Source organism: Schistocerca americana, chromosome 11, assembly GCF_021461395.2.
Source record: "Schistocerca americana isolate TAMUIC-IGC-003095 chromosome 11, iqSchAmer2.1, whole genome shotgun sequence".
NCBI lineage: Eukaryota > Metazoa > Arthropoda > Insecta > Orthoptera > Acrididae > Schistocerca > Schistocerca americana.
Window position 1 is genome coordinate 58,740,249 of NC_060129.1, and position 288,358 is coordinate 59,028,606.

General features: G+C 41.2%; 1 protein-coding gene across 9 annotated transcripts; it reads right to left on the bottom strand.

Moving 5' to 3' along the window:
• Window positions 1-5,339: 5,339 nt before the first annotated feature.
• On the bottom strand, window positions 5,340-206,895 carry LOC124553885 (zinc finger protein 708-like). 9 transcript variants are annotated; one of them, XM_047127893.1, is made up of 8 exons: window positions 206,674-206,895; window positions 204,864-204,953; window positions 190,290-190,352; window positions 159,658-159,750; window positions 150,908-150,949; window positions 109,402-109,461; window positions 59,528-59,565; window positions 5,341-7,637 (listed from the first exon to the last, which is right to left on the bottom strand). In XM_047127893.1, exons 2-8 carry the CDS (start codon window positions 204,933-204,935, stop codon window positions 6,212-6,214), a joined length of 1,794 nt encoding a protein of 597 aa, XP_046983849.1. In that variant the 5' UTR covers window positions 204,936-204,953; window positions 206,674-206,895; the 3' UTR covers window positions 5,341-6,211. The 9 variants fall into 9 exon arrangements, with proteins under 9 accessions (XP_046983850.1, XP_046983849.1, XP_046983845.1 ...); XM_047127889.1 differs by lacking the exon at window positions 206,674-206,895 and adding an exon at window positions 206,184-206,317; XM_047127892.1 differs by lacking the exon at window positions 206,674-206,895 and adding an exon at window positions 206,218-206,312.
• Between the last annotated feature and the right edge of the window lie 81,463 nt (window positions 206,896-288,358).

The window sequence follows — 288,358 nt, forward strand, 5'->3', positions numbered from 1 at the left end:
TGAAAAAGTAAATAAGGTCTCCTATAGTAAGCTCTGGTTGGATAAAACTCTGACGAGCACAATTAAAATTGACATAGACAGTCTTCTCAGGTGACAATTGGAAACCAGTTGTCTGGGCCCAGGTTTCCAGCCTCCTAATGGTCAGTTGCAGCTGCCTCGTCATTGTTGAAAGATCAGAGAAAGAGTAGAAGATTGGAAAGTCATCCACAAACAAAGAACTGACTGCAGAGGAAATGCCATTGATAGCGATGGCAAACAATGTGACACTGCCCTGGGGCACACCATTCTCCGGAACATAGCAATCTGACATGGCATCGCCAATGCGATAACGAAAACGACTGTCCTCAAGGGAAGATTGGATCAGAAGTGCCAGGCGTCCACGTGGTTCCCATTCATGAAGTTGGCGAAGGATGTTGTACCTCCAAGTAGTGTCATATGCTTTTACAAGGTCAAAAAACACACAAACTAAATGCTTTCGGCGTAAGGAGGACTCCTGTATCGCCGTCTCCAGTAGAATTGAGTTGTCAAGAATGGAACGGTAGCGCCTAAAACCACACTGGGAGCAGCTCGGGTAACCTCAGGACTCGAGCAGCCAGACGAGGTGGCGGTTGACCATACGTTCAAGAGTCTTACCCATACAACTAGTAAGGGCGACACTCCAATAACTGTTAGGGGCGCTACAGTCCTTACCTGTTTTACAGAATGGAATTAAGATTGTCTCCTTTCAATTCGTGAGGTAGTGTCCATCAAACCAAACCTGACTGAAACAAGAGAGGAGCTGACCTTTCGCTTCAGGGCACAGATGAAGAAGCATGGTATAATGGATCGCATTGGGTCCTGGAGCGGTGTCTCTGATTGCAGCTAAAGCTGATTCCAGTTCCCACATAGAGAATGGACGGTTGTGCACTTCTTCACTGCGCGAGAAAAAATTGAGCTTCCTCATCTCTGCAGTCTGACGGAATACCTGAACAGCAGGAGCTTGTCTGGATGACTTAGTAACAGTAAAGAAGTGTTCAGCTAAAACGTGAGCCATCTCTTCTGGTGTGTCCACCAAGACCGCATTATTTGACAAGACTGTAAGAGGATGGGGACTACCCTTGCGTGAAATACGTCTTATTGATTCCCAAACGTGTGCAACAGAAGTGGACCAATTAATGGAAGTTGTGAATTCCCTCCAGGAGGCCCTCTTCCATTCATTGATCACTCGCCTCGCATGTGCTCTTGCAGACCTGAACATTGTCTGTAGTTGGACACCAATTTAAGTTCCAAAGAGCTGTCCATCTGGCCCTGATTGCCAATCGACAGTCGACATTCCACCAAGGTACAGGCCTTTGTCCGAGGTGGTTACTAGACCTGTGGATGGACTCTGCAGCAGCCCTTTGGATCTCATGAGTAATTTGGGCCACCGCCTCTTGTGCACAAACCTTTTGTTCAAAAATAGCCTGTCGACTGTACTGTAACCAATTTGCCCTTTGTATTATCCACCTGCGTGGTCTCCTGCTGGCGACTGTCCTAGGCGCCAGACGAATTCACACTGGGAAGTGGACACTAGAATGTAAATCTGGAGACTCTTCCCAGTGTACTGAATCTGCAATAGCTAAGGAACAAAAGCAAAGATCAATAGCTGAAAAAGACCCTGTAGCTGTGGAAAAGTGAGTCATCTGACCCACATTCAGAAGGCAGATATCTTCAGAATGGACGAGTCGCTCGATCAGCTGAACCCTGGAACAAGTAGTAGCCGGGCCCCACAGCACATTGCGGGCATTAAAGTCCCCCACAAGAAGGAATAGGCGCGGATGTGCCTGGATGAGTTCTGTCAGTGTGTCCGGTGAGATAACTTTCACAGCAATTGCTTGGATGCTCGTGCTAAGAGGGACAGGAGAGGAGTGGTATCCGTCATCAAGAAAAATAGCCACTCCACCTTTAGCCCTGCCTACAGTAGTATCGTCTTTCCTGCATATGTGGTAGCCCCATAATGTAGGTGTGTCTGTGAGTTTAAGATGCATTTATTATATGCAGATGCAGAAATGTTTATCCTGGACCAGCAGTTGCAGTTCTTTCAAATGTGAGCGATATCCATTCAAATTCCACTGCAACACAGGAGTCCCTAAGGGAGCCATTGGTTAGCAATAGTGATTCTTTCCTTTCTTCCTTGGAGGCAGTGATTTACCGGGGAGGTCACGAGGAACGTTAACCGGTTCTGCATTCTCTAGTTCCTCCGATTGGAGGTCCGTAGCTTCAAGAGCATAGTCGCTGTCAGAAAGGAAGAGCACTCATCGATCCGAAAGCTAACCTACTGCTTTCTGGGACTTAGAACTACTTTTAGAAGGACGTTTTTCTTTACTGAGAGGGGGAGGAGACTGCCAGGGTTGCTTGGATGGCTTCGGTGACTTCTGAAGTTGGGGAGTGGTATGTGGCTTAGATGGTAAGTCTACTGCTGATGGCTTCTGAGCTACATCAGTTGCAAGTGGAGCATTTCCCCTCACAGGTACAGTAACAAGCGCATGTGCTCGTACTGAATCTGTGGTCTGGATTTGTATGAAGGCATCACACTTAGCTATTAGTGTTTTAAGGGCTGATGCAAAAGTAACTGCAAAAACCGGTGGTTACATGGCTTTGAAAGCCTTTTTAGCTTCGCCATAGGGCATGCGTCTCTGTACTTTTAACTCTTGAATTTTCTTTTCCTCATTGTAAACCCCACACTTCATGATCCACACTGGGTGATCCCCAGAGCAGTTAACACATTTCGGAGGAAGTGTACAAGAAGTGCCTGACTCGTGAGTGAGGCCTCCACAATTGCCACATGTAGCCTTCCCGTTACATCCCATAATGGTATGGCCAGATCTTTGACATTTATAGCATCACATGGTGTTAGGAACAAATGGGTGAACCTTAAGGCAGATATAGCTGACAAGGATATGTTCCAGTAATTAGGGAATACTAAGTGTTAGAATATACGTTGCCAATTTTTCCAGTTTTCCATTGACTCTCCTCATATAATTCTGCACCTCTGTGATGCCCACAATCTTCCACTCTTCACACAACTCCATGGGGTCCATCTCCATTATATCAGAGCAGGTAACCACGCCCTTAGTATACTTATATACCCACACAGTTTATATACCCACATTGGGAGCATGCTATGTTCCATATATGCAGCAGCAATGCCCGCAAATGCAAACTTTTCGCCCTTTATACCTAGAGTGCTACCGACTAGTTAACTCGGACCACCTTGTCATTTATATTTTCTACCCCATATCTGGCTGCTATGTTGTGTTTCAGTGATATGTCTTCCTGTGATCTCATTTTGCTGATTTCGACTTTGCTTTATGTCTTACTGCTTATCAGGATTAGCTTCATAGCATTTTTTATTGACAACTATTCTTCTAAGGGACAGATCGTTGAGATACTAATACTGACACAGAGGGTGTATTATTCCATGTCATTGCATGCAGTAACTCTTCCACTTACTCTGAATGAAACAATCTGAAGTTGTCTCCACCAGCAGGTGTAAGAATAGTGTCTAATATTTCAACAAAATGATATAACAGATGGTTCTCCGAATCCGAAATTTCTGAAAGAGACAGCGAAAAGCATAAAGTGAAATCAAATTTACTGAAAAATTTGACTGGAAAGAAAACAATTTTTGTCAACTTTAGCACACTGTTACCGATATTTCTTGCGACATAAATATTAACAAAGGACACACTATTTATGTTATTTTTGACACAAGATATTTCGCTGACAAATACAAAGGCTTTTGAAATGCCTTGATGTTTATTCCACATGTACAGTAAAGAACAGGGCAAGAATCGTATCAGATTGACAAAATATTTAAAGTTCAGTCAATTATGATATTTAAGTATGCATCTATAACCAAAAACATATACAAGTAATTTCCATTTCCCTTAAACTTTTTATGTCATAATTGCACACAAAATTGATATTTCTATACATTCCCACTAACCGTTTAGGCCCTTTGTAGCTGTCTATGGATGAAATGCTCCTTTCTACCAACAGTTCAGTATGAAAGTTTCTAATTATGTATGTCTGATCTCGAAAGCTACAGTAAAGACAGAGAGTATTATTAACTATATGACCGAACCAGGTCATCCATTTTCAACACAGCAAAAGTTATTGGAAATTTAAGAAATGCATCACCAATTTTCAATAATGGATGAGAGATGTTCTGTAGCCATTCTACTTAACTTTTTACACATATTATATGTGTTAAATATCAAATTTACAAGACATGTATTACATATTATATACTTACTTGAATATTAGATGGGTAACCTCTGACCTGCCAGGAATTAAGTTCTCACTCTAGTAGAAAATCATTCCTGAAGCTACACCATTTGAATATAATTAAAATGATTTTAAAGAGGTTCAGAACAAACTTCAATATTTGAGAACAAGAAAGAAATGATCAGCATACTCCATTTTCCTATGAAGTAGCACAATTCTTTTGGCAACAAAAACACAGTAAACAAAAATTGTCATTTATGGCTTTCATGCCTCACACAAAATGAGACTGTATAACTGGCGTATGAACAGAAGTCAACATACTACATAAGAGGACACATGAAGTACAGTGGGTATTATCAACTAATAATTATGTAGGAACACTGAACTCATGATGTGCATTGAATATGATATGTAATTATCAGAATAGTTTATTAAAATCAAATTACAAGCTGTTGACGGAAAAGTCACCTTTAAATCACTAGATCTGTAATGACTTAATTTCCAGCAATCCTTATAATGAAGAACTATTTTCTTTTCACCTGCTATAATGGTACTCTTGGTGGTAACAAATTTTATAAAGTAACCAGGCTTCACAGATAGCACTCCAGAAATACTCAGCACATTGCACCATGATACTTCAGTGTCTGTTCACCAGGGAAACCCAGATGCACATTACATAATGCAGATACATAATGGCTAAGTATTACCAATCAATAAGGACAAATGGCTGACAAGCAGGATCAAACTCATTTCTGTTTCCCTTGCCACATAAGAAATCAAAACGGGTTGCAATACATAGGCAGCTGAAGATACCATTTTACAGATAGCAACTGACAGATTTAGTACTTTATCCTATATTTACAAAACATACTACTCTTTTAGAAACAATAAAGAACTATCTTTGATGGAACTGTCAATTATTTCAACAGAAATGTATTCCACAGCTAGTTGGTTGCAAAGGCATGTCATAGAAAAGCACCACAATTGATTAATATGAGGTGGAATCAGATTCTTCAGATAATACTAACAATCAAGCCTTATTATACATGTATAAATAAAGAAACTTACACAAGCAAGCCTTATTATACATGTATAAATAAAGAAACTTACACAAGCAACCTTCAGACACAAATGTTGATACAATGAACAATATTATATAACTATTAACTAATAAAAGTTTACAATGTCCCACACATACATCAATAATGAAGTCTCAAAAGAAAGTTTCTTCAAACTATCATTTGTATATGAAATTTAAATAATGTACTGATATATGCGTAAACATGTAATTCAATAATGTGTCCAAAAGTGCACTGATTATTACAGCAGGAGAAAATATATATTTTTTATACTACGACCATATGTACAATGCTGAAGTCGCTGTTTAGACTGTTCTACTGATATTTTACAAAACTACCTTACATGAGGATAAATTATAATTAGCAATATCAGCAAAACTACACAGGTTAAATACAAGGGGTACATACATTAAAAACAATTCTCAATTTTCATTTAGATCTTTCAAGAGACAAATAAACACAAGTAGAACAAACACTTCACACACACACACACACACACACACACACACACACACACACACACGGCTGGATACAAAGGGCTACTTTTAGCCAGTTTACACACGCAACAATTATCTCTCAAAATACAACCTTTAAAAAGTTGGTCTGCATTTCCACATGTAAGATTTTCCACAAGAACCTGTAAAAATTTTTCGACTACACACACCTGACAATGATCAGGGCTCTCCACAACGCACTGATATAGAATCATAATAATATCTAGAACAATTCCCTCTGTGCAATTACTGTTTTCTGTCTTCAGCACAAACTGCTTAAAAAATCTCAAGGAGTTTTTGCAGCTGATCAGTGATATATTTTTGTGAGATCTGTCTTCTATATTAACATACCTCCCTAGCTTATCGAAATTTCTTTAAAATATTCCACAGTTATAATATTTTTGTACCATGGTGAATGTGTATTAACCTATGCGCATTCAGACTACCAGACTGAGTAAAGGCTTTGCCACAAATGTCACATTTGTACGGTCGCTCGCCAGTATGTATTAAGTAATGTTTCTTCAGACAGCGAGACTCGGTAAATGATTTGTCACAAACAACACATTTGTGTGGTCTCTCACCAGTATGTATCAAAACATGCTTCCTCAGTCCACCAGACTCTGTAAATGATTTTCCACATACATTACATACGTGTGGTTTCTCACCAGTATGTCTTAATTTGTGCGCCTTGAGACCACGACGATTAGTAAATAATTTCCCACAGATATCGCATTTGTGTTTTTCCTCTCCATTGTGTATCAATGTATGGACATTTAGATTCCAAGAGTTTGTGAACGATTCACCACAAACATTACATTTGTGTGATGCCTCACCAGTATGTTGTATAATATGAGCCTTGAGATTATGTGACCTTGTAAACGATTTGCCACAAAAGTCACATTTGTAAGGTTTCTCCCCGGTATGTATTAATAAGTGATGCTTGAGAGTGTCGGATACAGTATATGATTTCCCGCAAACATGGCATTTGTGGGGTCTGTCGCCAGTATGTATTAACATGTGCTTCTTCAGGCTACCACATGCCGTAAAGGATTTCCCACAGATCTCACAGTTGTATGGTCTCCCACCGATATGTATTATGGAATGCGTCTTGAGATGACTACTCAGAATAAATGATTTCTCACAAACGTTACATTTGTGCGGTCTCTCGCCAGTATGTGACAGAGAATGCTGCTTGAGATGACAATAGCGAGTAAAAGCAACCCCACAAATTTTGCATTTATGTGGTCTCTTGTCAGTATGTATGAAAGAATGTTTCTTAAGACTGCGCAACGCATCAAACGATTTTCCACAAACGTCACATACGTGTGGTCTATCATCATTGTTTGTTACAGAATGACTTGACTGACTATAGGATTCCCGAAAAATATTAGATCTGTTTCGTTTGATATTACAGTCTGTGCTATGTTGTTCACTATCTTCTTCACTAGTCCTTTTTTCCACCATTGAATGCCTACTCAAGCCATCATGGGTATGAAATACTTCACCACATGTGGTACAGATATGTACAGGTGGTTTTACACCATCAATATGTGTAAATACATGCATTATTAGACTGTACTTTGACAAAAAGGTTTGCTTGCATGAACTACATGTGAATTCATTTTCCTTGAAGCTGTTATTATTTCTAGCACATAGGGCATTATCCTGCTTAGAGAAACACACTCGATTTAGAGATCCACTACCAACAACATGTGTCGATTTCTCTGCATCAATGTCCAGCTCCTCACAAGTCACTCCCTGCAGGTGTGTTTCTTCACATCCAGTGTTACCAGACTCATTAGCGATTTTAGTCAACCTGAAGCATGAACAGAAAGGCAGTAAATATCTCATTCTCTAGATACACAAACATTACTTCAATTGTCTACAAATTCTTATTTCTAATGGAGAAATTGTTTCAAGTATACACATAAGAACATTCCTGCTCATTCACTGCTTATGAGATGAAACTGTTTCACAAGCGGCAAGATAAACTAGAACTAGCTTGAACCTTGTGTGGTTCCAAATTGAGTTTACAGTGGTATTGGTAACAATATTACAACAAATATTTATGATAACACCAGCAGTACACTGAGTTAAACAGCCTGAGGAGCCTGTTTTTCAGAAGAGATGATTATATGGGAAAATTTCATTTTTTCCACTCATATATTGCATGTTCTCTATGTTAACTGCAGTTACATTTTTGGCTCAAAATAGGAAAGTCAATTTATAAAAATTGACACCAAAGTAAAGCTTCAATTCGAGTTCGCATTAATTTTCTTCATACATTCTATAGTTAAGTTATGTTTATATGTCGTGCAGTGATTAGTTGCACTGAGTGCACACCATCCATCCTGTATTTGTTGTTTTATGTAAAACACTGTGGCAGTAAATGCATGTATAGAGTACATGCGAGTTGCAATGTTACCCTTTTCGTATCGTTCTTTGGTCATTACTCACTGATTTACAATGGTGCTGAACTGTCATGCTACAGCCTCACGTGTGTGTGTGTTTCTGTCTGGGTCAATAACTGATGCTATGATGTCATTCGGTTGACTGTAGGTGCCTTGGTTTTCTTGGTTACATTAAATGAGAAACAGTGAATTGTGGGAATTTCGTAATAATGATCTTATAGCATAAATATTAGGTAAACATTTTAAGATGTAATCTGTTGAATATGATGTAGCAGCCACAAACACTGACAGCAGGACAGTCCAGTGGAATGGAAGGACCTCCAAAAGTCTTCCTGCATGAAATTACATGCCTGTAAGGATTATGAAGATAATGCCTGGAATTTGGAAAGATAGATCAGCTAAAAAAAGATTAAAGTAAGCCATAATCAAAGCACTGAGTGAAGTGCAGCAGAATTTAAAAAACAAATCCAAACTTGAGAACAGTGCAAGCCTCTTCTTGAGCTACTGGGATCTACTCACAAGGCTACTGGATTTGTGGTAAAGATACAGATGACTAGCTGGTCACAGATTGAGGTGATTGCAGAGCACAGATGGGAACGAAATGTAATGAAGCTTTAGCCCTGATGCAGAGCTGGTGTTAAACAGAACAAGCTGCAAGTCGTAGTAAATTAAACAACTTACATAGTGCTGAAAGGTAAACCATCTGTAACATGGTATTTATTTTACAGACTAAACAATATTCAATTAATAGACATCCCTCATATTGCTAACTCGGTCTTTATCTTGATAATGATCTCATTTTTAAAGACTATGTACAAACTATGCCCAAACAAACCACAAAATTAATTTACAAGACTGCAAATATCACCACAGGTCAATACAGAATAACACTTGACACAGGACAGTAACTTGCTGCTGACTGATTGCTGTAGCTGGGGCCAATGACTGGGCATATAAAATTATACAGGAAGAGCCATTCACAATACTACATTGGATGCAGAAGAGAGTATTTCTACAAATCATACTTGCATATGGATAAATACTAATAATCCTGTAAATACACTTCCTACAATTGCAATTTTGGAGGAGCCACTTACTGCCTACAAAGAGAAAATGTGAAGAAAATGCAGGCGGTAACTAGAGATGTACTGGACAATATAGGTGCTGAACAGAGGTAGGCAGACAAAGTCAGTGTATGTGGACACATGGTACTGGTTAGAGGGTGTGTTCAATAATGCCAAATGTTAAAGAGTGAATTAGACTGAATGACTTACTTCCAGCAACTGGTTTTGCGAAACATAGGCATTGACCCTAACCCTCATATCGATGCGTATTCAAGTCCAAAGAAGACAACTTGGTGTGGTCAGACTGGAATCATGGTACATCATTCTTCATCATGGTGATCCAGATGACTATTCCAAACGATACAGGTGAGGGGTCCAAGCAATGTCCACTTTTAAAATGCTATGATCCAAAAAAGCACGTGAAATTTTGCAGCGTCTTTAAAGAATTCACTGGCAAAAAAAAAAAGAACAGGAAGTATACATAACTGAATCAGGTGCAAGCTGATAATCCAAAGAAAATAACATGCAAAAGTAGATGGAAATTCCCTGCCACCTACTGCCACTCTGATGATTTTCACATGTCTGTGTTCTGACACTGACTGGCTTCGCTCAACTCTGTGGAGCTGGCTCTTCAACCACTATCACTGGTTACAACTGGGCACATGGAGCAGACGCCACTGCCAAGTTCATGGTCCAAACCAAAGCGGGTGCCGCACTTCTCCACCACTTTTCCCGTGCCTCTTCTTCTTGCTGATTTCTTCACATTCGCTTCATAATTTATTGCCTCTTGGATCCCATTTCCAGAATTTCTGCATGCTGTAAGGCTGCAACACAGAGAGGACACTGACCACCTTTCTTATGGTGCAACTGCAACTGTCATGGCTGCCAGCACACTGACTACATATCACCTGATTTTAATACTATTGTGTAAAGTGCTCTATTCATTGACATTTAGTGCTGAATGCAGCTGTGAGAGGTTCCACCTTAAAAGTCAAAGCACATTAGCATATCCAGCATGAAGATCATTTAGATGACATCCTCTCTGTTCTTGAAGCCTGTACTGTTCTCAGATATATCTACTGCCAGGATGAACAGTGGAGGTCACTTCTTATCAGTTCGATCATGACGCTTCTGTAGCACATTGAATCCATGGTCAAACAGTGCTTGATGCGGTCTTATCATCAAATGTCCATGGCAGCCCTTGTAGGAGGGCTGTTAGTTCTTGTGTCTTCTTCTGGAGAACTGTCCTACTTGGGTATTCAGTCTGATAGCCCTCAATCGTCCTCATGGTCACATCAAGTGATTGCACATAGCTCCAGTGCGGCATTGTTATTAGCTGCACTGACCTTGAGGGTGTACTGAAATTGCAGAATTTCCATGTCATTCAATTTATCCTCTGTCTACTGAATGTATACAGGTAGGATATTACAAAACTACCTGTCACAAAGTAGCGCTACTTCTCTTCTATGAAGCCCTACACCTTCTGAGTTTCACTTATATCTAGGGACAGCAAATAATGGTGCCTATTGGGCGCACTCGGCATGAGTTGGCCCTACAAGTTCTAGTGGCTTCTGATCACAGACAGTGAATGCTTACAGCAGTCTTCTGTGTACTGTTTGTGCAGTCTAATTACTGTGCATTAGTTTAGCTTAATGCATCTCTCATTTGAAAACTGGAAAAGCAATTTCTCCCATCATGTAGCAGCAATAACAGCTTATATCACCAAATTGTCCAACATACCAGGCTGATAATCAGAATTTCTGCAAAAATTAACAATACATACAGACAGTCATAACTTTTCTCCTTTATGTAGGAGACTGAAAATCAGCTGAGAAGCTTAAGAAAAGAGGTTTATATTTAACCTGCAAATCTTTACTACACATTATATTTCAACATCATTTTTCCGGACTTTTAGTCTTCACTGTTTCAAACCTTGCTCTTACAGAAAATTATGGAAAGGACGATATTGACACAACATTCTTGTACTATTGTAACAAATATTGTTGTTGTTGTGGTCTTCAGTCCTGAGGCTGGTTTGATGCAGTTCTCCATGCTACTCTATCCTGTGCAAGCTTCTTCATATATTTGTGTCAAATGAGTTTTCTATTGGTGATGAAGCTTTAATTTCACGGTTGAACGTTGTGCACGCAGATTGTCATATTATTCATTGTTTATCTATGAAGGAGGAAGTGGCGTCGGACTCGTCGGATATTGAGAGCCCGGAGGAGGTTATTTGCCTTTCGTCGGATGAGGATGGTCCGGAGGGGTCGCGCTGCACGCCCGAGGCGGTTAATACGTCGACGGACGATTCTGACTAAACCGTATTTTGGACGTATGTGCAGGTGGCGCACAGAATATACCCAATCGGATAGTGTTAGGTTCGAGTATGGAAAGATGGGCGCCACTGAGAAATATGATGAAAATGCTAGTAACTTTACTACATTAAAACATTATGACATAACAGATGAGTTTAAGTTCTTTGCTAACAAGTATGGATCAGTAATAATTAATAAGGTTGTCACATATGTATATAGGATTAATGTTAGAGTTGAACGTTTGACACTGGATGATAGAGCTAATTAGAAAATATTTGAGCTAATTAGAAAATATTTGAAGACCAAGGTGCTTTGGAGAAAGTTCGTATAGCATGCAGCAATAAAATTGGGCCGTTCAGTCTTAGACCAGAACGATCATCTGGAGTCCCATGGCGTAAATATAATAGAAAAAATAGGTTTAAGTTTGTAACGTATTCAAAGCCTGAGATTAGTGCAGACATATCAAAAGTAAAGTCGTGGACTGATTTGGAAACACAATGTCGAGCAAAAAACAATTTATTTCAAGGAATTAACCCATTTTATATTGGATTCGAAATTGCTGGTGATGAACCTGCAAAGAATGATGTAGTACAAAGTGAAGTGAAATATGTAACGTTTGTTGTAAGGAATAGAGTGTACATGACATTTTGTAAAAGAAAAGGTACCGTTACGTTCTAAATAAAGATTATTGTTTACAGCCAATGTCTGCGTTGGAATTTTTTTATGGCAAGTGGGACCACATAAGAAACTACCCGGACGACCTGCGCCTCGCCTTCCATGTTCCTACCAGTCAAGAACGCATCGATGAATTAGCAATTACATTTTATGGAAATAAGATTAATTATTCCGCTGCTGTAATTGTTTTAGAGGAGTTATGGTATTATAAACCAAATTTGCAGCAATTGATTGGTCAGTTTAGGCAAGCATACATCCTTCTGAATCTGCTTAGTGTATTCATCTCTTGGTCTCCCTCTACGATTTTTATCCTCCACGCTGTCCTCAAATACTAAATTGGTGATCCCATGATGCCTCAGAACGTGCCCTAACAACCGATCCCTTCTTCTAGCACGTTGTGCCACAAACTCCTCTTCTCCCCAATCATATTCAATACTTCCTCATTAGTTATGTGATCTACCCATCTAATCTTCAGCATTCTTCTGTAGCACCACATTTCTAAAGCTTCTATTCTCTTCTTGCCCAAACTATTTATCGTCCTTGCTTCACTTCCATACATGGCTACACTCCATGGAAATACTTTCAGAATCGACTTTCTGACACTTAAATCTATACTCAATGTTAACAAATTTCTATTCTTCAGAAACGCTTTCCTTGCCACTGCCAGTCTACATTTTATATCCTCTCTACTTCGACCATCATCAGTTACTTTGCTCGCCAAATTCCAAAACTCCTTTACTACTTTAAGTGTCTCATTTCCTCATCTAATTCCCTCAGCATCCCCCGACTTAATTCGACTACATTACATTATCCTCGTTTTGCTTTTGTTGATGTTCAGCTTATATGCTCCTTTCAAGACGCTGTCCATTCCTTTCAACTACTCTTCCATGTCCTTTGCTGTCTCTGACAGAATTACAATGTCATCGGTGAACCTCAAAGTTTTTATTTCTTCTACATGGATTTTAATACCTACTCCGAATTTTTCTTTTGTTTCCTTTACTGCTTGCTCAATATACAGATTGAATAACATTGGGGAGAGGGTACACACCTGTCTCACTCCCTTCCCAACAGCTGCTTCCCTTTCATGCCCATTGATACTAACTGCCATCTGGTTTCGGTACAAATTGTAAATAGCCTTTCGCTCCCCGTATTTTACCCCTGCCACCTTTAGAATTTGAAAGACAGTATTCCAGTCAACATTGTCAAAAGCTTTCTCTAAGTCCACAAATGCTAGAAACGTAGGTTTGTCTTTCCTTAATCTATTTCCTAATATAAGTCGTAGAGTCAGTATTGCCTCACGTGTTCCAATATTTCTACGGAATCCAAACTGATTTTCCCTGAGGTCAGCTTCTACCAGCTTTTCCATTTGTCTGTAAAGAATTCGCGTTAGTATTTTGCAGCTGTGACTTATTAAACTAATAGTTCGGTAATTTTCACATCTATCAACATCTGCTTTCTTTGGGATTGGAATTATTATATTCCTCTTGAAATCTGAGGATATTTCGCCTGTCTCATACATCTTGCTCACCAGATGGTAGAGTTTTGTCAGGACTGGTTCTCCGAAGGCCGTCAGTAGTTCTAATGAATGTTGTCTACTCCCAGTGCCTTGTTTCCACTCAGGTCTTTCAGTGCTCTGTCAAACTCTTCATGCAGTATTGTATCTCCCATTTCATTTTCATGTACATGCTCTTCCATTTCCATAATATTGTCTTCAAGTACATCGCCCTTGTATAGACCCTCTATATACTCCTTCCACCTTTCTGCTTTCCCTTCTTTGCTTAGAACTGCGTTTCCATCTGAGCACTTGATATTCATAAAAGTGGTTCTCTTTTCTCCAAAGGTCTCTTTAATTTTCCTGTAGGCACTATCTATCTTACCCGTAGTGATATAAGCCTCTACTTCCTTACATTTGTCCTCAAGCTATCTCTGCTTAGCCATTTTGCACTTCCTGTCGATCTCATTTTTGAGACGTTTGTATTCCTTTTTGTCTGCTCCATTTACTGCATTTTTGTATTTTTTCCTTGATCAATTAAATTCAGTATTTCTTCTGATACCCTAGGATTTCTACTAGCCCTCGTCTTTTTACCTATTTGATCCTCTGCTGCCTTTACTACTTCATCCCTCAGAGCTACCCATTCTTCTTCTACTGTATTTCTTTCCCCCATTCGTGACAGTTATTCCCTTATGCTCTCCCTGAAACTCTGTACAAACACTGGTTTAGTCAGTTTACCCAGGTCCCATCTCCTTAAATTTCCACCTTTTTGCAGTTTCTTCAGTTTTAATCTACAGTTCATAACCAATAGATTGTGGTCAGATTCCACATATGCCCCTGGAAATGTCTTACAATTTAAAACCTGGTTCCTAAATCCCTGTCTTACCATTATATAACCTATGTGAAATCCTGTCAGTATCTCCAAGCTTCTTCCACGTATACAGCCTTCTTTTACGATTCTTGAACCAAGTGTTAGCTATGATTAAGTTGTCGTCTGTGCAGAATTCCACCAGGCGGTTTCCTCTTTCATTACTTAGCCCCAATCCATATTCACCTACTACGTTTCCTTCTCCTCCTTTTCCTACTCTCGAATTCTAGTCACCCATGACTATTGAATTTTCATCTCCCTTCACTACCTGAGTAACGTCTTTTATCTCATCATAGATTTCATCAATTTTTCCACCATCTGCAGAGTTAGTTGGCATGTAAACTTGTACTACTGTAGTAGGCATGGGCTTCGTGTATATCTTAGCCACAATAATGTGTTCATTATGCTGTTTGTAGTAGCTTACCCGCAATCCTATTTTTTTTATTCATTATTAAACCTACTCCTGCATTACCCCTATTTGATTTTGTCTTTGAAATCCTGTATTCACCTTACCAAAAGTCTTGTTCCTCCTGCTACCGAACTTAACTAATTCCCACTATATCTAACTTTAACCTATCCATTTCCCTTTTTAAATTTTCTAACCTACCTTCGTGATTAAGGGATCTGACAATCCATCCTCCGATCTGTAGAACGCCAGTTTTCTTTCTCCTGGTAAAGACGTCCTCTTGAGTAGTCCCTGCCTGGAGATCCGAATGGGGGACTATTTTACCTTCGGAATATTTTACCCAAGAGGACGCTATCATCATTTATCCGTACAGTAAATCTGCATGCCCTCGGGATAAATTATGGCTGTAGTTTCCCCTTGCTTTCAGCCGTTCACAGTACCAGCACAAGGCCGTTTCGGTTAGCGTTACAAGGCCTGATCAGTCAATCATCCAGACTGTTGCCCCAGCAACTACTGAAAAGGCTGCTGCCCTCTTCAGGAACCACATGTTTGTCTGGCCTCTTAACAGATACCCCTTCCGTTGTGGTTGCACCTATGGTACGGCCATCTGTATCGCTGAGGCACGCAAGCCTCCCCACCAACGGCAAGGTCCATCGATCATGGGGGGAGGGAGGGGGGATCCATGGTTCATATAAGGCCTCTCAAATCTGAAATTCATATCAAAATTAATCAAAATCAAAACTGATGAAATAAAAAATGTACTTTTTTGAACTGATTGCTATATGTGAAATTTAAATATCTCATTCTTGAAACAAAAATAAGCTTACAAATCATTTCAGAGAATCGTATCATCAATTACTTTGCCCCAGTTCTCACCATAAAAAAATGTGTTTTGACAATTTGCCATACTTTTTGAAACCAGTGTCATCAGCAGTGATACTTTTCATTTGCTTTTTATTTATCAGCAAAAACATTAATTACAAACAGTTTTATTCCAAGCTCACACTGTTTTACATGGCTAAAGTTGTGTTAACAAACAAGAATTCAAATTTCCTGCATTTTTTCATCTGAAACATCTTTAACAAGAAAATTTCCTGTTACAACTACTGACACTATTCACAACAGTATTTGCCCAGTTTTCGAAATATATCATACACTGACAAAAACTACGTACATTCTTATTGTATAGATTTTGCTCTAATAACAGACTCATTAAGAAAACTAGCTTATATCATGAAGCCTGTCAGCTGTTTCTGATTCTCCACGTCAGTGCAGTACACTAATAAGTGTTCTGTACTGAGAAAAATAATTGGTTCATTGGTGTGTGGGGTTGAAGGAAGCAGACTGCAAAGGTCATCGATTCAGAAAAATAAATACAAGTCTATGTGTTATCGGCAGAGTTAATCCACTGAAATGAATGTTATATGAAAATACAAAGTTACTTATAAACTGTTGCTCTTGGGTATGTAATTCTCAAGCGAATTACATAAAGTTGTTACTTAAAGATCAACTTCCAGGCTAATAATGGAAACCAGTGTCACGATGTTTGTCCTGCCATCACACCAATCTATCTCCATAGTCCCTGGCAATCAGCATCATACAGTATTAGTTGGTTAAGATAGTAAGAATTGGAACACTTCTCTCTGAAAACTTACTCATACTTTGAGGAGAACTTACCTACAATTTTAGTTTTGGCCATGTTTTCAGGGAATTTATGTAAAGTTACTCATTACCATCAACTGAAGACCCCAAAAACTGCACAAGCAGCCTAGGTGCTATGACACATTGTGAGTTGAAGTTGTAATAATGCACATGGGATTAAAAATTTCAGTAATTAACAGACAATTTTGAATTTCATGAGGACTGAGTCAAACAGCTCCTTGCCATAAAGGCCAATTAAGGGTTCACTGTCTGCCACCATAGAGCACTATATGCTGTAGACAACAGCTAAGTGCAACCGATCAAATCACTCGGCCAGCATTAAGTTTTCCTGTCCCTAGACAAATGTCCAAGTTTCTTACACTACACATTTTTAATCATAGTGTTGCCTTCTGCTTGCTATGGGAGTTCTTACACATGCTGTGCACTTGTTACAAATTGCAGGTGGTGTAAAAATAGGTAACAAAACAAATTTCGCTTCCTATCAGAACAGCATTTTTCTCTTTTCTGCTTCAACTCACATAATTGAAGTAGAGTCATAAGATTAAACCTCTTTCTGGGTCTGATCCCTGAATATTGTGATGGTTTGCTGAATGATAAATCTGAGGGTTCTGCCTCAGAGCCCAAAGACAAAGAAACATGACTATAAGGAGAGGTGGCTTGAGGCAAATTGACAATAATGTAGAGTGCTGTGAGAAGATTGTATGGACGGTGACTTCTGGCTCTGTGCCAGATGTGAGTCTGTGTTACTGGTTAGTATCTGAAACTGAGTGAGAGGTGCAGTAACGTGTGTACCTTTTCATGACCATTGTGTGTGGGTTATACTGTGGAACAACACTGATATTTGATACCATAAGACTAGAAAATAAATGGGTAGGAATTATCGCATCATAAACATGTGAGACATACTCTGCAGAAGTGATTGAAGTCCAACATTGATACAGGTGGGCTAACTGCATGTCTGTATTCAACATGATGCCCCCTTTTCACGGCAAAGTTATATGTGAATTTAATTTCCTTACAGGTGTAGCACTTCCCTACTGCTGTCATATATTCCCACCTTCCTTCAATGCCCTAGTAAAACACACCCACATGCTGCTGTGAAAGATGGATTTAAGCACTACAGAGGATTGTACAAACATACCATCAGTTGGCCATCATACACATTCCCATATGAAGGACATAATAATAGTCATCTCAATGCAGAGAAGCAACTAAAAGAGTTAGGAAAAAAAGTAAATCACCTGGTCCAGATGGAATGAAAATTCGATTATACAGGGAGTGCTCTGTGGTACTATCTTTTACTTAGCTTGTATTTATCACCAACATTTCACCCAGCACAAAACCCCAAGTGACTACAATAAAGTGCACATGATTCCCGTGTATAAGAATGGAAAAGAACATACCCACAAGATTACAGACCAACATCCTTAACATCAGTTTGCCACATATTCATAAGTCAAATATGATAAATTTCTTTGAGGCTGAAGAGTTTCTGTCTACAGTTAAGCATGGATTACGAAAGAATAGTTAATGCAAAACTCAAATGCTCCTTTCCTCACATGATATCCCGCAAGCCATGTACGAAGAACAACAAGCAGATACCATATTCTTAGATTTCTGGAAAGCATTTAATACAGTACCCACTGCAGACTGTTAACGAAGGTACCAGTAGGCACAATAGCTTGCCAGATATGTTAATAGCTCAAAGTTTCTTAAGTAACAGAAACCATTAATTGTCCTTGATGGTGAGTGTTCATCAGAGACAAGGGTATCGTCAGGTGTGCTCTAGGGAAGTGTGTTAGGACCACACTTATTCTCTACATATGCAAATGATGTAACAGACATCTCAAGCAGAAATCTGCAGCTCTTTGCTGACGATGTTGAGATGTATGGGAAGGTGTCACCATTGAGTAACTGTATGAGGATATAAGATAACTTAGACAAAATTTCTAGTTGGTGCAAAGAATGACAACTTGCTCCAAATTTGGATAAATTTAAGTTAATGTAAACGTCCAGGATATGCAATCCCAAAGGTTACAATATGGTATTAGTAGTGAACTGCTTGAGACAGTCACATTTATTAAATATTCAGGGGTAACATCGAAAAGTGATAGTAAAGGGAATGAGCATGTAAGGATGGTAGTGGGGAAGGTGAATGGTCAACTGCACGTAGAGCATTGGTGTGACCAATTAATGAGTACTGCTCAAGTGTCTAGGATCTCCCCAAGGACAGAATAAAGGAAGAAATCGATGCAATTCACTACAGGGCCACTACATTTGTTATCTGTAGGGTCAATCAACACGCAGGTGTTACGGATATGCTTCATGAACTCAAATGGGTTGGCCTGAGTGTCTCATTGATACAGATAGTCACACCATAGCTGCAACTGCAATGGAGAAGTATCTCTGTAGAAACCGGACAAAAATTAGGTTCCTGAGGACAGCCAGCAGCATTTCCAGTAGTTCCAGGAGGCAACATCTGGATGATTGCTTAATCTGATCTCATAACGTTACACAACATACTCTTGCTGTGCTGGTACTGTAAACAGTTGAAAGCATGGGCAAATTACAGCTATTATTTCTCTGGGGAGCATACAGCTCCTCTGCATAGTTAAATGGTGATGGCACTCTCTTGGGTGAAATATTCCAGAGGTAAAATAGTCCCTCATTTCAGTCTTCAGGCACGGCTACTAAGCAGGATGTTGTCATCCAGAAAAACAACATGAGCTTTCTAGGGGTTGGAGTATGTAAAGTTATATCCCTTAATCAGATAGGCATGTTAAAGAATCTGAAAAGGAAAATGGTTAGGCACCCATTTCACATATAGGGAATTAATGAAGCATGGTGGTGGGAATAATAGGCTTCCCTGTTACACGAGTACAGTTATCAACAAAAAACCATATAGGAGGTAATGAAGAACTAGGTATAATAATGAATAAGAAAACAGGATTGGGTGTAAGCCTCTATCAGCCTAGTGATCACATAATCGTTGCCATTACAGACATTAAGGGAATGCCCACTATGGTAGCAAACTGCTGAGGTCATCGGGACCTAGGCTTACACACTAATTAATCTCTCTCTCTCTCTCTCTCTCTCTCTCTCTCTCTCTCTCTCTCTCTCACACACACACACACACACACACACACACACACACACACACACAAACACACACACAAACACACACACACACACACACACACACACACACACACACACACACACACACACACACACACACACACACCTATGCCCAAGGGAGGACTTGAACCTCCAACGGGGGAAGCCATGCGAACTGTGTCAAGGCGCCTCAGGCCACACGGCTACCCTGTACGACAATGTGTATGGCAACTAGTGGTTTGTAAGATTGATAGAAAACATACTGGAATCAGAAATGTTGCACAGATATTTAAACGAGACCAAAAACTAATTGTGTTGAGTGAATGTATTTGGTAGCAGGGAAAGGAAGAGAACAAAATATAGGAGGAGGTCATAGACCAGTAGGATTTTACACACAGCATAATTCTGTCATCACTAACTCTTGGTTTAATAAGATTCATGAATGATGACTCTGCAAGTGGAAGAGACTTGGAGACATGGCAAGGTTTCAGACTGATTATGCAAGGGTGTGATAGATATTTTGACACCTGATTTTACATTGTGAAACATTTCCATGGCAAGATATGAGGTTTGACCCTATTTTATTGCAAATGAGTACAAATTAAAACTTGAGGAATGACACGTATGTGGCAACTTATGGACATTGGACATGGGACATGAATAAATTGAAAAGGATCAGAGACTGTTGGGAGTTTCAGAAGGAGCATTAGGCAATGTTCATCTGGAACATGGGAAGAGAATACAGTCGAAGAAGAAGGGTAGCTTTGAGGCATGAAATAGTGCAGGAAGCAGAAGATCAAATAAGCATAAAACAAAACACTGGATAACACAGGGCATCTTGACTTCAATTTACAAAAGAAGAAAATATCAAAATGTGACAAATGAAGCAGGCAAAAGGGAATAATGACATCTAAAAAATGAGACTGGAAAAAAGTGTAAAGATGACAGGCAGGAATGGCTAGGGGGCAAATGTAAAACTGTACAGTCCAGTCATATTAAAGTGACAATCTGTAAAAGCCTGAATGTCCATTTTTTGCAGTGCGGAAAAGCAGGACGAAAATCATTCAAATTCCGAAAGATAGCAACAGGGATGTGGAGCCATGCCAACTCCAATACACCAGCCAGATAAGTAGGTGTTTTAGTTGAGGATCCATGGCACAAATAAACCAATTGAGGTGGCCCCACGGATTTGCTATCAGTTTTAAATCCAGCTTGTCTGGTGGCCAGGAGAGCATGGTAGACTCATCCTGGTGCTCTTCAAACCACATGAGCTGTGTGACACGTGCACTAGGGGTGGACCCTTCCCACAACTGTTGCAGTGCCATACACGACACTGGCTATCTATCTGATGGAGCTTAAAACATAATTCATCTGAAAAGACTACATGTTGCCACTCATGAGGAGAACATGGGATTCCTCAGAAACTTTGCTCAGTGGAAGAGGGGTCAAAGTAAAGTATTTCCGAGGTACTTCATGCACCTTTTACCACGTGATATCTTCAGAAGACATGGTGGCTCAATGGTTAGCATCATGGCTTCTTAATTTTGCACTCTGTGTTTGAAACCCCATTATTACTTATTTTCGGTTTTATTTATGTACCCATGCCTGTAGAACATTACTCTATGAATGTTTTCCATTATACACTGCTATAACATTGTTCTTATTTGTCTACTAATTTGTATGTCAAGTGAATTAATTTTAAAAAAGAACAAAATTGTTTGAAATTATTTTTGTGAAATTCCTGTAGAGTATCTTGATTCGTAAGTGCAAGTGCCAGTTTTCAGAAAAATAACCCATAATGCATGGTTTGTTGCAAAATTATTGCCAACACGCGAAATCTTAACTAGTGTTATTGATGTTTCTTTCCTGAGTGAGATTCATACACAGAAATGTCACTTTGGTAAACCTACCTTCACGCAACATTTGTGCCATTCAGAATATCTGTGTTTTGAATGTTTCTGTGATTAGTCTCATCCATGGAAATGCACAAAATCCTCCTGATGAAAAACAATATGAATAACACATAAGAAATTGAAAAAGATTGTAGCCCCTCAACGTACCACACACGTTACATAATACATGTGTGTGACGTACTGTGATATCCAGTTGTGATTTTACAATTAATATGCCTTTATACTCCTAATTTCATAAGAAAGATGCTTTCAGTAACCTACCACAGACATGGGTAGATAAATAAAATAAAAACTATAAAATAAATAAAAACATAAAAATACATAAAAACAATAAAATGAATAAAAACAATAAAATAAAACAATCATTAGTTTTCAAATACAGAGCGCAAAATTACGAACGATGACCTTAACCACTGAGCCACTATATATTCTGAAGATATCCCGTGTTAAAAGGTACATGAAGTACGTTAAAAAACATGACTTTTTTTCCGAAACAATCAACTATCTACTGATAAGCCGAGACAAGTGTTCGCTTATTTTGACTCCTCTTTTGCTGAGCAAAGTTCATGGGAAGTCAGGTGATGGCACTTGCTGTTTCTCCTTACCAGTGGAAGTCCAGTTGCGGTGGTGGCATGCTAATTCCAGCTTTTGTCGCCAATAAACATCACTCGGCATGGGTGCATGAACCAGGTACCTGCTGCTCTCTTTCCACATAACAACAACGATTTCACTGTTTCCTGCATCCTCAAAACATGCTTTACATACCCTCTACTGCCAGTTCTGCCACCTGTCTTTGTGACATAGGTGGTGGTGGTGATTGGTTTGTCAGGTACTTAACTGTGTAGTCATCAGCACCACTAGAAAGCCCCATTTTTTACACAGTCCAATTTAGCCATTGCCATGAATGATGATGATGATGAAATGAGAAGTACAAAACAAATACATAGTCCCTGGGCACAGAAAATCCCCATCTGGCCAGGAATAGAACCCAGGATCCTGTGATCCAGAGGCAGCAACACTAGCCACTGGACCATGAGCTGTGGACAAACATAGGTGGGGCTCACATTAATGTGATGATACCATGCATAACCACAAGAAGCATAGATACTCCTTATAGCAAGATTAAAGACACCTTTGCATAAAAGTAGAGAAGAGATGAAACACAGGCTGGCAACGGCAAGAAAACACATCTGAAATACTGGAATGGAATTTGTTAACATCTAACTTAAATTTAGCTCTGAGGATATCTTTTTTGAAGCTGTTTGTCTGCAGTGTAGCCTTGTACAAAAGTGAAATGTGGGTGATAGGCAATTCACACAGAACAGAATGGAACAGAAGCTTTTGGAATGTGATGCTACAAGAGAATGCTGATGATTGGATGTCAGGATTGAACAAAAATAATGAGGCACTGAATGAAATTGGGAAAAATAGAAATTTATGGTACAACACCTCTGGTTGAAAGAACACATTTGATACATCCTCAAGGAATTGTCAATTTGGTAATGGAAGAAATTGTGGAGCATAAATATTGATGAAGGAGACCAAGATTTGAATACAATAAGCAGGTTCAAATGGATGAAGGTTGTGATAGGTATGCAGTGATCATGACACACACAATAGACTAACATGGAGGGGTGTATCAAATTAGCCTTCAAACTGAGGACCATGACAACCACAACAACAACAACAACAACAACAACAAGTCATTATTATCGAACAGATACTGTCAGAAACATTAAACATTAAGCTAATATTAATTAATATCGTAACTTTTAGTTTTATATCTCTTCCACTGGGGGTGTTTTCAAATGGAGAATTGAGGACGACATTGTTCCCACAAGTCGAAGAAGGAAAACAGTCCACTCAGAGCTCAGAATGCCTGAGCAAATCTAGCTAAATTGAGCTGAAACTGGTATCCCTGATATTGCTCAATAACAATAATGCTTGTTTAACAAGTATTTTGCCTCAATATTCACTCTTGTAATCCACTTCCATCTCACTTCAATGAGCTAACCGCCGTCTGCTTCACGTCTGCTGTGCAGCGAGCTACCTTAGTTTACGTATTAACTGTATTATTCTTACTTGTCACTGCTTCTTTCGTGTGTTTTTGCTTTTAGGAAGCTTTGATTGTCGGGTGCTACTAATAGTGTTCCATAGATTTCGTGTTTGTTTTGAATACAGTCAGAGAGAGTCCCTTTAGTCAACCATAGTGCCAGTAGTGCTAGTGTTTGTTTTCAATACAGGTCAGAGACAGGTAGTACAATTTTCATTGTTTTCTACAAGAAGTGGCTAGCAATCACAGTTTAGTCAATAATCAGCCGCCTTTAGTGAATTAGCAGTCTAGTTAAAAGTTGATTAAGTCTCTTCAGTAAATTGATTCCTTAGGATGGATAGGATGTGTGACTGCTGTGTACGGACGCAGGAGGAGCTGGCCACTCTTCGCGAACAGTTCAGCGTGTTGATGGCTGCGGTCAGCTGTCTTCAGGCTGCTGCCTCGGAGTGTAGCGGCAGTGGGGAGTCTGGTGCGTCGCAAGGTACACCCCAGTTGTTACATGCTTCACCCACTGTCCCTGCTGTCGAGACATCTTCGTGGGTACCGGGCATGGTTGGGCCACCCTCTCCCCAAGGGGAGTGGCGGGTTCAGCGGCGATCGCGGCGCACGAGGCGGAGGGTAAATGTGGAGGCTGGCCGTGTGGCATCGCCCGCTCTGCCTGTGAGTGGACATGTGGCTGCTCCTTCAGCAAGGCCCGAGCAGGCACACGGGGGGAGGGGTTTATTAGTTATTGAGAGCTCCAACGTTAGGCGGGTGATGGAGCCCCTTACGCAAATAGCGGAAAGGTCAGGGAAGAAAGCCAGTGTTCACTCTGTCTGCTTGCCGGGGGCTCTCATCCGAGATGTTGAGGAGGCCCTACCAGCGGCGATAGAGAGCACTGGATGCACCCGACTGCAAATTGTTGCTCATGTTGGCACCAATGACTCCTGCCGTCTGGGTTCAGAGGTCATCCTCAGTCCGTACAGGCGGTTGGCGGAATTGGTGAAGGCAGAAAGCCTCGCTCGCGTGGTGGAATCAGAGTTAACTATTTGTAGTATCGTTCCCAGAATCGATCGCGGTCCTCTGATTTGGAGTCGAGTGGAAGGCTTAAACCAGAGGCTCAGACGATTCTGTGGAGAGCTGGGTTGCAAATTTCTCGACCTCCGCTATCGAGTGGAGAAATGTAGGGTCCCCCTGAATAGGTCAGGCATGCACTACACGCCGGAAGCGGCTACAAGGTTAGCGGAGTACGTGTGGAGTGCACATGGGGGTTTTTTAGGTTAGAGAATTCCCTTCCTAGGCCCGACAAGATGCCTCCTGAGATGAGGCAAGGTAGGAGTAGGCAAAATGCAACAGGGAATAACAATATTAATGTGCTAATAGTAAACTGCAGGAGCGTCTATAGAAAGGTCCCAGAACTGCTCTCATTAATAAATGGTCACAACGCCCATATAGTACCAGGGACAGAAAATCGGCTGAAACCAGACGTAAACAGTAATGAAATCCTAAACTCAGATTGGAATGTATACCGCAGACACAGGCTGGACAGTGACGGGGGAGGCGTGTTTATAGCGATAAGAAGTGCAACAGTATCTAAGGAAATTGACGGAGATCCGAAATGTGAAATGATTTGGATGAAGGTCATGGTTAAAGCAGGCTCAGACATGGTAATTGGATGTCTCTATAGCTCCCCAGGCTCAGCAGCTGTTGTGGCTGAGCACCTGAAGAATAATTTGGAAAATATTTCGAGTAGATTTCCCCACCATGTTATAGTTCTGGGTGGAGATTTTAATTTACCGGATATAGACTGGGACACTCAAACGTTCATAACGGGTGGCAGAGACAAAGAATCCAGTGAAATTTTTTTAAGTGCTTTATCTGAAAACTACCTTGAGCAGTTAAAAAGAGAACCGACTCGTGGCGATAACATATTAGAGCTTCTGGTAACAAACAGACCCAAACTATTTGAAACAGTTAATGCGGAACAGGGAATCAGCGATCATAAAACGGCTACTGCATCGATGATTTCAGCTGTAAATAGAAATATTAAAAAGGGTAGGAAGATTTTTCTGTTTAGCAAAAGTGACAAAAAGCAGATTACAGAGTACCTGACGGCTCAATACAAAAGTTTTGTCTCAAGTACAGATAGTGTTGGGGATCAGTGGACAAAGTTCAAAACCATTGTACAACATGCGTTAGATGAGTATGTGCCAAGCAAGATCGTAAGAGATGGAAAAGAGTCATCGTGGTACAACAACCGAGTTAGAAAACTGCTGTGGAACCAAAGGGAACTTCACAGCAAACATAAACATAGCCAAAGCCCTGCAGACAAACAAAAATTACGCGAAGCGAAATGTAGTGTGAGGAGGGCTATGCGAGAGGTGTTCAATGAATTCGAAATTAAAGTTCTATGTACTGACTTGGCAGAAAACCCTAAGAAATTTTGGTCTTATGTCAAAGTGGTAGGTGGATCAAAACAAAATGTCCAGACACTCTGTGACCAAAATGGTACTGAAACAGAGGTTGACAGACTAAAGGCCGAAATACTAAATGTCTTCTTCCAAAGCTGTTTCACAGAGGAAGACTGCACTGTAGTTCCTTCTCTAGATTGTCGCACAGATGACAAAATGGTAGATATCGAAATAGACGACAGAGAGATAGACAAACAATTAAAATCACTTAAACGAGGAAAGGCCGCTGGGCCTGATGGGATACCAGTTCGATTTTACACAGAGTACGCGAAGGAACTTGCCCCCCTTCTTGCAGCGGTGTACCATGGGTCTCTAGAAGAGCGAAGCGTTCCAAAGGATTGATCACACTACATTTCGCTTCGCGTAATTTTTGTTTGTCTGCAGGGCTTTGGCTATGTTTATGTTTGCTGTGAAGTTCCCTTTGGTTCCACAGCAGTTTTCTAACTCGGTTGTTGTACCACGATGACTCTTTTCCATCTCTTACGATCTTGCTTGGCACATACTCATCTAACGCATGTTGTACAATGGTTTTGAACTTTGTCCACTGATCCTCAACACTATCTGTACTTGAGACAAAGGGACGTCGAACAAATGTGCAGAACTATAGACCTATATCTCTAACGTCGATCAGTTGTAGAATTTTGGAACACGTATTATGTTCGAGTATAATGGCTTTTCTGGAGACTAGAAATCTAGTCTGCAGGAACCAGCATGGGTGTCGAAAAAGACGGTCGTGTGAAACCCAGCTCGCGCTATTCGTCCACAAGACTCAGAGGGCCATAGACACGGGTTCACAGGTAGATGCCGTGTTTCTTGACTTCCGCAAGGCATTCGATACAGTTCCCCACAGTCATTTAATGAATAAAGTAAGAGCATATGGACTATCAGACCAATTGTGTGATTGGATTGAGGAGTTCCTAGACAACAGAATGCAGCATGTCATTCTCAATGGAGAAGTATGAGTGATTTCAGGTGTGCCACAAGGGAGTGACATAGGACCATTGCTATTCACAATATACGTAAATGACCTGGTGGATGACATCGAAGTTCACTGAGGCTTTTTGTAGATGATGCTGTGGTGTATCGAGAGGTTGTAGCAATGGAAAATTGTACTGAAATGCAGGAGGATCTGCAGCGAATTGACGCATGGTGCAGGGAATGGCAATTGAATCTCAATGTAGACAAGTGTAACGTGCTGCAAATACATAGAAAGATAGATCCCTTATCATTTAGCTACAAAATAGCAGGTCAGCAACTGGAAGCAGTTAATTCCATAAATTATCTGGGAGTACGCATTAGGAGAGATTTAAAATGGAATGATCATACAGAGTTGATCGTCGGTAAAGCAGATGCCAGACAGATTCATTGGAAGAATCCTAAGGAAATGCAATCCGAAAACAAAGGAAGTAGGTTACATTACACTTGTTCGCCCACTGCTTGAATACTGCTCAGCAGTGTGGGATCCGTACCAGATAGGGTTGATAGAAGAGATAGAGAAGATCCAATGGAGAGCAGCGTGCTTCGTTACAGGATCATTTAGTAATCGCGAAAGCATTACAGAGATGATAGATAAACTGCAGTGGAAGACCCTGCAGGAGAGACGCTCAGTAGCTCGGTACGGGCTTTTGTTAAAGTTTCGAGAACATACCTTCACCGAAGAGTCAAGCAGTATATTGCTCCCTCCTACGTATATCTCGCGAAGAGACCATGAGGATAAAATCAGAGAGATCAGAGCCCACAAAGAAGCACACCGACAATCCATCGTTCCACGAACAATTCGAGACTGGAATAGAAAGGAGAACTGATAGGGGTACTCAGGGTACCCTCCGCCACACACCGTCAGGTGGCTTGCGGAGTATGGATGTAGATGTAGATGTAGGTGTAGATGTAAATGTAAATGGGGAGTGGAACTAGTACATTCGTTCTCCGAAAGGCGTTATGTTCTTGCACAGAGCAACTTAGGAACCTACTGATGCCAGCAAAGAGTTTCTTGTAACAAAGAAGCTGTATCACTGGCACTAGATCTCTGGTCTCATGCCAACCATAAGAACTGGATCAGGAACTTTAACAATGCTGTAGTATCTAGTGACTTCTTGGATGTACACCTGCATGTTTAGAACTAAAAGTAGGTGCTCTAAAAATGTCAACTAATGACCAATGCAGCTAGAAGGTGGGAAAGAGTAGACAAAGAATATAAATGACTGAGGCAGAAACTCACCACTATGTGAAACAGGTACAACAAATTAAACTATTAACAGCAGCCTAAAAGTTGCAGTTCGGAAGCTTTGAGCAATCACCTGATTCATCTGCATAAATGACTGAGAAAACGAGAGAAGTGTCACTTCATTCCCACGTGTGTACATGCACCTTAGTAACAGTGAGGAAATTTGATCAATCTCCAATACATCAAAATGCTACAATTTCATAAGTGAAAAATAATATGCAAGACCCTAAAAATCTCATTCTAAAATCCGTCTGAAAATTACTTGGAAGAAATGTTTCGAAAACTTCCCAAAACATACAGTGTAACATCTTTAAAAAAAATACCTCAGATGTTTTTATTTTAACCTAAATATCTACTGGTTTTGGTTGTGGACCATCTTCACAGGAGTGAATAAGTACAAAATGGAACAAAAGTCCAAAATGGGGCTATTAATGTACACGAAAATATATAAAATTTGTAATAGGTACATAAACATAATCTACTCATGAATACTTACAATGTAAAACAGATCATGTGACTACATCATTTCTTTTATGGCTTATAGAAAATCCAAAACGTCATTATAGATATAAGAAAAGAACACAACTTGTTCCATAAAAGTCTAACAGAGGTGTGCTAAATGTAACAAAAGTTGATGTAGCGATGTACAAAGAAGTAAGAAACTAAAGAGGCGAGAGCTATACAGGATAACCTCTGTAATATAAGCCAAGAACCATATCAAAACACCTTCTACATATACTGTTCAGCCTACTTAATAGTCAGTATGTCCTCATTCGGCATGGGTAACAGTAGCGAACCATCATGGCATGGAAGTAATGAGGCCTTGGTAGGTGGCTGGAGAGAACTGGCACCACACCTGCACACACAATTACCCGTAAAGCACACACAATTACCCGTAAAATCAGAAAGGCAGGGCGCTGAGCTCTGACGCCATGTCCTATCACATCCCAGATATGTTTGGTCACGCTCAGACCTGGCAAGGTGGATGGTCAGCACATCAGTTGGAACATGAATCTGTGTTCTTCGAACCACTCCATCACTCAGAGAACTGTGAAATGATGCACTATCTTGTTGAAAAATGCCACTGCCATCAGGAAACGATCGGCATAAAGGGGTATACGTGGTCTGGAATGAGTGTATGATACTCCTAGGCTGTCACGGTGCCTTACACAAGCTCCACTGGACCCATGTGTGCCCACATCAATGTTCCCCAGACCACAATGGAGTCGCAGCCAGCTTGCCTCCGTCACGCTGTATAAGTGTCAAGGACTGTTTCCCTAGATGATGACAGATCTGTAACCTCCCGTAGGCATGATGATGAAGATATCGGGATTCGTCAGACCATGTAATGCTCTGCCAATGTACCAACGTCCAGTGCCCATGGTCACATGCCCATTTCGGTCATAGTTGCTGATGTGATGTTACATTGGCACATGCACGAATTGTTGGCTGCAGAGGCTCATTGTTAGGAGTGTTCGGTGCAGTGTGTGTTCAGACTCACTCATACTCTGCCCAGCATTAAAGGCTGATGTTAGTTCTGCTACAGTTCACTGCTGTTCTGTTTTACCAGTCTGACATCTGTAATGATAGGTAGCTGCTCAACCCCATGACGACTGGATGTGGTTTCACTTCGGTTTTGGCATGTGCTTAAGACATCCACCACAGCATTCCTTGAACACTCAAAATGTCATGCTGTTTCCATAATGCTAATGCCAAACCTCCAGGTCATCACCATCAGCCTTCAGTCAAACTCTTATGGATCGTGCACCTACCCCAGTCTGCACAACAGCACACTCATTGATGATATATGCACAGTACATCTACATGCACAGTGCATGAATTATCAGTGAGTGTGCTGTCTAGGTGTAGAATGGAGAAAGAGATCATAATTATCTACACTGTAGTATTGCACACTGTAACATTAATAGCCCACTATGTGTACAGGATGTATACACAGAGAAGGAAAAAAATCCCCGGAATTTTCCCACATTTCCCGGTTAAAAATACATTTTCTCCCAGGTGAAAAAACACTTTTTCCATGTTATGTGGCAGTTTATTTTCCCCTGGAACTTATCAATCCTTTGAATAGTTATGGTTTTATACATGAGCACAGAATTTCTTGGCACCTTAGAAAACAAAACTCAAGGAAAGAAAAACACGTTTTGTAAAGATCTTTGATTTGCAGCAACATGTATACCGCATATTTTCGTATTACGAAAGTATGAATTCAAATTCCACCAAACATCGCATGTTACCTTCCGAATGATTGAAATCGCGATTGCGATGCACTTTTGTAAGCCAGTCACAGCTCATTTCAAGCGATCTCGCCAGCTGATGACAGCGGATATTCAAAGTATACGAGACGTGATATGGTCAGCCAATACTAACATAACTGTTCAGTAGCGCGAACTCAAGTTAATGGTTTAAACTAAGATACATAGTGTTGCTACATGGTAAACAAAGATTTCACATTTAACATTGCTCTCTAAGGTTAATAAGCTGCAAGAGAAGCTAAGCTTTCGCATATAATGTTAATATGTTTTGCGCGAGTTACACTTTAAGATACATCACACATGTGTCCATAAAATTTTTAATAATGGCGCAAGTGTCTGATCTTCTGGGCTTGAAATTCTTCTAAATGGTTCGTCATCGAAGAGTAGATTTTTAAATGAGAGTCAAATGCTCTGTGATTTAAGAAATTCATTTTACTTTCTCGCACATAGTTCAACTTCCGTAAAAGGAAATTTGATTTGAAAGCAATGCTTTTCAAACCACCATTCGCAATATTTTCCCGTGAAGCAGTTTCGTTTCAGCAGTTCCCACAGAGCGCCAGATGACATGCGCCACAATGCTTACACAGATACGATGACGTAGGAAGCCTCTACGTTCGTACTTGTAAAACATTAAAAGATTAAAACATTAAAAGAAACAAGACATCAGAGGATACTTCAAGAGCATTGGAATTTCGTGAACCGTACAAAATGTGCACATTTAAAATGCATACTTAAAGGGCACATTCGTATGTTCAGATTCCCAATGAAGTAGGCCTCAACCTGATATTAAGCTTTCCAATGTGGTTTTCGGGATGTGAATTTTTTTGGAGTACCAGTACTGTAATAACTCATGTCTGGTTCTTTATTATGGCATAATGCCATACGTGATAGAAGATTACAGAGTGCACTCTAGCCTATAGTATGGAATTAAACACTTTGTTTCAAATACATTGACTGCTTCAGTGGAAAAGATTAATAAAAGCCGGATTTCTTTAGCAAACCGACAAAAATAACTTCACTGTTCTGCAAGGTCATTTATGCTTGCCTGTGAGAAACGTGGAAATAAAATCAGAAACTAATAACATATTTTAGTCTTCTGTAACTATGTGAATCTGTTTAACTTCCTTGATAGCTTCCTGCCACAGAAATCTGTTTTGTTTTCATTTGACATGAGAGCAGTAAATGACGAGGAAACAGCAAAATCACTAAATGTATACACGGATCACGTGGAGACTACCCACTTCCTCATTATAACTCAGACTGCTCTGTGCATCAGCCCCGGATCTACGATATTTCCGAACCAGGGCAATAGTAGATAGTGACACCCCCTTCCCAACCCTTCCCTTGAGCGTCTATGAAGACGTCAAAAAATTAAAAACTCAAATTTTCAAAAATATGTTGATCTTGTGACGCACATCTTTCTGAAGAGTCTGATACATAAACATATGTGTTCGAGGAATGGTAAGACATGTTATTTGGTCTTAGGTGTGCCAAAATGCAGTGCCATGCCTCTTCACACAGCATTCTTCACTCACCCATCTCTGTATTTCGCTCTGTGGAATTGAAACGTTTATATTTTGTAATGGATGCCATCAAATTATGTTCAGGACAGTGAAAATTAAAATGTCCTGTGGTGCCTCTCCTGCTCCCAGTCGGCCTGTTTGACATCCTGCCTCTCTTTTTTCTTTTTTTTTTAAAAAGAAAAAGAATCTCGCAATTAATACCAGATGGGATTATTTATAACCGGAAGACCAAGAACTCTTCAGAAAATTTGCACTCTTTATTGCCTATTAGCTAATAACTTGCTGTTTTGTGTGACATAAAATTAAATATAGGATATATAAAAGCAGTAAAGACAAGAGACAAGCAAGACAGTGCACATTACTTCAATCCATAGCTCCTAGCGTTTTTTCACTCTAATCTTGCTACAGCTTTACATGGCTTTCTTTCCTTCCTGCCAAAGGATCTGTTACCTCATTGAAGTTCATCAAAAGTTTTTCTACATGAAAAAATCGAAATGTCGCTGTCTAATACTGAAAAAGCTGTTAATAGAAATAGTACACAAGATTAGTGTGGTTCCTCAATCTGATTACGTCTATTTTCCACTGTCTGCTAGATAAAACAAAATAAGCTTTTCTAATATTGCAGCAATTTTCACACACTCCAAATAAACGAAATGCTCCGTTTTATATGGCTCAAATGGCTCTGAGCACTATGCGACGTAACATCTGAGGTAATCAGTCGCCTAGATCTTAGAACTAATTAAACCTAACTAACCTAAGGACATGACACACACCCATGCCCGAGGCAGGATTTGAACCTGCGACCGTAGCGGTCAGCCGGTTCCAGACTGTAGTGCCTAGAATCACACGGCCACTCCGGCCAGCTGTCATTTTTATAACACGATAGAATATAATTCAACAAAGTACCAATATCAATGCCTATTGGGCCTACATGCAAAAAGCTTTATGCTAGGAAATAGTTCCACATTTCATTCATATGCTACAGTTTCTGAAGCACGAGATCAGAAAGTAGTCATGAAATTTTTATATAAATTTCGAATCGCCATATTCTTCCACAAATTATGTGATGCCCTGTATCTTCTCCTTCCTCATTCTAACAGACAATCTTATCATCACTAATTATGTAACTATGCCTGCCATTGTCAATATTTATTCGCCAGTTAACTTCACTAACCCTGCCACGGTCACCAATTTAGTCATCCTGTGATTATTTTCTGATTAGGCGTTGTTACATGTTCATACAACACGTTTTCCATGCTACTTACAGAACAGAACTTAAGCAGCTGCTGACCGGAGACTTACTAGTGTAGCGAGCTGGTCAAAAATTATGTGAAAATTTAATTTTCTGGGATACAGCGAGAAGATAATACGCAATCTTTCTTACCTGTTATTCCTGTTAGTCGTTTATTTTCAATCTGGTAGTTTGAATCTGTGTACTTTGCTAGTAATGATAATGATGATCATTCGCAAACCCAATCAACCACATAATCAGATAGTGATTGGCGTTCTCCCATTCAGCTTTACTTTACTCAGCTCGTATAGCCCTATCCCCTTTTGTCTGCAGGAAAGTCTATCTCTAGATGTGATGAGGATTCCCTGACAGACACATCACATACACAACGCACAAATTCAAAAATAAACTTATGATTCAGTGAGAAATCAACAGGTATGCGTTTCAAAATCATACGAATAATCGATAGGCCCATATGTTTTTTTTGTTGTTGTTGTTTTAGGGCGCACAACTTCAATGGTCATTAGCGCCCTGACTACTCTAAGAATGCACCGCGAGGCACAAGTTGACCACAACAACTAAAAGGGAAAACACGATAAAAGACAGACTGACAGGCATAGGATTAAAAAACAGCATCATCAAATGTCCTTAGCGAGGTTTGTCAAATTGATAAGACGAAGAACACGAGCAGCTGCTCGTGGGTCATCCGCTAAAATGGCATCGAAAGTATTTGGCAGGTTAAGATCGAGGCGCAGTGTGTTAAGATCTGGACAGGACATTAAAATGTGTCTAACCGTCAGCAAGTGCCCACATGGGCAGAACGGCGCCGGCGCAGCCGTCAGCAGATGGCGATGGCTGAACCGGCAGTGTCCAATTCTTAACCGGGCTAAAACGACCTCCTCCCGCCGAGAAGGGCGTGAGGAGGACGTCCAAGCCACGGGAAGAGGTTTTAAGGCCCGAAGCTTGTTGTCGGTAAGTGCAGCTCAATCGGCATGCCACAGAGATAAGATGCGCCGACAAATCACCCTGCTAAAATCGGACGAAGGGACGCAACAAGAAGCTGTCCGAGGCTGGAGGACCGCAGCCTTGGCCGCGGCATCTGCAGCTTCGTTCCCAGGGATACCGACATGGCCCGGAATCCACATAAAGCTAACTGGAGAACCGACGTCCACCAGCTGCTGAAGAGAGCGTTGGATCCGGTGTACGAAAGGGTGAACCGGGTACGGATCACTGAGGCTCTGGATGGCGCTCAGGGAATCTGAGCAGATGACATAAGCAGAATGTCGGTGGCGGCAGATGTAAAGAACAGCCTGGTAGAGGGCAAAGAGCTCAGCTGTGAAGACCGAACAATGGCCATGGAGCCGGTATTTGAAACTTTGTGCCTCGACAATAAAGGAACACCCGACCCCGTCATTGGTCTTAGAGCCATCTGTATAAATGAAAGTCATGTCGATGAACTTCGAACGAAGTTCCAAAAAACGGGAGTGGTAGACCGAACCGGGGGTGACCTCTTTTGGGAGCGAGCTGAGGTCAAGGTGAACGCGGACCTGAGCCTGGAGCCAAGGTGGCGTGCGGCTCTCGCCCACTCGAAAGGTTGCAGGGAGGGAAAAAGTAAGGTGTTGAAGGAGGCGACGAAAGCGAACTCCAGGGGGTAGCAGGGCAGAGACATACAACCGGTATTGACGGTCAAGAGAGTCGTCAAAAAAGGAACGATAAGACGGATGGTCAGGCATTGACAGTAGCCGACAGGCATACCGACAAAGCAGTATATCGCGCCGGTAGGTGAGTGGCAATTCGCCAGCGTCAGCATGAAGACTCTCTACGGGACTGGTATAAAATGCTCCGATCGCAAGTCGTAAACCCCGATGTTGTATGGAGTTGAGGCGGCGTAAGATGGATGGCCGTGCAGAGGAGTATACGAAGCTCCCATAATCCAGCTTGGAGCGGACGATCGACCGATATAGACGAAGTAGGACGGTTCGATCCGCTCCCCACGACAGACCACTGAGAACACGGAGGACATTTAAAGAACGGGTACAACGGGCGGCCAAATATGACACATGTGGAGACCAGCTAAGTTTCCTGTCAAATGTAAGGCCTAAAAATTTGGTTGTCTCCACGATTGGGAGAGCAACGGGACCGAGTCGTAAGGACGGTGGGAGAAACTCTTTGTATCGCCAGAAGTTAATACAGACCGTCTTCTCGGCAGAAAAACGGAAGCCATTGGCGACACTCCAGGAGTAAAGACGGTCAAGAGAACGCTGAAGACAGCGCTCCAGGACACGTGTACACTGCGCGCTGCAATAGATGGTAAAATCGTCCACGAAAAGGGAGCCTGATACATCAGCTGGGAGGCAATCCATTATTGGATTGATCGCGATGGCGAAGAGAGCGACGCTCAAAACTGAGCCCTGTGGCACCCCATTCTCCTGGCGAAAGGTGTCGGACAGGACAGAACCCACACGTACCCTGAACTGTCGATCCATTAAAAAGGAACGAATAAAAAGAGGGAGGCGACCGCGAAGGCCCCATGTATGCATGGTGCGGAGAATGCCCGCCTTCCAACAGGTGTCGTAAGCCTTCTCCAAATCAAAGAACACAGCCGCGGTCGGGCGCTTCCGCAAGAAGTTATTCATAATGAAGGTCGACAAGGTAACCAGATGGTCAACAGCAGAGCGGCGCCTACGAAATCCACATTGTGCATTGGTAAGTAGGCGTCGAGACTCGAGCAGCCAAACCAATCGAGAGTTAACCATTCGCTCCATCACTTTACAGACACAGCTGGTAAGCGAGATAGGTCGATAACTGGAAGGCAAGTGCTTGTCCTTCCCCGGCTTAGGACTCGGGACAACAATAGACTCGCGCCAGCATGCGGGAACATGTCCCTCAATCCAGATGCGATTGTATGTACGAAGAAGAAAACCTTTACCCGCAGGAGAAAGGTTCTTCAGCATCTGAATATGAATAGAATCTGGCCCTGGAGCAGAGGACCGTGATCGGCCAAGTGCGTTTTCGAGTTCCCGCATGGTGAATGGGGCATTATAACTTTCACAATTCGAGGAGCGGAAGTTAGGTTGCCTAGCCTCCTCTGCCTGTTTGCGGGGGAGGAAGGCAGGGTGGTAATGAGCGGAGCTCGAAACCTCTGCGAAAAAGCGGCCGAAGGCATTGGAGACAGCCTCTGGGGCCACAAGGACGTCATTCGCGACCTTCAAGCCAGAAACTGGTGAGTGGACCTTAGTGCCAGATAGCCGGCGCAGGCTACCCCAGACAACAGAAGAAGGAGTAAAACTGTTGAAGGTGCTTGTGAAAGCAGCCCAGCTGGCTTTCTTGCTTTCTTTGATAATACGACGACACTGAGCACGTAATCGTTTATAATTGATACAATTCGCCACTGTAGGGTGGCGTTTAAATGTGCGTAAAGCACGTCGACAAGCACGTAAAGCGTCTCTACATGCTGTGGTCCACCAGGGGACCGGTACGCGACGTGGAGAAGAAGGAGGGTGAGGGATGGAATATTCAGCAGCAGCGAGAATGACTTCCGTGAGGCGTGCGACCTGACGATCGCAGCTTGTAAAGGTTTGATCCTGAAAGGTCGCCCTGGAAGAGAAGAGCCCCCAGTCTGCCTTGGAGATGGTCCAATTAGAGAAGCACGGAGAGGGGGTATGCTGCAGGAGATGGATAACACACGGGAAGTGGTCGCTCGAATATGTATCAGAAAGTGCATACCACTCAAACCGGCGTGCAAGTTGGGGAGTACATATAGAGAGGTCTAAATGGGAAGAGGTGTGAGATGTGTCCGAAAGAAAAGTAGGGGCGCCAGTATTGAGGCAGACAAGATCGAGCTGGTTGAAAAGGTCTGCTAACAAGGAGCCCCTCGGGCAGGAAGCTGGAGAGCCCCAAAGGGGATGGTGGGCATTGAAGTCTCCAGTTAACAAAAATGGTGCAGGTAGCTGAGCAATAAGTTGCATCACGTCTGCCCTGGTAACGGCAGATGACGATGGAGTGTAAACGGTACAAAAGGAAAACGTAAAAGTGGGGAGAGTAATGCGGATGGCAACTGCCTGCAGGCCGGTGTGCAACGTGATGGGATCGTAGTAAATATCATCCCGGACCAGCAACATAACCCCTCCATGAGCTGGGATACCTACCACAGGGGGTAGGTCAAAACGCACAGAGGTGTAGTGTGCCAAGGCAATTTGATCGCATGGGCGTAGCTTCGTTTCCTGGAGGGCTACGACGAGCGGACGGTGCAAGCGGAGCAGCAACTTCAAGTCCTCTCGGTTGGAGCGAATGCTGCGAATATTCCAGTGAATAAGTGCCATCGTAAGAAAAGGAAGATGAGAGAAGTGGTCACCTCGAAGGCCGCTTAGGGCCTGGCTTCGAGCGAGCACTGCCGCCGCTATCAGTAGGCGGACAGTCATCGTCCATTGGGTCTATAGGGTCATCGGCCATCTCGGGAGGATGGCCGGGAGGGGGAGCTTCCTCCGCCAGTGAACGGCCAGATGTACGGCGACCAGCGGTGCGGCCAGGCGAAACGGATGACGGCCTGGGGCGGCAGCCGCTGGGTGGCGCAAGAGAAGAAATGCGCCGTGGGGGGGAAGGAGAACTGTGCTTCCTATGCGCCTTTTTGGAAGGACGTGTAGTGGAAGTACCGGTCGAAGGCTGGGAGGTCGAGGTACGGAGGAAGTCTGCACGGGATGGTTCCTTCTTGAAGGCCCGTGCATCTGACTTCGGTGTCTTCGTCTTAGCAGAAGCTGAGGAAGGTGCTCGTGTCTGTGGGGTGATGGGAGGAAGAGGAGACGTCGACCGCGCGATCTTAGCACTGGCCGAACGGACGACCGTGGTGCTGAAGGTCAGATCGCATGTTTGGGTTGCTACCTCCCGGGTAGTCCGAGGAGAGGCGAGGACAGTACTGTATTTCCCCGCTGGGAGCAGCGTGGGCTTCCTACTAGCCAATAGCTTGCGAGCAGCCGAGGTGGACACTTTCTCTTTGACCCGAATTTCCTGGATACAGCGTTCTTCCTTATAGACAGGACAGTCGCGGGAGGATGCGGCATGGTCACCCTGACAGTTCACACAACGAGGAGATGGAGGTGGACAGTCACCCTCATGGGCATCCCTGCCACAAATGACACATTTAGCCGCATTGGAACAAGACTGTCGAGTGTGATTGAAACACTGGCACTGGTAGCAGCGCGTAGGTGTCGGGACATAGGGGCGAACAGAAATAACCTCGTAGCCCGCCTTGATGCGCGATGGCAGCTTAACACTATCGAAGGTCAAGAAAATTGTCCGGGTCGGTACAAGGTCATTGTTGACCTTTTTCATGACCCTATGGACAGCCGTCACGCCCTGCTCAGCGAGGAATGATTGAAGCTCCTCGTCAGTCAATCCGTCGAGGGAGCTAGTATAGACTACACCACGAGACGAATTCAAAGTTCGGTGGGCCTCCACCCGGACAGGGAACGTGTACAGGAGGGTGGCCCGAAGCAGTTTTTGTGCCTGAAAGGCACTCTCAGTTTCTAGTAATAAGGTGCCGTTACGCAACCTGGTACAAGATTTGACAGATCCGGCTATGGCATCTACGCCCTTCTGAATAACGAAAGGGTTGACAGAGGAAAAATCCTTTCCGTCCTCAGATCGAGAAACTACGAGGAACTGTGGGGCAGGCGGTAGTACTTTTGTCACTGTTGGCTGGTCACGTTTCCGTTTTTGGGTCGAAGTCGAAAGAGATGGAGTAGAATCCATTGCGGAGGAATCCCCCATGATTGCCAGCGTCTCCGATGGCGCGCTCCTTCCTTGTGGGGACCCTCTCAGAGGGCACTCCCCCCTTAGGTGAATGTTTACACCTCAGGTCACACCTCCCGAGAAACAGACGGAGGGACCAATCGGCATGGTCAGAAGGTATCAGCTCAGGCAATCACCCCTCCCCGGGCCTGGCCTTTACCAGGGGGTACGCGCGTGCCTTACATGTCTACCCAGGGCGGGGACTTACGCGTTACCCCGTCACCGGCTACGCGTGCGAACGCGTGGGTCGGCCTTCAGGCACGCACAGGGAGGAAGGAAGAAGAGGAAAAAGAAGAGAGAGAGGGAGAAAGAGGACAGACTGTCTCAAACGCCGAGGCGGAGACCAGAGAAGGCAAGGAGAAGAAGGCAATGAGAAGGCAAGGAGAAGAAGGCAATGAGAAGGCAAGGAGAAGAAGGCAATGAGAAGGCAAGGAGAAGAAGGCAAGGAGAAGAAGGCAATGAGAAGGCAAGGAGAAGAAGGCAATGAGAAGGCAAGGAGAAGAAGGCAATGAGAAGGCAAGGAGAAGAAGGCAATGAGAAGGCAAGGAGAAAAAGGCAATGAGAAGGCAAGGAGAAAAAGGCAATGAGAAGGCAAGGAGAAGGCAAGGGAAAGAGTAAGGAAGACAGTGAGGTGGAGAAGAGCAAAGAAAGGAACCAACAAAAGGAAGGAAGAAACGAGAAGTGAAAAACCAAAAGGACCACGATGATAGGTCGTGGAACCATCCGTCTCCGGACGCAGGCGCTAACTACCCCCGTGAGGGGGATGGACTCCTTTTAGTCGCCTCTTACGACAGGCAGGAATACCGCGGGCCTATTCTAATCCCCGGACCCGCAGGGGGGGCCCATGTGTGCTGGATGCTAGGAGCTCTGTGAAACAAGGTTCCCCCCCCCCCTCAAGAATATGAATTTGCCACCCCCACCTCCCCGAAATCAACGTCTGGGTCAGATACCACGATCTGCCCCCCACCCTCCCCCAGAAGTGGAAGAAGGTACTACTCATACATGACTGAACTATGCATGCACATGAGCCCACTCGTAACTGCTAAAACGAATCTATTGAAAACAGTTGTGACGTCATGCTGACTGGAAGCAATTTGATGTTATGAAGCATTGCATAGTCTTCCTAAAGCCTTTGAAACATTTTGCTGTGGGCAGACGCTTGTATGAGCACTGTGTTTTGTTGTTGTATATGGCGCATTTCCTTTGCAACTTCAGTTTTATTTTCTCTCGTTCATGTTTTATTACTGCAATGTTATTCTGCAGTAGCAGCGTACAGTAATATCCATTGTCAGAGTATCGGCTCTGACCAGAAAAAATTACAAAAAATTAACTGGAGACTAAAATAACAAAAATTTCCAGAATTCTACAAAATTCCCGGGTTTTTCCCAGATCTTGTGATTGTCCTGGGTCGCATACACCCTGGTATATCAATCTAGGTAACAACTGACACTACTGCAATATGAATAGCTATCTGAAATCTCATGTTGTGTACTAGGGTTGCTCACCTGAGATGACTATTACTTATGGTGTGATCCTATGTTATGTACTTTTTACTTATACCATTGATTTAATAGGGTTAACTACAAGAAAATGGGTTGATATTTTTCCTTCATATTTGTTGGTAACCCATTTATGTGCTTATTGTTCAGTCTTGTATTTTGGTACAGACATTCGTTACAACATCTTTACTCGTCATTAATATTATTATAATTTTATTTACTCTCTCTTTTTAACTGTGCTTGTGAGAAAACGTGCTGCAAAAGATTTAGTTGAAGGATTTGAAGCATGTGCATACCATTTTCAGGTGAATCTGAATATCCAAGTTGTTCAAGTGTCCAGGGATGACCCTAATGTAAACAAGGCATTCCTAGGAGCGCTGAAAAACAAGCTCAAAGTTGAAGGTAATCCAGAGGATCCCATGCTTATGGGGTTTGGGACATGTTGCTTACATACAGTGCATGGTACTTTTAAGACATATTGCACTAGGGTTGACTGGAGTCTTGTTTAGTTTCTGAGTGCTTCATGTAATCTATTTAAAAATTTTCCCATCCAACACACTGTTAGTTACAACAATATGACCAGCACTACTGTTTTCCCCCACTAGTTTCGTGATATTTGGTGGGTGGAAAATAAAATGGTGTCAGTCTGGGATCAGCAAATATTTAACAGATGCCTAAACATGTGTGAAGGAGGTAGGAAGGGTATATGAAGGAACAAAAGTAGGTCAAACCAAAACCTAAGGTTGCTATTGGAATTCCTAAGAGTCGTAGTTACCCCTCTGGACTACCCTCAACATTGAGCTTGCTTTTCAGCTCTTTTACGAATACTTTGTTAACATTAGTGTCATCCATGAACACTTGAACAACTTGCCTTTTCATATTTATCTTACACTGGGATGCACCTGCCTCAAATCGTCCAACCAAATCTTTTGCAGCACAAAACTCACAAAGACTTAAGTTAGAAACCTGCTGAAAACCTGGTCCAACACACTATTCCAAAAACATACAAATGGATCGAACTTAATCATTATGACATCACAGGCACAACAATCTCCTGTAGTAGTTTAGTGAAAACAGCTCCAGTCTGTACACAATGCATTACTTTAATTTTGACTTTTGAAGCTGGCAGTTTTATATTTGGAAACACATCTAATAAGATATTAGTAAGCTGCCAAAGTCTCAAGGTGAGTGGTGTATGTCAGCAGCCAACAGACACAAATAGACTTCTGCTTTCATCACGGCATTCCTCTGCATATAATCCAGTATTTTAGTATTGTTGGCTGACATCCATGAGTTCCTGCAGCAAGTGCTTGATGCAACTGCTTTGCGGTACCACCTGGTTACTCGATCACACCACAACAGCATGACACACTCCCTGCCTGTGCTGCAGCAAACTACAAATACACGGAAGCTAATTAGAAATACCATTTTTCTTCATTAAAACTGATAATTTTATTTTACAGTGCACTTGCTGAATCACAGGCACTGTCAGGATTGTCTTTCCCAGTGTTGGAGTTGATTATCAGCTGAGTGCACTCAGAGGTGGTAGGCAGTACTGCTGAGGCTATGTTCGATGCAGTAGCATTGGAGCCAGGGCTATTTGTGGCAAATAGCTTTGATGTAGACACTATAACCTTCCAAGTAGCCTTCAGCCCAGCATGCTTCTTTCCCTTATAGGGCTGAACAAGGTCTACTTGCCTATACTGCTGAGTGGAAAGTTGGTTTTAGAGAGCATGAACCAAACTGAGAATTTTTCAGGTATGTCCCCTCTGCAACCTACCAAAATTCTGGATTCTCTGTACAATGAGAACTGAATCCATAATTTCAAATCCTTGAGTAAGCTGCAAGGTAGCACAGGGGTCACACATGAACAACTGAGTAACATGCAGCCAAGAGTTCACACAGATAGTACACCACTAAAACAAAACTAATGATCTAAGCTTTTCCTTTCTTACGTTCAACTTCCACCACACTCCCTGACCTAGATCTCTACTTGAGTAGGTCCAAAGTATGGCAATAAAATCTATTTTATATACTTATGACTGAAAGTTTATGTTGACTACAACCCACAGTACCTGCAGAAAAGTTAGACAGAGAGCAGAGGAATGACACAAAGAGTCACCTTGCCCCATGACCAAGGCACCTACTCCCAGTCTCCACTAACCCTTCAGCTATTTGCATTGCAATGTTCCCCTTGCAGGCTTTAGCTCTATGTTAACCAAACCAACAGTTGCATAACAACACCCAATGACTGCTTGTTCGTGTCCAAATTACACTATTTTGTGCTAACACTAACAATCTACAATCAATCTTACTCATACACAATGCAATCAGATAGATGGGTGTTTGCATGCATATATCCAAAACAATGTACCATACACAAATCCATCAACCCCTAGAATCCTTGGTTGAAGATAAATGGATTCAAATAGTCCACAAACTCGCCTAAATAGCATGTCTTTGTGATGCCATTGTGTTAACAAAGAAGGGATACATTTAAACAGATGTATATGTAAACCACAACAAATACTCATCACAGGTCCTTGTTGGCACATTGTCGTATATGTACAAAATCATGACACAACAACAAACCAAGGTAGGATGGTCAGGCTGCAGTGACAGGCATGCAAACCATTCTATCCCAACAACAAACATGAAACTTCCTGGCAGATTACAATTGTGTGCTAAACCAAGCCTCAAACACAGGACCTTTGCCTTTTGCTGGCAATTGCTCTACTGACTGAGCTACCCAAGCTTGACTCATGACCCATCCACACAGCTTTGATTCTGCCAGTACCTCATCTTCTACCTCTCAAACTTCATGGAAGGTCTCCCGCTGGACTTGCGAGAGCAGCACTCTTGGAAGAAAAGGCTGAAAGGTAGGAGATAATATACTGGCCCAATAGAAGCTGTGAGAACAGGTGATGAGTTATGCTTAGGTAACTCAGTTGGTAGAGAGCTTATCCACAAAAGGCATGGTTCCATGTTCGAGTCTCAGTCACACACACAGTTTTAACCTGCCAGGAAGTTTCATATTAGTGCACACTCCACTGTGGGATGAAAATCCAATTCTAGTTCAACAAACCTCCACACAGTGTCACTGGAATTGGCCAGGCTGGGCTGGCTGGTTGACTAGTCACTGCACTGGATAGAGTGAAAGGGTTGAGGCGTGCTAAACCCCATTGATGGGCAATCTCACAGCACCAAGTTGAAAGTGAACAGTGATTGACCTATTGACTGATTACCTGAGATGGGTTATGGGACTAAATGGCGAGGTCATGAGTTCTGGGAATCTGAAGTTAGTCAGGGTCTGCTAAAAGTGGAGGGATCCAGTCAGAGGAGTCAAACTATAAAATAATGAACATTAAACACACACACAGAAAAAAGGCATGAAAGGTGAGACCAAATCTAAAAACTGGAAATAAGGGGGAGGTTATGGGGCCACAGACAAGGAAGACTGGAAAGGAAATCCCAACCACAACAACCTGACTCTGCTCCAAGACTAAAGTAGAACCTTACATCTGGAAATAAAGACCACTTTCATGGAGGGAAACAAGGACCAGTTCACAAGTTTAAGGAATCAGAAAGAGTATACTTAGCACAAAGGGCTGAAAGGAGGGGGATTCCACAAAAATGTGGGATACCATCAGTCTGGCCCAACAACAACGTTGTAGGAGTGGGATGTTATGTAGGAGAAAAAAGGGGGTGAGCCAGGTATGACCAATGTGTCAATGGAATAATACAGTGGACTCCTTCTGAGAGCAGTGAGGAAGAGCACCAAAACTGTAGTATACTCCTTGATTGTGCAGAGTTTATTACTATGAGCAGTGGCGCTCCAGATGGCATTTCACTTTTGGGAAAAGAGAGATTTGACGTAGATCCGCATATCCGCAGCTGGAATCATGAAAGGAAATGGGGAATAAGCCAAATGATGAGCCAGTTCATTCCCTGGGATGCCTACATGATGTGGGACCCACAGAAAGACAACTGAACAGGTGGCATGCCCAAAGGCAGAGAGAAGGTTATATAGCAGAGACCAAAGGGTGATAGCAGCATTAGTCGATAGCCTGCAAGTTGCTCATTGAATCTGAAAAAAATTAAAACAAAAAGGAGGGCCTTGTGAATGGCTAGAAGTTCTGCTGTGAACACACTACATGACCCCAACAATAAATGGTGTTCAAAGTCAGTACAAGATGTGAAAATTTACTCCACCTTATCAACTGTCTTAGAACCATCGATGTAAAAGATGGTGGCACCCTGGAACACTGCAAGGATGGCATATACAAGACACTGGAAAACCACAGGATCAACAGAGATCTTAGGACCCTGGAATAGAGTGGTGCTAATCCATTTATTTATTTATTTATTTATTTATTGTTCCGTGGAACCACATTAAGGAGAAGTCTCCATGGTCACGGAATGAGTCAATACATGAAATTATAACACGATTGTAGAAACAGATAAAATGAAATATAAGACACATATTAGAATTTGCTTAATTTTTTAGCTCTTCCAGGAGCTCCTCGACAGAATAGAAGGAGTGAGCCATGAGGAAACTCTTCAGTTTAGACTTAAAAGCGTTTGGGCTACTGCTAAGATTTTTGAGTTCTTGTGGTAGCTTATTGAAAATGGATGCATCAGAATACTGCACTCCTTTCTGCACAAGAGTCAAGGAAGTGCATTCCACATGCAGATTTGATTTCTGCCTAGTATTAACTGAGTGAAAGCTGCTAACTCTTCGGAATAAGCTAATATTGCTAACAGCAAATGACATTAAAGAAAATATATACTGTGAGGGGAATGTCAGAATTCCCAGACTATTGAATAGGGGTCGACAAGAGGTTCTCGAACTTACACCACACATAGCTCGAACAGCCCATTTTTGAGCCAAAAATACCCTTTTTGAATCAGAAGAATTACCCCAAAAAATAATACCATATGACATAAGCGTATGAAAATATGCGAAGTAGACTACTTTTCGTGTTGAACTGTCACTTATTTCAGATACTGCTCTAACGGTAAATAAAGCGGCATTCAGTTTCTGAACAAGATCCTGAACATGGGCTTTCCACAACAGCTTACTATCTATCTGTACGCCTAGGAACTTGAAATGTTCCGTCTCGCTTATAATATGCCCACTCTGTCTGATTAAAATATCAGTTCTTGTTGAATTGTGAGTTAGAAACTGTATAAACTGAGTCTTACTGTGATTTAGCATCAAATTATTTTCCACAAGCCACGAACTTATTTCATGAACTACATTATTTGATAATGTTTCAATATTACACACAAGATCCTTCACTACCAAGCTGGTGTCATCAGCAAACAGAAATATTTTTGAATCACCTGTAATACTAGAAGGCATATCATTTATATAAATAAGAAACAGCACTGGCCCCAGCACCGATCCTTGGGGAACACCCCATTTAACAGCGCCCCATTGGGACTGAACATCAATACCACTCTCAATATTTCGGAGAATTACCCTCTGCTTTCTGTTCTTAAAGTAAGAGGCGAACCAATTGTAAGCTACTCCCCTTACTCCATAATGTTCCAACTTCTGCAGTAATATTTTGTGGTCAACACAGTCAAAAGCCTTCGTTAAATCAAAGAAAACACCTAACGTTCGCAACCTTTTATTTAATCCATCCAAAACCTCACAGAGAAAAGAGACTATAGCATTTTCAGTTGTTAAGCCATTTCTAAAACCAAACTGTACATTTGACAGCAAATTATGTGAATTTAAATGCTGCAGTAACCTTGTACATACAACCCTCTCGATAACTTTAGCAAACACCGATGGCATAGAAATAGGTCTATAATTATCAACATTATCCCTGTCTCCCTTTTTATAAAGTGGCTTCACTACCGAGTACTTTAATCGGTCAGGATACCGACCACACCTAACGGAAAAGTTACAGATATGGCTAAGTACTGGGCTAACATACATGGAACAATACTTCTGCTAGATACCCCGTCATATCCATGAGAGTTCTTGGTCTTTAGTGATTTAATTGTTAACTCAATCTCCCTCTTGTCAGTATCATGGAGGAGCATTTCAGGTAACAGTCTCGGAACACTTTTTTCTACGAGCGCTATTTGATTCCCTGTTGGGACTAAGTTTCTATTTAGTTCACCTGCTATATTCAGAAAGTGATTACTAAATACTGTACATATATGCGACTTATCAGTAACACGGACATTCCCACTACGCACTGATTCTATATCCTCGACCTGTCTCTGCAGACCAGCCACTTCCTTTACGACTGACCATATGGTTTTAATTTAATCCTGAGACTTAGCTATTCTATCTGCATACCACATGCTTTTTGCCTTCCTAATAACTTTTTTAAGCACCTTACAATACTGTGTTGTAATGGGCTACAGCAATTAGATTGTGACTGTTTCTAACGTTTTGATATAATTGCCACTTTGTTTTTACAAGATATTCTTATACCTTTAGTCATCATATTACAATAATATGATGTTAAAAACTGACTACAATAATCACAAACTTGCTCCACAAGGAAAGCAACTACTATTATTGACATGGTCTAGGCACCATCCAAGAAGGGTGGATGTTATGCAAGGAAAGGTGCAGGGTGCAGTCCAACGAGTTGAGATGGAGATCTCAATGGAGGGAAGTGAGACACTTCCCAACTGGCAACCCCATCTGTGAGTGGCTGTTAGGAGGGAGAATCCCTCACTGGCAAAGAGCACAGGGTACACGGGATGGTCAAGGAATTGGTTAATGGCGATTGCATTAGAAACAAGGAGTTGGCTGTGTTCTATGTGTAGAGGGGGAATCTCCACTTCTGTGAGGAGACTATCAATGCGACTAGTGTGAAAGGCACCAATAACCAGATACAAGCCACAATGAAGGACTGGCTCAAGCAGTTTCCAAGTGGAAGGATCTGCTGAGCCATAAACCTGACAACCATAATTTAGTCTGGACAAGACCAGAGCATAGTAAAGATGGAGAAGAATGCAACAGACTGCATCTCAAACTGTCAGGGCAAGGAGACAGAGAATTAAGCTTCCACATACATGTATTCTTTGGGTGGTGAATGTGGGGCTGTGCTACAACACTGAGGTGGTGGTCGCCTAAATAAAGTTCTGGATAGGGGTGTACTGTAGCTTGACGACAAAAATACATAACCCACGTTTTGGAAGGAGAAAACTGGAAACAATGAGAGATGGCCCAGGCAGAGGCCCATAGGATGGTGCCTTGTAGCCAGCACTCAGCAGATACTAGCACGTGGGAGCTGCACCAGATGCAAAAATTGTTGACGTACAACACCGGAGTAACCAGAGGCCTCACAGAGGTCACAACACCATTGATGGCAATGAGGAAGAGCATGATGCTGAGCACAGAACCCTGTACGAGACAGTACTCCTGAGAACCCTGTACGAGACAGTTCTCCTGAATCTAAGTGGTGCTGAGTGAAGTGCCAAATTCCAACCTGGAATGGCTGGTGAGATAAAAACTGATGGATAGAAACTGGAAGAGAACCACAGAAGCCCCAGTCATGGACGGCAACTAAATGTGATGGCACCAAGCCACATCATATGCCTTATGTAGGTCAAAGAAGACTGCAACAAGGTTCCAGAGGTGGGTAAATCCTGTCAGATGGCTGTTTCCAATCGAGTAAATGTTCAGTTGGATATTGTCCTGTCTGGAAGCTACACTGAATCGGGGACAAAAGGCCCTGCGATTCGAGTACCCAACATAATCTGAAGCTGGTCATCCTCTCGAGCAGTTTACAAAGTACATTCGTCAGGCTAATTTGGCAGTATCTGTCGAGAGGTGTTGAGTTCTTCCTGGTCATAAGGACAGGGATAACTATACCATCTTGCCATTGTGACAGAAAAGCACCCATGAGCCAAATGTGAGTGAAGACCATGAGGAGATGTTGCCTCTAGGGAATGTCAAAGTGTTGGATCATCTGGTTGTGGATGGAATCCGAGCCAGAGGCTGTGTCTCGTGAAGAGGTAAGAGCCTGTAAGAATTCCCATACCATGGAGGGTTCATTACAGGGCTCAGTGTGGCGTGGGATGAAACAGTGGGGGGGGGGGGGGGTCTATTCAACTCTTCAACTCTGCATTTCTGCTGGAGAAAGGTAGGATGACAGGAAGAGGACACTGATGCCATCACGAAGTGTGTCGCGAGGTGTTCTGCAAGGACCAATGTGTTAGTGCATGAGCACCTTGAACGTTAAGCCTCTGGACAGGTGACCACTGCTGGTGGCTCAGAAGGCAAGGGATCTTGGACCAAACCTGCAATGAAGAGGCATACATCCCCAGGGAGGAAATATAGCGCTCCCAAGGTAAGGAGCCTTAGCGTGGAGACTCCTAAAAGTGAGGAAGTTGGTCTATGAAGGGTGTCACTTTAATCTCTGCAGCAACCATTGGTGGTCCTGGACAGTGACTGTGAGATTCTTGGTTCACCATGGTACTGGTAGATGACGAGGGGAACCTGTGGATAGGGGAACACCAGTGCCAGCAGCTTGAAGAATAGTGGCAGACACACCTTGCATGACTACATCAATGGAATTCGAGAGGGAGGTGTCAAAGTGCACAGCAGATGTATATAAAGTCCAACTGCCACTGCAGAATGCCCAACATGGAGGCCTGTATGCCTGATGGCAGCGGGGGAAACAATAGAATCACTGGAAAATGGTCACTGTCACAAGGTCATTATGGGATGACCAATGTAAGAAAGCATCGAGGGCAGGGGAGGAGATGGTGAGACCGATAGCAGAAAACATTCATGAGTGGCACTGAAGTGGGTAGGGGAACCATTACTGGGAGAGACAAATCAAGGTAGGCAATAAGCTGTTCAATTAGGAACCTCTTACCTGTTAAAGTGACACTCCCACACAGTGGGTGGTGGGCATTTAAGTTCCCAAGGAGGAGTACCTGGGGTGGGAGTTGCTGGGTTAAGGTAGACAGTTCAACTTAAGGAAGTGGCCTACCTGGAGGGAGATACACATTGCAAATGGTGATTGCCGGAGTTGTTTGCACTCTAACCACTACTGCTTCCATGTTGCAATTTAGGGGGTATGATACTGGAGTGAACCAAAGTGCAGACCTTGCTAGAAGCTACACTGGAGCCAGCACAGTTCTGACAGAATGCCTGATAACCAAAAATGTGGGAGAACTGTCATCACGAAAATGCATTTCTTGAAGTACAAGACAGAACGCAGAATAGGAAGTGACAAGATGTTGCTTTTCCAGTTGGTGACGATAGTATCCGTTTGAAGTCCACTGGATGATCAAGTAGCGAGAGTCCAGGTTAGACACAAAGAAGCCAAGAGAGGGTCATGTCACTCTGTCAGTAGTCGACACTGACAAGGATATGGTGACATCCATAAATAAGACATCAGACTCAGGTTGTGAGGGGGGAGAGGGCCATGCCAGACGCATCGGGGGGGGGGGGGGGACTTGTCTTGGGATTTATATTTCTTCTTCTCTTTCAGAGGTGGAGGAATGCAGGGCACAGAGGGATACAGGCATCTGCGAGATCTGGAAAGGAGAGTGGGTGACCTTGGGATGCACAGATGGTGAGTCTCGTGGCTGAGTGCTGGTAGGAGTTTTCTAGCCTGAGAGACACCGGGGAGAGGAATCCCAGTAGGGAGTTTGATCATCAACAGGTGCCAAAGGAGAGGGGCACTTTTTTGGCCAGGGATGGGGAGCAGATCCCAGATGGGAGGTCATGAGAGCTGCAGGAGGGGGAGGGAAGAGGAGAATGGAGTGGGTGTGAAGAATAGGTGGAAGGAGGAAATGAAGTTACAGAGGCAAAAGTTGAAGAAAGTGTAAATGGATGGAGTCTCTCATAGTTTTGGCGATTTCAGCATACGACAGGCGATCTAGGGACTTGTATTCTTTGATCTTCTTTACTCTCTTTTAAGCTGGGCAATCAAACGAGGGGAGTGGCAGTCAGCACTGTCGACACACACAGGTGAGCTTAGCCCTCCTCCCATGGTGTAGTCAGGGAAGGTAGCCGGGTCATACGAAGCAGCATTCAATGATCCTTCAACACTCAAAGAGACAGCCATTTCAGAACAGAAAGATTTTTGCAGCTTGATATATTTCATGCGTGAAACATCCACCCTGACATCACCCACTCCAACCAGTGGCTCTCCCCATGGGCACTACCCAGCCACAGCAAGGGCTGCCTGACATGGCAGCCGTAGCCATGAGTTCCAATGCTCCAAGAAGATAAGCAACCATTCCTTGGCATACATGGGGAGGAAACAGCTCAGGTATCAGTAGTGTGATCCCTGTGTTGTCAGGGGACTCAGCCATATGGGTACATAACAGATCCACCACACAGACGGGCTACATGTGTTGGTGACGTAGTAGGGCGGAAGGGGGCTACAGCAGAAAAGGGAGAGGAGAAGGAAAGGGGGTGAGGAATCAATACAGTAGATGCTAAGGAGGGAGTTCTTCCCCAAATGGCTCACACTAAAAACAGGAAATTTTGAAGTTGACGTCAAACCTCAAGTGATGATCGAAACACCAAAAAGGATGAAAGAACAGGCAAAAGGAACAAAATAGCAACCAATATAGGAAACCAGGTGGATAGCCAGGTCGATATAAATCAGAACACTGAGAGAGGGGAAGGAGACATACAGGAATCAGTGACATGAGGTCATTGTAGCAAAGCTCGAAACCATATCAACCAAAACCACTAAAAATATATGGAAAATATATCTATTTAAAACAGCAGATAAAAATTCGCTTGATGCCTTCCTAATAGAGTGCCTCCATTCCTTCCAAGCTAATTATGTAAGTTTAGACCAGATATGGCTCGAATTCAAAGATACAGTATCGACAGCAATAGATTGAATCATACAGCATAAGTTAGTAAGAGATGGGACTGATTCACTATGGTACACAAAACATGTCAGAACACTGAAACAGAAGCAAAGAAAAAAGCATGCCAAATTCAGAAGAATGCAAAATCCCCAAGACTGGCCAAGTTTCACGCAAGCACGAAATTTAGTGCGGACGTCAATGCGAGATGCTTTTAATGGTTTCCACAATGAAACATTGTCTCAAAAATATGGTAGAAAACCCAACGAGATTCTGGTTGTACGTAAAGTACACCAGCGGCAAAAAAAGCAGTCAATACCATCACTGCGCAATAGCGATGGAAATGTTACCAATGATGCTGCCACTATAACAGAGTTACTAAATACAGTTTTTCACAATTTCTTCACAAAAGAAGACAAAGTAAATATTCCAGAATTTGAAACCAGAACAGCTGTTAGCATGAGTGACACAAAAGAAGGTAACTTAGGTGTTGCGAAACAACTCAAATCACTTAAAGGCAAGCCTTCTGGTCCAGATGGTATATCAGTCAGGTTCCTTTCCGACTATGCAGACACAATAGTGCCTTTCTTAGCAATCATATACAAACACTCACTAGACGAAAGGGCTGTTCTTAAAGACTGGAAAGTAGCACAGGTCACACCAGTATTCAAAATATGGAATAGGAGTAACCCATTGAGTTACAGACCCATATCACTGAGCTCAATTTACAGTAGGATTCTGGAGAATATACTGTACTCAAACATTATGAATCGTCTTGAAGAAAATGATTTATTGATACATAACGAACACGGTTTCAGAAAATATCGTTCTTGTGCAACACATGAAGTAATGAGTGCTGTTGACAAGGGATCTCTGATCGATTCCATATTCCTAGATCTCCATAAGGCTTTTGACACCGTTCCTCACAGGCAACTATTAATCAAGTTATGTGCATATCTTCTCAGTTGAGTGACTGGATTCGTGATTTCCTCTCACAGAGGCCACAGTTCGAAGTGACAGATGGTAAATCATTGAGTAGAACAGAAGTGATATCTAGCATTCTGCAAGGTAGTGTCATAGGCCCTCTGCTGTTCCTGATTTACGTAAGTGATAATCTCAGCAGCCCCCTTAGATTGTTTGTCAATCACACAGTAATTTACTGTCTAGTAAAATCATTAGACGATCAATGCCAATTACATAATGATCTAGAGAGAATTTCTGTATGGTAAAAAAGTGGCAATTGGCACTAAAGAAAGAAAAGTGGTAACTTTAATGAACAAATATAGGTTGAAAAGTGAAGTAGATGATGTTCTAAATTCTTTAGGTAAGGAGGCATGTGACAGGAGGCATGGCGACACATACAATAACTGAATGGAAAGGAAATTTGTCAAGTAATAACAAATTTCCAACCATATTTTTAACTTTGATGTTATTAACATGAGATTAATGTACAAACTGATACCAAAAGGTGGAAAAATACACTTAAATACTGTTAATTCAAAATTGCCACACATGTTTAGTGACTGTGTAAGTGGTTGCAACAGGAACAACCACCACACCAATTATTATTATTATTATTATTAGTAATGGTGGCATTAATATTGATTATTGAAACAATTATAAATGGTAAATTAAAATTAGCTGTAAGTTAAAATCCTTTGTTACAATGTTGATGTTGAAACCACTGGAGTAACTATATAATGTAATACCTATAAAGTCATGTTCTTGGCACTAGAAGGTATTATTGTGTCAGGCATACACCTGTGGAAGTTGTAAGGGTGACGACATGATGCTTGATTGCACTGTGAGAACAACTATATTGAAAATGTTAATAAAATGTGAGAAGTTTAAGACAAAGATTGCAGAGTTACATGTAATGACATATACAAACGGCTGTAAAAGTGGCAAACAAGTTTGCATGCATAAATACAATAGATTTTAGGTTAAAATTGTGCCAACAATGATATCAACATGGAATGGATGATGAATGAGAATTAAGTACAACATAATCATTTAAATGATGTGAGTTTAAAATTTATGGACATTACTATTCATTTCCTCTTATTGTTCAGTTATGACATATCATATTGCAAACAAAAAAGAATACTTGTGAGGTTACTTGTTTTAAATAACATGGATAAATCGTAAAAACGGAGTTGATAATAGAAAAGTATGATTGCATCTTGTAGGAGTCAGCCAGGGTAGAATGAATGAAAATGTTGCAGGAATAGCAGCAAAATAGTTCAATGAAATTTGTTATTGAACAATATATGTAATTACAAAAGACTGGAAACTTAACAGTAATACCAGCAACAATGAACTGGGACACATGAAGTTAAAAGTTAAAAAACTTTTCTTAGTGCAATTCTTCCATTTATTTTTACTTACATTCCATCAGCTGAAAATTATCAAAAAGACAATCAAAGTAATCTTTAAGATGTTTGAACTAATTATGACCAAGTAAAGCCATAAATGAATCAACTATGACAGCTAATAAACACTCTCGATGTTGGAAAACAACATTGTCAAAAACAATGAAAAAGTTAACAAGCCCTGCTGAACAATTACCTGAAATTAATGCAAGACCAGTGAACAATTTTCAGCAGGAACTTACTAAATCAGACACAAGTTTTGAAACTGATTCATGGAACTTGAAAACAGTGAATGATAGTGGGATGAGTGAAAATTTTAAAATAAAACTTTGCAGTCTGGAATAAAAAAATTAGGTTAACACTGACTGTAACAGATAAAAAATTAAGTTCACACAGAGCATGTTCCTGCTACAACCACAAATGTAGTAAAACAAGAAAGGAATGTGAAGTGGAATTTGGTTTGTGAATAACTAATGCCGTTAATTATGTTGAAAACTTTGAAGTGATTGATGTAATTAGTAAAAACAAGAATGTAGTTAATTCACAGAATATTTATGTATTAGTTCATCTGAGTGAAGCAAATGATACTGATGAGAAACTATTTTCTTGTTCTGTAAGATGAATTCTTGTCTGCGTAAATTGAAACTGTGGTATTTAGGCTGTTAGTGTCAAATAAGTTTTCAACATGGAGAGTAAAAAGTTATTCTAAATCAGTTGTATGGAAACATTTGGTTTGGAAAAAATTATCTGAATTCTGTAGACAACTATAATTTGTTTGGTGGGAAAAGTATCTGAACAATTTCTGTAAACAGCTTAAAATTTAAGGACCTTATGGCAATGTAGTGAATGACGTTCATTCATTTGAGGGCTTGATTCTGATGAGAAAATTTTCAATACTGCCTTGTCAGTTAAAGTCAGGGGGAAGACTTACAAGTGAATGCAGAATTTATCACACAAATCTGAAAGAATAGACATGTTAACAATGCAAACCTGTATGAAATAGTTCAAAATTTAATTCACTGACTGCACATTCCTTGACATCTGTGATAAATCTACTACTCAACAGTGCCAGACAGGGACTCAAACCTGAATTTCCCGCTTATCTTAAGTGGTCTCCTTCACCACTTTGGCTATCGGTGCATGCTCCTTAGACTGAGACAAACTTCCATACATCACACTTCCACATCCTTATATCATTGTCCACTAAATTCATTACCTCTTTAGCATAATTTATGACATATTCCTTCGACAGATAACAATTTGCTGAGACTGGAAGGGGAACAAATACCCATATTTACAAAGAAAGGGCACAACTTATCCACAACACAAGAACCCTGCACCATAAACTTTTATCCACAACGAAATTCTAGAAGATATTCACAAATAATTACCTACAGAGAAGATCTGTGCAGAAACTCAGAATATCAAGAGTGTGAGTAAGAACTAACATACCATCAGACACCAGGTGACCTGGACTACAATCAACTTCAACCAGTCTGAATTATAGTGAATCTGCAAATACTGGAAATTATAGTGTTAATAAGGTCAATATTACAGGTGTATCTCATTATGACTCATGACTCTCACATTGTAACTTTGATGGTAATATAAGGTATTGGATGGAGTTCCTATGTGTGTCTTGATATCATGTTTTGACTCTGCTCTTTGAGCAGGTAGACAAAGAGAACTTGTGCATGGTTGCAAGTATACAGCAAATGGTATTTAAATATGGTACAGAATGTAAATGATGTAAATCATCTGAAGTGATGATACTGAATCAGAACACAATAAAAGGACTAAAAAATAGGCAAGAAGTACATTAATTCAACAGAAAAACTCTTACGGAAATAAATTCTTGTGAGATTTTGTATTGAAGATTCAGGAATTACTCAGTTTTGTGAAGTTATCATAAATGAGAAGCATCATCTTTACCTTTTCATTTTCAGTGGTGTACAAGAAACATATGCTATTACAGAATACAAACATAAATGTGGATGTAGTTTGTAACAAATATTATGTTATGTGTCACATTATGAAAGAATAGATACAAAGCTTTTACAACAAACACAGGAAAATTAGATACTTGTGTGTCACATCAAATTTGCTTAAAACAATATTGTATTGCCTTATGTAGGATGGCGACTGAAAAACTGGACCCGAGTGCAGACTGCTTGCTAACGACACATGAACTGTTGTCCACCATTAAAGATACAACAAAAATTAGATGAACATGTATTAGATAATAAATAAATAATAAATAAGGTAATATAAAAGCCTATATTTACTGAACTGATTTTGCCTTTTACACCACATTACATCAGAAGCTAAAAAGACCTCATGATTCAATGCACTTTTTTGTGCAAGCTAACATGTAAATATATACTTTTACAGCTCCGTCGCAACAATTCTCAAAATTTCATCAGGAGTATTGTCCTTCAAGTCTTCTAACATTATTGGGTTATGTGTGTACACTTCTCCCTTTAGACCCTCCACCCCCCCCCCCCCCCCCCCAAATCCCCCGTTAAACATCATACATGGTTATGTCAGGTGAAAGCAGCAGCCACATCTTTTACTGACAGTCTTTTCTTCTTGAATCTCTCATGAATTCATGAGATTGGCTCACAAGAAGTGTGACATATTGTAGGGTTTCATCATTATATGGTGTAAAACATGTTGAGAAGCCCAGCACAAACATTCACTTGTGACAATTTGTGTGTTGATTTCTTTGGATTCTGGATCAACTGTACTCTCATCACCATGATCACAGTAGGTGCACAAACAGGTGGGGCCTGCGTCTTTTTCTTGTTCACAACTGACTCTGTAATACTCCATTTTGTCACCAAATCCTGTTAGACTGCTCTCTGTCTGTATGGAAAAGTCAAGAAACTTCTTTGCAAAAATACCCCTCCACTATTGCAATTCTTTCTTGAAGAAGATGTATCTCACTGAGATATTTCTTTATTGTCGTAACCATGACACAACTTTTTTTTAACACAAAATGGAACTGCAGCAGCTTCAAAACTATATATGATGATTGGTGGGCAGCAATGAGAATTCTAGTATTCAGGGTCAATTTTTCATGCACCACCCTACATATTTTCATGTTGGATATCATTTGGGTGTGGTACTTTGCACTAAAACTTTCCATTTTGCATTGTTTGTGTTGTTTATGAAGGATGTCGTTGTCTGTTGACAGTGGATTCAACTTCAAATAAATAGGCATCTACTACCAATTCAATTTCTTTGAACGCCAGAAGGGAATTAAAAATTACTCTGGAATTTCCATGAAAGTTATTACAGTTTATTTTCATTACGTTGATTTGTTGATTAAGAAACTAGTTACAATAAAAGATTTAGTCACTACCTGCTATAAAAATACTGCTCAGCACTTGGAAGCAGAAAAATGGAGCAATGAAAACTTCACACACTTCATTTCATCAGCAAACCATCTACATAAATCGGCCTTTCATAGCACGCAGTTAAGGACACAGCTTTCAGATTTCGTCACTTTTATTTTACTGCTAACTTGTGTATAAAGTTAATAGCACAAAACTATGGCATTCTCACCTAGCACACATGCAGCATTAAATCCAAATACATATGCAATATTGATCATATTCCCTTATACTGTAATATGACTGCCTATTAATACAACAATAAAAGAAAAAGTCCTCAATATACAACTAACATTTTCCCCACGAGCTAATGAGAATCAGTACTTCTGTTCATCTACATCTACATCTACATCTACATTTATACGCCGCAAGCCACCCAACGGTGTGTGGCGGAGGGCACTTTACGTGCCACTGTCATTACCTCCCTTTCCTGTTCCATTCACGTATGGTTCGCGGGAAGAACGACTGTCTGAAAGCCTCCGTGCGCGCTCTAATCTCTCTAATTTTACATTCGTGATCTCCACGGGAGGTATAAGTAAAGGGAAGCAATATATTCGATACCTCATCCAGAAACGCGCCCTCTCGAAACCTGGCGAGCAAGCTACACCGCGATGCAGAGCGCCTCTCCTGCAGAGTCTGCCACTCGAGTTTGCTAAACATCTCCGTAACGCTATCACGGTTACCAAATAACCCTGTGACGAAACGCGCCGCTCTTCTTTGGATCTACTCTATCTCCTCCGTCAACCCGGTCTGGTACGGATCCCACACTGATGAGCAATACTCAAGTATAGGTCGAACACGTGTTTTGTAAGCCACCTCCTTTGTTGATGGACTACATTTTATAAGCACTCTCCCAATGAATCTCAACCTGGTACCCGCCTTACCAACAATTAATTTAATATGATCATTCCACTTCAAATCATTCCGCACGCATACTCCCAGATATTTTACAGAAGTAACTGCTACCAGTGTTTGTTCCGCTATCATATAATCGTACAATAAAGGATCCTTCTTTCTATGTATTCGCAATACATTACATTTGTCTATGTTAAGGGACAGTTGCCACTCCCTGCACCAAGTGCCTATCCGCTGCAGATCTTCCTGCATTTCACTACAATTTTCTAAAGCTGCAACTTCTCTGTATACTACAGCATCATCGGCGAAAAGCCGCATGGAACTTCCGACACTATCTACTGGTCATTTATATATATTGTGAAAAGCAATGGTCCCATAACACTCCCCTGTGGCACGCCAGAGGTTACTTTAACGTCTGTAGACATCTCTCCATTGATAATAACATGCTGTGTTCTGTTTGCCAAAAACTCTTCAATCCAGCCACACAGCTGGTCTGATATTCCATAGGCTCTTACTTTATCAGGCGACAGTGCTGAACTGTATCAAACGCCTTCCGGAAGTCAAGAAAAATAGCATCTACCTGGGAGCCTGTATCTAATATTTTCTGGGTTTCATGAACAAATAAAGCGAGTTGGGTCTCACACGATCGCTGTTTCCGGAATCCATATTGATTCCTAAAGAGTAGATTCTGGGTTTCCAGAAATGACATGATACTCGAGCAAAAAACATGTTCTAAAATTCTACAACAGATCGACGTCAGAGATATAGGTCTATAGTTTTGCGCATCTGCTCGACGACCCTTCTTGAAGACTGGGACTACCTGTGCTCTTTTCCAATCATTTGGAACCCTCCGTTCCTCTAGAGATTTGCGGTACATAGCTGTTAGAAGGGGGGCAAGTTCTTTCACGTACTCTGTGTAGAAACGAATTGGTATCCCGTCAGGTCCAGTGGACTTTCCTCTGTTGATTGTGGGCTTTAGGAGACTAAACATCTGAAGTCCTCAGTCTCCTATTCACCCTCCTCCCCCAAATCCTGTAGTGTGTGTAAGATCATTTTCTAAATAGTAGTGTGGCATGCATTTTGAGTTGGATATGGATACCAGCCTGGTATTCACCCAGTGGGATGTTCAAAAGTGCCTAAACTCCACATCAAAACTGGCCTGTTTACTAGCCTTCTTTTTTAATTTGGAAAGTACATTTGACCTGGGTCAGGCTTACCTCCCCACATTCCAGTAGTGGGGCACTAATACACTCTGTTAACTGTACTTCTATGAGAATAGTTCAATGAATAATGAAAACCTTACCTTGGACTGTGTGGTGCAAGTCTTTTTGAGGCTATCCCCTGAAACATTTTATAACACTATTAGGTAATGATTTCAAAAAGGTAAGTAAGTAAAAAAATTAAGACACACTACTACTATTCTGACAACTGCTACTTCTGGATTACTCCCTACTGGTAATATACAGAAAAGTAACTTACAATGTATAATAAGAGGCTGTGGGAAACATGCAAAATATTTATAGAAATTATTTCATTACAGATACATGCAAAAAAATTAGTCAGAAGCAGTAAACGACTCAGTGCATCCACAAAGACAAATATTTCCTTGCTGAATGACGGATGCAAATGCATTCACATATGCATGGGGATGAATTTCAGCTGAGGGCTAAACTTACTGAACAATTCCAACATTCATATCACAAAAATAAATGTGGACGCTATCAGACAATCATATGGTTCCTGGAATGAATCTTTCACACTAAAATACTGCATGAACAGTTTTGAAACTTCCTGACATGGTGTTGGTGCCAGTCACAACGTGCCAGATTCCAGTTTTGAGTTTTAGTCCAACACACAATTTTAATCACCTTCAGGAAGTTTCAACCTTAAGGCTACTGAATTGCCTGCAAGCAAGAAGTATAATTTAAATTGGAGATTTACACATTATCCCATGCCACGAGCATTATACATACTGTATAGTGTCATTCAAGTTACAATCCACACAATTCAGCCATTCCCAATTGTGTCAGCCACTCTCAATTATGGCCAAAATATTAGAATAATTTTTAATTTTAAACAAATGGTACTGACTTTGCTGACTGTAGTCTTGAACAGCTTAACACATATTCAACTTTGAATGACACTTTCTTACTCTGTACATCTGATTCTAATGCTATACAAATACTCAAATATGTATAACTGTGAAACCAGTGAAAGACAACATACACATATTTGTAAGCTGTCAGCTTTTCAGACTGCAGAATATTTGAAGTGTTCATTTTTACTCTTAAACTAAACTTTCACTAATGTGGCTATCAGTACTCAGGCCTCTCAGTAACATGGCCCACCACTGGTCTATAGTTGGCCAAGGAGAAGTAATGTATGCAGCAATGTTGTTTGTCAAGTACAATGTTAAACATTCTATAAGCTCCAGGAGGATGAGACATTTATGAATATTTTGCTAAGTGGCTGAATGAGGAAAACTGTGAGATACACCAAATGTTACACGGCGAGGAAATAAAACTGTGTAGAACAGGTTTGATGAAATAAGAAGAAAAGGGCGTATTTTCCTACTCGGGTGGTAAAGGATAGCAGCACACTGGTTGATAACTTCTTTATAGACCAAGATAAGTTTAACCAGATAAATGCTCAGCCTGTTGAGAATGGTCTTTCTGATCATGGTGCACAGCTAGTTACAATATATGACATAGCTCCATTCAGCAATACTAAACAGTCCTCCAAAGTAGTACGTTCAGTCAACGATTTAACAATTGCAAATTTCAGGGAAAGCCTACAGCAGTTAGACTGGGATGAGGTGTACCATGAACCTGATGCCAATTTAAAATATAATTTATTTCATGACATTTTTGTAAATGCATTTGAAAACTGCTTCCCCAAGAAAATAGTTAAATATACTTGTAAGAAACCTTGTAACAAACCATGGCTTACTAAGGGTATAAAAATATCTTGTAACCGGAAAAGGGAAATGTATCTGACAGCAAGAAAGAGTAGTGACCCAGAAACTATCAAAAATTATAAAAACTACTGTATTATATTAAGAAAAGTTATTAAAAAATCAAGGAGTATGTGAATCATGTCTGAAATCAGCAACTCTGATAATAAAATTAAAACAATTTGGAATATTATTAAAAGAGAAACAGGTCAACCAAGAGCAGAGGAAGACAGTATTACCATCAAATTGAATGAAAACTTTACGAACAAAAAGTCAGAAGTTGAAAATATTTTTAATAATCATTTTCTAAATGTTGTGGATATAGTAGGATCCAGGTGTTCATTAGAAGATGCTAGGCTGTTAATGGAAGAGGCCATACCGATGCAATTTGATACAATTGAAATCTCACCCACTTCTCCCTCTGAAATTAGGAAAATAATAAACTTGCTTAAAAGCAAAAACTCACATGGAATTGATGGCATTTCCAGCAAAATACTAAAAGCTTGTTCTCAACAGATAAGTAAGATTCTCAGCCACCTGTGTAATAGCTCTCTGGAACAGGGCATTTTCCCTGATAGACTGAAATATGCTATTGTTATACCTTTGCATAAAAAGGGGGATAGATCTGATGTCAACAATTACCGTCCAATCTCCCTTCTAACAGCTTTATCCAAAATTTTTGAGAAAGTAATGTATTCAAGAGTAGCTTCACATATCTGTAAAAATGAAGTACTAACAAAATGTCAGTTTGGTTTCCAGAAAGGTTTTTCAACAGAAAAATGCCATATATGCTTTCACCAGTCAAATTTTGAATGATCTGAATAACCGAACACCACTCATTGAGATTTTTTGTGATCTCTCAAAGGCTTTTGATTGTGTAAATCATGAAATTCTGCTAGACAAGCTCAAGTATTGCGGCATGAGTTGGACAGTGAACAAATGGTTTAATTCGTACCTAACTGGAAGAGTGCAGAAAGTTGAAATAAGTAGTTCTCGTAACATGCAAAGATCAGCACATTCCTCAAACTGGGGAACTATCAAGAATGGGGTTCCACAAGGGTCAGTCTTGGGTCCTTTGTTGTTCTTATTATATATTAATGACTTGCCATTCTATATTCATGAAGAGGCAAAGTTAGTTCTCTTTGCTGATGATACAAGTATAGTAATCACACCTGAGAAACAAGAATTAACTGATGAAATTGTCAATACTGTCTTTCAGAAAATTACTAAATGGTTCCTTGTAAATGGACTCTCACTGAATTTTGATAAGACACAGTACATACAGTTCCGTACAGTGAATGGTATGACGCCATTAATAAATATAGACCTTAATCAGAAGCATATAGCTAAGGTAGAATATTCCAAATTTTTTGGTATGTCCATTGATGAGAGATTAAATTGGAAGAAACACATTGATGATCTGCTGAAACGTTTGAGTTCAGCTACTTATGCAATAAGGGTCATTGCAAATTTTGGTCATAAACATCTTAGTAAATTAGCTTACTACGCCTATTTTCACTCATTGCTTTCATATGGCATCATATTTTGGGGTAATTCATCACTGAGGAATAAAGTATTTATTGCACAAAAGCGTGTAATCAGAATAATAGCTGGAGTCCACCCAAGATCATCCTGCAGACATTTATTTAAGGATCTAGGGATATTCACAGTAGCTTCTCAGTATATATGCTCTCTTATGAAATTTGTTATTAACAACCAAACCCAATTCAAAAGTAATAGCAGTGTGCATAACTACAATACTAGGAGAAAGGACGATCTTCACTTTTCAAGATTAAATCTAACTTTGGCACAGAAAGGGGTGAATTATACTGGCACTAAAGTCTTTGGTCACTTACCAAATAGTATCAAAAGTCTGACAGATAACCAACAAGTATTTAAGAAGAAATTAAAAGAATTTCTGAATGACAACTCCTTCTACTCCATAGAGGAATTTTTAGATATAAATTAAGAAAAAAAAGAAAAAAAACCAAAACAAAAATATTAAAAAAATAAAAAAAATAAAAATAAAAATAAAAAATAAAGAAAAACAAAAAAACACAAAAAAATAAAGTTGTTATATTAACTTAAGTATGTTGTTAAATTAACCTAATTATGTCATGTATTGGAAAATTCGACTCGTTCCACATCATTACGAAATATCGTATTCATGATCCATGGAACTAGTATTAATCTAATCTAATCTAATCTCTGAGGAGAGAGCATGAAGATTTCTCATGCTGCTGGTGCCAAAGCTACAGACATCTTCCTGAAGAACATTATGCAACAACCAGATACATACAGTACTGGTGTAATGCTCGTAAGGCAGCAGTGGGCTGACATTGTTTATCATTATTGTGACAACTAAAAATTTGGGACATGTTTCATAGTAAGTGATACTACTGTATATGTACACAGTCAAAAAGTAAGTCTTCTATGAAAGTTAATGTATCTTAGCACTTAATAAAGTACACTTCCTTTGTGTTTAAACTAAATTACAGACACTCACAATAATGTGGCACTTCTACTAATCCAGCACTCATATCTGGGTGGAATGGCCAGAACATTGAGAGTCTAGCGTATTTTGTTGCTTGATACATCCTTACAGTCCCTGTTTCTGTGGTAGACATATCGATAACATGTCCTTTAATATATATAATTATCCTGAGAATGCAGAAAACAGTACAAACAATAAGTATTCATCAAATGAATGAGCTACTTTAGAAGCATGAGTCAGAATAGCAAATAATAAAATGCTGGACACACGCATAGTTCAAAAGATACAGAAAATTGTGAGTGAAGAGACAGAAGCCCTAGAAGTTCATGAAAACTGAAATTATGTCGTTTCCATATGACATCAGAGACCCACAGCTTAATAATTTCTCATTTTATGTACAGATGCAGCTACACAGTAATTTGAAGGTCATAAACATTCACTACCACGATCGGCAGCACCAGCAGCCATTTGACTTCTACTGCTGAATCAAAGCCACACCTAGACTTTTCCATGCATTAGCTTTTGAAATGCAACAATTAACTTTTGTGGCCTGCCTACCTTTATGTCTACCTTCTTCTGGCCATGTCGTACCCCTACCATCCAATTTTCATTACAGTCCTAACTAGATCATCAACTCTAACCTATTTTCAGATTTATTTCTTTGTTTTTTAGCCTGTCTTAGTGATTCTCAGCACTCACCTCTTCACTGACTGTTGCAAAACCCCTCATTTCAAAAGTTTTCACATTAAAATTTATGCCATATTGGTATAAACTGGGAATACAATACTCTGTTATTGACCATTTACAAGAAGTGTGAAAATGCAATGGCTCATTTACTCTATTGTAGGAAGAATTACAAACACACTCAATTATCTCTCTTAATGTTTCTGAAGTGGTAACTTATACAGATATACACAAAGTACTATGGTCGTACAAAATCACTTTAGAACTGGCAGTTGAGCAGAAGATTGTGGAGGTGCAAAGCGGAGTTGCCACATCCCACACTGAACTGTTAAATAATCTTCCACTTCATTCAGCTTGCTCAATCTCTCAAACTACCCTCTTTATAAATAAGGATCCCACCTCGACATGTTCTCAAAGGGCTGCGGTATGTTTTCACTTTATTTGAGGCAGCAAATTATTAAGTTATAATATGGACAGTTCACAATAATGGATTATCTGATGTTATCGATTTTTCTACGTGTGGGGAACGTTTTTGTGATTGATGTTAAGTGAACAGATGAAATGAATGAAATCTTAGAAATATGTCAAATTTCATCAACTCCAAATCATAACTCTGTCAGAGTTTTCTAACATGAGACAGTTTCAGTTACATATGATGCACAATGGTTCCTTGTGCATCAAGTACTAAGTGGTCAGCTGTATGGTTTCATTATGAGATACGGAATTCTACATTTATAATGAATATGTTATTAATTTTTCTGATCCACCTACTTATGTCTAATATAACAAAATATACTACGTGTGCATGTCTATCATGGTGAGAAAACATAGTTTAAATGGGCCAACAAGTATTTGGAGAAAGAAAAAAAAGTGATTCAAAAAACATTACTTCAGTATTGCAGCAATTATACTGTAAATGGTAATATTTATTTTGTGGGATACGGACTATGTAACTGACATGAACTTCATTTGGAGTTAGTTGCTGATAAGGCCTTCTTATTAAAACGTCAAAACTCACTGTTGTTGTTGTTGTTGTTGTTGTGGTCTTCAGTCCTGAGACTGGTTTGATGCAGCTCTCCATGCTACTCTATCCTGCGCAAGCTTCTTCATCTCCCAGTACCTACTGCAGCCTACATCCTTCTGAATCTGCTTAGTGAATTCATCTCTTGGTCTCCCTCTACGATTTTTACCCTCCATGCTGCCCTCCAGTACTAAATTGTTGATCCCTCAATGTCTCAGAACATGTCCTACCCACCGATCGCTTCTTCTAGTCAAGTTGTGAAACAAGCTTCTCTTCTCCCCAATTCTATTCAATACTTCCTCATTAGTTATGTGATCTACCCATCTAATCTTCAGCATTCTTCTGTAGCACCACATTTCAAAAGCTTCTATTCTCTTCTTGCCCAAACTATTTATCGTCCATGTTTCACTTCCATACGTGGCTACACTCCATACAAATACTTTCAGAATCGACTTTCTGACACTTAAATCTACACTCGATGTTAACAAATTTCTATTCTTCAGAAACGCTTTCCTTGCCATTGCCAGTCTGCATTTTATATCCTCTCTACTTCGACCATCATCAGTTACCTTGTTCCCCAAATATCAAAACTCCTTTACTACTTTACGTGTCTCATTTCCTCATCTAATTCCCACAGCATCAACCGACTTAATTCGACTACATTACATTATTCTCGTTTTGCATTTGTTGATGTTCATCTTATATCCTCCTTTCAAGACTCTGTCCATTCCTTTCAACTACTCTTCCAAGTCCTTTGCTGTCTCTGACAGAATTACAATGTCATCGGCGAACCTCAAAGTTTTTATTTCTTCTCCATGGATTTTAATACCTACTCCAAACTTTTCTTTTGTTTCCTTTACTGCTTGCTCAATATACAGATTGAATAACATTGGTGAGATGGTACACACCTGTCTCACTCCCTTCCCAACAGTTGCTTCCCTTTCATGCCCCCGGACACTGTAACTGGCATGTGCTTTCTGTACAAATTGTAAATAGCTTTTCGCTCCCTGTATTTTACCCCTGCCACCTTCAGAATCTGAAAGAGAGTATTCCAATCAACATTGTCAAAAGCTTTCTCTAAGGCTACAAATGCTAGAAACGTAGGTTTGCCTTTCCTTAATCTTTCTTCTAAATTAAGTCGTAGGGTCAGTATTGTCTCACATGTTCCAACATTTCTACGGAATCCAACCTGATCTTTCCCGTGGTCGGCTTCTATTAGTTTTTCCATTCGCGTGTAAAGAATTCGCGCTAGTATCTTGCAGCCGTGGATTATTAAACTGATATTTCGGTAATTTTCACATCTGTCAAGACCTGCTTTCTTTGGAATTGGAATTATTATATTCTTCTTGAAGTCTGAGGGTATTTCGCCTGTCTCATACATCTTGCTCACCAGATGGTAGAGTTTTGTCAGGACTAGATCTCCCAAGGATGTCAGTAGTTCTAATGGAATGCTGTCTACTCCGGGGGCCTTGTTTCGAATCAAGTCTCTCAGTGCTCTGTCAAACTCTCCACGCAGTATCATATCTCCCATTTCATCTTCATCTACATCCTCTTCCATTTCCATAATATTGTCCTCAAGTGCATCGCCCTTGTATAGACCCTCTATATACTCCTTCCGCCTTTCTGCTTTCCCTTCTTTGCTTAGAACTGGGTTTCCATCTGAGCTCTTGATGTTCGTACATGTGGTTCTCTTATCTCCAAAGGTCTCTTTAATTTTCCTGTAGGCAGTATGTATTTTACCCCTAGTGAGATAAGCTTCTACATCCTTACATTTGTCCTCTAGCCATCCCTGCTTAGCCATTTTGCACTTCCTGTCGATCTCATTTTTCAGACGTTTGTATTCCTTTTTGCCTGCTTCATTTAATGCATTTTTATATTTTCTCCTTTCATCAATTAAATGCAATATTTCTTCTGTTACCCAAGGGGGTCTACTATCCCTCGTCTTTTTACCAATTTGATCCTCTGCTGCCTTCACTATTTCATCCCTCAAAGTTACCCATTCTTCTTCTACTGTATTTCTTTCCCCCATTCCTGTCAGTTGTTCCCTTATGCTCTCCCTGAAACTCTGTACAACCTCTGGTTCTTTCAGTTTATCCAGGTCCCATCTCCTTAAATTTCCACCTTTTTGCAGTTTCTTCAGTTCTCATCTTCAATTCATAACCTATTGATTGTGGTCAGAGTCCACATCTGCCCCTGGAAATGTCTTACAATTTAAAACCTGGTTCCTAGTTCTCTGTCTTACCATAATATGGTCTATCTGATACCTTTCAGTATCTCCAGGGTTCTTCCATGTATACAACCTTCTTTCATGATTCTTAAACCAAGTGTTAGCTATGATAAGCTATGCTCTGCGCAAAATTCTACCAGACAGCTTCCTCTATCATTTCTTAGCCACAATCCATATTCACCTACTATGATTCCTTCTCTTCCTTTTCCTACTATCGAATTCCAGTCACCCATGACTATTAAATTTTCATCTCCCTTCACTATTTGAATAATTTCTTTTATCTCCTCATACATTTCATCAATTTCTTCATCATCTGCAGAGCTAGTTGGCATATAAACTTGTACTACTGTAGTAGGCGTGGGCTTTGTGTCTATCTTGTTCACAATAATGTGTTCACTACGCTGTTTGTAGTAGCTTACCCACACTCCTACTTTTTTATTCATTATTAAACCTACTCCTGCATTACCCCTATTTGATTTTGTATTTAAAACCCTGTATTCACCTGACCAAAAGTCTTGTTCCTCCTGCCACCAAACTTCACTAATTCCCACTATATGTAACTTTAACCTATCCATTTCCCTTTTTTCTAACCTACGTGCCCGATTAAGGGATCTGACATTTCACGCTCTGATCCGTAGAATGCCAGTTTTCTTTCTCCTGATATGAAGGTCCTCCTGAGTAGTCCCCGCCCGTAGACCCGAATGGGGGACTATTTTACCTCCGGAATATTTTACCCAAGAGGACGCCATCGTCATTTAATCATACAGTAAAGCTGCATGCCCTTGGGAAAAATTACGGCTGTAGTTTCCCCTTGCTTTCAGCTGTTCGCAGTACCAGAAGAGCAAGGCTATTTTGGTTAGTGTTACTAGGCCAGATCAGTCAATCATCCAGACTGTTTCCCCTGCAACTACTGAAAAGGCTGCTGCCCCTCTTCAGGAACCACACGTTTGTCCAACCTCTCAACAGATACCCATCCGTTGTGGTTGCACCTACGGTACGGCTATCTGTATCGTTGAGGCACGCTAGCCTCCCCACCAACGCCAAGGTCTGTGGTTCATGGGGGGGCAAAACTCACTAAAAAATAATTTTGTTATGTAGCTACTTACTGCTGTAAATTGTGCATTTCACTCTGAATATGCTATATATATTTAATGTCTTTTGTGATGAGGTAAAAATTCCACTCAATTCACTCTTGTCACTCACAGATGATGTAAGTAACACTGTACTGTACTGATGTTATTAAATGAAATAGTCTTCCCCTTCACTGAAGGTGTAAGTATGTATGTTGTTCTTCCAGTCTTCAGATATGACATTCTAAAACTGCTTCTTCTGTGAGCTTTCAGACTGCAGAAGACGCAAATTTATTATTACTCCTAGTTATTTACCACTTAATTTGGGCCCATATTAACTCTGTTGGGTTGAAATGGTAGCAACAAAGTGGTAGCCTACTGATTGTATACTCATACGTCTTCACCAGCTCCTATATGGGGAACTGTGTTTTTTGTAGGGGTATTCATTCCATAAGCACCACCTTTGTAGGGTTATCTGCCACGTAAATCAACATTATGAAATTGAAGCCAATTAGTCATTCCCTTCTTTCTCTTTGTCACGGCAGATGTATTGTAAACTACAGCTGAATGGTAAGGAGCATTATCTAGAACAATTGTTCACAGTACTCCCAGATTATGCATTAGTGATTCTATGAACAACATTATTAACATAATTAGGTTATTTCGTCAGGATCATCTGCTGTCTGCTCGACTTTAGAAGCACATAACCATTCAAGAGAAAATCTTCTGAGGTGCCTGAATGACAAAGAATAAGTTTGTCCCCACTGTCAGAAGGAATTGCCAATGTTCCCTTACTTATGTCAACTGGCCAGCCCTGCTTCATAAAGTGACCATAACTGACCCACATATCATCAAGCCACACCACTTAATTGATACTGATGCCAAGGATTTGCCTTACAAATTGCCATTGCCATGCAGCTACATCCTCCCTATTCATCAACAGCTTACAGCTACAGAAATGTACATAGTAAAATCCTAGGCCGTGTAATACTGTATGTGACAGCCATGAAGACCTGATTCCTTAAGGGTGACCAATAACTTCCAAGTGTTCAATTTTCCTTTCCACAATACTAATCATAAGCTTGAAGACAAATTGCATTCTCAGCAAATGGAAGTCTATTCATAATCCACTTATCCATACCATGTTTTTTACTCAAGAATTTTAACCTTTGATGTTTTTCCACTTTCCTTTTCCTTCTTTAACATTTTCTTGCCAACTTTCTCATTATCATTCTTGTTTATGTTCAGAGCTGCAGCACTTCTATCAATTACATTGCTCACAGATAGCAGAGGCCACCATTAAGTTATTCAGTCTCAAAATAGGCAAGTAACACAAACCATTTATCTTGACTAACCTTGTATGGCAATACCCTAGCTGAGAGATTGAGGTGGAACTTTTCCACTCAACTTTTGATGATTTTCTTTGTGAAACACTGTTCAATACCACACAACAAATAGAAGTAACAACAAATGCAATAATAACTCCGGCAACAGTAAAAATCACAACAAACAAGGGGTGAAGGTCTGACAACTCTGCATGCTTCCTGTTGTTACAGGTATTGCAGAATTGGTGGAATACAGTCTGTGCCTTCCTTGTGGGCTCCCCCTTACTACCTCCAAAAAGTTCCTAACCCTGAAGTAATTTTAAACACATAGTCACTAACCCATAATTCTTAAAAAGGTAATTTGACACTGAAAAGTGGAAAAACAGAAAAACTTAACCAATACTGGTCCAGTGTCCAGATCCAAATGAAACACTGGAAATAGGTACCTTACTTTATCAGGTCTAATCTCACATTGTACATCAGTTCACTGATTACTTCTGTGTACAAAAGACAATTCCTTCTTCTGTGAGGCTACACTGTGTGATTATCACCCGAGTTACAGGTTTATTGCACTTATCTTCTCTGTTTGGCAATTTGGCAATGTGAAAAGCTTTTCTGGGAGGACTGAGAATAGTTTTATTAATATCCAGTTTTGTCTGACTCTTTAGTTCTGTTTATCATGATCAGTGTGAGGGAAACTGTGAGGCTAACACAACCACTCTTCAGTGCACTTACATAGGCTGAATCAATGCTTTGTTTTGCAAGGGCTGGTACTTCAGATTTGGTAGCCACTGAACTCAATGCTGCTTGGAAATCTATGACTACCAAAGTGTAATTCCCATTTTTTGTTCTTTTCCGGAATTTTGTTCACGATGGAAAACTGTGTAATATCCGCTTCTTAAGATTTTTTCTTTGCCCTATCAGTAGCTAATGTTTGTTCAACATGGTTACTGCTGAGGACAGTGATTATTTTCAACATAAGAAGAAGAAGACAGATACATAGAGACAGGAAAAATGTGTTTTCAACAACTTACTTTTATTATTATATTTCTCTCTTTCTGAAGGTTGCATTGAAAATGATGAACTAATTCTTTATAATTTACATATTACACATTACACATCACTTTTTTACATTAATGAGAAATTGTTCATAATCGAACCATTAAGACTATGTAACACAAGAAACTGTAACGACTCAAAACAAATGGATATTCAGTCAAATATTGATAAAAAAAATTCAAATGCAATGTTAATATATACTACACTGGTCACACCAGGAGAAGGTTTGAGACTGAAAGCAAGGAATGTGTAAATGCCATCAGTTAAATATCAAAAGCCACATTTGTAATGCATACAACCCATAACAGGCATTGAAACGAGTCTACACCTTTGTGACATCTGCTCAGTAGTAGATGACGAAACAGTTGTGTCAACAAATGGATCTTTCAATATAATTCTTTTTCTAGTGTTTCTTTGAAATTTGTATACCTTGTCTTCTAAAAGGAAGTGTTCAGGGCTGTTATATATGGCTGACCATCAATTTAAATTTCATTTATCATGTTATATTTCTTCCATCACATTTTAAAAATCAGTTTCTTTATATTTTCTCTTTATACCTGAAAACACTATCCCACGAAATCACATTTGTTACTTTTACTAGTTATCAGCAAATAAACCTACTTCTTGCAAAACATGTATTATTAAAAATCTGCTGTAAAAATTATATTTATGGTTCTGAAATCATTCATTCTTTACACAAAATGTTTGTATATCAAATAATATTATCTACAGAAAATATATCTCAGTTGCCTGCATTGACATTTGTGACACTCTCTGTACTAATGAACCATAACATCTTTGTAAACTTTATTTGTTCTGGAAAGAGTTGGGGAGGAAGTATCAGTGAGATGGATTCACAGAGAACAGGCTGTGAGAAGCAAATCAGGAACTTTCCTCAACTGTATTTATGTAACAGGAACTTGTAAAGTTTCAATGATATATGCCACATGTTTATATATTCAAGATTGTTTTGATTTTTGTTATGGTGAAATACATAAAACTGATTCTTAAAAAAGTGTTTCATTTAAAAGATCATCCAACTGAATTATACACAAGAGAGCAGAACCTGATTATTGACACGACTGTTCCATGAATTCATTACAAAGAATCAAGACTATCAGAGAAAAAATTCTGTTCATTAAACATGTCAAGACCTCGGCCTCTTGAGAGAACATACCCTGTAAACTAATTAAACAACAAGCTGAGCCATTATCTACAACATCAAGAATTCAAGATGAGTATAATTTTATAACTACTCTTTATTGCAAAAGTCAACTTAGGCACAGCAATCTACAACCAATGTGCCCACGACTAACTGCACAAATTACTTCAGACAGAAACATCATGAAAACTTGAATTTATATTATTTAATTATTATTGTGATTATTTGTTGAGTCAGGGTTGTTTGAGTATAGTAAAACATATTGGACACCAATTCAACTATTGCATCCTACAGAAAAAGATAGCTGAGATAGGTGTATATCCCATATAAGAAGATCATTTTAAAAACCACCACTTCATACTTGTCAGTGGACACATTGATTCAGTCAATTTTGCCTCCTGACAAAATTTCATCCACCTGCTTTCTGTCCTACAACTGAAACATTCAGAGCCTAACCAAAAATCAAATGCCACACTAAAATAAAACAGACATTTAATTGGTTTAATTTATTTGTCATCATCCTAATACACACAGGCAGTAAGCTGTCACAATGGTAATTTAGGTCTAACTCTCATCATATTTATGTATGTACAGTTGTAAAATTTCGTTACACCATTATGATAAATAACGATTTTTTATTTTCATTTTAGATACAAATAAGTTTCGTGCAGTATGTATTGCTTATAGTGAAACTTTTATGCATTGTTAACCTCCTACTGTAACATTACTGTACATGTTGTAACTTCTCCAACAGGCCATTTCTTTGGCTCTGCGTCATATGTGCATACGTGTGTGTGTGTGTGTGTGTGTGTGGTTTTAATTAATTTAATTATGAATGTGCATACCAATCTGATGATTAACCAGTCAGTTCTTAACTGTTTATGACACTATATGTACATAATAAATAGAATTATTAACAGAGGTTGGTTGCTGTTTTTACATTTCTGGAAGCTCTTCTCCTTCATTACATAGGATCTGTTTCAATATGGAGAGCTCATTTAGCAAAGATGGCCTTCGAAAGAACTTAATTTTTAACATCCTGTGAATGTCATTTACATAATCAATGACTGCATGTGACAGCTGTGGCATATCATTACTATGGTGGAATTTAACAATGTTGTGACACTCCGAATCGTAAATCACTGTTTAAAAGAACTTCCTTAACTGATATGGAGACCTTATTTACTGGTTCTCTTCCAATTCTCTTCACACTATTGGACACCAATCTTGTAACAGTAAATGGGGAAGCACTGCTTTTACTACTGCTAGTCATTCCCTTTTCTGTCCGGCTTACAAATGCTGTTAGGAAAAAATGTTTCCCTACGTGTTTCCTTCTGAAACCTCATTTCTCGTATCTTGTCTTCACTGTTCTTATGCAAGACATACATGGGTGGCTGTAGGATCATTTTGCAGCCTATGACAAACACCACTTCTCTAAACTTTCTTACTAGTTTTATAAGAACTATAGTTTCCTGCCGTTATGTACACACGAGTGACACCACCAGCAGTCGACCAATGGTGTAAATGCCCAGAAGATGACCCCTACGTTGGGTTGACGCCGGATGGCGCTATTATAAAAATAATAAATGCGATTAAGACTGTTCTTGAATTATTGATTTTTCAAATCTTGTAGCTGCAATTTAATCCTTATTTACTTGTACGAGATCTGTTCAAAAATTGCAGACCATTCGTAATTTTGTGCCAATGGTGTGTTGGACTGAAATGCGGTTTCGAGCCCTGCACACGTTTGTGTTTAATGAGTAAGGGCCAGAAGTTTCATTGTTGTATGGCTGTTAGCTATTGTTCAGTGATGTATTGATTAAAATGTGTCACACAGTTTGCAAATTTTGATATGGCAGAGCCAGAGGACCAAGATGTCTGCATTAAATTTTGTGTGAAACTCGAGAAAACATTTACATAGACACACTAAATATTGCAGGAAGCCTACGGCATAGGCGCTTAAGGCGTACTCAGTTTACAAATGATTCACACTGTTTAAAAATGGCCAGATGCAAATCAAAGATGTCCCTCATTCAGGACGCCCTTCGACATCTACTGATGAAACTAATGTCAAGAACGTCGTCATGAATTCATACCACAGGGACAAACTGTTAATCGATGATACTGTAGGGATGTGTTGCGACACCTGTTTGGAATTGTGAGAAGGATATGGCCTGAATGTGGTTGGTTGGTTTAAAAGGGGGGGGGGGGGGAGGGACCAAACTGCGAGGTCATCGGTCCCTTGTTCCCCGTAGAACAATTACCCAAAGGAAAGAAGAAAAAGAAGAAGATGTACGGCACAATAACAGTGGAAAGGAAGAAACAGAAGAATGACAGAAGGACAACGAACACTACAATTGACAAAACAGGGCAAGAAAACCCCAGAAAGACGCAAGAGACGGGGAAGATATTAAAAACAAGAAAACAAATTACAATGGCCAGCGGACCATGAGAATAAAAAAGGAGAAGCCAGCCACTCTGCAACACCTTAATATCTTCTCCATAAAGGTCCTAGGGTGGAGGACACAGAGGGACAAAGGACATGCGCTAAAACTCAGATCAAATGATAAAACACACCCTCACGAATAAGGGAAAACTAAAGCTGCTGTTGAGGCATTGTTGCCCAACACCGAAGGTAGGGTACTGGGAAAGTTAAAAGTCTGCCGCAGAGTGGATAAAAGTGGGCAGTCCAGCAAGAGGAGGATGACTGTCATTTGGGAACCACAGCAACACTGACTTCAGTCCTCGCAGTGGAGGAAGTAACCATGTGTGAGTCACATACAGCCAATGCGAAGCCAACAAAGGACAACTGATTCCCTGTGAGAAGCCCGCAGGAAAGTCTTCCACTCATTCACAGCCCCTTAATAACACACAGTTTGTTTTGCATACTGTTATGCCACTCCCTCTCCCAAAGCCGAAAAACCTTGTGGCTTAAAACAGAATGCAGGTTAGTTTCAGAGATGCCCATCTCCAGGAGCGGTTTCCGCATAGCTTGCTTGGCCAGCCCGTTAGCAAGTTCGTTGCCTCGGATTCCAACATGTCCTGGTGTCCACACAAACACCACTGAATGAGTGGACCGTTCCAGAGCAGAGATGGGCTCCTGGACGTTTGCAACCAAAGATGGCGAGGGTAGCACTGGTTGGTAGCTTATAAGCTGCTCAGAGAGTCAGAACAGAGAAAAAACGACTCACCAGAACAGGAACAGATGTACTGAAGCGCACGAGATGTGGCCACACGCTCTGCAGTGAATACATTGCAGCCAGCAGTCAAGGAATGCCGTTCAATATGGCCTCTGTGGATATAGACGAAGCCGACATTACCATAAGCCATTCAGCTGTAAGTGTAAATAAATTCAGAGCCCCGGAATGTTCAAGAATCGAGAGGAAATGACAACGGAGAGCGGCGGGGTTAGCAGAGTCCTTGGGCCATGCAAAAGGTACAGACGAAGCTTTGCCAAGCTGCACACCATGGAGGTGTACGTGAATGGACCTCAAGTGGAAGTGCTAAAGAGAAGAACTTCAGTTTGGAGAGAAGGGATTGCATGCGAACCGCAATCGTGAGCACTGACCTGGGACGCCAATATGGGAGATGAACTGCTGTGAGTGGGAAAAGGAGATGGCAATTCTGACGCTCAGGAGAACTACGAATGTGGGTAACAGAACTGGCGAGAAGTTGTGAACGTCAGAGCTGCAATTGAGGGACTCCGGCGTCCACCAGAACACTGATCACCAGACTCGTTCTAAACCAACCTGTCACTAGGCGAATGCCACAGTCATGCACTGGGTCGAGTAAACACAACACCGAGGGTGCTGCCAAACCGTAAATCAGACTCCCATAGTCAAGGCGAGATTGATCAAGGGCTCTGTAGATGCAGCAGCATAGAGCGATCTGCACCCTAGATGGTGTTGCTCAAGCCACCGAGGGCCTTGAGGTGCTGCCAGCACTTCCACTTAAGCTGACGAAGGTGAGGTAGACAAGTCAATCGGGAATCAGAAAACCAGTCCTAAGAACCGATATGTCGCAAATACAGTAAGTGGATCGTCATTAAGGTAAAGTTCTGGTTCTGGATGAATGGTATGATGCTGACAGAAGTGCATGACACAAGACTTCGTGGCTGATAACTGAAAGCCATGGGCTAGAGCCCATGCTGCATCTTGTGATTGGCTCCCTGTAGGCGCCGCTCAGCAACACCAGTACTGGATGAACAATATGAAATGCGGAAGTCACCGGAATACAGAGAAGGGACAGCTAGGCTGTAAATGGCCTCCGAGATACACTCAACATGGAGCCCTGCACAACTCCATTCTCCTGAATACAGGGGGGACTATGGGAGGCATCAACTTGGGCACGGAAAGTACATAGTGACGGGAAGGTTTGGATAAAAATCTGAAGCGGGCCCAGGAGATACCACTCGTACAATGTAGCAAGGATATGATGTTGCCAAGTTGTGTCGTATGCTTTACGTAAGTCAAAAAAGACGGCAACCACATGTTGGCGTCTGGAAAAGGCTGTTCGGATGGCAGAATCGAGGGACACAAGATTATCAGTGGTAGAGCGAGCCTGGCACAAGCCGCCCTGACATGGAGCCAGTAGGCCACGTGACTCCAGGACCCAATCCAATTCCCGACACACCATACGTTCCAGCATCTTACAGAGAACATTGGTGAGGCTGATGGGCCAATAGCTATCCGCATCAAGCTGATTTTTACTGGGTTTTAACACCAGAATTATGGTGCTCTCCCGCCATTGCGATGGAAAGACGCCATCAAACCAGAACCGGCTGAAGATGACGAGGAGATATTGCTTGTAGTCAGACAAGATATGTTTAATCATCTGACTGTGGATCCGAGCCAATCCAACCCAGCAGCTGTGTCGGGGCAATGTGCAAGGGCTGAGGGGCTCCCACTCTGTATAGGGGGCGTTATAGGGTTTACTGTGGCATGTAGTGAACGAGAGGACTTTCCTTTGATTGATGGTGTGAAAGGCTGGGGGGTAGTTCGCTGACACACAGGCTCGAGCAAAGTGCTCAGCAATCATGTCTGTGTTGGCAGAGAGCACACCACTGATGTTAATTCCAGGGACACCTGTTAGGGTCTGGTACCCAAAAAGACGTCTGATCTTCGTCCAGACTTGGGAAGGTGACATTTGGCACCCAATGATCCACACATAGCTCTCCCAACACTCCTGCTTTCGTCGTTTTATAAGCAAGCAAATGCTGGCATGGAGCCACTTAAAGGCTATTAGGTGCTCTAGAGAAGGTTGCCACTTCTGTCACTGTAGAGATTGCCAACGCTCTTGCCTCGGTGACTTCTGGCGAACAACAAGGGACTGTCTTTCGCCAGGGCACCCTAGAGAACAAGGGATCGCGCTTTCCGCCGCAGGAGCGATCGTTATAGTGGCCTGCTCAATCACAACATCGATGGCACCATGTGAGGGAGATTCAAAAGTGATAGCAGAGGTGAAAGCTACCCAGTCTGCCTTGTTTGAAGCCCATCTGGGTAGGCGTTTATGGGCATGACGCCGGGGGAGTGACAGGAAGATGGGGAAGTGATCACTACCACACAGGTCAACACGTGCTCTCCAGTGGGTAGAAGGAAGAAGGCCAGGACTGCAGACTGAGAGATCAATGGCCAAATAGGTGCCACACTGAAATGTGTGGGGGCGACTTGTATTTAAGAGACAGATGTCGAGTTGGGACAATTCGACATCTCTGCCACGCCCAGTAAACATGGGGTTACCCTACATGGAGTTATGGGCGTTACAATCTCCCATAAATAGGAAATATCGAGGGAGTTGATCAATCAGTGCAGCCAATAAATTCAGGGGTACTGTACCATCTGGAGGGAGATAGACGTTGCAGACAGTTACTTCCTGTGTTGTCGGTATCCTGACAGCCACAGCTTCAAGAGGAGTTTGAAGGGGCACAGGTTCACTACATACCGAGTTCAGGACATAAACGCAAACTCCACCTGACACTATTATATTCGCTGTGGTTCTTGTAATATCCCCTCTAGCCACGAAGGGCAGGGGACCACACTGACAGGAACCATGTCTCCCGGAAAGCGATGCAAAAAGCAGGTGTAAAGCTTAACAGTTGTCGCTAAGCCAGGTGGTGGAAAAAAACGCCGCAATTTCACTGGAGGATGATGTGTTCGTGAGACTGGGAAGGCATGAAACACTCAATGAGGCAGTATATGCCTCAGGGTCACATGCTGCCACCGACTTTTTCCTGAACAGGCTACATCCATTGTGTCTGAGGGTCTGGCGAGATCTAGGTCCTAAGTGGATGCCAAAATCTTTACCTCATCCTCAGATGCAGATGCAGAGCTTGTAGGCAGCAGTTGGTGTGGGTGCCACCGCAATTCCCTTGGTTTTGGGGGTCTTCTTTCTGGAATTCTCTCGCCAGTCCTTGGGTTTCTCTGTCTGGGACAGATTCACTGATTCTGTCTCAAGGATGGAGGATTATCATGAAGCCCTACAACCATCTACTTTTGGGAACTTCACCCAGTGGTAGGTGTCATCTTTCCCACTAGCAGAAACCTGGGAAGGGAGTGACCCAAGGGACAACTTTGTAGCAAGAGGAGCCGAAGGAGACTTACACTTCTCCAGCTGAGAAGTGGGGACTTGTGTCCCTGATGGTTGGAGGACAGTGCTCCCGAGGTAGGTGGTGCCGGACCAACAGTGAGGGAAGTGCCCCCCCACCATCAAAGGGGCAGCTGATGTCTTCCAGCTCTGAGAGGCAACTGGAACTCTCAGAACTGATGGGGCTACAACCGTTCTCGTAGTGGTGGCATACGAGGAGGCCTTAGCCACAGGATATACATGCTCAAAATTCCTCTTAGCCTCAGTGTAGTCCAGGGTCTTTTATTCCATGATTTTCCTTTCTCACTGTAAAATCCTGCAGCCTGGTGAGCAAGGGGAATGACGTTCTCTGCAGTTGCCACTCATGGGAGGCGGGACACATGGAGTACTGGGGTGAGATGGACATCCACAATCTCGACAGATGATGCTGGAAGTACAGCAGGAAGACATACGGCCGAACTTTCAGCACTTAAAGAACCTCACTGGGGGAGGGATATATGGCATGACATCACAGAAGTAGACCAACACCTTGATCTTCTCGGTTATGGTGTGATCCGCGACCTCGGACCTCAATGGATGCGCCGGATGAAACGAACTCCTCGTTGCTTTAAGTTGGCACACACCCCGATGTCAGACAGCAAACGAAGGGCCATCTTTGAGATCTTATGGTGCGTAATGGTTACGGAAACATCCCTCAGTTTGTCACAAGAATGTAATGCCCGTGACAGGGCAGAGGATGCTGTTTTTATCAAGACTGATTCTGACCACAGTATGGACAAGCCCTCCACCTCCCCAAACTTGTCCTCTAAATGCTCTACACAAAACTGAGGCTTCATCAAGACTAAGGAGTCTGCATCAGCTCTTGTACATATGAGGCACCGGCATTCCTCCCTGGTGTGGCCAGGGAGAGGAATGACTTAGGATCATTTTTCCTTGACTTGTACTGAGACTTGGAACACTTAGAGACTGCTGGCATTTGATCACCAGCAAGTGATGACGTGGTGCACTTCATCGCGCGTCATCTGCCCAGATGCCATCCACTGTGACCAGGGGACCTCCCCGTGGGCGCCACCCAGCCACAGCAAAAGCCACCTGGCAGGATGACCATTGCTGGGAGTTCTGACACTCTAGGGTGATGGGCATCTACTTCTTGGCATATGTGGCCAGTTAAAGGTGCAGGCATCAGCAAAGGGATCCCTGTGTAGTCAGGGGGCTACAACCAACCAAGTACATGGCGGTCCCACCTAAATAGACTGGCTACTGTGATGTATATGAGGTGCCAAGAATTCCAAAGTCATCATCGGCAAAGAAAATGACACAGCATAGTGGGTGAAGGAAAATGCACCCAGGAAGGTGTCCTTGCCCAAGAGATGGAGGATGAGCGGGACTGCAATGCCACGACGAGAAAGTGGGCTAAAGATCTCAATGCATGATGGACACGATGCACCATGTAAGGTGCCGTACCCCAGTTGGCTCGCTCTTTGAGAAAATTTTGAAAAGCTGAGGTCAAACCACACAGGGGACCATCGCATACAGGCCGGAAGGTGATAAGACTCCTTTTAGTCACCTCTTATGATAGGCAGGAATATCTCTGGTCTATTCTAATCCCAGGGGGGCTGAAATGTGGTCAGACAATTCATGGCTCTTGCGTCACAATAATGCACCCACACATTCATCCCTGTTCTTTTGTGACTATCCCACAAAAAAGCAAAATCACTGTGCTGCCTCATCCTCTGTACTCTCCAGACCTGCCTCCTGTGGATTTTGTTTTAATTTCCAAATTAGTAAACCACACAAAGGATAAAGATTTACAACAATAGGAAACATTGAAGAAAATTCGCAGCAGATGCAACTTAAAGCGATCCAGCAAGATGCATACCAACAACGGTCCTGAAAGTGGAAATGGCATCGCAAGTAGTGTATCAATTGTGGAGGAGAGTATTTCAAAGGAGACTATGCACAATATGTGAAAGGTCTGCTAGTGGACAAAGTTATGGAATTTTTTGAACAGACCTCGTATACAAAGGTTTCTGTTCAACAAGTTCGCTTGTTTCAGCATACAATGCCATTTTCAAATTTGCCTTTGTGGTTTGGAAAAGTGAGTCTTATACACATGTTATTTATGATTTTATTTATCATTTTTATAAATTAAATTTTTACTTACATCTAGGTCGACTTAAAAAATAACAGCAAAGTGCATGCATAGCTACAACACTAGAAGAAAGGATGATCTTCACTACTCTGGATTAAATCTCACTTTGGCACAGAAAAGGGTAAATTATGATGCCACAAAAAACTTTGGTCATTTGCCAAATAGTATTAAAAGTCTGACAGGTAGCCAATCACCAATTAAAAGCAAATTAAAAGAATTTCTGAATGACAACTACTCCTACTCAATGGATGAATTCTTAGATATGAAGTAGTAACTGTATTAAAATAAATAAAAAGAATAAAGAAAAAAATTATTATTTTATGTACAGAAAACTATTTAAAATTACACATTCCACATCATTATGAAACGTCATATCCATTATCTATGGAACAAAGATTAATGTATGTATGTATGTATGTATGTATGTATGTATGTATATAGTTGTTGATCAAATGGTTCAAATGGCTCTGAGCACTATGTGACTTAACGTCTATGGTCGTCAGTCCCCCAGAACTTAGAACTACTTAAACCCAACTAACCTAAGGACATCACGCACATCCATGCCTGAGGCAGGATTCAACCTGCAACCATAGCGGTCGTGCGGTTCCAGACTGAAGCGCCTAGAACCGCTCGGCCACGCCGGCCGGCGCAAGTTCTTAGGGAAATTTCTCATATATGTGTACATCTCCCATTCTTCCAAAATATTCATAGAATGTCAATTAGATATTTTGTGTAAACCTTGTACAGTGTTTTCAATGTGTTCGGCTTTGTAGTTTTCATGTTTAAGATATAGGTAGAAAGTTGACTGATTGCTTTCACATGCTCTGCTACAGTCTTTCAATCAAATGTGGTTTCATAATGGACAGCTTACAGTTGACCCTTGATGCCAGACGATCATCAACTCCAGTTAGATGTAAGTAAAAATATAATTTATAAAGATAATGTCAATGATAATATGAGTGATGTAAAGAAAATTGAGTATTCACAACAACCACAGGTGCAATTCAAAATGGCAATGTAAATTTAAAGAGGCAAGCTTGTTGTGCAGAAATCTGTAAATATAAGCAAATAAAGATTATGTTGCTGTTACTGGAATTGACTTCTTATAAAATGTCATATTTTGACTTAGTTCATGCTGCTGACCCTACTGACAAAAACTTTCTGAACAGTATTTCACAAAAAGATCATCTTCCTCTGGGGATTCCCATTTGTGGTCATGTAAAATTTCCGAAGTACTCATTTGTTGATTGCTGCTCACAAACAACAAATATAGCAGTACACCTCGGAAATGCTTCACTGTGTTCCTTTAATCTGATCTGATAGGTATCTCAAACACTCAAACAGTGCTCAAACATGGGTTGCCTTCGTGTCCTGTGCGTGGTCTTGTTTAAAGACGAGCTACACCTTCCTAGAAGTCTCCAACAGATGAAGTGGACCATTTGTCTTCCCTACAACTGACCTCACAGGCTCATTTCGTTTCATATCACATTGCAATATGAACCTACATTGAAGAGCCAAAGAAACTGGTACACCTATCTAATATCATTTAGGGCCCTTGCGAACAGGCAGAAGTGCTGCAGCACAAGGTGGCATGGACTCAACTAATGTCTGAAGTAGTGTGGAGAGAACTGGCACCATAAATCTTGCAGGGCTGTCCATAAATCTCTATAAGTATGAAGGGGGTAGAGATGTCTATGGGCAGCACTCTGCAAGGTATCCCTGATGTGCTCAATAAACTATGTCGGGGGAGTTTGGTGGCCAGCAGAAGTGTTCAGGCTCAGAAACATGTTCCTGCACATGTGGGGTATTGCAACTGTTAGCTCCACAAAAGACCCGTACCCAAAGACTGGAAAATTGCACAGGTCACACCAATATTCAAGAACTGTAGTAGGAGTAATCCACTAAATCGCAGGCCCATATCATGAGCATCAATATGGAGCAGGATTTTGGAACATACATTGTGCTTCAACATTATGAATTACCTCAAAGAAAACAGTCTATTGACAAACAGTCAACATGGATTTAGAAAACATCATTCTTCTGAAAAGCAACAAGCTCTTTATTTGCATGAAGTGTTGAGTGCTACTGACAAGGGATTTCAGATTGATTCTGTATTTCTGGATTTCCTGAAGGCTTTTAACACTAAACCACACAAGTGGCTTATAGTGAAATTGTGTGCTTATGGAATATCATCTCAGTTATGTGACTGGATTTGTGATTTCTTGTCAGAGAGGTCGCAGTTCATAGTAATTAACAGAAAGTCATCGAGTAAAACAGAAGTGATTTATGGCGTTCCCCAAAGTGGTGTTACAGGCCCTTTGCTGTTCCTTATCTATATAAACGATTTGGGACACAATCTGAGCAGCTGTGTTAGGTTGTTTGCAGATGACGCTGTCATTTATTGACTAATAAAGACATCAGAAGATCAAAACAAATTGTAAAACGATTTAGAGAAGATACCTGTATGGGTGCAAAAATTGACAGTTGACCATAACTAATGAGAAGTGTCAGGTCGTCGATATGAGCGCTAAAAGCAATCAGTTGAACTTCAGTTACACGATAAATCAGTCAAATCTAAAGGCCATAAATTCAACTAAATACCTAGAAATTACAATTATGAACAACTTAAATTGGAAGGAACACTTAGAAAACGTTGTGGAAAAGGCTATCCAAAGACTGCATTTTATTGGCAAGACACTTGGAAAATGTAACAGATCTACTAAGGAGACTGCCTATACTATACTTGTCTGTCCTCTTTTAGAATACTGCTGTGTGGTGTGGGATCCTTACCAGATAGGATTGACAGGGAACATCGAAAAAATTCAAAGAAGGGCAGCAAGTTTTGTATTATAGCGAAATATGGGAGAGAGTGTCACTGAAATGATACAGGATTTGGGCTGGACATCATTAAAAGAAAAGCGTTTTTGTTGTGACAGAATCTTCTCGCAAAGTTCTAATCACCAACTTTCTCCTTCGAATGCGCAAATATTTTGTTGATACTGACCTACATAGGAAGAAACGATCACCACGAAAAAGATAAGGGAAATCAGAGCTCGTTTGGAAAGGTATAGGTGTTCGCCCTTTCCGCATGCTATACGAGATTGGAACAACAGAGAATTGTGAATGTGGTTCAATGAACCCTATGCCAGGCGCTTAAATGTGATTTGTAGAGTATCCACATAGATGTAGATTGTTCTGCTGGAACTGCTCAAGTCTGTAGGAATGCACAATGGACAGGAATGGATGAAAGTGATCAGACAGAATGCTGACATGTGTGTCACCTGTCAGAGTCATATCTAGACATAACAGGGGAACCATATTACTCCAACTGCACATGCCCCACACCATTACAGAGCATCCACCAGCTTCAACACTTTCCCCATGACATGAAGGGTTCACAGATTCACGAGGTTGTCTCCATAACTGTACACATCCATCTGCTCAATACAATTTAAAACGAGACTTGTCTGACCAAGCAACATGTGTCTAGTTGTCAACAGTCCAATGTCAGTGTTGATGCGCCCAGGTGAGACAACGTGTGTGTCATGCAGTCATCAAGGGTACACGTGAGAACCTCCTGCCCTGAAAGCACATATTGGTGATGGTTCGTCCAATGGTTCGCACGCTGACACTTGTTGATGGCCCAGCATTGAAATCTGCAGAAATTTGTGGAAGGTTTCACTTTTGTCATGTTGAGTGATTCTCTTCAGTCGTCGGTACCTTTCTTGCAGGATCTTTTTACAGCAGCAGTGATGTCACAGGTATGATTTTTTACCAGATTCCTGATTTTCACAGTATATTCGTGAAATGGTCATATGGGAAAATCACCACTTCATCACTACCTCGGAGATGCTGTGTCCCATCGCTCATGCGCCAATTCTAACACCATGTTCAAACTCACTTAAATCTCGATAAGCTGCCATTGTAGCAGCAGTAGCTAATTTAACAACTGTGCCAGACACTTGCCTTATAGAGGCACTGCCAACCGCAGTGCCATATTCTGCCTGTTTACCTATAACTGTATTTGAATACACATGCCTGTATCAGTTTCTTTGGCGCTTCAGTATAGATATGTAATTGATGTTGTTGTGCCATTACTTATATATTTGAACATGATTGTTTTTCCTATTAATCTGAACTAATTTACATTTTTCTATATTTAGAGCAAGCTGTCATTCAACATACCATACAGACATTCGGTTCAAGTCATGCTGGATCCTTCTACAGTCACTTAAAGATTACAATGCCCTATACATACAGCAACATCAGCAAACAGCTCATCCTATCCACCAAATAGCTTATGCATATCCGGAACACTTGCCTTGGGTAAATCTGATGATACCTTTGTCTTCGATGAACACTCACAATGCAAGACGACTTACATGGTTTTATTAAAATTCTTTTGAGCCACTCACATACCGGACAACTTATTTGGAATGCTAGATCCTTGTTAACAGTCTCGAGTGGGGCACTGTGTCAAACACTTTCCAGAAATCTAGGAACATGAAACCTACCTGTTGCCCATCTTCCATGGTTTGCAGATATTGTGTAAGAAAAGAGCCAACAGAGTTTTGCACATACGATGCTTTATAAATCTATTGATTTGTTGACAGGAGCTTTTGCCTCTGAAGGATACTTATCATATTTGAATTCTGAACCTGAGGACATCACATACATTCATTGCCCAGGCAGAATTCGAACATGCGACCACAGCAGCAGTGCAGTTCCCGACTGAAGCGTCTAGAACCACTCGGCCACAGCGGCCAGCTCATCTGAAACAAAAAAGTCTAGTAAACATGGGCACTAAAGTGCATACCTGTAGAGCTGTAAGTGCCTGTTCTTCTTCACTAGTGTGGAACACAGCTTTTCTATTGAACAAGTACTCACAGCCCTTAAGGTATTTATTTCAGAGCCCATGTTTACTAGACATTTTTTCTCTGAATGATCGTTCCTGTCATATCCCTGAATATTGAACATTTCGTGTGGCACACTCTCTATAAGGGAGTCACCTGTAGTTTTTCCCAGATGACGACAAAAATAATGATTCTAAGTAAGGGACGCTCAACATCGTGGTCACCAGCACCCAAACAAGAAGTCAGCATGCCAATCTCATGGGTGGGGGTGAAGACTGTCCCCACATGTGGAGCAGTTTATAATGCATAAAGCCTGACAGTTCATAAAATTTCACCACTCTTGTAACACTGAAACCAGTATCGATGAGGATGGTGGGCGGATGTCCATCGAGGCTGGGGGCTGCCCTGATATCTGTATATAAGATACACATTGCCAAAATGTGCGGAACTGGAAGTGGGACACCACAAACCTCACAGGGTGGTGGATCCTCCAGCTGGTGGAGAAAGCCACGTGTTTAATGGCTATGTCCAGTGCACAGCCTGGTAAGTAGAACGTCCTTTCAGCAGTTAGGCAAACATGAAGACCGCCATGCCTGTGTGGTCAATTTTGGTAGCCGCAATTTGTCTTCTGTAACCTTCAAACATTCAGTCTCCCACTGATGCATTGCACACCCGTCAGAAAATGAGGTGACAGCATGCAACACGATAGGACATTGACAGACAACACCACCCCAACATGTTCCCTTGGCTGCTTTGTTGGTCACGTTGTTTCCCTGTATCCTGATATGGCCAGATACCCACCAAAATGTCACTGTCTTGCCATGGTGTTGGAGCTGCTGTAAAGAGTCATGGATGAGCTGAGTCAACTGGTCTGCTAGATTCAATAAGCGAGTTGGAACAGGCAAAAAACCTTGTATGATGATATCTGTGAATCCTCTCCAGTGCCATAAAACTCTGCATCATAATTTGTAAATTGTTCCGAAAGACGCACTTTGAAAACCCTATTGGGGAAAACAGTGAAACAACTGAGGATATTCTCTTGTTAATATCCTTCTGTATCAACAATGACAAAAGTGTGGTACATACTTAAAATTGAAGAAAGCAAAGTTGTAAAAATGTAATCTGGAGTACAAATTTTCTTGTACCGGACACCAAGGCACTAATGCATCCCATCCCTGGTCGTGTACTTGGGGATCTGATAGATCCAGATCCTTAAGACAATTAGTGGCACGTATTACAAATGATTTGTTTACATGGGGCTGATTCCTGAACAGCCATCGTAAGTTGGTTTGGACCACTGCAGTAAATGCCAATGACTGACGTGATGCTGAGATTTTCAGAGCCTGTCAAAAGGATACATCATTGAATGCAGGGCGGTGGTTCACCAGCCTCTGCAGACAGACACACTGAACTGGGCTGGTCAAAAAGGCTCCAGTCCATATACAAATGTCCAGATGGTGGACAGCATCTAACACATGAGGTAGGAAAGATGGGCTGACCTGTAGACCATGCTCCCATAATCTAAACGTGACACTATAAATGCCCTATAAATCTGCATGAGAGGGGACCTGTCAGCTGCCCATGCTTTCCTGCTAAGCCATTTCCCAATATTCAATGACTGGATGTCCTCTGTGTGTAGGTCCGTAATGTTTGGAAGCCAAGTTAATTTCGAGTCAAATAATAAACCCAAAAAGTGCACAGTTTCCTGAAAATGTACAATATTGCAGCAAACCCACCCCCCCCCCCCCTCCCCGCCACTGTGAGCACTGGTCGGTTACAACTTCGACAAGCACAGTTGAAATTGACATATGTAGTCTTCTCTGGTGAAAACCGAAAACCAGTTGCCTGCACACATGTTTCAGCCTCCTGATGATCAATAGTCGCTGCCTCATCATGATTGGAAGATCAGAGGAAAAGTAGAAGATTGTGAAGTCATCCTCAAACACAGAGCATTTGACAGGGCTCCTGACAAGAGAGGAAATGCCGTTGACAGGTATGGTAAATGTGCCACTGAGTATACTGGCTTGGGGGATCCATTTCTCTTCAACACAGCAGGCAGACAAGGCATCACCAACGTGATATCAAAAGCACCAGTCCTAGAGAAATGGATTGCATAATAATTGGCAGACAGCCACATAGTACCCATTCATTAAGTTGGCAAACAATTTTGTTCCTCGAAGTAGTGTCATATGCTTTTTCGAGGTAAAAAGCACACAAACCAAATGTTAAGGACACCTGCATCGTCGTACCCGTAGAATCAAGTTGTCATGGGTGAAATAATAGCACCTGAAACCACACTGGGAGTGGTTCAGGTGACCTCGGGATTCAAGCAGCCAGACGAGGCAGCAGTTGACCGTATGATCAAGTCTTACACACACAACTGAAATGGGCTACACCCTGGTAACCATTAGAGGTGCTACAATCATCGCCAGGTATCCACAATGGAATTAATATTGCCTCTTTCCATGCCATGGGGTACTGTTCATCAAACATGATCCGACAGAAATGAGAGGATCTATCCTTGGCACAGATGGCAGAGCATTCCTTAATGAACATCATTAGGTCATGGGGCAATGCCTCTGGCAGTGGGAAGAGCTGATTCCTGCTCCTACATTATGCAAGAAGAAATGGATCTTCCTCATCTCCACAGTCCTACGGAACCCCTGAAATGCAGAAACTTGTCTGGATGACTCAGTGACTGTAAAAATGTGTTCAGCTAAAACTTGAGCAGTGTCTTTACACACGTCCAGCAAGATCCCATTTCTCAACAAGGCCATAAGGCAACACATACTGCCCTTGCACAAGATCCACCTTATTGATTCCCAAACTTGTGCAGTGAAAGCGGACTGATTTTTGGAAGTCACCAATTCCTTCCAGGAATCTCTCTTCTGTTCTTTTATCACTTGCCTCACATGTGCTCTTGCAGATCTGTCACTTGACACATTCTTCTGGGTGACAGATCTGCAATACAAGCAAGTTAAGCCTGTGGCCAATGCTGAAGTATACTCTCTGAAACTGGTTTCCAAATGGATCTGATGACTTATTTTGATTTTGACTCATTCAGCTGCATTTCAACACCAAGAATACCTACTCTTATGTCCTACAGATGGGAGTTTGTGTGGCAGTCAGATGACAGCACATCTTTGCAATCCTCCTGCATGATTTTAATGAAAAATTTAAAACTTCTGCTTTCCTTTTTTTGTGCCCATTTGCACACCAGAGAGATTGAATAGAAACCTTCGACCTGCTTAGTAACTTTACATAGGCCTAGATTTTTCTAAGATTCTTGGTAAATGTCTTGCTTGCGCTACGTTAGGGTAATTGCAATCACATTTAGTACATTCACAATAGAGGTTACATCATTTTAAAACATTCTACAGTATATTTCAGATTCAGTGATGACTCACGTGAGGCGATGTAGAACTTCAGCACCACCTATTTCAGCTTGATATTATCAACAACATCTAACATGATGATTCTTTACTCTCTAATTCTTTGTTTATATTTGCATAATATACCACCATTAGGCTTGAATTCAGTTGCCATCCCACAGTTTTCAGAAAAGACACACATATCTTTGCACTGTACTATGTGTTTCACAGTTACAGTGGTGTGGTGTTTGGCTGCTGAGCACATGCACATACACTGGAAGCTGCATGCAAGGCTGAGAGATGGTGGAAGGTAGATTTTTACTCCCTGTGTGCTGTGTTTAAAAACTAATACCACATCCTTGAATGTAGAATTACGAGGGTGCATCAGATAAAACAGAAGTTTTGTTTTACTTGTTTTCTTGTAAATAGAGAGTGTCACAATATCCGCTCATTGTTGCTTTCATTTCCCTTGACTGTTCTTCACAACTATAATGTTGTTGTACTGAGTCTTTAATCAGAATTGCAATGTCTGTGTAGGAGTTACTGTCACTTGTTGTGAAATGCATTATAATCAAGTCTTCCAACAGAGGACAGAAAACTATGAAAAATTTTGAAGATACTTGCTTCACACTTCAGTGGCAACACCCTGAACGCATTCAAGTGTATGTATGGCACAAATAGTTTTTATGAGGATGAGAAACAATTGAGAATGCAACTCACCATCACCACCCAAGGACCAGAATGACTGAGGAGAATATTCCCATGGTTAGACAGCTTATTGACAACAACCACTTGATAACAGTTTCTGAAACTGCTCCAGTGGTTGGCATGGGCTACACTAGTGCTCAGGTGATAATTAGTGACAACGTTTTGGAAAGTGTGTGCAAGAATGGTGTCTCACTTTCTCACAATACGGCACAAATTTCGTCATCTCAAGGTGTGCAAATGGCTACTGAAGTGCGACCAAACCGAAGAAAATTTTTTGCACCAGATTATTGACCATGGAAGTACCATTACACCCCAGAACAGAAAGAAACCAACAGAAAATGGCACAAAAAGGGCAAATCTGCACCCACAAAACCCAAAGACCGTCTCTCTGTAGGTAAGGTTTTAAAGGAGTGTTTCTCATTGATTTTCTCCATCAATGCCATACTGCAAACACTGCACAATACTGACATCTTCCAACCAAACAAAATGTGCATACTGTCAGAACAAGAATGCAGTTCTGATCTGGAACATAATTGTGCTTCGTAACAATGACCGAGCCCACACAACTGCCCAAACTACACAAAAAATTCCAAAATTGTTCTGGACCAGACTAGAACTTCCTCCCTACTGTCCAGATGTACCACCCTCAATTTTCCTTTGTTTGTGCCCTTAAAGGAAGCAGTCAGAGGACATATTTGATAATGATGGTCATATAGAAGTGTTCGTGCACAACTAGCTGCTATCATAGCCGTTCATCTTAAAAATGGTATGAATGAAGTGCTTACTTTCTGGGAAGATTGGGTTTTCTGTTCAGGAGATTATTTGGAACAATTAGTATGTGTATATGAATTTATCTGAAGCTTACATAAACCTATAAAAAATTACTGTTTATATCTGACTCACCCTCACACATTGTTATCCTTCTTCCAGCTATTTGATTCATGTTTTTGTTTTTTTATTTTATTTTACAGAAACCTTCAACCTTGGCCTTTCATTCACAAGAAATGAATTCTGTGACTGTAAGTGAACTTATATATATTAAATACTCACAGCTGTCTCTGCATGAAAAAGCTACAGTTACAAAAAGAGGCCATTCAACACACAATATTCTGATATTCAGCCAGGCTCAAGTAACAGCAATAAACATATTTACAGCTTTAATTCTGAGTGGTCCTAACGGAAAAGTTGACTTTGTGGCTATGGAGTAAAACATACATTATTTTGCTTAAAATGTCTTCTGTTTGGAGGTGATATAATGCAGACAGAATGGTGGCAGAAACATAAACAATATGAAAGAATAAACTGAAAATCATGAGGTCTCAGAGTGTTAGACAATGGAATTTCACCATCACTTTTAGGAACCATAAGCATTAGTGTAGCATACAGACATTCAATCAATGAGCATAACAAATAGGTTAAAAACAATCATGAAATTTTGTCCAGAATAATAGAGTGCATGTTCTTTTTTAGAAACTTTGAAACATCCCTACATGGCTTGAGCAGCTGGCTCAGCAGCTTGCGTGCAGTGGAAATATCTTAGACCATGTGGCTACAAACAGGCCAGATCTTGTCAACAAAGTCAGTATAGAAATGGTGATTAGTGATCGTGATGTTGTTATAGCAACTATGATTATGACAGTTAATAAAGCAGTCAAGAAGGCTAGGAGACTGTTTCTGCTGGATAGAGCAGATGAGCACTTGTTAACATCTCACTTAGGCAGTGATTGACATCACTTAGTTCCTGTAATGTGGATGTCCGGGAATTATGGACAAAGTTTACGCAGATTGTAAATCATGGTCTGGACAGTTTTGTGCCTAGTAATTGGATAATGGATGGAAAAGACCCACATGGTTTAATAACAAAATTTGGAGGATGCTAAGGAAGTATAGGACATTGCTTTCTCAGTTCAAAAGGGAATGTAAAAATAATGACAAGCAAAGGTCAGTAGAGATTCATGCATCTGTGAAAAGATGTATGGCATAGCATAACTACTACCATTGTCACATGTTAGCAAAATATTTGCCAGAGAACCTGTGAAAATTCTGGTCTTGTGTACAATTGCTAAGTGGGTCTAAGGCTTCCATTCATTCCCATATTGATCACTCTTATCAGTTGGAGATAGCAAAACGAAAGGCAAAGTTTTAAATTTCACTTTCAAGAAATCGTTCACGCAGGAGTATTATACAAACTTACAATCATTTGACAATCAGACAGACTCCTGTATGGATGACACAGTAATACACTTCCATGGCATAGAGGGACTACTGAAAGATTCGAAAGCAAATAAATCACAAGGTCGAGATGGAAGCCCAGTTTGATTTTACAAAGAGTACTCTATGGCAATGGTCCCTTAACTTGCATGCACTTATCATGAACCTGTCATCCAGCACAAAGTCCCAAGTGACTGGGAAAAAGCACATGTGACTCTAGTAGATACGAAGGGTAAAAGAATGGACCCATAAAATTTCAGACCAATATCCCTAATTTAGGTTTTCTGCACAATCCTTGAACATATTCTAAGTTCGAATATAACAAGATTTCTTGAGACTCAGATGCTTATTTCCACAAACCAGAATGGTTTTCACTCATGCGGAACTCAGCTTGCCCTTTTCCCATATGATATATTGCAAACAATGGATGAGGCACAAAAAGCAGATTCCATATTTCTAGATTTCTGGAAAGCATTTAATGCAGTGCCCACTGCAGGCTGTTAATGGAGGTACGAGCATATGGAGTGAGTTCACATGTATGTGAATGACTCAAAAACTTCTGAAATAATAGAAGCCAGTATGTTGCCCTTGATGGAAAGTGTTCATCAGAGACAAGGATATTGTCAGGAGTGTCCAAGGGAAGTGTGACAAGACTACTGCTGTTCGATATATACATAACTGATTTGGTGGACAGAGTAGACAGCAGTCTACAGTTGTTTGCTGATGATGCCATGGCTCACAGTAAAGTGTTAAAGCTGAGCGGCCATAGGGAGACGCTGAGCGGCCGTAGGGAGACGCTGAGCGGCCGTAGGGAGACGCTGAGCGGCCGTAGGGAGGTGCAAGAAGACATACACAAAAATTTGCAGTTCATGTGATGCATCACAGCTAGCCCTAAATGTGGACAAGTCTAAGTTAATGTGGGCGGGTAGAAGTATAAAACCTGTAATTTTTAGATACCACATTACTAGTGTCTTGCTTGACACAGTTAATTCATTTAAATATCTGGGCACAACATTGCAAAGTGGCGAATGGTCAACTTCTGTTTATTAGGAGATTTTAGGAAAGAGTGGTTCACCTGTAAAGGAAACTGCAGATAGGATGCTGGTGTGACCTATTCTTGAGTACTGCTTGAGTGCTTGGGATATGTACGAGTTCGGATTGAAGGAAGACATCAAAGTATTTCAGAGGTGCGCCTCTAGATTTGTTACTGATAGGTTAGAACACCGCAAAAGTGTTACAGATGTGCTTTGGAAACTCAAACGGGAATCCCTAGAAGGAGGGTGATGTTCCTTTTGAGAAACATTATTGAGAAAATTTAGAGAACTGGCATTTGTACCTGACTGCTGAATGATTCTACTGCTGCCAACATACATTGTGCCTAAGGACCATGGAGATATGGTATGAGAAACTGGGGCTCACACGGAGATATATAGAGTGTCCTTTTTCCCCTCACTCCATTCGCAAGTGGAACAGGAAAGGGAATGACTAGTAGTTGTACAGGGTACCTGCTGCCATGCACCGTATGGTGGTTTGCAGAATATCAATGTAGATGTAGATGATTTAGTAAACATGGGGTATTTGGAGGATTTGTAAATTTTGCATCTAAATTAGATTCAAATTTGAAGACACTAAGAGACCAATGCAGTCTTCTACATTGTTTTAACACCATTTCGAATGAATAACCTGATCACCTCAAGAAATACCATATCCCATGAGGAGACAAGGGCAGAAATTCGAAAAGTCTGCTTCATAGCTGTCACGGATGATGATAAATATTTTGGAACACACTCTTAAGGTCCTTGTTCTGTGGTATGTATTGAATGCACAAAAATTTGAGCTTTTTGGGGGGATTCTTTTTACAAAACAAAATGCCAAAAACATATCACAATATAGTTCAGACCTAGGCATAATTCTTCAATGAAATTGACAAACTGATAGCTCAACTCAGATATCCTGAAGTACTGATTTCTTGAAAGGAAAAAAGCAGGAGTTAAAGTAAAAATAACAGCAGTTAACAGTAATCAACATTTGATTCACTGTTATGTACATCAACTTAATTTAATAATGAGAAATGCATTAAGTATTACACAAAATATAAAAATATTTTTATTTTATGTTCTCCCTGTTCCAACATTCTGCTCAATGCCACTACAATGAGTGATATTTCTCAAAAAGCAAGTGAATGTAAGCATTCCACACCCATCTTCTGCAAGGTGGAACTTCAAAATATGAATCATAAACAGTAATGGAAATTTCTGAACGGAATAAATGACTAGTAGTTACCGTAAAATATTGAAGCAAGTAATCCAGAAATTGAAGCAGTTTTACTATAAAAAATCATAATTATATTGGGCAACAAAATGAAAACTGTATAAAATATAGTGAAGATACTTCATTTCTGTTACTGACAGCTTGGTAGTTATCAGGTTCGGTGAGCAGTGCAATGGAGTATCTGAGACCAGTCTTTAAAAATAACGTCAGTAAAATGGAAATGACACTCAAGACCCCCAAAGATGTAGCATCCATCATAAAATACTTAAAACGTAAGTACTCTAGTGGATATGATAACATATCAGCAAAGTTAATCAAAGAGTGCTCATGTGAGTTGAGTTCTATCTTTAAGTTATCTGTGAAATCAATCTCTTTTCAGCAGAACATTTCCAGACTGGCTAAAATATGCCAAAGTTAAGCCTCTTTACAAGAAGGGGCATAAAAGGATACCATCCAAACTTCACTTTTGACAACTTTCTCAAAAATATTTCAAAAGGTTGTGTTGAACTGTCTCCTTAGGCACCTGACTGCAACTAATATATTGTCCAAGTCACAGTTTGGGTTTCTTAATAATTCCAACACAGAAAAAGCTATTTACACTTACAGTGAGAATGTTCTTTATTCATTAGACAATAAATTAGAGGCTCCTGGCCTTTTGTGTGACTTTTCAAAAACCTTTGCCCATGTGAACTATAGCATTCTCTCAAGTAAATTAGACTAATATAGTGTCACTGCCAGTGCTGCAAAACGGTGCGAGCCCTATTTAACTAACAGGAAACAAAGAGTGTCATTGTAAAATACCTCTGCAGTAAGCAGTCAGTTTTCATCTGACTCTTAATTAATCACATGTGGTGTTCCTTAGGGTTCCATCTTGGGTCCATTGCTTTTTCTTGTGAACATTAATGATCTCTCATCTGTTACATTTACACATGCCAAGTTTGTTTTGTTTGCAGATGATACAAACATTGAAGTAAGTAGCAAGTCAAGTACAGATTTAGAAATAGTTGCTAAGCAAATTATCACTGACATTAATAAATGGTTTAAAGCTAATTAACTGTCTTTAAACTTTGGTAAGACCCTCTATATGCAGTTCAGAACCTGTGCGAGATTTCCGTGCAGCACGTCTTTAACATATGAAAATATGCAGATTGGAGAGGTTGACATCATTAAATTTCTGAGGTTACAACTCTATAATAGACTCTGTTGGGAAGGGCATACCACAGAATTGCTTAAGTGCCTAAAAAGAGTCTGTATTTGCAATGAGAATGATGTCAGACATAGGAGATATAAATATAAAAAAATGCATACTTTGATTACTTTTAAGAATCATTTTCGATGTAAATTCAAGATCATCATATACAAACCTGTTCAAGAAACTTTGTATTCTAACCACTGCGTTTCAGTATATTTATTCCTTAATGAAATTTGTTGCACATAATATATCTCTATTTCCAACCAACAGCTCAACAGATACTATCAACACTAGAACTAAGAACAAGCTACATAAAGACCTAAAATCACTTACCTTGGTAAAAAAGGGGCCTAATATTCAGGAACACACATTTTCAATAAATTGTCAGCAACCATTAAAAACTTGGTTGCAGATGAAGCACAGTTTAAACAGAGCTTGAAAGATTTTTTGAGAGGCAACTCTTTCTACTCTACAGATGAATATTTTAACAGAGACTGCTAGACCAGCTTTAGTAAAAATGTCTGTTGAATTTCAGTTTTGACAGCACATTAGATATTTTGTGTATGATAAATTTATTGAAAGTAAATAACAATCCTTCAGTCCTACAGTGTAATAATTCTGTAAATATTAACAGTTCCAGTTTACTGTAATGTATTTGCCTATTTTGACGATCTCCTGACAAATGATCAAGGTAGAGAGCATTATATTTAAATGATTTATGTTTTTTATGTTATACTTTCTGACCCCCCCCCCCCCCCCAAATGAACTGTGGACCTTCTGTTGGTGGGGAGGCTTGCAGGCCTCAGTGATACGGATAGCTGTACTGTAGGTGCAACCACAACGAAGGGGTATCTGTTGGGAGGCCAGACAAACGTGTGGTTCCTGATGAGGGTCCAGCAGCCTTTTCACTAGTTGCAGGGGCAGCAGTCTGGATGATTGACTGATCTGGTCGTGTAACACTAACCAAAACACCTTTGTTGTGCTGGTACTGCGAACGGCTGAAAGTAAGGGGAAACTACAGCCATAATTTTTCCCGAGGGCATGCACCTTTACTGTATGGCTAAATGATGATGGCATCCTCTTGGGTAAAATATTTCAGAGGTAATTATAGTTCCCCGTTCAGATCTCTGGGCGGGGACTACTCAAGAGGATGTCATTATCAGGAGAAAGAAAACTGGCATTCTACGGATCGGAGTGTGGAATGACAAATCCCTACCTCGGGCAGGTAGGTTAGAAAATTTAAAAATGGAAATGGATAGGTTAAAGTCAGATATAGTGGGAATTAGTGAAGTTCGGTGGCAGGAGGAACAAGATGTCTGGTCACGTGAAAACATGGTTATAAATACAAAATCAAATAGGGGTAATGCTGGAGTAGGTTTAATAATGAATAAAAAAATTGGAGTGCAGGTAAGCTACTACAAACAGCATAGTGAACACATTATTGTGGCCAAGATAGACATGAAGGCCATGCCTACCACAGTAGTACAAGTTTAAATGCCAACTATCTCTGCAGATGACGAAGAGATTGATGAAAGGAATGATGAGATAAAAGAAATTATTCGGATAGTGAAGGGAGACAAAAATTTAATAGTCATGGGTGACTGGAATATGATAGTAGGAAAAGGAAGAGAAGGAAATGTAGCAGGTGAACATGGATTGGGGGTAAGAAATGAAAGAGGAAGCCACCTGGTAGAATTTTGCACGGAGCATAACTTACTCATAGCTAACACTTTGTTCAAGAATCATGAAAGAAGGTTGAATAGATGGAAGAGGCCTGGAGATACTGGAATGTTTCAGACAGATTATATAATTGTAAGGTAGAGATTTAGGAACCAGGTTTTAAAATGTAAGACATTTCCAGGGGCAGATGTGGACTCTGACCGCAATCTATAGGTTATGACTGTAGATTACAACTGAAGAAACTGCAAAAAGTTGGGAATTTAAGGAGATGGGACCTGGATGAACCGACTAAACCACAAAGTTTACAGAGTTTCAAGGAGAGCGTAAGGGAACGATTGACAGGAATGGGGGAAAGAAACAGTGTAGAAGAATGGGTAGCTTTGAGGGATGAAGTAGTGAAGGCAGCAGAGGATCAAGTGGGTAAAAAGACGAGGGCTAGTAGAAATCTACATCTACATACATACTCCGCAATCCACCATACGGTGCGTGGCGGAGGGTACCTCGTACCACAACTATCATCTTCTCTCACTGTTCCACTCCCAAACAGAATGAGGCAAAAATGACTGCCTATATGCCTCTGTACGAGCCCTAATCTCTCTTATCTTTGTGGTCTTTCCACAAAATATAAGTTGGCGGCAGTAAAATTGTATTGCAGTCAGCCTCAAATGCTGGTTCTCTAAATTTCCTCAGTAGCGATTCACGAAAAGAACGCCTCCTTTCCTCTAGAGACTCCCATCCAAGTTCGTGAAGCATCTCCATAACACTCGCGTGATGATCAAACCTACCAGTAACAAATCTAGCAGCCCGCCTCTGAATTGCTTCTATGTCCTCCCTCAATCCGACCTGATAGGGATCCCAAACACTCTAGCAATACTCGAGAGTAGGTCGTATTAGTGTTTTATAAGCAGTCTCCTTTACAGATGAACCACATCTTCCCAAAATTCTACCAATGAACCGAAGATGACTATCTGCCTTCCCCACAACTGCCTTTACATGCTTGCCCCACTTCATATTGCTCTGCAATGTTATGCCCAAATACTTAATCGACGTGATTGTGTCAAGCGCTACACTACTAATGGAGTATTCAAACATTACGGGATTCTTTTTCCTATTCATTTGCGTCAATTTACATTTATCTATATTTAGAATTAGCTGCCACTCTTTACACCTATCACCAATCCTGCCCAAGTCATCTTGTATCCTCCTACAGTCACTCAACGATGACACCTTCCCGTACACCACAGCATCATCAGCAAACAGATGCACATTGCTATCCACCCTATGCGAAAGATCATTTATGTAGATAGAAAACAACAGCAGACCTACCACACTTCCCTGGGGCACTCGAGATGGTACCCTCACCTCTGATGAACACTCACAGTCGAGGAAAACGTACTGGGTTCTATTACTTACGAAGTCTTCAGGCCACTCACATATTTAGGAACCAATCCCATATGCTCAAACCTAACTTAGGAGTCTGCAGTGGGGCACCGAGTCTATCGCTTTCTGGAAGTCAAGGAATATGGCATCCCTCTGATACCCTTCATCCATGGTTTGCAAAATATCATGTGAAAAAAGGGCGAGTTGCGTTTTGCAGGAGCGATGCTTTCTAAAGCTGTGCTGATGCATGGACAGCAACTTCTCTGTCTCAAGGAAATTCATTATATTCGAACTGAGAATATGTTCGAGAATCCTGCACCAAACCGATGTTAGGATATTGGTCTGTAATTTTGAGGATCAGTCCTTCTACCCTTCTTATATACAGGTGTCACCTGCGCTTGTTTCCAGGCCCTCGGGACTTTACGTTGGGCAAAACATTCACGATAAATGCAAGCTAAGTAAGGAGCCAATGCAGTACAGTACTCTCTGTAAAACCGAATTGGAATCCTATCAGGCCCCGGCGATTTATTTATTTTTAACCCATTCACCTGCTTCACAACCCCAGTGATGTCTATCACTATGTCCTCCATATGGGAATCTGTACGAGACTCAAACGGCGGTATGTTTGTACGATCCTCCTGCGTGAAAGAATTCTCAAATGCTAAATTTAAAATTTCGGCTTTCGTTTTGCAGTCTTCCATTCCCAGGCCAGACTGATCAGTGTGTGACTGGATGGAAGCCTTCAACCCGCTTACCGATTTTACGTAAGAACAGAATTTCCTGGAGTTTTCTGCAAGATCTTTTGCTAAGGTATGACGGTGGTAGTGGGTGTATGCTTCACGCATCGCTCTTTTTACAGCAGTACTAATCTCTACAAACTATTGCCTGTCCTCATTCTCCCGATCTTTCTTGTACCGCGAGTGCAACTGTCTTTGCTTCCTGAGCATTCTCCAAATTGCGATGTTAAGCCACGCTGGGTCTTTTCTCTCCATAACCCACTTTTTCGGCACATACTTGTCCAATGCGTGATTTACAATGTGTTTAAAATTTGACCACAATTCTTCCATGTCCATTGTACCAGACGTAAATGAAGTCGATTTATTTATTAAGTGGGGTGCTAACCACTGCTTATCTGCTCTTTCTAGTAAGAATACTCTCCTAGCCTTCTTGACAGACTTTTTAACTTTCACAACCATAGTCGTAATGACAACATCATGATCACTAATCCCTGTCTCAACACTGACACAGTCGATGAGGTCTGGTCTGTTTGTGGCTACCAGATCTAAACTATTTCCATTACGCGTTGGCTGTTGATTTAGCTGCTCAAGACAGTTTTCAGATAATGTGTTCAAGAGTAATTCACACAACTGCTTGTCTGTACCACCTTGGTTAACAGAAGATGTACTGAATTTAATTGATGAAAGATGATAATATAATAATGCAGTAAATGAAGCAGGCAAAAAGGAATACAAACGTCTCAAAAATGAGATTGACAGGAAGTGAAAAATGGCTAAGCAGGGATGGCTAGAGGACAAGTGTAAGGATGTAGAGGCATATAGGGGTAAGATAGATACTGCCTACACGAAAATTGATGAGACCTTGGGAGAAAAGAGAACCATCTGCATGAATATCAAGAGCACAGATGGAAACCCAGTCGTAAGCAATGAAGGGAAAGCACAAAGGTGGAACGAGTATATAGAGGGTCTATACAAGGGCAATGCACTTGAGGACAATATTATGGAAATGGAAGAGGATGTAGATGAAGATGAAATGGGAGATATGATACTGCATGAAGAGTTTGAGAGAGCACTGAAAGACCTAAGTCACAGCAAAACCTCAAGAGTAGACAACATTCCATTACAGCTACTGATAGCCTTGGGAGAGCCAGCCCTGACAAAACTCTACCATCTGGGGAGCAAGATGTATGAGACTGGCGAAATACCCTCAGACTTCAAGAAGAATATAGTAATTCCAATGCCAAAGAAAGCAGGTGTTGACAGATGTGAAAATTACCGAACTATAAGTTAAATACGTCACAGCTGCAAAATACTAACGCAAATTCTTTACAGACGAATGGAAAAGCTGGTAGAAGCCGACCTCAGAGAAGATCAGTTTGGATTTCGTAGAATTATTGGAACACGTGAGGCAATACTGACCCCACAACTTCTCTTAGAAGATAGATTAAGGAAAGGCAAACCTATGTTTCTAGCATTTGTGGACTTAGAGAAAGTTTTTAACAACGTTGACTGGAATATTCTCTTCCAAATTCTGAAGGTAGCAGGGGTAAAATACAGGGACTGAAAAGCTATTTACTATTTGTACACAAACTAGACGGCAGTTATAAGTGTCAAGGGGCATGAAAGAGAAGCATTGCCTGGGAAGGGAGTGAGACAGGGTTGTGGCTTCTCTGCGATGTTATTCACTCTGTATATTGAGCAAGCAGTAAAAGAAACAAAATAAAAATTCGGAGTAGGAATTAAAATCCATGGAGAAGAACTAAAAACTCTGAGGTTCACCGATTCTGTCACAGACCACAAAGGACCTGGAAGAGCAGTTGAATGGAATGGACAGTGTCTTGAAAGGAGAATATAAGATGAACATCAACAAAAGCAAAACGAGGATAATGTAATGTAGTCAAATTAAGTCGGTTGATGATGCGGGAATTAGATGAGGAAATGAGACACTTAAAGTACTAAAGGACTTCTGCTATTTGGGGAGCAAAGTAACTGATGATGGTTGAAGTAGAGAGGATATAAAATGTAGACTGGCAATGGCAAGGAAAGCGTTTCTGAAGAATAGAAATTTGTTAACATTGAGTATAGATTTAATTGTCAGAAAGTTGTTTTGGAAAGTGATTGTATGGAGTTTAGCCATGTATGGAAGTGAAACATGGATGATAAATAGTTTGGACAAGAAGAGAACAGAAGCTTTCGAAATGTGGTGCTACAGAAGAATGCTGAAGATTAGATGGGTAGATCACATAACCAATGAGGAGGTATTCAATAGAATTGGGGAGAAGCGGAGTTTGTGGCACAACTTGGCAAGAAGAAGGAACCGGTTGGTAGGACATGTTCTGAGGCATCACGGGATCACTAATTTCGTATTGGAGGGCACTGTGGAGGGTAAAAATCGTAGAGGGAGACCAAGATATGAATACACTCAGCAGATTCAGAAGGCTGTAGGTTGCAGTAGGTACTGGGAGATGAAGAAGCTTGCACAGGATACAGTAGCATGGAGAGCTGCTTCAAACCAGTCTCTGGACTGAAGACCGCAACAACAACTTTCTTACATGTTCCACATCCATGAGAATCATCTCATTTTTTGGTTCTATGGAACAAAAACTGATCTAAACTAATCTAATCTAATCGTAAGACATAATTTTCTATACTAAAGCATAAACAGAATGCATGAAAATTTACAACCCTTAAAAAGCTGCTTTACTGAAATTGGCCAACATCAAATGCAGATAAAGCCACAGCAGCAGCAACATGAATTTTAGAACACCTAAATGATAACAATGTCATCATACCATGTCTCATGTTGACATAATTTGCAAATAAACATAATCACAAGACATTAGCAAATTTAAAGTTAACGAGTACAAAAAAAATTTCGGGACTGCTCTAAAAAGCCCCAAAATCCTGCTAGAATCCTTCAAAGACACTCACTGGAGAAGCTAAGGGAGTGTGGGACTGTATGTGTGTTGATATAATTGTAGATATTCTAATACTAAATTATTCAAAGAAAATGCTTCACTAGTTTTAAGAATGGACATCCTACAGAGAAGATAGTACTGACCAGTGAAGCACATACCATTATTGACAAAGAAAAGCCTGAAACTGAACTAAAAGTAATCTACTACATGTCTGATATCTATGATATTGCTCAAGTAATCCGTAAGGGGCAGTCAAATAGAAATGAGACAGACAGAAAAAGGAAGTAAGCTGTTCATTATTTCAAACGTTGTTACCATAAATGTTAATACATTTTTCCTACTGTGAAGCAAGATGGTCAATGCCTTCACAGAAAGAAGATTTTTGTGGCCTACAGAACAATGATTATACTCATAAATACGGAAAGTGCAAGGGGAGAAATTAGGACTCTATGAAGAATTAGTATGGACTTTCCAGTGAAACTTCAGCAGTGTAGCTGAAAAAACCTCAATAACATGCGGGCCTGGCCACACATTGTTGTTTTGAGCACACTGCAGAAGTTTCAACAGGTCTCACTTACACATCCTCCACACTTGCAATCCCTCCCAAGGTGATTTCCTTATTCTTGAAACCCTGAAGAATGACACCTGTGGCAAGCAATCTTCTTCGGATGAAGAGGTGCACGCCTGGGCACAATTATGGTTCCAGAAGCAACTGCAAACATTTTACCATGAAGGCACTGAGTGTCTTGCCTCACAGTGGGATAAATGTATTAGTAGTTACGATAGTTACTTTTAAAATAATAAATGGTTTACTTAGTTTTCTTCCATGTGTCTCATTTTCATTTGACGGCCTCTTATATCATGTAATTACCTAGACTGTTGCAGTTCCCATGACTAAATAAGAGGCAGAATGCTGCTTTTAACAATGGAAAGGATGAAAACTTTTCTAAGATGCATTATGAATGCAGAAAGGGTAAATGTGTTGGCAGTGCTTTCAATGAAGTTAAGTTTCCATTTCCACACAAGGGAAACCTACCTACACACACACACACACACACACACACACACACACACACACACACAGAGAGAGAGAGAGAGAGAGAGAGAGAGAGAGAGAGAGAGAGAGAGAGAAATTGGCACACAGAGTTTTGAACATGGCTTGTCAACTTTGCAGTCCAACACCATGATCACTGAACGACAATGCCCTGGCTGTTTTACACTGCTCCTTATTGCTTCTTGAGCTTGAACTGTTCACTGTTTCTATTTTGCTTTTTTTCCTTCCTGTTTTCATGCTTGATACATGTTCAGTTATTAACAGGCTCTGTTACCATTAAATCTGAGGGGGGATGTGATGGGGAGTTCCACTCATACATTGTCACCCAGAAAACAACAAAAAATGTTATCTGTTTGGGCAATTTAAAACAAGAAGAGTGGCTTTCACTTTAAAATCAACAGAACAAGCTTTAACTGTAGCAATTTACATTTAAGAAGTAAAAATTGTATGAATTTATTCTTTTATGATTTTATCAAGTTTCTGAACAAATTTTCTTTGTATACATGATTGTTTCCTTTTACACAATTTTAGAATAAAGGCTAAAGATTTTATGAAGTAGCACTCACACTAATTTCAACTATGAGCCACCTCTGTTCACCCCACCCATTGATGGAAGAGAATGGCGAAGTCAAGTAGGCAAAATCTGCCATTGAAAGTACAGTAACACTGTTCACTTAAATTAGATAACCTCCTCTTACCGTACACATACTCTTCTTATGGTAGTAGATTTTGTGCTTTGGTGTTTTTTAATTTTTATTTTGTTGTTAGCTTAATGTCTGTGGCACATTGTGAAGGTTGCATGTGAAGTTGATCATTTCTGCAAGAGTGAATCTTCCAGATCTTAAAGGCTAAAGGAAAGGAAAAAAACGACAGTACATATGAGGATGAAACTGCTCTATATGCTAAAGCATCTCAGAGAATTTTCCACATCACATGCCAACTATTATCTTTGGAGTCCAGCACGACTGCATGAAATGAAAATGATGCCTATAGCGAGCACAAGCTGTAGTGTGGTTTGTAGAAGTAAAATATCCAGTTATTGTACAAAGAAATTATCCTAGGTTGTATGGATGTGATTCACCTGGTGTCGAAACAGTTAAGAACTGGGATCATAAGTTTCTAGCAACTGGAACTGTTCTGAAAATTCTGGTGGTGCACATCATAGTGTTTTGGAAGAGGCAACAGAGGACATCAGACAAGCACTTCTCAGGAAAGAGAAATTCGACAGGCATTTTGATGTTCCCTGATCAACACTGCATCATGCAGTACACATACATCACCATCTGTATTACTATAAAGTGCAAATTCTGTAACCAAGTCACAAACCATGCTGACAATAATTTTCTATGGATATGCTGAAGCATATTGACATGAATGGCAGCTTTCTAGAAATATGTTTATTCTCAGATGAGGAAATCTTCCATGTATCAGGAATGGTTAATCAACATGATGTTCAGATACGAGGCTTGGAACTTCTGCACACTACTATTGAACATGTTTGCAACAGCCCTACACTGAGGATCTGATTATGCCTGACAAAATGTTTTCTGAATTGTTCTGCTTGGCAAAAAACATAGTGAATGTGTCAGCATATCTGGATATGTTTGAGCAGTTTATATACAAAACTTGCAAACCAACATCGACTTTCAACAAGATGGAGCTCTGTAACGTTGGTCATTATTTGTTTGGAAGTTCAGGGATATGAAGTTCCCCAGTTGCTGGACTGAATACAGATAACCCATTGCCTGGCCACCAACATTCCCTTAAAATTATCCTGCTTAGATTAGAGAAGGACCGCATGTATGTGACCAAAAAGGATGATATTGTATGTTAAGATGTGATACTGATGTGATTAAAACAGTGACACATGACATGTTACGAAGAACATGGCAAGAAATGAAAACAAAGTTCATGTTCTTCACGTTAACAATTGTTAACATGTAGAGGTGTATTGATGATTATTAAAAAGCTTCTTTGAGATACTCCAACATATCACACCATTTCATTATCATATCTACTGAAGTTCTTCTTGAGATTCTAAAATTTTGGAAGTTTGGAAGGGACACCATGGATAGGGACAAACTAACACCCTGCACTGGCATAAATAATATGATAAATGCACTACTGGCCATTAAAATTGCTACAGCACGAAGATGATGTGCTACAGACACGAAATTAAACTAACAGGAAGAATATGTTGTGATATGCAAATGATTAGCTTTTCAGAGCATTCACACAAGGCTGGCGTGGGTGGCGACACCTACAACATGGAGACATGAGGAAAGTTTCCAACCGATTTCACATACACAAACAGCAGTTAACAGGCGTTGCCTGGTGAAACATTCTTGTGAGGCCTCGTGTAAGGAGGAGAAATGCCTACCATCACATTTCCAACTTTGATCAAGGTTGTATTGTAGCCTATCGCGAACGCAATTTATCATATCATGACATTGCTGCTCTCGTTGGTCGAGATCCAGAGACTGTTAGCAGAACATGGAACCAGTGGGTTCAGGAGGGTAATACGGAACGCTGTGGTGGATCCCAATGGCCTCGTATCACTAGCAGTCTAGATGACAGGCATCTTATCCGGATGGCTGTAATGGATCATGCAGCCACGTCTCAATCACTGAGTCAACAGATGGGCACAATTGCAAGACAAAAACCATCTGCACGAACAGTTCGATGACGTTTGCAGCAGCATGGACTATCAGCTCGGAGACCTTGACTGTGGTTACCCTTGACGCTGCATCACAGACAGGAGTGCCTGCGATGGTGTACTCAACAACGAACCTGGGTGCATGAATGGCAAAACATCATTTTTCGAATGAATCCAGGTTTACAGCATCATGATAGTCGCATTCGTGTTTGGCAACATCACGGTGAACACACATTGGAAGCGTATATTCGTCATCGCCATACTGGTCATCGCCATACTGGTGTATCACACAGCATGATGGTATGGGGTGCCATTGGTTACATGTCTCGGTCACCTCTTGTTCGCACTGACGCCACTTTGAACAGTGGATGTTATATTTCAGATGTGGTATGACCCGTGGCTCTACCCTTCATTCGATCCCTGCGACACCCTACATTTCAGCAGGATAATGCACGACCGCATGTTGCAGGTCCTGTATGGGCCTTTCTGCATACAAAGAATGTTAGACTGCTTCCCTGGCCAGCACATTCTCCCAGTCTCTCACCAATTGAAAACGTTTGGTCAATGGTAGCCGAACAACTGGCTTATCAGAATACGCCAGTCACTACTGTGGTATCATGTTGAAGCTGCATGGGCAGCTGTACCTGCACACGCCATCCAAGCTCTGTTTGACTCAATGCCCAGGCATATCAAGGCCATTATTATGGTCAGAGGTGGTTGTTCTGGGTACTGATTTCTCAGGACCCATGCACCCAAATTGCGTGAAAATATAATCACACGACAGTTCTAGTATAATATATTTGTCCAATGAATACCCATTCATCATCTGCATTTCTTCTTGGTGTAGCAATTTTAACGGCCAGTAGTGTATTTGTTCAGAAACGTTTTTACGTAAGCTGCTTCAACAGTCAAATATTCTGCTCACGAATAAACAACAACTAGATAACTAAATTGAAAACAAGATGCAAGGATAAAGAGGATAAGCAATATGACTGCCTTCTAATGTTATTGCTCTTGCTGAGCTGCTGTTATATCTTCTGGAGAAATCAAATACGGTGGTTTGAAAAGTTTGTGCAACACCCTTTATCTGTTTCCCACAGTGAGTAGAAATGTTCTTATGACATTTGTTAAGGGCATCCACTATTAATTTCACTCCAGCAATTGATAAATTCAACTACCACTACTCGCCCCTTCATCTTACGACCCTTGAAAATTTTGGTAAGAACATTAGTCTCTCATAACAGCGAATTCACCATCCAGCATTTGCAGTTCAGCAAGACATAGAGTTGATGTTCCATATTGGGTCAACATGCTGCTGCTCTTGGCTGTTTATAAAAGTGTGAACTGACTTTGTGAGAAAAATAGATGGTGACCATTAATCTTCACAAAAAATCCAAGATACAATTTTAAGATAAGTAAAAGTCACTGACTATGTAATAGCTGTAATTGGCATTCTCTCTCTCTCTCTCTCTCTCTCTCTCTCTCTCTCTTTTAACAACACCAATACTAATAATAATACTTTAGTTCCCTATGGGAGTTCAGTTTTCGCAGCTGCCATGTTGTTCTTGAAGAAATTAAATTGAGAACAAAAATTCACTAAAATTATTGAGATTGTAAGAACTAATAGGCTGCTTATCAAGGAAAACATTAACATCCATGGCAAAACAAGTCAAATTTAATAACAGAATTTCAGGTTCCACCATGAGAAATATGTGATAGGATATTTCTGGCATTACATCACATAAAATGCAAAGACGTTAAGGATACTGCAAGGCTGAGAACCGGTTCCTAGAGGCTTTAATTTTTTTAAGTCCTTTGCAAAATCTAAGATGTTCCACATAGAGATTTCTGTGTAGAAATATCTGCTGTTAGCAAATTTAAGAATACAGAGAATATCAGCAAAACTGTCAGCAATTATCATTAGAAAGATCAAAAAATATTTGTAACACATACAAAATGTGTGATCAGAAATACAGGATGTTTTCTTTACTTGACAAGCCCATAATTACACCCTCATAGCACACACAACGCAGAGAACAAGTGAGCTTTACCTTAAAGTGTTGGCATTAAGTGACTACTGCTCCTGATCATCAATGCAGTGGAAGAGGGAGTTTTCTCCTGGCTGGAACTTGCAGTAATGCAAACAAAATACTCCATCACCATCAGTGAGATGTACTGATATTGTGTTTGGAGACATCCTTGCCTCAATCATCACTGATGGTTGTACCAGAAGGCAAATATAGCTGAAGCAACTCCTTAGTTTATATTTGGATTAACAATTATTACAACTAACTGAACTATTGTGAGTATAAAGTGTCTGAAATCAAGTGGAAGTTCCTTGAACAACAGCACGTCAGTATCATCTTTCAATAACAATTTTCTGCTGTTGAACTGTAGTGTCTCTTCAATTTTTCTGTAATGAAATAAAACTAACCAGCACAGGAAACAACAAAAATGTATCTGAAAAGCATGTTTCATTCAGTCAAGGTTTCCCCTTGTGGAAGCAGGATCAATTTTCCTATATTTTTAAATACTTTTTTTTTTCTACAGTGCACTCAGAGTGGTTTTTTGCTCCCTATTTCTCTCCCCCCCCCCCCCCCCCCTTTCAATTATATTACTACCTGATGTATTATTTACTCCTATTTTCTTATCTGTCTACTACTTAAGAGATTGAATTAAGATCTTTGTTTTTAAATCAAGGTCAGTACTCTGCACTGTACATGTCCAAGAGCTTTATTTTCATAGCATGTCATACATAACACAATACTTTTAATGTTCCTTCTAATTAATATATAGCTGGACTGTAAAAATATACAAGTCCCCCTCAGCTGTAACATATGGGGAGTGCAACAAAGAATAGAAGCTGACCTCATCATTTATCAAAACAGAGTTCTTAGAAGTTATAGCATTTTCACACATTTTAAAACATTATCAAACACGTGGATGCATGTGTACATCTGAGGCAGCCCCACAAATAGTCTCCCAATTCAGTAAACATATTACTTTGGATCTCATTATCATGCTTAAAAACAGCCACTTCTGAATCCTGCCACATGAATATACATTCTCAGTCAAAATCTCGAATTACCTTGATAAACTCAATGGGATGGCAAACATAAATTAAAATTCTGACTGATATTCAAAGAATGTTTATATAGTTATTTATTTACAGTCATAAATAAATGTCATTTCACAGCACACGTTGATTTTTTGGTTCTCTATCAGCTGAGTCTGCAGATGCAACAAAAAGACTATTTCAAATTTCCATGGTTTCAAACCATCTTAGATAGTAGCCAATACATCATCCACATTTTTCCACTCAAATGTAATTTTATTTACTAAGTAAATAACTATATGGCAGCTTGAAGTCAGAATAAAAGTACGATAACATCTTTACATTAAAGAAGTATGGCTTACCTCCTCATCTGTCATACCCAATGGGTCACATTCATGAAGACAGTCATCAAATTCCAAACCCTGCACAAATTGAAGAGCATTAATACGAAAATTAAAATACACTGTTGTGTTTAGAACCCTAGTTTTTGGTACTATATCCTTAGTCAAAGAAAAAACATGCAATCTCGCTGTTGGTTTTATTTAAAATGTTATGTATTGTCATCATTATACATGGGAAATCAAGATTTTTTAACACTAATGAATGATTGAAAACAAATTTCAAATTATTGTAGAGACAAAGCTACCCATATAATTATGGTCGCACAAGAACATATTGTGATAGTATTGCAAAGTGTTTAACAGTAAGTAACATCTACAAACAAGATACACACATTATGTAACTTAATATCAGCCACTCAAAAAGTCCTGCTAATGTCATCATTCTTTTCAATTATATTCCATAGACAAATTTTAGTTGGTTATGCTATCGACACAATAAGAATTTACTGTACTTAGCTGTGAGCTAGAATCATTTCTTTATTCATACATTATGAAAACAGGTATTGCTAAATATTAGGTGAAGTATTGAAACAACCAATTTTTGATACAGATTATAACACAAACCCATGTATTTCTTGGATGCTAATCAAAAGTATTTCCTTTATAAATGTTGAAAATCCATGGATCCCAACTGGGATATTTCAATTCTTAATGAGGAATCTAAATTCACTGTTGAGCAACTCATCACAAAAGTTCAACATAGATTTCTTAAAACATTCAAATTGGGCTTAGTAGCTTCACTGGCGTTACAACACTGCTACAATACACTATTGGTGTGGGCACTACATGGGCAAACAATGCCTTGATAATTACCGGGGAAAAGAACCCCATGAGAGGAAACAAAAAATCATCATGTGAGTCAATCTACAGAAAACAGAAATAAATCATTACAGAGACAAGCATGGGGATAACTCAGCATGCATCTGGCATGGGCACCCGTTGGCTTAGCACTAAGGAACAACATTCAACATAATGTGAAAGGCAAGGTCCATGGTAGATGAACTCAGTGTAAGTACTGCCCCACTTGGCTTACAGCTGTCCACAAATTAACATCTCCGTCTATGGACCTGCCCATACCCTCCACTGCATGTGTCCTCCATGGTGGCTTACACGCTAGTACGAAGTGTTATCCAGGCAAGGGCATCTGCCTCTATCACAACATCCACTAGTGGGAATACTAAACCCTCCTCCCAAGAAAGGCAAGTAAGACTGACAATAGCCAGGCTTTGACCACTATGTCTAGTGCAGAACGAGAGAACCCAGCATTGGACTGAGCTCATAAAACAGGCAATGCAAACAACACTGATTACAGCAGAAAGGCATGGAGTTGAGGAGCCAACAGGGGTCCACCAGCAGCAGTGGGGGAAAGATAAGTGAGGTGGAGGCACAGGTGGAAGCAGAGGGGGGGTGCGGGGGAGGAGGAGGAGGAGGAGGAGGAGGAGTGGATCAAAATCCATGGGCTCCACATTAGAAGATGCAGGTGCATACTTCACTAGGCCCAAGGCTGTAGGCAATGGGAGAACAGCAGATGGTGTGGAGGGGGGACAATGGGAAAGCACACTGCTGCCAGTGGGAGTCCACACATCAAACAATCTCATGACCAATCTTGTCACCTAGACGACCAGAAGACTGGTGGTGAAGTCACGACAGGGTGCAGGCACAACTGATTGCATGACAGGTCTGCTGTCCCAACTGGCATCCATCACAAACAACTGCCAATTTTTGTGCCCCAGCACAATACCCAGCAGCCACCCCTGCCACTGGCTGAAGAACTGGAGCCAAACAGCAGCCCTAAGAAAAAAACACAGCATGATACTCTGGGTGCAACAATTACAGAAGCCCCATGGCGTGTGCCCATGCAAACATTCTGCCAGATTGCATCTGTTGTCTGATGTCACCCGGTATGTAGCCAGAAAGCTTGACAATGCATTGTTGTGGAAAAAGAAATACACCAACTGCTTCATGTGGAACTTAAATGTACGCACAGAGCACTACATGTCTGAGTTAGATGTCAGGTGAAATGGTGTGGTAGTGAGATACTGAATCCCACTGCAGACACAAAAGACCTCAAACTCCTGCAACACAAATTTCCTACTATTATTGGATACCAGGGTCCTGTGGAAACTCTCAATGGCAAAAATAATCAATAATGCCTGAACAGTGGCAATCTAAATTGTGTAGGACAGCTCGGCTATGTGCAGGAAATTGGACAATGCAATGATCATCAACAATCACACTATTGTCCAAAACCAAACACACGCAAGTGACGTGCCCCCTGTCCCAAGGGTGCTCTGGTTTGGACAAGAAAGAAAGTGGCGCAGTAGCTGATGCAGCCTGGTTCTGTGCACAAGCCCCACAAGTCCACATGTGACATTTGATGTCACTAGTAATTGCAGGCCAGGACATCTGCAGGGCACCAGGGGTCGCATTTACCACACACACCTAACTGCACTCCCACCAATTATCAGAAATGACATCCTCGCCACCATCATCATCCAAAATGAGTCCATTATCTGGGCGATGCTGTCTAAAGAAACTTTGGGCAAAGTTAATGCCCTAGTCTGAATTTCAGAATCATGCACTAAGTAGACAATCACAACCCAAATCAGCAAATCAGTATAAGAGACAGCACATCTGGGACACACAAAACTACACTTAAGCAATAGACCTTGAAAATCGGCAATAAAGGCCACATATTACTGCCCAGGGCACTTGTGGTGAAGACCAAAACCAACAAACAACACCATGGGCTTTGTGGGTACAGAAAAAAACCTGTACCATTGGTGTAGTTTGCTGCTGGTGGAGCAAGCTCTTGAAGCAACTCTACATTCTGGTTCATTAGTGATGTCATTCTTTGCTGCTTCTTTTGTATTCCTACCAGTATTGCACACATGCTGGGTCCATGGTGGCCCAAAATTAACCCTGGGGAAAAGGGAAACAAAAAATAGGGGCATCAAATACATAAGAACGTTCCGTCACCATTTTAGTATTTGTACCGGAGTGGCAACACTACTGCATTACACTATAGGTGTGAACATTTAACAGGCTCAAATGGGCTCAACAATGACTGGGGAACATACCATGTGTGAGGAAATGAAAACTTGCCATAAAACAGTCTACAGGAAATGAAAAGTCTGAACCATCCTAGAGATAACTCAGCATGCAGCTGGCATGGGAGGCTGTCAGCTGATCACCAACCACCACTCAGCATGATGTGCAAGGCAATGTGAACAACAGTTGAACTCAGTGTAAGCACTGGCCTATTCGGCTTACAGCTGCCCATAGGCAAACACCCCTGTCAGTGGATCTACCCATACCATATGCTACATGTGACTTCCACGCCAGGTTTCTGCACTGCTCTGCAGCACTACCCAGGCCAGCTCTTCTGACTTCATCATGTCTGCTGATAGCGATGTTAAACTGGGAAAATAATGAGTTGGAAACATATTTCTACTGTTACAAATTGATTCAAATAGTAAATTTTCCAATGTGTGTGCTCCCAAATTCGTAAGATTTTCGTAGACGCAGCTCAGTCTGAAAAAACTCATTGTTAACATACTAGCAGACCATGATGAATAACGAGTGAAAATTAATATAATAAGACTGTATTGTGTGCCCTTCTGTCTAAGGGACTAAATGCTGTGCTACAAACTCCTCGTCAGTCCTTAGGCTTTATTGCTCCTTTCACATTTGGATATTATTAGATAACAAGAAATAAGTCAAGAAGCACCTAAATGTGCAGTACAAATGAAAGTGTAGGACTATGTTTAAGCAACTAAGTCAATTCAATTCAAGGCCTAGGGAAGGTATGGTCACACTTGCTTGATCGTAAGTCAACGCTGGTTATAATATTTGTGTAAGTTGATCCTGAACTATATAATTAAAAACAAAATACAGGGTGTTACAAAAAGGTACAGCCAAACTTTCAGGAAACATTCCTCACACACAAAGAAAGAAAATATGTTATGTGGACATGTGTCCGGAAATGCTTACTTTCCATGTTAGAGCTCATTTTATTACTTCTCTTCAAATCACATTAATCATGGAATGGAAACACACAGCAACAGAACATACCAGCATGATTTCAAACATTTTGTTACAGGAAATGTTCAAAATTTCCTCCTTTAGTGAGGATACATGCACCCACCCTCCGTCGCATGCAATCCCTGATGCATTGGTGCAGCCCTGGAGAATGGCGTATTGTATCACAGCCGCCCACAATACGAGCACGAAGAGTCTCTACATTTGGTTCCGGGGTTGCGCAGACAAGAGCTTTCAAATGCCCCCATAAATGAAAGTCAAGAGGGTTGAGGTCAGGAGAGCGTGGAGGCCATGGAATTGGTCCGCCTCTACCAATCCATCAGTCACCGAATCTGTTGTTGAGAAGCGTACAAACACTTGAACTGAAATGTGCAGGAGCTTCATCGTGCATGAACCACATGTTGTGTCGTACTTGTAAAGGCACATGTTCTAGCAGCACAGGTAGAGTATCCCGTATGAAATCACGATAACATGCTCTATCGAGCGTAGGTGGAAGAACATGGGGCCCAATCAAGACATCACCAACAATGCCTGCCCAAACGTTCACAGAAAATCTCTGTTGATGACGTGATTGCACAATTGCGTGCGGATTCTCGTCAGCCCACTCATGTTAATTGTGAAAAATTTACAATTTGATCACGTTGGAATGAAGCCTCATCCGTAAAGAGAACATTTCCACTGAAATGAGGATTGACACATTGTTGGATGAGCCATTCACAGAAGTGTATCCGTGGAGGCCAATCAGCTGCTGATAGTGCCTGCACACGGTGTACATGGTACAGAAACAACTGGTTCTTCCGTAGCACTCTCCATACAGTGATGTGGGTTATTGTCAACTGCACGAAGAATTGCCTCGTCCACTGCAGGTGTCCTCGTCGTTCTAGGTCTTCCCCAGACGCGAGTCATAGGCTGGAATGTTACGTGCTCCCTAAGACACCAATCAATTGCTTCAAACGTCTTCCTGTCAGGACACCTTCATTCAGGAAATCTGTCTCACTACAAACGTACCGTGCCACGGCTATTGCCCCGTGCTAATCCATACATCAAATGGGCATCTGCCAACTCCGCATTTGTAAACATTGCACTGACGGCAAAACCACGTTCGTGATGAACACTAACCTGTTGATGCTACGTACTGATGTGCTTGATGCTAGTACTGTAGAGCAATGGGTCGCATGTCAACACAAGCACCGAAGTCAACATTACCTTCCTTCGATTGGGCCAACTGGCGGTGAATCGAGGAAGTACAGTACATACTGACGAAACCAAAATGAGCTCTAACATGGAAATTAAGCGTTTCTGGACACATCTCCACATAACATCTTTATTTGTGTGTGAGGAATGTTTCCTGAAAGTTTGGCCGCATCTTTTTGTAACATCCTGTATATTCAATGTTTCCCTAAAGCAGCACGCCTAGTCCCTGTCTGAAAATACAAGAGAGCAGTATGTATTCTTATTAGGGCAGGGTCTATGTCAACTTATGTACACTAAAAGAATTTACGCTTATAAAAATGTGAATTTTAGGCACCCATGACAAACATGTAGTACACAAAAGAATTGATATCAAGAAGAGTCACAGCAAGTATTGTTATACATATAGCTACAACTGCTCAGGTTCTGCTCCTGACAGCCTGCAAATAACTAAAGATAAGAAAAGTGCAATAACACAACATTACTGGAAAATTTCAACCAGGTAATCGATGTTTAATTAACTGTAATGCATCATTCACCTTCCTCAATAAGCAGATGACATACTTTTACTCCACATGCAGTATATATATAAAATGAATGCATGCAGAATTCTCAGCACCTTCTGGTTCCAAATTTAGTTCTTTATCCTCCTCAATCAAATCAGTTGACATTTACACACCTTTGTTCTTATGAATATCATCAATAATTTTAAATGATTCCAATCTTCTGTTCAAAGGAAAATGTAATTAAGCCAATTTTCTGATGCATCATTTACTACCATGTACTGGCATGATGTCATCCCAATGCTACAACACACATCGGTCTTTGCTGAGAATTAGACAGTTCTTTCACTTTTGTATTGTACGTCATGGAATTTATAGACCTTCAAATTTATGTTCAGACCCAACATCCTGCCTCCAGCAACAGTGTTATCTGTATTCTATCCAGTCATTTTAAAAACTTACTTCAACGAGTAGTTGGAAAATCTGTCAGTTAGTTAAAAATATGGTCGGGCATGCAAGTTATATGACATGACCACTGAAGTCTCCTAGTCTTCAATTTCTGGAGAAAAGATAGGTAGTTGTGGCAGTTTTTAGGCATCGACTCTTCCTTCCTGAACATCAATCTTTATCTTGGAGAAGACCAACGCTCTTCACCAAGATGTTACGCTGACAAAGTAACAGTTCTCTTTTGCTGCCTTTGGCACACTCTTACTTTTGTCTTAATTTAGTGCCAGTTAAACCGTAACAGTATAATATGACTAGGCTGTAGGATTTTTGGAGACAGCATTCAAAGTCACTATCTTTTTCCTATTAAACTGTGTTATGGGTTGCTCAACAACACACACTTTTTACATTCACAATTTGTCTCTTTGGTTTATTTTTAACATTCCTCCAGTCTATCAAAATCAAAACTACTGGTAGGAGCAGTTGTACCATTTATCTACATGTGGCACAGCAACATGTACCTCAGCACTAACTGCACTTTTAGGCCTTTGCAGATGCTATATGTTGGAGAAGCTCAGGTGGTTGGTTCCCTCCTATGCAATGCATTATCTGGAATCTCCTACATATATCTCGTGAAGAGACCATGAGGATAAAATCAGAGAGATTACAGCCTACACAGAGGTATACCAACAATCCTCCACTCCACGATCAATACGAGACTGGAATAGAAGGGAGAACCGACAGAGGTACTGAAGGTACCCTCCGCCACACACCGTCAAGTGGCTTGCAGAGTATGGATGTGGATGTGGAACGATATAGCATGTACAGATGCAGCATAAAGGCAAATCACGCAGCACATAGTGATTATACTTTTGGTCATTTCCATGGTCTAAAATTAGCTACCTTTGTAACACGCAATAATATACAGGACGTAAAGAGTAACTGTTTACAATGTATCATAATAGTGTATGGGAAGTCAGACAAACACACTGAAATAAGACACTTGTGGACTATGAAGACAAGAAACAGCCTCAAATTGGCCTTCATACACACTAAGCTACAGCGCGTATGCTGCCACAGGAGATTTTGTCTAAAATCGGCCTTTAATATTAAAACCCATTGCTCTTGCACTTTAAAGATGCAAAACTGATGTTCGTATAACTCTTAGCACAAAATATTATGAAATAATAGCACACAATTAATGATAAAATTGTTTTGTTTTCTGGTTGCTTTACTATGAAACTGTTGTGCTAGTAAGAGTTAAGTTTACATCTAATTATAAATATAATATGTTTTTGCATAACGTTTACAAAACACTTTTTCGTTTCATTATGCTCACAGGAATTTTAAATTAACTATGTTGATGAAATAGCCATCTAACCTGGACACAGACGAAAATCAGAGGATATTCCAGTCACATGTTGTGTGCATGCTCTGTGGCTTAGGAGGTTTTTGTGAGATAAATTGAGGTTTTGCCGGGTCTGAGTGAGCACAAATTTCCTAGCTCAAATTGTTTTATCATTACTTCTCCTATACTGCTCTGGTACATTGTTAACTATTATTGCTTACACCCTGTATCAGTACGAATTCACCATATGTATCTAAAGTCACCAGCTTTTACAGTTTTGAATACATGTATGGAATACGTTCAAAGTGTACATGGAGAACAAATCTTCAATTTGTGAGCAGTTAATGTCTGAGTGAAGTAATGTTTCCCAACAATGGAGTGAGCCATATACTTTGAGTCAATGGAAGAAAAGTGAAAAAAGTACATGCTACCAGCAGGTATGTTAATGATTAATTTTTATTTTTCTGTGACAAGTAGAACAGCCATCGGAGTACAATAGTGTTGATCAGGTTTACTATTGTTAACTGGCCTGGTAGGGTATATAACAGGCAAGAACATTGCAAGATGCTGAGTGATGACTATGAGGTGCCTTTGTGGACCTCCATTTGGTTAGCTTATCAAACTATGCAATATCAAAATTTGTGCTGCATTCAGATGCAATAATTACCTGATGCTGGACTGCATGGTAATGAGAGGCAGGTATACTTGCAAGGTTCCAGTCGATGAAGTCTAACCACCACAAGGAAGAATCACTGTATTGCACAAGCAGCACTCATAGCTGCTTCACATCAGCATCTGCCATCAAAGAACAAATAATGGACTCCCTACATTATTCTGTGTCATCTAGCACCATTTGTCAGAGACTAGCAGCAGCTCGACTATGGAATTACTGCTCTATGTGTACACTGCCAGTAACACCATAACACAAACAGCTGCATTTGGAGGAGAGCTGTGACCATGAAGCATGGTCTGATGATGAACAGTGTCACATTGTATAAAGCAATGAATTACATTTCTGCACTACCCCGCATGGCTCTCGTTGGTGAGTATGGTGGCAACCTGGGAAAAGGTCTCAGTCCTCTGATATTTTAGAAAGGCACAATGGTGTTACTCCTGCTGTCAGGGAGCGAGGAGCCAATGTGTATGACGCAAGTCATGGCTGGTAATGACTGAGGGAACTCTGACAGCACAACGGTATGTCACAGAAATACTTTGTCATGTGTTAAAACCCAACCTACAGTCTTATGGCACCAATTTACAAAAGTACAAAGTTTGTCTATACATGGAATGTTCCTCTGGACTGTCTTCGTGTGATTGAAGTACTCCTGTGGCGAGCAACATCCTCAGATCTGTCCTAAACACAATGTGTGGGGACCAGCTCAGGTGTCAACTCTATCAAGGCCTTGTATACCAAGGACTAGGTTACAACTGTTGTGGGCCAGCTTGCTTCAGGAGATGATGCAACAGCTTTATGATGTTCAAGTTCTTTCAGGGTTTATAAGCAGAAAAGAAAACAAAAAAAAATTCTTGAATTTTTTCCCAGATTTCCCTGTTAAAGAAGCACTTTTTCCTATGTTCAAATACACTTCTTCCAAGGTGAAAAATACACTTTTTCCATGATAAGTGACAGTACACTTTCACTTAGAACTGTAAAAATATCAATCCTTTGAATCATAAAGGTTTTATACACCAGGCAGAACTTCCTGGCATTTCAGAGAACGAAAAAACTCACAAAAAAAGGTTTTGGAAATATCTGATGTGCAGCAAATTTTATGCTGCATATTTTCATATTTGTATTATGCAAGCGTAAATTCGAATTTCACCAAACACAGCACATTACTTTCTGAAGCATTGAAATCAAGATTGAATTGTGCTTTTTTAAAGCCAATCATAGCTTATATCATGTGATCTCACCAGCAAACGACAGCAGAGATTCAGAGCATACCACATGTGATGTAGTCAGCCAATAGCAGTATCACTGTTAAGTAGCATGAACACACAAATAGGAAAAGTTAATGGTTTAAATTAATGTACGTAATGTAGCTACAAGAAAAGCTAAGCTCCCACATATAATATTGGTCTTTTTGCGTGTGTTACATTTTAAGATAAATAACACAAATGTGAAAGTAAAATTTTACATATTGACATTAATGTCTGGTTTTCTGGGCTCAAAATTCTTCTAAGTGGCTAGTCCTCAATTGTCAAGTTTTAAATGAGAGTCAACACCCTGTGATTTAAGAAATTCATTGCACATCCTCACACGTAACATAATTCATCTTGCATAAAAAGAAATTTACTTTGAAAGTACACTTTTCAAGGTACCATTCACAATATTTTCCTGTGACCTATTAGAAATAGGTTCTTTTCAGCAGTTTCCAGAAAGAGCCAGAAAACATGCGTTACAGTGTATGGGCAACTACAATGACATAGGAAGCTCACATGTTCGTGTGTGTGTGTGTGTGTGTGTGTGTGTGTGTGTGTGTGTGTGTGTGTGTGTGTGTGTGTGTTCGTTGACAACATAAGAGAAATAGAACATCAGATGCTACTGGAGCATCAGAATTTTGTAAACCATACTAAATGCATAATTCTGCTTAAAGTGCACATTCATATGTTCAGATTAAAAATGGAATAGGACACCTAGCCTGATATTCAGCTTTTCACTGCCGTTTTCAGGATGCAAATTTTCTTTGAATACCAGTACAGCATTATCTCATGTTTGGTTCTTTATTATGGCATAATGCCATACATGACAGAAGATAAAAATGTACACTTGAAATTCAGTGAACAGTTCAAATGGCTCTAAGAACTATGGACCTTATCATCTAAGGTCATCAGTCGGTGAACAGATGAAACTAGCCAATTGTGTGGAATGAAACACTTTGTTTCCATTAAATTGACTGTCTCTGTGGAAAAGATTAGTTAAAGCCATATTTATTTAGCAAGCTGACAAAAATAACTTCATTGTCCTGGAAGGTGATTAATGCTTGACTGCCCAAAACCATGCAAATAAAATCGGAAAAACTGAAACTAATCACGTATTTTAGCCTTCCATAATTATGTGAATGTATTTTAATTCACTTGCCAGTTACCAATCAAAGAAACCCATTGTATTTTCCTTTGACTTGAGAACTGTAAATGAGAAGAAAACAGCAAAATCACTAAATGTAAACACGGCTCATGTGGCGACTAAATCTCTCCCCACTACAACCCAGACTGCTCTACGCATGCACAAATCTGGCAGCTTGGGCGTGCCAGAAAAATTTTTCTAGGTAGCATCTGGCCACTTGTTACTACTGATGATACATGAACTGCCACTCTTCAAGTAGCCAGAAGTGGGAAAAGGTACTGCCCATAAGCAATGTAACTGTGAATGCATGTGAGCCTCCTGGCAACTGCTCAAACGAAATTAATGTAAGCAATTGTGATGTCACACTCATTGGCAGCAGTTTATTGTTATGAAGTATTCCACAGTCTTCATCGTAAAACCTTTGACACATTTTGCTCTTTATTGTTTCTCAACTGTTAAAATTACAAACATTTAACTGAGTACTAAAACAATGAAAAATTCCAAGAATTCTAAAAAATTACCAGGTTTTTCCCAGATTACATAGTTGCCCCAGAGCATATACACCCTGTCTGTAAATTTGATTCAGTTCTGTAAGCACCTAAACAACAACACACACCCTCACAAGCCATGTAGTTTCATTTTGTTTAATCATCCCCTAATGTATACTTCAGTTTTTTGATAGGGAATGTGTATGAGAACACGTACAACTCTTACAGGCTGTAACTACAATTTGCCACTTAGAAAGGCACCTACTACCACATCCATGAGCTAGGAGATATATTGTGCATGCTAGTCAGAGTGTCACAATTGAATCAACAATTTGTAATAATGTGTACACCGTGACTGATGAACTTCTGAAAATGCTGCTAAAATGCAATATAATGGTAATAAAGATGGTGCAGTCAAAAAGGGATATGTTTACAATACCTGATTTTAACAGTAATTCATTTAAGATACACTGAAGAGCCAAATAAACTGGTACATATGCCTAATATCATGTAGGGCCCCTGCGAACTCGCAGAAATCCTGCAACACATCATTGCATGGACTAGACCAATGTTTGAAGTAGTGCTGAAGGAATTCACACCATGAATCCTACAGCGCTATCCATAAATCCATAAGAGTACGAGGAGGTGGAGAACTCTTCTGAACAGCATTCTGCGAGGCATCCCATATCACTACAACTGCACATACCCCACACCATTACAGAGCCTCCACCAGCTAGAACAGTCCCCTGCTGACATGCAGAGTCCATAGATTAATGAGGTTGTCTCCATACCCATACACATCCATATGCTCGATACAATTTGAAACAAGATCCATCTGACCAGACAACACGTTTCATCAACAGTCCAATTTCGGTGCTGAGAGGCCCAGGCGAGGTGTAAAGCTTTATGTCGGGTAGTCATCAAGGGTACATAAACGGGCCCTCAGCTCCAAAATCCAATATCAATGATATTTCATTTAATGGTTCGCACTTGTTCATGGCCCAGCACTGAAATCTGCTGCAATTTGCAGAAGGGTTGCACTTCTGTCATGCTGAACGATTCTCTTCAGTCTTCGTTTGTCCCATTCTTGAAGGATCTTTTTCTGGCCTCAGTGGCATTTGAGATTTGATCTTTTACCAGATACCTGATATTCACAGTACACTTGTGAAATGGTCATACAGGAAAATCCCCAGTTCATTGCTACCTCTGAGATGCCATGTCTCATTGCTCATGCGCTGACTGTAACATTCAAACTCACTCAATTCTTGACAGCCTTCCATTGTAGCAGCAGTAACTGAACTAACAACTGCACCAGACACTTGATGTCTCATATAGATGCTGGCAACTGCAGCTCTGTATTCTGCCTGTTTACAAATCTCTTTATTTGAATATGCATGCCTATACCAGTTTTTTTGGCACTTCAGTGTAGTTTGATGAAGTGAAAGAGGCCTTTATATGCTGAAACTCCACACAGGATATTATGCAGAAGTCACTTATAATCTAAGTAATGGACATTGTAGTATTTTGGCAAACATAAGAACAAACTTAATACCAAATCAAAGGATAACTTCTTATATACTGACTATCAACATTTAGTATCACAACATTCTTAGTTTGATTAACTATGGGCTGTTAGTGTGAATGTTGTATGTAAGATTACACCTGAAATTCAAATAAAAATGCTTTAATGGTGCACAATAGATTTATTGTTCTAACAGAGCACGGAGTTTCTTGATTTGCCTATTTTGAGAAGATACAACATACATTCCTCAAAAGACTTATTTCAAGTAGTAGAAAATCAAATCCTAAACACTGAAATGAACTTTCTGGCTTTCAGTTACATGACACTATGATGCAGTCTAGGGACATTGTAACAGAGAAAAGTGGGACTGTTCCACTTGTTTTTACAGAACCCTCCAATGCTAATATTTTATCTTGTTTAATGACCACTTTTCCTTCAAAGTGCAAGTACTATGTGGCCACAAAACAATCAAATTTCTGTTTATGTAGTATTTTACTAAAATTTTATTATTTACATTATAATCTACTGATTACTTGTTAACAATAGTGGTGTGGTTGCAATATAAACATTGCCTCTAAAAAAAAACAAAAACAAAAAAAAATAAATAAATAAAAAATAAAGTTTTGCGACTAACAATACGGGTAAGATGCATGCTAATCGCATGTAAAAAATCACCAGGAAGACAATTCAGTCCCTATTCTGTAAAAGGGACATAGCCAAAATCTATAATCTGTTGGGCTCATCTCCACTACTACATTGTTCCACACCATGGATGTATTGTTTTGCCAAGTGACACACAAATCAATCAGACAGCTCAGATTAATAGAGTTTGAGCATGAAGACATTCCAGATATATTACAAATGGTCTCTTAACATGTTACTGTTCACCATCCTTGACACCACTGACACTGTGTCAGGAATCATACCGAATCATTGAATCAGTAAGGTCTGTTGTTCATTTCCTAACCTGTTTATTAAGTAAGAATTAGGCTGCACAAAAGTGCAAATGCATTAAAACTGAGAAACTCTTGAGACACAGAAACACTTCATTGCCATCTTCAAGAACAAAATCTAGTATCATTATTAGCTGCGTATGACTCTATGCCCAGGACCTATGTTCCTATAATACTGTCAAAGGTGAATGGTTCAGGAACTTATGTCAGGACTTTTCAGGTGTATGTGTAAAGTATGCAAAATCTCTCTGCATAAATGTTAATGTCCTTCTTCATCTGTCAACAATATAACAATATTTCTGAAGAAACTAAAAAAAAATCAAAGCAGGAAACCAAAAGTAGCTTGGCAACCAATGCATGTGCCTCTGAAATGGATTAATGGTCTCACGAATACACTAAAACTGAATACGTTACCATTACTGGTCACTATATGAATCCTGAATTCCAGATTAAATCATATTTAATGCAGGTTGGGATTTCTTTTTGAAGATGGAATTTGTGGCACTTATTTAGAAGCCGGAATATCTGTAATAGACCACACAGCTAATATCAAGTCAGCACTTCCGCTGTTTAAGCGGCTTTTCTGTACACCACACTGCATTGCAACAATGCTAAGATACGTGTTAGCTGAAGAGAAATTTATCAAAGAATTTGTGTCACAAACACTCACACTAATAACTTCAAGGAATATCATGAATTACTTAAAAAAATTAGTTTAAGAAAACTTGTCACCAAAACATTAAAGTCCATAATGGATATCAGTTTGAATACTATTGTTGATATAACAGAGTCTATGCCAAATGTCATGTAGGAGTTCATAGTCACATTATCAGTATGGAATCAAATGCATCAATTAGAAGGCTGGAACAGAGGCTTACTATGGCTTTGATTCATTTCCTCTCGAAGCTTTAATGCATCACTCATAAGCTTCAAACAGACAAGCATCCAACATTCCCTTTTGTTTTGGTAACGTACAACATACGATTTCCCACTTGTCTGTTCCAGAAACTACATCAACAACATCCTTGGAACTAGAGTTACTGGTATGGATTCCTTCTACTTCCTTGTTAACAAGCATTTATTGCCACCAAAGGAGACTACTGTTAAGGTCTTATTTTATACTGCAGACAGAAATCACAGCACTTAAGCAAAGGACAGAATCTCTTCTAAAGAGAAAATAAAGATTTGTAACAAATATCTTTTCACAGCATATTTTGTCCTAACATATGAAATCTGAATAATCTAAAGCCAGAAGAAAGACAGGAAGTGCATAGTACAGTGTGCAGAACATATGGTGCATTAAAGGATGGTAAGTCACAGTTGTGCTGTCAGTGTAACACAACAGTGTGTGTGTGTGTGTGTGTGTGTGTGTGTGTGTGTGTGTGTGTGTGTGTGTGTTTCAGTTCCAGTCCAGGAAGGTGGTCTTTGCCCTATGGAACCAAAGAAAAGTTGAGGTGGCAATGGGGTAGATAACATACATGTAGATGATTCTTGCAAGAGGACAAGCAATATAAAAGATGAAATTGCACATTTCTTAGCAAGTTACTCTGAAAATGAAGATCCAGCAGAGCTGCTGGCATAAAGGAGTGTACATGAAAAAAAGTTTCCAAGACTCTTCAGATTAGCTCAATCTATGCTAATAATCCCTGCAGCAAATGCATTTAAGGAAAGAAATTTTAGGTGAGTAGGGCTGATTATCAATGAGAAAAGATCACTAATCAGTCCACAAAATGTTAGTAGCTTGCTGATTCTGCATAACTTCTATTTGCTAAAGTTTATTTTGCAGAAATAGTAATTTTGAAGATTATTTTGTTTATATGTTGCAGTTCTTGTCTATGCACAAAAGTCTGTGGTGCCTACTCTTTTATTCTGTTTCTTAGTTTCTAGGGACAGAAGAATGATTCTAACAGCCAGGTGGATCCACTCAACAAATAGTGATATTTATTTTACAGTGCAGTAAACTGCTATTCAGAATTTGGTTTATCAGCATATTACTTTCTGCAATTCAACTTCAATACATCTGTAGTTCAAAATGTTGTGGTTTTATTTGGCTAAAGATCTGCACTAAACCGTAACCTTTCACCAGGGGAAATAATACGAATAGCTGAACATCAAAATATGATGCTACATTTCCAGTTCTCATTACAGTACTGAATACCAGTATCAGATTTTCACTGGTGATCCATTTCATCAACTGACATCTTAGATTATAGCATTTTATGTATTCACTTTATGAGCAACAATCATGAAAGCAAGAGCTTTGACTACAACGCCAAACTAGACTGAAGAAATGCGAAAACATGGGGAACAGCATATTTCCTTGTAATTTCAGTCTGTTTCAGTATATATAAGAATGTTTGTGCCATTAGTAGCAATTGCAGAATATATTTACTGTGTACACATTCTTTTAATTATGTGTCTCAATTTTCAAACAGCACAAATCAAACATATGTTAAAGGCACTGTATTCTTGTTAGGAGGAGTCCCTGATAATCACAGTTATTGTAGTAATGATTTGACTCATAGCAGGAATCACACAGCACTAAATGTGAATGAGTCATTCTCTCCTCGTATATCTTAAGACATTGCAAAGGGATGCAAGGTACCCCGCAACACAGGCAGAGGGCTCGGCAGTACCGTACACTGAGCACACAGCGCAGTGGGGTGGTAAGTCAATAGGCTGGTGAACTGACCTGTCAGTTTCTTTGCTCTGACTGAGCACACAGCCCGTATGGGCCGGCAGCGATACACGGGCTAGATGGGTTGAAGCCAGCACAGTGCATGTCTCTAGTTTTGGACACAAAATCAATAGCCCAGTTGCTTAAAGTACATTAGTACATGATTGCACTCATATTTCCTGTAAAAGGGGAACACTGACTTGATATTGCAGTAACACAGGAAAGACATACAGTAAGCTGAGATGATGAAAGCATATGAACTGTTATTAGTACCATCAATTCTGGCACTATAAAATTTGATTCTTGAAATGAAATGTGTTTGACCATGCACAAAAAAATGTACAGTCACAAATGTAAAGCAGTCTCTGGGGAAAAGAGAATACTCCAAGAAAAAATGGCTCACTGAGGTTGGTTGGGACAGTTGTGGAACACAGTATGAAAGTGAGGCATGTTTACATGTACAGAAATCAGGCTAAGAGAAAAAGAAACATTCTAAGTGGAAAACCGCATTCTGGTAAAATACGCGAGATGAACTGCAAAAGAAATTTTAAAAGATCATACAGGAACACAGCTGTAGTGTGTATCTTGCAATGTTCTTCAGTTGATCATCTTAGCAAAAATGAAGCAATTACTTAATTAAACAGATCATTCTCAAACCCTTTGGCTGTAGTGGAATGCCACAGTATTCTAAATGCACTACGCCCTAGCAGCAGCTGAGTGTTATTCAGCACCAATGGTAGTATGGTGTGATTAACTGCTGTAGCAGTTTTGAATCATACAGTTTTTAAGTGCACAATTTGATAACTCCATTAACAAACAAATATTTGATCCTGATGGAGTTGATACAAGTAACAAGTGCATGGTAATGTTTGGGCAGCATCAACAATTTGACACATTTTATATTCTTACATGGTAAGTATACCCCTTAGGTCTGTTAATAGATTTTCAGTGTTAAATGTTAAAATTTCCGTGCACATCAGCGGCAATTGTTGATCACACAATCTTAAACTGCAAATTTAAGCTGTATACAGAATACTGAGGGGTACTCACAACACACCAGCATGACTCAGAGTGTAAATTTCTGCTGACAAAAGATTTCTGTATGCTTTACTTCGTTTTAGTTGTAATGGTAGTGTCAATCACATCCAGTCTGTCCCCGATTCCCATTTAGAGCACTGAGAAGCAGGTATGTTTATATTTGAATTGACCAGAGGTTGTTAGCGTGTCATTTCCTTTAAATTATTTCTTATAAGGACAGGAAGCCATCTCCTTACAATAGCCAGAGAAATGCCAATTTATGCTTAGCTCACAGTTATTAATATTTGTATATTAGAATGTATGTTAGTTAGACTGGTATTTTTTTAGAATACAAAATATTACTTGTAATTAGTGTCAAAATATTCCACAAGATGTTTATTATTATCATTATTATTCTTTTTGGGGGGTGGGGAGGTAATCATGGAGCAGCTAGCACTAGGTTACTAATTTTCAATGAGTAAGTCAAATGCTCAACAGAAAATCTTGGTGCTTCATATGTTGCAAGTAATCAATAAACAGTTTAATTTTCAAAGAGGAGAATAACTGCTTTATGTAGTCAGTTCTTGGAATGTGTTGTACCACAGTCTTTCTAAATTAAATGGATAATAACAGCTAGACTGTAGTTTTAGAGAGAGAGAAAGAGAGAGAGAAAGAGAGAGAGAGACAGAGAGAGAGATTTTACTTGATTTAATGAAGACCAAGAATATTACCTTGAAACTTTATTTTTGACTACAATTTAGTTGAATTATCATATAATTATCTCAACAGAATTAGTGACAAATTAAATAATAGACAGTTTAGGTTGTTCTGAGGACTGCACCTAGCTAGAAACTGGTACAGTTCAGTATACACTAAAAAAGATGCAACCTGCATTCTGCCCTTGCCATTTCATTAGTTCAAATTTAAAAAATTATGATGTGGTTTTCTACCTACCATCAGCAATAAGATAACAAGGTTTCATGTACATTACTACAGCTTTATATGTGTCTCCACTAAGAGCCATGGCTTCTTTACCAACAACACAGGTAAAAATGAGCAATATCAGCACTGATCAGCGTAATGTCTCCATATCTCAGTTTCATGGTGAGACACTAGACACACTCACCAAATGGGTGACACTGCTTCACCTGTCACAAAATTTTGTTACTGACCACAAAGCTCATTCCATACCAATGTCACACTGGGACACATCATTAGCCATGTAAAAGAAGCTAAACAACTAGTAGAGTACATACACCGCCTGAGGAAATGAAGAGCCTGCACACAATCTGCAGCCCAGAGAAATTTACCATCCTTCTGGAGAAGCCAGTTGAGAGGATGGCAGATGTGCACAGCCTGGGGAATGAACTCAGTATAATACAAAATGTTGCCCAAAAATACTCTAGTTCCTTCTGGTTCTTTGGTGCTGGCAGGTTGGTGGCGGCTTTGTTATGTCCATCTGTAGTGAGGCGGGCATCTTTGCTTAGCACACATCCCAAAAAATGAAACTTTAGGGGAGAAAAATATTGCACTTTTCTAGCTTGCAACAAAGGCCACTCTTCAGAAGGCATTGTACAACTGACTGTAGGTTTTGTTAAGTGCTTCTTGCGCAGAGCCCATAAGCCAGTGTAATTGAGGTTGTTTACCATCAGGAAATGTAAGGCCACCAACTACAGTGGTAAAACCCAAATGGGATGTCAAGTATCAGAAAGTCTGAGAAGCTGCATTCAATGGCAAAGGCAGGTGTGGGTTGTGCAAGTCAATGTGTGGAAAACACTGGTCCCCTTACAACTTTGCTAACAACTCCTCCAGCCACAGAATTGGATATAAATCTGTGACAAATTGAACACTGACTGACTGTTTAAAACCACTGCAACGGTGGACAGCATCATCAGGTTTCTGAATCACCACCAAAAGGATGACTGCCAGGTGTCATGACGCACCACGAAGGTTGGTAGTTGTTTATTGTGTATGTCTGTCAAGAGCAACTAGCCCATCACACGAATCAGTTGGACCCATTCTGATAGCAGAACTGGATGACATTAAATGATAAATGCAATACCAACCATTTTGATGAATATGATACTACATCACCTAGTTTACACAGAGCTATATAGCATACTTAGCATTCCACCAATTTTATCAATGTAGGATTCATGTTAGTAACAAAAAAATATCTCTATTTCCAACATTATATATTCAAGTATTATTGTGTATGCATAGTTGATGCAATTTGGTCATGATGATATATTTTGGCACGTTAACTGTTTCATCTACTCCCCCCCCCCCCCCCCTCGCCCCCCTCATGAACCATGGACTTTGCCACTGGTGGGGAGGCTCGTGTGCCTCAGCGATAGAGATAGCCGTACCGTAGGTGAAACCACAATGGAGTGGTATCTGTTGAGAGGCCAGACAAATGTGTAGTTCCTGAAGAGGGGCAGCAGCCTTTTCAATAGTTGCAGGGGCAATAGTCTGGATGATTGACTGATCTGGCCTTGTAACACTAACCAAAACAGCCTTGTGGCGCTGGTACTGCGAACAGCTGAAAGCAAGGGGAAACTACAGCTGTAATTTTCCCGAGGGCATGCAGCTTTACTGGATGGTTAAATGATGATGGCATCCTCTTGAGTAAATTATTCCAGAGGTAAAACACTCCCCCATTCAGATCTCCGGGCGGGGACTGCTCATGGGGACGTCGTTATCAGTAGAAAGAAAACTGGCGTTCTACAGATCGGAGCGTGGAATGTCAGATCCCTTGATCAGGCAGGTAGGTTAGAAAATTTAAAAAGGGAAATGGATAGGTTAAAGATAGATATAGCGGGAGTCTTATAAATACAAAATCAAATTGGGGTAATGCAGAAGCAGGTTTAATAATGAATTAAAAAATAGGAGTGAGGGTAAGCTACAACAAGCAGCATAATGAACACATTATTGCGGCCAAGATAGACATGAAGCCCATGCCTACACCAGTAGTACAAGTTTATATGCCAACTAGCTCCTCAGGTGGCGAAGAAATTGGTGAAAAGTATGATGAGATGAAAGAAATTATTCAGATAGTGAACATAGATGAAAATTCAAGTCATGGATGACTGGAATTCAATAGTAGGAAAAGGAGAAGGAAGTGTAGTAGTAGAATATGGAATGGGGGTAAGGAATGAAAGAGGAAGCCCCCTGGTAGAGTTTGCACTGAACACAACTTATTCATAGCTAACACTTGGTTCAAGAATCGTGATAGAGGCCTGGAGATATTGGAAGGTTTCAGACATATTAGATAATTGTAAGGCAGAGATTTAGGAACCAGGTTTTAAATTGTAAGACATTTCCAGGGGTAGATGTGGACTCTGACCACAATCAATAGGTTATGAATTGAAGATCAGAACTGAAGAAACTTCAAAAAGGTGGGAATTTAAGGAGATGGGACCTGGAAAAACTGACAGAACCAGAGGTTGTAACAGTTTCAGGGAGAGCATCAGTGAACAACTGACAAGAATGGGGAAAGAAATACAGTAGAAGAAGAATGGATAGTTTTGAGAGATGAACTTTGGGTAACAGAAGATATACTGAATTTAATTGATGAAAGGAGAAAATATAAAAATGCAGTAAATCAAGCAGACAAAAAGGAATACAAACATCTCAAAAATGAGATCGACAGGAAGTGCAAAATGGCTAAGCAAGGCTGGCTAGAGGGCAAATGTAAGGATGTATAGGCGTATCTCACTAGGGGTAAGATAGATACTGCCTACAGGAAAATTAATGAGACCTTGGGAGAAAAGAGAACCACTTGTATAAATATCAGGAGCTCACATGGAAACCCAGTTCTAAGCAAAGAAGGAAAAGCAGAAAGGTGGAAGGAGTATATAGAGGGTCTATACAAGGGTGATGTACTTGAGGACAATATTATGGAAATAGAAGACGCTGAAGATGAAATTGGAGATATGATACTGCGTGAAGAGTTTGACAGAACACTGAAAGACCTAAGTCAAAGCAAGGCCCTGAGAGTAGACAGCATCCCATTACAACTACTGATAGCCTTGGGAGAGCCAGCCCTCACAAAACTCTATCATCTGGTGAGCAAGATTAATGAGACAGGCGAAATATCCTCAAACTACAAGAAGAATATAATAATTCAAATCCCAAAGAATGCAGGTGTTGACAGATGTGAAAATTACCAAACTATCAGTTAAATAAGTCATGGCTGCAAAATACTAACACGAATTCTCTATAGGCGAATAGAAAAACTGGTAGAAGCCTACCTCAGGGAAGATCAGTTTGGATTTCGTGGAATGTTGGAACATGTGAGGGAATACTGACCCTACAACTTATCTTAGAAGACAGATTAAGGATCGGCAAACCTATGTTTCTAGCATTGGTGAACTTAGAGAAAGTTTTTAACAATGATGACTGGAATACTCTCTTCCAAATTCTGAAGTGGCCAGGGGTAAAATACAGAGAGCGAAAGGCTATTTACTATTTGTACAGAAACAAGACGGCAGTTATAAGTGTCAAGGGACATGAAAGGGAAGCAGTGGTTGGGAAGGGAATGAGACAGGGTTGTAACCTGTTCCCGATGTTATTCCATCTGTATACTGAGCAAGTTGTAAAAGAAACGAAATAAAAATTTGGAGTAGGAATTAAAATCCGTGGAGAAGAAATAAAAACTCTGAGGTTCACCGATTCTGTCACAGACTGCAAAGGACCTGGAAGAGCAGTTGAACGGAATGGACAATGTCTTGAAAGGAGGATACGAGATGAACATCAACAAAAGCAAAACGAGGATAATGGACTGTAGTTGAACTAAGTGGGGTGATGCTGAGGGAATTAGATTAGGAAATGAGACACTTAAAGTAGTAAATGAGGTTTGCTATTTGGAGAGCACAATAACTGATGAGGGTCGAATTAGGGAGGATATAAAATGTAGCCTGGCAGTGGAAAAGAAAGCATTTCTGAAGAACAGAAATTTCAAGATATGAATGAGATTCATAAGGATGTAGGTTGCAGTAGGTATTGGGAGATGATGAACCTCGCACAGGATAGAGTAGCATGGAGAGCTGCTTCAAACCAGTCTCTAGACTGAAGACCACAAGAACAACATCAACAACAACTGTTTCATAAATACTGTAACATAGTACAACCAAATTTTATAACCAATTTCATTAACTGAATTAAAACTTAAGTGTGAACTCTAAAAAGTCTGATTGTAACAAAGTATGATCTGACATCATATTGTTAAAACATATTTGAGGGCCAGCGGCAGTAGTCATAAGAAAACCCGTATTTATCCAGACTTTGAAGTCAGTATTGTGTCAGTCTTTGAGAGTTTTTGAAGCGACGAATAAGTTTTTAAAGCAATTACCCTCTTTTGGCTTTGTCATTTAGTGATTAACAACATACACAGTGCCTCACATACATTGAAACACCCAGATATTATACAAAGAGAAAACTCAGAGAAGAAGAGTTGCACACTTCGCTCAGCATTGGGGACAGTAAGAAGTTACGTTGCACAATTGCAGCGATGAAAGCCTGTTACGTTTTACTGTGCCCTGTTGGGTCATCACTGCTGTGATCTTCCAGGTGGCCAGCCGGCAGCGTTTGTCATTACATCGTTCAATGTGTGAGCACACACTTGCAGCTGTGTGCCTCCCCAGCATCGCTCACTTTGAACGCTGTTGTAATGCAATCCCTATACACCTTAACAACAGGTATGAGGTGTTGATAGAATGTTCATACCAGTACAACAGTCCTCCAAGGGCAGAAAACACACACACACACACCAACACACACACACACACACACACACACACACACACACACACACTCTCTCTCTCTCACTCACTCAATCACTCATGCACTCACTAGTACTATGCATTTTGATTTTGCAGGAGCTCTCACCTGAGGTGTGGATCGTAGACTATTGCTACATCATACCACCTTCAATTCTGAGATTTTTGTGAACATTCACGAAAAGCAATCTCACTATTTTCACTGATATCCACACACATATGGGTCACCATGATGTTGTGCTTTAGGCCCTTATGGTCCTCAGTGCCACATACACAAAGGAGCACAACACCGATAGTTACATGTATGTTTGACTTCATGGGAGTTTTACAGATATGCTGGAAGAACCAAACTGTCAGATCCTTAAAGACAGTGTTGTTGTTGTTGTTGTTGTTGTGGTCTTCAGTCCTGAGACTGGTTTGATGCAGCTCTCCATGCTACTCTATCCTGTGCAAGCTTTTTCATCTCCCAGTACCTACTGCAACCTACATCCTTCCGAATCTACTTAGTGTATTCATCTCTTGGTCTCCCTCTACGATTTTTACCCTCCACGCTGCCCTCCAATACTAAATTGGTGATCCCTTGATGCCTCAGAACATGTCCTACCAACCGATCCCTTCTTCTAGTCAAGTTGTGCCACAAACTTCTCTTCTCCCCAATCCTATTCAATACTTCCTCATTAGTTATGTGATCTACCCATCTAATCTTCAGCATTCTTCTGTAGCACCACATTTCGAAAGCTTCTATTCTCTTCATGTCCAAACTATTTATCGTCCATGTTTTACTTCCTTACATGGCTACACTCTATACACATACATTCAGAAACGACTTCCTGACACTTAAATCAATACTCGATGTTAACAAATTTCTCTTCTTCAGAAACGCTTTCCTTGCCATTGCCAGTCTACATTTTATATCCTCTCTACTTCGACCATCATCAGTTATTGTGCTACCCAAATAGCGAAACTCCTTTACTACTTTAAGTGTCTCATTTCCTAATCTAATCCCCTCAGCATCACCCGACTTAATTAGACTACATTCCATTATCCTTGTTTTGCTGTTTTTGATGTTCATCTTATATCCTCCTTTCAAGACACTGTCCATTCCATTCAACTGCTCTTCCAAGTCCTTTGCTGTCTCTGACAGAATTACAATGTCATCGGTGAACCTCAAAGTTTTTATTTCTTCTCCATGAATTTTAATACCTACTCTAAATTTTTCTTTTGTTTCCTTTACTGCTTGCTCAATATACAGATTGAACAACATCGGGGAGAGGCTACAACAATGTCTCACTCCCTTCCCAACCACTGCTTCCCTTTCATGTCCCTCGACTCTTATAACTGCCATCTGGTTTCTGTACAAATTGTAAATAGCCTTTCGCTCCCTGTATTTTACCCCTGCCACCTTTAGAATTTGAAAGAGAGTATTCCAGTCAACACTGTCAAAAGCTTTCTCTAAGTCTACAAATGCTAGAAACGTAGGTTTGCCTTTCCTTAATCTTTCTTCTAAGATAAGTCGTAAGGTCAGTATTGCCTCACGTGTTCCAGTGTTTCTACAGAATCCAAACTGATCTTCCCCAAGGTTGGCTTCTACTAGTTTTTCCATTCATCTGTAAAGAATTCGTGTTAGTATTTTGCAGCTGTGACTTATTAAACTGATACTTCGGTAATTTTCACACCTGTCAACACCTGCTTTTTTTGGGATTGGAATTATTATATTCTTCTTGAAGTCTGAGGGTATTTCGCCTGGTTCATACATCTTGCTCACCAGATGGTACAGTTTTGTCAGGACTGGCTCTCCCAAGGCCGTCAGTAGTTCCAATGGAATGTTGTCTACTCCGGGGGCCTTGTTTCGACTCAGGTCTTTCAGTGCTCTGTCAAACTCTTCACGCAGTATCATATCTCCCATTTCATCTTCATCTACATCCTCTTCCATTTCCATAATATTGTCCTCAAGTACATCGCCCTTGTATAGACCCTCTATATACTCCTTCCACCTTTCTGCTTTCCCTTCTTTGCTTAGAACTGGGTTTCCATCTGAGCTCTTGATATTCATACAAGTGGTTCTCTATTCTCCAAAGGTCTCTTTAATTTTCCTGTAGGCAGTATCTATCTTACCCCTAGTGATATATGCCTCTACATCCTTACATTTATCCTCTAGCCATACCTGCTTAGCCATTTTGCACTTCCCGTCGATCTCTTTTTTGAGACATTTGTATTCCTTTTTGCCTGCTTCATTTACTGCATTTTTATGTTTCTTTCTTTCATTAATTAATTTCAATATTTCTTCTGTTACCCAAGGATTTCTACTAGCCCTCGTGTTTTTACCTACTTGATCCTCTGCTGCCTTCGCTACTTCATCCCTCAAAGCTACCCATTCTCCTTCTACTGTATTTCTTTCCCCCATTCCTGTCAATTGTTCCCTTATGCTCTCCCTGAAACTCTGTACAACCTCTGGTTCTTTCAGTTTATCCAGGTCCCATCTCCTTAAATTCCCACCTTTTTGCAGTTTCTTCAGTTTTAATCTACAGGTCATAACCAATAGATTGTGGTCAGAGTACACATCTGCCCCTGGAAATGTCTTACAATTTAAAAACTGGTTCCTAAATCTCTGCCTTACCATTATATAATCTATCTGATACCTTTTAGTATCTCCAGGGTTCTTCCATGTATACAACCTTCTTTCATGATTCTTAAACCAAGTGTTAGCTATGATTATGTTGTGCTCTGTGCAAAATTCTACCAGGCGGCTTCCTCTTTCATTTCTTAGCCCCAATCCATATTCACCTACTATGTTTCCTTCTCTCCCTTTTCCTGCACTCTAATTCCAGTCACCCATGACTATTAAAGACAGAAGCAAGGCCTATTTGCACAGTTTTAAGAATCAACTTTAAATTATGCATCTACGAATATACCACAACCCCTACTTATCTCTTCCATTGTGTTTGCCAGGACAAGATCACACTACAGTGAGCACAGATGAATTGATGCAACCATTTTTTGTATGTTCCATACATGAAAGGATTAAAATTAACCTGAATATTTGGTACCCTCTGCCATGCACTTCACAGTGGTTCATGTGTATGGACTCATATGATGATGGTTGAATAAAAATGTATTTGTAACTATCAATGTTCTCCTTGGATTACTTGATAAAATGGAATACAAGCAGTTTTTTCTTTGTCACCATTTCCATATAGTATCATGGATTTTCATTCTTGTGCTAACTCTCAGATTTCTATGGGAAAATATTCCACTTCTAATTGCCACTTTACTGGAAGCTGGATTACTGAAATCATTCATGTGTGAAACACACTATACATATCTCATAAAAGGAGTTGTAACAAATTTTGATTGTATCCACAATATATGTTGAGGTTATGTTCTATCCCCAAGTTAAAATATAGACCTAACTACTCAAAATGCAAAAGCAGCTTTCCTTTTCATTAGCACTTTTGCAATCTTAGCAGTTTAATCGCATTAAACCTTTAAAAATCATGAATAACTGTATGACAGATTTAATTGGATGTATTTAGCATATTTGTATTTAATAATAAATATTTTATGGTGTGAGACTTTAACAATATCATCATCATCATCATCATCATCATCATCATCATCACGCGATCAGGCCCAGAGGACCGCACGCCACCACAGTTAGAGCTCTCCATCCGTCTCTGTCTTCTGCTATCTGTCTCCAGTTTTCCGTGACTCCCAGCTGCAACAGGTCTTCTCTCACTCCATCGATCCACCTCTTTCTAGGTCTTCCCACTGGTCTGCTGCCTGACGGGATCCAGTCCATTGTGATTTTGGGCCATCTTGTTGCCTCCATTCTAACAACATGTCCAGCCCATTGCAGTCTTTTGCTTCTCATCACTCCCAAGATGTTAGGCTCCTTGTACAGCTCTTCTAATTCAGTGTTATGGCGTCTTCTCCATTCTCCAGTAGTCTGATCTCTGACTGGTCCAAATATTTTCCTGAGGACTTTCCTTTCAAATGTTAGCAGTCGCTTAAGGTCTTGTTTTCGAGTGCTCCAGGTTTGAGAACCATAAAGTACTAGTGGCATTATTAATGTCTTATACAACCGTAGCTTTAGTTGTTGCGAGACATTTCTACATTTTAATATAGGGTCTAGAGAGTGATAGTATCTGTTTCCCGCCTGCAGTCGTGCTTTTATCTCTGCTTCAGTTGATGTTACTTCTGTAAAAAATGATCCAAGGTATTTGAACTCTTTCACATGTTTATACCTGGTGTTGTTCACAACTAAATCTTGAGAGTTCTGGATCTTTCTTCCTATGGTCATATACTCTGTCTTTTCAGAGCTAATTTGTAGACCGATCCTAGCTGCCAATAACTCCAAGGTCTGGATACTTCTCTTCAGATCTTCTTGTGTGCATGCTAATAGTGCAATGTCGTCTGCATAGGCCAGATATGTAATGTGTTCATTACCAATTTGAATGCCCTTCATGTTTTCTTTGTTGAAATCCCGGATTACCTTCTCAAGTGCCAGGTTGAAGAGGACAGGTGATAGCCCATCTCCTTGGCGTAATCCTGTTACAACTTGGAAGCTTTCTGTCATTTGATTGCCTACCTTAACCTTAAGTTTTGTATCATTTAGGAATACCTCTACCAGTTTGACCAACTTCTTTGGTATACCAAACTCTGTCATAGTTCTAATCAGGCTAGGTCTATGTATACTGTCGTAAGCCTTCTTGAAGTCTACAAACAGGAGATGTATCTCTCGTCTGCATTCGTACATTTTTTCACAGACCTGTTTCAGGACAAAAATCTGGTCCGTGGTTGATCGCCCTGCCTGGAAACCTCCTTGGTATTCTCCAATTATGTCTGTTGCTATAGGTTTTATTCGTTCTAATAGGCAGTTGGAGAAGATCTTATAACAGGTGTTGAGTAGCGCTATGCCCCTGTAGTTGTCACATACGGATTTGTCTTTCTTTTTATATATGGGGCATATCACAGCTACCTTCCATTCCTCTGGTATTTCATGTTTTACCCAAATTTGCTCGATTAGCTTGTGGATTTTGAAACAGAGGATTTCGTCTCCAGTCTTGAGAAGTTCAGCAGGAATACCGTCCTCACCTGGACTTTTACCATTCTTAAGGTTTTTAATCTGGATCCTTATCTCTTCAATGGTGGGTGGAGGATATTCTGGATCTACTGTTATTGGTTCATCAAACTCAAGTAGTTCGGTTGGTTCATCAGAGTTTAGTAATTCTCTGAAGTATTCCATCCATCTTCTTCCAATTTTTTGATCTCCTGTTAACATTCTTCCATTGGCATCTTTTATAAATCTGTGTTGATGGTATGTCCCTCCTTTAAAACTTTTCACTTTTCTATAAAGTTCTTTATACCTATTTCCATGAAAGTCTTGTTCAGGTTCCTCCATGATACTTTTGACATATTTCCTCTTTGCTTTCCTCAATGTGGCTTGGGTCTGCCGTCGTGTTTCTTCAAACTTCGATTTTTCTTCTTCTTGCATATTGCTTTGTATCCACAGTAGTTTGGCCCGTTGTCTCTCCCTGATAGCTCCCTCACACTCCTCATTGAACCACACTCTTTTTCCCCTAGTTCGCTTTGGGATTACTTCTTGGGCTGTTTCTTTAATGGTCTCTGCAATTGCCTTCCAGTTCTGATCTACCACAGTATCTCCTTCCTCTTCATTCAAAGCCTCAAAACGGTTTGTTATTGCTATCTTGAAAGTTCTTCTTATATTATCTTCAGTCAGACTCTCATGGTCATATCGAGTGACTCTTTGCATTCTTTTGTGCTTCCTGGCTCTCCATATTGTTTTCATCCTTCCTCTGACAAGGAAGTGGTCTGATCCACATTCCGCACCTCTTGCCGTTCTAACATTTTATATCCACTTCTTTATTCTCTTCTCTGCAATTAGGTGGTCAATTTGGTTCACTGTTTTCCCATCTGGAGACACCCAGGTTCCTTTATATATTCTCTTCCTGTCGAAATCAGTACTACTTATAAACAAGCCGTTTGCAGTCGCAAAGCTAACCAGCCTAGTGCCGTTATCACTGCTCACATCATGTAAACTGTGCTTTCCGATGGTCCCCATGAAGACTGCTTCTTTCCCTATTTTCGCATTAAAATCTCCAAGGATAATTTTGTAATGTTCACTTGGTACATTGTCTAAAACTGTTTCTAATTCCTCGCAGAAAAGATCTTTTTTGATGTCATCGCTTTCTTCGGTTGGGGCATGACAATTTATATATGTGAGTATGTGTTTTCCCGTGTCTATGGTTAGGAGTGAGATTCTGGGGTTGATTGATTTAAAATCTATGAGAGTGGTACAGAGTGATTTCTTCACTGCAAAACCAGTTCCTAGTGAGTGGTTTGTTTCTGAGGCTCCATGGAATACGACATAGTTTTCCATTTCTGTAGCTCCGGTTTCTGTCCACCTTGTTTCTTGCAGGGCCAATAGATCAATTTGATACTTATCTGCCTCCCTTACTACACATTTTGCTGCCCCAGGTTGGTATAGGCTTCTGACACTCCTGGTCCCTAGTTGTATTTCTTTCCGTAGTCCTTGTTATTGCTCAAGTCGTTTTACAGAGATCAGTCCTATCCAAGGCTCTTCTGTGATGCTAGTACCGGTGATTATTTTTTCCAGGACGGGTTGGTAGCCCATAGCCAACCCCCAACCTGGAGGACCAGGATTTTTCATTCGGGGTTTTCTCCCATAGAAAGATTGGCTTCTCCACGCCTATAGAGGTCTTTCTGCCCTTTTGTACATATACCAGGGAATGACAGGAAAAGGAAATGGTGAGGACAGGTTTGGGATAGGAAAGGGAAGCGATAGATCATTGTGGGACACACTTTGTCTGGCTCCTCCCCTTTGGCCTGTCCGGCATGGGTGACCCTGCTGGTAGCTACGCTACCGCCGGCATAGCCCTCCGGATCCGGAGCACGCAAACCTCCTCGCCTGCACGGACAGTGCTACGTTAAGGCGGTGTCCCCTGAGGAGGAGAGAGACTTTAACAACAATAGCCGAAAATGAACAAAGCATATAAGCTGTAGAAATCAGGTTTTTAAGAAGTGTAGATAGCTTTGAGTGCCTGGTATGATGAGAACAACAATCACACAAGAATGAGTACTTAAAAACACAACTGGACAGATAGAACAGTACAGAACTAAATTGAAAGATCATGTCACAATACGGAATGAAACTAGGTGATAAATTTGTGACCAATTGGAAAAGATCAAAGGCAGACCAAAAAAACAGATGGAGCGACAAATAGAAACTAACCACTGACCATAGAAACGCAGAAACAAGAGGACTTAATAGCCAAGATGAAGAAGAAGAAGAAGAAGAAGAAGAAGAAGAAAATTCATGGCCTGCTGGTAACTACAGGTATACCTGCACCTACACTTTGCAAATCACTGTCACATTTATGACAGAAAATACTTTTTACTACAACATATATTACACTTCCTTCCTGTTCCATTCACAGATGGATTATAGGAAGAATGTCTGCTTACACACCTCTGTGCAAGCTGGTATTTGATTAATTTTGTCTGTACAATCTCTGCATGACAGTTGTTTATAGTGCTGAGGAATATTCATAGTTTCTATACAGAAAGACTTCTTAACACTGTAACTAAACAATTTTTCTGTAGAAGTGAACACAAAAATTTGCAGTTTTTTTTAACTGCTTATGTTCAACCCTATTATGATTATAGATTATTTCAAACAGTAGTTTGGCAAATTATTGACTTAATGGGTAATTGGAAACTGTTAAAAAGTCGCTATATTAAAACCCCCACTATACTTGCAACTTTAAAAATTAACTCTGTCTTAGGACAGAGTATTTTGGCCAAATCTCTTTCGAAACTTTCTGTAGTGTTTTTGCTAAACAACAAAAATTACAATAATACACTTTTGCACAACAATCATCTTCATATGTCTGTGGCTGTGTGAAAAGCTCTGAAGCATCGTACAATACATAGAGGTACATCACTACCTTCACACATATATCACGAGTCCTTCTCATTTTTCTTCCCATTTGCATCATGATCTCGGCTGTAAATCCCACATCATCTGGTAGGATTCTGCTTCCTTGCCATTCGTAGAATGAACAATGGTAAATGATGGTCAGCTGGACAAAAAGGACTGCTGCTCATGGATGAACAACCAGCTATTTTGAAGATAATTTCTTCCTGTTCAACTGTCATCTTCTCAGTCACTGCCAAGAACACTCCTTGTTCCTCCACATTTGTTGCACAATCTGATTGAATTCCAAAGAGCAAGTTTAAGTAGATGGAAAAATATTTTTGCGGTATTTTTCCCTCTTTTTGTGTTACTGGATTGTCTAATATATGCTGGGCAACTTTACCCAATCCTCCCACTAGGTTGTTATATGATATGACTGCTGCTGGTTTTATTAATTGTTTGCACCTTATATTTGCATTTTGAATTTCTGTATTGCAGATAGTGCTCAAAAGATGCACATCATGCTTGTCTTTCCATCTCATTGCTGTAAATTTATCCCTCTGAAATGCAACAATATCTCCCTTGTTCCATTTATTAATACAAAAGTTCAGTGGCATATGTTTTATAGAAGGTTGCACAGGGTCATATGTCAGTTTTCTTAGCAATAAGGAGATCTTATAGTCGCAGAGAGGTGCAGAAATTATTAACTGTAAGGCAGTAGCTCTTGTTGAGAAGTGGTTTCATTAGGGTCAATACTTTATGACATGATTGGGCACATCCTTCTATTCACCATCAAATATTGTGCTCTTATCTGTATATATAATTACAGACTACTCATTGTCATACTTCAAATCACACAACATGTAGGTCTATTCCATATCTTGCGCTCATTAGTGGTAGCTGGATACTGAAACCTACCTAATCTCCCTTTATGTAACATAAGACTCATATATGGTGGCATCCCTCTCAAGAGTACAAATAATTTTGAATTTCTTATTGATATGTTCTAAAAAGAGGCAAGATTTTGTTTAGATTTAGGTTTGTACAGCTAGCAGGGTAATAACTTGAGTTTTATGAAAAGTGAAGGCATTTCTTTAGTGTCAAAAATTGCAGCTAAGTAACCAGAGAAATACAAGGTGCATTCAAGTTCTAAGCCCTTTGATTTTTTTTCTCCGGGCTGGAAAGAGATAGAAACATGCGCATTGTTTTAATATGAGGCCGCGTTCATTGTCAATACATCCCAGAGATGGCAGCACCGTATGGCAGATGTAATTTTACTGCCAGCCGTGAGAATGGGAACTGTTTTAAATACTTAAAATGGTGATGTTTTCCTTACTTGAACAGCATGCAATCATTCGTTTTCTGAATTTGCGTGGTGTGAAACCAATTGACATTCATCGACAGTTGAAGGAGACATGTGGTGATGGAGTTATGGATGTGTCTAAAGTGCGTTCGTGGGTGCGACAGTTTAATGAAGGCAGAACATCGTGTGACAACAAACCGAAACAACCTCGGGCTCGCTCAGGCCGGTCTGACGACATGATCAAGAAAGTGGAGAGAATTGTTTTGGGGGATCGCCGAATGACTGTTGAACAGATCGCCTCCAGAGTTGGCATTTCTGTGGGTTATGTGCACACAATCCTGCATGACGACCTGAAAATGCAAAAAGTGTCATCCAGGTGGGTGCCACGAATGCCGACGGACGACCACATGGCTGCCCGTGTGGCATGTTGCCAAGCAATGTTGACGCGCAACAACAGCATGAATGGGGCTCTCTTTTCATCGGTTGTGACAATCGATGAGACGTGGATGCCATTTTTCAATCCAGAAACAAAGCGCCAGTCAGCTCAATGGAAGCGCACAGATTCACCGCCACCAAAAAAGTTTTGGGTAACCGCCAGTACTGAAAAAATGATGGTGTCCATGTTCTAGGACAGCGAGGGCGTAATCCTTACCCATTGCATTCCAAAGGGCACTACGGTAACAGGTGCATCCTACGAAAATGTTTTGAAGAACAAATTCCTTCCTCCACTGCAACAAAAACGTCCGGGAAGGGCTGCGCGTGTGCTGTTTCACCAAGAGAACGCACCCGCACATCGAGCTAACGTTACGCAACAGTTTCTTCGTGATAACAACTTTGAAGTGATTTCTCATGCTCCCTACTCACCTGACCTGCCTCCTAGTGACTTTTGGCTTTTTCCAACAATGAAAGACACTCTCTGTGGCCGCACATTCACCAGCCATGCTGCTATTGCCTCAGCGATTTTCCAGTGGTCAAAACAGACTCCTAAAGAAGCCTTCGTCGCTGCCTTGGAATCATGGCGCCAGCGTTGTGAAAAATGTGTACGTCTGCAGGGCGATTACGTCGAGATGTAACGCCAGTTTCAACGATTTCAGGTGAGTAGTTAATTAGAAAATAAATCGGAGGCCTTAGAACTTGAATGCACCTCGTATTGGAGCTGCAGATAGCGGAGGTTTAGATCAATACATCTGGTAGTTTGGTTTGATCATAATACTTTGTAACAGTAGTATACTAATGAAGATCCTTATTGCATCACTGTTTGTGTCCTTCCAGCCAGTAATGTTCTTATCTCGAGTATATCTACTACTCTCAGTAACTACTATATTCACCAACTCATTGCCCATTATTTTACTTACATATTGCACCTTATCTGGAGTCATTCTGTGCAAATTCTGAAGATGTTCCAGTAAACAAAAATCTTGGATGAGCAAGAGGCAATTCTGCACCCGTTTCTATTTCATATTTTTTCTGATGCTGGAAAAACTAACATCACTTGAGTCACTTTCTTGATCTGTCATCACTTCACTAACACTGTCAGTGTCTGAAGAGTCACTTTCTGACCCAATAAATTCTATATCAAATTTTTCATCTCTCTCCATAATAGGGGGAAAAAACAAAGGGAAAAACCAAACACATAACAACATCTCTACACAGCAAAAGGAAATGGCAACTAGAATCTCTCCTCCTCTAACTTTCACTGCAGCTAGCCAACGGGGGGTTTGAAGATGCTGTAATATTATCAAAGTAGCATTCTTGTGCTCTGTTGCGACCACATCTGTAAATGACTCAATGTAACGACAGACGAGTATTCTCAGGTTTTTAAGTTGTTGTAAATATTAACATCCCGAGTATTTAAAAAATGGCTCTGAGCACTATGGGACTTCACATCTGAGGTCATCAGTCTCCTAGGCTTAAAACTACTTAAACCAGGCTGTTCCACCTTGTTGGCTCCATTGTGAGCCGTGGAGCACTCCCTGCTCCAGGGAGCCGTGTCGCTCGCTGTGACCATTCAAGTGGGCCACCACGCCGGCACGTGGCACGGCTGACTGAGGCAGGTGGCAAATCAAGCATTTTGATGTGCCAGCTGCGTCTTACAAGATCAACAACCTCATACTCTTAGCTGCTAAGACATGGTGACATGCTACACAAGGAAATACGATGTACAGGAAATAAATAAGAAACAACTATTTTACAAGAAATTGCATAGTAAATTTATTGGGCCTCTGTAGCTCGACATTTTCTTTTTATTAAAAGATCGGAAATATCAGGTATCAAAGAGTTCGCAGTATTAATGCGGAGGATGGCCTTCATTGTTGCATCCTGAAGAAACCATCGTTCCTTACTTTTCACACTTTACATTGCTGAGAAAAGCTGCCAACAACAATACATAGACCCAAACAGGCACATGATCTGAGCGGCATTGTTGTGAAGCTCGGGAAATGTTTTTTGCTATAATGAACAACACCATCGCGACAAATCCAACGTGTTGTAGTACCTCTCTTTCAACAAAGTTGAATTTTGCAAATCGATAATCTTCAATTGAAGTGACGATGACAAGTCATCAGGGAAAACTGAAAAAGGAGTGCTGAACACCTTAAGTTCCATTTCCAAACTAGTGAGGTCTCAGAATTGTGTTTCAAACGACGTGATGAGCTGCTTTAACTTTGCTTGGTAATTGCCGAAAGTAGTACCTTCAGGTAGTTTTAAAGAAGCAAGATGACTGAAGAACATTAAATGTCCATTACTCATCTGCCTCTCAAATAAACATAACTTTTCCATGAATGCTTCGATCTGGTTGTGCATGTCAACGATTAGGTGCCCTTTGCCTTGCAATGACAGATTTAAATTATTCAGATGCATAGTTATGTCAGCTAGGAATGCCGGGTCTGATATCCATTTTAAATCTTTCAGGCAACGCATTTCTTCCCCTTTCATTTCGAGAAAAAGGGATATTTCCTTGTGAATGGCAAGGAAAACATCAAGAACTTTTCCCCAATTCAGCCAACAAACTGTATTGTGGTAAGGTATATCCCCATACTCCGTTCCATACCTTTCAGGAATCCTTTGAATTGGCGATGATTCATACTGTGACGCCGCACAAAATTCAAACACTTCACGACATCTTTCATTACACCACCTAGCTCTACTGTTCCAACACACAGTGCCTCTTGGTGAATAAAATAATGAAGAGTCAAAATGTCTTTCCTGAAGTCGTCCCTGAGTTTATTTTTCAAACGAGAAGCAAAACCTTGGTGACGCCCAATCATTTGCGGTGCACCGTCTGTCGCTACAGAATGGATCTTATCCTATGGCAAATTCATATTGTCCACTGATTCACAAACAGCTTCAAAAATGTCACATCCTGTTGCGGTGTAATCAAGTGGTACCACATCCAAGTGTTATTCAGTTACTTGCAGCTCCATGTCGACGCCATGCACAAAGACTGCAAGCTGAGCACAGCCCGATATGTTGGTGCTTTTGTCAAGCGCTAGCGAAAATGCAACAAAGCTTTCCGCCTTTTACCTGAGCTGTGTCTCTAAATCTGCTTCCATGTCCAAGATTCAATGAGACATTGTTTGCTTCAACAGGCAAACCCCTTCAATTGCCTGCACCTCCCTTGGAAACAAACATCCTGCAACTGCTACCATGCACAATTTTATGAGTGGTCTCAGTGAAAACGGCTTGCCACTCGTCACAATGATGTGAGAAACCCTGTAGCTTGCTCGAATTGCAAATTCAGTAGTGTTTTCTCAGCTCTCATGTTGTCTCCGCTCTCATTCACCTGAAAATTATAAACGCATTACAGAACATGAACTATGTTGCATGTTTTGATACCATCCGATTTACGAAACCGTTTTTAAAGTTACGTCTCCTGGTATGTCGTTCTTAAGACTGGCTACCAGTTCTCTGCATGCAACACCTTCTACCTGATTGTAGTGCGCTGCATGAAGACATGTATGATGTCGTCGTATATTGTACCTCTTCGCAGAATAAAATACTTTATGACATACAAGACACTGTGGACGACCATCCCTCTCTACAAATAGAAAGGTATCCTCCAATAGGGGTACAGGGCTCCCGCAGCTAGTCATAGCTGTCATTGAACACAGATAATTGCCTCTGTTGCAGCTGCATGCGGCCTGGGGGCAGTGAGTTCACTTTCCCCCTCCACGCAGGCTCCAAGCTGCCGCAGTGAGTGCTCCACAGCGCTCCGGCTCCCTGGAGCTTGGTTGGAACAGCCTGTCTTAAGCCTAACCAACCTAAGGTCATCACACACAGTCATGCCCGAGGCAGCATTCGAAGCTTCGACCGCAGTAGCAGCGCGGTTCCAGACTCAAATGCTTAGAACAGCTTGGCCACAGCAGCCAGCCATCCCAAGTAATCTCCAGCTTTTCAATTAATGGGTGAAACTTTTCTTTCTAGATGGTCACAAGTTGTATGGCATTTTTTCTTTGTGTGTCCACCAGTTAAGATCTACCAAAATTTATATTACACTTTTTGTCAGTTGTACAAGCCTTTGACAATTGTCACCAACCTTCTCTGTACATGACCAGTGTCTCTATGTAGTCTGATCAGATGTGGGTCCAACACACTCAAGTATGAAGGAAGGAAGCAATTCAGGAAGGCAGATCGGAGCTTGATTTCCTTTGGATAACAATGTTATTAGAGATGGTGTACCATCTCAAATTAATTATGAACAAGGACGGAAATTGGCCATTCTGTTTCAAAGCAATCATGCTGACATTTGACTTAGGAATATCCAGGATGGAATGTAACAATATTATGAGAAGGAAAGATGCTACTCACCATACAGCGGAGGTGCAGCGTCACAGATGGGCATGACAAGAAGACTTCCACACCAACAGCTTTCGGTCAACAATAGACCCAATTATGTGGGCGCACCCGTGCACACACACACACACACACACACACACACACACACACACACACACACACACACACACACACCCTACCACACACACCAGCTGCATGAAACTTCATTCGTGTGTGTGTGTGTGTGTGTGTGTGTGTGTGTGTGTGTGTGTGTGTGTGTGTGTGTGTGTGTGTGACGAAGGCCATTTGCTGAAAGCTTTAAGTGTGAGAGTCTTTGTTGTCCCTATCTGTGACTCACCATCTCCGCTATATGGTGAGTAGCAACTTTCCTTCTCATAATATCAACATTTGACTTAAGCAATTTAGGAAAATCACTAACAACCTACATCCAGTGCATTAACCAATGCATCACCTCACTTGATATCAAGAAGTAGAGGTTTTTCCAAGTGATTTGCATGCATATTTTTTTCTACAAACTGCAGTTTGTCACTAGCTTATCATGTATCGTAAAACAAAAATTGCTTTACCTACAATTAAGCCTACGTAGTTGCTCCATTTCCTATTCCCTAGATATTTGTGTGGTATGACTGAGCCTGTAGTCAAAGCATACCACAGTTTTACTTTTCATAAATTGCACAACTTCGCGTAATTTATGTTAAGAAGAGCTAGTTGTCAGCCTTTGCATCTGGTTTATACTTTGGAAAGATTTGACCAGTTATTAGTGAATTTTTACCAGATAGACCCTTTTATAGAAAGCTTCATTATCTGCAAAAAGCTTGAGATTTCATCAACCACAATTCACTAAACCATTGACTTTCAAGATTAACAACAATTATCTTATGTTTTGTATCTACCGCACAGTTTGTTGAGTATCTTCCCAATGTCCATATACCAAGAATCTCTGAGGGACAATTAACAGTTCCTTACCTGTTTGCATACCATTGATTTAAGATTGTTACCTACTGCTACAAATATATTTCACCACATTTACCCTGTCATTTAAGTAAACAATAGAACCTGTTCCAAACATCTTGCTACTATCAATATTTTACTTCCACCCACTCTCAGTACTGCATACTCTCACTCTCAGTACTGTGTATTAAGTGAGCCCTACAGTTTTTAACACTGTTTTAATGTCAACAACAGGCATATATTGTGTATTATTTTTATGGAAATCATGTGAACAATCAATGGAACGTGTAACTAACTCACATCTGGTAGTTCCCCAGCAGATGTGAAACATCTAAGGTCATACTATTATTTGCAGCCCGATGTTAAACTTAACCACAAAGTTACTTTGAACACCAGTCCTTTACAAGTCCTACTGGAAGTGGCCCTTGCCATCTTTTGACATTTTAACTATCTTACCCAACCAGTTATCTGGGAATCGGTGTTTAGTGAGGATTCAAAACAAAGCTGGAACTCGTCATTCCTCACACTTTGCCAGAGGCACTGATGCTACTACCTTAAACCTTTGGATTTATGGTCCAATATTTATCATCTTCACCACACACCAGTATACTTAGTTGAGTACAGCAATTCAGATATTCTTCCTTCTCGAAGTCCTTCAGGCGTTATCAGATTGACAGTAGAAGGCTACTGTCAGGGGAGAAAATGTGTAGTACTGAGCAAGGCAGTGCAGTGATGAGAACACTGAATTCACTTTCATGAAGACTATGGTTCAAATATGCATCTGATCATCCTGGACAAGATCTTTCGCGATTTTCCTGAATTGATCCGGGCTAATGTTGGGATGGTTCATTTGAAAGGACACAGATGATTTCCTTACCATTCCTTAAACAATCTAAGCTTGTGATCTGCCTCTAATGGCCTTTTTGTCGATGGGATGTCAAATCCTAATCTTCCTTCCTTAAACATGTGTGCTGAATAAGGATTCAATTGTTCTAAACCTAAGGATTAATGGATCTCAAATATAATTCTGAAGAAATAGATGTGTAAGCTGTCACTAAACTCATGGTTACTGCACTTTGCAGAATAGCATTCCCATACTAACAATAAGACTATTGTATGACTAAAATTACTTGTTGATTGATACTTCACACTCTGGAGCTGGTTGCCTCCTACCAGAGTGTTCAGTGTCACATCTCAACTGTTCATTACTGCCAAATTGCCACAACAAACAGCCAGTTGAATTCCAACTCCTTGTGAAACTTACTTTCTTGATGTGGTTCAATCTTGTATCTGGGGTGTGCCCCTTTTGTTTTACATGTTATCTCTCTCACACACACACACACACACACACACACACACACACACACACACACACAGAGAGAGAGAGAGAGAGAGAGAGAGAGAGAGAGAGAGAGAGAGAGAGAGAGAGAGAGAGAGAGAGAGATGAGAGAGGAGAGAGAGATGAGAGAGAGAGAGAGAGAGGAGAGAGGGGGGGGGGGGGGGGGGGGGAGGGGGAAGGGGGGAAGGGGGAGGGGGGAAGGGGAAAGGGGGAAGGGGAAGAGGAGGGGGAAGGGGAAGAGGAGGGGGAGGGGGAGTGGGAGGGGTAGGGGCGGGGGAGGGGGAGGCGGAAGGGGAAGGGGAGGGGAGGGGTGGGGAGGGGGAGGGGGGAGGAGGAGGGGGAGGGGGGGAGGGGAGGCGGAGGGGGGGAGGGGAGGGGAGGGGGAGGGGAAGTGGAGGGGGAGGGGCAGGGCAGGGGGAGTGGGAGGGCAGGGCAGGGGGAGGGGGAGGGGCAGGGCAGGGGGAGGGGGAGGGGCAGGGCAGGGGGAGGGGCAGGGCAGGGGGAGAGGGGCAGGGCAGGGGGAGGGGGAGGGGAAGGGCAGGGGGAGGGGGAGGGGAAGGGCAGGGGGAGGGGAGGGGGAGGGGAAGGGCAGGGGGAGGGGGGAGGGGCAGAGCGGGAGGGGGAGGGAGGGGGGGAGCGGAGAGGGGGAGGGAATGGGGATGGGGGAGGGGGAGGAGTGAGGGGGAGGGGGGACAGGGAGGGGGAGGGGATGGGGATGGGGATGGGGATGGGGATGGGGATGGGAGGGAGGGAGGGAGGGAGGGAGGGAGGGAGGGAGGGAGGGAGGGAGGGAGGGAGGGAGGGAAGGAGAGTAACAAAATATGCACATTTCATACTAACCAAGCACTACTGGATCCTTTTGCACAAGATGCAATTCAGAACCACATATACAGTTAGCACCACCACAGATGTCGGCTCAAATTAGATAAGGCTTGTACAACATTACATTAAGCCAAAGTACTTGAAGGCAACAAATCACTGCTATTGGTCTTCAGAGTCATAAATATAACATTGTACTGATAAGCAGTGATGTTGTATAGTTGTCATGTTTCATGCCTCATAAATAGATGATTATGGGTGTGAATCTTGCCAAGTGCTTTAAAACTGTTTATATTTGAATCTTTATGAAAACAACTTTTTTACTTTTATTCAATTAGCAGGTTGAAATCTAATTTCTTCTTTATAATCCTTTGCTGTGTTACTTTCATCATTGTACTGACTTCTTTATTTGCCTTGACTTTTTCCTTTCCATGATTCTTTTTTCATTTTGAAGCTTCCCGTGATACCTATTACCTGCAACTGAGTACTAACCAGTACTGTTCATTTGTTGGTAACATGTCAGCTCATGTAACCAGTGTGAGGATAGGTTCAGGTGAAAATGAGAAAGTAGTTTGCTTTTAGTTCTGAAACAATTTTTTCTGTGGTGAATTTGCTCACAGAGGTTAGCTTTAATTGCTGTGAACAAAGCAAGTGTGATGAAAAGTTCTGCTACAGGTTGACTGCTGTTGTCTCAGTTATATTGCACATCCAATATTGTTGTTAGGTTAGGACAAGAGTGCAAATTCAGTGCTATAAAACAGATTGTCTGCCCCAGTTCAGTCATGGATCACGTAAAATCAGTTGTTGACAGAGCATCTCACATTCCTGTCATACCTCACAGAAGCTGCTTCCAACATTGCCCCATGTTACACGCAAGTAACAGCACTTTACTGGCCAAGTTTGTGTGTCACCTATAACCGAGCATTAGCTAGCAAGCAATGTACCAAAGCTGTAGTAGCAAGTGACCAAAATCAACTACCAGTTTATTTAAACCAGACTACAGAAATTTATCTGTGATATTTTTGATATTCAATATCTCATTTCTTACAATGAATATGCTGCAGCAATTTTGAATTCCATCCCGTCTTCACTATGTTGCATAAAAAAACTTCACATGCAGTTAAATGTAATTCTGTCTAAGAGTACTACTCCTTGCCCTCCAAAATTCAAAGCAATAATCATGCACATAGATAAAAACTAAACCAGAGAGAGAGAGAGAGTGTTATGAGGAAAAGAAAGAAGTATTAGACATTAATGTATGATAGTAACTCACCTCCTCTTTAACTGCCTGAGGATCAAATTCAGGAATGTATAACTGTAACAAAAAGAAACAGAGATAAATAAAACCACTTTTGAAGACATGAATTTGATTAGCTTGAATACTATCACTGTAAAGGCATTACATGCACTGATTCTGTGCATGAGAAAATTCTTACATTTAGTATCAGCAGAATGTGTCCTATCACAGGCAGAGAAGAATGAGGTAATGTCACATGTCAGGTTAAAACATGGCTTCCAAGATTACATACTTTCCTCATTGTAGAAGTTTCACATTTTAATTAATGTCATTCATGCATTCATTCATTTGTACATTAGTTGAAAGAAATAAAAACTTTCAGGGATGAAGAACACCTCAAAATATAGATTAATAGCCCCAAAGAAGCCACTGCAGACATCTTCTCTAAAGTATACTAACGATAAATAATTGAGACTAGTGCCAATCCTTTCACACTAACAATTATGAACATTTCTTTGGATTACTTTAAAAATGGGACAGTGACTACTTTGAAATAAAATCCACTGGCTCTCCTCTTACACTACTAAACTGTGTTTTTATTTGTTGCTCCAACTAAATATTTCTGTAACATTGTTTGGTACCTACATACCGCCAAAGACAAAACCACGTAGAAATTACATCCCTCAGTCCAAATATTTGTATAGATTAAAGGACTTCCTAAAAAGGTTTTGTAATAGCTGAAGATGTTCAATGTTCTGCCTAATGCCCACTGGAAACCTATTACAGACTCCATATATTGAACTCTTATTCTGAAATGTGCACAGGTATAAATACTTTATATTGATATTGCTCTTTCTTCAAGTAGTGTGGTTGTGATGCCATAATTCACCCTAATTAATTGTTAACCACATATTCCATTATGGAGTTCATTTATTAGCAACTAAGTACTTCATACCCTTGCTCCTTGAAGAGGCTCTTCCAAGATTTCATGTAATGAGTGCCCACTGATATTTACTTCTGGAACTTTTTAAGTTATTCTCACTTTTTTCCAACTGCACAATATGAGTCGTCTTACTTTAGGTTAAGCTGTCTGTTGGGAACCAGTCATCAGGGCATCCTATTATCCTCCTGGCAACGTGGTACATGTTTGGGCCCTTCATCTGTTTACTGCTATCATACCAGAAGTGGACCAAACAGTAGAACCTTAGGGCATCAAATTCTACATGATGTCTTATTTATGTAGTATTATTTATTAATATGAAACTCTGCTGCCTGTGTTGATAACATCACTTCATAAATCTAGAGGGAATGCCTTTACCATCATTCCATTTTTGTTTCCCTGGTATAATGTAAAGATCTAGATAATTTATATCCTCACACATTTATATCCCCACAGGCAGTGGGGTGGCTTCCATGGTTCAACAACACAGGTAGCAGCACCATACATGCAACCACACGGGAAGGTTACCTGTGGAGGCTAGTCAGTCTGTTCAATGTTCCATGGATCCTTTGTACCATTAAGATTAATAATAATGTGCCATGAGTTATTCCACATTCACATGTGAATATGGATACATACTGATCATTTACAATGGTCTTTTTTTAAAAAAAAAAAAAAAAAAAAAAAATGTGTATGTGTATGCATATTAGTAAGTCCTAGCCACCGTTCTTTACACAACAGATAAATATAAATTTTTCCATGAAACTAAAGAAATTGTCAAGAAGAAAATTTTTCAGTTGTTATTGAAATTAGCTGTCTGACTGACAGTTTTTGTCACTGGATAGATGATCAAAGATTCTGGTGGCAGCATTGTGCACTCTTCTATGTGTTAAGGATAACCTCACCCTTATTGTGAAATTATGTCATTTTTTCTTCTGGAACTGTAGGTACTTACATCATTGTTCCTTTTGGACTGTAGTGGATTATTCACAAGAAATTTCACAAAGGAGTAGATATACTGTGAACAACATGGGTTAGCACCACATAATATTCTTGTGCAATGAAGACCTTCTTTCTTAAAGCTGAGTTACCCCAGAAGATTTTTTCACAAGACATTATTGAATTAAGATATGCAAGACACGTGAATTTACTGACTTGTTTCTCCCCAAGAACTGAAATGATTTGAAGTGCAAATATGAATGAACTAAGTCATTCTATGAGTTCCAAAATGTTTTCTTTTCTGTTTTTTTTTTTTTTTTTTTTTTTTTTTTTTTTTGTTTAGTTTGAACTCTTCTCTAAACAGAGATCTAAAAATTTTGAAGTTTCCATCCTAGGTGTCATTTCCTTAACATATGTTACACATATCACTGCGCAGTACTGCTAGGTTCGAGATGTGAACATTATGTTTTTTTGAAAAGGCGAGGAAGAGTAACATATGGTTGGTGACAAGGGACAGCATCTATTTCAGTTGTTGCAGGGGCTACAATACACATGGTTGATTTATTTGGCATTGTAAAATTAATCAACACGACACTGAATGAATGAAAGCAAGGATAAACTACAGCTGTTAAATTTCTTGAGGACATGGTGAGCTGCACCAAATCAGTGGTGGTGGTGGTTAGTGTTTAACGTCCCGTCGACAATGAGGTCATTAGAGACGGAGTGCAAGCTCGGGCTAGGGAAGGATTGGGAAGGAAATCGGCCGTGCCCTTTCAAAGGAACCATCCCGGCATTTGCCTGAAACGATTTAGGGAAATCACGGAAAACCTAAATCAGGATGGCTGGAGACGGGATTGAACCGTCGTCCTTCCGAATGCGAGTCCAGCACCAAATCAGTCTTCAGAATGACGACATCAACAACAACAAAATTCAAAGGCTTTGCCAACATCAAAAAAAAATTCATGTGGGGTAATTTTTTGTCTAATTCTTCCAGTGCTGAGTTGTAAGTTCATATATGACTTTCTTTGTACACAAGCCTCTATGGAAGCCAAACAGAGCTCTTGTTAGAAGATCATGACAAACATTGGTCTATATTTTACTACAATCTGACAAATTTTTATGCAGGTAGAGGGGCTTGCAACTAGAGGTCACTTGCTTTACTGCACTTCTGCCAATGACTGTTACTTCGTAACATGCCAATGTTTTGTAAGTAATATGGTGTGCAGAAGATCTGGGGGTGAGGGGAGTGCTACAAAGTCATTTTTAAATTTTAGTACTTTGGTTGTAATACAGCCATAATCAGAAGAGTTATTATTTTATGTGAGATACCGATTTTGTTATATCTTTCATGTGTGGTAACGCAAAACATGTCAGCTAGAGGAGCATACCATATCTGTCAAGTAAGTCTAATGCTTCTACTTCTGATGGTCTGTTTCCTATCCTTGTGTTATCAGCAAGTGTTAAGAAGAATGCACTGAACTTTATGGACAATGAATTCAATTCAATTTCATTTGTCTCACTGCTATGGTCACTATGGCATTGACCATTATTTGTCTTATTGAGTTTATTCATTTCATTCCAAAATTCCGTTTGTTTGTTCTTGAAATTTTCATTTTTTGTATATAGTGTACAGATTTCATGTTTTTCATGACATGGCAAAGTATTTTTAATAAGTCTTTTTCTAAAGCTAATCCTCTGCATTAAATAAATCTCTTTTCCAGGCACAATACAGTTTGACCTCAGACATTCGTCATATTTATCTCAACTCTAACAGTGAGAAATGGATTGCAGCTAAACCAGCTTATATATTGTTACCAGTTTTCTATCACTACTTGCTTATTCAGATACCTTGGAAGTGGGAGCTTCATGATGAAGTTGGAGTATGACATTGTAGAGGTGCACTTATGAAAAAAGGGCTGTTATCATATTATCCACATTCACAGTTGCAGTAGTTGCTTGAAAGATGGCAGTGAGGAGAAAGGTAAGGAGAGGCATGGATCAGTTACCAAAACAACAACTTCTAACATTGGCACTTGTTTCAAAGGCAATATGAACTTACAACACAGATGAATTTGACAATTTGAAATATACTTTATGTAAACAGAAACAGGGAGCTCTTTCGGATATCATGTCTCACTTTCTACACTTGCATCCTGAGTGAATTTGTGTTCCATATAACTAATGGGACAGTATTACTGTTGATTGCTTTTTTTTTTTTCCTTCATCCTACATCTTCCACCAGTTTTTCAAATCATAGGTGATCTCGGAATGCAGCTGGATGATAGTTTTAGGTTTGTTGCGTTGTCTACAAAATCTACAAAGTAATCAGGCTTATCTGAAAAGAACTGGGTTCTATGACCTGATAACACTGGATACATTAACTTAGGAAATTTTCTTTTTGTTTCACACAGCCCAGACTGGTTGACAACATGGTACAACTGGTGAAAAATGATTTATTTTGGTCTGACTATAGGTGCAGCAGCAGTTTCTGGTATTATCTAGTAATATGATTTTCTCATCAGGGGGACTACACTAAAAACTACTTTGTTATTTGTAGTCAGTACTACGCCAAGGTCAAAGCATGCTACTGGCAACATGCATAAAAGAATTTGAGGGATTCAGGTAATTGTAAGCACATGCTACAGAAAGCAAGACCAGTACTCATGGAGCTTTCAGATGTGTCCACTATTTAGCAGAACTCAGTGGGTCCTGAGCAACTATTATGATGTTTGAGATTAAATGAACACTACTTCATACAAAAAATAATAAAAATGTAGTAACTACATTCACATCTGATAAACTATGCAATGAAGTGTTATCAAATATTTGAAAATATTTATATTTAGGATTGCTACACTTATTTAGATATAATATGATGAAAAACAGACATTAAAATAAATACTAAGCACCAGCTTCAGAAATACATAACCAGTTTTATACCATTAATATACATACTTATTTAGATCACAATGTAGCTTTGAAAGTTTAATACAGGAATTTTTTTTCATAATTGTGAATCCTTGAGATGATGAACTATTTGAGTAATATGAGACATTTGCAGTGATAAAATTCAAAAAACACCAACTCACAAAATTACTAAATAAAACCAAAAAGAAAAGAATAATTTCCCATGCTCTTTAAAATTTCTTATAGTAATTATCAGAGAACCATAAACCTGTTATGAATGAGAAAATAATGGTAAGTACTGCTAGAATACATATTCAGTACAACAAATACTTTTTTTGTTATTGTCAAAATTCTTAACTGACTTTTGAAGATTTTTAATCAAATTATAAATTGACTTTGCATTTCCATTTGCCTTGCAGCTTATAAGTTGCTTCTTGAGCATCCATGTCTACAGTCATGTAGTAGTCTGCCAACGTAACAGCTCACCTCCCAGTATATCTTTTCTCCATGACTGCAATATCCTGGGGAAAATTCTAGTCTATAATTTTGTATTCTCTCAGTTGTTAAGATATTGAAGTGAACATTTTGAAACTTTCTGAACAACCTTCTCATCACCATGGTGCATTCCATCAAACTGCTTGTTCTGAAAAGCTATCAAATTCATAGGCCAACAAGGATATCCTGTTTGATTTTGATTCCCTCAACCGTTGAATCTTTTCCCTCAAGTGCTTGCAGGTCTTACATTCAAAATATATTTTCTTTACAAAATTGTTCAGGATTTATGTAAGAATAACTTTAGAAAAAATGTAAGGACAAATTACAAAACTAACTGAATCAAGATATTGAACTAGTATGACCTCAGCGTTCAGTAATATTTCAATTATCTTATTTCTCTCCCGTCATACATCGTAACAGTTACACATACATGGGCAATAAATGTCTTTTATTTTTTTCTTTCTAGGTGACATTCAAAAACCAGAGCTAAAGTGCAATTCTCTTTGTGATATTGATTATCAGTACATTGGAACTGATACAGGTTACATACATTTCAAGTAATTTATATTTTCACTTGTACAAAGTGCTGGAAGATCATCACTGGGCTAAACTTCCATTTGAACCAGTTAAGCAACATACAGGCAAACTAATTACCTTACATAATCCAATGGGCAACAAATTTGTGGGAAAATTTTTATATACTTCCATATCTGAACTGTGTTGCACTCACAATGTTGTTTATAATTTCCTTTCAGCAAATATCACTGTGTGAAGATGTTTCACCATAAACACTTCTTTGGCATCCATGCTCCCTGCACTCATTTGTTGTGATAATGCTGTTTCGTACAGTTATTCAGTTCTGTGCATACCTAACAATCTGATATCTTAATTCGATAACTGGCAGAGTTTGTTTTCATTATACATCACAGTTACTGTGCTACAACAATTTAAGTAAATTATTGTGCGGAACTCTAAAAAGTTTGGAGAGAAAAAAACAAATTGCACAAACTTTGTGTATGGTTGATTTTAGGCTCATGCGTCACAGCTTATGAAATGTAGCTAAAATATCACAATTTAAATAAAATTGAGAGTAGAATAATATCTGATTTTGTTCTAGAGTTATTGATTTTTATATCAGACAGACGGTCTGATGATGCACCCATTCCCGTCCCTGCGCATTGAGAGTCATGTTGTCATAACAGTCATCAAATTTCATAAAAAGTTCAAGATATCGTAATGAGGTTTCTTGCAAATGTTAGCACAGAAAGAGGCACATGTATTGTAAGGCACATGTATTGTATCATAAATAATCAAAAATTTGGCCTTGACCAAGATAGGGAAGTAACTCGTCCACAGCTGTGAGAGGTCAATGGAATGGGACACGTAAATATGTCAACAGTGCATCAGTAAAACTCAGGACCACATTTAAACATATCTTCAGCATCTTGGGAGTGACAGTGCATAATGAATTAACTAGTCAACAGCAGGTAAGCAGTTGATGTGACCATCTGCATTCCATCACACAAGATGGATGACAAATTCCACATCATATTACTTTATGAAGTACACTATGTGATCAAAAGTATCCGGACACCACCAAAAACATACAATTTTCATATTAAGTGCATTGTGCTGCCACCTACTGCAAGGTACTCCATATCAGTACCTCAGTCCTCATTAGATATCATGAGAGAGCAGACTGGGCACTCCGAACGTTGGCAGGTGATTGGGTTTAACTTGTGTCATACATCTGTATGTGAGATTTCCACACTCCATAACACCGCTAGGTCCACTGTTTCCAATGTGATAGCGAAGTTGAAACTTGAAGGGACATGTACAGCACAAAAGCGTATAGGCCGACCTTGTCAGTTGGCTGACAGAGACCACAGACAGTTAAAGAGGGTCATAATGTGTAATAGGTGACATGCATCCAGACCATCACACAGGAATTTTACACTGCATCAGGATCCACTGGAAGTACTATAGCAGTTTGGCGGGAGGCGAGAAACCTTGGATATCATGGTCGCAAGGCTTCTCATAAGCCAGACATCACACCAGTAAATGCCGAACAATGCCTCACTTGGTGAAAGGAGTGCTAACATTGGATGACTGAACTGTGGAGAAACATTGTGTGGAGTGAGGAATTGTGGTACACAATGTGGCGATCCAATACCGGGGTGTGGGTATGGCGAATGCCTGGTGATCATCATCTGCTAGCATGTGTAGTGCCAACAGTAAACTTCAGAGGCAGTGGTGTTACAGTGTGTGTGTGTGTGTGTGTGTGTATGTGTGTTTTTCATGGAGGGGGCTTGCATCGCTTGTTGTTTTGTGTGGCACAACAGCAGAACGCGCCTACATTGGTGTTTTAAGCACTTTTTTTATTCCCACTGTTGAAGAGCAATGCGGGGATGGCGATTGCATATTTCTACATGATCGAGCACCTGTTCATAAAGCATGGCCTGTGGTGGTGTGGTTACATGACAGTAACATACCTGTAATGGGCTGGCCTGCACAGAGTCCTGACCTGAATCCTACAGAACACCTTTGGGATGATTTGGAACATCGACTTTGTACCAGGCCTCACCAACTGACAGTAATACCTCTCCTTAGTGCAGCACTCCATGAAGAATGCCATTCCCCAAAAAACCTTCCAGCACCTGACAGAAATATGCCTGCGAGAATGGAAGCTGTCATCAAAGCTATGGGTGGGCCAACACCATACTGAAATCCTGCATTACCATGGAACGTGCCACGTACTTGGAAGTCATTTTCAGCCAGGTGTCCAGATACTTTTGATCACATAGTGAATTGTTTTGTACTCCACAAAAGGCGTTAGCAAGCTCACAAAATATACCAAGATTATTCTTCTTGCTTAGCTCTGCCATGACAATCTGTAATGTTACAAATGGTTCTCTGTGGAGAACTGCATGCTAAAGCCAAATTCAAAAGTTTTTCTGTGAATGTACCATGGAATTTAGCAACACTGCATATATATTGGAATCCTGTATCAACCTACATAGGAGTGAGCTATCACATAGTTATATTTATTACCTTTGATAACCTCCACGGCACAAAAAACAGAAATGTACATGATTTGTTAAAACGAGTAGCCGAATGCCATGGAAAGATGAAAGAGTCAGGCATTATTTAAAGAGAAACATGTCAAATTATTATTCTGCAACTATCTATTTCTCTCTAACTGCTCCTCTAAATTTGGATTTAAAACATCCAACACATGCATTATACAAAATGTTCGGTATCAAGAATAGTTGCTGTAGGTATGGCTATAAATATTGTTCCAAGCACTAATAAGAATTTCCTCACAATTGCTACAAAGTGGCAGAAAAAAACCTGAATCAGGAAGAACTGTACACGGATGGTGGGAAATTACAAACAGCACTTAGTTCCAGATGACTTATTTCTTTGTAACACATCCTTTACATTCTGCCATTAGACAAGGAATTTTTTGTTCCACATGCAGTACCTCACAGACATTATTGCTTACAATGTTCTCAGTTTCTTCTGGTCCCAATTTTTTTTGTGTTTCCTCCTTGGAACAATTAGTGGACTCCAGAGTTACCAACGGATGTTCAGGAAACTGAAAGAAAAGGAAAAGAAAATCTCAGTTATGAGTTCTTACACATTTCTGCATATATTACAGCCTCTCAATATTTTATTATGAATATCATCCCATTTGCAATGATTCTCATCTCTCACACACAAGGAAATTTAATGAAACTAATTTTCTGAGCAGCTATTCTAAGTTACATCAATACGGTTTCATATCTATGCTACCTTGCTCAATAATCTTTGTAGACAATCACAGTTCTGTCTCATAAGCAGCATACTTAACTGTATAATAGTATACAGGATAAGTAATACGTGGCTCTTTGGCATACTGAATTCACTCATGATGAACTGCATCACTGTTCATTAAATCTTCTGTATCTCCTGTACTAACCTTCCCAGTAACACTTCTATACTCATAAATTGGCAAAACAAGTGTTCCAGAAACAGTTTCTTTTATGGCTGGGTTACACTTATAACTGTTCACTTATATATGATACAGTACGTAATGCCTAAAGAATGTTGCTCCAGATCCATGGTGTTGCGGCAATATGGAACAGTAGCTTCCTTAAACAGCCTCACAGGGTTTTCAGTGTCCTCTGCTCTATCATTTACATATATAATGAACAGTAAGTACTTTTTAATACTCCCTTGGGGTAAGCCCAAAGTAACTTACTGACCTGACTATTTTGTATCCCTGAAATCAAATGGACCCAGTATTCTAAGTAAAATGAGAAACAAGTATTTTCAAATAAACAGCTACACTGCTACCACACCAGAGCAATGCTGCACTAAACTGCTGCTTCAACTACTATCACAGTCAAAGGGCTCACAACGAGATGTTGAGTCAGTGAATGGCTTCAATTTTGCCAACATAATCAAAAAAGAAGTTTCTGAAGTAACACAGCAACAATGTCCCTTTATAAATGAAATACTGTAACACTTATTGTACATTGTAACTGAAGATGCTATTTGCCTTGAAGTTTCCCCTTTTCTCTCACTCTAACGACAATGCATATAATGTCCAGTGCTTTCACTCTGGTTCCAAAACTACATCACTTACCACTTCTTGGGTGTTGTATTTTCTTGAAAATTTCTTTACTTGTCAATATCATAACTCCCTATTTGTCTTGTTGGTCTCTTGCTTGGTCTTTATAACATATTTAAACCTATTTCAAACACTGCACTGCTGGATTATCTCTTGAAACTCTCTCTACAAACTTTGAACAATTTGGTATCCGTTATATTACTGTGCCTCCAATCTATCAGAATTTGAATATCTTTGTGCAATGTGCTTACCACTCTCATATAAAACAGCACTTGAACAACATTTGTTAGCAGTTCTTGAGCCAAGGGATTTTTTCTTTGTTTCTGTTACCAAAATTGACAAAGAAAGAAGCATTTGGAAAATACTGACAAGAAAACGGGACACAACGATAGGGCATGTTAATACACCGGGAAATAATTTCCACAGTACTAGAAGGAGCTGCAGGGAGGAAGGGAGACTGGATTACATACAACAAATAATTGATGCTGCACAATTCTAGACTTCTGTATGTGTTATGGTCATGGTTATCATCATCAGTCCAAAGACCGGTTTGAGGCAGCTCTCCACCCTACTCTATACTGTGACAGTCTCTATCATTTCGTAACTATTAAAACCCCCATAATTGACACTGCTTCCTGTAATCATGCATTACTGTGTATTTACAATTTTTAACTATCATTTCGTAACTATTAAAACCCCCATAATTGACACTGCTTCCTGTAATCATGCATTACTGTGTATTTACAATTTTTAACTCCCAAACCTCTATTCATTACCAAACTGACTATTCCTTGATGGCACAAGATGTGTCCTCTCAACATACTTTTTCTTTTAGATAAGTTATGCCATACATTTCTTTCCTTTCGAATTCAATTCTATACCTCTTCAGTGGGTACCTGATCTACCCGCCTTATCCGCAACATTTCAAAAGCTTGTCTTTCCCTCTTTTCTGTGCTGTTTAACATCCACATTTCATTTCTGTACAAGGCTGCAGCACAAAAGTTACTTCAGAAGGTATTTCATAACACTTTAAATTCTATTAGTGATTTACATACACTCCTTATGAAAAGCTTTTCTTGCTATTACTGGTCTCATATCCTCTATACATCAGTGATCAGTTATTTTGCTGCCCAAATAGTAAAACGTAAAACATACTACTTCTACTACTACTACTACTACTACTACTACTACTATATTGTCTTATTTTCTAATCTAATTACATTGGAATCTTTGAATTTAATTGCACTACATTCCAGCAACACTGTTTTACATTTGGTGATGTTCACTGCATAACCCATTTCCAAGATACACAGAATTATGTTCAGTTGATCTCCCAAGTATTTTGCCATTTTTGACAGAAATACAGTGCCATTAGCAAATTTCAGTGCTACCTATTTGTTTTCTACAGTATTCCTTTCCCTTGTTTTAGTCAATAGCTGCCTAATTTCCCATTTCAACAACCTCTGGTTTTTTCAGTTTATCCAAGTTGCATGTACCAGCTTTCCTAAATTTCTTCAGTTTTAATAAGTAGTTCATAAAAATAAATTATAATCAGAATACACAACTGCTCTTGGAAACATTCTGTAGTTTAAAATCTGGGTTCGAAATCAATCTCTCTCTCTCTCTTTCAGCATTACACAATCGGATACATTCTCATGTCTCCAGGTCCCTTTCATGTAAAGAATCCTTTTAGGATTCTTAAACCAAGTGTTAGCAATGATTAAATTCTACTGTATACAAAATTCTATCAGACAGTTTCCCCTTTTATTCTTTCTCCATTCAGTTCTTTTATAGTATTGGAAATCGGTATAAAGGAACAGTTGCAATGAAAGTAATATTGCAATGTCTGTAGCATACTGTATTAAATTTATTATGAATGTAGTAAATATATATAATACACGCACTATTATGATGGAATTACATAGCTTCTTTCTTAACGTAGTAAAATAAGGCATTTGCATTTCCTGGATGGAAGATGGTATAAAGGCACTCACTGTCCTGTTGTGTTATTGGATTGTTGGTTCCTTAGTGTAAGTCTCAAGAGTCCATTCTTGTGTTTAGCCAAGCAATGGCTGATTTATGTTTAGTCCCGAAGACTGCCCAAACTGCAACACTTCTGCCACCAAAATTTATGTTCAATCTTACTTGCTGCACAGCCCTCACATCATTCCAATAATACTGAAGTCCAACTGGAAATCTAAATTAAATTTCTTCTCATCACTGAAAATCTCTGTATCCCAATCTGAAGTCCACATATGTTCTTCAGTGAACAGCTGCAGTCTAGCTTATTTATGTTTGAGTGTTAGAGCAGGTTTCTGCAGTCATTCCTTGAATGCAAGATGTTTGGAACTTGACAGAATTTCTTGTACACATCTGGCAGTTACTGACAAGTGTAAATCAGGAACAAGTTGAGAAGAATAACAGTTTGTAGCCCCTGCTTTGCACAAAAGGAACCCTTTCTGTGACTCAGATAATTTTCTACTTTTCTCGTATTTTCCTTTCATCCATATCGTGCACCCAATCTAACGAAATTATCAATCACTGTAATTGAATGGTTCAACCTCTTAGTGATTTGATGGTCAGAGAATTCCATTACCTTGTACACATTGATCTTTTTCATCCCATGCTGTTTCCCATATGACAGTGTCACAATCATGGTTTATGTACACAACTCACACTGCCATTAATAGTGTGTTTCTTATTTGTGGTAAAGGCAAATATGTACACAGTAATACCAGACAGAGCCTGCTCCTCTATATTGAGTTATACCATCTACCACCTGAAACATTGATGTCTTGTTATATACTGTATTACATCAATTGCACTACCATTTGACTGTGTTTGTTGTCATACTGGCTCTCAGACTATTGCATATACACTGTACACAATTATTCCAGCCAACAATGTCAATTTTTCCAACAAATATTCATGCCTTTATACTGATTTCCATTACTGTACTATTTTCCTGTTCCTAAAATCAAATTCCAGCCCCATCTCAAATTTTTATCTCCTCGACAATCTGAATAATTTCTTTTATCTCATTAAAGCAATTGAAAAAATGTATATCATTTGTGGATCTAGTAGGCACATATATTTGCACTACTGTTGTAGGTCTTGGCTTTGTGACTATCTGGATTACATTATGGAATTCAGTACACTGTTTGCAGTAGATCAAATGTGATATTTTTTATTCAGTATTACATCTACTGCATTTGTGTTTCTGTTCATAAAGCACTATTCACCTGAACATAAAACCTGTTCTTCCTGCTACCACACTTTAAGATATGTACTTCTGCCTGTAAGTGCACTTACCAATCTACCCAATAGAGGGATCAGACGTACCATCTTCTGACTTGCAGGATGCCAAGTTTGATTTATCTGATCACGACATCACTGTCCTTACTATCCTCCTATCACCATTCTAGATATCTGAATGTTGGTCATGGAATAGTTCACCAACGATAATGCTACCATAATTAAATCATACAGTAGATATGTGTATCTGCAGGAAATTGAATGTCTGTAGTTTTCCTTCACACCATTCACAGCAACAACACAGCACACGCCTGTTGACTAATAAGGCCATCTAACTGAATCTTTCAGCATGTTCCCTCTGCAGCTTCTGGAGAGGCAGCTGTCCCACTTTAGGAACCATATTTTAGTCTGTTCTCTTTACAGTTAACCTTCCTCCCCCATGCAACATGTTTGTGCCAACAGTACAGGTACACACAGATACACAAACGAGTCACGCCACTGCAGCCTTTCCTAATATACAAGGGCAAGATAAAAAGCCTCTGAATTTTTTATATGAAAAATCTTACACCTTTTCAAATAAAACAAATGTTATTAAGATTCTATAGTTTTATCCTCCATGTCTACATATTTATTTCTAAACACTGTCACCCTGGCGATGAAGACATTTCTCCCCGTGAGAGACCAGTTTGTTGGTACCGTCACTGTTTGACTTTGTTGATGAAGCCACAACATAACCTCTGCTTGTACCACATCACTATCAAAGTGAAGTGTTCAAAGGTATCCTTCACATTTTAGAGACAGATGGAAATCAGATGGGACCAAGTTGGGACTGTATAGAGGATGGTCAATGATAGTGTACCCAAGGTGTTAGACTGTTGCAGATGCTGCAGGGCTCGTGTGTGGTCTGTCATTGTAATGATGAAGGAGAAAATGCTCCATCTGTGGACAAACTCCTTAAATTTGAAACTCAATTACAGCATGCTGTGATTCAGCAGCCTGTAGTGGCAGAGAGCTGCAAATATACAGACTTTAAGAACAAAGATGTAGAATGTTGTTCCATAAAAACACGGGAGAACTGCCGGATACCAGTAACGTTCTGCCACAATATTTTGGCGCAGTCTTCTGGCCATCTTCAGGTGAATGCCACTGTAGTATTACTGGCGAGTACGCACTGAGCTCCGCTATTTAAAGCCTTCTGAGGTGACATTGCGTATGTGCTGCTCAGCGTGCGCGTTCATAACGGCTCTGTGCGCTGAGCCTCACGCCCTCCACTGTGAAAGCCTGGCGTATCGGTATCAGGTCGATTTCCACCTTTATGCAGATAACTATGTTGACTACGAAGTTTCTCTATAACAGGATTCCAAGCAGAGTTTAGCTGATAACTGCTATCTCGATTGATGAGAGTCTCATTGTCAGACAATCTTATTTCCACAGATTCATTGATAATCGAGCTCCAAAAGTTTGATGTCTGGGCCAAAATTTTTGTGTCGTCGTAATTCATGGAATGGTCTGTGGAAATACAATGTTCGGCGATTGCGGACTTGGTGGGTTGGAGAAGGTGAGTATGCCGTTGGTGTTCCACAATGCGCATGCGCAATGTCACCTCAGAAGGCTTTAAATAGCGGAGCTCAGCACGTACTCATCAGTAATACTACAGTGGCATTCACCTGAAGATGGCCAGAAGACTCTGCGCCGAAATATCGTGGCAGAACGTTACTGATATCCGGCAGTTCTCCTGTGTTTTTATGGAACAATCAGTATGCCGGGAAAGCTTTAAACATCATGTACATTGTTTCTTTTATTTAAAGAGCTTTAAGAGTATTCACATAAAAAATTTGGAGGCATCACTTTTCAGCACACCTTAGTGTGCTGTGACATATTTCTTGCAAAATACAATAATTACAGGAAGCTGCAATGAAGGATGTGACACATTTCTTGAAAAATACGGTAATTACAGGGATTTCAATGAAGGAAGGTTTAATAAAGTCTTTTTGAAAGACATCATGTTTATGCCAATGGTTGTTAAACTTTTTATTTCCACTATTGTAATGTCGGCCTTAGGCCATTATCAAATGCAAATGGTTTGGCTTTAAGTCATGTCAACTTTATACAGGCTGACACATTTATATGGACTCGTTATTTGCTGTTATATACATATGGCCTCGTTATTTGCTGTTATATACATTTGTAATGCTGGTAAGTAGTGCGAGCACACATGTTCATATATCGTAAAACAGCACAGTCTGTATGTACACATGTTCGTTCCCCCATCACTAGTAACTTTTGCACTAAACCACAGCAGCAAACTACTGTGGTTTAGTGCAAAAGTTGGTAGTGATGGGGGAACGAACATGTGTATGTACAGACTGTGCTGTTTTACAATATATCAACATGTGTGCTCGCACTACTTAGCAGCATTACGAATGTATATAACAGCAAAAATATCAATGACATATAAATGTGTCAGCCTGTATAAAGTTGACTTGGTTTAAAGCCAAAACACCTGCACTTGATAATGGCGCAAGGCCAAAATTGCTATAGTGGAAACAAAAATTTTACCTGTCACTGGCGTAAACATGATGTCTTTCCAAAAATTTCACATGGCTGTGAATCCCAGTTATGAGAAGTTTAATATAGTTCTTGTTACATGGTTCTAATTTGGCATGTCATAAATGTTCTGTTGGGCTCTTGTCATTAATTTTATAAAACCATTCAATAAATGGCAAATTTTATTCTGGCGTCATTCTACTACTGTCCTTCACCAGAAGAAAATATGCCAGTTTTCAGAAATTTTCAAAGAAGTCCCATGCTGCAAAACTGTGGCTTGGAGAACAACCAACTCTATTGGCTTCAAATTGAACCTCACTATACAGAACATCTCTCAGGAGGCTGGTTTCCAGTAGCCAACATGCTGTAGTGGGGGACGAAGGGGACATTCCATCACACATCTGCAAATCCATGAAAGGAAATCATCCAGCTGCAACCAGCAGAAATGGAGACCATGTTAGCAAGGATGAAGATACAGAAATTTATAAATGTGACCCAGTCGAAAGTATTTGTAGCTATGATACTTGTTTAAATACTTTGACTTATTCCAAATGTCAGTAGGTTATCCTTCCTGATGGGACCTATGTTACCGGTTGAATGAGTGATGATGAAAGAACTGTGGTGATGATAAAAGAACTGTGCAAATGTGCTGAAGGCAGAAAATGCCACTCCAAACACAGGATGAAATGTAACAAAAGGTAAAGAAAATGACAGCTTTATGTGCTTATCACTCTTACAAAAGTATATCCTTTCATATGAGTCTTTGCTTGTGGAAGGAAGGGTAAAATTAAATGGACAAGGGCCACAGATAAACTGACACAGATTTTTGTGAGGACACACTGTTTTTATGAAATAAATCACTATTAATTCATGATTATTCAACTTGGTATGTAGAACAATATCACTCGCATTGCAAGGTTTGGTTTTCTTGAATTATCCCGCAATATGTGATTTTTTTTTTTTGTGTCACCACTCTCTCTTTACACACCTTTCTCAGGTATGGGGCATATTTCATATAAGAGCAGAACCACTGTAAACACACGAACACTAGCGCAAAACTCTTTAGTACATACGACTTCCACTTACATTTAACTTTTCTGTCCCTGTGGTTACATGGTGCTTACATAGGCACAGAAAATAGCTCTAATATATGATCTGCTCCATCATATCGAATTTGTGAAAATACCTTTTTTTTCAGTTCCATTCATTCTGATGAAATACAGGGTGATTCATGAAAATATGCAAATATATTAATATGATATTCTACAAGTAAAACTAAAGAAACAAATTCATGCAAACATAGGTCTGCAAATGTTTAGTTACAGAGTTATGGCTAATAAAAGATTTTGCCTGAAATGTAGCAACTTTGTTAATGTGAAGCCATCGAAAAACAGTACAAGGTTAACAACACCTAGAAAAGCAAAGAAGTAATTTCATAAAATTTTTAATTTATTAATTACTTGGCCCCATTGGTTTTTTTAAAAAAATTACACAATGTTTGCAACAGAAGTTAAAGAGAATTTAAGTTTGGAAAAGTGGCGGTAATAACGTTAACTGAAACTGCATGAATGTGTCAGATAATCTGCTTTTATTAGAATCACAGCTCGTATGAATTCATGTTAAACCAGCAAAAACAAAGCTCAGTGATAAGGAAGTTGTACAGTGTTCATACAATTTCACAATACTTTCACAATACATTCACAATAAATGTTCAAAACTTTCTCCAAGTTCAATGCATTTAGCTGCACATGTATGAATAGATTTTGTAGCTCATTTCAGTTTCACAGGGTTGTTCTTAATTTTGCCTAATGCATTCATAATTCAAGCAAGTAATGCCTCATAAACTGTCTTTCATCCATCCCCATACACAAAAATCCATTGGTGTCAAATGGGATGATCTCGGTGGCCACATACATGTAGCACCAAGACCAATCCATTTCTGGGGGAAAATGTTCATTTAAATGTGCAGTAACAGCATTGGCGAAATTTAGAGGTGCACCACCATGTTGAAAACACATTTGCAATGGAGTAGCAAGTGGGAGGAAGTAGGGCATTTTTTCTTGAAAGAATTTTAAGTACGTCTCGCCTGTTAAATGTCCTGGGAAAATGAATGGTCCAATAAAGTGTGTGTTGATTATACCCTACCACACATTTATGCTAAATTGCTGGTGCAAATTGCATTGCTCTGTAGTATATGGTTTTGCTTCAGATCATACGTGTTTGTTATGAAAATTGTTTATACCATCTCGAGTAAAGTGTGCCTCAACAGTAAATAAAATATATTTGTGTAACACTTGATAAGTATTTAACCAGTTGCACAACTCCAAGCAAATAGCAGGATCTCCCTGATGTAAATGATGCACTTTTTGTTTATGGTAAGGATACAGATTATTTACTTCAGTGTACGCCATACTTTAGATTGTGAAATGCCTAATCGCTGAGAGATGTGTCGGGTACTGGTACCCAGGCTATGTTGAACAGCATCCATAACATCCCCATCATTGTCTTCATGTATCGAGATCTCGCACTGATAATAAACGCTAGGTAGAGAACTTGTCTCCCATAAATTTTGAAATCTTCCACTAATGGGTCACACTTTCGGAATTGTTAACTGCAGCCATAGCATTACCATCACATTTGCCATAAATAACCAACATTTCTTGCTCGTAAATTTGATAGGCATCCCTATTTCATAAATAATCTACAGTCGAGAACACTTACCATGTGGTTTCACTTAAACACACTGTTGTTATGTTCTTTCACTGAACAATACAGAGAACTAACTCATTTCATGGTTAGGAAATGAGAAAGAACTCACTAACGGTTGCCAACAATGACAAATGTTTCTACATTCTTAATGGAAAGTATACAAATTTACTTGTACAATAACCTTTGCTTCTCAGGATATTCTGCAAAACTACTGCAGATACTCATCTGGAACATGTTTTATCAGATTCACCAGACCAATAACAACTAAATAAATGGAAATTGTACTTTACTTTAACCTTGTACAGTTCTGCGATAGATTCGTATTAACAAAATAGATAAACTTGCAGACAAAATCTTTTAATAGTCATAACTCCATAACCAAACATTTGCGGACCTATGTTTATATTAACTTTTTCCTTTAGTTTTACTGGTAGAATAACATATTAAAATATTTGCATATCTTTGTGAATCACCCTGTATACTAACCTTACCATCTGGAAACCACTGAATATTTTCTGTTCTTATTTTGTTCTTGTTTTCAGGACTGCCAGCCTGTAACATGTCTCAGATCTAAGAATTTTGGTTTTAAACTAAATAATAACAGGGAAGTGCTACTGCAAGAAAAATTTGACAGATCACTGAAACACAAATCTTTTTTTCAAAATATCACCTTCCTTACCAATTTACTGATGGCACAAACCTGTATAAAGCAAAAGATGATAATTTATTGTTTACACCTGCTGAACTACCAATCTTGTGTGTACACTGCTTCATAGTTGGCACGTGAAGTTTGTTCTTGGTTCAGCCACTAGAGGTCGCCTGGCTTGCTAATACGACAGCAGTTGCTTGTGCAACCACCCCTTGATGGAGCTAATGACAATGTAGGCTGGAGCACAAGGCTCTGCCAACCATTTGTGTATTGCTAATTGCATTCTACCTTGTCTTACATATATGTGTGTGTGTGTGTGTGTGTGTGTGTGTGCGTGTGTGTGTGTGTGTGTGTGTGTGTGCTGTTTTGAGCAATAACATACTGTGTTCTGGAGTTAGAACACTTTCTTGGTGGCAAGTACAGTACCTGACTCCACATGCTGCGCATCAGTCATTGATCCTTTGAGTTTAATTTTCATGGAGGCAGTGCTTCAATCTCTTTGCAAGCAACAGCATTGACAGCTGGTATTTCCAGTTTAATGACTACACTGGCACAACCTGGAGCCCCGCCAACAACATACCCGTTGCCACTCTGCCACTCACTGTATACAATGATGCAGCAGAGAACCAGGACATAAACAAAAAATGCCTGTAGCAACATTCCAAGCATTTAAGGTAACATGCATATACTTGTGCAAGGCCCTTTTTTGTCATGGATTTCACCTCACGTGTATCAGTTGTTGCGTCAGCCCAACCCCTTACAAGAATTTTCCAGCCCTTCTTTCAATCACTTGTGAGTTATTTTCTAAATCCACTGTAAACATATGTTATGGCTGTTCATGTGGAATTTTACCACTGCGAAAAGCAACCAAAAGAGTCATATAGGGCATGGGCAGCAGAAATACATTGACTTAGCCATAATAATTTTGTGACAAATTTTCATAGGGAATCCTATGGAGATCAAATGGTTCGTGATGCAATACATTTTTCTCCTGATAGGAAAGTTCAAGAGTGAGTTCTACAATGTGAAAATTGTACCGTTTTGGAAGTCATTTGACGTTTCATGGGCTGCAGGCAGTCAGGTGGAAGCCTGATCTGAAATATCAGGAATCTGTCCCTCTCACACTTCCCAGCCTTCAGTCAGTCCACAATGGAATATATGACTCTACTGCAGCAGTCCAGCAGATGTCTTTATGTTGTACAGGTAATTGTCATTTGTGACAACAGACCGAATCACAACAGTGACAGGCTAATGCTCTACTGCCTTTATGCCCACACTGCTTCATTCAACACGAATGGACTGTGTGTCCCAAGAGCTGGAAAACATGTAACAGGTGCCATAACGAAGGACACATTGCTTCTGTTCCTAACTCCTTCCCAAATCTGAGTGGGGATGAAATGAACATTGATATGAACAGTTTGTCAGCAGTGACAGTGTTCCAAAGCAAGATATACACTGACGTGTGCGCGCATGCGCGGGCTGTAGCAACACTGGTGAGTTCTCAGACTTATGTGGATTTGGACTCTCCCCCTCTGACACCAGTGTCACAGAGGTTGATGAGTAATACGAAACAACACATTCCCATTGTTGAACATTTTCTGCACCAGTGACTTCCAAGGCTGTGGTATTTTCATTAAAATTCTTAGTTGTGGAGAATGTTTACATTGAAATTCTGCTTGGGTGCTTTTCAACGGTTTTGATTCGGCATCAATGATGAAGTGCATGTGGTTTATGATAAACTTCCATATAAACAGTTAAATACCCTGTGTCAAATATTCCTCTCTATTCTTCCCAGGACTGGGTGGTGCAACAGAATGTCAGGCTTATATTCTGATGAAACAATCTCTCTGACTGCATTTTTTCTGGGTCCACCTGGTACCAGTAAACTCACAGGATCAAGCAACAGCAGAATTAATGTGTCTTCAATCACTTTATGTTATTCGACCTATTTCTTCCAGTGAATGGTCAGCACTACTGGTGATAATCAGAAGACTTACCAGTAAATAACACCTCTGCAGTGATTTTGAAAATCTATTACTCCACAGTCAATCATCAATACCTATCTTATTCTGCACCCTGATGATCTGTTAACAATATTATTGGGGGCCATATTTTTCACAGACTGGCTTTGGAGTGGCATATTTACTGCTGCTGTTCAATGAGGAATCTAAATGCCTTATAGTTATCAATACTCATTTGAGCATTATCAATACCATCATTTGCCTTTTGATGTAGCAAGCACGCCACCTATTTTTCAACATCTTAGGGCAACTTATTGCAACAGTTTGAGGCTGCATCAACTATTTAGATGACACTGCAGTGTCCAGCACCTCCACAGAGAAACATTTGCAGAAGCTTTGCACTCCATTTTCTGTTTTACAGTCTGCATGGTTAAAGTGCAATTTGGAAAAGACAGCTTTTCAACCATCCATTATTTATTTGGGTTTTGAAGTGTCACATGCTGACATTAAACCATTGCACCAGCTTATTTATGCTATTGACCTACTACTACACCCCACGTCTATCACAGAATTACAAGCATTTTTCGGTAAAATAGCATATTACCACTAATTCACACCAGACACTATTACTGTGCCACAAGTGCTCAACACGTTGTTACATATGGATGTTTGTTTTCACTGGTCCCAGCTTGCAACCGGACATTGAAGTTGTTTAAATGTAAGCTGCAGTTGGCCGTTTGCATGGTCACTTTTCAGCTGGACCAGCACACTGCGTTAGCAATGAACGCATCTGAGTTTGATCTTCGTGCCATCCTTGCTGACACGTGTGGGAATGGATCTGAACACCCTATTGCACGTACCTCTTAAATCCTTCAGTTCAATACAGTAGGGTCACAGTAGTGTTATTCTCTGAAAGAGAAAAAGGCTTTGGTGATTGCGTATGTTTTATAAAAAAATTATGTTTTTCTACACAAGTCTACATTTCGCCTGATCACAGACCACAGACCACTGGTTTTCTTTTTAACGCTTTGGTGTCCTTGCTGAACAAGGGCATACAGCACTTACAGCAGTGAACTCTTTTCCTGTCATGATATGATATATATTTTCGGCTTATAGTGCAACATGCAAATGTCTTTTAGCACTTGCCAACTGGCCAGGATCCAGAGTTTGACAAAGGAGAACTGTTTTCATTTAGACGCAGAAGCTCAAAATGTTGATGCTTTTCCTGTTACTAGCACTGAAACTGTGGTTGAGGTATCTGCAGATCCTGTTTTAATTAAAATTGTTTCTTTTGTGCAACACAGCTGGCTGGATAAACCTCGTGATCATGCTTCCAATCCTTTGAGAAATTATTTTACATTATGAAGTCTTTCTGTTTGGAATGGATGGCTGCTGTTAGCTACAAAGGACACTGCTCCCCAGGTTACAGTCCCATCTGCCCTTCAGAGTAAGGTTACGTGTTTGTTACATGTGTGGCACTGGGGTGTATCACATACAAAAACATTAGCATACATGCATTTTTCGGGTAGGCACTGATGGAGAAATAGTGCTAGTTCTGGCAGATTGCAAACAGTGAGCCACCCATTAAGTGATTCCCTATGATTCTCTGACACCATAGCCAGATACATCAGCCTTGGGAACAAATTCATGTAGATTTCGTGGGACCTGTTTTGAATCTCTTTTGGCTTATTGTAATTCATTCTTATTGGTAGTTTCTGTATACTTCTGTGGTGGCTACTATTTCAACTTTGTGAAAAAATTTTTGCAATGGAAGGTCTTCTGTATACATTAGTTAAAGACAACAGCTCCCAGTTCATATCTTAGGAATTTGAAGATTCTCGTAAAGAAAGCGGCGTTCACCATGTATGGCTCCTCTTTTCCACCTTCAGTCGAACAGGGAAGCTGAATGACTGTCATGAACATTTAAAGACTCAGATGAGAAATGTGTTTCATTTGTTTCACCGGAAGTAGCTTTTGACTGGTTCCTCAGTTCTTATAGGTTCACCCCTGTTGGCAATAGGAGTCCGGCAGACTTGTTCCATGGACATCGGCCCTGGACTTCACTATATCTGCCCTGCCCGACACAGGGCCATCAGCCAGCACAGTGCAGTACCAGTGGCCAATGCCTCTGCGACATCCGCATGGCTGAGGGGAGGGCAATGTGACACATTGACCAGCTATGACCTCCCAGGGGTGGCTGCACGCTAGTTGTGCCTCCGTCTCCCGTGTCGTCTGTCTGCCCAGCCGTCTAATACATCACGGCCATTACCCTCACCTTCTCTGTCGCCACTGCCAATGTTTTCACAACTATCTCCTCTGCAGTGGATGCCCCCTTCAACTGCCACGGACCATGGTGGGGGCCCATGTCCCACACTGTTGCAGCCGACACCAGTGCTGCCACCTCCATCACAACCAGTGCCACATGTTCCTTCACTATTAACACAACCTCCTTCCCTATTGTTGAAATCAGACATGGAAATGGAAGCTGCACCAGTGCTGCCTGTCCTACCATATGGCCTTAGACAATATGGCATGCACTGCACCTGTCCGCACTCATGCCACTTACGACCCTACGCATGGTGGCAGTAGATCACATGACTCAACAACCTGCATTGCCCACAGAAGAAATGGACATGAGCATAGTGCTCACCTCCATGCAATGGAAGAGGAGTGCTTTAACTACCAGTTTAATGTGTACATCACTTCATAGTTTGCGCATAAAGTTTGTGCTTGATTTGGCCACTAGAGGCCACTTGGTATGCTAATCCAACAGCAACTGTGTGCACATTCTGGCAGCTGCGGCCCCCCTTGGAACTAATGACTATATAGGCTGTAGTGCAAGGCTCCACCAACCACTTGTGCACTGCTAATTTTACAGTACCTCGTCTTCCATGTGTGTGTACTGTTCGAGCAATAAAGTACAATTTCGTTGGGTTATAACAAAACAGAACGCAGATTAAGCTTATGTGACATCTCTGTGTGGTTTTAATGTATATCTTAACTCATTCCACCTAGAATGTTCCCTTCCTTGATGGTATCTACACATACCAATGAACATATGAACAAATCAATGTATCAAGACACCTAGAGTGGTTGATATTTCTTAAGAAGTACTAAGTTCTCTGCAACAAAGGACTATGATAAAACTGACGAAACTGGTATGCAGGATAAATATAACACCTTATACACCCTCAGACCTCATGGCCAAAATAATAATCCAAATTCCAAAGAATTCAGGTACGAAATGATGTGAGTATTTCTGAACAATCAGTTTACTGAGTTGTGGTTGTGGAACATCAACTCAAATTATTTACAGAAGGATGGAATGACTTCTAAAAGCCAGTCTGTGGGGAGATCACGGTGGATTTTCCAGAAAATTGGGAATACAGGAAGCAGTATTGATTTTGAGGTTTTGTTTTAGGAAACACATTGAAGAACAGCCAACCAATATTTATAGCCCATGAAAGTAAATGGAAAGCTTTTGAGAATGTTAACTGGCACATGGTCTTCGATATGCTTAAATTATCCAAGATACACTGAAGGGAGTGAAAGTGTGTCTACAACTATACGGAAATTAACTGTAGTTCGAAGAGCTGAAGAAGAACCAAAAGGGAAACTGTGTTGGTTAACAATGTGAGATATTGTTGTAACTTGTCCCCATACTATTCTCTCTGGAAATTGAACAAGTAGAAATGAAACTGAAGAACAATTTTGACAGGGAATTAAGAGACAAGGAGGACCTTAAAGGTTTGCTGATGTTACCATAATTGTCAGAGATGGAAAAGAATGTGGAATATCAGCTGAACAGTATGCCACAAAAAAAGTAATATGAAAAATATCCATGAAAGTTAAACAAGGATAGTCAAATTAACTAAGCTGAGGGTGAGGAAATTAGATTAGAAAATGGGACAATAAAAGGATTAGACAAGTTTTGCCATTTGGTTAGTGAAGTAACTGATGATTGCCAAAGTACAGAGAATATAAAATGGCAATTGGCTATAGCACAAGAAAGTTTTCTGAAAAACAATTTTGTTAACTTTAAATATAACTTTAATGTGTTAAGAAGTCCCTTCTAAAGGCATTTGTCTGGAGTGTAAACTTGTACAGAACTGATAAGTGGTCGATAAGCAGCTCAAGGAAAATAGAGAACAAGAATTGATTGAAATGTCCATTTACAGAAGAATGCTGAAGAATAGTTGGTAATACTCCATAAATAATAAAGAGGAATTGAATGTAATCAGGAACACAAGAAATTTACAGCAAAACTTGACAAAGGACAAGGAAAGATTGATGGGATACAGTATGAGGCATAAAGGCATAGTTACTTTGTGAGGCAAGGGAGTGTGGGAGGGAGGGATGGATATAGGGAGGGAGGGAGGGAGGGAGGGAGGGATATAGAGATGGAGAGAGGGAGGGATGGAGGGATAAGAAAAGGTAGAGGAAACCAAATACCTGTTTGTGATAACAGGTGAAAGGCAACAAAGGCTGTAGTAGTCATTCTGAGGTGAAAAAACTTTTACAGTTTAGAATAGTGTGGCATTAAACCAGCCTTTGAACTGAGAAGTACAACAATAATACTCAAATAAATAAATTGGAATGCTGCCCCATAAAATATTCTCTGCTTTGGTTGGTTTATTCTCAATGTAGAGTTACTCAAATTCACGAAAGGTCACAAGTAGTCTCCTCTTTCATTTTCAGAGCTTTGAAATAATTGAATTAAAGTATGTCCTCATTTCTTGTGATGTATAATTTTGTAAGACAGCAACTAGACAGTGGATAATATGGTATTGGATGAACTGCAATTAAACATTTATGGATCACTTAATGAGTAGGAAAATCGGAATTGGATATAGTATACTGTACCATAAATAATTAGTTAATTATTGTAAAGCTTCATGCAAGATAGATGTCATGTTTGGTGATCTTTGCTGAATACACTCATCTAGCCTGCTGTTAACTTCCTCCCATTTCTTATCCTTAATATGTTTGTTATTCAGAGTTACACAAGTGCCTCCAATAGCTGTGCTATCATGATGGATTACCCAAACGCACAAACTTAAATGGTTTGAAAGGATATTGTTACAGCTCCACTGACACTGGCGACACTGACTTGATAAGCCGACAGATATTAGAAGAGGATTGACCACACAATTTTCAAACTAATAAAATACAAAACTCCACAAGTCCTAAAGGTATGACAGTGTCATGGCATGCCCTGCGACTACCACCATTCTGGCCTGATAATCTGGCATTATGGTTTGTGCAGGTTGGAGCTGGGTTTCATAATTCGGGAATATCCACAGATTCTACCAAGTCTGCTAGTGGTTAGTGAGCTCTACCATCACTATGTTGCCAAATTTAAGGTTGTTATCACATCACCTCTTGCACAAAATTCACGTAGCAAATGGCCAACAGGATTGGATTGCAAAGTGTCTGCAGAAAAACAGAGCATGTGTGTCAAATGTTAATGCAAGAAGACATCGAAGTTGGGAAGCTGTCACCATACCTTAGGCACATATATAGTAAAGTTGACGTGGGAATAGTACCCGACTCATTACTCTGTATGCTTTGGAACAGCTGTTTTCTGGCTCAGGTTAAAGCCATAGTAGCATCTCAGGCACAACCATTCTTGGACACTGTTGCAGATCTTGCTGACGAAACTCAGGATGCAGTAGCACCACCATCAATCAGCACTATAGTGCCACGCAATGGTGTCTGAATATCAGCAATAACACAGGCAGATTATGATCACCCTTTAGACAAATTGGATGCCCTGGCTAAACTAATGATGAACTGCCAGTTTCACGCCATCTTAGAGAGTCATCTTCTGGTCATTTTGCAAAGGCAAAGTTTAGCCTAAAGCTCATGGAAAGCGTTACTCCCCTTATACCCAAAAAATTTGGCGTGGCACCTGCAGCGTAGTTACAGTGCCCTGAATGCACGAACAATTCCAGACTCGTATCCAGTTCCTTTACCAACCCTTTGACTGTTATGGATGAGTTAACATGTCATGCTCCACTGCTGAATGTGGAGAGCACATCTGGAGCAGTTAAAAGGTTATGTGACTACAATTGAATTCTCAGTGACGCTACTGTGTTCAGTGTACTGGACTGTGCAAAGACTTATGCAAATTCATGTGGTGAACAGACATTCCGAAGACTTCTGTAATAATGCCATTCGGCTTATACAAAAATGTCACCACAGTACAATAGCCCGTTATGTGCATGTGCCCACTGGGGAATTTGCATATAGGCCGAGATGATGGCCTTTCCCTTCATTTCAAATTGGGTTTCTCACTTCAGCTGTCTGCTGGACATTAGCACAGACCAAGGCCAAAAAGTAAGGTCAGAGTTCTTTAACCAGCTAAGAAAATTCTGCCCTGCTCTCCATTACTAGAGGACATTTACCACCCAACAAGCTACATCATGGTAAAACAATGGCTTAATTCTATAAAGGCTGCATAAATGTGTGGCACAACCAGCTGGAGAATTGAGTTATCTATGATCTTATTGGCCTTTCAAAACATTCATTGTCAGAAGAGCTCTAATATTGTGAAACATTTCAACTGCTTAGTGGATTCATCAATCCAAGGTCTGTACAATCATACTTCATTTGCTGCCTGTGGAACCATGCTGTATGCATTCACTCACATCAAGCCTCATGATGTTTAATGGCACCTACCTTTCTGCATATCACAACCTGCCCACATGCACACATTATGTTGTACACATATGGTGTCACTATCTCCAAAAACTCTGTACACGGGCCCACATTGGGTTATCAAAAGAGAAGCATGAACCATAAATACAGGGTGCTTGAAATAGAATATACAGCTTTTAAAGTAATGTAGCTTTTATTACACGCAACTTACAATTATAATTCAGCAAATGAAAGAGCAACTCGGTTTTGTCTGTGTAGCTGTGCACAAAGAGAATACTAGGGAATGGCCAATAGTAACCGATGAATGTGCTGAACAAGTGAGAGTCTTTCACGCGTAGCCCACGAAATCAGTTAAGAAAGCTATTTGTGAACTAACTGTTCCAGTGATGTATGTGTGGAGACATAAGGTGACACAACTATGTCCTTATTGTTTGCAGTTGTAAGAAGCTCTAAAGACTACATCCTATGGTTTACTTGACAATTTTGTACATGAAAAGTTTCTGTATGGAGCGTATTTTCAATCATGTGGTCTTCAGTGATGAATCGACATTACACCTATGTGGACAGTTGCAATGAGACTCCATTCAATTGAATTGTTTTGCTCCATACCCCGGCAGAAAGTTTATGGCCTTGCTTTCTCACTGAAGCAACTGTAATTCATGCTTCTCATCTTGTACTAGAACAGCAGCTCTTCCTTCAACTGGAAAAAGCTGAACCACAGAAGGTTATTTGGCAGCAATATTATGTGCCGCCTAACTGGTATAACTCAATATGCGATTATGCAATTGATTATACCACATTGTCTCTGACCAATGGATTGGTCATAAGGAGCTGGGTGAGAAGAGCTTGGTTTGCATTACCTCCATGTTCACACACAGTTTGATGCCATGCAGTTTTTAACTTTGGGGTTCACAAAGGATCATGTACCGGTGCCTCCCCTACCAGCTGATAAACCTGACTTCATCAACAACATTGTTGCAACAATTATTCCATGCACATTGAACAAGGTTTGGGAAGAACTCATCTATTAAATTTGTGTGTGACAAATGATGCTCGCATTGAACATTTGCACAAAAAAAAACCTGTTTGACTTGCTCTTTCATTTTACTATTATCAGGGTGTATACATGGACAAGGAAAAAAAATTCCCGGATTTTTCCCGGATTTCCCAGTTAAAAATACCGTTTTTCCCGGGTGAAGAGACACTTTTTCCGTGTTAAGTGACAGTATACTCTTCCTTGCCACTGTAAAACTCATCAGTCCTTTGATTGTTTATGGTTTCATATGCCGACAGAGAATCTCCTGGCACTTTAGAAAACGAAAACTAAACTTGGGTGGGGGGGGGGGGGGGGTTGAAGAAAATAAAATTAAAAAAAAAAAAAAAATAATGTTTTGAAAGACCTTTGATGTGCAGCAACATGTACGCTGCATATGTTTCGAATTATGAAGGTATAAATTCGGATTGCACCAAACATCTTACTTTCTGAAGCATTGAAATCGAGATTGCGCTGCACTTTTGTACGCCTGTCATAGCTCATTGCATGTGATCTCACCAGCTGATGACAGCACACGACACTTGATGTAGTCAGCCAACAGCAACATCACACTTAAGTAGTGCGAACACACAAATAAGAAAAGTTAATGGTTTAAATTAATATACATAGCACTCACATATAATATTGGTCTCCAAGATTAATAAGCTGGAAGAGAAGCTAAGCTTGCACATATAATGTTGATCATCTTTGCGCGTGTTACACTTTAAGACACATCACGCAAATGTGCCAGTAAAATTTTTAATAACGACCTAAATGTCCGATTTTCTGGGCTTGCAAATCTTCTAAACGGTCCTCCTCAAAGAGTTGATTTTTAAATGAGTCAAACTCTTCGTGATTTAAGAAATTCATCGTACATTCCCGCACATAGTTCATCTTGCATTAAAGGAAATTTGCTCTGAATTTAACGCTTTTCATACCACCATTTGCAATATTTTCCCGCGACCTGTTAGAAATAAGTTCGTTTCGGCAGTTGGCAGAGAGTGTCAGATAACAAGCGACACCGTGCTTGTGCAGCTACGATGACACAGGAAACCCGATGTTCCTAACGTGTAAGACATTAAAAGATCTTACATTATGTAATGAAAGAAACAAGACATCAGAGGATACATCAAAAGCATCGGAATTTTGTGCACCATACTAAAATGCATGATTTGGTTTAAAGTGCACATTCGTTTGTCCAGATTCAGATGTAAATTTTATGGAGCACCAGTACAGTATTACCTAATGTTCGGTTCTTTAGTATAGCATAATGCCATAAGCGTACTTGAAATACAGCGAACAGTTGAAACTAGCCAATAGTGTGAAACTAAACACTTTGTTTCAGATAAATTGACTGCCTCAGCAGAAAAGATTAATAAAAGCCAAATCTCTTTAGCAAACCTTCAAAAATAACTTCATTGTTCTGCAAGGCGATTAATGCTTCACTGTCAGAAAGGTGGAAACAAAATCTGAAACTAATAACTTATTTAGCCTTCCGTTATTATGCGAACGTTTTTTTAAATTCATTTGACAGCTCCTGGTTACAAAAATCTGTTTTGTTTTTATTTACCGTGGGAGCCATAAACAAGGAGGAAACAATAAAATCACTGAATGTATACACAGGTCACGTCGAGACGACACATCTCCCCACCACAACTCGGACTGCTCTATGCATCAGTCCCGGATTTACTGTGTTTCCGAACCGGGGCAATATTAGATAGTGGCGCCCAGCCACACTTCTGTAACCAGAAGCAGGAGAACGTACTACTCATACACAACGCAACTGCTCAAACGAATCTAATTTAAATAGTTGTCACGACAGGCTCATGGGAGGAAATATGTTGTTATCAAACATTGCACATTTTTCCTAAAGCCTTTGACAAACTTTGCTGTTGGCAGACGCTTATATAAGCACTGTGTTTTGTTGTTGTATGTGGCGCATTTCCTTCGCAACTTAAAAGTTTTATTTTCGTTTTTTCTCGTTCATGTTTTGTTGCTGCAGTATTATTCTGCAGTAGCGGGATACAGTAATATCCTTTGTTAGAGTATTGGTTCTTACCAATCAAAATCACAAAAAACTAGCTGAAAACTAAAACAACAAAAAATTCCCAGAATTCTAAACAATTCCTGGGTTTTTCCCAATTTCTCCCGGATGAAAAAATTCCTGGGTCTTTCCCGGATCTCCCGGGTCGTATACACCACGATTATGTATAATGTAAGCTGAAGGTAATAAATGCTTCAGAGCCTTAAAACCAATACATTCATTCTGAAATACCCTGTATTTTACTAAATGGTAAAACAACAAAACAGCTACTATCTCAACACAGTAAAACCAGAGTACTTATTTCCAAAAAAAATGTGACATACACTTGTGCCTCAAAGCCAGCCTCAGCTTCAAAACATGTACTATCATTCAAAATACACTCCAGGTGTTGCGTTCATTTTCTGACACAATATTTGGACGATGTTCCACTTATCCTTAAGGGACTGATGTAGCAAATGAGACCATCACCTGTTGTGTTTCGTAACTGTCAGTTAGTTCACAAGACAGGTGCTCTTGATTCAGCATCTACAGTTTTGTTCAGGAATGTTCCTTAGGCAGGCAATGAAAACTCCTTTATTGAGTAGGTAGACATCTTGCTTAGTGTTAATTTACTGCAATTTACAAATCTCAAGATCTTGCTTATCACCAACACGTATCTGTAAGTAAATATTTGTTATTTAGAGTTATATGAGTGCCAATAATTTGTGTGCTATCACACCTGAACACATGTATGTAAGTAGTTGGAACGAATATTGCCATACCAGCTTTGACAAACATTTGTGAATCGTCTAATGGGAAGGAAAATTGAAATTGTAGGTGGATTATCTCATGAATAATTAATTATTATTCACCTTGGGTGCGTACTGAGCACAAGAAATTTGAAGAAAAATTCTTGTTTTGCTTGTTTCAAGCACTGAAAAACAAACAAGTTGTGTGTACTGATTTGTTAGTACAGATGAGATGACTGAATGCTGAAAGGCATTATCAGTCTTAAATGATGATGATGATGATGATGATGATGATGATGATGATGAGATGTGTATCTCATGCTTCAAGTCAAAAAACAACAGCAGTCAAACAGAGTCCCACACAAAAAAAGTAAGTCAGTCTCATGTGCTTGAAAAGTTGCGAACAATTTTTTCTGAGATGCAAAACAGATTCTTGTAATGAAGTCATTCACATGGGAAAACCGATAGCAGGCAAACAACACATCAGTTTTTTAAGATGAATTGGATGGGAAAAAACATTACCATTTGCACAGACAATAATTCTGCCAATGAAGGTGATTTGGCAATGTAGAAATTAAGAGGTCTGAAGAACATCCACAAAATTCACTTGACTTTGCATCCCTAACTTGAATTTTTCCTCCATCTGAGGAGTGTGTTGCTGGAAAATGTTTTTGGATACAACAAAAAAATCATGGAAGATACAAACTAGTACTGTATCGACTGTCCTGCATCTTACTTCAGGGATGGATCCCAGTCACTGGAAAAATGTTGAATGTCTGACAGAAAACAACAACCTAACAGAAGGCAATGTCAAATATAATTACATTTTAAACCTAGAAACATTTTTTTCACTTTGATTGTGAGAAGTTTACATGTTACCCTGACGTATTCTCCCCTGAATGTAGAAAATAAATGACAACTAAAACTGACTTATCAGGCACAACTGCTATACTACACACACACACACACACACACACACACACACACACACACACACACACACACATTGTTGTTGTGATCTTCAGTCCTGAGACTGGTTTGATGCAGCTCTCCATGCTACTCTATCCTGTGCAAGCTTCTTCATCTCCCAGTACCTACTGCAGCCTACATCCTTCTGAATCTGCTTAGTGTATTCATCTCTTCGTCTCCCTCTACGATTTTTACCCTCCACGTTGCCCTCCAATACTGAATTGGTGATCCCTTGATGCCTCAGAACGTGCCCTACCAACCCATCCCTTCTTCTAGTCAAGATGTGCCACAAACTCCTCCCCAATCCTATTCAATACCTCCTCATTAGTTATGTGATCTACCCATCTAATCTTCAGCATTCTTCTGTAGCACCACATTTTGAAAGCTTCTATTCTCTTCTTGTCCAAACTGTTTATCATCCTTGTTTCACTACCATACATGGCTACACTCCATACAAATACTTTCAGAAACGACTTCCTGTCACTTAAATCCATACTCAATGTTAACAAATTTCTCTTCTTCAGAAACGCTTTCCTTGCCATTGCCAGTCTAGATTTTATATCGTCTCTACTTCGACCATCATGAGTTATTTTGCTCAGCAATTAGCTAAACTCGTTTACTAGTTTAAGTGTCTGATTTCCTAATCTAATTCCCTCAGCATCACCCGACTTAACTCGACTACATTCCATTATCCTCGTTTTGCTTTTGTTGTTGTTCTTCTTATATTCTCCCTTCAAGACACTGTCCATTCCGTTCAACTGCTCTTCCAAGTCCTTTGCTGTCTCTGACAGAATTACAATGTCACCAGCGAACCTCAAAGTTTTTATTTCTTCTCCGTGAATTTTAATACCTACTCAAAATTTTTGTTTTGTTTCCTTTACTGCTTGCTGAATGTACAGATTGAATAACATCGGGGAGAGGCTACAACCCTGTCTCACTCCCTTCCCAACCATATTAGTATGTGGAAAATAACAAAGGTGTGCCTCACATCCAAGCAATTAATGAATGTCAACCATTATGTATACAAGCTCTTCCTTAAAAATCACATGAAGACAATAACCTAGCCTTGATGTAAAAACAATTTGGAATATATGGATAGTGCAAATGAGAAAAATTACATTTATTAGATTGTCTTCAGGTGCACTGACCAAAGAACCAAAAGATAAAAATACAAGTTCTCTTTCTACCAGATCTATACAGGGATATAGTGGAATCAGTAATCATTGCATTAATGATCAATTTTTTAAACATCCCTGAATGTGGGTAAATTTTGATCTTAGCTTGTAAAATGAACCCAGTTCACAAATTTGCTATGTTGTATAACACTTAACTTGCACTAACTGAACAACGTTTAGTATTAATTTAGTTTAGGTGAGGTAGGTTGGAAAAAGCACTGAATCAGCATTTGACCTGACTGTTCATCAGACTGCACATTGTAAAGGGACATCCTCCTGCAACATTACTTTTCGTCAACAGTAGTAGCCGATACCAGAAATATTTTTTGAATTTTCAACATGTCAGTATTATATCAGCCATTTTTCTGAAAAATTTCATATAAGTTTATACACAATACCTTATATTTCAAGTTAAAACCCATGAAAAGAAATTACTTTATTTTCGTAGTTACACTTGATATGTACTAGCTCTAAATGTACACTTATATTTTTTTTAAACATTTGAAATTATGAAACATTCGGCACATTTCAATTTTTTATTATTAATTACACAATCTAGTACTGTTTATTATGTTTATTTCTGATATCATCATAAAATAATATTCTAAACTGACAGAAATTCATTTGTCAAGAAAAATTGTAAATCCTCTGGAATAATGTTATTACCACAGAGCAAAGTGGAAAAAAGTGTGCTTCTGGTGTGATCAGAGGTCTTTTTATTTAGTTGGGGTGAACAATGTTATTTTGGCTTTGCTAATGTGAAAATTCAAAAGACCGTGTGTATAGTAAAATACACACAATAAATGATCGAAAAAACAAAAGTTCTGCACAGACATTCTTCAAATTTATTTGGATCAATTAGACGATGAAAACTTAAAATGTGAAAATTTCAGCTTCAAAATTCAGACCCCTAGGTATGAAGGATTGGAGTCAACTGTGCAAGAAAAGATAGGAAAAAAGTTGGTTGTAAATCTTAACTATCTCGAATCTCATGAAAAAACATCATCATCGTAGACAGTAGTGATGACAAAGAAGGGAGGGATAGATTACAAGCCATTAATTGTACATCATAGATACACTACAAAATTGTTTAAGGTCTTGTGTTTCAACAATGGAGGACACGACGTGGAAGAAACTTTTCAAATTCTTCAAGACACTTCTCCATGGGGACAAGTATTGATATGGATATCTTTGAAGTAAACAAAAATACACAGCTCTCAGCATTTATAGCTCTTGAGCACAGAATTTTGACCATTGCAGTACTCATAATTCTAGGAAACAGCAAATTATGTATTAAGGTGGTGGGTATATTAGATAATAATCTTTATAACCAATATGGTAGTGAATGTATTGTTTCTCAGCAGATAATTAATGGTTATTTGGCACTGGCTCTTAGGCAGAACTTTGATTCAACTGAACATACTGCAAACTGTGGTGTCAGTCAGAGCTTAAGAAGTTCGCTGAACACGATGCAAACAAGAACTTATGCAACATTCAGTGTGGATGGGTGTTTCAAAACTTTGTAACACAGGGATAAGCAGTTCAAGAGTAAAATCAAAATGGTATTTTCAAAAGTCAACTCACATAATATTCCATCATATGGATGTCTCACCTACTCCTCATTCTGAAATTAGGAAAATCACATATTCTCTCAAAAATAAAACTTCATCTGTACTTGATGGTGTTTTTCAGCAAAGTGAAGACTTGTTATGATATGTGTTGTATTTTCTGAAACATGTAATGCATCACAAAGACAGTGTATTTTTCCAGACATATTGAAACACACCATTGTTGAACCACTATGTGAGCAAAGTGTAACAGCGATGTAAGTAGCTACCAAGATGTTTCACTGACATCATTTATCCAAGTTTCTGAGATGGTGATTCACTCTAGAATAGTATCTCTCCTGTGCAACTTTAATATCAAAACTACAGTTTGGCTTTCAACTGAGAAAGTCATTGTGCATTCATTCATAAAATTTTACAAGAATTGAACAACAAAATAGCACCAGTTTGTATTCTCTGTGATCTATCTAGTGCACTTGACTCTGTGAATCACAACTTAGTTAACTAACGTTTCATGGAATTAATGGGACAGCCTACAAATGGATATTGGCTAATCTAATCAACAGATGCAGAAAGTGTGTTTCTCATACATGTGAACAACAAAATGCCCAATATACAATAAGCAGAATTAGTAATTTTCCAGATGACATTAGTGTTGTTACCATCCAAAATCTATATACAGCAACAGAAGGAGAAGTAGATAATGTTCTTGCAAGTGTTACTGGATGGTTTTCTGCTATTGTTCTGACACACACATTAGGAGGCACCACACCAATAATAAACACAAAGTAGGGAAATAATAACTACACTGGGAACTACAACATTTTGTGTGTCCATATGGATGAGAGTTTAAATGGAAAAAGCACACTTCTGAAATCCTGAAACAACTCAGTTCAGCTAAATTTGCACTTTGTATCATGGCAAATCTTGGGAAGAGACAAATCAGCAAGTTAACATTTTGCATATTTTCATTTAATAATGTCATATGGAATAATGTTCATGGGCAACTCATGATTAAGAAACAAAGTCTGCACTGATCAAAAACTTGCTATAAGAAGATTATGTGCTGCTCACCCAGCACCATTTGCAGACATCTGTTGAAGGAGTCAGGCATTTTGACTACTGCCTCACAGTACATTTATTCTCTCATGAACTTGGTTGTAAATAATCCTGTCCAGTTCAAAAGGAACACTGATGAACATAAGTGCAGTAACATAATGACATTCGTTATTCCACACTGAGGTTGTCTTCAGCACAAAATGGGGATGAACAATGTTGCCACCAAAAGTTTTGATAATTTACTCAATTAAATAAAATTTCTGACAGCCAGAAAAATTAAATCTGAAAACTGAAAAATTTTGACTCACTACTAGTCTGTTCTACAGGAGGATTTCTGTTTACACAAAAAAGATTGTGGGTAACAGTTTCTAATTCACATTTCCATTAAAAATAAAAAAAAACCTTGTAAATGGTCAGCATTAATCATACTCACATATAAATGTGTACTTATGACAACTCATTCCACATCATTACAATTCCTTGTACAAATGATCCACAGACCAAGAATCTACACACCAACTTTACTAACTAACTAATTAACCATCAGTCACACATCCCAAGATTGGTTTTGCCAGCACAAACATTCACTGGGTATAGACCTTTTAAAGGTGGTATACCTTTGCCTTTCTCAGACCTTTGATCAGAATTACTTCTCCAGATGTATGGGTGGCTACAGTTTAAAGTGGATTCCAACCCATGGTGCAACTTCACATCTTGCAAATAATATCCTGCAAATATTAGAGGAAAAATACATGGAAAACAAGAAAATGGAAACTGGACTGACAAGGGTTGAATGCTAAACTGTTTAGATCCATACTCTTACACAATTACAGAGCCACTGAAACAACTTAGTTTTCACCTTAGCCAATAAATATGACTGATAACTGACATTGGCATTCTGTAGTAAAATTATTGTCCTTCTATGGCTACTGACATGCAGTATTAAAGTACAGAGTGGATTTCTGTAAAGGATGATCATTATTCCCTGCCAAATAACTTCACACACATGCTATTCATTGCAAATACGTTTCACATTCCCATTTTTACAATTACGTTGTGTGTCTATGAAATTCCTGTAAATTTTTCACATTATTAGAAGTCTTCTCTAGAAATTCTTAGGGTGGCTGTTATTATCTGCAGCTATTATTTACATCACAGATATTCTCCTTAGCCTATCATTAAAAATAAAAATTCTTACAGCAGCATGAGAATTTTTCAACTTTTAGTCACACAACATGAAGTCTATTGTTTTGCAGTGTCTTTATTATATGATTTGTTGACTACAATTGAAATTAACTCGATCCCCGAGATTCTCCTAGTCAAAGGTGATACTAGTACATGGCATATTAATTTGCAGGTAATTTATGTACAATACAGATTTCAGAGTTCAATGTGACAATTTTTTTCCCAAAATCTATGATCAACTGCTTTATAAAACTGGCCCTGAGCATTTGAAATATCTGCCTCCCTTCCGTCCAGTGTATACTGAGTAATAGGCCTCTAAAAGGGCAAGGTGGTTTTACGTATGCCGCAATCACCACAATCCTGCTTACAGGAGCTTGCAGGTAGTCTCTACTGAGGATGCTGGTGCCAAACACACACACACACACACACACACACACACACACACACACACACACAAGATTTTAGGAGGGCCTAATGTGTGGAGAAGACATCACTTCTCTGTATTTGTAAATGTAGTATTTGGAGGAAGTAATAGGATGACTATGGATATTGTGCCAGGAAATCATGTACACTTTGGAGGCTTTGAATCTACATTGAAGTTCTGGCAGACAATCACCACTAGGTTGTAACTAGGTACAGAGTAACAGAAAACAACATTTTTAGCATCTTTGCGTGGTTACTTTACAACAAAATGTCGTTTACACAAGCTATGCCAACAATTTTAAGATTGTATAACAAATGGCATCTTTGCTAATTATAAAGTGATGGCTAGATAAAGCAAACTGACAAAACTTATGAGAGGAAAATGAATGTTTTTCATAGTGATAATCAGCACTCAGCAAAGAGTAGTAAACTATTTGCAATACAAATACTTGTTAAATCTAACTACAATACTAATTTCGAATAGCCTTTGAGGGACTTGCTACCTCCATCATCATGTGTACATATTTACTACAGAAATTACAACATTTTTGTGCTTTCCTTCCCTCCTCTTCCCCACCCCACACACATGCACTGTGAATTCAGAAGATGTGTTTATGTAATCTGCCACATTTAAGGAAAAAATGTATAAATTTATATGGACAAATAATTGTTTCAAATACCAGATGTTTAAAGTTCATCAGACATTCCAAAAAGGATTCAAGACAGAGAAGTAAGAAATTATTCCAAGTAAAAATTACTGAATGTATTATGTAGAAATTTGCTTTTGACAAAAGGAAAAATTGAACACGGTTTTCCTGCCTTGATCACATGCTACAACAATGAGAATTTGGCAGGGTCCAGAATGCATACGTAGATGGCCGACTTATTCACACAACTAGTCATTAAGGCGTGGAATCTAGGCTCCAATCCCGGTCAAGGCAGCAATTTTCATATTTTGATTCGTAAGTATATCATCACAATAACTCATAATTCTTATCTGTAGTGACATATACAAGGAACTAATTCTTAAAATATACACGCTAAAACTATTGCACAAGCTCACTGATACTACTTTGGCTAATGTTGAGAGAGGACCGACCCCCCCCCCCTCCCCCCTAAAGTCTTTGTTGTGGTGACAGTCTGATTTGTAGCTAAGTCTGAGATCTATGTTATGTTTGAAGGTGACAATTTGGCTGACAGTTGGCAAAGCTAATGGATGTAAAAGCAGAAAAATCTTGTGGTGGTAATAAGCTGACTAGTAGTGAAGCCCCATCTTTATCTCCATGCCATACTGAAAAATACAAGGGAGGAGGTTCAAATTTAACATTTACCGATACTTCGGTTCATTTAGTGTAAATTATAATGCTCTATTTTGCCTGCTTTCCCTAGTTTTCTGCCAGGGGCCTATAATATTACAATGAGTGTAATCATTACAGCGACTACAGTGAAAGCCTGAACGCCAATGGAGAGCTGCATTGCTTATCATTCCCATTATGATCACAACTGTGGCACTATTCAAATGTGCTTAATTTTATATAGTTACATAAATTCTTGAATTACCTCTTGATTCACACACTCTTGCAATTCTTCTTTCAGGTTCACAGTGGATGGGCAAACCCGGACCTGTGGTAATAATAAAACCACATAATTAGTGAGCTTAAGCAGTTGTAATTTTAACAGTTTTCTGTAAAACTTATGACACTATTAAGTTTAACAATAATAATAATTTTATTACTAGTTCTTTTTTCTGAGAGGAATTATCTCGAACAATGGAAACTCCAGGTTGGAATATCAGCAAAAGATAGAATGCTGCTGACTGTAAAGATGACATGTCAAACTGCAAACAGATACAATGAAAAGAAACTTACACATTAGTTTTGTCCTTTTCTGACTAAGGTAATGAGTAAGTGTCTTTTCACTGTGTCTGCCTGCAACTTAGTGCCTCATCTTTCCCTTATGTTATCGATATTCACATAGAAAAGATGTGTCATATATATCATAAACCATTTGCCAAGTAATGGAAAGTCAAGGATTGAATAACACCAATAATATGAAGTTAGATCACTACTCAACACATAGCAAAGATGCCGAGTCTCTGACACGCAAAGTGAAAAGACTGCTACAGTAGCCAGAGACAGTGGTCACATGTACGTGTATGCAAATTGTTCTTGTGCAAATGTGTATGAGCGTTTTCTACATCGAAAGGAAGCCTTTTGGCCAGAAGTTAAAATGCAAAATAAGTTTTTCTGTTGCCCCTGTGTTACTCAATGTTTCTTTTGTATGGTAAGTGCTCATCTATTTTTTCGTAATATTGTTACAAATGACTTTTTCTCAACAGGTGATTTTCGTATACCTATGGATGATACACAAACCCGCTCAGTAACAAAATGTCCTGGATACAGGCATGACAATTCTTACACTGAAGTCACAAAAATGTAGAGAAATGAGATTTTCAAAGTTCAGGGGCTGAGAGTTGGGGGATATTCATTCGTACCCTGTTTCTCCTAGGCTCAGCTTACACAGACTGACCCGTTTCAACGAAGACCTTATTGGTTAGGTAGTCAATTTACCCCGTTATATTCCAAGGGCTAATTTTGTGTGAGTTCTTGCATTTGTGTTTTCGTTGCTTCTCCTGAATTCTTCTAGGTGAAAGAACTGAAAGAAAGAACACAAAATTCACGGTGACAGAAAAGTTTGTTTCAGTTTCCCCATTAAATTTCAGCCTTAAAACTGGATGATATTGCCACATTTTGAAGAAAACTAACAAGAACTAAGTTTTAGCATTAATTTTAAATGAGGATGTAATGGATTTTGGTCCAAAAAATATATTTTTCAAAAATATTATTTCCTTGATCTACACAGTTTAATCTATGTTGGGTGTGAATTTTATGATGATAGTAGCTTCAGAAATGCCTTTAAATTGTTAAACTGCTCTGCACTTGCGGCCACTCCCACCTTTTCTAACATTTGGGAAACTGCTTGCTTCAGCGGAGTTTGTCAGTGTGAAGGCTATTTTCTTTTGATAACTTTCGCTGACATCTATACCTTTGCCTGAAAACATTGTTGCATGTGGTTTATTTACATTTTGACAATACCAACACACATTATGGGTGGAAGGTTGAATTTGCAAACCTTCACATGGAAGTCAAGATTTATGCATAATGGGTAGTGGAAAAACTGTGTTTAGGAAATGGAAGTTTCATGGAAATCGGTTTACCAACAAAAAAAAGAGGATTTAATTCGAAATTAAGCTTCCACATCAAAACTTGGAATAGGAGAATTGTACAGGTGTGTCAATGATGATATGGATACCACTGTATTCAGACTTACTGATTTAGATCTTGTCTGCCAGGTTAGAGCTTGACTGTCAGGCTATAAAGTTTTCATGTTCATGTGTTAGCTGTAAAAATACAGAATGCACAATTGTTGTTGAAGAAAGAAGAGTGGGAATAGCTTGTGATTTTAAATTAATTTGTAATTTATGTGGCTATTAATTTTCATTTTTCTCCTCCAAAAAAAATTGACACTGGTACATATGATAGCAATTTTAGGTTAACATATGCTATGAGATGCTTTGAACAAGGCAGAGAAGGAGGTAATTTATTGTGTGGTTCCTCGAACATGCCTCCAACTTGTGCAAGGTTTGAAAAAATAAATAAAGAAATGTCTGGAGGTGTATGCGATACTGCCAAAGTTTCTATGAAGAAAGCAGTTGAGGAATTGGTGGAAATAAACAAAACAAACAAACAAACAAAATAGATCCTAGAGTAGGTATTCATGACAGTGAATGTCCTACAAATTTTACTGACCCTTGTGTGTCTGCAGATGGGACCTGGATGAAAAGGGGTCATACATCCCTATATGGAGTTGCATCTGTTACATGTATTGACTCAGGTAAAGTTTTAGATGTAGAAATTATGTCTAAATACTGCCACCAGCGTGCAACAAGGAAAATGTCCAACAATGAAGACAGGGAGAAACTGTGGAAAGAAAGGTATGCAGTAGCATGCTCTAATAATTATAGTGGCTCAAGTGGGGGCATGGAGGCTGCTGCAGTTGTTAGGATGTTTTCCAGATCTGAGGACCAGTATGGTGTCAGAGATACTAAATACCTTTATGATGGGGACTCCTCTTTGTTCAAAGCTGTGACAGACAAAAATCTGTACAATGCAACAATAGAAAAGTTGAAATGTGTTTGCCAATTCAAAAAGAGGCTTGGTGGTAGGCTTCGTCACTTGCTGAAAGAGAAGAAAGGTGAATTACGTGAAGCTGGAAAACCACTAGGAGGAAAAAGCAGGTTTACTCTGAAAGAAATTGGTTCTCTTCATTTATTTTATGGGAGAGCTATCAGGAAAAGCCCACACAATTTAGAGGTAATGAGGCATGTTGTGTGGGCAATTTTTTTCCAACTATCCACTGACAAAACACCAATGCACAATCTGTGTCCGATAGGCTATTGGTGTACATTCAACAACAGAAATGGAATGTATTCACAAAAACACTAATTACCAGTACTTTTTTTCTTCTTATTGCACTGAACTACTAAGGTATTAGTGCCCAGTCACAAATGTTAGTGCATTAATAGCGTAGAAAAACGCAAGGGGGCAACAACAGGATGTACTTACAAAGACACAGATAAACAAAATAAAAGAGTTAGATTTTCTTGGACAAGTCCATCAATGTTATAAAACTAAGAATACGAGCAGCTGCTCAAGTGTCATCAGCTAAAAGTTCCTGTAAGGTAGACAGCAGACACAGGACAACACGAGAGTGAATAAAATGGGGACAGGACAATAAAATATGGCGCACCATCAATGGATGATCACAGGGGCACTGCGGGGTGGGGTCACCGGACAACAGGTAGCGGTGGCTAAATCGTCAGTGCCCAATCCGCAACCTGGCCAAAATGACCGCCTCTCACCGGGAAGGGTGTGAGGAGGTCATCCAAGCCATCAGGATTGGTTTGATGGCCCTAACCCCACCAACATCAGTTGATGAGACACAAAGCACACCAACGTGGCCAGGAATCCACAAAAAAAGGACACAAGCGCCAGCATCAGCTAGTGATTGAAGGAACCGTTCAATTCATTGCGCGAGAGGGTGGTCCGAATATGGGTCACAGAGACTCTGAATGGCGCTCAAAGAATCATAGCAGACGCATAGGGAGAATGACGATGGCAGCGGATATACTGAACAGCCTAATAGAGAGCAAAAAGCTCAGCTGTAAAGCTTGAACACTGGTCAAGGAGCCGGTATTGAAACGTATCATCCCCAACGACGAAGGCACATCCGACACCAGCAGTAGTCTTGGAGCCATCTGTGTAAATAAAGATGTTATTAGCGAGCCTCAAACAAAGTTTGACAAACCTCGAGCAGTATATCGAATCCGGGGTCCTCTCCTTCAAGGTGCACGTGAACCTGAGCCTGGAGCCAAGGTGGCGTCGGGCTCTCACCCACTCGAAAAGTCGTAGGTAGGGTAAAATTAAGTTGCTGAAGCACGCGACGAAAGCGAACTCCAGGAGGTAACAGGGCAGAGATGTACAGACTGTATTGGCAGTCGAAAGCATCGTCAAAGAAGAAGAAATATGACAGGTGGTGGGGCATTGACATCAGTCGGCAGGTGTACCGACAAAGCAACATATCGCGCCAGTAGTTGAGCGGTAATTCGTCAGCGTCGGCGCACAGACTGTCAACAGGGCTGGTGTAGAATGCTCCAGTCGCCAGACGTAACCCCTAATGGTGGACAGAGTTTGGACGGCGTAAGATGGACGGCCGGGCAGAGGAGTAGACAAAGCTCCCATAATCCAGGTTTAATTGGGCAATGGACCGATATAAGCGAAGCAGGACCATTCGATCTGCTCCCCATGGCGTCCCGCTGAGAACACGGAGGACATTTAGGGAACGGGTACAATGAGTAGCCAATTAAGAAACATGTGGAGACCAGCAAAGTTTCCTGTCAAATGTAAGACCTACAAATTTTGTTGCTCCACGAATGGGAGAGCAACAGGACCGAAATGTAAGGTTGGGGGAAGAAACTGTTTGTAACACCAGAAGTTCATACAGACCGTTTTCTCACCAGAAAAATGGAAACTGTTAGCGACACTCCAGGAAAATAGACGGTCTAGACAATGCTGAAGACAACGCTCCAGGAGACATGTTCTCTGAGCACTGCAGTAAATCGTAAAGTCGTCCACGAAAAGGGAGCCTGAAACGTCAGCTGGAAGGCAATCCATTATTGGATTGATAGCTATGGCAAAACGGGCCAAGCTCAAAACAGAGCCCTGGGGCACCCCCTTCTCCTGGTGTCGTAAGCCTTCTCCAAATCGAAGAACACAGCCACCGTCTGGCGCTTACACAAAAAATTGCTCATAATGAAGGTTGACAAGGTGGTCAACAGCAGAGCGGTGCCTACAAAAGCCACATTGGACATTGGAAAGAAGGCGTCGAGATTCAAGGAGCTAAACCAATCGAGAACTTACCATGTTCTCCGTCACGTTGCAGATGCAGCTGGTAAGGGAGATGGGGCAATAACTTGAAGGAAGGTGTTTGTCCTTTCCTGGTTTGGGTATGAGAACAACAATTGCTTCACACCAGCGTGTGGGAACATGACCTTCAGTCCAGATGTGATTATAGGCGTGAAGAAGAAAGCCTTTACCTGCAGGAGAAAGGTTCTTCAGCATCTGAATATGGATACCTTCGGGCCCCGGAACAGAGGATCAGGACCGGGTGAGTGCACTTTCGAGTTCCCACACGGTGAAGGTAGCATTGTAACTTTCACGATTCAAACACTGGAAAGAAGTTGGCCGTGCCTCCTATGCTTGTTTTCAGGGGAGGAAGGCTAGGTGGTAATGGGCAGACATCAAAACCTCCGCGAAAAAGTGGCCGAAGGTATTTGAGATATCATCAGGACCCAGAAGGAGTCCATTCGCTACAGTCAGGCCAGAAATCAGGGAGTGGACCTTGGTGCCAGATAGCCGGTGCTGGCCACCCCAGACAACCGAAGGAGGAGTAAAACTGTTGAATGAGCTGGTGAAAGCCACCCAGCAAGCCTTTTTGCTTCCTTTGATAACACGACAACATTGTGCAACGAGTCGTTTGTAACTGATACAGTTCGCCATTGTACGGTGGCGTTGGAAGGAGCGTAAAGCACGTCGTCGAGCACGAATAGAATCACTGCACGCTGTAGCCCACCAGGGGTCTGGGACTCACCGTGGAGAAGAGGAAGTACAAGAGATTGGATATTCAGCAGCAGTGAGAATAACGTCTGTGAGGTATGCAACCTGACTATTGCAGCTGGAGAAGTTTTTATCATTGAAGGTAGCCAGGGAGGAGAAAAGCCCTTAGTCGGCTTTAGAGATGTTCCAACTAGTGGAACGTGGAGAAGGGGGTGTGATGCAAGAGATGGATTACACAGGGGTAATGGTCGCTTGATTATGTGTCAGACAGACCACTCGAACCGACGTGCAAGTAGGATAGTGTATAATGAGAGGTATAAGTGAGAATAGGTATGTGTTGCGTCCGAAAGGAAGGTAGGTGCACCGGTATTTAAGCAGACTAGATTGAGGTGCTTGAAAAGGTCTGCCAAGAGGGAGCCTCTCAGGCAGGATGCTGGAGAGCCCCAAAGGGGATGGTGGGCATTACAGTCTCCAATCAAAAAAGATGGTGTACGAAGCTGAGCAATCAATTGTATCATGTCTGCCATAGTAAAGGCAGACAATGATGGAGTGTAAACAGTACAAATGGAAAATGTGAAAGTGGAGAGAATAATTTGGATGGAAACTGCCTGCAGATCTGTGTGCAATGTGATTGTATCATAGTAGACCTCATCCCGAACCAGCAACATGACCCCTCCATGAGCCGGAATACCTGCCACAGGGAGTAGGTCGAAACGCATGGAGGTATAGTGTGACAGGTCAATACGATCACATGGGTGTAACTTCATTTCTTGGAGACCTACAAGTGGGCAGTGCATTCGAAGGAGCAATTTTAGCTCCTCTCAGTTGGACCAAATGGCGCAAATATTCGACTGAAGAAGTGCCATTATGAAAACAAAAAGAAAAAGTAGAAACAAGAAAGGGTCAACTCGATGGCCACTGAGGGTCTGGCTTCAAGGGAGCACTGGTGCCGCAGTTGATAGGTGGTGAGTCATGGTCCATCAACTCAACAGTTATGTCTGCCACCTTCCTGAGCTGGTCAGGAGGGGCAGCTTCCTCCGCCGGTGAAAGGCCAGATGATCGGCTCGAAGCGGTGCGGCCTGGTGAAACTGAAGATAGCCGGGGATGACAACCACTGGGTGGCGCAGGAGAAGTCTTGTTTCTATGAGCCTTCTTTGAAGAATTACATTTTGTCGAAGTAACAGTTGATGGCTATGAAGTTTGAGTATGCAAGAAATCTTTGCATGTCGGTTCTTTTTTCGAAGGTCCAAGCATCTGTTTTAGAGGTCCTTGTCTTAGCAGTACCAGATGATGATGATTGAGCCTTAGGGTCGTTGGGAGTAAGAGGAGACATTGATCGAGTGATCTTAGCACTGGCCAATCTGACCACCGAATCACTAAATGTTAGATCACATGTCTGTGTAGCTACCTCCCTGGTAGGCCAAGGAGAGGTGAAAACAGTACTGTATTTACCTGCCAGAAGCACAGTGGGCTTTCTGCTATTGAATAACTTGCGAGCACCCGAGGTCGACACCCTCTCTTTCACTCAAATTTCCTGTATACTTTTCTCATCTTTGTAGACGGGGCAGTCACGAGAGGAGGCAGCATGGTCGCCCATACAGTTGATGCAACGAGGGGACGGAGGTGGACAGTCACCCTCATGGGCGTCCCTGCCACAGGTAATGCATTTAGCCCCACTTGAACAAGACTGCTGTGTATGATTAAACTGCTGACATTGGTAACACCTTGTAGGGTTGCGTACATACAGCTGAACAAAAATGATCTCATAACCCGCTTTAATTCGTGAAGGCAATTGCACATTGTCGAAAGTCAGGAATATAGTTCGGGTTGGTATGAGGTCCTTGTCGATCCTTTTCACAACCCGATGGATGGCCATCACTCCCTGATCAGAGAGGAAAGACAGAATCTCCTCATCAGTTAGTCCGTCGAGTGAGCTGTTACACACCATGCCACATGACGCGACGAATTCAAGGTGTGGTGGGCCTCCACCTGTACATAAAATGTGTGTAAGAGTGTGGCTCGAAGTAATTTTTGGGCCTGGAAGGTGCTCTCTGTCTCCAACAGTAAGGTACCGTAGCGCAACCGAGTACAAGATTTCACTGGTCCAGCAATCGCACCTACACCCTTCTGAATGACAAAAGGGGTTGACTGTTGAGAAATTGTGACCATCAGATATTGTGACAACAAGAAACTTTGGTGCTGGTGGTAGAATTTTCGGAACAGGAGTTTCATCTAGCTTTCATTTTTGGACAGAAGACATGGAAGAAGAAGAAGAAGAAGAGAAATCTATTGCGGATGAATCCCCCATGACTGCCAGCGTCTCCGATGGTGCGCTCCTTCCTTGTGGGGGCCCTCTCAGAGGGCACTCCCACCTTAGGTGATTGTTCACACCTCAGGACACATCTCCCGAGAAACAGACAGAGGGACCAATCGGCATGTTCGGAAGGTAACAGCTCAGGCAATCACCACTCCCTGGGCCTGGCCTCTATTAGGGGGTACATACGTGCATTACTTGTCTACCCAGGGCGGGGAATTACACGTTACCCCGTCACTGGCTACGTGTGTGAACGCCTGGGTCGGCCTTCAGACACGCACAGGGAGGAAAGAAAAGAGGAAAGAGAGAAAGGGATAGGGGGACAGAAGAAAGAATCTCAAACGCCAAAGCTGAGAACAAGACAGCCCGGAAAGGAAGGAGAACTGCACTAGCTCAGGGCCCCGTGCACGCCACGCACATATCCACAAAGAGAGTTGTGGACCACAGAACCTGTTATGAATGCATTGAAGCCCACATTCAGGTGTCTTGCAAACCCTGATTTATTGAGGAAGTGTCTTCACAGAAAGACACAAAGTGCAAATGAAAGCGTGAAAGCCTCAATAATTTAATTTGGATTACATGCTCAAAAAGGACATTCTGTCGACTTGAAGTACTTAAAATAAGTGTCTATCGTGCAGTTTTACGTTACAATAACAGAAATAATGGCAGATTTGAAGTGCTGAAGAGAGTTGGTATAGATCCTGGTGTGTTTACAACAAAAGTATTTTACACCATCGACAATAGCAGGGTCAAGAAAGCTAATAAATCAGTGTCTTACCTGCAAATACAGGCCGGGCAGATTTGAAAAGGAGGGAAGAGAAACATGGCGGATTTTAAAATTAAGGTAAGCTTATTACATGTATAAGTGTGAGAAGAAAATCTTTGAACCTCATTTTCTCTGTTTAACATCTCTTACATTATTAGAAGCCTTTTCTGAAGATGTACATGTGCTAATCCTATGAAATTTTCAGGAACTGTTCAAACGTGTTGCTGTCTCTCTAGAACTAAAAACTACGAGATCCTGCAATTACATTCTGATTTTTAGATGATTGTGTGTAGAAAAAAAAGTTAATTTTGGATATGCAAAATTAAAAACTCTGTTAATGATACAATTTGTACCATAAATTAATAACTGTAGTTCAGTGGTTTTATGACCTTCTCAGGACCCTACAATAAAATTTTCAGATTAATTGCATGATTAGAATGAGTTATGGCTTTTTATAAAAAGCCAATAAAAAATTAAAAATTACAATTTCTGGAAAAATATTAATCCTGCATATTTTATTATATTTTTCCATTAAATCACAACTCAGCTGCTTTACATATGTAAAATTTTGGATTTGAAAATTAATAAGTATGGCTTTAATGACTTATTAAATAAATGTTTACACTTCCCATTACATCCCACCTTAAGCAATGTAATTCACAAGAAGTTGACAGTGACATTAAAGTACAATACATAATACTTGTTATCAACAATGAACAGCACATCACATGATTAAGTTTTGTGTGAGTATTAACACACAAATAATTAATATGACTGCAGCACATGTAGATTGGGAATGTAAATATGTGCTGGCTAAAAGGCAATGAAAATTTTGACTCTCCTATTGTGTAATAACAGCCCAGCCTCAATATCATTCTTTGGGATGGTCATAAACAGAAAAGAAGTGATGGAGATACTTTTTGCATTCCGCCTTGTACACTTCAGTAGCGGTTAGCCACCTGCTTAGGGCTACCTCACAACATACTTTTTGAGGAAATTTGTGTACTGGGCAAGAAGTACACACCAAATACCACATGAGGCCGCCACCAACATACAGGTACAAACCCTTGCCTGACATCTATCAGTTCCATGTGAGCAGCCTCCAGATGGTGCTCCCTAACACACACTTCTTCCTGCTTCTGTGCCACCTCCTTCAGCACATCGTATATGTCCACTCATAGTGTAGACAGCAAATAGGAAATAATGTCAACTGCACACTTCACAGCTTTTGCCTCCACTGGGCAGACAGGGATCTTCCTACTGACGGACTCAAAATACAATGGGATGCAGATGCGGACAAACAAACAGTTCCGCACCAGCAGCCAGACAGTAGTTTCAGTGCTGGCAATTCTCACACAATACTCTTAAGATTACCTTCTGACACTATAGTTGCTGTTCACAGAGAACCATAAACAATTACAGAGTATTTGCAAAGATTTCTATCAGTAACAATATCAGACTGTCAAGAGACTGCAAAATTAGTTAGATACCACTGCATCATGTTCAGGACATCATCCGCCATACATCAAAGTTTAGCAAAGTTAAGTACCATTCTGTAAAATATTTTTAATAAATGTTATTTGTTATTTCTTACTGGGTTGACATCTTTGTAATAGCACATCCTGTCACAGTAAGAGTTTATGTAGCATAGCATGTGTGGTGTCACAAGGCTTAGGCCTGTCTCACCCCTCATTAAATCGACCAAGACTTACACGAATAACTGTAAGAACAATTATTATTATTATTATGTTCTTTAAATTTGTTTTTGGGTTTTCAGAAACACTGTGGGAAGAAAATTTATTTATGTTGCAGATAACGTGGAAGACGTTGCCCAACGATCACCACGAAAGCTCGACGTAGCGGCAAGTGAGCAAGGAATAAAACGAATGCTGCAAACTACTGCAAGCCGCAGAAGAGCCTGGGCCGCGAGGGCGTCGAGCTTCCTAGGTCGTTGTTGGACAACATCAAAGGAAAAGATATTCTGATTTCTCTTTGTAAACAGATCGATCAAGTCTTTAAAGGTTCATGTAAAACGTATAGGCGGATGACACATTAGGTGGGCCGCGATGCCTGTAACACTTCCACAGTTACTGAAAAGTTGTTAAACAGCAAAACCAATAGTTCATCATTTATATAGATAAAAAGTAGTACAGATATAGGAAAGGAAGAGTTGCGGCATCAGAACGAAAAGTGATACATTGCTCAGCAGCTAACGACGTACACAGCGGGCGTTACATGGTGAAAACAAATCAACTGATAAAATAGTAAGTCTGTAATTAAGCATAAAGCCATGTAACACTGCACATGCCACTATCAACATTAAGGAACTGTAGCAGAGAAACATTTTTTCTGCTACCATGAATATTTACACTGAATTCACAGTGACATTCTGCTACTACATTTACAATGAACAATCCTCACAGAGGGATAAAATACATCAATATTCAGTTTGAACACAGACCTGTTAAACACGCATTTGGTACAATGACTTACAATGTGATACTGGCCAAACAAATAAAAACAACTGCTGGAAAAGTGGGGAGAGAGGTCAAATGCGTCTATTTATGACATAAAATACACAGACTGTGTAGGAAGTTCTATGTATTTTTGCTATCTCAGTGGCTTTCAATTAACATGATATACTAAATATGGTTTTTGAAGGGTCCAAGGAGGTTCAGTCCATCCACTCAATATGTGAGACAAGCTTCCATGTGACATATCCATTGTTAAGCAGTGTTCAAATCTTCAAAACTAGTATTCATCAAATACGACTTTAATCTTATAAGACTACTTTTTAATTTTATCTCACTTATCAAATTATAACACAGTCTTTAGAGGTATTTACTAGAAAATCTGAACCTGCCAATCTCAACCACCTCAACTGACATCACAATTAAAATAGTAAACATACACCACTTGCAAATATTGAAAAGGGGTAAAATAAATGTGATAACAAGAATTATAGTTATTCTCAGGGCAGAGGACTTGGTTTCGCCTACTCAAAACCCAACTGTCACCTTACAAAATAATATGCAGCATGGGCTATGGTGAAGGTCATCATCGCAACTTCCACTCAAAACATAACATACAAACAGAGTTACATTATCAGTATTCCTCTATACCTCTCTGTATGGCATTACAGAAGGATTCAATTCAACCTGTTTGCTCTGAACCATGAGATGGAAGCAGCTACTTCCAGCGTATACAAAATGGTTACAATGATGTCACTAAATACACACGCAAACAAACACGAAGAAAAATAAGTATGATACAATGTTTCACCCCACAAATAATAAAGTGAAACTAACAGGACAACCACAGAAAATTGGGGTTTTAGAGTGGGGATAAGTCAAATACGCAACAATAACTACACTATGCCGAAACAATAATATCCAAAAAAGTTTACATTACAACATTCCATTACACCAACAAAACCTCAGAAATTGGACATTTCCCTTAACCTATATAGTTCAACCGCAGCTTCTGATGACAAAAAAACAACACCTACAACTCCGAAGGTGGAACCAAAACCCCAACAACTCAAATACTCCATATTCACTACATCAATTCAAACACAATCAACCTACTATAGATACAGAACAGACAAAATGTCACAATCACTATAGAATGAAACAAAAACGAAAATTACTTACCAACAAGACCTTCTCACACACACACACACTCACACACACTCACACACACACACACACACACACACACACACACACACACACACACACACAGAAAGAAAACCTTAACTCACCATCTTCCACCTATACATCCTCCCCTCAAAAAATCTTCCGTCAGCAATAGTAATCCAAATGAGATTGCAGGTTGTACGACTGCCTCTTCCCCTCCTTATAACTGATTTAATTACTCCCAAAGCCCCTCTATCATGTTAGTACAAGCCTCACTGTCACAACCCTTTAACTCACTACTGTGGTTAACTACTCAATGATTATAACCCCTCTTCCCCAAACCCCTACACGACAAAAATGTATCAGAAACAGTAGTGCTACCCCCTCAATATATTCTTCAATCAGACCCACTAGTTACCTCTTACTGCAGCTCAGTAAAACCCTAAAAACACGATCAGCGTACCCATCCCCTGAAGTAACAACCACCCTCCCCCCCCCCCCCCCAAACACCCACAAACCAACCAGAGAACTGCCCCTCCCATACTTCCTCTTACCATACAGTGATTTATCAATTTCATCAACAACCACACCTGGCCTAACCAACTTCCTGCTACATTTCACGTACTCCGAACAAACCTCTCGACAAACAGATATCCAATCCAAAACAGTTCTCTCTCTCACAGCAGTCTCATATGCAGCAATATTTATAAAGGACTTACAACAAAAATAATAAGAGAGCAAGACAATTTCCCACAGGGCTAATCTAGAATTCTCAAACCAGGTACCACATCTCATAGATTGCCAGGTATGTTCGCACTGACATCACATATACATGTCCCTGGCCTGAGCCACCGGAACTCTTGTCAACCTCATATTGTCACCACAAATGTGACACCTAACACATTCAGCAGTGAGACCGCCCATCTGCAGAAACTGTTTGTGTGACAGACACCATATCACCACCCTCGCAGAATGTAACAATGCACTTATGTATTTCACTGTCATATCCACACCCAACAAAAAAATCAATGAAAATCATAGACCCCTGTATGCACAACCAACACCAATATAATCAGACATAACAAAAATGCCAAACATATAAACAAAAAACCTTAATAACTCACTGTAAACACTTCCACAACCCACACTGCCCCACGAACTACTTGAACTGAAGACCAAATTAGCACAATACAAGCCAAAACTCAAATGAACTTGGTACACACCTAAAACTCAGCATGTCCACTTCCACCCTCACAGGACACCATACAAAAACAACTCAACATCTACAAATAAAACCAACTCAACATTACAATACCACTATTATGTCATGAGTAAAAGCAACAAATGGAATCGGTTGGACCCCTGTACACGTATGACATCATATGCCACATCATTCCTCCCATGCCCGGGTTCCTGGGTTCGATTCCCGACGGGGTCAGGGATTTTCTCTGCCTCGTGATGACTGGGTGTTGTGTGATGTCCTTAGGTTAGTTAGGTTTAAGTAGTTCTAAGTTCTAGGGGACTGATGACCATAGATGTTAAGTCCCATAGTGCTTAGAGCTATTTGAACCGTTTGAACATCATTCCACCAAGGGTTACAGCCAAAGCCTGGTATCGATTGGTTCAACCCACAATATCACTGAAATTGTAATCTATCACAGTGCAAGCAGAGTGCTATCAACTATTTATTGAGGTGCAGTAATGAATTTTATCTGAAATGAAATTTACTGACATACTGTTTACATATTCAAAGAGAACTGCTAATGTATATATTAGAATACAGAAGCTTAATCATCACACCAGTGATCACAGTAAACATCTCTTCAACCTTACTTACAAAACAAATATTTTATGTGACAGCAAACATCGAATGTTAATAAAAAAAATTACTGTAAGTCTACCTAACTTTCTAGCTGCAAATTAAAGTTGATATTTAAAAGAAGCAGATCAGAATAAGCTCCATGTTTATGCTTATGTATTATAAATGTCAATGAGTAGTGATTTAAGAAGTTCTCTAGCTTCTGCTAAATATTTAATCCAAACTATTCCCTCTGTCTGATGTTCAACACACACACTTTATTCAGTGTTGTGGATCATTACGTTTAACAAAAAGATCTGGATTCTGTATTACACTGCATTCTCCTTACTCCCAACCATATTACTGATTTATGTTTATTCATTCAGAACACTACATACAGAAATTATTGAAACAATGGTAAGATATACAAGAAAACTACTTACAGTGGAGTCTGGCACAGTCGATATCTCATCTGTTGGCTCTGTTTTTATCCAAATAATGTTTCTGTAATCCATTGCTGCAGTGTGAAGGCCCTGAAAAACAAGGAATCAGATAAAAACAGTCATATTCAAAATTCATTATCACAATAACAGAACTCATGAACAGCACCAACATATGAGCCAGTGCACACAAAACAAATTTAACACTGCCTAAAGAAAACAAATTATAATGCCAATAGATCGACAGCTCCCTGCTTAAGAAGAGTTGAAACAAATTACCTCAAAATGTCAGATCAAAATCACATGCAATGGAAAAAAATGATTATTGATGTTTCTTTGAAACAGGGGCCAATGGTACACTATAATAATGTAGGCATTATGAGACATGAATATTAAGCTTTCCAAATGAATTCTAATTTCAGCAATATGGCCATGCAAAGCGACTCATACAAGCAAAGAGATTTTTCCAAATAAAACAATTTACTATGGCCAACCTCGATTTTACATATGATGAGAAAATTTGAAATGAAGCTTGCAGTCTTCTGTGAGCACAATGCTTTTAAATATATTATGGACGTTTGGTAATGAATGCTGTCATCCAACACATTTATAATCCGATTCTTACTGATATAACCAAGAACAAAAGAGAATTTGTATTTCTTAATCGCATATAAGACACAAAGGCTTAATCTATGAACACAGATGTCATTCTATACACTGTTTCTCACTTATTACGTTGCAGGCATAAAATGAAATTCTGCCCCTTCTGAATTCAGCAGCCTTCAGACGGTAATTTTATCAGGCAATTTAATATGCATTTCATCCCCATCATTGCTGCATATACAAATGTAGAACAACTACTGCCACGGCGGAATCTTTAATAATTCCCGTACTTAAGTTCATACTAGAGAAGTGCTCAAAACTTTCTGAACAGCCACAGTAAACAACACACATGGCCTAATACCTTCTACAGCATTTTCTTTCATTCCAATACAAACATTATCTGATAAGATGTATAAATTACTGGTATTTGAATCTGAAATACTAAGATTAGTACCCAATTTCACACGCAATAATCCGGAGCAGCTACACAGCTAACACACTTCTTGTCTCTTCACAACTAGGTACATCATCAGCGGCGGTAAGCAAGTTAACATAAACATACTAGTATAGTGATTGTACGAATTTCATTACACGTCTTCTCTCGCCCATCACAAAGTATTTAACGACAATTTTCATTTTCACTTGAGATCGCAAGGCAAACAAACAGCCTTTTACAAACTACGGGAAAACATATGCATAGATCTCATGTGGACAAATTACCGGGCACTTTACAAGACGATATGGGCCTACGCACATGTAATATTTTTCATAACTTGCAACTTCATAGAAGTTAACAGCGACGTTTTATCGAGACAACATAACCTAAAACAACTGCACAAGCTGTCCCTCTCGACACTCCGTCACCACATTTTCCAAGCGTTACCCAATCACAGTTATTCAGATGTCGATAAAATCGCAGTGAAGTTTGTCGGCTAAATCATATTAAACTGTTACGACATTGATAGAAATAGACACGAGTGTTTCATAAAAATATACTCACAAGTTGCTTCACGGGTCCTACCCAGTTATAATAGAAAGGAAATTGTAATTGGGTTTATGTTCGAAAATAAATTTTCGTCTTTCGTTCTTTCATGTATATAATCCTCCTCACTTTTTTACTGCTTGGAGGACGCAGTTTTTGTTCATTCTACTGGCTACAAGATCGCAACCACTTCGCTAGAATCAAGAATGGCTGCTTAATGACGAGTACCTAACTGGAAAGATGTTTTCATCTTGGGGTTGTAGTTCGTATTTTTCCATTTTTGATGCACGTTCGACAAGCAGTGACTCTGTGGATATTGCAAAGCATATTTTACATTCTCTCTAGAGGCATGAAAAAGCGGAATCACAAAAAATGACGAACTAGAGGAAAATATCAGCTATACTACATAAAGCCCAGTCCACACGCAACGATCTGTCTGCGCAGACATCGGCGCAGATGTCTGTACACGCAAAAGATCGCTGCAAAAGTGGTGTGTTCACACGAAACAAACCACAATCTACTACTCGCCCGTCATCTGTCGGCGTAGAAAAAAAATTTCAGTGGCAAGCGACTACGCTCCCCGTAAACGTCAAAAATTTAATTCAGTTATTCTGAAATATATAAATGGAGGAAGTTCTGTTGTGCTCTGTGTTCACAATTTGTGTTGCAAAAAACATTCAGACCAACCGCAGGAAACAGAAAAAGCGGTGAAAATGGTGTAGACAGTGGCTGCTAAAGCGAAAGCAGTTTTCTCACATAAATTTACTGCGAGATTTGCAGGGTGAACCTTAAGAAAGCCAAGCAGATCAAAATACCATAACGTTGGCTTGTATACTTGATCTACTCCTACACAAGATCTTCTAGATTTCTGAACTTTGGATATCTCTTTTCAGTAAACAGTTCGCAACGAATTTGTTTTATTACTGTTTCTCTGTTTGCCGAGGCGTCAACAGCCCGCAATTTTTCAATTAGAGCATTGTATGGTGCTGTCTTTTTGTCTCGGTCACTATATTCTTTACTTTTAATCTTCCACAAACATGGGTGGTTTCTACATATTTCAATGAATTCACTAACAAACTCTCGAGAACACTGACGAGTATCAGCCATTTTAATGCCCTGTGTGCACAAATACAAACACTAGACTGAGCAAACAGCTGTTTCGCGCCAGATTTGCGGCAACCTCCTGTCCACACGCTCCAACTTGTCTGCGCAGAAGTGGTTTGAACCCTCAGATTTGAGAGGTTTCGCTCAAACCTCCAACTTCCAGGTTTGCACAATTCGCAGGTTGGTGCAAATCTTCTGTCCACACGCAACGATCTGTCTGCGCAGATATGATGTGCGCAGACACATCGTTGCGTGTGGACGGGCCTTAAGTCAGACAGCTACATAAACGTCAGTATTTAATACTATAAAATAAATGAACCCTCTGATGATCGTAGAACTTCACTCGAAAACGTCTAAGAGTTAAACAAATAAGAATTTGTGTTTGCTCATGACACAACTGTCTGTTACACAACCAAAGGTATTCATTGTCAATGGATGGTATTACAAGATAGGTTCACCTTCACCTCTTCCGCAGCTCGTTTTCTTTGAACGCAATACGTTTTCCTTGTTGGTAGATCTGTATGAGTGTTCAGTCTGAGTCTTGAGTCTAAACTAATGTTGATGTAAGGTCTCCCAGAATCCCAGATATTAAGCAAAATCAACAGATTGCATATATGAATGAATAAAAGCAACGATTTATTCAGAAATAACAGTAAACTCATAATCGGATACAGTTGCATTTGCTCGCGTCTCGTGAAGCAGTTTCGAATGTCATGTTATGATGCCATAGTAACTTTCGGTGAAAGTCTTGTTGTTGTTATTATTATTATTATTATTATTATTATTATTATTATTCGTGTTGTTTTCGTTGGGAAATACGGAAGCGTCCGATCCTGCCCGTCTACTTTGACCTATGGCGTCACAAATATAGCGGAAACGACCATAAACCGCGATTCCAATATGGCGCATATAAGGTTACTTACACATTATGAGGACGAAAATACATCGAAAAAGAAACACACACACACACACACACACACACACACACACACACACACACACACACACACACACACACACACACACACGTTCCACAAAAAGCCTAATGACACTAACGGGACAAGCGCGGGAAATAGGGGGTTTTTGCTTGGGGACAAACTAAATATAAACAAATTTAGAGACCCACCCTCATACAAAACCACGCAAAACGACGAAAAAAAACAGACGTCACAAAACTCCCCAAATACCAATAAACACAATATCATCTGGAATCGAACACTTACCTAGACCTATATGGCTCAACATCAGCTCCCGATCTCATAAATTGGGGTCGAACACTTCCCTTGACCTATATAGCTCAAAAACATCTCCCAATACCCACACATTGGGATCGAACACTTCCCTTGACCTCCACATACAGCCGTCCCTGGTCCGAGATGCCGGAACTTTAAGTAAGCCTCATTTCTTCACGACATACTGAACACTTCACGACCTCATCCAAAAATCCGAATAGTTGAAGTAATTTTTTTTAGAGACAACGCACTGTCCCCCATCATAGCCGACAACCGAAAACTGTTAATCCTGTCAGTCATATCCATACCTACCAAAGACATAAAAAACGCAATTTACCGAAATTCACACACGACACCACACTCGCAAACTAAACCAAAAACATCACCTAACACACCACTAGAGAGCACCACCGATCGCATCAAAACGACACCTACAAACACGCCACTCTCACAAACTAAATTCCGCGCCGTCGTGACGTCACACACCACAACACCCTTAAGTCACGGGTCAACGCCGGTGGGTGGGATCGGACGCTTCGGTCGACCCGGCGAATTGATAGTAGTTTGGTACAGTGCGTGAATATAGTATGGAATAATGGTTAATGCAAAAAAGCCATCAGACTTATTTTCTAGCAGCATGTAAGTTTTCCGATTCCGAAGGAGGGATGATAATTTACCCAGTAATATTGTGATATGTATTATATACATATGCTGTACATTTATGGAAACCCCAAGGTCCTGTATGTATAGCGCCTAGCCAAGATGCTGTTCTTGATACATACAATAACATTTGTGCGTGTATATTCTGTAACTTCACAAAACTAACGACTTAACTGTGATTTATTGAGTGTAATTTCTGCTGTAGTTTATGCCGCGATCTCCAATAAATGTGAAAGTAATTGTTAAAATACTTCGTTATGGATTAGATACACATCGACAGTATTTTTGTGCTCATATTGCCTTGCATACCCTCATGTGTGGCAATAATATTTGTGAAGAGATGACTAGGGACAATAGCAATCTAATTGCAGCTTCTCTAGATTATAACATTAGCTATTGTGTAATAATGAATATTTTGGATTGAAGTGCTTATAGTCATATTTCAAGTATTAGTTATATGGAAATGCAAAGAAAGGATAAGCTGTAGTAGGTATTAATTGATGCCAATCAGAACGCTTTGGGCATTCATTTAATTACTCCGTTCTGTGCTATAGGTCTGTAAAGAATGTGTTAACAGTGCAAGTTGCAGGGCAGTTTAATACAAGCATAACGCGATAGTTCTTTTGTACAAATGTGTAAATGCAAATGGTTCAGGAAGAGCCAAGAGGTAAATGTATTTTTCACTGAGAAAGAGCATTGCATGACATCAGAACTTTCACCATGACCATACAGCAGTAAGCTGTTTCAGTAATCAGTTTAGTAAGATAAAATGTTTTTGCTAATCAATAGTTGGTTGTTTTACGTTGCTGTATGTGTGCTTGAATCTAGTGAATGGTTAGAGGTTCGAATATGACAGTGATTTTTCTAAATTGGGTAGGGCTATAAAACTTTGAATGTGTACAAGGAACATACCAGAAAATGGCTGTGTTAAGAAAGAATAGAAAATTGTCTGCTAAAAATGAACTTCACAGGGTGCTAATATTCATTTTCTGTGGGTCAACTAAATTAAATAGTATAACATAGTTAACAATCTTCGTAATGACATATGAGCCTAGAGATGATGTATTTCAAGTGCTACGTAAATGATGTAGTACAAATCATGTAATGTTCTTATTTACATTAATAAGAACAGGATTTTAAACCTCTTGGATAATAGTATAAATTAAGATGTTCCCAAAATAGATAAAGCAGTGAGCCTGCAGGAGGTTCAAGCTCAATTTCAACCTTTTTTTTTTCTTTATCTGTAAAATTGCTTGACAGTAGGCAACTGGTTTTATTTAGCAAAGTCACTATACATTTATTGTTGTTTTTCTTTCCCTATTTCTTATTTTATTATTTTTTTTTCATTTATCATAATACTTAAATGTTTGAAAAATAGAAAACTGTCTCTGTTGCAAGTGTTTTATTAGTAATGACTTCTTTCTTGCAGTTACTGTAAGAGACCATGTTAGTCATATTTAAAAGCCTTTGATATGACAGCTTTTAAATTCTTATTTTTATTAATGACGTTTCTCTTTGTACAAAGGCTACCAGCAAATTTACTCTCTTTGGGGATGATACACCTCTTTTAGTAGAAAAAAATACCAGATGATGACATTACAACATGTGCCAACTTTGTGTTCCATGATTTTCATAAGTGGTCCAGCTGGAAATAAACGTACATTCATTTTGATGGGTCTCAAAGTTCAGGAGGGCATAAATCTAAGCTGTAATGAGCATAATACACAGAAAGTTTACTCTTCAAAAATTTTAAGCCTCCTCATCCCTAATAAACCAAATTGGTCTTGCCACATTCTGGACTTCAGAAAAAGACTTATTTGAGCAACTTATGCTCTACATATTATAGCAGCAACTGCTAATACTGATGATGGTAAGATTGGTTATTTTTGCTATTTTCATCCATTGTTGTCCAATAGCATAATATTTGGGGTGACCAACCAATGGAAAATAAAGTATTTGTCATTCAGAAAAGAGCAAGCCAAATTATAAGGTCAGTTAACAGAAGACATTCATGGAGAAATATTGTAAACTGCATAAAAGATTAACAATGACCTCACAATACATCCTATCCTTTATGCGCCTTTTAATTAAGAACCTCTCCATGTGCAAAGCCAATAGCATGTTTCATGACTATGGTTGGTTGGTTGGTTGGTTGGTTTAAGGATCAAAGGGACCAAACTGCAGAGGTCATCGGTCCCTTTTTCCAAAATACTAAAAATACCCACAGAGAATAAAAAAAATGTTCAACAGAATAGGAGACAGACGACACAGAACAAAAGAAACATAGACAAGGACCAGACAAAACGAAATAGAATCACACTGAGTGTGACGGTGGTTGGCCGACCATAGGAACAAAAAATATGGAAAAGCTAACCACCGAAAACACATTAAAAACTTAGTTTAAAACCGTAGGCCAAAGGCCAGAATCAACACAAAACAATAAAATAAAACAGAAACACTCAGATTAAAGAATTAAAACTCCCTGCCCTAATAAAACGTAAAACTAAGGCAGACATAACAGGGTCATCAGATAAAACGGAGGGAGCGTATCAGGCAGCGCAAATGTCTGCCTGACCACAGCTAAAAGGGGGCAGGCCAACAGAATGTGGGCCACTGTCAAAGCCGCCCCGCAGCGACAGACAGGAGGGTCCTCCCGGCGCAGTAAATAACTGTGTGTCAGCCGGCAGTGGCCAATGCGGAGCCGACAAAGGACGACTGAGTCCCTGCGGTTGGCTCGCATGGATGACCGCCACACAGTCGTCGTCTCCTTAATGGCACGGAGTTTATTGGGTGTGATCCGATCGCGCCATTCAGCGTCCCAAAGCGCAAAAACTTTTCGGCGGAGGACTGCCCACAAATCAGTCTCTGGGAGGCCAACATCCAGAGATGGTTTACACATGGCCTCTTTCGCCAGGCGGTCAACATGTTCATTGCCTGGGATACCGACATGACCGGGGGTCCACACAAAGACCACAGAGCGGCCGCAACGCGCAAGAGTATGCAGGGACTCATGGATAGCCATCACCAGACGAGAACGAGGAAAACACTGGTCGAGAGCTCATAAACCGCTCAGGGAATCGCTACAGGTCGCGAAGGACTCACCTGAACAGGAGCGGATATACGCTAGGGCTCGAAAGATGGCGACCAGCTCAGCAGTGTAAACGCTGCAGCCAGCTGCCAAGGACCGTTGTTCAGAATGGTCCCCTAGAGTTAGCGCATACCCGACACGACCAGCAACCATCGAACCGTCGGTGTAAACAATTCCAGAGCCCTGATACATGGCAAGGATGGAATAAAAGCGGCGGCGGAAGGCCTCTGGAGGGACCGAGTCCTTCGAGCCCTGTGCCAAGTCGAGCCGAAGGCAAGGGCGAGGAACACACCACGGGGGTGTACGCAGAGGCGCCTGGAAAGGAGGTGGAACAGGGAAAAACCCAAGCCCGCAGAGAAGCTCCTTGACGCGTACGGCGATCGTACAACCTGACCGGGGCCGACGGTCCGGCATATGGACGACCGACTGCGGGAACAGGACACGGTAATTTGGATGCCCAGGCAAACTAAAAACATGGGCAGCATAAGCAGCCAGTAATTGTTGGCGTCGTACCCGCAGTGGAGGGACACCTGCCTCAACAAGGATGCTGTCCACAGGGCTGCTGCGGAAGGCACCAGTGGCAAGTCGGATCCCACTGTGTAGTATTGGGTCCAGTACCCGCAACGCAGAGGGGGATGCTGAGCCATAAGCCAGGCTCCCATAATCCAGACGGGATTGGATTAACGCCTGGTAGAGCCGCAACAGGGTAAATCGGTCGGCACCCCAGCGGGTGTGGCTCAAGCATGTCAGAGCGTTTAGATGCCGTCACAACGCCTGTTTAAGCTGCCGGATATGAGGCAGCCAAGTCAACCGGGCATCGAAAACCACCCCCAAAAACCTGTGTGATTCCACCACTGAAAAAAGTTCGCCGGCAAGATAAAGCCGCGGCTCCGGGTGGACAGTGCGTCACCGGCAGAAATGCATTACGCAGGTCTTGGCTGCCGAAAACTGGAACCAATGAGCTACAGCCCAAGACTGCGCCTTGCGGATAGCACCCTGTAGCTGACGTTCAACAGCTGCAATGCCAGTAGAGCTGTAATAAAGGCAGAAGTCGTCAGCATACAGGGAAGCAGAGACAGAATTTCCCACAGCCGCAGCGAGCCCGTTAATGGCTATTAAAAACAGGCAGACACTTAAAACAGAACCCTGTGGCACACCGTTCTCCTGGACGTGGGTGGAACTATATGAGGCTGCGACTTGCACGCGGAAGGTACGATACGACAGAAAATTTCTGATAAAGATCGGCAGAGGGCCCCGAAGACCCCATCCATGAAGCGTAGAAAGGATGTGATCACGCCATGTCGTATCGTACGCCTTCCGCATGTCGAAAAAGACAGCGACCAGGTGCTGCCGGCGGGCAAAGGCAGTACGGATGGCCGACTCCAGGCCCACCAGATTGTCGGCGGCGGAGCGGCCTTTACGGAACCCACCCTGAGATGGAGCCAGAAGGCCCCAAGACTCCAGTACCCAAGTCAAGCGCCGGCTCACCATCCATTCGAGAAGCTTGGAAAGAACGTTGATGAGGCTAATGGGGCGGTAGCTGTCCACCGCCAAAGGGTTCTTGCCTGGTTTCAGAATGGGGATAACGATACTTGCCCGCCACTGCGACGGAAACTCACCCTCGACCCAAATACGGTTGTAAAGGTCGAGGAGCCGCCGCTGGCAGTCCACTGAAAGGTGTTTCAGCATCTGGCAGTGGATACTATCTGGTCCAGGAGTGGTATCAGGACAAGCGGCAAGGGCACTGCGGAATTCCCACTCACTGAATGGAACATTGAGCGATTCTGGTTGGTTGGTGCGAAACGAAAGGCTCCGACGTTCCATCCGCTCTTTAATGGAGCGGAAGGCCTGGGGGTAATTCGCAGAAGCGGAACTCATAGCAAAATGCTCTGCTAAGTGGTTTGCAATGACGTCGGAGTCAGTACAAACTGCTCCATTCAGTGAGAGCGCAGGGACAGGTGGCCGATAGCCGTAGACGCGTCGAATCTTGGCCCAGACCTGCGATGGAGTGACATGGAGGCCAATGGTGGACACGTACCGCTCCCAGCACTCCTGCTTGCTTTGGCGGATAAGGGGGCGGGCCCGCGCACGCAGCCGTTTGAAGGTGATCAGGTGTTCAATGCAGGGATGTCGCTTGTGACGCTGTAGCGCCCGCCGGCGATCTGTAATCGCTGCAGCGATCTCAGGCGACCACCAAGGCACAGTCCGCCGCCGAGGGGACCCAGAGGAGCGGGGAATGGCAGATTCGGCGGCAGTAACGATGCCGGTGGTGACCGATTGAACCACCGCATCAATGTCCTCATTAGAGAGAGGCTCAAGATCGGCAGTGGAGGAGAACAAGTCCCAGTCAGCCTTATTCAGAGCCCATCTGCAAGGGCACTCAGAAGAGTGACACTGTGGCAGTGACAGAAAGATCGGAAAGTGGTCACTACCACACAGGTCGTCATGCACACTCCATTGGACAGACGGTAAGAGGCTAGGGCTACAGATTGAAAGGTCGATGGCTGAGTACATGCCATGCGCCACACTGAAATGTGTGAAGGCACCATCATTTAAAATGGAAAGGTCGAGCTGTGTTAATACATGCTCAACAGTGGCGCCTCGACCTGTTGCCACTGACCCACCCCACAGAGGGTTATGGGCGTTGAAGTCGCCCAATAGCAAGAAAGGTGGCGGCAATTGGGCTATCACCGCAGCCAGGACATGCTGCGAGACATCACCATCCGGCGGAAGGTAAAGACTGCAGACGGTAACAGCCTGTGGCGTCCACACCCGAACAGCGACAGCCTCTAAAGGTGTTTGGAGAGGGACAGACTCGCTGTGCAGAGTGTGAAGGACATAGAGGCAGACGCCACCCGACACCCTTTCATATGCTGCCCGGTTCTTATAATAACCCCGATAGCCACGGAGGGCGGGGGTTCGCATTGCTGGAAACCAAGTTTCCTGAAGAGCAATGCAGAAGAAAGGGCGAAGGCTGATAAGTTGTTGGAGCTCAGCTAGATGGTGGAAAAAACCGCCGCAGTTCCACTGGAGGATGATATTGTCCATGGCTGAGAAAGGCGTGAAAGGACTGGGAAGGCAATTTACGCCGCTTGTTCACCCACTGCCACCAATTCAGTACCCGTACGAGAGGCATCCATGGCGTCTGAGGGACCAGCGAGATCAAGGTCCTCAGCGGACGCCAGAATCTCGACTTCATCCACAGACGCAGAGCGTGAAAGGTGCGGTGGGGTTGGTGCCACCGCAAGTTCTTTGGCCTTAGAGGTCTTTCTCTTGGACTTCTCTCGCTGAACCTTGGGTTTCACTGGCTGGGAAGGCTTCACCAATTCAGTCTCCGGGACAGAGGAGGATCGTGAAGCCCTATGCCCGGCCGCTGGTGAGGACTTATGCCACTAGCGGCCGTCATCCTTCCCGCTGGTGGAACCATGGGAAGGGAGGGTCCCAAGGGAACTCTTACGGGCGAGAGTAGCCAAAGAAGTTAGACGCTTCTCCGGCTGAGAAGCAGGGACGGACGTCCCCGACGGGAGGTTGCTCCTGAGGTAGGTGGTGCAGGAGCAACCGGTTGGGTAGAGCCCCCCCACGGGCAAGGGGGCAGAAGGAGTCTTACTGCTGATCGAGCTGGCTGGAAGTCGCGAAACTGATGGGGCTAGCACAGTTGTTGTAGCAGCTGCATAAGAAGATGTCATTCTCACGGGATGGAGTCTGTCATATTTCCTTTTGGCCTCAGTATAGGTCAGCCGGTCCAGGGTCTTATATTCCATGATTTTGCGCTCTTTCTGGAACACTCTGCAGTCTGGCGAGCAAGGTGAATGGTGCTCCCCGCAGTTGACGCAGATGGGAGGCGGGGCACATGGAGTATCGGGATGAGATGGGCGTCCGCAATCTCGACATGTGAGGCTGGAAGTGCAGCGGGAAGACATATGGCCGAACTTCCAGCACTTGAAGCACCGCATCGGGGGAGGGATATAGGGCTTGACGTCACATCGGTAGACCATCACCTTGACCTTTTCCGGTAACGTATCACCCTCGAAGGCCAAGATGAAGGCACCGGTAGCAACCTGATTGTCCCTCGGACCCCGATGGACGCGCCGGACGAAATGAACACCTCTACGTTCTAAGTTAGCGCGCAGTTCGTCATCAGACTGCAAAAGGAGGTCCCTATGGAAAATAACACCCTGGACCATATTTAAACTCTTATGTGGTGTAATAGTAACGTTAACATCCCCCAACGTGTCACAAGCAAGTAACCTGTGTGACTGGGTGGAGGATGCCGTTTGTATCAGTACTGACCCAGAGCGCATTTTAGACAAGCCCTCCACCTCCCCAAACTTGTCCTCTAAATGCTCGACGAAGAACTGAGGCTTTGTGGAGAGAAAAGACTCCCCATCAGCTCTCGTGCAAACTAAGAATCGGGGCGAATAACTGTTACCTCCATCCTGAGACTTACGCTCTTCCCACGGTGTGGCCAGGGAGGGGAACGTTTTCGGATCGCACTTCTGAGCATTAAATTGAGCCCGAGAACGCTTAGAGACTGCTGGCGGCTGGCCACCAGCGAGAGATGATGTACCACGCTTCATTGCGGGTCATCCACCCTGATGCCACCTACTCCGACCAAGGGCCCTCCCCACGGGCGCCACCCAGCCACAGCAAAGGCCACCTGGCAGGATGGCCGTTGCCGGGAGTCCCGATACCCCAGTAGGATAGGCATCTACTCCTTGGCATATGTGGGGAGTTAACGGCGCAGGCATCAGTAGAGCGATCCCTGTGTTGTCAGGGGGCTACAACCAAGAGGGTACAACCAAGAGGGTACATGGCGGCCCCACCACAACGGACTGGCTACTGTGCTGGATCTTAGGTGCAAAAATGTCCAAGGTCGTCGTCGCAGTTAAAAGAAACACTGCAGAGTGCAGTGTGGTAATCGCACCCAGGGACGTATCCTCGCCCAAGAGATCGAAAACGAGCGGGACGCCATTGCAACGACGAGAAAGCCGGCTAAAGGTCTAATCGCACGACGGATACAGTGCACCATGTAAGGCGCCCTTCCCCAATTGGCTCGCTCTTCAGAATGATTTAGAAAGATGGAGGTCAAACCCGAGAGGGGACCGTCACAGAAGGCCGAAACATTTGAGACTCCTTTTAGTCACCTCTTACGACAGGCAGGAATACCGCGGGCCTATTCTGATCCCCGAACCCGCAGGGGGGTTCATGACTATGACACAAGGTTAAAACACGACTTGAGGTTGATAGAAAAAACTTGTCTAGTACAAAAGGGAGTCAATACTCAATTATTAATGGTGTTTAATGCTCTCCCATCAGGCAAGGGGGAAAAAAATACCAGTATAATACCACAGTTTAAAAGTAAATTAAAGGATTGTCTTCTGGAAAACTTCCATTACCCTCTGCATAAATTCTTTCATATAAACATTTCTACATTGTAATTTAGATAAGACACACATTGTACTTCTAATATTTACTATTGCCAATTTGTAGTGGAATACAGTTACTTACATTAGCACAGAAATTTTCACTCAGGCTGCTGATGAACTTCAGTTCTATCAAATTTGTATTGTTGAATAATTTTAGTGTGTTATTTGATTGTTGTATACCTCTGTTCACTATTGGAAATGTCTAAGCTGGTAATTATTTGCATATTTTGTTCCTGTATGCATATTACAATTTGCATCTATTAGCATCTATAAGTACCACCCTCATATATAATTATGACTTGTTCCAAATCCATGCAGTTCTCTTGTATACTGGATCAACGGAACACAAATTGATAAATAAAATATGTCTAATGTGGTCTCGATGCTTTAAGGTAATCTGAAGGTAAGCTAAGAGTGGAAAATGTGTCAATATTAATACAACACTTGCGACAGAGACTATTTTCTATTTTTGGGACATTGAACCACTGTTGTCACTTCAAGCCAAAATTGAGGGGAATAAAGTATACATAACACTTGAGTTACACTTTATGTGGATAAGCAAAGTGTGTCTTCCATAGTGTTCAACGTATGATACTCTTCCTTGTGATGTACAGAAACTATGATGTTTAAACTGCATAAAAGATTAACAATAACCTCACAATAATTCTTATTTTCTGTCATTTGAACTATGTTTTTTGTATCTCTTCAGACACAGAGAGCTGTAAATTAGTGCCTGTCAATGGATGCTCTGTGTTCCCCAGCCACTGTGAAATTTATTTCTTGTGTAGTGGTCAGAAAAATGCCGCCTTTAACGTGTATGTCACAGTGACAATAGAAATGTAACGTTTCGTTATTCCTTGCCTGTGGACTTTAGATGATAATTTTCAACTGAGAGTATAGGGTGCATCATACAATTTTATGTATACAGTAAATGTATAGCAAAGAAAGCAGGATGACATTGTATGGGCACATATGAGGCTATTACATATTTTCTGTTTGAATGTAACAGTTAATATTTAATTTGATATTTAACGTCACTCATACCGTATACACATTTCCCTGGAAGATAAACTTTTAAATTATTGTAAAATACATTTAATTTCTTTAGTTCCTTAATTGATTTTTGAAACTTCTTAAAGAACCATCTGTCTGTTATTATTAGTTTGAGATTCCACTGTCTTGTGTAATTATTTTCCTTCCCTCTAGCTAGAATGTAATGTACCTCCATGTTTGGTAGGTGTTTAACATTTACTCTCATTGCCATCATATTGTGATATATATACAGTGAGTGCACATTCATAAGTTTTTGGTGTACAAAAGCTTGTCTACAAATTTGTCTGGGCGGTTTTTTGGCTATTCATCTCAGTGCTTTCTGAATTTTAAATATTGTTCTTAAGCAGCTATCTTGTGCTCTTCCCCATTCACAAATTGAGTAGGATTAATATGGAAACAAGTTATATTGTTCATTGTTCTGAGAACTTTATCATCCACAACTTTTGCAGTTTCCTGTATGAAGAAAATCTTGTTTATCATTTTGCACAGTACATCTATGTGCTCTTCCCACGTTAAATGCTCACCTATAATAGTTCCTAAATTTTTTTGTCACTTGCCTTTTAATTGCCTCACTGTTTAATATTTAGATTATACACACATTGCTTTAAGAATGAAATTTTCACTCTGCAGCAATGTGTGCACTGATATGAGACTTCATGGCAGATTACAGCTGTGTGCCAGACTGAGATTTGAACTCGGGAGTTTGAGTCTCGGTCCAGTACACAGTTTTAATTTGCCAGGAAGTGTCACAATGTTTTAGACTGATTTATAAGAATATTGTTTTGTACTAGATATTTATTTGCAGTTTCAGTATGTATGAGTGCTTCCATTTTAAGCTCCCTTTGTCTCATCTGCACATATAATGGTAGTATCATCAGCATACATTGTAAGTAACTGTTTTACACATTCCGGGATGTCAGTTACGTTGAGCAGGATTTCCCAAATTGTGTTCCATGGGACGTTAATAACTGCTCAATGAAAAGCTAGGAGTGTCATGGTCTCTCTCTCTCTCTCTCTCTCTCTCTCTCTCTCTCTCTCTCTCTCTCTCTCTCCCCCCCCCCCCCCACCCCCCACCCCTTTCCTCTTCCCACTCCCACCTTTTCCACATCCCACCTCCCTCTCTTCCCTCTATTGACATTTTGGTGATACTAATCACTTGTTAAAAATTTTATTATGATTTCTGTGTTATCATTTAAAATTGAAGTTATCACTGACTAAAATAAATCTCTCTAATTTTTGAAATATTATTGACCATTATTGACCTTCAAAATAAATAAGGTGTTCCATCAATGCACCAGGATTTTCGATATGTTCCATCAGAGGAAAATTTTGAGAACCTGTGACATTGAGAATAGACAGTATTGACCCAAGCACTGAACCTTGTGCCATATGAGGTCTCATAATTTGTAATTCAGATCTGTAATTGATTATATTCTCTCCACTTATACGTCTCAATTCGGTTTACTGTTTTCTATTCATAATATGCAATTTGACTATCTCATAGCATTTCCCTTGAATCCCACACTGATAGAGTTTCTCCATTATCCTAGAATTATTTATGTAGTCAAATAATTTATATAGGTCCACAATGATCCCACAGATCTCCTGTTGCCTGTCAAGTGAACTCAGAATATGGTCTTCTAAATCTGTTGATTCCGTTATTGTTGATTTCCCTTCCATGAAACCATATTGCGATGAGTACATTACTTGAAATTTTATTCTTTATTATCATTTCACACATTTTAGCAAAATTGGGGATCAGTGATATTGGCCTGTAGTCTCAAAATTAACTTCTTTATATTTTCTTAAATACTGGCTGTACTCTACTTGCTTTTAGTGATACTGCTAATATGCCTTCCTATAACACAGCATGTGTATTTAAGGTTGTAGTATATTTCCCCAGATTTCTTCATGGTATGGTTTATATGTGGGATTTTTTGTATTGTATGTTCTTCATCTGTTTTGTTTTCAGTTCTACTGCTACAGTTGTATATGTCATCAGTGTCATATTTCTCTAGGATGTACATCACTTATGGTATCTTTCAGTGAACAAATGTGCTCTGCAAATACTGTAGTAAGTCTTTAGTGTAATTACCTGCTTTAACTACAGCTGCCTTACTGAATAATGACTTTCCTTTTCTGATGAAACTGCTGTTTGTGATAATGTAGGACTGGAGGGCTTCATTATTAAGTATTGAGGCTAGAATGTAATTGGTCTTTCTAATTTCTTTAAATGGGTTTCAACAGTTAAAAATCAGGCTCTCTCAGATGTTCAACACCCGTCGCCCACTGTATGGCAGGAAGTGAATGCTGTCTCAATCCTGATGGAGCTCGGGATCTTGGCTGACCCACAACCCCACCCTCCTCCCAGGAAAGCTTCCCGCAAGATCAGATGGTGAGCCTTGAACACACACCAAATGTGCAAACCACTGCAGCAGTATCTGTGAAACTAGGACCACAATCACTACCTTCATTCTGGAAGTAAGATAGCAGTGAGCTAAACAACTTAAGTTTCCAATGAATAGTTAAGTTTTTTATCAACCTTTTAAGCCCTAATGGGGATAGCCCATGACCAAAGCTGAACTACTTAGCCCCATGATAAGTATAAATATCACAGAACAAGAGAGGGCGGTAGACCATTCAATACTAGGGTAATGTTTTAACCATCAATCACATAAATGGCAAGCAAAATGGAATCAGGCTTTAGCAACAAGGTTCTTACAACTTAAACTTAACAGTGGCCAAATTCATGGTTACTAAATGAAACTAACAGGTCGCCATCTTTAGCAATGAGGCTTTTACAACTTATTATGCTAAAAGAACTTTATAATGGTGAAGGACATGATTACTCGATTTGAACAGCATAGGCTAACACAACTTAGCAACAAGGCTTTTTAAAATTTACTACACTAACTTAATACTGGCCAAGCTCAATGGTCACTACATTCAAAAAAGTCATGCAGACACACTATACATTCTCAGAGCCACAACTGCATTGCAATAGTTTAACCTTAATGGGGCATAGCTATGCAAGTGAAGCCAAACTGGCTGTAGCCGTGTGGACACTAAGTTGCTGTGCAAAATGATGTTAAATAAGCCCATGTAATCATACCCAGCTTATCAGCTGTGGTCATCACTCTTTCTTAAAATTTACTAACTCAGGTGATGCAGCACTTCACTGCTTCCATTGTTTTATTACAGTGGACATGCTTTTGTAGTTCTCCTTAGCAACAAGGCTATGAAGCACAGCTGTTGTCAGGGGCAGTCCTTACAGTAACTCACAATGGCTGCGCCACTAAACAAGACAAGGAAATTAACATGTCATACACAAGTGAACAATAATGTTAGCAATCTGCAGTCATTAACTGCACTTTAATATGATGAAAAACGCCACCAAGAAGCTGAGGAATCAACTTAGCTGTCTTAGATCTCATAGTCAACCAACGTGGTCTGTTGGCATTGTCTTCTTAAAGTATAAAGTAAGTTTCAACGTTTAATCGAACTCTGCCAGCAGCATTCAAGAAAGACAATGGGAACAACTGCCTGAGCTTAACCACAAAACTTGGCTACAAATTACTGTCTCCACTATCCTGACTGTATTGAGAGATACTTCTTTGGGAGCTGACTGGACTGTCCTCCTCCACCTCTATCGATCTCTTGTCTGCTCCAAGTTGGATTACGGATGCATTATCTACTCATCTGCATGGCCATCTATCTTACACCACCTAAATACAATACATCATTTGGGGATCCGTCTCACCACTGGTGCCTTCCGTACTAGCCCTGTTGAGTCTCTATGCAGATGCCGGTGAACTACCACTGTCAGACCAGTACGACATCCTACTCAGTAGGTATGCGTGACGGCTTTTTTCTATGCCAGGCCACCCAACCTTTGACTCTTTTTATGATGATATTCTTGACTGCCAGTACAACATGTACGTTTTTTCTCTGCGGCCTCCCGGCGTCCACTTTGGTCCCCTGCTTCAGCAGCTGCAGTTCACGCTTCCTGCCACTTTCTGAGTGGGAGAGAGCCCTTCACCACCTTGGATTCAGACACAGGTTTATTGTTGTTTTGACCTCAACTCATTCCCGAAGGATTCGACTCCCGAGCTGACCTATTGTTGCAAATTTCTCGAACTTCACTCACAACTTGCCGATAGCATATTTTTGTACATGATAGTTCCAAGTCTGCCCACGGTGTTGACTGCCCTTTTGTCATCGGTGCTGATAAGTTTCACTACCGACTTCTTGACCAGCGCACAATTTTTACAGGAGAACTTTTTGCCCTCCCTCAAGCTGTTCACTACGTCTGGAGGCACCAGCTCACTTGCTGTGTGATCTGCTCTGACTCCCTCAGTGCCCTTCAGAGTCTGGATGATCCCAATCCAGTCCACCCTGTCGTTCCACAGATCCAGGACGCCTCCATTTGATCTCGGATGGGGGAGCCCAAGTGATTTTCATGTGGGTTCCTGGCCATGTTGGTGTGCTAGGGAATGATGGTGCAGCCAAGGCCACAGTCCATCTCGGTCTGCCCGCCTCTTACTTTGTTCCCTGGCAAGATATTTGTACTTTTCTCTTTTGGCATATCATGTCACTTTGGCATGACCATTGGTGCTCCCTTCATGAGAACAAACTCAGAGAAGTCAAACCTCTCCCAAGAGCCCAGTCAACTTCCTCCTACCCATTTCGCCATGAGGAAGTAATGTTAGCTCAATTGTGAATAGGGCACTGTCACTTTAGTCACTGCCACTTGCTGAGTGGTGACCCTGCACCTGGCAGTCCTTTCTGTAGCCAGCCATTAACCGTCAGACATTTCCTGATCCTCTGCCCCCATTTGAGCCACTTATGTCTCAGGGTCAGGCTGCTGCCCACTTTGCCGGACATTTTAGCGGATGACGAGCGAGCTGTGGCTTGCGTTTTAAGTTTTTTTTAAAAAAAGCAGTAATACGACAAAAGAGATTTTATTTCTACCTGGTGACTCTGGTGTCTTGCCGACATCCTTTAGAAGATACTCTTACATAAAGTCTTGATGTTTTAGATTTGTTTTTTGTTCCTTTTTGTATTGGATCTCACAATGGTTTTTTGCCCTTGCAGTCCCAGCATTCTATGTTTCTATACTGGACACTTATGACCTTAGATGTTTTGCGCCCTAAAACCCCACAAAAAAAGTATCCTGACTGAATCCAACTAATAATGAAAATGACGAATAGCAGCATAGGACTAAACCATCAAAGACATGTTTCGACACTTTTGAAGAGCTTAATTCCAATAGACACATTTGATATTTTCAGCCGCAAGCCTGGCCAAGAACTGCTTCATTGCTGTGGTGCCCATATGCTGCAGCTGTAAATGGTCATTCAGAACTGAGTGTCCAGCCTCACTTGTAGTACCTAGGCTGTCACCTTTGACACTGAAACATCACTGCACAATTACTCTCACATCTAGGCAGGACCAACACACCATGGTATACACAGGAGTTGTGGTAGAACCTCAATGTTGAAAAATGCACATTGCCAGAGGAGGAAACCAACTGGGGAACCTTCCCCCACAAAAGTCTATGTTACCTGTGGGAGTGAGCCATACCCAGTGGATGAAGCCTACAAAGCAAATGGTCTGACCTGTCTTATGGGTGCGTAAAGGACCTCACCACTCTGGTGAGCAGTGTAACAGCTGTGAGCAGTGTAACAAACCCCCTGAATGATGAAGGGACCCTTAAATCAGGGCAGTAGGTTCTGAAGAATTTTTGCCCTTGCTGTTGGCTGCAAAATTCTTCCAAAAAGCTCTGTCCTCTGCATGGTATTTCAAGGTAGTCTCTTCTGATTGTAATGGAATTCCCATTTCTGCGGCCACCCACTGTGACCAAGTGGTTCTAGGCGCTTCAGTCTGGAACCGCACAACTGCTACGTCGCAGATTCGAATCCTCCCTCTAGTGTGGACGTGTGTGATGTCTTTAGGTTAGTTAGGTTTAAATAGTTCTAAGTTCTGGTGAACTGATGACCTCAGATGTTAAGTCCAATAGTGCTCAGAGCCATTTGAACCCATTTCTAGTGTGACAGGTGAATGTTTCTCCAGGCCTTATGAGACTGCTCTTTAATCTCGGAAGGTGAGAATGTCTCAGCTAACAAATACTCAGTTCTTCACAAGTTGCCCAATGGTGAATTCAGGACATACATGTATATTAGTCAAACTGGCATATTCAAATGGCTCTCATGTCTTGCTGTATTAAAGGCATAGGCTAACCATCTCAAGGTTTTATTTCACTTTGACTGAATCTCCTGATGGTAAGTGTTATGGGCAGCTTGGAGATTTTGGTTGACCCTTTCAGCAACAGAGAGAGGGATTGGGATAGTATGGCATAGTCTGGTGATGCCCCCCCCCCCCCTCATAGCAAACAAAAAATTATTAAATTCCTTGGAGGTGAAAGTTGTAGCATTATCAGATACCCGACGATTCAACTAGGACCAAACACCCCGAATATAGCTTTCAGAGCCTCTATTGCCGCCATTGCAGTAGCCATTCTGTTAGTTATTAACCAGGTAAACCTGGAGACAGTGTCCATATTGACAAATATATAGATAAATTTCCTTTCTTAGAACATGGTAATAGACCCACAAAATTTAGAAATATTTTATTCAAATGGTTCAAATGGCTCTGAGCACTATGGGACTTAACTTCTGATGTCATCAGTCCCCTAGAACTTAGAACTACTTAAACCTAACTAACCTAAGGACATCACACAGATCCATGCCCGAGGCAGGATTCGAACCTACGACCATAGCGGTTGCGCGGTTCCAGACTGTAGCGCCTAGAACCACTTGGCCACTCTGGCTGGCACAAATATTTGTTCCATAGGATGTGAGACCATATGTCTAGACAAGATATTCTGTGCAGGCTGACTAGAAGCACACTCTTTACATCTCCTGACAAAATTTCTTATGTTCTTGTCCACACCTGCCCAAACAAAATGTTCCTCAACTTTCTCCCTAGTTTTAAACAGTCCAGGGTGCCACCTATTGGGGACACATGAAAGTAGTGTAAAAGAGAAATTGCTGCAGCAGCTGGGTCCACAATTCTTGCCTGAGTTTCACTCCACTTTTGACAATGAAAATGTTCTTTCTTCAATAGGTAGGTGCAGCTCTCCTTGCCCTTGTTAATCACCAGCTCTATCTCTGAATCCCGATTCTGATAATTTTCAATTCTGTAAACCGGTATGGGATACTCAGCCAGTACTGCATTGATCTCATAAGGCAACTTCCTATCTCCCTCCGGATCTTGTTCATTCTGGTCCTGATTGTCAAACATTCGACTTAAGGCATCTGTGGCCATATTGTCCACGCTCTTGACGAGTATTATCCTGAACTGGAAAGCAGATATTCATGTCAGCAATCGAGCTATGTGCCCAGTTCTTCTAGGGTGCCTTGGCATTCAAGTAAGGTCCTGATTATTAGTCTCGAGTTCAAACATAAGACTGCTAATGCTTCAAGATCATAAACAGAATAATGCTGCTCCAAGTGGTTAAGTGAACACAAAGCAAAGGTAACTGAACAAACCCTTCACAGTGTTCTTGTAGGAGGACAGCCACTATAGCTGCCTTGATGCATCAGTCTGAACGATACGTGTTTTATCAAAATCTGACAGTGCTAAGACTGGTGATGCCACCAAGGCCTCTTTGACAGCAAGGGAATCAGCACCTTGAGCCTCACCTCACTGAAATTTCACATCTCTTTCCCTCAAAGCATTCAAGGAGGCCGCCTTTTGGGCAAACCTAGGAATGAATTTAGTAAAAAAGCTAGCTATGCCTGTAAATCTTGCCACCTGCTTTGCGTACAGGACATAAGAAATTTCGTAATCGCCCTAACTTTTGCACTATCTATAGTGGGACCCTCTGCACATACCACATGCCCAAGGAACTGTATCGAGGGACAAGCTAACCTCACCTTGACAGGATTGACTGCAAGGCTGGCCTTGTGTAACCTCTTGGAAACTATCTCAAGATGTCAGAAATGGTCTTTCATAGATGTACTACCATCTTATCATGGTAATGAGACAGAAATTAAATTTTAATCCCATTGAAGACTTGGTTCAGGAGTTGTTACAATACTGCAGCATCTGCTGAAAGGCTGAACAGAAATCAATGCAATTCATATAAGTTCCAATCTGTGCTAAATGTAGTTAAGACCTTGGACGACTCTCATAGGGGTATTTGGTAGTATGGCTGATTTAAATCTGGCGTGCCGAAAACCTTAGCTTCCTTGAACCATGCAAACATATGTGGAGATTGGGTAATGATAGTGAATACAAAATTATCTTCTAGTCAACAACAGGCCAAATTCCTCCTTGCGGCTTCCCCCCAGTGGGGGTCACAACTCTTCTTTGAGTACATTGTGGCTACCATGGGGCCCAGGCATTTGTAGCATTACTTCCTTTCTGTGCTGCTTGCTTATATCTCCACAATCCCTTTCTCCCTCTGCTCCTCTACTAGACAGTTATCTTGCTACCTACACTGCTTGGACGTTGTTTATGATTGGGCCTTGAGTTTCCACTTCCAGCATATTCTACAACTTTTCATCAAATAAACACATGGTCCCAACTGTTGGGTTTGACCTGCCACCAATTTTCAAAATTCTACATAAGTGCGGATCATGCAGGGAAGGTCACCCAATGCAGTGTATGCTCCATCTTTGCACTGTGAATTTAATACAGTAATACACCCAAAACCCAGCACAGTAGCCAGCCCATTGTGGGGTGGGTTGTCAAGTACCTGCAAAGTAGCCTTCTTACCACACAGGTTTGCACTGTTGCTGCCTGAGCTGAAAACTCCCAATTCATGCCAAGGAGTACGTGCTTGCAGTGACTAGGCAAAGCAACTCTGAGCAATGGTTACTGCATTGCCCTTCAAGGGCCTTGGTTTACAGCAATCCAGACTACAGCCCTTTGTGGATACAGGGGATGCAAAAGGTCTAGTGCCACATTTGCTTAAGGGTTAGTTTTCACTAAAGTGAGGTCACACTCATTTGTAGATAGATTGGGTCGATAGTTGGACGAAGGGTAGCGGTTTGAAGGGCAGAGGGAAATATATGCCAGGGCAAGAGCCAAGGGAAAAAAACCTCTGTGATAGTTGGGTCAGGTTGTACAGACACTAGTGGTTTTCTTACTGTCTATGACAGGTCATGCAAGGGTAGGCTTTGTTAGTAGTGGGTATCATGCAGGTAGAAACCTTTGACATTGTGCTGTGGCGTTACTCGGCGGCTGCTGCTGCTGGGTGCCATTGTTGGTTTCTCGGTCAGCATCAGCATACCTGTAACAGTTAGGTTCATCATAGTTTTGTGTCTGATAGGTCATATATCAGATTCACAGTGTAGGGTAGTGTTGGCAGTTTGTTTGTGCATTAGTGTGCAAGCTTGTTGGTTTCCATACTGTAGCCTGTCGGTTGGCTTTAATAGCAGCTATCATATCCAGTCAATGTTGCCGACATGCAGGGGCTCACTGATGTTGTCATTTGTTGGTGTATGTTAGCAAACCATAGGTGGTTATGCCTAGCTGATAGAGTCTTTCGCCACTTATGCTTTCACCTATGGTTGTGATCATAGTTCCCCAGAGTAAGTATGAAAGGATTGTTCGAGTGTCTCGAGTTCCTGTATAGTCATGTGGTGAGTGTTTTGAATACTTCCTTGTGGGTTTCAAGGTGGTATTCATTGTGAAGCTCCACAGTGTATGTGTAGTATGCAGCATTGCTATGACATGTAGCACTTTTTTCTGTATGATCTGTAGGTGTGTAGAAGCTGCATATCCCCCGATGGGAGCTGCGCACATCATCAGAGGTCTAATCAGTGTGATGTATATGGACCTCAACACCCTCCTATTCAGTTTCCTTTCCCTGTTGAGCACTGAGTAGAGTTTTTTGAGTCTTGTGTGGGCTCTGATGCTAATGAATTCACTGTGGTTCCCCCATGTAAGTTTCAGGTCCAGCCAGACACCAAGATGTCTGACTTTCTCTCAGAAATTTATTGGGCATGCATGTCGACAGTGTTGATGTTCGTGCAGTAGCTTTAGTTTTTGTGTGAACAGAACTGCTTCACACTTGTCAACATTTACTTTAATACACCATCATTCCAAGCAAGGCTCAGAAGTTCTGAGTGCCGTCTATATTCAGGAATTTATGTTTGACGGTTTCCAATCTTGTACAAGGATGCCCATGTCATCTTCATAGATCGCTAACATTGTGCTGGAAGGTCATTGATGTAGAAATTGAACAAGATGAATCCTAGGATGCTTTCCTGGGGAACTCCTGCTTGGATACCATATTGTGTCAATTGTTTTCTCTGCACGTCAGTGTTAAAACAGCTGTTCATGAGATATGAGTGTATGAGATGTGTGAGTCCATCAGGGAAACCAACATCGCTTAATTTGTGTATAAGGCCATTGTCCCAGAGATGGTCGAAAACTTCTTCAATGTCCAGGAACATGGCCTCTGTTGCTTTGTTTGTGTTGTAGCCGTGTGTTATATGTTCGACTATGCAGAGAAGTTGTGTTGTTGAGTGATGATTCCTAAACCCGAATTGCTCCAGCCTTAGGGTTTCATTGGCGATGCAGTGCCTAGTGATGCATTTTAGCAATACCTTCTCAACAATCACGCTGAGCGAGCACAGCAGACTGATGGGTCAGTAATTGTGTGGGAGGGAGTGGTCCTTCCCTGGCTTCCTGAACATCAGGACCTTGGCCGCCTTTCAAAAGTCAGAGAAGTTTTGGTGTTTTAAGCTGGCATTTGTTATGTGTGCAAGGTGTTCTGCAGCTCTATCCATGAACTCCTGGAGGACATGGTTTAGAATCCCATTGGCCATAGGGGCTTTCCTAGCATTGGTATGCTTGATAGCCCAAGTAATTTCGCTTGTACTAGTACATCAGATTTCATCGCTTATAGGCTGGGCTACAAGTCTTGTAACCTCCTGGTCCATTTCACGTGTGAATACTGGATCTGAAGGAGCCAGATTCGGCATGAAAGACACTGCCAGTGCAGTCATAAGCTCTGCCTTCTCCTTGGTGGAGAAGGCCGTCTTGTCCTTGTAGAGTAGAAATGTAATATTTCTCCCTGGTGAAGTGTCTGGCTAGCTTCCACATGCCACAATGTGTGGTATGTAGCCCTACGAGTTTTTGCCCCCATTGCTCATTTCGAAATGTTTGTATTTTCTCCTGTATTATACCCTGGAGTCTGTTGGTGTGCAGTTTATAGAACAGGCTTCTGGTACACTGCCAATATCTCGTGAGGCAGTTCCTCATTGAAATAAGGATTTCCTGGGGCAAGGCCGTCAAGTGTTGTTTTGGTGTTGTGTGTGGAATGGCGTCACTCATCGTGTCTTGGACAGCAGTAGTAAGAGCCTCCACCATCTCATCAATTTGTTGTGTGTTGATAATTTCACGAGTGTCTGGAATAAGACCGTCAAGTGTTTTCTTGAACAGGGTCCAATTCGTGTACTTGTAGTTCAGTATTCTGCGTGATTCTGTATCATGTAGTGTTTCTTCTGTGTGTAGTATAACAGGCATGTGGTCTGAGTGCAGATAGTTTTCAACCATAATCTTGAGCATGCATGTGATGCTGTTGATGAGGGCTATATCAAACACATCTGGCCTGAGTTGGGCTTGTGCTGGCATGTACATGGGAATGTCCAGCCCAAGTATAATGTAGGTTTGGCCTAGTGCATATTCGTATAGTTTCTTTTCATTGTAGGTACATCTTCGTCAATTCCAGTTGGGGTGTTTTGTGTTTAGATCTCCAGCAGAGATTCTTCCAACCACCTCCCCTCCTCCCCCCCTCCTCCCCCCTCCTCTCCCCCCCCCCCTCCCCCCTGTTCTATGTTGAGAACTCTGCTGGTATCGTATGTTACTATGATTTTAGGAGAGTTGTACAGCATTATCAGTGTGGTGCTGCCTGCATTGAACTTGACCCTGACAACTGTGGCTTCTAGTCTCTCAAGTGCAGGGAGCTTGATGTTCGTGTGTTCCTTGTCTTTGTGTATGATGATGGCAGTGCCAGTTTGTGGTGTACACCGACTTTGAATGCCTTGTCGCTCCTGTGTTCAACTGTGAAGGTGACTTTACAGCCTCAAATACTGCCTTTAGAGAAAAACACATATCATATGCAGCAACATGCCAAATTACATCGTCCTATGATTCAAGTCTTAACCGCTACAAATTGTATGTTGAGGATAATCCTACAGTTTGGCTGAGCACTGAGGTCGAAAAATTTCAAGGGAGTTTGTTAAGCTTTACAACAACAATGTACCCATGACCAAATTGAAGGAGGATTAAAATTTGACCAAAAACACCATTGACTGTCATATTTGTGGATTACCGTTAGATAAAAAAAGCAGAACTCCTCGTAGGAACCACTGTTATCTTACAGGGAAGTCCCATGATTCATTTCACAATACGTGTAATTTAAAGTACCTTTTACCAAGGCATATACCCGTTTTCTTCCATAATTTAAGCGGGTATGATGCTCACTTTCTCGTTGAGCACTTGACTGATTTCGGCATGAAGAAAGATCAGGTCAGTGTCCTGCCTGAGAGTGTCAGAAAATATATTTCTTTCTCCAAATGACGAAACAAGTGTTATGCTCCACTTCCTCGTCATGTTACATTTTATGCAGACACCACTCCATAAACTCGCTGAAACTGTACCTCAGGAGGATATGTACATAACTTGAGCTGCATTTCCCAACAAGGAAAAGGTCCCATCTGCTGACTAGGAGGAGGGTTTTTCCATGCGAGTATCTGGATAGTATGGCAAAACTCAACGAATCCAGAATACCTGAATTAACTGCATTATCCAGCAACCTTACAGGTGATGTCAAATTGGTTGCAGACTGTTAGCATTGTGTGAATGTCTGGAGGGAATTCAACATCTCCACGTTAGAAGAGTGTGTGTGGCTTTACATGGACATAGACGTGCACTTGCTTGCAAAGGTTTTTGAGAAATTTCTGGGCTGTGTATGACCACATATTCTCGGATCCCATCTTTCATTGCAGCACCTGGGTTGTCTTTGGATGCAATGCAAAAACGAAGTGCAGCATCAAATTATTGACCAATCCTGACATGTTTTTTTTCTTTGAATGAGGAATCTGTGGGGGCCTTTGCCAATGTGTCCGTAGGCACACAAAGAGAAATAACCCATGAATGGATGTCAAGTTCAACTCATTCCTTGATGTAAATACCTGGATGTAAATACCTGATGCTTTGTTTGGAGATTAGCATGACTTTCAGTATTGACTGTGTGCAGGTCTGTCTCCCAGCCTGTGCGTGCAGGAATATGTGAGGCAGCTGGCACATGGTGCTCTCTTGTGGAAGGCGAACAGTGCATGCTTCATGATCGGAAGATTTTGAACAGCGTAATTACATATGATGAGTATTTCATGATGGTATTCCTTGTGCAATCAGACTAAAAATGCTCTGCAATTGTTGAAATATTCCATACTGCCTTATCGACCTCAAAATATTGAAATATGTATTCTATACATTGCAGTCAATTACCCAACAATTTCTTTAAATAAATAAGTAAACTATGTTCCACAAACTGCTTTCTATCCTATAAATTCTTTCAATAGACAATATACCACACATTGGCTTCTCTAGCAGAAATTTTTTAAACAATATTCCATACACTGCAGTCGATTTCCCATCAAATAGCCAGTTAATGAGTGTTTTTCCTGCCAATTTCCAGAGGGAGGAGAGGAGAGGGGAGTGGGGGTGTGAGTGGAGGGGTTAATTAATTTATCAATTAGTTTCATTAATTAGTCAATCAAACTGATAGAGTGGAAGGAGCAATTCGAATAACTGAGACCTGAAAGTGTACTTGTATCAGCAAGGGGAGGGGAATGGGGAGATTGAGGGGAGGGAGAGGTGTGTGTGTGTGGGGGGGGGGGTTTCTTGGAAGGACAGATTATCCGCAGGGAGTCATAAATCAGTTAAGAGAACAATGGGTTAAGGGGAAGGGAAGGGGTCATAAATAAAACAATTTTGTGCCCGAATGCATGCGGCCTGCACTAACAAAACATGCCAGAACATAGGTCATCCTACTACTAATAACTATACTCACAAAAGTTTAATGTCCAGATCGTTCGTGTAAGTAAAGACATGTCCAGACAAAAGGCAATAACTGTATAAGATCCTAAATTTACACTATTATTTACCGATCGGGGAGTCCTTATTCACTCTCTTCTCTGAAGACATGGTCGCAATGCCTACAGTACACTCGTCATGTTATTACGCAAAGAATGTGGTGGCGATGCCAGTGGCAGCTGAGGACCATACACACATGACAAACACATGGCAGCATCATGGTCAGCAGAAGTATGTGGCCTGGCCATTGAGTCCGTGACACTAATGGAGAAGGCTGCAGTAGTCTTACTGGCAAAGAACGTGGGACGGTGCCTCTGGGTGGCGACAATGGCAGAGGAGTGGCATTGGACTTGGGTAGCGCGCCTGTGAGCTTGATGAACAAGGTGAATGGTATGAATGCGTCTCACATTATTTTTCCATGTGTTGATGCCAGGCTCAGGGTTAAAGGGCAGTGAATGAGAAGCTGGGCCGTCTGTGACCGTCAAATGGGGTCACCCCACATGCAGCACCCAAGTGTGTGGCTCGGCGTGCTCAGTATGCATTAATTAGTGCGGCATGCTGTGGGAGGCAGTGAGGCGGCACAGTAGACTTTGTCCCCTTTGTCCCGGCGGTAGTATGTGCAAACGCAGCATTTGGTGCAGCATTGTAGACAACGAGCTGCAGCAGGCAGGTTCGTAGGCTCAGCTCGCAGCAGAATAACAGTGGCGAATACTGACCGACCACACAGTATCATACATGAATCAAAAGTAAATGTTTGCCCCATGGACTGAACAGTGAGAACGAATCACGATACTGACATCTGCAGGGAAAGGGAGAAGGTTGTTGCATACGGGTTATGACCATAATGTACAGGAGGTTGAGTGGTCAGGACTTCTGAGTGAGTATCCAGGGTTAAATGGCAAAACTGGAAATTACATCAAATAAAGAAAATATATTTCGGTGTATGGAATACAAAGGGCGCACCTAAGAAGGTAAGGTTCATATTAAGTTATGTTGGTGGTTGGCCATGTGGTGCAGAGACAGAGGATCGGCCTCTCAAGAAAGGCGTCTGTTCTAGTCGAGGTCCAGATCACAAGAGGGGGAAGCAACCGTGTTCTGCTCTGGAGGACCTTCCAGTGTCCACATACATGACCTGTATCCCAAACATGTTACTAACTAAAACCGATGACGTTAATTTGCTAGCAGTTTCATCAGAGGGCCCAAGATGTCTCTTTTCACCAGCTTCAACCAGACAGAACTGCCATAGTTCTGAAAGGCAAGCAACTTGTGTCATGTAGGCACAGCAGAAGTTGCTTGACTGGCTGCCATCCTGTACAGGTCTCATACAGATATGATTTTATGTATATAGACTGAAGCAGCGAGTGAAAATTTTTTACCAAGGCTGGGAATCGAACCTGGGTCTCTTTCTTATTGGGAAGGTGCATTAGTCACTTAGCCACCTTGGCACAGTGTTTCGCATGACTACATGGATTACCGTGGCATACCTCCCTCCTCGATCGAGATTCTCACTGCCACCCCAGTCTATTTAAATTCCTCTTACACACTAACAGAACTGCCAAGGCTCTCCATGTTCTGGAATAGCACCTAAGCATCTAACATAAATGGGGGATGCAGCCTGAAACCCAGGTGCAGGTACTCATACAAATGAAACGACACAGTTTGAGATACTTTACTGACCCCATACAGATATGATTTTATTTATATACTGTGATCTTATGATGTGTTTTGTATGGTTTTCTTGGATTTTATTTTTTTAGCAATGTCGATGTTTTTTTGCAGTGTTCTTTGTCTTGAATGGTGTTAATTTTATTATTCAATTTTTAGTTTGCTCCCACCCAAAACACTTTTTTTCCTATGGTTGTCCCACTGATTGTACTGGACGTGGTCAGTGTAATGGTTTGCGTGCTATTCGTATTTCTGCTGGAGCTATGATCGATGTTTGGTCAATATGTTGGATATGCTAAAATAGAGTTTTTGGTGGGGTAACGACGTCAATGGTCAATTGAGAATTCCCTATTTTCTGCATTTAATTTGCCATCTGTGAACAGTGTGTTAGCTGTTCCGTGTGATATAGGGAGACAGTCTGGGCTGTAGGTATTTTCTGGCATTTTGAGGCCTTTTCGGTAGTTTGATGTAATGTCTTGGTATCTGTATGTTGGGACACAAAATGATAGCTTTTTATTAAATATGCAATTTTTTTACTTATGAAAGACTTTCACTTTCCATTTAAGTGTGTGCCATATCTTGTATAGTGTTCGTTGTGGTAGATGTCACCTGATCCTGCTGTCCACCTGCTTAGCTGGGTGGTAACATGCTCGCCTCCCATGCAAGTGGGCCCGGGTTCGATTCCTGGCTGTGTCGGAGATTTTCTCCACTCAGGGACTGGGTGTTGTGTTGTCCTCATCATCATTTCATCCTCATCACTGGTGTGCAAGACACCCAATGTGGCGTCGACTGAAATAAGACTTGCACTTGGCGGCCGAACTTCCCCAGATGAGGCCTCCTGGCCAATGATGCCATATGCTCATTTCCATTTGATCCTGCTATTAATAGAATTGACAGTGTACCTGGATCATTCATGGGATAGTTCTTTACTACTTCATCTTTACATCTTCCTCATACAATAAAGTTTTAGCAAGTTTTCTGTCATGGCCGTTTGCACATATTTTTGTGTCACATCTATATTGTATTGTTTCCTAGAAGGACATTTTTTCAATTTTTATGATTTCTCAATGTTTTGGCCTGTGATCATCTTGTTATTTTTTTATACGTTACTTGTTTCACACCTCCATAAGTTTGTAGAAATAATTTATTCTTTCATTTGGAGTTTTGTTTTACTTCTTTTCTTCTAATTGAAATGTACATTTTGGTTTTGGAGTCTGGCAATGGCTGGTATTTTAATACTGTCATCTCTGTAGATTTCAAGTTTACATGGTTTAACTCCGATTTTTTTCCTCTTTTCTCTTCTGTGCAAACATAGATTCTTTCAGCCTTTTGAAATCTGCATTTAAATATTTCTTACTCTTCCCCACCACATCATATTTGCTTTTAAGGTCTTTATCTCATTAAGTAACTGTAAAAAAGTCCACTTATTTCAGATTCAATACTTAAATCTCTTTCATAACAGTTCCTACAAATCCAGAACTTTTGGTTTGGGCTAGTGTCACCACAACCTTAATGTTATACCACTTCACATTTTGTACACATAATACCTTTTGTGACTTGTTTCCTGTAATAACAGCAGCTGAAATTTATTATTGATCATGTTTTTGGCCGGTCAAAATATGATGTGGTCGCTGCACACTCTCTCTTAATTGTAATTTCCCAGTGTCACACTAGTTTCTGTATCTGTTTTTTCTGTCATTACAATGGAAAGAAGTACACTTTTTAACACAATGATTTGTTGAAATTAGTACATATTTCTCACCTATTTTCACAATTTTATCTACATTCACTGCATTTTCATGTTAAGTGTTGCCACTTGGCATCTTGATTTGTTCCACTATGTTTTACTGTTTCAGCTTTCCTTCCTTCCACTATTTTTGTGATGCATGATCATTTAAGATTACATAAATACTGCGATTTCTGTACCCGACACATATATTTCACTGGTTACTTTTATATTTTAAGGGCTAACACACTCATGATTATAGTGTCCACCATTATGCTACAACCCATGTGACTGCTTTTATTTGATTTCCTGTTTTCTAGAGGCCTAAAACTACAGTGATGGGCTACAGAAACATTATTTGCATAAAAACAGAGGAAAAAATTATATATCAACCATGTCCGGCTCAACAGTACATGGTTTCCTTGTATTTCCTACCATTGTTTCATTAATTTCTGTCTGCAGTATTCTGAGCAAATAAACATAGTTCAGTCACGTGACTGAAAGTAAGTATAATGAAATATAATAAAAATCCAGATAATTTTTGTTGTTGGTTGTTGTGATCTTCAGTCTGAAGGCTGGGTTGATGCAGTTCTCTATGCTATTCTATCCTGTGTAAGCCTTTTCATCTCCAAATAACTACTGCAACCTATATCTTCTGAACCTCTCCTATTTATTCATCCCTTGGTCTTCCTGTAAGATATTTATCCTCCTGCAATACTAAATTGGTGGTCCCTTGATATCTCAGAATGTCTGCTATCAACTGATCCCTTATTTTGGTCAAGTTGTGCCACAAAATTCTTGTCTCTGCTGTTCTATTCAATACCTCTTCATTAGTTATGTGATCTTCCCATCTAATCATCAACATTCTTCTGTAGCTCCACATTTCAAACACTTCTGTTCTCTTCTTGTCTAAACTGTTCATCCATATTCAGCCAGCTTCCATGCTTGGCTACACTCCAGATATATACTTTCAGAAAAGTGATTCTAACTTTAATCCCTGCTCCAAATTTTTCTTTTGTTTCCTTTACTGTTTTTCAAAGTTCAGATTGAATAACATCTGGGATAAGCTACAACCCTGTCTCACTTCCTCCTCAACCACTGCTTCCCTTTCATGCCCCTCTACTCTTATAACTACCATCTGGTTTCTGTACTAGCTGTTCAAAGCCCCTCACTCCCTGTAATGTACCCCTGCTATCTTCAGAATTTAAGAGTGAGTATTCCAGTTAAAATGGTTAAAGCTTTCTCTAAGTCTTAACCTATCTTCTATAAGTCGTAGGGTCTTTATTGCCTTGCATGTTCCTACATTTCTCTAGATTCAAAACTGATCTTCCCCAAGGTAGGCTTCTACCAATATTTCCATTCTTCTGTGAAGAATTTGTGTTAGTAATTGAAATTATTACATTCTTTTTGAAGTCTGAGGGTATCTTGCACACCAGATGGAAGAGTTTTGTCATGGGTGGCTCTCTCAAAGCTGTCAGTAGCTCTGATGGAATATTGTCTACTGGCAGGGCCTTGTTTTGACTTAGATCTTTCAGAGCTCTGTCAAATTCTCCTTTCAGTGCCATATCTCCAATCTCTTCTTCATCTACGTCCACTTCCCTTTCTATAATATTGCCTTCAAGAACACCTCCTTTGTATAAACCTCCATATACTCCTTCCACCTTTTGGCTTTCCTTTCTTTGCTTAGGATTGGTTTTCCACTTAAGCCTTTGATATTCATACAGCTGCTTCTCAGGCCTCCTTAATTTTCCTGTAGGTAGTATCTATATTTCCCCTAGTGAAATATGCTTCTACATACTTACATTTGTAATCTAGCTATTGATGCTTAGCCATAAGCACTAACTGTCAATTCGATTTTTTAAACATTTATGTTCCCTTTCCCTGCTTCATTTGCTGCATTGCAAATTTTCTCCTTTAATCAGTTAAATTCTCTGTCTCTTGTGTTATTCAAGGATTTTTACTAGGCTTTGTCTCTATACCTATTTGAACCTTTGCTGTGTTCACTATTTCATCTCTTGAAACTACTCATTTGTTTTCCACTGCATTCATTTCCCCTGTTTTAGTCAACTGTTACCTGATACACACGGTGAAAGTGTCATCAACCTCTGGTTCTTTCATCTTATCCAGCTCCAGTCTCCTCAATTCCTACCCTTTCCCCATTTCTTCAATTTTAAGCTACCATTCAGAACTAATAAAGTGTGGTTGGAGTCTACCCCTGAAAATGTCTTAAAATTTAAAGTCTGGTTGCTAAACTTTTGTTTTTGTCATTAAATAATCAGTCTGTTTCTAAGGCTATTCCACATATACAACCTTGTTTTATGATTCTTAAATGAAGTGCAGTGTTGATTAAATTATGCTCTTACTCTTAGTAACACAATAACCACTTTCAGCCCTCACATAAAATGTTGTTCACATGCAGTTAATTACAACCTCCTGCTAATAAGTATGACAGGGGCAAGACAGTCACAGTGCATTTTGCACTTTTAAATAGAAAGTCCATTTAGAGTCAGTGAACACCCTACACTTCTTGACATAATACACAAGTGCATAAAATTCCAGGTTGTTGACAAAGCGGCATCCAAAATGAAATTTACTCCCAGTTTGAATCAAAGAAGCCATAAAAGGTAATACAAGCTATTGCATGATGATGATCAATAGCAGACTTTCATGGCAATGTAAGTTGTGTACTGTACACTTTCGGGTGGGGTGCATAATTAAGGACTTGTATATGGATCCTATTGGATATCAGAAACTACATCTTTGTTTATAAAACTACTAAGCTGAAATTTACTAGATTATGAGCTTTATGTTCAGAAAAGAATTTAGTTTACAGTATATCTAGTGAGTTAATATAATACAAAAGATTACCTACAGAACTATTGTATTTGTCTATACTGGGAATTACTAATTTACAAGTATATTTGTAACATAGTAAATTACTATAGTTAATGTAGAGTCATAATTAATGGCTTAATTAATTAATGAAGTGCCATTTGGTGCAAAAACCATAAGGAAACAGAAGTATAGTGGCAAACTTGGTAATTAAATGGGTATAAGTTCACTGAAGCAACTGTAATTTTTGGTGGATGAAAACTTTAATACTAATTAACTTTCAAATTAATTAGTTTCAGGCAAGTGAAAATATGTTATTATGAAGTCTGGATTCTGATCTTTCTTTCCATGTGTCAAAGTGTCTATAATGACTGATTGCCTCAGTCAAAAGCTCTTTAGTGTGCTTTGGTAAGATTTGAAATTAGACATTGCTTTTAATTAATATAGTTTCTGGAAGAGAAGCAAACTATTGCAATCAGTATATGAAAAATTATCATAGGAATTTGTATGAAACATAGTGTGAATAATATTGTGGCAGATTTGGGTGCATATTACATATACATGATGTGGATAGATTCAAAGCTGAGGTCACCTGAAGGAGTTTGATACCAGGCATGAGCTCTGACTAACAACATGCTGTTGTTATACCATGTGACATCATGTCCGGATGGTGTACATAATTTTTGGTGCTCTCTATATCTAAATTTAAATGTTTTCAAAACTGTTGTGTTGTTCACATTCAATTATTAGTTGAGAGAAAATGTGAGGTTTCTACATGTTGAGTTTGTGAGTTTTACTTACAATTTGGACATAAGTGCAGTTTTTGTGTTTTTCTGTTCAGAGAGAGTTGGAAGGGACCCTTTTGGATGGGAGAAGATGAGAGCTAATTTTTATGTTTTTGTTCTGTTTGTTTATTGTGAAAAGAGTGTCTGAATAATTTGAATTAACTGCTTGGCCACACCGGCTGGCGTTTCTGTTGTCCTAATTCCCATGGGTTTCCTGTTAACTGCAAATCAATTTCTTGACCACATCCCTTCCTACAGCTTTTTAATTTTATATTGCCTACATGTAATTTCTTTACTATTTTAGATTTTTTTGGTAGCAAATGAATGATGTCTTTGATGAGTGAGAGCTCTTTGTTTTGTAAACAAAAACAAGCTCAAACTTACAGAGAGAATATTAGAAATTGTATTTTATGTACCACAGTGATTATGTAAAGAGCACACTGATGCACAGTATCTAGTGGACACGCAGATAGCAAAATAAGACCATGTTCAGAGTAAAGACCCTTTGACTGTCAAAATTTTGTCAGTAAATAATTGAATTACCCATAATGAGGTTCCTGAATTTAGTGCCCTTGAGGCAATTTATTGTGCTCAAATTATTCTCACGATGGAGAACTGGCTGAGATGCAAAGTAGAAGGCTCTCATATATTTAGTGGATGATGGAAGATATATTGAAGAGACAGATTAGATGCCATGGAGAGGGGGGGAAGAGAAGTGTTTATTGCAGTTGACAAAAAAATTACCCCAACTGAGGTCAAATTTGAGTGTGGCTGTGAACCCATCTGTATGCACATAACAAGTCTAGCTGAGATGAGCCTAATGGTTGGAAGGGTTCACTGGCAACTCCATTCCACCACGGCAGTATTAGTGTCATTCAAGTGTGGAAATACCAGATTGTGCAATGCTGGTTGGAGATGGATTCATCCTATTGAGTATGACCTGGGATGTCTATAGACTAATTGCAGGGATACAGAGAGGCAGTTGGACATGTTTTCTGATAACTCTTGTGAACAGATAGTTAGATAATGGAAATATTTTAGACCTTAGCTGCAAACAAGCTTGACCTTCTCGATGTCAGTATAGAGACAGGAATTAGCAATCATCATATTATCACAGAAATGATGATTAATAAAGATAATAAATGAATCAAGAATACAGGAAGATTATTTTTGCTAGAAAGAGCAGGTAACTGTTAGCATCCCAATGAGGCAATGAATGGACATCATTTAGCTCTAATAGAATGGATGTAGAGGAATTATGGGCAAAGTTTAAACGGACTGTAAATCACACTTTGAAGAAGTATGTGCTAAATAAGTGCATTGAGGGTGGAAAAGCTCCACCATGGTTTAATAAAAAAATTCATAAAATGCTGAGGAAGCAAAAGACTGTTGCACTCTACTTTCAAAAGTGAAAACAGAAATGATGACAGGCAAAAGTTAGTTAATTGAGATATGTGCATCTGTGAAAGCATCAGTGTGTGAAGCATACAACAGCTATCACTATCATACCTTCGTAAAAGGTTTTGATGAGGACCCAAGAAGATTCAGTCCTACGTAAAATCATTAAGCAGATCAAAGGCTTCTGTCCACTCACTTGTTGACCAGTCTGGTGTGGCAACAGAACCTAGCAAAAATGGTTTACAAAATCTTTCACACTGAAGTTGTACTATTACACAGATTCCCATATAAAGAACACAGTAATAGGCATCCCTGGCATACTGAAAGAGTTGAAAACATATATGACACCAGGTCCAGATAGAATCCCAATGCAGTTTTACGAAGAATACTTTACAGTACTGACCCCTTGCTTAGCTTGTATTTATTGAGAATGTCTTGTCCAGCCCAATGTACCAAGTGACTGAAAAAAGTGCAGGTGTCTCCTCTATATAAGAAAGGTAAAAGAACGGGCCCACAAAATATCAGTCCAATATCCTACACATTCATTTACTGCAGAATTCTTCAACATATTCTCAGTTCAAATATAATGTTTTTCCGTGAGATAAAAAAGCTCTTGTCCACAAATCAGTGTGGATTTACAAAGCATTGCTAGCATGAAACATGAAACTCAGGTAGCCCTTTTCTTAAGTGATAGCCTCGAACCAGGTTCCAGGGCCATGGGCAGATTCCATATTCCTAAATTTCTGAATGGCATTTGATGCAGTGCCCCATTGCAAACTGTTAACAAAGGTACAAGCACATGGAATAGGTTCTCAGATACGTGAGTGGCTCAAAGACTTCTTAAGTAATAGAACCCATTAACTTTCCTTGACAGTCTATGTTCAGCAGAGACAAGAGTATAATGAGGAACATTCCAGGAAAGTGTGGTAGACATAAGTACTTCAGAAGACAGCCTGTCAGTAGTGGGATAAACTATATTCTTACACATTTTGTTTGGGCAGTTTCCATGCATTTAGGGGTATGCATTCATTTATTCATTCTTTCTTTCATTCATTGGCAAAGTTGACTGATTTATGACTCCATGGGGGTTAATTTATTATTGCTGAGGGGTAATATGTGCTTCTTTGACACCCCCACCACCTCCCATTATGATGACTGTGTGTTGTGTGATGTCCTTAAGTTAGTTAGGTTTAAGTAGTCCTAAGTTCTAGGGGACTGATGACCATAGATGTTAAGTCCCATAGTGCTCAGAGCCATTTTGAACCACCTCCCATCACCCTTCTCCTCCCTCATGCCTCTGGGAAATCTCCAACCCTTCCCCCCTCCCCATTGCCAATGCAAGCACACATTTGATATCAAATTAATTGGCTAATTAATTAAAATTATCAATTAATTATCTCCTTCTGGGAAATCTCCAGCCCTCCCCTCTCCCAATTCTCCCTCCCCACTGAGAAAAAAAAAAAAAAAACTGGCGGAAAAGCACTGCCTGTGCAGAGCTGTTGGTGTGGAAAGTGCAACTATTACCCTGTCCAGCAATTACATGTCACCTTCACCTGTGGACAATCCCCACCTCACCCCACTCCCTCCTACTGCCTCTCCCTCCCCCCTCTTTCCTGATATGAGTGCACTTTTTGCCGCCCTCTCACCTCCCGTTAACCTATTGTTCAGTTCTATGCCACTTTTCCCCTCCCGCTATTCTGCCATTGAACGCGAGCTGCTTCAGGTCAGATCTGAGTTATTCAAATAGCCCCCTTCCAATCTCTCAGTTTGTTTAATTGCCTAAATTGTGAACCCTTTGTGTGCAAAGGTTTTGTTGGTGGATACTGCCTTCCCCCATCTGGAAATATTGATTGATTGGCTATTTGGTGGGAAATGGACTGCAGTGTATGGAATACTGTTTTAACAATTTCTAGTAGACAGGACAATGTGTGGAATATTGTTTATTTAAACAATTTATGGGATACAAGGTGGTGTGTGGAATATACACTCCTGGAAATGGAAAAAAGAACACATTGACACCGGTGTGTCAGACCCACCATACTTGCTCCGGACACTGCGAGAGGGCTGCACAAGCAATGATCACACGCACGGCACAGCGGACACACTAGGAACCGCGGTGTTGGCCGTCGAATGCCGCTAGCTGCGCAGCATTTGTGCACCGCCGCCGTCAGTGTCAGCCAGTTTGCCGTGGCATACGGAGCTCCATCGCAGTCTTTAACACTGGTAGCATGCCGCGACAGTGTGGACGTGAACCGTATGTGCAGTTGACGGACTTTGAGCGAGGGTGTATAGTCGGCATGCGGGAGGCCGGGTGGACGTACCGCCGAATTGCTCAACACGTGGGGCATGAGGTCTCCACAGTACATCGATGTTGTCGCCAGTGGTCGGCTTAAGGTGCACGTGCCCGTCGACCTGGGACCGGACCGCAGCGACGCACGGATGCACGCCAAGACCGTAGGATCCTACGCAGTGCCGTAGGGGACCGCACCGCCACTTCCCAGCAAATTAGGGACACTGTTGCTCCTGGGGTATCGGCGAGGACCATTCGCAACCGTCTCCATGAAGCTGGGCTACGGTCCCGCACACCGTTAGGCCGTCTTCCGCTCACGCCCCAACATCGTGCAGCCCGCCTCCAGTGGTGTCGCGACAGGCGTGAATGGAGGGACGAATGGAGACGTGTCGTCTTCAGCGATGAGAGTCGCTTCTGCCTTCGTGCCAATGATGGTCGTATGCGTGTTTGGCGCCGTGCAGGTGAGCGCCACAATCAGGACTGCATACGACCGAGGCACACAGGGCCAACACCCGGCATCATGGTGTGGGGAGCGATCTCCTACACTGGCCGTACACCACTGGTGATCGTCGAAGGGACACTGAATAGTGCACGGTACATCCAAACCGTCATTGAACCCATCATTCTACCATTCCTAGACCGGCAAGGGAACTTGCTGTTCCAACAGGACAATGCACGTCTGCATGTATCCCGTGCCACCCAACGTGCTCTAGAAGGTGTAAGTCAACTACCCTGGCCAGCAAGATCTCCGGATCTGTCCCCCATTGAGCATGTTTGGGACTGGATGAAGCGTCGTCTCACGCGGTCTGCACGTCCAGCACGAACGCTGGTCCAACTGAGGCGCCAGGTGGAAATGGCATGGCAAGCCGTTCCACAGGACTACATCCAGCATCTCTACAATCGTCTCCATGGGAGAATAGCAGCCTGCATTGCTGCGAAAGGTGGATATACACTGTACTAGTGCCGACATTGTGCATGCTCTGTTGCCTGTGTCTATGTGCCTGTGGTTCTGTCAGTGTGATCATGTGATGTATCTGACCCCAGGAATGTGTCAATAAAGTTTCCCCTTCCTGGGACAATGAATTCACGGCATTCTTATTTCAATTTCCAGGAGTGTATTTATTTATTTAGAGTATTTAGTGGGAAATTGATTGAGGTGTGTGGAGTATTGTTTATACAATTTTTGTCAGGCAAGGCAATATGTGGAATATTGTTTATTTAAACAATTTATGAGATCCAAGGCAGTGTTTGGAATACAATTTTTTATTTATTTAAAGGCAGGAAATTGACTGCAGTGTATGGAAGGCTGTTTATTTAAGTAATTTGTCAGTCACAAGCCAATATAGAATATTTAAACAATTGCGGCTCTTTTTTATTCCGATTGTGCAAGGAATACCATCACGATAACTCACCACAAGTAGGTACACCATCACAGATCATCCCTAAACAAATCTGGTGAAAAAATGAGTCTCGATCACATTCTGACTACCAAGTTTATCGCACGGCATTGCACATGCCACTTGTCAGGGACTACCACTGTTGTGGGACCACCCCAAACCTCCGAAAACAAAGCATCAGGTAGCAGCATACCTTTGAAATTTGATACAAGCCTCACTTCCTGCCTCTCTCTCCCTCTCTCTGACTCAAGTGAGTGGTTCTTGTTTGTGTGAACCAATGTATGCAAACACACACAGACCAACATGTCCTTCGCATCCCTCCTCTCTTCAATCCCCCTCCCCTGCGACCCTCATCACTCAACAGACCTGGCTTTTGTATTCGGCACATACCTTTGCTCTCACACTTCCACTGCTACGAAAACCAGTAGCATATTGAACAAAGAAATTTGAGAAGAAGTAGATAGCATCTGTCACGTGCCACACTAAACCCATCTTTGCCCTGAATAAAGTAGTAGATTCCTGGTAAACACTGGCTGTGGATGTTTTGGAAGCATTCCCTCACTTGATAAGTTTGCTTGATTAATTAATACAATTGATACTTTTGTTAAATCAATACTCTTTTTCCTTGCATCCTATTGGTGGATGCTAGGATTGGTATATTTGTCAGAATTCAATCCCACAACTACCCAGTTTCCAAACCCTAATGGATTTTTCCCCTTGCCTCCTGTTGGCGGGTAATGGCACAGTTAGGTCATTTGGTAGGAAGTCTATTATATTGTAGGTAGCTGCCAATTTCGAATTTCAGTTCAGTTATGTGCAATGCCCGTAATCTGCGAAGGGGTTGGACTGGTGTGTTTACTCACAGTAACACTATTGGAAACAATAAATTGATTAATCAGTAATTTGATGTTGCTACTGGGTTTTTAAAGCTCTGTATAATCCCTAAGTTGGTTCTCTCAGTTGTACCAGGATGAAGAAGGAGGAGGAAGGGTCTACCATCGGAAAGATAGTTACAACAATGAACACCACTACCATCTTTCTGCTGAAAGACAAAGTCCACTGGACTGCACTGAGATAGAGTAAGCTTAAATTATGTTCCATTCCATAGTAGTAGTTGTTGCCACAATAAGATGTCAGAGATCATTAAAACACTCAAACATCCTGTGTGGCCGGCCGGTGTGGCCGAGCAGTTATAGGCGCTACAGTCTGGAACCGCGCAACCACTACAGTCTCAGGTTCGAATCCTGCCTCGGGCATGGATGTGTGTACTGTCCTTAGGTTAGCTAGGTTTAAGTAGTTCTAAGTTTTAGGGGACTGATGACCTCAGAAGTTAAGTCCCATAGTGCTCAGAGCCATTTGAAGCCATCCCGTGTGCTCTTGTCTCGACGTCCACACGTAGTGCCACAGGCCAGAGAGTAGAGCAGCACTAGCTGCCTCCATGTACATCCATCTCATATAACGCGCCAGGTAAGTAGCTGGACTAGGCCCACCAGAGAGGGCCGCCTAACTGTGGAGGGTGTCATGGTGATTGGAATCACAGGAATTTGGATGTTATCAATAGTCTAGTGCTAACACTTGGCAATGATGAATATCGAATCGCTCACAGAGAATACATGCAACACACATGATAGCAGAGGCAGCCCATCACTTACTGAGCTATTCAGAAAGTGCCACGAGTGCGGCCACTGGGACTTGTCGCCACTGCTGTGGGAAAGAACTGGCTAGCTAGATGGCCAAAACTTTTCTATGTACCTGCCATTCGCGACAGCCTTACGTCAGAAATGTCAATCCGTTCTGCCATGTGCCCCACAAGTCAAGCAGTGTCGTCCTAGGAAACGAGTCAGATATTTATCAGTGTACTTAATATTAAATATTACGAATCCAGCCACAATCTGGTGACATTAGATAATGAGTGAAGTATCGAAAATACCTCCTCCTGACGGCTGTGGCGCTAGAAATATCAGTTTTCTGTAATTTCAATGCATTTTACTCAATTACTCGAGGTCCAAATCACCACTCTCGACAAGTTGTCATGTCCACAAAATGTCTTATCGCCTCGATCTCGTGATGATATCAGCCAGTAACATTGCAGCATGGTTCTCAAATTCTGTATCATTGCTAAACTACCCACTCCATTACTTTGTGAGAGTCATATACATATGCACAAACTGTGAAACCTGTTACGAAGCCCACATCACATGACACAAATATTGTTTCTTAGTGTGGGAAATAGTCATCAGCAGAGAGGAGGTGCAAAAACTATGGTCCTTAGCCAAAACACTTTATAAATTCGTGATGATTTTATTACGATTTGCCATCCCTTCCTATGTGGATGGTGTCGCAAAATTTTCGCGCATTCGTGGGGTAAAGTCAGAGATTCAAAGCTCTAGCACTCAACCACGGCCGCCTGTATTAGAGGCCGGAGGACTGAAATGTGGCAACGTTACGTTAAGGCCTACCGCATGGCTGTGGCTATAAGGCAGCGAACGGAAGCAGTTGTTTACGTACTTTTGCGGTGTCTGCTTTATCCGAGATTACAGTGTAATTATGCTATACTGGACTCTGCAAAAATTATAGCAGGTAGTCGTGACTACAGTAGAAGATATAACACAATGTAAGTATACAATTCTGTGAAGTTTGTAGTGTTTTTACATGTATATGTGCAAGTGTGCTACGTGAACGACTTTCGTCTACACAATTGCAACAAAAGTTCTACTATATTCTAGATACAATTCGAAAATAAAGTTTTGAATTCATAAGGTTAGTATCAGAATCTTCTCCTAAGTGATTTGTGTTAATATTATGAATATTTCTACACATTTGATTCTATTGTATACTTGTGTTTCGTGATGTCCAAGCAGTAGAAAAAACCAGTCCACTTAAATTCTCATTTGCTACTTTTACATAATAGTATTTTGATTTAAGATGTTAGCAATTAATGCATCATTCTATTTGCAGATGCCAGAAAAATGTTGTGTTCCTGGTTGCAACAGCAACTACAAATCCAGCAATGAAAAGGGTTACATCTCAGTGTTCAGATTCCCTACTGAAGATGAAAACAGAAAACGATGGACAAGAAATATCCCCAGAAAGGACTCGACTCCATCAAATATAAGTGTTGTTTGCATTAAACATTTTGAAGAAAGTGACGTATCAAGAGTGGAGATTTACAAGGATTCTGATGGGAACTGTCACGAGTTTCCTCGTCAAAGACCAGCTTTTACCAGAAGCTGTGCCAAAAATATTCCCTGGGTTACCATCGTAAGGTGCAGCCTCCAAGAAGGTGTTTGTCATTTATATAGGAAGGATTATGATAATACATTCCAAATAACAGACTGAAATAATTGCAAGTCTGCAAATAATGTTAGTAGGCAACTCACAAAATTGTTTGCTGAACTTGTATATCCAAATCCCGGGTAAGAAACGTCATAATATGAAGAACATGTGAGTTATTGAAAAGTTCATCGTTGCAAGGAGACGAGAATAAAATGCGTAATTCCGACATAAAGTCGGCGTAATACTGCGAGAAATTAGCTTTTCTAGGTTACTGTCTTATTTATAGGGACCAAATCTACAAAAAAAAGTGATTGCGTATTTATATCTGACACGTCTTCTCTATTCGACGAAATCTAAACTTTAGTCTCGGCCTAGCTGGTCACGCTAGCCGGCCTACTGACGTCACAGGCTACGTCGTTGTCAGCTTGACGACTCCGGCCTCTAATACAGGCGGCCGTGACTCAACCCTCTATTTCGCAACGAGCTAGCCCGTCATTGAACCTATATGCTAAGGACTGCAAACAAAACTCTATATGGTCTGTCTCTACGCATCTCGTAACTTGCATGTCTTTTGCTTGGAGCAGAAAAATTATTGTACATTGTGACAGAAAGGGGGATACAAGAAAAAAAAATCGACATGGAAGCAATGATAACGGGGGAACCGTCATTTTTCGTGGGTAGAGATAAGATGGCTGGAATGGACTGTTTAATGTCGTTGACCTCCAAATGTAGAGTAACAAATTTATATACGTCACTTAGAAGTCCAGGTATGTCCCCAAAGTTATCGGAAACCACTTTATAGATTTTTATAAAGTGTCCTTAGGTAAAGAGGGTTGTATTACCAGCTGGGGGGGGGGGGGCTGAAATGTACAACTACAGAATAGACTGCGTGTTTGATGCTGTGCAAGACTGTTTTGGTGTTTTAAATCTCAAAAAACAGTATTTACAATGTACTTATCTGTATCTAGAATGAAATTTTCACTCCACAGCGGAGTGTGCGCTGATATGAAACTTTCTGGCAGATTAAAACTTACTTACTATTAGGCTGAAATCCAATCTACATTTCATGTAGCATCTCCTTGACTCTTATGCTGAAAGGCATAAAGTATTTTGTTGCATCCATTTTCACTAACTTACCAGAAGAATTAGAAAATCTTGGCAGTAATCCTTGCCCTTTAAAGTCTAAGCAGAAGAATTTCCTTATGGCTCATACTCCTTCGATGCTGTGGTGGGGTTTCTGTAAAAATAAAATTAATTCGTATGTTATATTGTTGATTACAAAAACATACACCCAAAGCTTGTCATCTGCGCAGGACTGAGTAGGGGAGAGTGGGGGAAATACACGCACCTAAGGAAAAATCGATGTGAACCATTCGTTACGTCATTAAAACCTACGAAAATAAGTACATACCATACAATGGACATTTCTCCACATATTCCAATCGTCTATAAATAGTTACAAACAGTACCTTAATTTTGAACATTAAAATAAAAAAAAGGTGCAAATGCGTGGTATTCCCCACCCTTGAGGGTAATGACACGCAAAGTACTGGGTAATAACACGAAAAACAAACCATAAAAATGTACAATACTTGCTATTTTTATTTGTTTATTAGTTACTACAAATAGTAAACAGTATATTTAAGAACGAAATAATGTAATTCTAGAAACATCTCTTATAATTTTCGTTTTTTACTTTTTTTATGCGAAAAGAGTTCACTTTCTCATACCATACAGCAAAGATCGCACTTGCAACCTTTTGGAGTGTTCTAGCCACTACATTCTTCATGACTCCATCCGCTACAAGAAATACATCGGTAACATAATTCTCCATCCTTCCCAAACTCTCTACAAACTAAACAGACATCTTCTGAAATCGCCACGTTTTTACCCCTTTCCCAAGACGTGGCCCCACCTATTTGTTTAACACCTTTAGGAGCCGAAATTCTCTCGGGCTTTGTATTTATGCCCGTTTCATCGACGTTGAACACTCGCCCCTCTTTAAATTTATATTTATCAAAGACATGTTCTAAGTTTTTAAAATGTGCATTAACCTCTTCTTTATTAAATGCCTGTATTCTGTTAATGCTAGTTACTTCAGGCTTTCTCATGCTAATACTTGGGTTTCTTTTTAAAAACAGAGCTAGCCAATCCTTTACAGCTAACCTAGATGACTTATCAAAATTGTTTGCAATGTTGTTAGCCTCTGCACACTCAAATGCAATCTTTCGCAGCTGGATGCATGTAATGCCATTGTAATAACATGATCCCTAATCTCATTTTCCTGTTCTGTCGAAAATGTTGGGTTTCTTCCAAGTTTTGGACCCTCGGTATTTTTAACGTTCATTGTCGTTCGCAGAGTAGCTTCATCAATCCCGAAAGCTCTCGATGCTTCTCTTATTTTTCTTCAAGATTTGATGGCATCAAGAGTCTTACAAAGTTCCTCTTGCATCCATTTTGCTTTCTGGGTTTTTCTTTTATAATATCTACCATCTGAGATAAAAAAAACTCGTTAGTATTGAAAATATAACCTGCAAGGGGGAATACCACACACTTCAACAGCTGCGTGGCATTACCCCACTGTAAGTTCGATGACTAACCTAAGCATAACTCAGCACCTAATTCAAATAGCGGGACAAATCTACAATTAAATTAACGGTTTCATCTAGGGTTAGTAGTTGATACGCAAGAATTACATTAAAGCAACTTATAGTAGCACTTACCCTGCAAAATACAGCTGACCAAAATTACATGAGACACGCCGAAAATAAACAATACTTCACTACTCCAACAATGCCACTGGAAAATGGCTGGCATAAGCCGCATAGTAGTTGTTACTCCTGCCGGCAGTGTGTAGCACCAACTGGGAACAGCTTGCGCCATTCAAACTGCGTAAATCAGCCTGCGTGGGATTACCCACGTGCGTGTAATTCCCCCACCTTCCCCTACATGTTATTTAGCCTGCTATTACTCTTCTGACATTTATGAATGTACTGTTTTGTTCCATGATAGCCGATAGTTCCGCTCTGTTAGGTGACGTGGAAGGAAGACTGGTCCCTAAATATGGTCGCTAACTATCCCGGCTGCACCGATGCTGATGATTCGCTGTCACCATACCTTGTGGGTTGTGCATACTATCCCACAGATGATTGTTATGAAAGTTGAAGAGACCACTCCGTGTAAAGGTGGTCTCGTCTGTGAATAGGATGGATGAAACAAATCCCGGAATCGTGCTTGCCTGTTGAAGAAACCAGTGACAAAACTACTCCCGATGTGGAAAGTCCGTCGGTAGTTAGCCCTGCATACTATGCAGGTGATAAGGGTAGTAGCAATTGCTGTACTGGCAAGCCAACTGTCTGGCACTGACACGGCGGTCGCTTTCCATAGTGTTCATCATATTTTATTCCAAGTCTAGTGTCCGAAAATTTCGGGTACGAGCTCCATCATTTCTTGCTTCTTGAAACGACCTTGTCTCAGACCAAACGGCGAAACACTGTTGCGAACATTGATTGCAGTGGTTGCAGTTGGCGGGGTTCTCCTGATGCAACGTTAGTGCCCGCTGCCTTGCCTTTCCATAAGTAAACACCATGTCGACGGCGTCTCGATTCAAATATGGAAACATTGCTTTCATGACGGAGTGGTTTTCATACATTCCATTTTATCGAGACTACAGACACATCATCGCATGTTTAAATAAGAATTCAGTATGTTTTCTACATATCATACGAAGCAACATATGGTCTGACATGCACGAAACGCAAATTCACTGCGGCCCTTAATTTTACAAGAGTTTCTTCGCAATCATCACGCTAAGCAGGACTGTATGGAGTCCCTATTACTTTCAATCATTGTATAGATACTCGACTCGCTTTGCGTTAATTATGGGGCACGTCGGCCCTACAAAAATTACAAATATTTGAACATGATGTTTAGCTCCATGCCGTGGAATTCACTTTTTTTCTTTATTTTAATTTTAATCGCCTCATACAGGCGGGCTGTCAGCAGCATATTACGCTGCTCTTCAGCCTTAAGTGGTACAATAACATGACACTTAGGTGACACAGACAATACAATAAAAACGGTGGGCAAAAAATGTAGATACAAAGAACAAGAAACATGAAGCTGTTCACGCTGGACGAGAAAAAACGTGAACAGTGGAGGCGTGATGGCGAAAGAACACTAAACACAAAACGAAGGCACACACACGAGACACTGATGGCGATGATCTCCGGCACGCGAAAGTCCACTGAGCGTGCACGAGTCCGGGGCCTGCCAAGAGAGGCGGAGGGGGGGGGTGGGAGAGGGAGAGGGGAGAGCAGAGGTGCCATGGGCAGGGGAGAGAGGGGGAAGGGAGGAAGGGGGAGGGGAATCCCAGGGGAAGAGGGGTGGAGGAAGAGGGATGGGGAAAAGGAAAGAGAAGGGAGGGGAAGGGAGGGAGGGTGCCTAAAGGAAAGGACACAGGAAGTGGGGGGGGAGGATCAAAGTTGATAGGAGGAGTAGATGGAAGGGAGGAGGACATCATCAGGGAGGGGGAGCTGGCGAAAGCCACCTTGGGAGAGGGTAAGGAGGGTGGAGAGATGGAGACCGGGTGGGACATGGGAATAAAGGAGCGGCAGCGGGTGGGGGCGGGAGAGGATGGGCGAGACAAGTGGGTGAGGAGGATCGAGTTTGCAGGAGGTGTACAGGATCCGTATCCTTTCAAGGAAAAGGAGGAGGTGGGGGAATGGAATGATATCGTACAGGATCCGCGTGCGGGAGGGGAGACAGATGCGATAGGTGAGGCGGAGAGCATGGTGTTCAAGGATTTGAAGGGATTTATAAAAGGTAGGGAGGGCGGAGATCCAGGCCAGATGGGCATAACAAAGGATAGGGCAGATGAGGGATTGATAGGTGTGGAGGATGGTGGAGGGGTCCAGACCCCACGTACGGCCGGAAAGGAGCTTGAGGAGACGGAGTCGGGAGCTGCCTTGGCTTGGATTGTCCGGAGATGGGGGGACCAGGAGAGGCGACGGTCGAGGGTGACGCCAAGGTACTTAAGGGAGGGGGTGAGGGCAATAGGACGGCCATAGATGGTAAGATAGAAATCAAGGAGGCAGAAGGAAGGGGTGGTTTTGCCTACAATGATCGCCCGGGTTTTGGAGGGATTGACCTCGAGCAACCACTGGTTGCACCAAGCAGTGAACCAGTCAAGATGGGACTGGAGAAAGTGTTGGGAGCGCCGCAGGGTGGGGGTAAGGGCAAGGAAGGCGGTGTTATCAGCAAACTGGAGAAGGTGGACGGGGGGTGACGGCAGTGGCATGTCTGCTGTATACAAAAGGTACAGAAGGGGGAAGAGGACGGAGCCTTGGGGCACACCGGCGGAGGGAGAAAAGGTGTAGGAATCCGTGTTATGGATGGTGACGTAGGAAGGACGGTGGGAGAGAAAGGAGCCGATCAGACGGACGTAGTTAATGGGAAGGGTGAAGGTTTGGAGCTTGAAGAGGAGACTGGAATGCCACACGCGGTCATAAGCACGTCCGAGGTCCAGGGAGAGGAAGATTGCAGAGCGACGGGAATTAAGCTGTTTGGAAAGGAGATGGGCGAGGTGAAGGAGAAGGTCGTCAGAAGAGAAGGACAGCCGAAAGCCACACTGGGTAACGGGAAGGAGGCGGTGCTGGCGGAGATGCTGGTGGATGCGTCGGGTGAGGATAGATTCCAGAACCTTGCTGAAGACCGAGGTAAGGCTGATGGGATGGTAGGAGGAGACGGCGGATGGCGGTTTACCAGGTTTAAGGAACATCAGGATATGGGAGATTTTCCACAGGTTGGGGTAGTAACCGATGGACAGGACTACATTGTAGAGCCTGGTCAGGGTGGAGAGGAAAGAGACAGGAGCTTCACGAAGGTGACGGTAGGTGACACGATCGTGACCAGGAGCAGTGTTGCGTTTTGTGCGGAGTGTAGCAATGAGATCCTGTGTAGTGATAGGGGCATTGAGTTCCGTGTGGGCAATGTTCTCCAAGTACTGGAAACCAGGTGCGAGGGGAGGGACAGAGGTGTCAGTTCGATCGTGAACATCCGGGAAGAGGGAGTAATCGGACTGGGGATCATCGGGGATGGAAAAGACATCGGAGAGGTAGGAGGCAAAGTGATTGGCCTTACTAAGGGTGTCACGGAAGGGGTGATCATCATGAAGAAGAGGATAGTAGGGGGAGGGTTTAGTTCTGGTTAGGCGACAGAAGGCTGACCAGAACTTGGACGAGTTGAAAGGTAGGGTAGCATTTAAATGGGTGCATGTGTGTCGCCAGTCCCAGCGTTTCTTAGCTGCGAGCAAATTACGAATGTGTTGCTGGAGTTGCTGGTGGTGTCGTAGTGTGTCCGGATCACGCGTGTGGAGGAAGGCATGGTAGAAACGGCGGGATTCACGGAGGAGGAGGAGGACGGCCTGTGGGGGTAAGGTAGGACGGTGAGGGGGGGATGGCGACAGTAGGGATGTGGGCCTCCACGGCCGCAGACAAGGTCTGCTGGAGAAAGGAGGCATGGGTTAAATCGTCAGGGTGGCGGTAGGTGAAGGGGTGGCTACTGACCTGGGTGGAGAGGGTATCCCGGTAGGCATTCCAGTTGGCATGGGAATAGTCATTGACGTACTTTGGGGGAGGGTCAATACAAGGGTCGGGGCGGGGGCGACGACCGTCTGAAACGGTGAGGAGGACAGGGAGTTGGTCGCTACCAACAGGGTCCAGGACATCCACCGTTATGCGGCCAAGGAGGTTAGGGGAGGCAAGGATAACATCGGGAGTGGAGTTGGATTCAGGATGGGTCTGCTGGGGAATGGGGATGAGGTCGCCTTGAAGGGAGGAGAGGAACCGATGCCACTGCCGTAACTGGGCGGCGGAATGACTGTGGATGTTGAGGTCTGCGGCGATCACGTAGGAGGAGAAGGTACATTCAATGTGGGAGAGGAAGTCGAAGGGAAGAGGGGCGTTAGGGTGGACATAGATGGTGGCGCAGGTGATGGTAAGGCCAGGGAAGAAGAGACTAAGGATCAGGTGTTCGGTGGGGTCGGGAAGAAGAGGTTGGAGCCGAACTGGGATCTGGCGGTGCTGACCAATTGCAACTCCGCCATGTGCAATCGGGAGGGGATTATAGGAGCAGTGAAGGAGCTAGGGCGAAGTATGGACAGTATGGTGAGGTTGGAGGAAGGTTTCATTGAGGAGGAAGGCATCTACATGGTGGGTGGCAAGGGTGTGCAGGAAGAGGTTCTTGTTGGTGGGAAGGGAGCGGATGTTGTTGAAAAGGATATGATGTTGTCGCACCATGACAGGGATTTAGACAAGGGTGTCAAGACGGGAGAAGGTGAAATGGGCCTGGTTGTTGGAGTAGGTGGCATACATCTTTAAGTGGAAAACGAACGGGTGGCGAGGGATATCTGTTGGAGGGTGTGCGGGCGCTGGAATGGGTGAACATTTTGGAGGACAGTGGTGAGGAATCTGATGATGTCCTCAGCGGTAGGGGGTGGGCAAAGGGAATTTCCGGGAGGGGTGGGGGCGTCCAGAGGGCGGACAGGAACGGTGAGTTCAGAAGTGGTAGGAGGGGGTCAGGCCTTACATTTCTGGGAATAAGTAGGATGAGGGAGGTTACAGGTATTACAGAAGGGGCGACGGGGGGACTGGAGATTGTGGCACTGCCGTAAAAAGTGGGCTTTCCTACAGTGCGGGCAGGTGGGGGCCTTGGGCACTCAGATGTCGGGTGTGCATTATACCGCAAGCACCTTTGGCAGCAGAGGGATTGAGGAGGGGAACAGGAAGGGTCAACTTGGTAGCGTTGGTGAAACAGAAGGGCACCCTCCTTCAGGCGATGGTCTATGGAGGGGGTATGTTCGGAAAAGATCCGCATAAGGTGGGTGGGGCTGGCTGAGTTATGGATGCGGCGAACCGCATGCACCTCCAGATTGGGATGTGCCTTGAGCTCCACCAACACCTCCTCCTCCGTGATCGCTGGACTAAGCCAAGTGATCACAGCGATGAGGGTCGGCGGGCGACCCAGGGGTTGGGGTTGGCGGGAGGGAGGCGGGGAAGGAGCAGGGATAAGGGAGGCATTAGGGTCAAAGCGGGTGACAGGGATGCGGGAAAGGAGATCTGTGTGGAGGGTAGGGCTGGGGGAGGAGATGAGAACTGAATCACGGCGAGGAGTGAGGAGGGAGATGGGGGCACCAGGAAAATTCTGGTGAAGGAAGAGGGTGAGGTTCCGCACCTCAAGAAGGGAGGGATCAGGACAGGAGAGGAGGTAGCAGTAGGAGGAGGGGGTGGAGGAGGAGAAGGGGGAGGGGGCAGGGACAGGCGGGGAGACATCCATGACATCATGGGCTGGGGAAGGGGGGACGAGGCGGAGCCTTTGTGGGAGTAGAGGAGGCGGGGGTGCCACTGGGGCGCTTGACGGCGGCGGAGGAGGTGTGGGGGATGGGAGTGACTGGAATGTGGTGGGGAGTGGCAGGTCCCGGTGCTGGAGTCGGCGCCAGAGATGGTGAGGGCGAAGGCGAAGGCGATGGTGATGACGATGATGATGATGAAGGCAAAGGGGAGAGTTGAGTGTGGGCCGTGGCCCTCCGGGCAACCACCCTAGTTGGGGCCGCAGAAACGGAAGGAGCAGAGAGAGGGAGTGGAGGGAAGGGATCAGAGGAGGTGCGGGAGGGAGGAGCCGGGGATGGGGCGACAAATAGTTAGGGAGATGGGAGAGTGAGGAGTGGGGGGATGGACTGATGGGGGGGCTGATGGGGCACAGCACGTGATAGTGGTGGCGGCAGTGGAGGGGATGTGTATATGATGGCAGTGGTGGTGGTGGTGCTGGTGGTGGTGGCAGTGGTGGTGGTGGTGGTGGTTGCGGTGGTGGTGTTGGGGGTCGACATTACGATAAGGAGAAAGACACGGGACAGGACACAGAAGCAAATGAGTGATGGGCAAGGCGACGAGAGACACATAGTAAAAGGAACGGAGAACGATGAAGGAGACTGGGGCCGAAGCTCCACTACTCTGCTGCTGCTGCTGCTGGTGCTGGCGGTGGAGGCGACCTGGCTGGCTGGCCGGTGGGGACACTGCTGCTGCTGCTGGAGGCTTGCTGGGACCACAGCTGGACGCTGGCGGGAACCACGTTGGCTGCTGGCAGGAGCCACTGCTGGCTGCTGACTGGTCCGCTGCAGGGTGGCTGGCACCTGCAATACATCTAACACTTCGATTAGAACCGAAAGGCCAATCAAAGGGTGGTATCCTTCCGGATTACTGCCGGAGATGGTGGAATTCACGCTGCAAATAGAGTTATATAGACGAAGGATTGGATGATTTGAGTGGGTAGAGATGTTTTTCTTGTTCTTCAGCCATGGTATATGTTTCTGTAATAGTAAATGCAATTAACAATATATATATATATATATATGAATTATAATTTCCTGTCTTACATTCAGAAATTATTTGCACGTTTTCCGTTTTTAAGTTCTATACGGCGTTGTAACACTGAGCTCAGCGCTCAGCGCCGGGAGAGGGATTTATTTCGACGTCAGACCGAAGTGACTAGTTCCAATACTGAGCTACGAGTAGCGCCGCTCAGCCGGGAATGGGAGCTATTTCGGCATCAGACTGCAGCGCCGAACCGGGAGTGCAGTTCTGAGGACATGGCGGATGGTTGCACGATTCTTTCCTACTTACAGACAGAACTCTGGTCTGACATTGCGAATGTCAACGGTGCCTTGCGTGCAAACATCACAGTATCTGAGAAGAAACATGCATCGCATTCATTAAGCACGTGCATCGAAGAAACATCTCCGTCCACTTTAGTTATTCCCATGTATGAAGTACTTTCATGCACCCACTCCCCACTTGAACCCCCTCACCCCTTGGTTGGTTGCTCCTCTCCTCTCCAATCCCCGCCCCCTGCCACATCTTCACTGTTGTATCCCCCCTACCCTCCATCTAGACACCCTACGTCTCCTTTCCCAAGGTGGCTTCCATCAACTCCCCCTCCCGGATGATGCCCTCTCTCCCTCCATTTATCCCTCCTATCAACTCTGATCCTCACTCCCCCTCCTTTCCTCTGTCCTTTTCCCGGGATCCCTCTCCCCCCTTCCATCCTCTTTCTTCCCCACCTCCCCTGTCTTTGCCCCCTTCTCTCCCCTGAGTCCTTTTACATTTCCCTCCTTTGCCTCCTCTCATTCCCTCTCGCGTCTGCCCTTCTCCCCTTTATTAGTCCTCTCCCTCCTTGGTTCCCCCCCCGTTTTCGTTTTTTCCTCTCCTCCCTCCTCGTTTTTCCCCCTCCTCCAGGTCCCCCTCCCCATCTGCCTTTGGCTCAGGAGTGCCATATTTGTGCCGCCATTTTCGTGCAGTGTTTTACAGTGTGTGCTTTCCCAGTGAGTGTTCCATGTTGTCTCTTTTGGGAAGTGTAGCGAACAGCCATCGTATTGTCACTGGGTGTGACTTTTTATCTCTTGCAAACAGAAACCAGACTGTCGCCCTGTTTTTTAATTGTGTGTCTACTATGTTACTTGTCTGATTCCTGTGTATTTTATCAACATTGCCAACCCCCTTTTGCTTTCTGTTTTAACTTTCCGCATTTTTACGCCATTTTACACTTTAAGTCACCATTTTATCGCCTGTTTTTCTTGTTTCTTTCTTCTTCCTTTTTCTACAAAAAATTTCTGTAGGCTGTAGAGCAGTGTACTAAGCTGCTGCCAGCCCGCCCCCTTCGGGGGTAATTGAAAATCAATAAAGAAAAAAAAAACACTCCCCACCCAAGCATCATTCACATTCATCACTGACTGTATTTCAGATCTTCTAACAAGTTTTGGTATTTTCCACACTTTTTTTTTACGAAAAATCTTCAATAATTATCATCTGCTTCTATCAAAAAATCTTAAGTTTCTTACACCAATGTGGTTTTCACAAAAATGTTCTGTTATCGACATCTTTTTATGTATTTTAAATATCTTTTAAATGCAGTAGATGCGACCTTTGGCTGAAATGCGGTTTTTATCTGCTGCTAAGCCGGCCTCTTTGTTCGTAATTCAAACTACAATTAGCAAAAGAACACAGAACGCCTAACGTTTCCTCTCCCCACAATATCTTCTCTCACTAGTGCAGGTCATTCAGCTTTTTAATGGAAGTGACAGGTTGTAATGCGCCAAACCGGTTTTAGCCCGAAAAAGGCGCATCACTTGTTTGTATCTCCTCAACATATTACCATTTGCATGTGCTAGAAGAATAAAGGGATTATGTTGTTCATTTAGCTTTTTGTGTTAAGATGTAGATATGTGACACTTGATGGCCGAGAAAAGCTGTGTCCTGTCAAGTCAGCGAGCTTGCAATGCCCAGCCGATTGCTGGATCGCCGACCGGGGTGGCCGAGCGGTTCTAGGCGCTACAGTCTGGAACCGCGCGATCGCTACGGTCGCAGGTTCAAATCCTGCCTCGGGCATGGGTGTGTGTGATGTCCTTAGGTTAGGTTAGGTTTAAGTAGTTCTAAGTTCTAGGGGACTGATGACCTCAGAAGTTAAGTCCCATAGTGCTCAGAGCCATTTGAACCATTATTTTTTTATTGCTGGATCGCGGCGTACGGCAGGGATGACAACACATTTATTGTTAAAGAAAGAATAAGAGCGGTTTGATTGTTCGCGGAGAACAGTTTTTAGCATATCCTTTTAGCATTTTAGTAGTATTTGAGTAGTATCCGAGTATCATTCGAATAGTGAGCCTCGCGAGAGATTATCTCAAGAGGGTGATGAGACGGGCCCACACTTACGATACATGAACTAGTCTGCTATGGGGATAGAACTCAAATATGTTCAAAGCAGTTCTAAGTCGTTTAGAAAGGTATTATGAGAAGATTATCGACTTATGACGGAAATGATTATTTCGCCGGTTTTTGGTAGTGTGTGTTTCTTCCTTTTTTTTATGGAATTTCGATTCCCCTCCCTCCCCCCACACCCTTTGCGGGTGTGGGAGGGGGGGTCAGGCTGGTAGCGGTGCAATATGCCACTCTTCAGCCTACAGAAGAGTTTAAAAATATAATGAATAGAGAACAAACAACAAAAAATGTAACAGGGAAAAAAGTTGCGGAAGTTAAAATATAAAAACAAGGGTTTGGTAATGGTGATGAAAAACACATAGTAATTAGAAACGCACAATTAAAAAAAAACATGGTGACAGTCTGGTTTTTGTTCGCAAGAGTTAAAAAACACAACCAGCAGCAGGACCGTGTCTGTTCACAATATGTAAAAAACAGGACACTCAACACTCACACATCCCTTGAACACTGCACTATAAAGGAGACACGATGGTTGATGGGGGGGAGGATCCAGACTGATGATGGGGTAAAAATGGGGAGGGGAGGAGAGGAAAAGGAAAAAGGTGGGGAACTGATGGCAGGAGAGCACACAGAAAAAAGGGAGGGCAGGACGTAAGCGAGAAGCAGTGGGGAAGGCAGAAGAAGGGAAAGCAAAAGGACTCAAGGGAGTGAAAAGAGTCAAAGAGAGGGTAGGTGGGGAGAAACATGATGGATGGTGGGGGGGGGGGAGAGGGAGACCAGAAAAGGATAGAGGGGGGAGTCGGAGGTGAGAATCTGAGTTCATTTGTTACTGCGTAGACTCACCAGGTATAGGAAAACCTCCGATTCACTGAAGTATGAGATGAGTTTCTCCTAGTGTGATTAATAGTGTGTTGTGCTGTTTAATAGCCAAGCGACGGTAGGGAGCCATATTTCAATATTTTTGTGAGATTTTCCGTTGGGTGGTGTGTGTGAAGAGACGTGTTTACACAAAGTTGTTTAGTCGTTTTGTGGTTGAGGATTAAAGCATGCACCGGCCGGTGTGGCCGAGCGGTTCTAGGTGCTGCGTGACCGCTATGCTCGCAGGTTCGAATCCTGCCTCAGGCATTGATGTGTGTGATGTCCTTAGGTTAGTTAGGTTTAAGTAGTTCTAAGTTCTAGTGGACTGATGACCTCAGAAGTTAAGTCCCATAGTGCTCAGAGCCATTTGATTAAAGCATGCACTAAGGGATAGTAGCGTTGCATTCTATTGTTGTGGTTGCATAGATGTACACAAGCACTAAGGAGTAGGGGACTTAGCGATGTTTAGGTTAGGATTTATTGTGTGACTTCGGTGTGAGCGTCGCAGTATAGTAAATTCAGGAAACCTCGTTGAATGCACTGAATGAGTAGTCTATATTAAAGAGAACTGTCATCCTTTGCAATAATTATTTATTAAGAAACTATCGGAAGTTTATTGAGAATGTGATAGCTTTCCCCTTTGGCCCTACATGACATATCAAAAAAATTGTTCAAATGGGTCTAAGCACTATGGGACTTAACATTTGAGGTCATTAGCCCCTAGACTTAGAACTACTTAAACCTGACTAACCTAAGGACATAACGCACACCCATGCCCGAGGGAGAATTCGAACCTGCGACCGTAGCACCAGCGCGGTTCCGTATTGAAGTTCCTAGAACCACTGGGGCACAGAGGCCGGCTCACAACAATTCAAGAACAGTTTAAAAGAGAACACGCTAATTCTCTCAGAAGGAAAGTCCTGTGTTTGGAAATGAAATGAAATGATCGTATGGCATTGTTAGCCGGGATGCCCCAGTCGGGTTCGGCCGCCAAGTGCAGGTCTCATTTCAGTCAGCGCCACATTGGGCGACTTGTGGCCGATAATGAGAATGAAATGACTCAACATCCAGTCCCCGAGCGGAGAAAATCTCAACCTGGACGGGAATCGAACCACGGCCCAGGGCATGGGAGGTAAGCATGTACCACCCAGACAAGCAGGCAGACGCTGTGTTTGGAATTTTAAATATTACTGGGTCGCAGAAATCATCGCCTGAAGTGGTTGAGCTTTGTCTGATTATCTGAAGTTCACACATCTGAGAAGTGGCTGTGACACTTCGGTCTTTTATTTTTTATTACATTTCCGATTAGTGGGGCTTTGAAGGGGTAACCAGCAATCGTAGAAGAAAACGCTGACTTGTACCTGTAAGGGATTTAGTTGCAGGAAATAAAGAAAACGATGACAAACTGAGAAAGTCAGTACCCGACTTGTCATTTATCCTCAAATTATTACAAGAAACAATAATCAAAGGCTTATTTGAAAGCAGACTAATATCTGGAATATCTCTCTTCCGAATAAAGTAAATCCAAAAGCCAATAAAGCAAAAGACTGGAATACTGGTAAAAGCAAAGTTCGAGGAAATTAAAGAAAAGGAATGGTATTTTCCATGACCGACTTGTATCGAAGAGGAAAATAATTAGTCTTTAGACAGGGAAAGCGTGTTATGATTAATTATAAATGAAAAGTTAGTCCATTTGACTGTGAAAGATTGAGCCTAACGCAATACAGTAAAACTTGCTCAATACGGAATCACCTGGGACTAAAATATTTTTTTCAAATTGGACAAGATTCCGGATTACGCAAAATTCATTGCACTACGTAAAATTAGTCAGGTATCACGCACAAAAGTACAGAAAAAAAATTGTAACTATACATATTTTGTACTTATGTACCCTCACTCCCAGCGCAGTAGATGTTCATTTACTGTATACTGGACGATAGAACACTGGGCTATTACACTAACTGATAAATAACATTGCATTTCTATATTTTTACTCGAACTTTAAATTCGTTTATTATTGTCTGAACATACATATTATTCCCATGTTTATTTGCTTTACATTTCGCTTTTTTCGCCACATAAATGGTTCAAATGGCTCTGAGCACTATGCGATTTAACGTCTGAGGTCATCAGTCGCCTAGAACTTAGAACTAATTAAACCTAACTAACCTAAGGACATCACACACATCCATGCCCGAGGCAGAATTCGAACCTGCGACCGTAGCGTTTCGCCACATATCAAGGAGGGAAACTTGTTTTAATTTCCTGCACAAAATTGTTGTTTCTAGGCAATTTTTGGCATCATATGATAGTTCCAACAAATTGGGAGGATTTGTGTATGCTACAAGTTGCATAACACTGTTTACGCGTGCAGTGGCTTCTTCAGGCGTATTAATTTTTCTAGGGACATCATTTTGCTCCTCTTCTTCTTTCTTTGTTTCTTCTTGATCATCCTCTGTGTTGAGGATTCCTATTAAATCTGTTGCTGAAGTGAAACTGGAGTGAGTTGACAGAAAGTCATCACGTTGGATGTAATTATCTGCACTGAATGAAATGTTTCGCATTAATTGAGAGATTCATACCTCATAAATTGGTAAGAGATGGAACTGATCCCCCATGGTACACAAAACAGGTCCGAACGCTGTTGCAGAGGCAACGGAAAAAGCATGCGAAGTTCAGAACAATGCGAAATCCCGAAGATTGGCTAAAATTTACAGACGCGCGAAATTTGGCACGAACTTCAATGCGAGATGCCTTTAATAGGTTCCACAACGAAACATTGTCTCGAAATTTGGTAGAAAATCCGAAGAAATTCTGGTCGTATGTAAAGTACACAAGTGGCAAGACGCAGTCAATACCTTCGCTGCGCAGTACCGATGGTACTGTTACCGACGATTGTGCCGCTAAAGCGGGGTTATTGAACGCAGTTTTCCGAAATTCCTTCATCAGGGAGGACGAATGGAATATTCCATAATTTAAAACACGAACAGCTGCTAGCATGAGTTTCTTAGAAGAAGATACCTTAGGGGTTGCGAAGCAATTCAAATCGCTTGATACGGGTGAGTCTTCAGGTCCAGATTGTATACCGATTAGGTTCCTTTCAGATTACGCTGATACAATAGCTCCCTACTTAGCAATCATATACAACCGCTCGCTCACCGATAGATCTGTACCTACAGATTGGAAAACTGCGCAGGTCGCACCAGTGTTTAAGAAGGGTAGTAGGAGTAATCCATCGAACTACAGACCTATATCACTGACGTCAGTTTGCAGTAGGGTTTTGGAGCATATACTGTATTCAAACATTATGAATCACCTCGAAGGGAACGATCTATTGATACGTAATCAGCATGGTTTCAGAAAACATCGTTCTTGTGCAACGCAGCTAGCCCTTTATTCGCACGAAGTAATGGCCGCTATCGTCAGGGGATCTTAGGTTGATTCCGTATTTCTGGATTTCCGGAAACCTTTTGACACCGTTCCTCACAAGCAACTTCTAATCAAGCTGCGGGCCTATGGCGTATCGTCTCAGTTGTGCAACTAGATTCGTGATTTCCTGTCAGGAAGGTCGCAGTTCGTAGTAATAGACGGCACATCATCGAGTAAAACTGAAATGATATCAGGTGTTCCCCAGGGAAGCGTCCTGGGACCTCTGCGGTTCCTGGTCTATATAAATGACCTAGGTGACAATCTGAGCAGTTCTCTTAGGTTGTTCACAGATGATGCTGTAATTTACTGTCTAGTAAGGTCATCCGAAGACCAGTATCAGTTGCAAAGCGATTTAGAAAAGATTTCTGTATGGTGTGGCAGGTGGCAGTTGACGCTAAATAACGAAAAGTGTGAGGTGATCCACATGAGTTCCAAAAGAAATCTGTTGGAATTCGATTACTCGATAAATAGTACAATACTCAAGGCTGTCAATTCAACTAAGTACCTGGGTGTTAAAATTACCAACAACTTCAGTTGGAAAGACCACATAGATAATATTGTGGAGGAGGCGAGCCAAAGGTTGCGTTTCATTGGCAGAACACTTAGAAGATGCAACAAGTCCACTAAAGAGACAGCTTACACTACATTCGTTCGTCCTCTGTTAGAATATTGCTCCGCAGTGTGGGATCCTTACCAGTTGGGATTGACAGAGGACATCGGAAGGGTGCAAAATGGGGCAGCTCGTTTTGTATTATCACGTAATAGGGGAGAGAGTGTGGCAGATATGATACGCGAGTTGGGATGGAAGTCATTAAAGCAAAGACGTTTTTCGTCGCGGCGAGATCTATTTATGAAATTTCAGTCACCAACTTTCTCTTCCGAATCCGAAAATATTTTGTTGAGCCCAACCTACATAGGTAGGAATGATCATCAAACTAAAATAAGAGAAATCAGAGCTCGAACAGAAAGGTTTAGGTGTTCGTTTTTCCCGCGCGCTGTTCGGGAGTGGAATGGTAGAGAGATAGTATAATTGTGGTTCGATGAACCCTCTGCCAAGCACTTAAATGTGAATTGCAGAGTAGTCATGTAGATGTAGATGTCATTAATTCAGCAATTACTGCTGCATTTTCTTGAACTTCGATGCCCACAGAAGCCCCTTGTTCTTGACCCCCAAACCATGCTTCGTTGAGGCATTTGGTAAGAGTTTAGGGTTTGATTTCCATCACTGCCGAGGCAATCCCATTTACTGCTTCCAGTACAGAAACTGACCATGCAAGAGCATTCGCACTTTCGGCTTCTTCAACAATGAGAATATGAGATTGCCTTAGCAATCGACTATAATGACACTCAACTGTGTAAATAACCCCCTGGTCCATGGGTTGTGGTGGGGCTGGCTGTGCGTGAAGGGAACCAAGCCAATTTTATGTTTGATTACGTTACTTTCGGGTGGCAGGTTGCACTGTCTAGGAAAAGCATAACTTGGCGATTTCATTTTTTTCATTTTTACATTGATAGGGCTTAGCCATTCTTCCGTAAGACCACTCACCATCCACGCCTTTTTATTGTTGCGCCATGTGACTAGAAGCTTACTGCCGTCTATTTTTTTTTTTTTTTTTTTTGAAACAACGCAGTTTTGCCACCCTTCCAGTCACCAGTGGCTTCTCCATTTCCCGTAACATGTTTCCACACAGCAGTACAGCGAGTCTTTCCTTGGACTTTTTCCTCCAGTGCACTTTTCACCTCGAATTGCTGGCGATTTTGAAGGCAGGGCGCGATAAAACAGTTCAGTTTCATCAGCACTGAACGCGTCTTTCGGGTCATAATTCACAATTACGTTGGACAGAAATGTCTTCCATTCTGTTGCTGCACTTTCCTGCACATGCTTAACTTCCTCACACACTTCACACGATATTGTGCTTAGCTTTGAAACTGTCCAGCCATTCTATGGATGCCTTAAACTCCGTATTTCCAAGCTCTTTGGCGACTTTGGGCCTCACTCCACAACATGGGTCCAGATAAAAGTAAGCTTTTTGCCCGCGCTTGTGAACCATTCCCACACTAATTCGTTAATTTCTTCATTTCGTGTCTTCTTCCCCTTTCTTTTCATCTGCCTATTCCCTTTTATCCATCCGTCCCGAATCTTATCTTTGTTTGTTAAAGTCTCATAAAATTATGTTTTACCGTATTTGAAATGCAACATAATTTCGCGCACAGAGAGATTGTCTTTCTCACTCGCCTCAATTCATTAATATTTTCATTAAGTGTTAACGACACATACCATTTGTTGGACATCATGTTACCGTATCTCTTAAAGTGCTACTAGTCAACTGAAATTGACAGAAAATAATGACCTTGTCGGGTAAAACCACTGTTTGACGGAACAATACCCACCTCTTTCACAGTGCACATTGCAGCAGAGTGTTGGTAGATGCGCAACAATGTTCGCTTATTGTCGGCGTGCGTCAGTAATGAGGAAAACGAGAAAGCTGACGAACGAACCGTTTCCTTTGATGTGCTGTACCGACGCTGAGGGCAACTTATTCGTTGTTGCACAGAGCGGCGCGGTTTTAGGTCCACACCAGCAGAGCCACGCTGCGCTGGTCCTCCTTTCTTGGTTTTGCACCGCTTAACGGAGGTGTTAAAAGTAGCGTCCGTGTAGAATCGTGGATAACTAATGAATTGTAACACAATAGTACTGTGTAGGCTCTTTTCCGAATTATACAACGAATTTTTAAGTACGGTATGATCTAAGATTTGCTTTCCGTTTCCGCGTTAGGCACGTTTCGCTTTATACAAAAAATCAGCATGTACAAGTGCACTGAATGCGTCGGGGTGAAATACTGGTAATTTCCAAGAATGATTGCCTATCGAATTTTTGGTGTCCAAACGATGCATATCGAACGTGCGATCGTGAATAGATCATGTGAATCCAGTGGCGGGCGTTGTGATCGTCATTTTTATCTGTTTTCCGTCGTTCCCTTAGTTTCTCTAAATTACATACCTCCACGAATTATGTGCGAGTTGCTAGGGAATACCAGACTATCTATGTCGTTAGTGAGTGGGATGTCTGGTGTTCTTGGCGTTTCTTCAGCAGTTTCTCTCACATGGAAATATCTAATTCCATGTTTATCTAGCATAGAAAATTGTTCGACTTTTTGTCGCAAATATGGAGTACTACTGGTCGAGGAAAGAAGGGACTGTGTAGACTGTGGTGGTGCGAAGTGGGTAAGAATAGTTCCGATGCTGAGATACCGTTTATAATTTCATTGTGGACAGTGCGGAAAACGAACTATTATCAGGAAGAATACATGGTTCGACTCTTCCAAATTAACCATCCAGACCATCGTAATGGACTTTCACATGATTCCAACACCGACGACGAGTAAGGCAAGTCGTCTCCTTCGCAATTAAAAGTATTTTTGTAGTGCTCTTATTTTGTCGTTGCTGTAGCGACCACCGTAAAGATACTCATAACGCCCGCCACCAGAGTCGCATGATGGATTTACGATCGCACGTTCAATACGAATCTTTCGGACCCCGCGACTTCGATAGGTAATCATTCTTGGAGATTTCCGAATTACTAGTACGGTTTAGGCAGATTTCCGAATTATACACGTATCGGTTTGAGCAAGTTATACTGTAGTTTATTATGATAAAATTGCAATAGAGTCAAGGACATTGTATTAACAAGGCTCTACTTATAGAGATCATCGTTGATTGACAACGAGACATTAACAGTATAAAATTATACCTTTGCGTTGTGAACGTATTCTCGAATATAGGTTGCTGTTATTGGTGCAGTGTGATACTTCCCATGCTGTTGTATTAAGCCTCTGGGATATGCACAGTGCACATCACATCATGTACATACAGGAGGCATGGCCATGACTCCTGTGCAGCATCTCAACATGTTGTTGCTCCTGCAGACATACTCACAAGGTACTGCCACACACATCCTTCTGTAACATTACACTATGTGTGACTAGCAAAGAGCCAAAAAGGAATCAAATGGCAGTTGGCTGCCAAATGGGCCCAAGTGCCAAGAAATGTAAGCTCAACCATACACAGGAATGTACACAGGAGACAGCCACACAACAAGCTAGGCAGTGCACCACAGCTTGCACAAGCAAAGCATCTAAGACAGTCACACAGTGTGACACCTGGTTACACTGCATGAGACAACTCTAGCTGCCTCCAGAGCTCAGAGACTGCGTAACAGTGTGAGGGGCGACTTAAAGTGAAGAATGACAGCCAGATGAACAAAAGTTTACATCACTGCATGAATCTACACTCCTGGAAATTGAAATAAGAACACCGTGAATTCATTGTCCCAGGAAGGGGAAACTTTATTGACACATTCCTGGGGTCAGATACATCACATGATCACACTGACAGAACCACAGGCACATAGACACAGGCAACAGAGCATGAACAATGTCGGCACTAGTACAGTGTATATCCACCTTTCGCAGCAATGCAGGCTGCTATTCTCCCATGGAGACGATCGTAGAGATGCTGGATGTAGTCCTGTGGAACGGCTTGCCATGCCATTTCCACCTGGCGCCTCAGTTGGACCAGCGTTCGTGCTGGACGTGCAGACCGCGTGAGACGACACTTCATCCAGTCCCAAACATGCTCAATGGGGGACAGATCCGGAGATCTTGCTGGCTAGGGTAGTTGACTTACACCTTCTAGAGCACGTTGGGTGGCACGGGATACATGCGGACGTGCATTGTCCTGTTGGAACAGCAAGTTCCCTTGCCGGTCTAGGAATGGTACAACGATGGGTTCGATGACGGTTTGGATGTACCGTGCACTATTCAGTGTCCCCTCGACGATCACCAGTGGTGTACGGCCAGTGTAGGAGATCGCTCCCCACACCATGATGCCGGGTGTTGGCCCTGTGTGCCTCGGTCGTATGCAGTCCTGATTGTGGCGCTCACTTGCACGGCGCCAAACACGCATACGACCATCATTGGCACCAAGGCAGAAGCGACTCTCATCGCTGAAGACGACACGTCTCCATTCGTCCCTCCATTCACGCCTGTCGCGACACCACTGGAGGCGGGCTGCACGATGTTGGGGCGTGAGCGGAAGACGGCCTAACGGTGTGCGGGACCGTAGCCCAGCTTCATGGAGACGGTTGCGAATGGTCCTCGCCGATACCCCAGGAGCAACAGTGTCCCTAATTTGCTGGGAAGTGGCGCTGCGGTCTTGGCGTGCATCCGTGCGTCGCTGCGGTCCGGTCCCAGGACGACGGGCACGTGCACCTTCCGCCGACCACTGGCGACAACATCGATGTACTGTGGAGACCTCACGCCCCACGTGTTGAGCAATTCGGCGGTACGTCCACCCGGCCTCCCGCATGCCCACTATACGCCCTCGCTCAAAGTCCGTCAACTGCACATACGGTTCACGTCCACGCTGTCGCGGCATGCTACCAGTGTTAAAGACTGCGATGGAGCTCCGTATGCCACGGCAAACTGGCTGACACTGACGGCGGCGGTGCACAAATGCTGCGCAGCTAGCGCCATTCGACGGCCAACACCGCGGTTCCTGGTGTGTCCGCTGTGCCGTGCGTGTGATCATTGCTTGTACAGCCCTCTCGCAGTGTCCGGAGCAAGTATGGTGGGTCTGACACACCGGTGTCAATGTGTTCTTTTTTCCATTTCCAGGAGTGTATTACCAATGGAGAACTGGATGCACTGTGTGTTCATTGTAGGCCAAGATCTCCTGACCTCTTCCATAAGGATCGACAAGTAAAACTTGTTTAACTGCTGCATTCCACTGAACTGATGTTTCCTCAATAAGACATTAGAACCCAGGTCACATGGCGATATTACCAATTACAATTCACCTTCAGAGAAATAATATGAAGACAAGGTAGTCAGAATGGTGTGGCAGGCCGACACATGTACTTTATACATACGAGGGTGAAGCCACAGTCAAATGGCAAGTGTGTAAACATACAGTGTAATCGGAAATTTCTGTTACAAACTTCTAGGACTTGTAGAGGGGTGTGAGTACGTAAGTTAAATATTATGTTCCGTGTGTACAGCATGCTTGGTACTTTTTTTCGGAATAATGAAATATTTAATACAAACAAATGGGCTTAAGTGATAAATAGATATTTGTTATATTAAATTGTTTTCGAATTGTTACCTAACAATTGTACTGCATCACACCTACTTGAATTCCTCATGCAGAAATGATGTGTTAAACATCTGAACTGAAACTACCTGACGGGTTGTATGAAAGTATCCACAGACAACTATATTCCCAAAAACGAACAGTGAAAATGTAGTAATGTGTTACTGTGTTTGTATAACTATGCTATTTTCTGCATGTTTTATATTTAAAGAACCCACTGTTGAGATATTTGGCGCCAAAACTTGTTTATGGAATAAATAAGTAAACAAATAACAAAATGTTTCGCATAAAGGCAGACTCACAATTCGCATATTGGAGAAAAATTAACTACAATGGCTTTTAAGGAAGAATCAGTAAAATAGCTAATGGAAGTGATGAGCCAGTGCTGTTGAATAATATCAAGCTGGGGAGAACTGAAGCAACAAACAAGGATTTAGGAAAAAGAAAATTAGAACCATAAAATATTAGATGATAGGAGAAATAGTAAACTTAATTCATGAAAGGAACAAGCTCAGAAAGGAAAATAAAGTAGTTAACTACAAAAGAATTTAAAATCACACCAGAACTAAATGCAGAGAATAAAGAGAAAAAAGGACCAAAAGCATTGTTCAAGAGGTACAAGAAGATCAGAAAAAGGGAAAACAGGACCGAGTTTGTAAGAAAATCGAAGTCCTTCAGTACGAACCTAGAACGAAATCTGTAGCAGCAAGAAATAAAGAGGGAATATTATTGATATCCAATGATTACATATTTACTCGTTTGAAACAGGATATAGAAGAAGTGTACAGTGGTAAAGACTTCAAGAATGAAAATAACCGAAGTGAAGGCACCAATGAACGTAAAAGAGAAATGCAAAACCCTCTGGTCATGAGAACATGAATCTGAACTTAACCTTCAGAGCCTCAGAGAAGGAAAAGAAATTGGTGTTGAAGGAGTCACAGCAAAATTGCTGAAAATTTTACGCAACAACGTGAAATATCAATTATTCAGAGTAATAAATGACTCCCATGAAAGAGAAATAATGCCAGCAGACACAATGCAGAACCATTATCACACCAGAAACAGAACAGACATTTAACAGCACTAATCATGGAACACTATCAATATTATCACGCTTCAAAACTACACATGAATGCAGTTAAAAGCAGGATAAAAAGGTAAGTGTGTAACTATGGTACCAAAAAACTAAGGTAAACTCCATCCGATCAGCCCTCAGAAGGCCCAACAGTACCAACTGGCTGCTGTGTCATCCACAGCCCACAGGCGTCACTGGATGCAGATGTGGAGGGGCTTGTGGTCAGCATACTGCTCCCCAGCCATATGTCAGTTGACCAGACTTCTCAGTCAAGTAGCTCCTCAGTTTACCTCAAAAGGGCTGAGTGCACCCTGCTTGACAACAGTGCTCGGCAGACTGGATGGTCATCCATCCAAGTGCTAACCCAGCCTGACATCGCTTAACTTCAGTGATCCGACAGGAACCGGTGGTACCACCGTGGCAAGGCCGTTGGGTAAGTATGGTAAACAAGACCAGTTTGAATCTAGAGAAGATAGAGGAACAAGAGAAGCAATTTCTGCCTTGCACATTCTGCAGGAGAGAAGAATGTACGAGGGCTATCCACAAAGTACATTACGTTTTGGAATTAAAAATAAATAAAGAATAGAAATTTTTTTAATTATATACAGATGAAAGACACACTTAAATACTACTTTTCTACATAGTTTCCATTTAAATAAAGGCACTTATCGTAGCGATGGACGATCTTGGAAATTCCTTCATCGTAATATCCTGCCGCCAGCGCCTTCAACCACGTGGTTACCTCTTCTTGAAGCTGTGCGTTGTTATCAAAACGCTGCAAAGCCAACCACTTCTTCATTGCTGGGAATAAGTGGGAATCGCTTGGTGCCAGGTCGGGACTGTATGGCGGATGAGGAAACAACTCCCACTTAAAAGATTCGAGAACTTCACGAATGGCATTTGCCGTGCGGGCCCGGGTGTTGTCGTGAATCAGTAAGATCTTTGAGCCCAACTTTCCCCTGCGCTTGTTTTTTATTGCCATTCTGAGGTTGTGCAGAGTTTGGCAATACCTTTGAGAGTTTATTGTAGTGCCTCTTTCCAGGAAATCCACAAAAATCACATCTTTTCTGTCCCAAAAGACAGTCGCAATCACCTTCCTTGCCGACATTGTCTGAATGCATTTCTTGGGTTTTTGGGGGGGAATTTGTGTGCCCCCACAGCATTGACTGCAATTTTGTCTCGCAGTTCACATGATTAACCCTTGTTTCGTCACCAGTAACGATGCAATCGAGTAATGAGTCGCCATCTTTCTCGTAAGCGTCCTAAAACGTTAATGCTGCAGCCATTCGCTGATTTTTGTGAATCTCTGTCACTTTTGGTATCCATCTTGCACAAAACTTGTGGTAACCAAGCTTTTCGGTAATGATTTCGTGCAACAAACTTCGTGAAATTTGTGGAAAACTCAGTGTGTTCCGTTATTGTGAAACTGCGGTATTCACGAACCGCGGCATCGACTTTTACGACAAGTTCAGCAGTCACTATGCTGGGTCTTCCACTTCGCTCTTCGTCGTGAACGTTAGTTCGGCCATTTTTATATTTTATGACCCATTGACGCACTCCACCTTCAGTGATTATGTTGTCCCCATACACTTCACAAAGCTGCCGATAGATTTCTATCGGTGTACGGTTTTTTCCAGTCAGAAACCTTATTACAGCACGCACTTCACACTTCGCGGCATTTTCAATTAACGCTGACATTTCAAACGTTAACAGTAGCTCCACAGAGTACAGCACGAACCTCTCACTAGCACGGCAGGATGCCGACTGAACGGCGGAATGCCATGACACCAAGGTGGGCACGCTGGCCCCGTCCCTAACGGTCACAAACGAAAACGTAATGTACTTTGTGGACAGCCCTCGTATATGAATGTAACAATTTATTTCACCTTCATTTAGGTAGAAAAATCTTTTGACAATGTGAATAAGGAGCTTTTTGTCACAACTTTGAAAGAATAGGTCTTGGCTAGAAGGATACAAGACTGATTACTAAACTTTATCAGAACCCCAAAGCAGCAAGAAAACAGGATCAGAAAAGAAGTTATGCAAAGATTTCCACTATCTCCATTTTTATTTAATATGTTGATTGACAATGTAATTCAGATCATGAAAAAGAAAAGGAAGGAAATAAAAGCCCATGGCGAAACAATCTATTGTACTATCAGATTTGCAGGTGTCATTGTGATAATCGCAGACTCTGAAAAGGAAATGAATACAATGCTGCAAGTCCTTTCAAACACTTATAAACTATGGAAACTGAAAGAGAACAAACTGAAAAAAGATGTAATGGTAGTATGGAAAAATATGGCAGCAATTAATGGCAAATAACAATTGATGACATCAAAATTGAGCAGGTAAATAAATTTTGTCATCTTGATAGTACAGTCAAAGGGGACAATAGACGCTTAATGGAAGTGAAGGCATTTATGAATAAAAAACATTTCAATCAGCAAACATACGAGTGTATGTCAGAATATCCTTTGCAAATTCTTGTGTATGTGATACACTGTTCTATAGAAGTGACAGTTGGACATAAGTAAATCGGAAAGCAATCGACTTGAAGTTGATGATATGTGGCTATGGTGCAAAGTTATAGGAACAAGCTGTGGCAGAAAGAAAAAACGATCTGGAAGGCCAAGAGGAGTAAAGGTGCTGAGAAAGAAAGGAAGAAAATGACATATGATGAAGTATTTGGAAGCATAGAAAAGCGGATAGGATGTGAGAATTACATGGAACTTATATGAACAGCCAATGACACAAGAGAGTGGTTGCATCAACAAGCCATTGGACGTTAAAATATAACTGTACTACCTAGTACCAGGGAAACAGCAATGCAGATGTTAGAACCACCTAGCTCCCAAAGGACCAGAGATATGGGCAAAAAGCCTTTTCAGCCCATTTCTTCGAGGCTGCTCAGCACAAATGATGTGGTTTGTGAATGGTATTAGCATGCAGGGGCTGCATGTGGAGATGGGCATGGCTGAGCAGAGAGGGGAGGAGAGAGAGAGAGAGAGAGAGAGAGAGAGAGAGAGAGAGAGAGAGAGAGAGAGAGGAGGAGGAGGAGGAGGAGGAGGAAGGTAAGATGGACAGAGCAAGGGTTAAGAAGGAGATGCTCAAAGAGGGGGATAACAAGATGAGCAGGGGAGTGGGAGGAGGAGATACAGAGAGAGGGGGGAGGTGATGTGTTTGTGTGGTGTATTGCAAGTCTTAAGGTGCTCAAGTGCTATACATGCACATGGACGTGGCTGAAAAGAGAAAAGGAGGAGGAGATGGATAGTGAGAGAGGGAGATGATGAGGTGTACAGAGAAAAAAGCAACAAGACGGACAGAGAAAGGGGTGGGAAGAAATGATGGAAAGAGAAACAAGGGGAAGAAAGAGTGGTGAAGGCTGAGATAGAGACAGGGAGGATGAGAGTTAAAGAGAGAGGGGGAGGAGGATAAGATGTAAAGAAAGAGTGGAGAGGATGAGGCATAAAGAGAGCGAGAGAGAGCAGGAAGGATGAAAATGGGGAGGATGATTCAGAAAGAGAAAGAGCATGAAGGACAAGACAAAAAATAGAGATGAGGGAAGATGACGTTATAGAGTTCATTGGCACAGAAAAAGAAAACTTGCTATACAAATCAACTACTATCAACCAACGAGCGTCGGGAAAAGGTCCCGTGAAGTCTATTTGCACACGTTGCCATGTTACTTGCGGCTTAGGGCAAGAAGAGAATTTTTATGACGCAGCAGACTGATTTTCCGCACATGCGTGACACTGTGATGTCACTATTTGGGTGTCCATACCCTGCCAATTACAATGTTGCCATGCTAACTGTTTCGTACAAAAAATCTCCCAGTGTCGTTGGTGAAGAAACAGCAACGCTTCTTCTCGTCATTTTGAACAAGAATCACACCTTTCTGTGTAGCGAGGCGAGGCTATGCCGATTTACAAAGTGTCGGTGCACTACAGAGTTCTTTATGTTATGCGGGGAATGAGGCCAATATGTGCGAATGTATGTAAGGAAAATGTTCAAATCTGAATCAGCTGCCGTGGCCTGTGCAATTTTCCTATAGTTCGGCTGTAAAGATTTAAGTAATTCAGAATCCTGAGCATCGATGTGACAGATACAGCAGAAGCGTCAAAATCTCTATCAGGGCCAATCAGAAGAGGCGAAAGTGCGTCCACATTACCATGTTTAGCTGTCGGACGATACACAATCTCGTACTGGTATTGAGAAAACAACAAAGCCCATCTTTGCAATTTTTGGGCAGTCCACACACGAACCGGTTTCGTCGGATGAAACAAGGGCTGCAATCGCTTCTGATTCGTTACTAAGTAGAATTTACTGCAATAAAAATAGTGGTGGAATTTGGTGACACCATACGCTTTAGCTAAAGCCTCTTTCTCAATTTGTGAATAGTGACACTGAGCTTAGGACAATACTTTCCATGTGAAAGCGACAGGTCTGTCTTTATCACCAATTCTGTGCTAAAGCACTGCACCGGTTCCATAAGAGAAAGCGTCAGCTTGCAATACAGCTGATTTGTCAGGATCAAAGTGAACTAAGCATCGATCACTGAGCAATGCATCTTTAAGTTTTTGAAAAGCCACTTGTCACTCTTCTGTCCTAACAAAGGGGACATTCTTACGACACAAGCGATGCAATGGAGCTGCGATCTGTGCAGCATTTGGTATGAACTGAATATAGTAGTTCACTTCCCCTAAGACTGACTACAGTTCCGTGACGTTGCGAGGAACTGGCAAATCTTGTATGGCTAACAAATTCGATTGAAGAGGATGTCCACCTTGACTGTTTATGACATGACCAACATACTGCAACTCAGGTTTGAACAAGTCACACTTGTCCAGTCTTCACTTAATCCTGCATAACACAAAAAGAAGCATGTAAATTTGCAATATGACTTCAGGTGTATGACCTGCTACAGCAATATCGTCCAAATAGTTTGAACAGTTTGGTGCTTGAGTTGTTCCAAATACCTTTGGTAAATGGCAGATGCAGAAGCACTGCCAAAAGGCAAACGCAAATATTTAAGTAAGCCCAAATGAGTATTCACTACACACGCTTTTTGAGATTCTTCATTGAGCGGTATCTGAGAATATGTGCCACGTAAATCAATTTTTGAAAAATAGCTACCTGCGTCTAATCTGTCCATGAGATCCTCTGCACGTGGCAGTGGGTAAGTATCAATCACAGTTTGTGGGTTGACCAAAGACTTAAAAGTCAACACAGAGGCGAACGCGACATGAATGTCTGGGGAGCAAAGGCAATGGATTTGCTCACTGACTAGCTTGTGTGGGTGCAATAGCTCCGTTATCTTGCAATTCTTTAAGTTCGGCAGCGACTTTGTCCCGTAATCCAACGGGAATAGCTCTGGCCCAGCAAAATTTTGGCTGAGCATTGTCTTTCAGAGTAGCTTCTGCAACAAAATTGTTAGCCTTGCCTAAAACTTCAGAAAGAGTTCCGAGAATACTTTCAGCAAGCTAGTTACACTGTCTTTCGCGTGGAATGCAGAAACAGACAATACATTGCCCTGAATGTTAAAGCCAAACAAATCAAACTAATCGAGACCAAATATGTTCTCATAATTGCGGAATTGTAGCACCATAAATGTCACTGTTCGTGTATGCGAGCGATACATGGCAGGCAAAGTACATTTTGGAACAATGGGAATGTCTTGTATATTATAAGGCGTCAGGTGCGTGCTAGTTTTAGATGGGTATGGGTAACCTAACATTTCATGTGTGTGACGGTTCCACAATGTAACAGAGGCACCTGTATTCAACTGAAATTTCCCATAAAGAAGGAAATGAACAGAAAGTTTGTTGGACTGGTATTGCACTGAAGAAGCTGTTCGCTTGCTAGTTTTGCTAATGCTTTTTGAAGATTTTGAATATACCGCATTAATGACACGCGCCTTGTGACTAGATTTTTTAGTGTGGGCCGTATTCTTATGTTTGTTCCGTTGCAAACATATGGATTGAACATGTCCTTTCTTGCCATAGGCGTAACACTGTGCCTGTCCAGAGGGGCAGCCTTGATGTTTGTGCCGTGAATAACACTGAGGGGATGGCTTAATTCTGTTCGCCTGCGTAAGTGCCCGTGTTGCGAGCTCCTTACGCAGCATGGAGAGTTTTGTAGTTCTAGTGATGCAATTAAATGTGCTGTCTCTTTAGATGGTAATGTTAGCCAGAAATGGATACAGGATTTTACAGCTTTGAAATTAAATAATGTAAATTTTTGAAAACTTGGGTAAGATGGTTTGTTTTGTTATGAGTATACCAGGAAGTAATGCTCACACTGAGAGAGTATTTTTCTCTTATGAGTAATAAGTGGACTGATGTAAGGAACAGAAGTAGCACAAACTTAATCAAATCTGAACTACAAGTTGCCATGAATTTTCCTTATTCGTGTAGTGAATTCTTTGAATTTGCTAAAAATGATGTAAAACTAGTGACTGAGGCAAAATATGCGTAAGTAATTTTGATGTGTAAATAAATAGTCTACTTTTACAAATACTGCTTTGATTTTTGCTGAAATTTTACCGTGCTATTAATCTCCCTTATTTTTTTGTCAAGGATATAAGAATCTCCCTATTTTCGTTTAGGAAAGTTGGTAACCCTACTAGGGACTCAACCTGACAAATTACTGGCTGCTCAAATTGTTCAGCCGACAGGACACCTGAATCGCACTGATCGAGTATTTGCGCTACTTGCTGAAATGTTGGTTCAGACTGTTTCAAAACCTGTTCTCTGAGTTTCACATCAGTTACAGTGTACACGACTGCATCACACAACATAATATAAAGCACAACAAACACATTTGAATTTGCATTTTCTCGGCATAACCTACAAATCTGTTTTTACAATTAAAGAATTGATACCTAGTGCTACCATATTCACTTATTGGACATCATAGTTAGTTAGCGAATCTACAACCTGATCATACGAAAATTCACTCTGAGTGACGTTAGGGAACAGTTTTTGGATGAGTCTAAACACTGCACTGCCTTCCGTGGACAATAGATAGGAAAGTTTCACAGTACTTGGTAAGTTGTGAGCAGTTACGTGGTCTTCAAATTGTTGCAACCACTCGAGCCATTCCTCTTCTTGTTCATGAAACTAGCGAAAATGAGGTATAGCACTTGGAACTGCTGTAGGTGTTGCTTGTGCTGCATTAGTAGTTTGGCTCACCATGATCTGCTGTATCATGTTTAGCAGAGAAAATATTTGCTGGCTCTGAAACTGTAAAATCTGCATTGCATCTAATGCTGGCAGCTGTTGCGTCTGAGCAGAGGGTGCGATAAGTGCGCTGGGCATGTTGAAAGGGACAAATTCAGAAAAGAAGACAAGACTAACAAGAAAAGTAAGTACAAAAGCAAAGAACATTTCTGCAATGGCCACTTAAAAACACTGCTTAGCAAAAACACGACTGTTAAAGCAAGTAAACACCCCTGCAAAGGAAAGACAAGAGAGAATTATGGCATCAGCAAAAGAAAAGAAATTTCCATGGCCACGAGGCACGGTTTTTTTTAATACTCATCATCAATTTTTGTGTCTGCCCACTCATCTAATATAGGGTGCTTAGGAAGCTCAAGCTGTTTTCTCAGATCGTTAGACAACAATTCAAGCAAATCGTATTAATGGAGTTTCTACAGTAAGTTCAATTGACCACACATAACTTTGCATATTCACAAAGGTGTGTCGCAAGCAAATGGCAGCATGCAAATAATCAATGCCTTTCAGTATATACAATTTCAACGCAACCAAAACAATACAGTTCTTAAGTCACCCCTGTAGTGTTTGGATGACATCTCATCTTCCACTCCGGCTGGGACTAGGTGGCCCAGCACTTATATTCTCTTCGTATAGAGGCTACTCCTGTCTTGGTTTCGCTCTAGAGAGGGGTTCATCAGCATACTATTGGCTGACGTCGCCTCACAGCCCTTTCTGCTCTTCCATTCTTGATCATCGTGTCAGCACTTGTGGTTAAACCAGAACAGAAAGATCTGGACAGAGGAATGGCTGAGGAAGAGTTAAGCGCTATGACAGAGGAAGAGCTGGCTAGAATGAAGGAGGGGAACGATGGGGGGAAGAAGAGCTGGGCAGTATGATGGAGGGAGGAATACCTGGTCGTAACAATGGTGGGAGGAAGACCTGGATAGAATGACAGGGAGGGAGGTGGGCACAATAGCGGGGGCAGGAAGATCTGAGCAGAATAGTGGGGGAGGAAGATCTGAGCAGAATAGTGGGGGGAGGAAGATCTGAGCAGAATAGTGGGGGGAGGAAGATCTGAGTAGAATAGTGGGGGGAGGAAGAGCTGGGGAAAATGGTGAGAGGAGGAATAAAAGGGCGCAGCAATGGAGTAGGACAGGTGATCAGGGGTTGGGAGGAGGCAGAAGTGGATTTAGTAATGGGGCAACAGATGATGATGATGATGATGATGATGATTATGATGATGGAGTTGGGTTAAGGGGGCGCTCGACATCATGGTCATCAGTGCCCTGACGAAAAGTGAACATGAAACCTAATGGGCGGGGACGAAGGCTGTCCTCACATGAAGAGCAGTTTATAATGTACTAAAGTCTGCCGTTCTTCCCCACCACTTTAGGAATGAGGCCTGTTAGTTCACAAAATTTCACCACTCTGTTAACACTGGTATCAGTATCTGCGAGGACAGTGGGCAGATCTCCAGCGAGACCAAGGGCTGCCCTAATATCAGTATCCAAGACACACGTAGCCACAATATGCTGAACTGAAAGTGGCACATCGCAAACTTCACAGAAAGGTGGATCCTCCCCCCGGAGGAGCAAGCCATGTGTGAAATGGCTACACCCAATGTGCAGTCCGGTAAGCAAAAACTCCTTCCAGCAGCAAGGCTGACACAAAATCCGCCAAGCTTTTGTGGTCAGTTTGAGCGACCACAGTTCGTTGTTCGACACCTGCAACGCATGACACATTTGTAAGAAAATGAGATAATGGCGTACAATGGGATGGGACATTGATGGACAGCACCATCCCAACATGCTTCCTTGGCAGCTTTATCAGCCATGTCGTTACCCTGTATCCCAATGTGGCCAGGTTCATAGCAAAAGATCACCTCCTTGCCATGGCATTGGAGCCACTGCAAGCAGTCATGGGTGAGCTGAATGAGTGGGTCTACTGGATACATTTGGTGAAGCGTTTGCAGTGCACTAAGAGAGTCTGAACAGACAAGAAAACTCGTACGGTAACGTCTGTGAACCCTCTCCAGTGCCATTAGAATACCACATAACTCTGCATCAAAATTTGTAAATTGTTCTGGAAGATGTACTTTAAAACCCCTATAAGGGAAAACCACAGAACAACCAAGAGCATTTCCCTGCTGGGATAAATCTGTATAAATAAACTAAGGGTACATATTTAAAACAGACGAAAACAAAGTTGTAAAAACCATATCTGGAGTACAATTTTTCGGGTACTGCATCTAGCTTAAAATCACTTTGGGCTCCGAAGACACCAAGGCGGTAGTTTGTTCCATCCCTGGGTGTGTATTTTCATGCCCGAGAGATCCAGATCCTTGAGGCAGTCCGTAGCATGTGTATCAAATGGCTGTGTCGCTTGGGGCCGATTCCTGAACAGTCGTTCGAAAGTGGGTTGGACCACTGAACCAAATGCCAATGACTGTAATGATGCCAAGATTTTCAGCGCCTGTCGAGCCAAAAGGATATGTCGCCAAATCAAGAGTGGTGGTCCACCAGCGTCTGCACACAGACTCTGAACTGGGCTAGTCTGAAAGGCTCCAGTCGATATCCAAATGCCCACATGGTGGACAGCATCTAACATCCAGAGGTAGGAAGGATGGGCTGATCCATAGACCACGCTGCCATACTCTAAGCGTGATTGAACAAATGCCCTATAAAAGTATAGGAGGCAGGACCTGTCAGCTTCCCATGTTTTTCCACCAAGGCATTTCAAAATGTTCAACAACCAGAACCCCTTTGTTCGTAGGTCTTTCAGGTGTGGGAGCCATATTAATTTCGAGTCAAATAATAAACCCAAAAAGCGTACTGTGTCTTGAAAAAGTAACTACAGTCCCCTATAGTAAGCTCTGGTTGGATAAAACTGACGAGCACAATTAAAATTGACACACACAGTCTTCTCAAGTGACAACCGAAAACCAGTTGTCTGGGCCCAGGTTTCCAGCCTCCTAATGGTCAGTTGTAGTTGCCTCGTCGTCATCGTAAGATCAGAGGAAGAGTAGAAGATTGCAAAGTCATCCACAAACAAAGAACATTTGGCAGGGCTCCTGACTGCAGAGGAAATGCCATTGATAGCGATAGCAAACAATGTGACACTGCCCTGGGGCATACCATTCTCCTGAACATAGCAATCAGACATGGCATCGCCAATGCGATAACGAAAACGCCTGTCCTCAAGAAAGGATTGGATCAGAACTGGCAGGCGTCCACATAGTTCCCATTCATGAAGTTGGCGAAGGATGTTGTACCTCCAAGTAGTGTCATATTCTTTTTCGAGGTCAAAAAACACACAAACTAAATGCTTTCGGCGTAAGGAGGACTCCTGTACCGCCGTCTCCAGTAGAATTAAGTTGTCAAGAATGGAACGGTAGCGCCTGAAACCACACTGGGAGCAGCTCGGGTAACCTCAGGACTCAAGCAGCCAGACGAGGTGGCGGTTGACCATACGTTCAAGAGTCTTACCCATACAACTAGTAAGGGCGACACTCCGATAACTGTTAGTGGCGCTACAGTCCTTACCTGTTTTATAGAATGTAATTAAGATTGCCTCCTTCCAATTCGTGAGGTACTGTCCATCAAACCAAACCTGACTGAAACAAGAGAGGAGCTGACCTTTCGCTTCAGGGCACAGATGACGAAGCATGGTATAATGAATCTCACCAGCCCTGGAGCAGTGTCTCTGGTTGCAGCTGAAGCTGATTCCAGTTCTCACATGAAGAATGGGAGGTTGTAGACTTCCTCACTGCACGAAAAAAAATTGAGCTTCCTCATCTCTGCAGTCTGACGGAATACCTGAACAGCAGGAGTTTGTCTGGATGACTTAGTAAAGAACTGTTCAGCTAAAACATGAGCCATCTCTTCTGGCGTGTCCACCAAGACCCCATCATTTTACAACGCCGTAAGGGGATGGGGACTACCCTTGCGTGAAATCCGTCTTATTGATTCCCAAATGTGCGCAGCAGAAGTGGACCAATTAATGGAAGTTGTGAATGCCCTCTTCCATTCTTTGATCACTCGCCTTGCATGTGCTCTTGCAGACCTGAAGACATGAAGATTGTCTGTAGTTGGACACCATTTGAAGTTGCAAAGAGCTGTCCATCTGGCCCTGATTGCCAATCGACAGTCGACATTCCACCAAGGTACAGGCCTTCGTCCGAGGTGGTTACTAGACCTGGGGATGGACTCTGCACCAGCCCTTTGGATCTCATGAGTGATATGGGCCACCGCCTCTTGTGCACAATCCTTGCGTTCAAAACTAGCCTGTCAACTGTACTGTAACCAATTTGCCCTTTGTATCATCCACCTGTGTGGTCTCCTGCTGGTCACTGTCCTTGGCGGCAGATGAATCCACACTGGGAAGTGGTCACTAGAATGTAAATCTGGAGACTCTTCCCAGTGAACTGAATCTGCAATAGCTGAGGAACAAAAGCAAAGATCAATAGCTGAAAAAGACCCTGTAGCTGTGGAAAAGTGAGTCATCTGACCCACATTCAGAAGGCAGATATCTTCAGAATGGACGAGTCGCTCGATCAGCTGAACCCTGGAACAAGTAGTAGCCGGGCCCAACAGCACATTGTTGGCATTAAAGTCCCCCACAAGAAGGAATGGGCGCGGAAGTGCCTGGATGAGTTCTGTCAGTGTGTCCGGTGAGATAACTTTCACAGCAATTGCTTGGATGGTCGTGCTAAGAGGGACAGGAGAGGAGTGGTATCCGTCATCAAGAAAAATAGCCACTCCACCTTTAGCCCTGCCTACTGTAGCATCGTCTTTCCTGCATATGTGGTAGCCCCATAATGTAGGTGTGTCTGTGAGTTTAAGATGCATTTATTATAAGCAGATGCAGAAATGTTTATCCTGGACCAGCAGCTGCAGTTCTTCCAACATGAGTGATATCCATTCAAATTCCACTGCAACACAGGAGGCCCTAAGGAAGCCATTGGTTTGCAATAGTGGTTCTTTCCTTTCTCCCTTGGAGGCAGTGATTTACCGGGGAGGTCACGAGGAACGTTAACCGGTTCTGCATTCTCTAGTTCCTCCGATTGGAGGTCCGTAGCTTCAAGAGCATAGTCGCTGTCAGAAAGGAAGAGCGCTCATCGATCCGAAGGCTTACCTACTGCTTTCTGGGACTTAGAACTACTTTTAGAAGGACGTTTTTCTTTTACTGACACGGGAGGAGACTGCCTGGGTTGCTGGGATGGCTTAGGTGACTTCTGAAGTTGGGGAGTGGTATGTGGCTTAGATGGTAAGTCTACTGCTGATGGCTTCTGAGCTACACCAGTTGCAAGTGGATCATTTCCCCCACAGGTACAGCAACAAGTGCATGTGCTCGTACTTGAATCTGTGGTCTGGGTTTGTGTGAAGGCATCACACTTAACTACTAGTGTTTTAAGGGAAGATGCAAAAGAAGTTGCAAAAACCAGTGGTTGCATGGCTTTGTAAGTCTTTTTAGCTTCACGATAGGGTAAGCGTCTCTGTATTTCAACTCTTGAATTTTCTTTTCCTCATTGTAAACCCCACACTTTATGCTCCACACTCGGTGATCCTCAGAGCAGTTAACACATTTCGGAGGAAGTGTACAAGAAGTCCCTGACTTGTGAGCGAAGCCTCTACAATTGCCACACATAGCCTTCCCCTTACATCCCATAGTGGTGTGGCCAAATCATTGACATTTATAGCATCACATGGGGTTAGAAACAAACGGGCGAACCTTAAGGCAGATATAACCGGCAAGGATATGTTCCAGTAATTAGGATACTAAATGTTGCCGATTCTTCTAATTTGCCATTGACTCTCATATAATTCTGCACCTCTGTGATGCCCACATTCTTCCACTCTTCACTCAACTCCATGGGGACCATCTCCATTATATCAGAGCAGGTAACCACGACCTTAGTATAGTTATATACCCACATAGTTTACATACCCACATAGTTTACATACCCACATTGGGGGCATGCTATATTCCATATATGCTGCAGCAATGCCCTCAAATGGACAGTTTTCGCCCCTTATACCTAGAGCGCTACCGACTAGTTAACTCGGACCATCTTGTTATTCATATTTTTCTACCACAAATGGTTCAAATAGCTCTGAGCACTATGGGACTTAACATCTGAGGTCGCCAGTCCCCTAGAACTTGGAACTACTTAAACCTAACTAACCTAAGGACATCACACACATCCATGCCCGAGGCAGGATTCGAACCTGTGACCATAGCAGTCATGCGGTTCCAGACTGAAGCGCCTAGAAGCGCACGGCCACACTGGCCAGCTTTCTACCACATATCTGGCTGCTATGTTGTGTTTCAGTGATATGTCTTCCTGTGATCTCATTTTGCTGATTTCGACTTTGCTTTATGTCTTACTGCTTATCAGGATTAGCTTCACAGTACTTTTTATTGTCAAATATTCTTCAAAGGTACTGATCGTTGAGATATTACTGAAAAATTTGATTGGTAAGAAAACGATTTTTGTCAACTTTAGCACACAGTTAACGACTTTTCTTGGGACAAATATCAACAAAGGACTCATTATTTATGTTACTTTTGACACAAGATATTTCGCTGACAAATACAAAGGCTTTTGAAATGCCTTGATGTTTATTCCACACGTACAGTAAAGAATAGGGCATATTAAATGTTCAGGTAATTATGATATTTAGATACACATCTCTATCCAAAAACATATATAGATAATTTCCATTTCCCTAAAACTTTTTATGTCATAATTACACACAAAATTGACATTTCTATACATTCCCATTAACCTTTTCGGCCTTTTTTAGATGTCTATGGATGAAATGCACCTTTCTGCCAACAGTACAGTATGAACATTTCTAATTATGTATGTCTGATCTCGAAAGTTACAGCAAAGACAGAGAGTATTATTAACTATATCACTGAAGCAGGTCATCCATTTCCAACACACCAGAAATTGTTGGAAATTTAAGAAATCCATCACCAATTTTCAATAATGGATGAGAGCTGTTCTGTAGCCATTCTACTTAACTTTTTACACATATTATATGTGTTAAATATCAAATTTACAGGGCATGTATTACATATTATATACTTACTTAAATATTAGATGGGTAACCTCTCACCTGCCAGTAAAATTATATGTATCGACTTGCCAGAAAATCCTAGGAAGTTCTGGTCTTACGTTAAATCAGTAAGTGGCTCGAAACAGCATATCCAGACACTCCGGGATGTTGATGGCATTGAAATAGAGGATGACACGCATAAAGCTGAAATACTAAACACCTTTTTCCAAAGCTGTTTCACAGAGGAAGACCGCACTGCAGTTCCTTCTCTAAATCCTCGCACAAACAAAAAATGGCTGACATCGAAGCAAGTGTCCAACGAATAGAAAAGCAACTGGAATCACTCAACAGAGGAAAGTCCACTGGACTTGATGGGATACCAATTCGATTCTACACAGAGTACGCAAAAGAACTTGCCCCCCTTCTAACAGCCATATACTGCAAGTCTCTAGAGGAACGGAAGGTTCCAAATGATTGGAAAAGAGCACAGGTAGTCCTAGTCTTCAAGAAGGGTCGTCGAGCAGATGTGCAAAACTATAGACCTATATCTCTGACGTCGATCTGTTGTAGAATTTTAGAACACGTTTTTTGCTCGCGTATCATGTCGTTTTTGGAAACCCAGAATCTACTCTTTAGGAATCAACATGGATTCCGGAAACAGCGATCGTGTGAGACCCAACTCGCTTTATTTGTTCATGAGACCCAGAAAATATTAGATACAGGCTCCCAGGTAGATGCTATTTTTCTTGACTTCCGGAAGGCGTTTGATACAGTTCCGCACTGTCGCCTGATAAACAAAGTAAGAGCCTACGGAATATCAGACCAGCTGTGTGGCTGGATTGAAGAGTTTTTAGCAAACAGAACACAGCATGTTGTTATCAATGGAGAGACGTCTACAGACGTTAAAGTACGAGGGCAGTTCAATAAGTAATGCAACACATTTTTTTTCTGAAACAGGGGTTGTTTTATTCAGCATTGAAATACACCAGGTTATTCCCCAATCTTTTAGCTACACAACACTATTTTTCAACGTAATGTCCATTCAATGCTACGGCCTTACGCCACCTTGAAATGAGGGCCTGTATGCCTGCACGGTACCATTCCACTGGTCGATGTGGAGCCAACGTCGTACTGCGTCAATAACTTCTTCATCATCCGCGTAGTGCCTCCCATGGATTGCGTCCTTCATTGGGCCAAACATATGTAAATCCGACGGTGCGAGATCGGGGCTGTAGGGTGCATGAGGAAGAACAGTCCACTGAAGTTTTTTGGCTCCTCTCGGGTGCGAAGACTTGTGTGAGGTCTTGCGTTGTCATGAAGAAGGAGAAGTTTGTTCAGATTTTTGTGCCTACAAACACGCTGAAGTCGTTTCTTCAATTTCTGAAGAGTAGCACCATACACTTCAGAGTTGATCGTTTGACCATGGGGAAGGACATCGAACAGAATAACCCCTTCAGCGTCCCAGAAGACTGTAACCATGACTTTACCGGCTGAGGGTATGGCTTTAAACTTTTTCTTGGTAGGGGAGTGGGTGTGGCGCCACTCCATTGATTGCCGTTTTGTTTCAGGTTCGAAGTGATGAACCCATGTTTCATCGCCTGTAACAATCTTTGACAAGAAATTGTCACCCTCAGCCACATGACGAGCAAGCAATTCCGCACAGATGGTTCTCCTTTGCTCTTCATGGTGTTCGGTTAGACAACGAGGGACCCAGCGGGAACAAACCTTTGAATATCCCAACTGGTGAACAATTGTGACAGCACTACCAACAGAGATGTCAAGTTGAGCACTGAGTTGTTTGATGGTGATACGTAGATCATCTCGAACGAGTGTGTTCGCACGCTCAGCCATTGCAGGAGTCACAGCTGTGCATGGCCGGCCCGCACGCGGGAGATCAGACAGTCTTGCTTGACCTTGCGGCGATGATGACACACGCTTTGCCCAACGACTCACCGTGCTTTTGTCCACTGCCAGATCACCGTAGACATTCTGCAAGCGCCTATGAATATCCAAGATGTCCTGGTTTTCCGCCAAAAGAAACTCGATCACTGCCCGTTGTTTGCAACACTCATGCGCTACAGACGCCATTTTAACAGCTCCGTACAGCGCTGCCTCCTGTCGGAAGTCAATGAAACTATACGAGACGAAGCGGGAATGTTCGAAAATATTCCACAAGAAATTTCCGGTTTTTTCAACCAAAATTGGCCGAGAAAAAAAATGTGTTGCATTACTTATTGAACTGCCCTCGTAACCTCTGGCATGCCACAGGGGAGTGTTATAGGACCATTGCTTTTCACAATATATA

Bases quoted from the DNA above. Each gene is read 5' to 3' on its own strand.
- LOC124553885 (XM_047127889.1), bottom strand. From the start codon at position 206,219: ATGTGCGTAGGCCCATATCGTCTTGTAAAGTGCCCG. The intron at 190,353-204,863 runs GTAAGTAGTTTT...TTATTACCACAG, and splicing joins CGACTGTGCCAGACTCCACT to GTCCGGGTTTGCCCATCCAC. The intron at 150,950-159,657 runs GTAAGCAATAAT...TTTTTGTTACAG, and splicing joins CAGAAGAAACTGAGAACATT to TTATACATTCCTGAATTTGA.